This window comes from Eretmochelys imbricata, chromosome 1, assembly GCF_965152235.1.
Source record: "Eretmochelys imbricata isolate rEreImb1 chromosome 1, rEreImb1.hap1, whole genome shotgun sequence".
NCBI lineage: Eukaryota > Metazoa > Chordata > Testudines > Cheloniidae > Eretmochelys > Eretmochelys imbricata.
In genome coordinates this window covers 312,200,298-312,488,655 of record NC_135572.1, presented here as the reverse complement: position 1 = coordinate 312,488,655, position 288,358 = coordinate 312,200,298, and the positions used below count along the sequence as shown (strand labels likewise).

General features: G+C 40.6%; 1 protein-coding gene across 1 annotated transcript; it reads left to right on the top strand.

Annotated features, from left to right (window-relative positions):
• Positions 1–81,111: 81,111 nt before the first annotated feature.
• On the top strand, positions 81,112–220,469 carry TFEC (transcription factor EC). Its single transcript, XM_077807823.1, has 8 exons — positions 81,112–81,249; positions 177,319–177,570; positions 179,511–179,606; positions 199,623–199,737; positions 200,646–200,702; positions 203,674–203,749; positions 219,032–219,179; positions 220,089–220,469. Exons 1-8 carry the CDS (start codon positions 81,112–81,114, stop codon positions 220,467–220,469), a joined length of 1,263 nt encoding a protein of 420 aa, XP_077663949.1.
• The last annotated feature ends 67,889 nt before the right edge of the window (positions 220,470–288,358 follow it).

Below are 288,358 nucleotides of genomic sequence, written 5' to 3'. Positions count from 1 at the left end.
CTCCTTTTCTTTTTAAGAACAGTTCTGTGATCCACAAAGCAGAGTTAGACACCTAGACTCTATAGAATGGGGAGAGAGAGGTGCCTTAAAATGTGATCTACAAAAGAGAGCATGCCTAACCTGCCTAATGGGAGATGCTGATGTGTTAAGCCCTGCCCCTTTTTCAGAAACAGGCGCCTAAATCCTGGCTGCAGGGAGATGTCTAGCTCTGCTAGTGATCCACATCCAGGACCTGTCTCCGTGCTTAGGTGCCTACATAGTTTCTTGGGGGAAACAGTTATGGGCCTGTCTTGAACCACACAAAGATAGAGGTGGTACCCCCCTTATAACTTTTATCCCAGTGGCTACAGCATTCATCTGGGAGGTGGAAACCCAGGGTTCAATTCCTGCAACCCTACCTCTCAGGAGGCTGCTCTAACCACTGAGCTGTGGGATAGGCTGATAGGGGCTCCCTCCATCTCTCCTGGTGAAGAGAGAAATAAAGAGTGATTGGCAGAGGGGGGACTCTACACATGGTCTCCTAATACCTGGGGCCACTGAGTTATTCCCACTCTTTCTCTCTGTGGTCCATTGACCATTTAAGGATTTATCTACAGTGGAACAGCTTTAACTGGATCTACTGAGAGAGCCCTACATCAGATTATCCCAGAGCTCAGTTGTTAGAGCACCTTCCTGAGAGTGGAAAGAAGCACTCTGTATCCATTCACTGAGGTGATATATTGTTGAGTGGGAGTGTTTTTCATGAAAGATTAGATCCTGGTTCCTGTGAAGCCAGCCAACTCTGCAACAGATTGAAGTTTGGGGGAAATCCTACTTTATTAGATAGGAAAAGTAACTGCTAATAAGTGTAGGCCCTAATTCACATTTTGACTTTTTTTTGTATTGTAACCATTTGTTTCCATCACTGTCACTTGTTTCTACTGGAGTCTCTATTCTTTCTTAAATAAACCTTCTTTTGTTTCATTACAAGTGTTGTGTGTGATACAGGAATGGTGATTTAAGGTAAAACTGGGATACACTGCTCCTTTGGTGGAAGAGGATCTGGGATTTCTGTGAGTAGCTATTGTCAGGAGCTGGATATCACAGGGGAATACTTCAGTGGATTCAGCAGGGAGGAGGGGGCGGAGAGAAACGAGCAGGGGGTGGGGCCTCAGGGTGAAGAGGCCGAGTGGGTGGAGTGGGGCCCCTTCTCCCCTTCTGAGTGTGAACTCTGCGCCATGGTGCCATCGGCACCCTTGTAAACCTGGTCCTATGTACCCTGAGAATCATCACAGTCTCCCACATCCCAGGTGACTAGTCTAACCACTGGGCTAAAGGTTATAGGGTGGGTTCTATCTCCTTGGGTGGTTTTTAAATGGGGCCTGATGCCAGTAGGTGCCCTCTGAACATGCCTGCCAGATGAAGCCCCATGGGAAAATTAGGTGGTCAAATGCCTACGTTCCCTGGTTCATGAATCTCTTTGGGCTTAGCCAGAAGATAAGAGTCTGGATGCCTTGAGTGAGGTAGCAATGTGCATGCCCAGGAGCAGAAACTTAAGTGCCAACAGAATTTTTACTTTGAAAAACTTAGGCACTAAGTGAGTTTTGGTGCCTACAAGGTTTGGTGGGAGTTTTGTGGGTGGTAGTATGGGACCTAGGTGCCTACATAGCTTTGTGGATTCCACCCTAGCTGCCTAAATCCCAGATTTAGGCACCTAGAGAATCAGCCAGATTCACAAAGACTGAGTCTGGCACCTGGGCAGTAGTTTACACAATCCCATGGGAGACTATGGAGGATTCCAGCAAGAGAGATGTGTCCTAAATTACACATCTCTCAAGGAGTTCAGTGCCTAAGTCTGGGCTGCAGGGAGGCGACGCCTTCTTCTTTGGAAAAAAGAAAAGGAGTATTTGCAGCGCCTTAGAGACTAACAAATTTATCTGAGCATAAGCTTTCGTGAGCTACAGCTCACTTCATCAGATGCATTCAGTGGACTGAATACGGCTGCTACTCTGAAACCCTTCTTCTTTGGGTTGTTTAGCCCTCTCTTGGAGGTAGGTACCTCTATGGATAACTAATGAAAGAAGAAAAAGCAAGAATGAAAATGCCTCTGTAGCCTGGTGGTTTGCGCACTCACTTGAGAGGTGGGAGAGCCAGGGTCAAGTCCCCCAGCTACAATGACTTTTTAAACAGGAGAGATTGAGGGATCCCTCCCCATCAGAATAACCCAGTGGCAAGAGCACTCACCTGAGAGGTGACAGATCCCTGTTCAACTCCTTTTCCCACTCAAGCAGAGAAGGGATTTGAACTGGGGTTTTCCCCCATCCTGGGTGGGTTCCCTAATCACTGGGCTACAAGTTTTGAGGAAAGTTCTTTTCCTCCAGACGTTTTGTGTAAGCTCTGAGCACACTTATTGGATTGGACCCTGCAGGCACGTTAGGCTGAGGAAAACCTATCTGTCCCCAGTTTGTGCATCACTCGAAGGAAGGGCTGATGGGAGGGAGAAAAGGGAGACAATTGTATTGGGGCTCTGAGCTCGGCCCTCCCCACCCCCAAAAAAATCTGTAATGGGGTGAAATGGGAATTGGTGGGGCCCCTGCAAATACCATGTACTGGGCCTCAAATGTCTCTCGATGGGTCTCACTTTAGGGCTTACGTGTCTAGATGTCCAGCGTGGGGCTGCAGTATACATGTGCACAGTGAGAAAAACAGGCTTCTAGGGAAATTTTACTGCAAAAATTTAGGTGCTGAGCAAGTTTAGGAGCCAAAAGGCCTTGGGGGCAGCTAAGTGGGGGGTTTGTGTATCTCAGTGGGGCCTGATTCTGGGATGTAGGTGCCCAAAGTGGCAGTTAGGCACCTAAGTCCTTTTGTGAATCTAGCCCTGAGAATCTTTCCATTGAATGAAATGGGTTTTGGATAAGGCTCTTAGCATGGAAGCAGTTATTCTATTTATTTAGATCTGAAGCAATACATTCCACCTTTCCTGATTGTTTGAAATAAAACATTTATGTGTGTCATAGTTACGCTCTGAACTCTTGAAATTTGTAAAGAAAGTGCATGTAAAGTAGGGGAAGGTGTGTCAATTGTTCCTATTTACAAAAAGGATGGAGGGAATCTGAGTTTTTTTAAATGTTACTACTACCATTGTTTGCTGAGACATTATTACAGGGAAAGGAAGATTAATATAGGATCCTGTGGATCTTGGCCACATCACAGCAGCTGTTGAAGGTTCAGTCCTGCTCCCATTGAAGTAATGACAAAATTCCAATTGACTTCTATTCTGGAACTCTAGTAGCGGGCAGCTGCTCCTAATAAGGGATCTATAGAGTAGATGCAACCTAGATCTACGGTGGCTCTTTAGGTCATGTCATGATGAGAAATGAAAGAAAAGGCAATGTGGAAGGCACCAGCTGGCAGTTGTGATGCTGACATAACCAGCATTTGCATCATGTTCCACAGTGATGAGGATGATGATGGTGTGTTTTTTTTAGGAGGGCAGGAGGGCTAGGTACCAAAGTAATGAGTGCATTATAAGTAACAATCCAGATGCAGTAGGTAGATTAAACAGATGCCTTGATAAATCCAACCCTAAATCTGATGTAGGATGATGTCATAATGGTTATTCATAAAGTTTAAAATTCACTTCTGGTGAAGCTGATATTTAATAAACAGTTCTTTTATTTAAACATTTAAAGTGGCTATGTCACTTTAACTTGCAGCTGAATTCTTCTGGTTGTGCTGTTTACTCAAAGCTTCATATGTTATAGAAAATGACAGTGTTGTGCTTTTACATTTTTTTTCTTAAGTATAATCTGAAGTGTAGCATAAATACAGATGTCTGTTTTACCTCAACATGGATTAATACATTAATGTAGTTTTCAGAAAACAATTCAGCCCTAAAAAGGGATGACATTTATCTTGTTATATTTAAACAGATACAAATACTGGTGTAATGGCTTGAGGAGAGATCAATTACTGGGAAAATGGAGCTGCTTCTTTAGTCCACTTATTAGTGCTCTAGCTTTTATTCCTAATAGCAAAATCAGTAGTTAGGTACATTCTGAAGTGCACTGCTCCTACCTGAACACGATTTAATATGTTCAAACCATCTATAGTTTAAACAAATAAAGTTAGCCAAAAAATGTCAGAAAAGTACCAAATAAGGCCAGAGATACTCCCTGGCTCTGTGAAAAGCTGATTACACAATAATAGTTTCCATAATATTTCCTTTGGTTTTTGACAGTGCATAGAAGTGCCATTTGCTTCACATGAAGATGTGAGAAAATAACCAAGAGACAGCTAGGTTAATTTTACCTGTGCTTTTTGTTGTGTTGTTGCTTACCTTGTTTCCATGTATTTACTATATATACATACTTCTATCTTATCTTTATTCAGAACACTTATCTAGTTTTCTGCATCTTCTGCCCTAAGAAGCACAAAGACAATGAAAGAAAAAGAAACCGGCTTTCAGAAATGCACCGACTTTTAATCAAGTCAGTAGCGTAGCATTTTTTCTCGTTTATAATCTGGACCAAAGGTCACTGAAAGAATATCCAATAGCAAAAAACACTAATATGAAATCATGAGACCTTACATTTGGACTCCCTCCTTTGCAAGGTGACTCCAGCACTCATCATAGCTCCCTTATTTTTTCACTAGTAGTAATTTAGAGATTAACTGCATTTTTTCATAAGGGAATAGTGTAACGACCAGCTAGTCAGAAAAATAGTTATTCTTATGGCATAAAGTATCATTTAGTAACCTCTATCTGCCAGAAGGGCTCAAACACTATTTAAGAAGAGTCATCACATAACATGAGATCATGCTTTCTGGCTACAAATGCTAAGACAAACAGTAATTGACTTACATATTCTGTCCATTCGGTATTACAGGCTATTGTGAGCTTTGCCAGCCACACCCGAGCAGACCCAGCCAGCTAGGTCTTAGGAAACAGTCTCTTTGCATCAACCCTCCTAAATACTGATTCCTTTTTTAGCCCTAGGAAAAACTCCAGGCTTGGCTGCACAATTAGAGCATTTTCTTGAAGTGGATTAATAATGCCGTCAGGGTCATGCATTGCCAGGCTAGTACTTGAAATACTGAATAGCTCAAAGTCTCCCCCTCTATTTATTTCATTCCCAGAAAAACTAACTAGACTGGAAAAAGAGGTTCCCAGCTGAGAAGTGGCCCCCTGCACTACTCAATAAATCAGAGAGAAGTTGTAAAATCCTGATAGAACAGTCCTAGAAGAAGCTTTGATCAGAATGATAAGTAGTTCTCTCCCTACATCTGCAAATAAACTGGAAGTAGTTATCTAGGGTAAACGCTAAAATGTTTCCCTCCTTTCATATCCTTCATCCTGTTATTCCAGTACTTTAACGGTTACTGTCACACTCAAATCTTTCTTCAGACTCTCATGACGGAATAGTAAGGCATAGTTACCCTAATGTAGCTATAGGTATCCTCTTTAAGTACCAATTTAGGCCCCAGTCCTGCAGATTGCTCTGGGTGGACAGAATCCTGTACCTGCAGAACCCTTTCCTGTGGGCACTGAGACCCATCCATGGAAAACTTTTTCCATATTTGGGACTCAATTAAAATTTAAAACTGGAATTACAGCAGTAATTGCTGTAGGTAGCAATAGCAATAGGTTTTTAGCTTCTTATGTGTAATTCACCACATCCCTCATATGCTGAAGTGTTTCTAAAGGCAACTTGGACAGCCCCTTGTTCTTAAGCCTTTTGCTGGAGAGACCTCTAGGTCTATTATGAATTAAAAAAACAGACTCAGTATTAGGGTTGCCAGGCGTTCAGTTTTCGACCAAAATGCCTGGTTGAAAAGGGACCCTGGTGGCTCTGGTTGGCATTGGTGACCGGGCCATTAAAAGTCCAGTCAGCAGTGCAGCGAGGGCCTGGGGCTAAGGCAGGCTCCCTGTGTGCCTAGCTCTGCACGGCTCCCGGAAGCAGCCGCCAGGTCCTTGTGGCCCCTAGGCACATGGGAGACCAGGGAGGCTCCGTTCATTACCCCTGCCCCAAGTCTCAGCTCTGCAGCTCCCATTGGCCAGGAACCGCAACCACGCCTCTCCCCTCCCGACACGCCAACCCCTGTCTCGATCCTGAGCCCCCTCCTGCACCCCAACCCCTTGCTCCAGTCCGGAGTCCTCTCCTGCACCCAAACTCCCTCCCAGAGCCTGCATGCCTCCCCCAACACCCCAACCCCTTGCGCCAGCCTCCTTTACCCCAAACCCCTCATCCCTGGCCCCACCCCAGAGCCCGCACCCCCAGCCAGAGCCGTCATCCCCACCCCCGCCTCAACCCATTGAAAGTGAGTGGGGGTGGGGGAGAGCAAGTGATGGAGGAAGAGGGGCTCAGAGAAGGGGCGGGGCAGGGCTGTTTGGTTTTGTGTGATTAGAAAGTTGGCACCCCTACTCAGTATCTTTCTTCTAACACAGAAACCTCTCACAAGCAGCCATGAGCCTAACCACACCATCATGTTTTACACTCACTTCTTGTGCCTTGCTGTAGTTAGGCCTTGATCCTGCAAAGACTTACATAGGTGCTTCACTTTACACTCTAGATTAGTCCCAGTGCTTTCAAAGGGAGTATTGACAGGCATGAAGTTAAGCACAAGGGGTAGGATCCATGAAAGGACTTGAGCATTTGCAATGCTGAGGCTCACAGCACCTAACTTTTAAATGCCTACAAAAGCACAGGAATATCACTGCAGTACACAAAGCCAATTGTGATACCAAGTCTCCCTGTACAATGAATGTGATCCACAAAAGTCAGCACGCTAGGCAGGGAGCCACTTCAGCTTCCGATGGGAAATGCCAACAAGAGGGGTGTTTGCTAAGCTCTGGCTCAGAGAGAGGCACCTAAATCTGGGCTGCAGGGAGGTACCTATGTTGTCTTAGTGATCCAGGAACCTGCTGCCTGGAGGTACCTGCACCCCGTCTTGAGGGAATGAGTTAGATGCCTGCTTCGCTTCACACATAAAACAGCTGGAGGAAAAGGAAAAAGGAGGTGTCCCCAAATAAGAAAATCCCATAGCTCAGTGGTTAGAGCAGCTTCCTAAGAGGTGGGAGACTCCTATTCAAATCGTTTCTCCCCCTCTGGCAGAGAGGGGTGAATTGAACCTGGGTGTCCCACATCCCCAGCAAGTGTTCTAACCACTAGGCTAAAAGTTACATGGCAAGCAACTCCTCCTCCTCCAGCCAGACTTTATGTGGGACCTGGTTGAGTAGATGTGCTTAGAGACTATCTACTGGATATGTCCCCATGTATGAGCTAGGCAGCCAAATGCCCGTCTTCTCTTGGTTTGTGATTTGCTCTGGGGTTTAACTGGGAGATAGGCATCTGGATGTCTTGAGGGAGGAAGCAGTGCACGTGCTCAGAGGCAGATACTTAAGTGTGGAGGGAACCTTTACCCTGAAAACTTAGGCACCGAGTGAGTTTAGGCACCTATGGGGTATGGCAGGAGTTTTGTGGATAACAGTGGAGCCAAAACTGGGATTTAGGTGCCTAAATCTGGAGTATAGGTGCCTACGTACCTCTCTTAATACTGACTGAAAAGGATTTGTAATACGTTAGTAAGTAAGACAATAAAAAAGTCAAAATAAGGGGTTTTTCACAATGTTTGCTTATACTTTGCTTTATACTTCCCACATATCTTCTCTGTCCTCCTTGTCCATGTGCTGCTCTATTAACTGCATCTAAATTCCCTTGTATCTCTCTCTCCTAAAGGAATCACTAAGATCTGAGCTCACCTATCCCATCCACCTTTTGATTGCTTCATAACCAACATATTTTAAATACAATTTTTTAGCATCAGTTCTTTATCACCAAACCAGCTGATCAAGACACAAAAAGCAATGAGGAAAGGAAATATTTAGTTGAAGCAGTGTTCCCAACCTCATTGTTTCTTTTCTCTTCTCTTTCCCCTCGCCCTTCATCGTATAAATAAAAGCAGCAGTTAAAGTTGCTGAATACTTTTCATTGTAAGACCCTTGCTTTCAAGTTGCTTTTACCTTTGCCATACGGAATCCCTTTGGGATGAAATTTTCCATGCCGGGTGTCTGCTTCATGCTATTTTTTTATTTGTTATTTTCAGCCAAAAAATCTCAGCTGTTTTCAGAACGAGAATAGGGGAAAATACTTTGTTTTGCCCATGAGCTCATGCTCAGAGGAGACTTGTTACAGCTGAATTCTTCCAAGCTTCTGTCCTGAGCATTCTCCAGCCCAGGGGATGAGCTGGACTTTCCCCTACAATTGCTGTTACCAGCTGCTGTGGCTGGAACGGAGAGCTGGAAGACTGTATCTCCCATGATCAATGCCCCCCTCCTGGCAACCAAGAAGCATGCAAGGAGGAGAAGGTAGACACATCTTGACTGGAATGCAGAGGTCATGCAGAAGCCATGCCTGGAGAGCTGGTGATGGTCGTGGATGGTGGTGGTGGTAAAGACCGAGATGGAGGATTGGGATGAAGGAATGAGGTGAGCTGAGGAATCAAAGACTGGTGAGGAGTGCTCTAAACTCTGCTGACGAACTCTGCTACTGGAATTTCAGATCTTTTCTTTTCTTTCCACCCTTTCAGTCTGCTTTTTAAAGACCTAGGAAATTACATACAAACTACTGCATTAAAAGGACATTCAGGTTGCAAAGCCAAGCAGTCAAAAGTTAGGAAATGCCAAAAGTAAGGCTGCTGATGTGATCTTAATTTGCCCCCTTTATGCATAAGTTTTATTGTAAAGTGATTACATGATCACATACTATTCTTTCCACAGGGCCATGGCCTCATTCAGTATACAGAACGAATAGTACCTAGATAATGAATCAGGGTTGAATGTTGGATCCCCGAAATGAGGCAGTGGATTGCAGGGGGGGGAAAAGGATGGTCTTGTGGCTTAGGCGGATGAATGCCACTCTGGTGAACTGTATTCTATCTTTGCCTTTGCCATAGAGTTTTTATGTGATATGGGGTGTGTCACTTAAACCAAACTCTTCATAGGTGGCCACTGAAGTGTTCCTCATTTTCTGAGTTCCCAAATTGAAAGAGTAGCATGTTCCAACCCTCCAATGATAAATGCAGAACCAAGGGCAAATGTGATGTATTCTGAAATGCCTTTGTAGTCACATTTCTTGAAGAACAATCATGGAGCAGAAAGAGTTGTGGCTGAGCTGGGAAATTTAGTTAATTAACCATTGGAACAATTTACCCAGCGTTGTGGTGGATTCTCCATTACTGACCATTTTAAAATGAAGATTGGATTTTTTTTTCTAAGACATGTGCTCTAGGAATTATTTGGGAAATTTCTATGGCCTGTGTTATACAGGTCGTCAGAGTAGATGATCACAGTGATCCCTTCTGACCTTGTAATCTATGTATCTATGAATGATTTATCATTTATTTATTTAAATTGATACATTCTCTAGGTGTAAATTCTCTATGTTTAGCCAAAAATTAAAGAATACAACATAAATGTCTGACCTAGTTCTATAATATAAAACTATAATCCACTGAAAATGGTTTTTCACAGTCAGCTACTCTATTTGGATATATTTCCTATCCAATTTTGCATAGTTGTACCAATGAAAAAATTTACTAATCAGTACTAAAGACAAAGATATGTGGGCAAGATCCCCAAAAATGATGAATTTTTAAGAGAATTAACCCATCATTCTTTCATCTAGGACAGGTAGGATTTTTTGTCTCGATAGGTGAGCAGCATACACCACCAATTTGGTCAACTTAATGTACCCTCTCTGCACATATGCACATTAAACATTATTTGAAAGCTGCTTATGTCTATTTTAAGATGAGGTATGATGTGGAGCTGTCAAGTGGTGCTGTTACCATAGAAATGGAGATAAATAATGACATAATTAACATGATAAAATGACCACTTTGGAATATTTGCATTATTTTCAGTTTGTTTAATTACTTTTTTATTCATTCAAGACATAAAATTAAATTTCGTTGTGACCTCAAAGCAACACAACAACAATCTAAAGGGTAAAACAAAATCTAGTAATTAATTTGTGCAAGTATCATTGAAATTTAATAGCACTGTTGACACTTCTAGTTCACGTCATTATCATCATTTTGTTATGATCTCTCTTGAGAGTGTGTGGGTTACCATAATCTTCATTGCCTTGGCATGTGCACAGTTCCATGCAGGGAAGATTGTTCTGACTACAGACACAGTTGATTGTGCAGCAACCCCTACTGGTACATGCACAGATAAGGTTTTGTAGAAGCTCAGAGGACACTGGGCCCTTGAAGAATACAGGAAGTGGTTAATCATCCATATTTTTCCACTCATGTTGCAATGGTGACCCAATAGCTGGTTTATCTATGCGTGAAGACATCCAAATCTTTGTTTGCCAAGATGCTTTTCTGACATGCTCTTCAGAACTGTCCTTACATGGTGGGAGTTTGGCCAGTGACTTGTCCTTTTGATGGCTCAACTGAGGCACAAGCAATACATGTCTCCATGAGTCTCCTTTTCTTTCTCACTCTGGTCATGCAGCTCTGCTATCAACTTCCTTGCTGCAGAAATCACAGCTTGTCCATCACTCTCCCAATTTGGCAAGATATTTGAAGTGGTAAGCAACCTTTGTTTTGACAACATTAAACAGATTTTTTCCCACTACCAAATTTGGATGACAGTCACATCCTTAATGTGCATATAGCAGGAAGTATGTTGCAGAAGTCAGAAATGAGTGTATCATAAACTGCTTGCTTGTCGGTTGTGCTGTTAACAGTGCCTGTTTCAATCTATTTTATCTTTGTATTCCATTCTTGGAAGCAGTGAACAGTAAGGGCGAAAGCATCTGTATCAGGTGATCTAATTACTATGATTCCTTTGACAGCAAGTGACCCAAAAGCCATATTGGCACATACATCATGCATAAGCATCCTTCTGTCCACTTCCTCTTGAGTACTGTACGGGTCTTGGGCTTCTCCAGCTCCTGTACTGGTGATGGACTTTGCTACTTCACCATTGGAAAACCATCCAGCAACGAGGAGTGTTTGTGCTGGGTGTACTCCTACACTCTCAAGTGCATTTTGAACCATACATTCACAGAGGAATTTTACAAGTGACTGCTTGTTGGATGCCATGTTAGAAACTTTTTCCTTGGAGGCTTGGGGTGTCCACCAGTCACCTGGTATGTCTTGCATACAACCTTAGATCCTGTCCAGTGCTATCTTTTACAGCTTTCTTAGAGTTACTGTTGTCAGATCTGTCTCAAAGACTAAGATTACAGAATTAGCTTTGTCAAATCCTTCTAGGATCTGCGTCAAATATGCAGCAGCCAATTCACTGAATGTGTGGAATTTGTCTTCAGCCATCATTTGTGTGACAGCTATGGCATCTCTGATCCACATGGTGGTTTCTTTGTTGCATGTTCTTAGCTGATGGATTCTTTCAGCTTGAACTTCCAGCTGATGCCCTAATTCAACTATGTCCTTCTCATTGTTCCATCAGCATGGAAGAGGGACATAGGCACAGGTCCTATTCGGTAACAAAGAACAGTTGCCATTGAAACATCATCTTTGCATCTTGCTATGGATACAGCTCTATGGGAAAACAATTTATAGACTGATAGTTGCTGTGATTGTCTGTCCCTTAACAGACTTAAATTTGGTCTTCTTGCCCATGTCAGCAAATGTTTTGATGCCAGGTAGCTTCTCTAGCCCTATCAAGACATATGTCCCACCAGAATCAAAGTGCATCTCTCACAAATCTCTCCATTTGTTCTTGACCAATATCTGCCATTTTCAGTAGGGATTCTTGTATCCTTGTTAGACGTATGCCATGTGTTTTGATAAGCCACCTCTGGATGTGATTCACAGTTGAATGGGTTTGTTATATTGTTGATGACATGGTTGGTAAGAGCTATAACATGGTGTTCATCCCTCTTCAGTGCACAGGGTTTGTGGATTTTGATCTTCACTATTTCTTGTTAGTTCATTTCTTTCTCTCATAGCTTTTGAATATTTGTAATATGAAGCTGAGTATTGTCATCTCTAACACTAATACTGACCTATGCATAAGTGTCACTGAAAGCTAGTTTCTAGATTATTCCAAAGGCTAATCCTGCATGCCTAGGCAATTTCAATTTAAACCTTCTACCAGGCAGAGTAGATCCTACATTGTATGTACAAAAGCTTACACACAGAGAAGCATCATATTAGGAGTTCATGTACATTCATGTCCACTCACTAAGAAGTACAAACTATGGGCACGCAATCTACTGCTATTGGTACATAACCTGATCTGGTCAGCAAATTTCACTTGAAAATATAGACAACTATTATAATCACTTGTGAGATACTTTGACCACTAGGAATATGTCCTGTGAAAACATATCATGTTAGTATATTGCACAATGTTGATATTCGCCACTTTTGTCACATGCTAAACAGCTTAATCATAGGACTGGAAGAGACCTCGAGAGGTCATCTAGTCCAGTCCCCTGCACGCAAGGCAGGACTAAATATTATCTAAACCATCCCTGACAGGTGTTTGTCTATCCTGCTCTTAAAAATCTCCAGTGATGGAGATTCCACAACTTCCTTAGGCAATTTATTCCAGTGTTTAACTATCTTGACAGTTAGGAAGTTTTTCCTAAGGTCAAACCTAAACCGCCCTTACTGCAATTTAAGTCCATTGCTTCTTGCCTATCCTCAGAGCAGTGGTTCTCAACCAGGGGCACATGTACTCTTGGGGGCCATGCAGAGGTCTTCCATGGGGTACATTAACTCATCTAGATATTTGCCTAGTTTTACAAAAGGCTACATAAAAAGGACTAGGGAAGTCAGTACAAACTAAAATTTCATACAATGACTTGTTTATACCGCTCTATATACTATACACTGAAATGTAAGCAAAATATTTATATTCCAATTGATTTATTTTATAATTCTATGGTAAAAATGAGAAAGTAAGCAATTTTTCAGTAATAGTGTGCTGTGACTTTTTATGTCTGATTTTGTAAGCAAGTAGTTTTAAAGTGAGGTGAAACTTGGGGGGGAGGGGTACACAAGACAAATGAGACTCCTGAAAGGGGTACAGTAGTCTGTAAAGGTTGAAAGCCATTGCCTCAGAGGTTAGTCTCCCTCTTTCTTGTAACAACCTTTTATGTACTTGAAAACTGTTATCATGTCGCCTCTCAGTCTTCTCTTCTCCAGATTAAACAAACCCAGATTTTTCAATCTTCCCTCATAGGTCATGTTTTCTAGACCTTTAATAATTTTTGTTGCTCTTCTCTGGACTTTCTCCAAATTGTCCACATCTTTCCTGAAATGTTGTGCCCAGAACTAGACACAATACTCCAGTTGAGGCCTAATCAGCGCAGAGTAAAGTGGAAGAATTATTTCTCGTGTCTTGCTTACAACACACCTGCTAATACATCCAAGAATTATGTTTTATTTTTTTGCAACAGTGTTACACTGTTCACTCATATTTAGCTTGTGATCCTCTATGACCCCCAAATCTCTTTCTGCAGTACTCCTTCCTAGGCAGTCATTTCCCATTTTTGTAGGAGCACAATTGATTGTTCCTTCCCAAGTGGAGTATTTTGCATTTGTCCTTATTTAATTTAATCCTGTTTACTTCAGACTATTTCTCTAGTTTGTCCAGATCATTTTGAAGTTTAATCCTATACTCTAAAGCACTTGCAACCCCTCCCAGCTTGGTATCATCCACAAACTTTATAAGTGTACTATCTATGCCAGTATCTAAATCATTGATGAAGATATTGAGCAGAACCAGACCCAGAACTGGATCCCTGTGGGACTTCACTTTATATGCCCTTCCAGCATGACTATGAACCACTGATAACTACTCTCTGGGAATGGTTTTCCAAACAGATATGCACCCACCTTATAGTAGCTCCATCTAGGTTGATTTTCCCTAATTTGTTTATGTGAAGGTCATGCAAAACAGTATCAAAAGACTTACTAAAGTAAAGATATACCACATCTACTGCTTTCCCCCATCCACAAGGCTTGTTACCGTGTCAAAGAAAGCTATTAGCTTGTTTTAACACAATTTGACAAATCCATGCTGACTGAAAAAATATTTGCCCATACAAAACCAATAAAAATCTTTTAATACATTATTGTTTGCTAGCTTTGACCAATAAACATCAAATTAAGATGATGAAATTAACTTAAACAGTGAAAACAATAGTTATAGTTATGATGCAGTGTTTTGGGGGTTATGCAAAAAAATTAGTTTCTCATTTTGGGTACCATTGTTTCACCTTGTATACAGGCTTACAGCACCACCTGAGATCTTCACATGAGACCTCATCTAAACATCCATAAAATAAACGTTCAAATGATATATGATGTGGGTGTGTGTAGGGTGGGTATATTAAACTCCAACAAATAGCTCTTTCTGGGGAATTACGACATGCCTATGAAGGTTTATGTATGAAGTGATTTATGCTGGAAGGAAATGGTCAGTTGAGATTGCATGTAATTTCAAGTTATCTGCATTCCTGCTTCCCTAGAGCATAGGAGCCCTCTCTTTCAGGATTGAAATTGTCACTCATCTGTCACCTAGTTTCAAAATCGCATTCATTGTTACTCAAACTATCTTATCCTACTTGTGCATGTCAGTCTTTAAAGAGAGATGACATTGTAAGTTACATGTTTGCTTTGAAGTGAGACAATGGTCAAGTATGTTCGTCTCAATGATCTGCTAGTGAATCTAAAATGAAAATTTACAATTTAAAATAATACAGTGAATGTATAAGTCTCCTGCACAGTTGTGGTGTGGGAATAAAGGTAAAAAATGGACACACAATGTTCCTGAGTCACCACTGCATTACTCCAGTTTTATAGTTGTAAAAGCCATTCTGGTTAATGGAGAGGCAGGATTGTCCAGTGGTTGGGGAACTAGCCTTGGACTCAGGACACCCAAGTTCAGTTCTGTGGTCAATCCGAGGCTTCTTATGTGGCCTTGGAAAAATCACATATGGTAAAAATTTCCAAAAGGAACTTGAGTGCTTCACAGAGTGTCATGGGAATAAATACATTACAGACTAAGAGTTCCTCAGATAATGTGGTAAACAGGGTCAATCTCAAATAGATTATATGGCAGTAATGAATCCCAGAATTTGAAAATGACCTGATATTAGAAACAGCTGATAAGACGTTTATCTAATTCTGCTGTTCCAGGCTATTCTCCTCTTTTGAGAGGATAACATTTTAAGGAGGAGAATTCATTTGGGGTTTGATGCAAAACCGATTCAGATTAACAGAAAAATTCCCACTGATATCTACAAGCTTTGGATCAGATCCTTGGCTAGGTCAAATTACTACAAGTGACAATGGGACTTGACTTATCCCGTGCCCCAATTACAGAGGTTTGTTCATAGCTATATGCAAAGATGCTGCTGTGCATTTGGAAAACCTGTATTTTTTCCTTTTGAATTTGAGCTGCAATTCAAACCCTGTTTTCAAAACAAGATTATCAAACATCAAATATAAGCAAAGCTCTTAGTAAATCTGAATGCAAGTTAGCAGTCATTCATTTGCACATTATTAAACATTTTTCACAAATCACAGTGTTGTCACTGTAATTAGAAGCCTCTTTATACTGCATCAGTGGCTTGTTAATCTGACACATACGTTATTAATATCAAGGTCTTAAATATGGCATTTACATTAAAAACATTCTTGCTCTTGAGACATCTGTGATTATTCTGTTTACTTTAGAGACTTTCACATCATTTAGGAGAACTTCATAATATATTAGTGACTTTGTATTAACCTCCTGGTATAATTCTGATTTAAATTTGTAAAGCCAGAAATAGTCTAGGCTGATTATATTTGCTATTTTCATATTCTAATTAAGGCTGGACTTCTGACATGGCTGCCATAAGAGTTTTGGAACCAACAATTTTTACAAAAAACGAAACAAACGAACAAAAAAAAACAGCCCATGGTTGGTGGGGGTTTTTTGTTTTTGCTTTTGTTTTTTGTAATTTGTATTTTCTGCCTGTATATGAGTGGGCGGGAGGAGGGTGAATGACAAATAGGGGAAGAGACTTCAATGCGAGCCTTGAAAGCTGCAAATTTAAGTTTTGGGCTGCCTAAAGGGTTATTGGAGAAAAGGAGCTTACCAACAACTATCTTCAAGAGATTAAGTCCTCCAATGAGTCTTAAAGGTCCCCCCCATCCAGAAAAAAGGAATTTGGAGAGTCAGACTGGGTTTTAAAATGTAGCTCCAATACGGCAACACGTCTGTTCAGAATTGTCCACTGTTACCCACAGAACTGTCCACTTGGCATATTTTGTTATTTGCAATAAAAGTAATGGAAAAAATAAAGGTTGTGGTGGGTGCAAAATAGTGCCGAAGACTTTTGACATTTTGAAAACTATATTTCCTTTACTTTTGCCCTTCTTGTCACAAAACCCCTCTGATTCTCTTCCGATAAATAAAATTAAAATTAAAAAGAGCCATGAGAAAATGACAGTCCTAATTACAATATAAAATATATATGGATCAGATTGTGGCACAGCTGTTTAGGGAAGGAAGACATGCAACCTCTGTGGTTCTCCAGAACTTGGGATTCCTTTCTTGCACTGCTCCTGCACCACCCCTTGTACAGGGCAGATTGTAAATATCAATGCAAGAGTAAAATTAGAACTAAAAATGCCAAAAGTTATAAAACAGGGACCGGGGAAATAAGAATGTCACAATAAGATTAACTCATCCACATTCAGCAGTGCAAGTGGAATCCATTTCTTAATGGTACAGGGGATATGGGGGGCACATGACCTCCTTACGTGACCCTTCACATGACTCCTCCCTACCTTGTTCCTGGGGCCCCCACGCTCTCCCCGTCCCCTCCCCCTGATCCACCCCCCCCTTACTTGGGGCGGGGCTGGGGCGGGTACAGCCACGCCATCAGGGCTTTCCTGGGGACTGCAGCGGGGAAAGGAGCAGAACGCCGGCAGCCTCCGGCAGCTACACCCACCCCAGACCCGGCCCCAGCCCTGTCCTCTGATGGGGCTGCTGTACAGACAGAGGAGACCCTCCATGGAAAGTCTGGGGGCTGTACAGCTGTGCCAGAGGAGCTCCTGGATGAGGCCGCCTAGCATACCGGACCATTCTGCCCTACTTGCACTGCTGTCCACATTACATGTACAGGGCCAAGTTCAGCTGAGATGTAAGTGTACCTAATTCATATTGACTTTGATGGGAGATGCTCTCATTTACGCAAGGGCTGAATTGGCCCTATGATACAAATATTTCTGTTACTAGTTAGATTGTTAAATGTATACTTTACTAAACAGGGGCCAAATTCATCTCTGATGTGACTCCACTGTCTCCAGTTGAGTTATACCAGTGATGAATTTGGCCAAGTACATGCAGTGTGAGGCATAGTGTCTGATTTTGAATGTTTGAACTTTGCTTTCATTTGGAAACAGATGATTGAGCATAAATCGCATTGAAATCTTAGTCCAGACTTTGAACTGACCATATCTTGTATACCCCAATTCCAGATGCATTGTGTACAATATTGGCTTGGCCTTGGCTTTGGCCTCTACAGCAGAGGTCTCAAAGTCCCGGCCCGTGGGCCATCTGCGGCAACCTCCGCACTGCGGCCTGTGGAAGAAAGACGCATGCAGCCATGCTGCTGGCAATGTCTGCTGCAGGCACCGCCCCCCGCAGCTCCTATTGGCTGGGGGAGAGTGATGGAGATACCATCACTAGTCTCTGGGCAGAGTCAGCCATGGAGGCAGCATCACTTTTTCCCACAATAAATATAAACAAGTCAAAATACCGAACACAGCTATCCGATGCACACATTGCTGCAGCCCTGAAGGTTTCAACTGCTCAGTCACTGAGGCCAAACATCAACAAACTGACAGAACTGAAGTGTTGCCAGGTGTCTGACAAACACTAAAAACTCTCTAGCAGGCAAAGAATTGTATAAAGTTGTATGACAGTTTTATTATTCCTAAGAAATTCGAAATAAAAAATACAGTTTTCTTTTCTGAACATCATCTTCAGTGACATTGGCCTGCTGGGAGGATTTGAAGACTGGCACTGGCCCTAAGGTAAATTGAGTTTGAGACCCCTGCTCTACAGGCCTCTTCAGGCTCCCTGGCCAGAGATGTCCGTGACCTCCAACAAGTATGCTAGTGATGGTAGTATTTTTGAGGTACTGGTGCTCCTCCCTGAGAGTCTACCTGTGCAGTGTCACAGGTTCAGTCCTGTCTTCTTTTATCAACATAATTGTTATATCACTAAGGCAGATTCTGAGACACTGTCTACAATACATCCACATTGTAACAGGGTGGCTTGCCCATTAAGGCCAGTGCCCGGGTCCACCAACCCTTGTTACTAAGGAAGCTTGATCAGGGATTACCCGATGGACCTATAATGAGCAGTGGGAAGCTGCAGAGAGGAGGATCTCAGGGAGAGCAGAGTGGAACAGAGAGGCTGTTGGGAGTAAGCAGGCTCCATCAGAGAAACCTTGGAGTTGGGGAGTGAAAGTACAGGTAGGAAAGGTCTGGGAATGACTTGACAAAGAGGTAAATGGAGGGACTTGAGAACTTTGTGTTTGAATGTTTGTTATTTTAATAAAGGAGAAACTGAGAAGGGGCATGAATGGACAAAATGATTTGTGATTTATTGAAGTCCCTTGAATTGGGAGACTGAGACAGGGGCTTCCCTGAGGCCATGAGAGGCCACTTCTAGGGCACCCCATCTGAAGACACACATCTTTCTCTCTTTGAAGACAGTGCTGTCACTCAGATGATCAAATACCTGAGTGAGACAGGTACATGAATGAAAGGCAGCTGGTCAAGTTTAATCCAGATAAGAAATAATTTTGGTAGAAAGGGGGGATTACTTCAAGAAATTAGCAGGAACTATGGCCTCGATTTAAAAGGGATTTAGGCATTGCAATGCTGAGTGTTATGATGCCTAAAAAATCACAGGAACAACAGTGCAATCCACAAATCTCGAGGTAGGTGCCTAGCCTCCCTGTACAATGAATAGGGAGAGAGAGACACTTAGAATGCAATCCACAAAAGACAGCATGCTGGGTGGAGAGCTGGCTAAACTAGTCTATGGGAGATGCCAAAAAGAGGAGTGTGTCTTAAGCTCTTCCCAGAGATAGGTACTTAAGTTTGGACTGTAGGGAGGTGCCTAACTCTGCTTACTGATCCCTGAACTGGAACTTGTCTTGTGGTGTCAGGTGTCTAATGTGTTTCTTCCAGGAATAAATTAGATGCCTGCCTTGCCTTGCACAAAATGACTGGAGCAGGAGGAAGCAGTGCTGCTGCATACCTTAAACTTTTAATTCAGTGGTTAGAGCACTACCTGGGATGTAGGAGACCCAGGTTCAATTCCTCCCTCTGCCTGAAGGGGAGAAAGGATTTGAAGAGGGGTCTCACACTTCTCAGGAAGATTCTCTGACTGCTGATCTATGGGATATTCTGATGGGAGGCTCCCTCCAACTCTCCTGTTGAAGTTGTTCCACTGTGGGTAAATAATGAAAGTGATTGAAGCAGGAGGACTGGACTCTGGGTGTCTCATCTCCCAGATGGGTGCCCTAACCACCAAGCTACGGAGTCATTCTCTCTGTGGCCCAATGACTGTTCCGCTGTGGATAAATACTTAAATAGTCTTTGGGCCAGAGAGAACATAAGAACAACCATACTGGGTCAGACCAGTGGTTCATCTAGCCAAGTATCTTGTCTCTGATAATGGCCATTACTAGAGCTTCAGGGTTAATGTACAGAACAGGGCAATTTTGGAGAGATCCACTCTTGTCTTCCTTTCCTAGCTTTTGGCAGTCAGAGGCCCTCAGCATGGGTTACATCCCTGACCACCTTGTCTAATAGCCATTGATGGACCTATCCTCCAAGAACTTATTTAGTTCTTTTCTGAACCCAGTTATACTGTGAACATCACAACGTCCCATGGCAATAAGTTCCACAGGTTCATTGTGCATAGTGTGAAAAAGTATTTCCTCTTGTTTGTATTAAACCTGCTGCCTTTTAATTTCATTGGGTGACCCCTGGTTTTTGTATTGTAGGAAAGAGTAAATAACACATTTTTCCCACACCATTCATGATTTTATAGACCTCTATCACACCCCCTCCCCTTAATTGTCTCTTTTCTAAGATGAACAGCCCTAATATTTGCTGTCTTTCCTCATAGGGAAGCTGTTTCATACCCTTGATCATCTTTTGTTGCCCTTATCTGAACCAATTTCACTATATCCTTTTTGAGATAGGGTGACCAGAACTGGATACAGTATTCGAGGTGTGGGCACACCATGGATTTATATCATGGCATGATGATATTTTCTGTCTTATCTATCCCTTTCCTAATGGTTCCTAACATTCTGTTAGCTGCTGCATATTAAGTTTTCAGAGAACTCTCCACGATGACTCCAAAATCTCTTTCTTTAGTGCTAACAGCTAATTTAGAACCCATGTTGGGATTATTTTTTCCAATGTGCATTACTTTTGCAGTTATCAATGTTGAATTTCATCTGCTATTTTGTTGCCCAGTCACCCAGTTTTGTGATCTCCCCTCCCCCGCCACTTCAATCAGTTTTAACCTTAATAGGTGAATGAGAATGACTTGGTAGCTTGGTGGTTAGGATACCCAGCTGGGAAGTGGAGAGTCTAGTTCCTCTGCTCCCAATCATTTTCACTAAGGCAGATACAGAGAAAAAAAATCTGATTAACAGATTACAGTATGCAAGACTCTCCTACCAAAGGTAGCATCTAGAGCAGGGGTTCTCAGGAAAAATCCTTTGGTAGCCTCAGAGTGTGGCCACCAACTCTTGCTGGTGTCCGCTTTCATGTTTTTTTCTAAAATACTTGATTAGCTTTAGGAAAAACAAATAAATATGCAGATATATATGTCCAAATCATTGTAATTTATTTATGGCTAGCTAGTAAGTCTGTTGTGAAAAGTGATACTTGTATGTCCGTTAATATCGCAACAGACTTACTAGCTAGCAACAGACATACAAGTATCACTTTTCACAGCAGACTTACTCATCGCAGGCAAGCCTGGGGACAAACTAAATCCTGGATAGGGGTTGGGTGAGGCAACGGGCGGTGAGGGGCAACCGGGTGGATGGCCAGGGGAGGCAGTGGGAGGCTGGAGCCTGAATCCCTGTGGTCAGATCCCAAAGCCCAGCGGCTGGGGAATGGGTCCTGGGGATGGAGCCCAAAGCTGTGCAGCCCAGGGCCTGCTGCCACACAGCCAGAGCCCAGGGCTGGAACCCGAAGACCTGTGGCCAGAGCCTGCAGCTCCATCACACCAGGGCTGAAGCCCAAAGCCTGAGCCGCACCACCCCGGGAAGATGGGGACTCGCCAGCTGCCTGCACCTCCAGTGTTGTGCCCCAGGTGTCTCCGGAGGGGGCAGGGCCCAACCGCTGCTGACAGCCCCAGCATCCAACACCAAGGTGGTGCATCCAGGAGCAACAGAGAGGGGCCGCTATTTTGCCACTTCCCCGCATTACAGCCCAGGAGGCTGTGGCTGCAGGAAAAGGCCTTAGTGGCAACATGCAGCCATGGTGGCCGCATTTGAGAAATGCTCACCTAGAGGTTGCCTCTTCAATCCTGTGGTGGCCTAGTAAGGTATTTAAGGATGGTTTGCAGCTTTCTAACACAGTTCTTGAGGGTAAATATCCCTTCTACTGACCCTTGAGATAGAGACATCTCTCATGGAAAAAACCTAGATAGGAGGCAGAACCTCATTACCCCAGACAGTGTAAGCTTCCTTAATGCAGTCTCTCATTCTGTGAGACTCAGAATCTTTAGAAGGCTGTTAAGCTTTTCTGGGGAGCTACGAAGAGGATACATTTCTCTACATTGAATTGCATAAGCTGCTTAGCTGCCTGTTCTCTTAGACCATCAACATCATTTTGAATGATATTTCCATTTATCGTTGTGCGCAGTTGGAATGAATGTTACTTTGCTGTATTGTTAAAAGCAGAGTGCTTTGGCTAGTTAGATTCTTCTGGTTTTCTCTCTGTAAAGTTGGTTCTTAAGATTAGCTTCTTCAAAAGCTTCTGGGTTAGATCCTGGGGTTTGGCTGGTCTGCATAGAATACAGATTGATGTGAGTGTGTACACATGTGCAAAGGCGGTGTAAAAGCTCATCCTTGTACTCTCCTGATTCTGCAGTAGTTCTGTACAGGTCAATCCCCTGACTGCCAGGCTAATGCAACCTGAAGGCTGCTCTAACTTACTTGTAAACCGTACCAAGGTACAGCTGGGGATTAGTACCTCCTTCTGTTTGGGCACAACCCTTTTCTCTTGCTACACAGACAGCAGAGAAGATGACTGGAGTAAGAACCCCTGTTTTGGCTCTACACAATTGAGAGGATCATCATTATATTCAAGTGATTTTTCCTGGCTGATTATACTGGTTTTAGAAACAGTTTATACTGACAGTTACACCACATCAGCAAGTTAAAGAGGTATGAGCTGGATGAATGGACTATAAGGTGGATAGAAAGCTGGCTAGATCGTCTGGCTCAATGGGTAGTGATCAATGGCTCCATGTCTAGTTGGCAGCTGGTATCAAATGGAATGCCCCAACGGTCGGTCCTGGGGCCAGTTTTGTTCAATATCTTCATTAATGATCTGGAGGATGGCGTGGATTGCACCCTCAGAAAGTTTGCAGATGACACTAAACTGGGAGGAGTGGTAGATATGCTGGACGGTAGGGATAGGATACAGAGGGACCTAGATAAATTAGGGGATTAGGCGAAAAGAAATCTGATGAGGTTCAACAAGAATAAGTGCAGAGTCCTGCACTTAGGACGGAAGAATCCCATGCACCATTACAGACTAGGGACCAAGTGGCTAGGCAGCAGTTTTGCAAGAAAGGACCTAGGGGTTACGGTGGACAAGAAGCTGGATATGAGTCAACAGTGTGCCCTTGTTGCCAAGAAGGCTAATGGCATTTTGGGCCACTGCCAGGGGCACTGCCAGCAGATCGAGGGACGTGATCATTCCCCTCTATTCGGCATTGGTGAGGCCTCATCTGGAGCACTGTGTCCAGTTTTGGGCCCCATACTACAAGAAGGATGTGGAAAAATTGGAAAGCGTCCAGCGGAGGGCAACAAAAATGATTAGGGGTCTGGAACACATGATTTATGAGGAGAGGCTGAGGGAACTGGGATTGTTTAGTCTGCAGAAGAGAAGAATGAGGGGGGATTTGATAGCTGCTTTCAACTTCCTGAAGAGGGGTTCCAAAGAGGATGGATCTAGACTGTTCTCAATGGTAGCAGATGACAGAATGAGGAGTAATGGTCTCAAGTTGCAGTGGGGGATGTTTAGGTTGGATATTAGGAAAAACTTTTTCACTAGGAGGGTGGTGAAGCACTAGAATGAGTTACCTAGGGAGGTGGTGGAATCTCCTTCCTTAGAGGTTTTTAAGGTCAGGCTTGATAAAGCCCTGGCTGGGATGATTTAGTTGGGGATTAGGGCCTGCTTTGAGCAGCGGGTTGGACTAGATGACCTACTGAGGTCCCTTCCAAACCTATGATTTTACCAGAGAATCTGCCCCTTTCTGTCCGACAGGAAATCATCAAAGATCTTGAACATAGTGTTGGATGAGGAAGGTTTCTTTGTAAAGGTCATTTGCTTCTGTTATTTTAGTCTACTAGTGACACAACACTTCAGAACTGAATCACTGTGTTTATTACAGTTTCTTTAGAACTGTCTCAAATATATATTTGCTGGAGGCAGGAGCTTCTTCCAGGCCTTGAAAGATTTACTTTTTGTTACACAGAGGAGAAGTTTTATTTCTTGTCCTGCTTTTTCCCAAGAGTCAAAGTTAACTTAGCTTTTGAACAAAGTCCAAAAAAGAAAGTACAGTACTGATGAAAAATCACAATTCTTCAAAGAAAAATTTCAACTCATAAATTTTCTCAGCAATGCTGCTCTATTTTCGGCTCTATATTTCAACAAGTTTAGCCAAGCTAATATCACATTAGGTCATTGAGCAGATGTGAAGTTTGTTTTCTTAAAAAAACTCATTTCCCTCATCTTAATTTTAAAAATGTATAATGATTAATATTGGTACTTTGTACATGACAAGGTAAAATAAGGTCACTATATCTGCATTAAGTCAGGGTAGTATAAAAACAGATGGTTTACAGTAATACATAAAATAGACAGGGAAGAATGACATTTTTCTAAGGTCAGGGACAACTTATGTTTCCCTATCAACAAATTCCATGTTAATTTATTTTTATCTTAGCTATTAAGAGTATGTTGCATGCATCATCCAATCATTCTTTACTGCAGTTAGGACGGTAAAGTCCTTACAGGAGTTAGGACAACAGTGTTACTCATACCACAAGTAACAGTAAGAAATTAATTGAGGTCTAGACATGGGAAACACCTGTGTAAAGGTCAGGGAACCATAAAGTTGTCCCTTCCCAGAATAAGCAAGGTGTGAGATCTGCTAAAGCTATAGTTGGAAATCCTGTGGATCTTGAGACCCTCATGGAAAGCAGAGATGTTCAGATGAAGGCCCATTGTCTCCTCCTTAGTCCTAGCGCTAAGCATCCCTGTTGTTATAGCCTTCCCACAATGCGCTTTCCCATTCAGTTGAAGTTACCTAGCTTGCTGGAAAATCCATGGAAGATAATGCTGACTCAGATTAACAGGCTTTATTCCTGGTGATGGTGCACAAGCCAAAAAGAACACAGCTTGGCTTTCAAATCCCAGGCTGAGTGTGCAGGGCTGGCAGCCCAGGGAGAAAAATTGTTTATTTGTAAGCTGAAGAAAATTGACTGGGGAGACATTGAGAGATATTTAACATGGAACCCTACAGCACTTGTCTTAGAGAGTAGCTTTTTGGAGTAGAATCATGCCTTTATTGTGGAACCGCATTTCCTCCACCAGGTATTAGGGGATTTCTGTTTATGTGATGTCACATGAAGCACCAGATTCCAGCAAGCAGTACCCAAGTGCATCTAGCAGAAAAAACTTCCAGGACCAGCCAGAGGCCATGATATCTGCATGTGACAGATGGTACAGACCCTTCAGAACCTGAAAGGTGGCCTCCTAGTCAGCTCTCCCATGTCCTCGTTTTCCTAACAAAGGGAAGCAACATTTGCCTGGAATGGGGTAAGCTAGGTCCCAGAGGAGTGCCTTCAGGAAGTTGAAGAAAGGCAGCAGGACAGTTGCATCCAGTCTTCAAGAACATATGCAAAGAACAGCCTCGGTATTAACAACTCCAAGTGTTTAAAAATCAAGATGCAGGCCCCAAAAAATCATGAGGCTGGCTTTTTTATTTTTAAAGCGGGAACTTTTGCATAATCCGTGCTATTCGTTTTTCTCACTTCAATAGCCAAAGCATTTTGATATTGCTGTAGACCTAGGACCAATAGATTTACATTGGATTGAAACACTTGTCAATTAGACTGAAATCTGGCACATGGTATTTCTATCATACAAAACTTTTCCAGCAGGCTAACTGCCATTCAGTGTCAGTGCACCGAAACCTCTAATGTTTCTAGTAAAGACTCTAGTTTTGTGAGTCTTTACTGTGGAAAGCTATGTGCTTAAAATAAACTTCAGTATATCAGTAACTCTTGTTGTTTTTTTCCTAATGTAGAATGAAATACATCAAACTGCAGAATCTCTTTGCAAGAGACAGCAGAATGATGTTACTAATTCCCAACTCCTGCTACAGAAGAAGTTTGCTGCCACCTTATGGGTCTGTAAAGTATTTTTGGTGTTCTTTGTAATAATTCATTGCTGTTGTTAATGGTTATGATGATTCCTTTTCTTTTAATTTTTATTCTTTATTTGTATTAGAGAATCATGGAAAAGCCCCAGTCAGGATAGAGGCCTCATTTTGCTGCAGTTAAATAGAAATATACACATTTTTATTTATTTTTGCTATATTTATTTTTTTAAATATCACAATTTTTATTGCTTCCTTGTCTGACATTTTAAAAAATTATTTCTGGTATTTTATTTTATCCATTGCAGCTTTCCCCATGGAGACACATTTGTTTAGCTACTATCATCTTTAGAAATTCTTCTGGGGAAATAGATCTTTAAAGATCTATTGGGTGTAACTTTTAAAGCCATTAATAGACTGGGTCCACTACATACTTTATGACTAAAATGTCCACTAGGAGAAGGCTGATGGAATCTAGTCTTGCATATGCAGAAGATGTACCAATCTTATCTTTTCTTCTATAGCCCTATAACTATGGAATATCCTGTTCCCTGGTCTGGGGAGAACTAGAATTAGTCCCTTTTCAAGGGGCTTTAAAGCCTTTCATTTTAGAAGATAGTCATCTTAAGTATTAGGTACATTTTCATACCCAAAAAAGGTATAATGTACTAGTGGCTGGTTGATATAGAATAGGAAACTGGACGGCAGCAGCCATTGGGCACTTGAAACAAGTGACCACATGAAACACCAAGGAGGAAAGACAAATTACAGGTGCCAGTAATATTTTATATTTGTCTGCTGGTACAGATGTGGCATTCACCCCCATCCCACCTCCATCTCAAATTCTATTGTTTTGGAGGTCCAGCATAATTCATGGATGGCTTTAAAGAAAAAGTTCAAAGAAAATTGTTCATACTGATTGTTATTACTCTGAACATAAAGAAAAGGAGTACTTGTGGCACCTTAGAGACTAACAAATTTATTTGAGCATAAGCTTTCATGACCTACAGCTCACTTCATCGGATGTATTCAGTGGAAAATACAGTGGGGAGATTTATATACATAGAGAACATGAAACAATGGGTGTTACCATACACACTGTAGCCAGAGTGATCACTTAAGGTGAGCTATTACCAGCAGGAGAGCAGGGGCGGGAGAGGAAACCTTTTGTAGTGATAATCAAGGTGGACCATTTCCAGCAGTTGACAAGAACGTCTGAGGAACAGTGAGGGGTGGGGGGATAAACATGGGGAAATAGTTTTACTTTGTGTAATGACCCATCCACTCCCAGTTTCTATTCAAGCCTAAGTTAATTGTATCCAGTTTGCAAATTAATTCCAATTCAGCAGTCTCTCGTTGGAGTCTGTTTTTGAAGTTTTTTTGTTGAAGTATTGCCACTTTTAGGTCTGTAATCGAGTGACCAGAGAGATTGAAGTGTTCTTCAACTGGTTTTTGAATGTTATAATTCTTGACGTCTGATTTGTGTCCATTTATTCTTTTACGTAGAGACTTCCAGTTTGACCAATGTACCTGGCAGAGGGGCATTGCTGGCACATGATGGCATATATCACATTGGTAGATGTGCAGGTGAATGAGCCTCTGATGGTATGGCTGATGTGATTAGGCCCTATGATGGTGTCCCCTGAATAGATATGTGGGCACAGTTGGCAACGGGCTTTGTTGCAAGGATAGGTTCCTGGGTTAGTGGTTCTTTTGTGTGGTGTGTGGTTGCTGGTGAGTATTTGCTTCAGGTTGGGGGGCTGTCTGTAGGCAAGGACTGGCCTGTCTCCCAAGATTTGTGAGAGTGATGGGTCGTCCTTCAGGATAGGTTGTAGATCCTTGATAACACGTTGGAGAGGTTTTAGTTGGGGGCTAGTGATGAAGGTGATGGCTAGTGGCGTTCTGTTATTTTCTTTGTTGGGCCTGTCCTGTAGTAGGTGACTTCTGGGAAATCTTCTGGCTCTGTCAATCTGTTTCTTCACTTCAGCAGGTGGGTATTGTAGTTGTAAGAACGCTTGATAGAGATCTTGTAGGTGTTTGTCTCTGTCTGAGGGGTTGGAGCAAATGCGGTTGTATCGTAGAGCCTGTCTGTAGACAATGGATCGTGTGTACTCTGAACATGGCATTTTAACTTAACCTTTGTTTCTCTAGATGAAAACACTTCATTGCTACCCCTTCTAACGTCCCATATAGCTGACTCTGCTTAAAATCATGCATCAGCTATATTTGAAGAAAATAGTTGAAAAATAAACAAAGTTGTTAACAATTATTGTATCTACTTTAATAGTTCTAGTGCATGTATGGTCAGTGTTCCCTCCAGTTCCAACTTGGAGATAACTAGTGAAGCCATTAACTCTGAAAAGCTCCAGCGGACAGAAACTGAAGCAGAATGTCTGCATAGCAGTACTGGTCCCTGTAAACACATCATCCTGGTGCTGGTCCTCCACTTCCTATGCACTGGGTCCCTGTTGAATGCAGAGTCCTGATCAAGGCGGCTCCATGACTCTGACCTCCCACAATAACTACGTTCTACTGGAACAATGACACTGACCAATACTGTTCTCAAGGTTTAGGAGTGGAGGTGCCAGACTTTCATAGCAGCTCGTCCTGGCCTATGGAACTCACTTCCACAAGAGATCAAATGACCATGGGCCTCTAACTCCTTTCAGAACTAAACGTCAGCTCAGCACTCCCTCAATATTTTCCTCACACTCCTCTCACACAGAAAAAGAAACAGAGTTTGAGGTGTGTGGTTTATCTAGTTCTGTAATTAGGTTTTGTGTAGCAATGGATACATTGTACAATAGTACCCAATGGTTTAGAGCTTGAAAAATTTACCTAGCATGTGCTAGCCTGAAGACTAAGCTTACTAGCCAGAGTAGAAAAATACATGTACTATCATGCAGTCCTCATCCCCTAACTCATGTGCCCTCTTAATGTAAAAGAATAAAATGTTTGAACCTTAGTTATGTTGTTTGGTAACAAATTGTCATTCAACATAGAAGAACAAGATTGAATTTATTTGACATATTTTACTAGTATCTGTCAAGTAATACACTCCCTAGTTAATAGGTGACCGGATATAGAGGTGATTGAATGCCATTTGATCAGTTCTACTTTTGGGCTCATCTAAACTCCAGTGAGGCTGGCACAAAACTGCCATAAGAGAAGATCCACAACCGGCTCGCTGATGCCCACCCTTCCCCTCCATTTATCCCATCCCAACCATCCCTCCCCAGCCCAGAATATGGGTCAGTATCTGCTTTGCGATTGGATATCAGGCAGCCAGAAGAGTCCGTGGTGGGGAGGAGGCATCCTCAGGTGTGTTTGCCTGTCTGTATGCATACACTCATACTCCTGAGGGACAGCGCCCATATAAAACACACATTAATCTAGCTAACAGGTCATACGGGCAATGAGCACCATCATGAGACCCATGTCCAGAAGAAAAGTCGGCAGTTTCAGAATATTGATGATCATTGCTTAAATACCTCTGAGGGTATATCCACACTTTGAGCTGGGGCTGTGATTCCCACTTCAAGATGATGTACCCATCCTAGTTCTGATCGAGCTAGTGCGCTAAAAATAGTGGAGCCGCAGCAGTGTGAGTGGCAGGAGAGGCTAACTGTCCTGAGTATGTACTTAGGATCTCTGACAGGTATGCACTCAGGACAGTTAACCCTCCTGCCACTCTCACTGCTGCAGCTACATTCTGTTTTTAGCGCACTAGCTCCAGGAGAGCTAGCATGGCTACATCATCTTGAACTGGGTAGAACTGTAGATGTACCCTGAATTTATATTTGCTTCATTGGTTATTCACTCTGTGCTAGATGCTTAAAATTTATTAAAACTTTTTTTTCTAAAACTGGGCTTCTTTATCTAGCTCTATTTCTGTGATTGTATTTAGCCTACTTATAAAATGATTGAAATATATTTTACCTTACAGTTTTAAAACCGAAGTGCTCTGCGTTGATGTAACTAGGCTCTTGTTGAAGCCAATGGAACTGCTGAGTACTTTTGAAAAGTCCACCTGTAAATGATAGATATGTGTACACAAGACGTCTAAAACTGTAGATGAACTCTGGGCCAAGGTCTGACATCCTTACTCATGTTCAATAGTACTGTACTCCTTGAGTAGTCTCTCTGAAATCAGAGGGAGCACTCATGAATAAAGATGTTACTCAGCATGAGCAATGGTATCAGAGTCTGACCCGCAGAATTCTGTTTTGGATTCTCCTGCAAATATATTTTTGGGGTGTGGAGAGTCCCTGTTCTGGTAATTCTCTTTTCTTTTTCTCCTATTATGTGCTGTCCCTGTCACACATTTATTTTAACTTTTGTACACTAAACCCTCCATACACAAATCTCTAATGCCGTCCTAAGATAGTTCTGTATGTTATTTCATTACATCTGCTTTGGGTGGCTAGCATCTTCTGAATTTTTTTGCTAAGTGTCAAGAGTTTCCAGAATGTTTTTTTTTAAACTTACGAATATTACATATAAAAATAGAAACCAATAGGACACTTCCAAGATCACAATGACATGCACCCCTACTGAGTGATGGAGTTTAAATTCATAAACTCCACTCTCCTGAACAGCTTGCCGCAATTCTCCAGCAGCATCACCATGTTTTCATAATAGTTCTGTCCAAATTGGGATATGTGATAAAGGAAAGTTAAAAATGTTGCCAAGGTCTTGTGATTTTAACATGTTGTTGATACAATCCAGTAAATTTAGAAAAAATATTCAAGTCATTTGTGGTACAGTCAGATGACAGTGACTCAGCAGTTAAACTCCAGCGTCTGCCGCAACGGCACCTCTTGGGAGTTTCTAACAAGAACTAGACCGTAATTAGTTTTAAAAGTACTTGAACTGAATAAAGAGTGAAGTAGGGAAGTATATAAGACTTCCAACAACAAAACAGGAAAGATTACTGATATTCTGTTATCTTTCTTTCCCATTTCAGCTTGACTGATGTGAGAACCAATCTATTCTATAAAGACAGACAAGATATTTAAGAGACACAACTCTTGAGAACTCTGTATAGTATCAATAGGATAAATTCCACGTTCAGTTGAAGCTCTTGCTCTAATTAAGTCAATGGGAATTTGCTACTGATGCCAAAGGAAGTAGGATTGGACTCAAAAGATGGGTATATATACCACTGAGTAGATGGAATCTATTAACACACATTAATATGTTACCTATTTCTACCATTTGTTTCTCTCCTACCCAGTGTACTGCTTGTGTTGTGAGAATTTACGTAGGTGTAAGAGGTCAAATGATGAGGAACATAACATTTCCCAAACATTATAGTTTCCAACACACTTTTCCTAAGAGTGCTATAAAAAAAAGTACAAATTAACTTTTATAACTAGACACAATTTTTTGCATGGGTGGGTAGGAGGATGTGGGGGGGGTCTACGCTGGGGAATTTTAAGGCAAGCAAAATAACACAACAGCAGAGAGGGTTTGGTGCTGTTCTTAGAATTATCAATGCATATTCCATCATCTTGTTTACATCCAACATACAGACAGGGATGGGTGCTCCCGTGAATTCCCAATAGTGATGGGAGGATCTAGTATGGAGTGCTGAAATTGGATGATCAATGTCTAGTTGAAGGCCTTTTATTTGCAGTCTGGCTGTCAGGCAGAGTTGATATTCCTGGGCCACTAACGTTTTTATTGGTCAATGGCACATCAGCAGCAAACTTGCCAAATAGTTTGGCAACTGACTGTGTGGGGAAATTAAAAAAGGGGGGGAGGGATGGGTGGGTCTAACTATAATCTTGGTATTTGGATTCAAAAGTTGCAAGTAGGTTCTTAGAGGGTTAAACCCTAATCATTAGCTCTTAATTGTAATGGTTTAGAAAAGATTGGTGTGAGCTCCAAATAGATACCTTTTGAAATCAGCTCCAAATTGCTGTTTTGTAAAATCTCTACCAGAGGAAACTTTTCTCTGTTCAGAGAAGCCATTCCATGAGTACAGAAGGACCAGCACTAATGAAGTAGTGAGGTCTGAAATACAGAATTTACTTCACAAAATCCTCCAACTACACTCGGCGAAAATATCCAGTTGAACTAGCTCTAACAAGTTCAGCAGCAAACGTAACTGAGGAGAAACTGTATTCAGCACCATTTTCAGCCAAAAAATTGTGCTTCTTTACCCAAAACTTTAATGATGAAATGGCATATACTTTAATGCCTGAATCCAAATGTCAATATTATAGGTAGACCCCCCATCAAACTGTGTACATCCTGCTTTAAAGATATATATCAATATCATATAACATTTTATATTATATACACACTATATATAATAATTAATATTGATTTATTGAAAGATCTAAATTATATAATGAGAGAAATCAAACTCATATTAAAATGTTAAAATAGTTATGTATATTTTGCATTAACATACTTGGACAATAAAGATAAATATTCATTTGTCCAATTTTATTTAATTTTTGAGACTGGGAATTAATATAATCTATTGAAATGAAAGGGTGCACTTTGGGTGGTTGTTTTTTCTGTAACATGGTATATTGTATTTTGGGTAAGGAATATCGTACTTTTTCAGGGCACCTGCAGTGGGATTATTTTAGAGGAATAGGCATTTTTAAAAAGCACCCTGTTCTTCTTCTTCAAGAAACATGCTAAAATAACTCAGTTGGCTGTGAACTGGTAATACAGTGGTACTGTATTATTAGTCATTCTGCTGAACATTTTAGTTTAATAAACGAGAGATGAGTCTGATGTGAAAAAGAGGAAGCAACTTGGGTTGATATAGCTTGACCTCTCTTCGGGGAACAGAATTGCTCATTTAAAACTGAAGGAAAGCACGTACTATATCTGAAAAGCCAGTGAAGAAAATACATACAGCAGATCATATGCCTGAGACATTACTGAAGGTAACATTTTTCTGAATAATTTTACAGGCAGTACATATGTAGTACCTTCATTATAGCAAGTTGTGAGCATTAAAATGTCTTTAAATAGATTATTGATTTGTATTACATTGTGCCTAGAGATCCCAACAAGTTTGGGAATCTATATTAGACTTATAGAAAAAGACATTCCCTGTCCTCATAGAACTTGGAATCTTCGTTTAGACCAAAGTTTAACCGGTCAATGAAAAGTTGGGGGCAAAGGAGACACGTTACAATAATACAAACATTTATTCATAGACAGCTGTGTGTATGCTATGGAATTCAATACTGGCTCTAAAATTCAGTTGATACTCTGCTTTCTTAAATTGTATCATAAATTGTAAATTTTCATGAGGCTGAAGCTAAGCAGATATTATGTTTAAATACACTCCTGTTTGAGTTTCATTCTTCAGTGTATTTTTTAAAAACTGTCTTACAAACTTGTGTGTAAATTTAATGCTCATAAATTGTAGGCACTGGCTGGAGTAAGTATTCTTATAGTATACTTAATGCTAATTACAGAAAAAAACAAGGAGCAAGAATTTATCATCTTCCTTACTCAGATTGTGATCCTGCACTTCTGATGCAGGCAAAATTCCTATTGTTGCAAAGGGAAAATTTGCCCTTATAAGGGCTGTGAAACTTCCTGAGTTCATTGACTTAAGTATTGTTCCATTCAGCAGTTCATTACAAAGTGTCAGAACATCTCTCCCCCGAAAAGGGTAATTTTCCTACATTCCATATAGGAGTCACTGCCTTCACATTGAATACATCCATATAGGCATGTTCTTAAAGCACTTAACACATGTTTGGTCTAATAATATTAATAACAATAAATCTCAAATTCTCTAGCATCACCAGCAAGTGACATATATCATTAGGATTCTATAATTACTCAGGTGTACATACATTTCTCAGGTAGATTAGTTGCAAAGAGGCACATGTGAGAGAAATAAAATATAAAACAAACAAGTAATGAAAAACAAACTTCTCTAGGCAGACTTAGCAGACCAAAGTAATAACAGGACCTATAATTCCACCTTATATATCATTCTGATGATATATAAGGTGGAATTGCCAAAGTGTTATATGATCCAATGGTCTAATAACTAGAGCTGTTAGTTGTTAGTTTCCAGTTAAAAACCTAAACCATTTTTATTTCTGAAAACAGTTTGCAGTCAAAGGGTTGAGGTTTTGTAAAAAATTTTGGTTTACATAAACGGAAAATGTTTACTGAAAACAAGGGTGGTTTTTAACCAAAACCTAAACATTTGTACCGAAAATCTGAACCAAAACCTACTATGTTATTGGAAACCAAACATTTTAACCATAAAAAGCTCAGGTTTTGGTTTCTGATTTTCTACAACAACACAGGAAAGGAAAAATATCAACAAAAAAAACTGTAAGTGCAAATGTTTTGGTCACTTTGTTGGAAAAATGAGAAGGTAGGTATGGTCGTGTTAGGCCATGAAGGGCCTTGAAAGTGAAGACAAGTAGCTTATGTTTGATGTGATAAAAAAAGGGAGAGCCACTGGAGGGAGGCACAAAAAAAAAGGAGGGGGGGTGACATAATCAAAGCGATGGCTGAGGAGAATGATCTTTGCAGCAGCATTCTGACTGAAAAGAGGGGCAAGACTGCATTTCTCAGCCCAAGCAGCCCCCAGCCCATGTCCCTGCCCCCCAGGGCAGGTGGAGGGACTCAGGCTCCCCACAGCTGCCAGTGCGGCTCTCCCTGACCCAGCTCTGGGCAGGGGTGGGGCAGCTCGGAGCCGCAGCCTGGTCACAGTAAGAGCCGGATAGGCAGGTATGGGGAGCCATGGCAGATCCTCCACCTGCCCTGGGCATGGTGTCTAAGCAGCTTCCTACCTAGTGTCCCTGCCCCCCAGGTCTCCTTGCCACAGCAGTGCTGTAGTTTATCACAGCTGCCCACCTGGCTCTTACCATCAGAGCCCTGCATGGATACAAAATTTGTATCTTCATCCATGCTGCTATCTGCAGAAATGGTCCACAGATATAAAATGGATACCCATGGATTTGCAGGGATCTAGTCATTTGCACCCTCCCTTTCTCTGGCCCAATGGCTATTTAAGTAGTTAGCTGAAGTGGAATAGCTTCAACAGGAGATATTGAGAGACACCTACATCAAAATATCCCATAGCTCAGTGATTAAAGCACTCACCTGAGAGCTGGGAGGCTTGGCGGGGAGGACGAGTGAACATGAGTCTTTCACATCTGGGTGACTGCTCTAACAAATGGGCTAAAAATTCTAAGGAAGGCACTACTTTGTCCTCCATTTCTTGCAAGAAATGACTTAGGTGCCTGAACTGCCTGAGTCCAGCAGAGGGATTTCTAACTGGATCGCAAGCAGAGTTAGGTGCTTCCCTGCAGCCTGGCCTGCGGTGCATATCTCTGTGAGAAAGGAGGGGTTTAGACACATCTCTCTCATCAGCATCTGTGGTTGGCTAGTTCAGGTGGTCACCTGCCTAGCATGCTGGCTTTTGTGGATCCCATACTTGGGTGCCTATCTCTCCCCATTTGTTGTACAGAGAGAGAGCCTAGTCACTTAATCCGGGCTTTTGGGTCTCCAGTGATTTTTCAAGGTGCCTAAAAGTTATGCATTGCAACACCTGAGTTCCTTTGTGGATGTGGACAAAATTATAAGTTTGAAGGAAGTTGTGGAGGCCTTATGCCAGCTGAAGAAAGTAAATGAATACCAGGGATGTTTTGGGGTAAGGCGGGGTATTGGGAGAAGAAAATAAAGCATAAGGTGTAATGTAGAATGGGAGTCATCAAATCTAGTTTTAGGAGAATCCGCTAGTATTGTATTTGGTGCAGGAGGCATTTGGGGCATGGGAGAGAGCTCTGATTTTGGTGTGGGACTGATATAACTGGGAAAAAGAGAAAGTTGCAGTTGCGGAAAAGTGATTAAAAATTAAGATAAGTATCCAAAAGATTTAGGGGCTTATTGAACCTCTGAACTATTTGAGGTCAGTCCAAAATACAACTCAATATTTTTAAATAGAGCTTAATTGACATTAGAGTCTCTCATTTGTCAAATTATTTCATATAGCGCATATGCACACATGTATTTAGTATCAGACCTTAACTATTCAGCTTCATAAGAGCTGATTGATATGAAAGCACATCAATTTTAGTTTGCTTTGTTCCATCCATAAGACAGATACCAATAATTTTCTTACAAAAGAAATTCACAAAAAGAATGACATTATAAATGTCAGTTTTTTCTCACACTTTTGGAAAATCAAGAAACAAACAATTTTAAAAGAAATACATAACACAATGAGATACTTGGCATTTATTCACATTGAGTACTACCATGCTGCACAAGTAGTTTTATTGATTTCAGTGGGGCTATTCAAGAGGCAAGGAACTACTTAACATGAGTAAGGGGATCAGAATCTGGCCCACAGAGTTTGGAAAATACATGATATCCTGTAAATGCTCCACTGCGGGGGATGCCTTAAGAGTATATGTAACAATGATTTAGTTATTTTCATAACATTTTTAACAGCATAAGATGACAATGCTGAAATCCCCACATCTGCTTATACACAAGGGCACACTTCCTCCTTTCAAATGTCACTACGTATTTTTAGATACAAAAATCCTGGGATCTATATTCTTTCAACAGACTGCACAACACAAGCCGTTTTGGAAAAAGACAATGTCATACATGCCCTTTTTTGGTTAATTTTAGGCACCCCCCCCCCATTTCTCTACCCCTTCTTCCTCTGGAAAGGAATCTAGGAGTCTCTGGGTGAGTAGGTTCGGAGACCTCCCATTCACTGGTTGGTGGTAAGAAGCTTAACACACTTCCCCTTCACAGATTTCATCCTATACTGCAGGGATTGCCTATGGAAGGTGAGAGGACTGTGGCTGGGCTCAACTGGAGGGAATTATTCTGTCAGGAGGGATAAATTATAAGAGGAATGAGTGCTGAAGAGCCTCTTTCTCTGGATTTTGAGCTAATTTGGAAACCTGATTTGTCCTGGCTTTGAGAAGCTCTTTTTATTTTGTTTGTTTGACTCTCAAATCTGTGTTGCTTTTCCTTCACCTGGCCCTTGACTTACTTTTTCTATCACATTATTGTCTGAACTCACTTCTACTCTTGACAATAACTTCTCATTAGTGTATTCCATATGTTTTCCACCATTTGTGTGAAACAGTTCTGAGTTGTACAGCTCTTTTACTCCCCCTCTTTAACATATAATGTTTCACTGTTCACTCTAGTAATCCTCTCCATGACATGGAAGTGATTTGAAAGAACATGGAGGAAGGCAGGGATCGAATATCACATAGGTAAAAGAAGAGAGGGAAAGGGAATGAGGAAGATGAAAGGAAAGAGAAAGTAAGAGACACTGAAAGACCAGCATAAGACAAAAGATTTACAATAAGACTCAGCCCCTAAGTTGAGTTAGGTCAGTTCTCTTGCTGTCACTTGGATAGCATCGGTGACGCTAAATGTGTTTTGGGCTTCTATGATGTTCTGTCCTGATGTCAGGAATAAGAGCCAGTCTCTGGGCAACGTACTGAGTGCAGCTGGCCTACAGTAGGCTGCCTGATTGGCTACCCTGCCTGATTGGTAGGAAGAATTACCAGACTAGCTGTTAAGTCCTGCAGCATCTTAGTGACTGCTCAAAACATTCACCCATGGCTGTGATAGTATCTGTGTCTGTTCCCACTCATGTTTCTCCCTCAGACTCAGCCTTGCCTTACTCTGGCTAGCTGGGTTCTGACCTATGGCTCCTGTTCCTGATTTCTGGCTCTGGTGTCTGGCCTCTGGCTCTGGTTCTGATCTTGGGCTTCCAGGCTACTGACTCCTGCTCCAGCCACGAAGCATAACTGCACAAAGTCCTGGTCTCTGACATCTGGTGTGTTATGGGGTAGGATACCTGTGAGAGACAGGAGTCTGATACCATCCAGCATCTTTTGGGAACTCTTTTCCATCCTGTTTTCACTAGATCAAAGTTTGAGATGATTCTTGAAGGAAGTTGGTAGACATACCATCTCAGAGAGCATTGGGCAACTGTTTGAGAGAGCAGGACCTGCTTAGTTAGGAAGTGGATCTCTTCATCTGACTTGCATTTGTACCTCTTGATGTTTTGGATCATTTGGAGATGCTTCGACTGAATGGTGTTCAACTTCTTTTCGGTTTTGATCATGACAGGCCATGTTTCAGTCCCATAGGTCAGAATACTGACCAGGAAGCTTCATCTCTCTATTTGTCGAGGTGTTTGGGGTTTCAGTGAGCTTCTGGTGCTACAGTAATAATAGTAATAATTGATAATGAAAGGAAAAAGTGAAAGGCATAAGAGGGAAGCAGCAACAGCTGTAGCAAATTTTAAAAGAATGTATTTCATAGAAAATGGAATGCCAAACTATTACAATAAAATACTGTCAATGTAAATAGTGAATGTATACACATTGGCACCTGGTAGATCAGAATACTATCATTCTACCTTGGTATCATCTTACATTTAATTTGCACAGGTATAATTGACTACACAAGGTGCAAAGTGGTGAAAATCAGGCCCACAGTACTGAAAGGTGTGTATGATTTTCCTGCCTCGTAGAATCTATCCCTGACTGGGGACTGCTATATTATGCCTGCCAGAATAAACTTTTATCTTTAGATCTTTAATTTTTTTTTCTGGGGGGTGGGGGGTGTCTTTGTAATGCACTATATTGCCTCAAATAGTAGGTGCTGTCTTAAAAAAATATCTTATGGAATGATACCCCTGCATAAGGGATTTATTCTTTCTACTACATATCATTCTGTCTAACCTAGGCTGCTCGAAAGATGACACCTAGGCCAATTTGCAGCTGCCATCCCCTCTCAAAGTCTGATCTTTGAAAGCAACGCTAGCAAAGACTCAAGTGCAGACAGGAGAAATCACTTTTGAATAAAATTAGTAAATGTCCTTGACAAGAAGGCTCTACAGATTGTGGGGGAAATGTGGGTAGGCTCAAGAAGTAAGAGAACCTCTATGAAATTATTCTCCTTGATCTCTTCCATCTCAAACCTCTGGGATTCCAGCTCCCAGACACTGAGCACATTACATATTTTCCACACTTTAATACTTTCCACACTTTAAAACTCATGGAGCTTTTTCAGAGCAGTAGGCATGCTGGCCTGAATCAGAGTTAATACAAAGAGCTTGAACTACTGATTAGGTGTCTATATTAGGACTCTTGTTAGTGCCTGAACTAAGAACATAAGAACAGCCATACTGGATCAGACCAAAGGTCCATCTAGCCCAGTATCCTATCTTCCGACAGTGGCCAATGCCAGGTGCCACAGGGGGAATGAACAGAACAGGTAATCATCAAGTGATCCATCCCCTGTCGCCCATTCCCAGCTTCTGGAAGACAGAGGCTAGGGACATCATCCCTGCTAATAGCCATTGGTGGACCTATCCTCCATGAACTCATCTAGTTCTTTTTTGAACCCTGTTATAGTCTTGGCCTTCACAACATCCTCTGGCAAGGAGTTCCATAGGTTGACTGCGTTGTGTGAAGAAATACTTCCTTTTGTTTGTTTTAAACCTGAAGCCTATTAATTTTATTTGGTATTCCCTACTTCTTGTGATACAAGAAGGAGTAAATAACACTTCCTTATTTACTTTCTCCACACCAGTCATGATTTTATAGACCTCTAACATATGCCATCTTACTCGTCTCTTTTCCAAGCTGAAAAGTCCCAGTCTTATTAATCTCTCCTCATATGGCAGCCGTTCCATACCCGTAATCATTTTTGTTGCATTTTCTGTACCTTTTCCAGTTCCAATATATCTTTTTTGAGATGGGGTCTGCACTCAGTATTTAAGATGTGGGCATACCATGGATTTATATAGAGGCAATATGGTATTTTCTGTCTTATTATCTATCCCTTTCCTAATGATTCCCAACATTCTGTTAGAGAAACTATGCATCTCAATTTAGCAGTTCTACCACTTCACCTAAAGAAGAATTTCAATGTCTGCTTCCATTTATACTTTTATTTTCACATCATCTTGTCTTTTTAAAAACATCCCGGTCTTAATTGTTCCCAGGTTTTCAGGGTTAAAATGCCCTCTGTTTGTCTGTTTTACTCTGTGGCGTCTATTTTCCTTCTTAGTACATTAGTTTCTATTTCTCTTTTAGAATCTGACACTGCCATTTTTCTATATTTTGACTTCTCTGTGGCTAGCCTGATTGAAAGGATGCTAGAACTGGGCCCTTGGCTTAAGAAAATAAATACTAGGATGCCTCCCCAACTATATACGTCTGTTTTATTGTCATGAGAAATATATTTGTATTAGTGACCCAGATTCTCTGACGAGGCTGCACTGATCTTGACACAGGATCAGAGGAAGGGGGCAAAGATGACTTTATACTACTTCTGCAGCTCCCTAATTCAGGGGCTGGTAGGAAGTCACTCTGTCCCCAAGCTGGGGGTAGCCAGTGCAGTGGTGCTCCATCCTTATCTGTTTTTCCTCATCTCACTGTGTTCAGGCCAGTGGGGGATTGGCATAGAGATAATATCCTGGCTCTGGCCATCATCCTAGGGAATCCCCTTATGTAGGAGAGATCCTCAGAAGGCCAGTTAAACTAACTTTATGGCCCCAATTCAACTTTGGAGCTGGTCTGAGGATCTGGCCCAATGTTTGCATAACTTTATTTCAGGATGTTACGCTGACAAGAAGTGAAACTGGAATGAAAGCACTGATCTAACATTTATGAGGTATTGAGTCTCAGGGATGAGAAGTTCGTATACTTTTTTTCTTTGTGGGCTCTTAAAATCATGTGAGAGTGAGTCACACTCACGTTGTATTTATGTGACTTAATAAAATACCATCAAATATTCCCGTAGTAGTTGCCTGCCTTTTTCAGCAAACCGGTTTGATAAACCTGTGCTGTAGCATGTGACAATGTAAACTACTATTGGACAACAACTACAGTTTATAGTTCAGCCGCATCTGTTTAAGTCTGCAGTCTCCTAGGATTTAGAACAATGCAGAGAAAGGGAAAAAATATCTGTGTATGTGAATGAAGTGAGTGAATGAAGCAGGGGATCTAAAAATTGTTACTTGCAGTGCTAGTTACTGGAAAACTTTTGCAAAATTTTCAAAGTAAAACAAAACACAAAAACGTGCATTTTAATTTTATTGCAAATCTAGATTAGGTTTTTTTATTGTGTCACTAAATATTATTAAGGCCAAATTCTGGCGTGAGGCTTATATGTATTTTCATTGGAAAGTGTGAAATTTACCAGCAGAATTCAGAGATGCAAATGTTACTTAATATTTATTTTAGTGTCCAAACAGTGAGCTGCCTTGAAGAGCTTACAATCCAAATAAAGAGATGTTTTTACACATGGATACAGGACAAGGGGATAGGGGTAGGGTGAAAAGAAGGCAAAGTTTAAAGTAAGGAGACTGTGTGACTGCTTAGACAGTACTATATGTGTCCTGAGGCATTGGGGGATATTTTAGTTGTGAATATTGTTTTGTTTCTTTATACTAAACTATCATTCTGCCTAGAATCTGATGGCAGAAAACCTGGCGAAACCCATCTGGATCAACTCATTTTCTATCTGTTTTAGGAGAAAAGGGCATGGTCTGGGGGGAACAAAAAGGGTTGCCAAAAGCGAGACATATTCCATTCAAAAATCCATCATTTCCTGGTCTTTGCTGACAGACTCAGCAAAGTGCTCTGTGTACCTTAGCTAAGCCAACTATGCCAGCTCAGTTGCTATAATAACAGTATTGCTAACCCCATGTGTTCAAAAATCATGAGTCCTCAAATAATCCTGGTCTCTGACATCTGGTGTGTTATGGGGTAGGATACCTGTGAGAGATTGGCTTAAAATGAGATTTTTGAAAGATAACACACTTTGAGATCTTTTTTGTTTATGGCTGATTATTATTTTATTTTATAATTTTTTGAGCCTTTAAGGTTCAAGTTTGATAGGAAGCTTTAAAACAAATCACGCCCTTTCACTGAAATAGCAATGGGACTTTCCCTTAAGTACAGCTTTCTGAATCCTTTCTCTGTGTCTCAGATTTAATTAGATTTCTGCTTAGGTTCTTATTCCCAGAAGAGCAAGTGCAGCTTCTTATAGTAGAAGTTCTCTCTCTCATTCATGAGGACAAACAGGCCTATCTCTTTGCATCAATATTCACACTTTGCATAAGCTCTTTCAAAGCAGATTTCCATTTTTAATGGTTTTAATTAGCATTTGCGAAAAACTGGTTTCATATGATATAAAGTGACAGATTTAATTCGTTAAGTGGATAATAATAACATGTGAATTGATTTGTTTCACTAGAGTTTAAAAGGCTTCTGCTCAATGGGGCCTCCTTGTTAATTCATTTAGCATGCTTTGGACCTTAAGGAGATTTTTTTTTTATTTAATTAACACAGATGACTCCCAGGAGATAGTGTCCTCCACAAACCTAAGTGATAGAGACAGTAATTCAAAACCTATTTGTAGGTCTTTGTTTTCATTTACTCTAAAAGGGGATTTAAAAAAAACCTACATGAGATCATTTTAATGTAGTGAAGTCCTGGAACAATCACACATGCTATGGAAAGATGGTCTTGTGGTTAAACTACAGGTCTTGGCATTGGGAGACCTTGGTTACATTCCTGGCTCAGGCACTGACTTCTTATATGATCTCGGGCAACTCACTTCAACCAATATATTCAAAAATAGACATTTATTTTGGGTGCCTCACTTTGTAGAATTCTACCCTGAGACACCTGGGGTCTATATATCAGAAGTGCTGAGCTCCTGCCACTCCCTTGGAATCAATGGGAGCTGTAGAAATGCAGCATATCTGAAAATCAGGCACAGAATTGGAAGGTGCCAATTGAAGCATGGAAAATCAGTGGCCACTTAAAAACAATTTGGCCATTAACTCTGTTTCTCATTTTTTTCCATCTATAAAATGAGAGTACATATATTTATTCAACCTCACAAGGATTTATTCAGTAAGAATTTAGGAATGAACCCACCAGCTTCAACATTTTGATTAGTTCAAAAAGCAATTGCCCAGTAACTCAGCAATACTATCGGATCATATCACATTATTTCAGTGCTCTACTTTCTACTCCTCACTGAATACAGAATCAAGCTAAAGGATTTGGACCTTATTTTCAAAGCCCTTCCATGGTGTTGGCCCAAGTTACCCGAGGCACTACCTTATACGATATGGTCATGACCTTCCATGAGAGCTATGTTCTACTAGTGAAGTGGAATTGTTATACTCAAGAGTGAGACTTTCAAACTTGCGGGAGAGAGAGCTTTCTTGACCACTGGCTATGTAATTCTGTTCCAGGAAATAACCCCTCCCCTCCACCCCATGAATTGTACTGACTTTAGATCCACCACTGTCAATTCTTAAATCAAGACTGGATGTTTTTCTAAACTATGTGTTCTAGTTCAACAGGGATAAATTAGGAAAGTTCTACAAACCTGTGTTATGCACGAGGTCATATCAGATGACCACCACAGTGGTCCCTTCTGCCCTTTATAACCTATGAATTGGATCAAATTGTAAACCTCATTCCTTTGACCTGATCTTCCCAGAATAATAAAGCAAAAACAAACCAAATCCCCATGATGATTAGATGATGGAGACAGAGATAATGTGTTTACTTTTACATTTTTTAGGTTGCTAGAATACCATGGTATACATATCTAGACAAGAACATTTGAGATCTTTGGATGGAAAACATTTACAGATATGCAAAGTATTATTATCCACCATTGGATTATCTTCTGGTATTGTGTACTACATACCATCCAATTTCTGCATGGGATGAGGCAGGACCTGAGGAAAAAATATTATGTGATTCCATCATACACATTGTAAGGAGAGTGATCACTTTAGATAAGCTATTACCAGCAGGAGAGTGGGGTGGGGGGAGAGAAAACCTTTTGTAGTGGTAAACACCCATTTTTTCATGCTTTGTGTGTATAAAAAGATCTTCTGTACTTTCCACAGTATGCATCCGATGAAGTGAGCTGTAGCTCACGAAAGCTAATGCTCAAATAAATTGGTTAGTCTCTAAGGTGCCACAAGTACTCCTTTTCTTTTCACAATTAAAGACTGTACCCTAATTAATTTGCCTCAGGGAATAGAGTTAAGTTGCATGATAACCTTCCCTAACATCAGAGCAGCTTATCTTGCAAACTTAATATATTTTAAATGTTGCTTTTGGAATGGATTTTCCTAGGTTTTTAAAAAAATAAATAGAGATTTTTAAAATGCTGTCAATTACTAGTTAGACAGCAGAGTGTTGAATAAGGCAGGTCTCCTGAAGCCCTGCTTCATTCAACAAACATATTAGGGCCCTCATTCAAAGTCCTTTGAAGTCCATAAAAAGATTTCCCCGTGACTTCAGTGGGCTTTGGAACAGCCTATAATAAAGCATACAGTATGCTCATTTAGCCCTACCTCCTTCAGCGCTCTACTTTCACATATCTGATCTGTGGTAATGATGGCTCATTTTTTTTAAATGGTAACTACTGTTTGTATGTGTTCCAGGAAGGTTTGGTAGAAATCTTCCCAATAGCCATTGGCCTCAGAGTCTTCTGCTTTCTATGGGATTTAATGACATTTTCTTGTTCCTTTGTTTTCAGTGATTCTATGAGAGCTGCTGGCGTTCAATATGATTAACCAGGAAATTCTGTATTTGGTGCTGAGATCAGGGATTGCTATTATTCGCTGTAAAGTTCCCATAATAGTTAGCAAAGGCTGGAGACAGTTCTTCGCCTTTGTTGGTTATTTTATTCTGTATTGGTTGGCAAATGTAGCGGATTATTCTGGAGGACTGCTGCTTCCTCAGATGAAATGCCAGCAGTGTCCTTCCTCTATTCCACTGTTCCTAAGTTTTATTTTATACATGGCAGTTCAGTTTTCATTTAATTTTATTCAATTGAATTCAATTATGCTTTAAAGATTTTTAGCACCTCTCAGTTGAATTTTTTTGTCTTGCCTTTCTAGGTTTGAAATTATAGAAAAATCAAATCCCTTGAGACTCCGTCCATTGCTTTTTTTGTTTTAAGAAAGCATTTATTTTTCCTTTTGAGGACTGCTTTTAGGGTTTTTCAGAGGATTATTGGTGACACTTCTTTATTGTTAATGTGCAGGTAATTTTTTATTTCCATCAGTATAAAATGTTTAAAAGGAAATCTTTTAAGGGCGAGCAGTTAAGGGCGAGCAGTTTACTATATGGTCTAGGTGCTGCTTGTGGTCATATTGAAGACAGGTGGATGATGCAAGAGATATTGGGAGAGAACTTTTACGTTCTGGAGGTTTGTATTCAGCAAGGTAATTAACAGAGCTCCTTGAAAAATCACAACGTTTTTACAACCATTTTTATTTAAAAATTTTCAGTGTTTTTTCTCACTGAAAATCAATTATTTTGAGGACAGCATTCTTCAGAAATTCAAAATTCAGTAAGTTTCAGCCTCTTGTAGTACTTAAGCACATTCTTAACCTTTATATCCCAATGACTTCACATATGGGCTTAAAACTAGGCATGTGGTTAAGTACTTGCTGAAGCTGGGCCTGAATTTCTAGGATAAGAAAGGGGTCCATCCTGGAGTAAATTTTGTGTATGCTACTGAAAAAGGTGGTTGGCTCTGCAGTATTAGTCTTTCGTGAGGTATCTGTTAGACTTAGGGTATGTCTTCATTACTCGCCAGATCGGTGGGCAGCGATCGATCCACCGGGGATCGATTTATCGCGCCTAGTCTAGACGTGATAAATCGACCCCCGAGCACTCTCCCATCGACTCCTGTACTCCAGCGCTGTGAGAGGCACAGGCAGAGTCGACAGGGGAATGGCAACAGTTGACTCACCATGGTGGAGACACCACGGTAAATCGATCTAAGTACGTCGACTTCAGCTACGTTATTCATGTAGTTGAAGTTGCGTAACTTAGATCGATCCCACCCCCAAAGTAGACCAGGGCTTAGTTAATAATAATTCCCTCACAAGAAAAAACTTTGCTAAGGTTATGGGAACAGGTAGTTGAGTGTATATTACCTTTCAAGAACACAAGTTCTAAAAAACAAAACAAAGCAGGCTTTAGAAAACAGGGTAGTTTGGAGTTAAGATTGCACTGCTTATAAAAGGCACCAAACCCACCTGGATTCTGTTGATTTAGGATTAAAAAAATTAATTGTGGTTTTAATCATACTGTTAAACAATAATAGAATATGAATTTAAATTTATTTTAAATATTTTTGGATTTTTTTCTACATTTTCAAATAATTGATTTCAGTTACAACATAGAATACAAAGTGTAGGGTGCTCACTTGATATCATTATTTTTTATTACAAATATTTCCTCTGTAAAAAAAGATAAACAAAAGATGCAATCTACACATCAAAGCATGAAGGGGCATATGAATGTTTAGCATATCTGGCACATAAATACCTTGCAATGCCAGCTACAACAGTGCCATGTGAATGCCTGTTCTCACTAACAGGTGACACTGTAAATAAGTAGCAGGCAGCATTATCTCCCGTAAGTGTAAACAAACTTATTTGTTTTAGTGATTAGCTGAAAAAGAAGTAGAACTGAGTGGACTTGTAGGCTCTACAGTTCTACATTGTTTTGTTTTTCAGTGCAGTTATGTAACAAAAATAATTCTACATTTGTAAGTTGCACTTTCATGATAGAGATCACACTACAATACTTGTATGAGGTGAATTGAAAAATACTATTACTTTTGGTTATCTTTTTACAGTGAAAATATTTATAATAAAAATAATATAAAGTGAGCACTGTACACTTTGTATTCTGCATTGTAATTGAAATAAATATATTTGAAAATGTAGAAAAACATCCACAAATTTTTATAATACATTTAAACTGGTATTCTATTATTGTTTAACAGTACGATTAAAACTGTGATTAATCATGATTAATTTTTTTAATCGAGTTAATTTGTTTTGAGTTAATCACTTGAGTTAACTGCAATTAATTGACAGCCCTAATTGTTATACTGCTTTATGGGAATACATAAAGCACATAGAAGTAGAGCTGCTTGGGAATTTTTCAACAAAATATATTTTGTCAGTAAATTCAGATTCACTGAAACCACAATTGCTCATGGTAGGGTGACCAGACGTCCCAGTGTTACAGGGACAGTCCCAATATTTGGAGCTTTGTCTTATAGAAACGCTTATTACACCCCATCTCCTGACCCGATTTTTCACACTTGCTATCTGGTCACCCTACTTCTTGGGAAAGGATTGGTTCAGATAAATTTCCCATTCTGAAAATATTTGAAAATTGACACTGTCAAAACATTCTCATTTGACATTTTTAAAATAAAACTGTTTCATTTTTCAAGTCAAAATGGCTTTTTTTTTCATTTCAAAATTTAAATTAATTTATAGGGTTTTATTTAAAAAGTAAACAAAATCAAAATGAAACATTTTAATTGACCCAATCTGAATTTTTTTTCAAAATGTTAGCATGTGAAGATTTTTGAAATTTCAACTTTTCATCCTGATTCAGGATGGTGCTTTTTTTTTTTTTTTTAAATCTTGAAAATTCTCATAGGATGGAAAAACACTTCCCACCCAGCTTTACATAAAAAAGTACATTAATGTCCTGGTTCAACAAATAGCATAAAACTCTTCATTACGGGCTGGATCCTGTGAGGTATTCTGACAGCATTCTGACACCTACAGATGGTGATCAGAACCTCTGAGGGTTACCCCTAAGTGAGAAACTACTGCACTTCCATGAGTAAAAATAAGTGTGTTGACAATTCGTCTCATATAGTACGGGAGATACGCAAGTATGAAACAAATTATAAAATCAATCTGTGCATAATTTTTAATAGACTCCTTGCAAAGTTGGGGAGATGGTAGGCTGGCAGGGTTAAGGTAGTTTGGATGTCTTGCTCCTGTTTGAAAAGTGCAGCCTTAACTTTGCTATTCCTGGGTTTCTAATGTCTAACTTCTTGTGTGTGGTAAGATGGGGATGAAGTTCTTGAAAATAACATGCAGTTAAACCTCTGACATGTGCATGTAATTGTACTTCACCTAAATGAAGTTATTTGTGTTATTTCCTTCATTTTTCAAATAGTTCTTATATGGTGTGGAGAATTGAAGAATGCTGAGGGGGGGAGGCATTCTCCCCCGCCCCCTTTCCAGACTTCTTGTGGTCTGTAGGAAGGTAGACTCACTAAGCAGCTCCAGAGATTTTGAGGAGAGGATCCAGTCACTTGTAAAAGTAGGGATCTTCCTGGGTCAGTGCATCAACTGCTTTGCAAGCCTCGTAAATCTTATCAGGGCTTTTCTAACCATTTCCACCCCTCAGATTTATGCTTGCGGAGTCTCTAAAAGCCCTAGGAACTTGGCAGTGAGAGGCTGCTGAGGACATTGAAGGCTGGAAACAGAGAGAGGGCTAAATGGGGGGACCTGAGGAGCAGCTCACCACTGCAGGAGAAAACACTGAGGAAGCATTAACAGGTCTCTTGCTTCCACAGCCAGTGAACCTCCTTGTTTTTCAGCAGCAGGACACCATCTAGACATGAGGGGAGTATGTGTTTTTCTAGAGGACATGGGGAGTCTGTCAGGAGCAGAGTTCAGGGGCCTCGAAGGGGACACTTGAGCAGCTTGAAGTACAAAAGATGGCAAAGGAAAAACACTAATGTTTCCTTACCCTGTCCACTATATGGTATGTCAGAAGGGAGCATCACTCCAGGGGAGACTCACAGGACCTCAGAAAGTCTACAGGCGGGAGACTGGGAGAAAACAGATGTCTTAACATGGAAGAAATTGAGGGAGGGAATATTTCCCCTTCCTGAGGTCTGCCAGAGGAGAACTCCCACTGGGCCTTACTCAGCCAACCATGTGAACCTCTGGGAGGAAAAGTTCTCCTTTTCTATTGACAAGCACCTCTCATGGTCCAGTTACACTTTTTTTCTTGCAGACAATATGCTCACAGACTTAGGCCTGGATCCACAAAATGACTTATGCACATAGAAAATCACTGGAATCTACAAAGCCTGAACTAGGCTCCCTATATAATACATGGGGAAAGACACATACCTGAGACTGGGAGCCAACATGCTAGGGAGGGAGCTGCCTAAGATAGCCATTGGGAGATAGTGAGAGTCTGGGCTGCAGGGAGGTTCTTGAAATCCCCCGCCAAGAACCCTCTCCTGGAGTCAGGCAGCCTAGGTGCCTAAGTCATTTTTGCAACTCCACACAAAAGTGCTAGAAGAGGGGAGGAGGAGGAGGCTGTTCTGATGTGGGATATTTTGGTGTACGTCTCTCTCAGTCTCTCCCACTGAAGTCATTATTAAATAATTAAACATTAATTGGCCAGAGAGCGAGAATCCCCCTGTAGTCCAGTGGCTAGGGCAGGTACCTGAGAGGTGTGAAACCTCTGTTCAAATTCCTTCTTGTCATCAAACATAGTGGGCAATTGAACTGGGGTGTCCCACATTCTGGGCTAATGGTTATAAGGAAGCTTCTTCCTTGTTGTTTCATGTGGAGCTGCAAGAACAGTTTAGGATTAGAGGTTCTCAGGACTAGTTTAAGGTCAGACAGGATGTCAGTTGCAGAAGTGAGGATTAAACCTAGGTCCCTTAATTCTCAGTCTCATGGGACTCACTGGACCACATTGGCCAATATTTCATTCGCCTTCATAAATGTGTTTGAGTGTTCAGTGTTGAGCTGCCCTCTGTATTTTTCAGTTCAGGACACATTTTAAAAATGATCACCCAGGAGCTTCAGCCAGTCTGAAAATATCAGAGGGATCTTGGTTTGTTATATGTTTTAGCCTAATTTTTCCTGATACTGGAATTCTTTTGTTTGATTCATTTGACTGGGCGATAACTAGAGATGTATATTTTTGTGACTGAGAATGACTGTCATTTTTTCTGCCCTTATATTCTGTATAAGAAGAATAGAAATATTGTCCTGCCCAGCTCTGTTAGTGGTGTTGCAATGGGTGTAATTTTGAAGTATGGCAACTGAACACTGTTTTCCCCCTCCCCGCCCCAGAATATTTAATGCCCACTGCCCTCCTTTTAGCTGGGTTAATCATACCCCTAACATTTAATGTAGAGCTTCTAACATACAAAATATCTTTTGCAGACATTTTCACAAAAAATGTAGGTTAGGGTTTTTTGGTCAAAATTTCAATGAAAATTGTCATCAAAATTTCACCTTTTGACCATCTCTATCATAGAGCTATATGGTGAAATCCTGGCCCCACTGAAGTCAATGGGAGTTTTGACAGATTTCAGTGGAGACAGAATTTCAGCTCTAAACATTCAATTGTTGTATCATTTTATTTAAAGTGTTTGCCTTATTTCTCTCTAGCCACTAGGTGTCTCTCTACCCATGTTATTAGGACGTTATTTTAATTTGAGACTCTCTTGTTTTTGTTCTACCTTGTCTTGCTACATTTCAAGTCTGTCTCCCTGTAAATGTTACTCTTGTGCATTCTTTTTTAGAGCAGTGATTTCCTCCTCCCCCCTCCCCAGGTGTGTGAATTCCAGACATGGTCGGTGAGCCTTTTTATCCAGATAGGATTACAGTTAATGACAGAACTTTTGACCCAACTTTGGTTCTTACATCATGCTCACCACTGTGTTATCTGGTCACCTCCATGGTGGCAGCTTATTTCTTATTGTCTCCTACCGCATGGACCCTTAGCACTTCCCATCGGATAGTCAGTGGGACTTGCTGTATTGCTTTTCAGCTTACCTGCTCCATTCCAGAGTTTTGGTGACACTGAGAGCAATACAGGGCACAGGGAATGCGCCTGAGCTCAAGTCTAACCCCACTTGTGTCTAACATCGCAATTGTGCTAACCCAGGGCTCGGACCCAGGGTCTCAGGACCCTGGAGGGTGTGATATTGAGTTAGGACAGGACCCAGGGTCTAAGCCCTATTGCTTTGCAGTGAAGATACATCCCCATTTGACTTGGGTCCTGGGATTCAGCGGGAAGTATCCCACAATTCTGTGGGATAACTTTCTTTCTCCTCTCAATCCCAACAATCTGCAATCCACCACATTGAAAAGGGGAGCCACTGTCCCACTGTGCAAATGGCAGCAGCTCATGTCAGCATTAAGCCATTGTCTTCTGATCACCAATCTGCAAGCACGCTATCAGAAAGCCTCCTGGATTTGCAATGGAGAATGAACTGATCAAGCTTTTTGCAAAGGAAGCTGCTTCCTTGTAACATGCATGGCAGTCAGTGAAGTTTTCCCACGGTGCATCATGGTCCTAGTGCTAGAGCGGCCACATTTCAAGGGAGAGGGGCAGTACTGGGAACTCTGGGATATGGTTACTTTGACTTGGGTCTGTGCATTGCACTGTGGATGCCAAAGCCCTAGATTTGAGCATGGATTACAAAAATCTTAACACAGGGTTAAAATACAACGTGGAAGCTCAAGCACAGAGTTCCCTAACACAGGTCAGCTGACTCGAGTCCCACTAACCCTGGGCTTACATTGCAGTGTAGACATACCCTCGGTATTGTGCCTTGCTGGAGGAAGGGCTGAATGGGGAGTGGGTATCTTATCCCAGCTCCTTTGTCATTAGCAAAGCCAGAGTCAGAGTAGGGGAATGCATTTCTGGGGCTATATCCTTTATTCTCCCACAAGCAGCCATGGCAGTCATGCATAGATGGTGGGTATAACAGGCCAGAGGAGGCTAAGCCTCTCCAAACAGCTGGCCCACCACTTTTGGAGCGCACTGCTGTTGAAAGGGTGGGTGCCCCTGCTGTGGCCCCGCCTGTGCTCCACCCCAAGGCCACATTCCTGGTCATCCTCTTCCCCCGAGGCTCCGCTTCTTCCCATCCCCGCTCCACTCACAAGGAAGCGCACATGAGAGGTGAGTGGCCAGCTGGATGGTTGGCTGGCCAGTGGGAGGGCCAGAAGGGGGGCCAGGGCAAAGAGACTGGCCAGCCAGTGAGGCAAAGAGGCATCAGTGATGGGTGGAGAGGGCCTCAAGCAGGGGGCTGAGCAGGGCCGGGGTGGAGCATCAGCGGGGCTTCTGGGGGAGGAGGCTGAGTGGGGGCAGGCCTCAGGGTAAGGCCATGCTCCATGTGTGTGCAGCCTCCCCAGATGGAGGAATCACATGCCGCCCATGCAGTCATGTAAGAGTGTCAATGCTGCTTTTAACTAAACCACGATGAAAGCAGTCTCTGAAAGAACTCTCTGCTGCTCCCCACCTCTCCTAGGTATTGAACCATAAGCAATCAACCCAAAAAGACTTCTCAGAGGCAACAAGGCCTGATATGTCAAGTGGGAAGATGCTGAGAATATTTAAAAAAGACTGTTGGAACTGAGACTGATATGTGAAAAAAACAGTGTGAGAACAGAGCTGGGCTAAAAGGATTTGTAAATTCAGAAGTAAGGAAAACACAGTGGTCCTCATTCTTAGCTCTTGATATAGTCTGCCCCTTAACCCCCACAGCACCCCCACACCATAAAGCTGCCCTAATGTGGTGACCAAAGATTTTCCCCAGCAAGGGGGAATCTGTGTGGCACAATCTGTCTACAAACCTCTTCCTCACTCCAGTGCTTGTCATGTTATTTCACTAGCTTTTCAGGCGTTATCATAAAGACTTATGGACGAGAGAGGATCTGAATGTATAATGTGAGGAACAAATTGAAAAAATAACCTGTCCCTCCCAACTTTTAAAAAAAAAAATTGAAAGATTTTATTTATCACAAATAAGAAAAAAAAAAGTCCTCCTCTTCCTTTTTGTTTTTAGTAGGTCTTTTTTAAGGGTGCTGTTTTTCTGTTGAAAAATGTTTGAGGACCTTTGCACACAAACCACTATTTCATCCCTTGTGCAATCGTAAAGGCATTCTCAACTTATTATTGGAAACTGAAACACTTGAAAGGCTGTAGAGAATGTGCACTGGTGGGCTAAGTGCACATAGCTTTGTTTCCTTTTCTGTTACATCTAAGTTTTGTTGTTATTGGAATCATGCACTTTATTGTCACATTAAGTCCTGCTGGGGATGGTGACATGCCATGAAACCACTGGAGACTGTAGACCTTCAGTCAGTGTTTACCATTGTTCCAGGGGTGTGTATTAGCTGCAGAGTAAAAGGTCATTCAGAGTACTTCCCCTCTCCCCTCCTTTTTTTGGTTCTTTTTGTTTTGGTTTGTCCTCTCCACCCTTTCGGACTGGTGCCGCTCATCTGCACAGCGTGAACTTTTTACTTGATGCCCTGAGAGTCAAAACATGCTGCTAGAGTGTTTCCAGTTTGAGATCCACTGGCGCCTTTTGGGAATCCTTGTTGCATTCCTGGAAAGCAGCAGATACAGTACAGATCTACTGTACTGATCTCCCACAGCAGCACTTACAGCCGAATAAGTGCAAAAACCTAAAGCTTTATACAGTTTACTGAGTTTTCAGACAAGTCAAGGTATTGACAGATTAGTTCTAACTCAGCTTACCTGCTTTAAGTTTCTAATATGACAGCTTTGTTTCCAGCCTCCCATGCTTTGTTGCAGAGGGCTTTTTGGGAATGTGGGAAAGGCTTAAAATGATATTTGTGATCATGCCAGATTTTACTCTGATCTTACCTTAAACATCCATTAGAACTCAAACTAAGCAAGACTCCTGCTGTTGACCCAGTCTACTGTGAATGGGCCTGTGTAACTGTTATATCCCCTTTGAAAGTAATAAAGTTGGGGCGGGGGGAGAAACTGTTAAGGCTTTCTTTTTGAAATATAAGAATTTTTACTGTAAGGATTTCTATTTTTTTAGTGCTTTGATTGCTTAAATATTTCCACAGAAGAAAGCATACAAGATTCTTAATTGCTTCCTAAATTGGGTAGCCTCTATATCTTTGGCAGAAAATTAAATTATTGTGTTCTTCTTGTAGATCTGTGTCTGATTAATCTTCCAGATAAAATGAACTCTGGAGTGAAAATCATTAATCATAACATGTTAATAACACACTCTTCAAAAGAAGTATATACCCTTTCAGATTAAAAAGATCCTATCTGTGAAGCCAATGTTTAATGTGACATACTGGGGACATCTAGTGGAGAAAAGCTAAAATAGTAAAAATACCATAAGGTTTGCTAAGGATGTTTCTTTCTCACTATAGTTAAGACAGAATCAGGATCCACATTACTTGTACCAAAGTTTGCTCTAACATAAAACCCTATAGTATTTGCTTCCAGAAAAAGGAAAAAATCAGATTTTTTGTAAGGTAGTGTTAATAAAAAATCAACACATTGTACATGCCTTTAAATAACACATTTTAACTACTTTAATTTAGTTTTGGATATATGGTTCTATTTCAGACCCTTTCCCAGAAATGCTGTATATCCTTCAGAAATTAAATTAACCTCTCTGCTTCAGATTCCTCATCTGTAATAGAGAGAGGACAATACTTATCCACCTTCTTACAGTGCTTTGAGATCCCTGGATGAAAGGTGCTCATAGATTCATAATCTTAAGGTCAGAAGGGACCAACGTGATCATCTAGTCTGACCTGCACATTGCAGGCCACAGAACCTCACCCATCCACTCCTGTAATAGAACTATAACCTCTGGCTGAGTTACTGAAGTCCTCAAATCATAATCCAAAGACTGCAAGTTACAGAGAACCCACCATTTACACTAGTTTAAACCTGCAAATGATTCATGCCCCACGCTGCAGAGGAAAGTGAAAACCCCCAGTGTCTCTGCCAACCTGACCTGGGGAAAAAAATTTTTCCTGACCCCAAATATGGTGCTCAGTTAGACCCTGAGCACGTGGGCATGCTTTATCAGAGGAAGTGTAAATGGGCCTTCTTTTACAGGAAAAGTTGGCATTGAAGTTAATTTGTCATTGTTAAGTATTATTATTTATTATTTAACTTAATCTTTAATTAGCTGTGATAGTAGGTGGAACATTTCAATGTAATCTGCTTTTTGGGACTATTGCATCAAATTCTAATCCATCAGTCTGTTTCTCTCCTATCACTATAGTGTCTAGTCACTGGCCTATATGCTAAATGCTGACTCTGTCCTGAGTAATTCTGACTCTCCCACAAAGAAGAGGTATATTAGCTCCTGACTTCTGCTTACGGGAGCTCTGCACAGGGTTGACATATTCTGAGATTGGTCAGGGTTTCAGAAATTCAGTGGAAGCTACTGCAGCAATGTGGTTGCCTGTGGGGTTGTTATACTCTGACAGAGAAGACTGAGGATGAGGGTACAGAAACATCCTCTTTGGGTGGAACAGCTTGAGGCTCGCCAAGAGCTGTACTCTGGCTAATGTGTCTCGATTGCTTTGGTGCACCTGCATGTATACAAGAGTAATTTGGGCCTCAGCAGGTCCTTCATCCTCACCTGCCAGCTCTGTTTTAGAACTGGCTCCAGTGTTTCTAAGGGCCACTTGGTCCCTTCACTGTATCCCTCGCTGTCACTCAGCTGGGGTGATAACGTCCCACAGTCTGGGAAGTCAGGTCACTTTCCAGTGGCCCCTCTCCTACATATGGCAGTGGTGGGAGGTGCGGGGTTACTGATTTTGTCTCCGGGGAGGAGGATGGGGCTCTGCAGCCATGCAGCAGCCGCACCAGGGATGAGTCTTTCCTCAAGATTTAGCTTCCTCATTGGGACCGCAACACCTGGTTGAGCCATGGCCTTGAAAGCTGGACATCACCACTGGCTTTTGAATCAGGATCTGGTCCTATGCAGTATGTCTATGGAGTGAAATGGCACTAAGAATATTGCTTTTATTCTGGCCACTAGCAGATAAGAATATTAACAAATTGGAAGGAATTTTAAAGAGCAACAAAAATGACTAAACAAGAGACTCCTTTAATATGTATAGCATGGCCAAAGTAGGGAGGGATGTTGCAATCATTTTGAAGTGCTATATCAGAAGGTGTAAATACCAAGGAATTGTTTAGGCTGGCCAGGGAGGTATATCTAGAGTAAGGATTTGAAATTAAACAAAGAACATTTAGGCTGCCTATCTAGGGGTGGTTATAATTTCTTCATCTTTTACTGCAGTGCTTCCTCATATTCTGGATTCCTCACGTAAGTTAAGAAAAGACTATACAACACCAACAGTTGAGATCTTACAATAATGAGTGAACCATCATTATGATATGACCACAAGCTTGCCAAGTAATACTTAATATACATCAGCTGTCTCCTCAGATGTCCCACCTCATCCTCTGACCCATTCCCACAGAGGTCTGGCGAGGGAAATGCAATGGTCCCCCAACAATCAGAGATGATCTCTCAGTGAAACTAGTGTAGTTTCTGTCTCATATCCAGGACTATAGCCTGACAAACTTATTTATAGGAAATCAAGACTCCGGAAACTGCCATCACAGCCTGGTCATAAACTTTTCTATGACCTTTCCCCAAAATAGAAGATTTGAAAGAGGTTCGTAGTCAGCAAGATTATAAGTGTATAGAATTAGATTATTGAGCGAAGGCCCCACTCACTATAGCTTGTTTAAGAGCAAGTAGCACCACGATACCACGTAGGGCAATGACAACAACTGCTATAGGTCCAATACTTCTCTGCTGGCCTTCACAAGCGAAAAAGACTATGGATCCATTCATGGGTGGCGGCCAGGGGCCTTAAAGAGAGAGGCAGGCTGAAACTCAAGGACTGCAGACTTTGTGTTTTGTCCTTTCAAGATACCGACCTGTTTCCACAGCAGCAGATAATTCACTTTAGATCTAAGTGATCTGATTTACAAAGAAACCAGAAAATTCATCACCATAAGATCAGTTCCACTGTGTGACCAAGCGGCAGTAGCTCAGATTAATCAGGTTATCTGCTAGAAATGTCCACTGATAAATCATCCCAATCTCGAAGGAGATAATGGCCTTTGTTTTGGTGACAAAGATGTAATCTTTGCCTTCCTGATATCTAAACCCAACCCAAACACCAGATCCAGAAAGAGCCTAGATATGTGAGAAGAAACAAAAACCACCCGGGACAGTCCCATGGTTGTCACAGCAGCTGTGAAATTCTGAGCTGATCCAAAATAATTGTTTACATTCCAAAAGAAGTCACTGAGCTTAATCAGTGTTAGTGCCTTCATTTCACCTGCAGTGAAAAATGCCATAAACCCAGCAAGACCTTCCGGGGCGTAATGGGTTGACTGATATAGCAGCACTAGCCCTATTTTGAGATGTGCACATGAGATGGTCATGCTTGGTTAAATATTTGTTGTAGTCAGTCTTCTGTATTTCAGACTCGATGCAAACAAAAAAAGCATAACCATGCTTCCTATACAATCTTCCTTTTCCTCAGACCTAGGAAACACAACCAAAGACAGTTGCACCAATGATGGTCCCATAGCATCATCCAACCAACTCTAGGTTATATATGCAAAGTCAGCAGCCTCATCCATATCATCATGTGAAATTATCTCCCAAGGGAAATGATGGAAGATCTGTAGCTTTATTCTTTTAGAACTGGATTGGATAAAACACTATACTTTGTGTCTGTGTGTATGGAGAGATCATTGGCAGGAGAAAACACCTAGATGACCTATTAGTAATATAGTTTATATATATAAAATTAAAAACAGTCAAAAAGGGTGGGTGGGAGGTTATGAATAAGACTCTGATTTGGAGAGCTGAAAGACATGACTGGTATTTACCTACTGCTCTTTTTCTTTGGAGTTTGCAATAGAAAGTTATTAATTACGAATGTAGGATTTACTCTCACCATGCAAAAAGATTACACCATTGGAAAGGTAAAATATGGCTCTGGTAATAAATGTAATCTACTGTGTTAATTTCAGCAGATTTACTGCAACTAAAAATTCAAACTGAAATTTAAATTTGGAAAAATATCTTGTAGGTTCCAGGAATTTCTCTGTGTTATAGAAAAGCATAACAGTACACAGAAATAGGAATACACACAATTGCCTAAGGGTTTCATTTCACTGAAATAAATATATGAGATTTACCAAACATTTTGTTAAGACAACACTGACCAGAATGGTGAAACACTTCCTTGGTCTCAATTATCCCCTCTGCTTCCACAGTGAAAGCAAATGCTGCTTGGGGAGATGTCCCCTGGAGACTACGGATGCAGGGAGTGTTGCATTACAGATGCATTGCTTACTATCCCTCATTCCCACAGTAGACTCTCCATGTGTAGTCTGGAAGGTTTGGACTCCACAGTCTTGGAAGGGGAGATAGCCAGGATGGGAGGGAGAGGAATTGATATCTGTGGCAGTCTTTCCTCAAGAGGCAGTAGATACCCATTCAGACATGCATACCCAAGTTAATACTGCTTTGAAACAGTATTAACATTGGCTCCATGCCAGCAATGCCCTCAGAGAAGGGGATTTGCTCAGATGGGACATATGTTTTCACAAGGCAGAGGAGAAAGTAGCTCAGAGGGCTCCTCTGCTGCTGGACTCGGGATTCTCTGTGTTGCAGGTTCCCTAGGACTTACGGTTTTGGGAGGCTGTGTGCTCTCCTCCTCTTGAAAGGCAAGACTTTGTAGAAAATTGTGCAAGGTCTGCCTCTAAGACTTTCCTGTCTCCCCTCCCGCCTCCCCTTCCCTAAAAATACCCAAGGGAGGGTAACAGAAGGGCTTTTGCCTCATGTATAATATTTTGACACTGCAGGGCCTGAGAATGCTCTCCCTGAAGTCAATGGGAACAGAACCAGGCCCTCAAAGTATTTAGATAGGAGCGGGTTATGTTTTAAAATTGTATGCATATTTTTTTCAAGATGTATATTTTGTATAGACATAATTAAATTCATTTAAATTAACATTTATTAATTGAAAATGAAGCACAAATAGTGTCAACACATTATTATTTTTTGCTCAGTAGCTGTTAAAATGGGTGGTGCAGAAAAAGCCCTAAACTAATTCAAAATGCCAAGCCATATAGCCTCCCTTTCCAGGTATATGCCTTATGCATTAAAAGAAAATGCCCTTACAGTACCTTTTTACAATTTACATAAGCTCAAAATCCGTGATGTAGAGAAAAATATGACTTGCATAATGAGTCCATCACTAAAAAAAAATGAAGGCATGCAAAATAAACAAATCAACCAGATGAATACTAATTATCTAGAAGCAAAATCTGGAAATACTCAGTATGCAGAACAAATCACTTATTGCAGTGAGCACTTATAACTAATTTCCTGCAGGAAGAATTTTTTGCACTAGCTTTAGTGAATTTATATACACTACGGAAAGGTAGTAGCTAAATAAATATTAGTTTAGTTTAATTGGATTAAAATTAGAAATGCAAATTCTGATGCACCATATCTCTATATCCTTGTGTCCCTTTTTATGGTAATACCCTTCTAATGGTTTAAGCCTATGAAGAAAAAACACTGAAAATTTTAACTAGCAGCTTTCCAGGGGGGCAGAAAGAAGCAAAGAAGATTTAGTGGTGAAAAGAGCAAATAAATAGGTGCTCCAAGATTAAAAAGAGGGTAGAAGTGCATGCTGAGCTGTTGAAAGACCTCTCTGTGTTTAAAGAAAAATATTGTTTGGTTCTTTCACCAGTGCATGATCAAAATAAGAGGTACAAATTAGTTCATGGCTGCTGAAGCTACAAAACATCATGCAGAGAGCTGTCTTTGGGAACGTTTTAATGAGGAGAAGAGGTCATCAGACTGTGACATTGCTTTTCAGAATTCTTCAAGAACAACACAGACTTCCTGTTCCAAATGTGGTAAAGAATAAAACAACCTTAGTAGTAATCGTACAACTTTTGAACCGTGTTCCTTGGAAATACAGTACAGTGCTCATTTTGTAGCTTTAGTTAGCTATCTCAAAGGAACTCTTCCATATTTTCCATGTGCCCTTATTTCAAAAGTACAGTGAAATGGTAGAGCTTCAACGAGGATTATATTTATAACATAAAGTTTTATTCAGTCTTCTAAAGAGATTTTAATGTTTTCATTGCTCTAGGTGAAATGGTACACTGTGGCTCTGTTCATTAACATTTAGCATCAGTGCAAAAATCAAGGATTACCACATGCAGTTTGAAAGGACATCCAAAATGACTTTGAAATTAAATTCACTATAATCTTAGTTTTGCAGCATTTCAAAACATGATTTTAAAATGTATAAGTTAAGATAATGGCATTTTAGGTCAAATATTCCCAGCCCAATAACAAGTCCCACATAGAATGTCATTACTTAAACTTGCAATGCATTGTTGTGTGCTGAATGAAATCGAAGAAGCTTGAGTTTATCTGACCAAAAAAAAAAAAAAAAATAGCCTCAATATTGTTTAGACAGACCACTGGGGGATAGAAAGCATTGGTAAATCAAATAATTGTTCTAAACCTGAGTAGCAGGCGTTCCACAATTTAAGTGGCTGCAGGATTAGGCTCTATATTAATAGTATTGCAAACTATGCTAGTCCCAAACAGTCAACAATGTACTTTGCTCCTAATAAATAAATGTTACTATACAAGACAGCCCCTCTACTGACACATGCACACAATTCTAATTCCAAAGTCTCTGTTACAAAACTCCATAACAACAAGAGGGAATACAAATGGGTGTGATACAACAAAATAAGGTAATAGTGATATTATTTTAATTTAAGGATGACCTGGTGTTACTCCCGACTGAAAAAGTCAGTGCTTTACTTTTACTTAAGAAAGCACCGTGTTATATTGTACACTTTATCTTTCTCTTGGTTAGAATAGCTCTAATGAATTAAGCTCTAAATGAGCATTATCGGTAGTGGCACAAAAAATGGAGGACAGGGAATACTGCTCATTGTGTTGCAGTGTTGTGCTATGGTTCTGTTCTGTTTCATATGCTGTTACAGTACAACCAATTCCATTGCAGAAGTAAAGTGAAATAAGAACGCTATCATCTTAGTCTTTTGTCTCTGTTTATTCCCCCAAGTGAGGAAAATGTGAAACTAATGCCCACTCCTGCTCCCTAGAAAAAAAACCCTCTCATATTAGTTTCAATGGCATTTTTTCTGGAATGAAAAATGAAGGCAAAGACCCATCCTCTGACTTTTTTATTTTACATTGTATACAATTATGCCTAACATGAAAAGTTTACAAAACATGCCTAGCTATGTATATTTCATCTGTTTCCTTTAACACAATAATGATTAGATTATGAAATACATTAAAAATATTTTGTCATTAATCTTAATCTTATAATTGTAAATAGAATATACAATACTACATCTGTAATCAGGTCATTCCAATTTTGAGGAATCTTGTATGGATCTGTTTTCTTAAACATATCTATTTGCTTGTCTTCTGTAGAGTAAGCCACTACTTTTTCACATTTACATGCCCTAAACAGCAGTGGGGAATAATTTAGTTGGATGTTTCAACTCTAAAATATCCCAGTGTCAATTTTTCTCACAAAGACTAACAAGTTTGTTGATTTTCAGTTTAAACCTTTAATCCTGTTTGAATGGATTGAGTCTTTTGCTTTGATTTACCATATTCTTCTGTCAGTGATTAGGGCCTGGGAGTTTGGGCTAATCTGAGATTTCTCCTCTTTTTGTATTGTCATTCCAGTGCCCATTATTCTTCTTTTTTCCCCCGTCTAAGAATACCATTGTATTCTATTCAATAACCATTTCTCACTAGAAGAAGATGTCTTAGATAGCCAATTAGCTGTTATGCATAGAGTTTTTGGCCAGCATGGTAGCAGTATTTGTTACAGGACTGTAAGCAAAGCACTGAAAAGTAAATGTTAAAAAAGAGCCAGTGGAAGAAAAAGGAGATTCTGAAAATCTGAATTTTGCTTTCAATTATCCCAAACTACATCTACAGGCAGTAATGACAAGTGTCAGTTTTCAGAATCAACATGATATGAGACAGGAATCTTTGATTCAGTGGATAAACTGTGATGTAGAAATATTGGAGCAGCTTTACTAGTAAGTATGCTTTTATAATTAGTGTATCCATGATTCTATGTTTAATGCATAAGTGATATTGGGGTCTTGGAAACTTTTAGCAACTGTCAAAAAACGAGACACTATATCATGTTCTTAAGGTCAAACTTAGTTAAACCAATGGGTCCTTATTGACTACAACAGAATTACAATGATATAACCAAGTGCAGGATTTGGCCCAAATTTTATTAAAATATACACATTTTAATAGGCTTTGAAAAGCAATGATCATAGGCATTGCTAAAATTAATGGATATTTTGCAGAAAAAAATCTTTTATATAAGATCAGAGACTTTCCACAGTAGATTGTTTACTGTCAAAATACTTTTTGAGTCAGAAATGAATTCGTTGCATATGCTACAGATATAAACCCACTGTTTTTATTAAAAAAAAAAAAAGAAAACAGATCATTCATATGTATTTAAAACTAAAATCCTATAAAATTGCATATATCACATTATGTGTGGATTATTAACATAAATATTCATTTTCTCAGAATTAGTGATTTGCTAAGTATTTGCAAATGATCTTACATTTATTTCAGATCTAGATTTTTATTTCTTGGGTCTAATTAAATTTGACCTTAGAATTATACAAATTATACTGATTTCTATATTAGCAATGTTCTCTTAGTCTGCAGAAGAGAAGAGAAGAGAAGAATGAGGGAGGATTTGATAGCTGCTTTCAACTACCTGAAAGGGGGTTCCAAAGAGGATGGCTCTAGACTGTTCTCAATGGTAGCAGATGACAGAACGAGGAGTAATAGTCTCAAGTTGCAGTGGGGGAGGTTTAGATTGGATATTAGGAAAAACTTTTTCACTATGAGGGTGGTGAAACACTGGAATTCGTTACCTAGGGAGGTGGTAGAATCTCCTTCCTTAGAGGTTTTTAAGGTCAGGCTTGACAAAGCCCTGGCTGGGATGATTTAACTGGGAATTGGTCCTGCTTCGAGCAGGGGGTTGGACTAGATGACCTTCTGGGGTCCCTTCCAACCCTGATATTCTATGATTCTATGATTCTATTTACATTCTATTCTCTAAGGGATTTATCCTTCAGATTTCCAGCAAAGGACTTATGCATGTGCTTAACTTTAAGTACATGAATTAAAGTTGGTTGAAAAACTGAAAATTTCAAATGAAAAAAAAAGGATCTGTTTTCTTTTTTGTGTGTGAAATTTTCAGTGACACTCTTCACCTACATCTTTACAGAATCTGTTTCCCAAAAACTGGGCTTCAGTAAGAAAATGGGGGTTTTGGTAATCGCGTTGAAAAGTCTATGATGATTTTGAAAGTGATTTAAATAAAATTGTTGGTCAAAATAGCACAGCAAAATTTGCCAAAATTGGAAAATTTCTGTAATATAGACTAAGTTTTCAAGAAAAGTTTCATTTTTTAAAAAGGCCGTTTTTCAACAGAACAACACTGTGTGAAAACTTTTGACCAGATCTAATGTGAATAGTCTTACTGAAGCCTGTGACTTCTGGCCAGAGTGCTTGGCACCTTGCTAGACTGATTCTTAAAATTCTAAGTATGTGAAAAGCAATCATGCTAATTTACTATAGGATATATTCTTTACCACCAGATTAGATAATAAAGTAAAACTGTATTTTTATAATCTATGTAATAGTATTTTAATAAGAAAACTTACATATGAGTATGAGTTGTATAGAGTAACATAGAGACCCTATACTGTATTATATGCTGGCCTATGGCCATAGCATCTTGTTTTATGGTCTGATTAGATCACACACCCTATATTTGAATGGAACTAGTTAGTGCTGAAGTGAGAGACCTAGGAGGAAAATCTAGGTGCTGTAAGAAATGGTGCTGGTAATTCAGCAAGTGGTATAGTTCCTGTGAGTCAATAAACAACTTGGGCTACAGGAAGGTGTTATGGGGTACTGTGTTGCTTCAAGTTTTTAGTTTCTGGATGAGACACAAAACTAAGAACCTATCCTGTTGTGCTCAGTAATGATTATATGGCAGTATTTGAATGAATAGGTATGTTAGCCCCTGTATCCTAACCAAATTCCGGTTTGATTAATTACATTCTGCCACTTCAAAGTTCCTCCATCTATTTCAACAGGACACAGTATTTTTTCTTCACTTCCTCATTGTTTCTCTTTGCTATACAGCAGCCGTGTTCTACAGCTTGTCTTATTTTAGCATTAGGTGCAGTGACTGACATAGATATTGTGGCCTAGAATACACATGTGCAGCTCCCCACTGAAGTTAACATAAGTTTTCTCTCGCATCTGAGCTAAAATAAAGCCTAGAGATGGAAAAATATTTTGGGGTCCTTTAGGATCAAAGGTACTATGTATATAAAATTTAACAGATCATTTCTGGACTATTAGTCTATATATAGCCTACTATACATTTAGACAGAAGAACTCCATTTAAAACATTAACATTTTAGTTCTGAATCATACCTGTCTTTCTTATTGACATTTTTGTGTTTTTTAACTAACTGTACAAGAACGCACCTGTAGACTATTACTTCATTAGACCTGAGATCTCCAGAATTCTAAGGCCATCGTCCCAACTCTGTTTCCATCAGTGGTAAAGCACCAAATGGAACCTAGCTGGGACAAGGAAACTGAAAAGCCTTTTCTACAGAGTAGTTTCCCATTTCTTGGGACCCAATAGAAACTCCTCCAACAGAATCCTGCAGCATTCTTCATGCTCAGAAATTTAGCAAATACTCTTGGAAATGTGACTGGGACAGCATGTCGGACAGCCATGGTGCAGTTAGCCAATAGCAGCATGGTATTTAAAGGACACATGTTGTGGTTGCCATGGGAATAGTGGCCAACAGGGCTGCTGTATGAAGACAAAGAGCCTGTACTGGTGCCCTAAGATCCAATATTTTTAGGAGGCACAAACCTCTACCCACTCCATGTGGCTTGGCAAAGTAAAGTGACTCCAACCCCAGGAGAATGTTCCCTTCACGGGAAAGACCAGTACTGGGGAGAATATGGCCCATAGTGGTAAGTCAGGGTTATGCAGTCTTAGTGAAGGAGAACAGAGAGACAGAAAAATAACAGGAAATAAGCAAATAAATAATTGGTATTAATAGACTGATAGGCCCAATTCACATTTAAATAAACTGGTAGCCAAATGGTGTGTATGTAGTAAATGTGCTTTTCTTGTGCCACCAACCAGCATTAGAGCTCCAAGGTTAAGAATTAAAAATAAATTTTCTGGTGTTCAAACCTATCAGAATGATTATAATTACAGTCAGACATTCAGCTTGATCCTATTCTCTAGCATCTTGCCTATCACCTGGTAGAAGACTGTCAGCCAGTGCAGCGTGTGAGGCAAGGGCAGGATGTTAATTTTTTGTAAGAGGCTCTAGGTGATGTTATTCCTTCACCCACTTACTTCCCTGGTCCTTCTCGCATGAACAGAGAGCAACAATACCCGAAGTCCAAAGGTGCAAACAATTCGATGTTTATTGGGGTGAACTTCCAGCAAGCATGATTCCAGTTTCCTTCCTTAGTATCCCCCTTCCCAGCTCTGACACCACAGAGCCTTACACCTGTGTCCCTGTTCCCATTCCCCACCTTAGCCAAACATGATTCCAATTTCCTTACCCCCATTCCCTGTTCCCATTTCCCCCACCCGCATGCCCACCCCCACCAAAACCTACTTCCTGATTGACTGCAGACTATATAGTAAAACTTGAGTTCTGCTTTGCTATACCTTAACCAATCATGTTCCTGAAATTTCACTAACCAATCCTAACGTATTGTAACATGATTATGTACCCAATTATATCCCACCACCTTAATTAGTTTACACCCAGTCATTCTCTATGAGGAATACAGACACGTCCTCAAAATTAAACAAAAAATGGAGTAGTGTTTGTTTGTTTGTTTTTCCTGTTGGATTAGTGCATTGCAGCATATTTGTCTATAAAAGTTGTGGATGTTTAACTGCTTCTGTTAAGAGCATATTCCATTTATTTTAAAATCATGATGATTGTGCTGAATGTAAAGTCTTGTTACTGCCTGAGCTTTGCATCTGAATAATGAGAAGTTGCCTGCAGTAGCCAAAACCCAAAAGTGATATTCAAATCCCTACAACAAAGACACCTTTATATTCATATGTCATGGCTCTTCTTTATATGAAAGAGTAGAGAGGCTTTATCTCAAGGCAAAGGTGAAGAGTAGGTAACTAAAGGAGGGTAAATAGGTCAGTTTTCACTGCCTATCTAAAGCATTTTGCTGAATTTTAAAAATTATATAGGAAATCTTGACAGAGACAAAGTTTGAAAATGTTTGCAGCACTTATAACTTCCGAGCAAATGAGGTGTGTGGTAGGTTTTTTGTTTGTTTTGGGTATTTTGTTTTGTAAAGAAAATCATTTATTTTTACAACTGTTTAATACCTAGGACCGAATTTTTAGGGAGACAGTGTCTGAAGGAATGTTAACTCAGAATGTAGAAAGTAAGTATGTATGATTATTATTTACTTGGCAATATGACTGAGAACTGCAATTCCATTCACTTATTCTCTTGATCCTACTGTCACGTAGCTTGAGGGAGAAAAAAGGTCTCATGCAGGCATGAAAAATATCACTAGAGAATGCACTTGCCAGGACAGTTCACCCTCATAAACTGTAGTTGCATTTGCTACCAATAGTTAAACCAGAATCCAATTAAATATACTGGGAAATAGCTGGATACCTCCAAATGCTACTACCCAAATATCAGCTGGGATTGATCAAACAGGTGTTTAAAAAGAAAAAAAAGTATACTAGAGATGAAGCTGGCAGCAACGTTTATTGTTAAGGTTGCTTAAAACTTCTTATTATAACACACTCTACTTTCAGTTACTTGTAATTTTGCTGAATCATATGGGGCTGAAATTTTTCATGCCAGGTGTCTTCCTGAGTCTGCTTTTTTTTCTTTTTTTAAATGTTTCCCCCAAAATGGTACTGCTGTCTCTCAGAATGCGGTTAGGAGAAAATTGTTGTGTTTTGCCAATGTTAAAAAAATTCTTACAACTCTTGGAATTGACAAGCTTTTGTGCTACACAGAACTCTTCTTCAGTACCTTTCTCAGACCCGAAGATCTTTTGTGGCTTGAAAGCCCATCTCTCTCACCAACAGAAGTTGGTCCAATAAATGATATTACTTCACCCACCCCGTCTCTCTAATATCCTGGGACTGACATGGCTAGAACTACACTGCATACAACTCTTAGAATTGAAACTTGGAAGGGGGGTTGCCCTGGGTTGCTGTCCATGTGAAATCCACCCAAACTTGACTAGGTTATAAATGATTTTTCAGAGGTTTTTCATATGATCATAGACTCTTGTTAGAGAGTGGCAGCAAAATTCTCTGATTCCACCTGCACTGACTATGCGCCATAACCACAGAGCCACTAAGCATGTTTCAGCCTAGGGTTGCAGAGGCTTGCTCAGTTTTACTTTTACTGCAGTTGCTCCTACTGGCTGCCAAGAGCCACTGTGGTGTTCCAGTCATCAGAAACAAGAGCAGGGAGACTGTCTCTCCTGTGCTGTCAATGTTCCCCCTTCTGGTACGTCACCAGCGTAATAGGGAAGAAAACTGGTTGCAAAGTCAACCAAACAATAGTTAGGAAATGACCACGTTAAGGTAGCCCACTCAAGTTTACTTTTCCCCCCTCAGGTGCATCAATTATGATACCATCTTTAACTATATGGTCACACACTATTAATCCCAGAAGAGCCCTGTTTTATTTCCTGTACAGAATGGATAGTGTTTTGGGAATAAATCAAGGTTGTAGAGAGAGTGTTGTCTATAGAACCCCTGCTGCATTTGTTGCAGAAGTTGGAAGGTGTGTAGTGAATGAAGCAGGAACTGCAGGAGGAAAAAAGATGACCCTGTGGTGAAGGAAGTAGAATCCAATTATCCAGGATGGCATTCAATCTTTTAAAACTTTTCATAGGTGACCACTAATTGAGTTTCTCATTTTTGGGTTCCTCATTTTTGCAGAAGTGTTGAACACTCACAACTGTAGCTGAAGTCAACAAGAGCTTGTGCTTTGAACATATAAAGTGACCTACAGATACTAAGTACTGTGAAAAATCAGCTCCTAGGCATCTCAACCTGGGTACCCAAAAGCAATGGACAGTTTTGATAATGAATCCTTTGTCTTGGTTCTCCATTTGTGCAATGGGGTTAATAACACCACTTTACTTCGCAGGGATATTGTGAAGATAAATTCATTAATGTTTGTGAAACACTTACATGCTATGATGATAAGCACCAAAGAAAAGCCCATGAAGAAATTAATACATTTTTATTCAGTGAAGGCTTTGGATGTTATACAGTAAATAAGGCATGTGGCCATATATTGAATAATAAGGACAAAAAGAAAAATGTAGTAGCAACCTATTTATTGAGCATAGTGCATGCTGTGCCCGGAATGAGACAGGGGTCCTGTAGGGAAAATAATCATGTAATTAAAGACTGTGGCCAGGTCTATACTATAAACTTATATTGGTATAACTATGTCCCTCAGGGGAGTGAAAAATCCACACTCCTGAGTGATGCAGTTAGACCAACTTAACCCCCAGTGTAGACAGCATTATACTGACGGAAGGGCTTCTCCCATCGACATAGCTACCACTTCTTGCAGGGGTGGATTAACTATGCCAACAGCAGAAGCTCTCCCATTGGCGTAGTCATAGGTGCTGGAACTAGGGGTGCTGGGGATGCTGCTGCACCCCCTGTCTTGATGTGGTTTCCATCATATACAGGGTTCACAATTTGGTTCAGTGGTTCTCAGCACCCCCACTATACACATTGTTCCACCACCCCTGGGTGTAGTAGCATCTTCACTGAAGCGCTACAGCAGTGCAGGAGGTCTGAACTAAGGTTGCACGGACAAATTAATTCAGGCATTTCCTAGCTGATGAGTGCCTTGGTTTGCAACCTTAATGTTTGTTTAATGTTGCTTTTTTAACATAATTTAACATGTTATACAATTCATGCTAGTTGTTGAGAGAATTTTTCAGGCTCTTCATCTAATTTCACATGTGCTAAGTGGTAGCCTCTGGCAGATGGGTTTGTGGTGGTGACTGTTTTATTTCTTATGGCAGACTTGTCAGTAGGGTTAGCTGCCCAAAATACAGGAAGAATGGAATTTCTCTATCCCCACTTGCGCTCGGAACCTGGTTTTGGCACCATTGCACCATCCCTGCTGCTACCCCAGCTTCAAAAGCATCAGCGTGTCTTAGTTTGATAACCTTACTCAGGAAGGAGTTTCTCTGGTAGTGAAGTCTCACGCTAGAAAAGAACTGCTAAACAGCTGAACGCTTTAACAGTTAGTCTTCATTTTTTGTCCAAGAGCTGCAAACCAGTCCTGGCACTCTGATAGAATTAATCACAGAGATGCCAAATCTCACAGTATTCTCACAAATTGTGTAGTATTTTATATTTTTCTGGGAATCGTGTGAATGCAACAGAATGTCAGCTTTCATTTTTTTAAAAAGTAAGTTTCTAGCCCTCATGATTGCAGAGAAAAGCTGGAAAATGTGAACCCTAGAGGCTCTAAAACCAGAAGGCAAATAAAAAGAAACCCAAATGTATTATTTGTTAAATTCTCATGATTTTTAAACCAATCTCATAATTTTGGGACCTGACTCAATTTTTGAATGCTTGGGGTTAGCAATACTGTTTTATATACATTTGGAGGAAGTTGAGCCTGGCAAAGCATGGCTGTTTCTGACAGCCCAGGACCCTGACACCTGGGGACTAAGAGCAATGTGTTCTCATTAAAGGGCTCCTCACTCAACAGTTGCACCCACTCCCCCCACAGCCCGATCTGAAAGAGCCTGACTGCAACACATGTTACAAGGCCTATGTAAGGGACAGATTCTGCAAATACACAGGGCCTGTGCTGGCAACTGCCTAGCCCCACATGTGTTCCGGAATCATAATCTATCCCACCACAGCCCAGCTTATATAGGAAGCATGCATACTGCACCAACCCTTAAAATGAGGCAGCCCGCTTCCTCTGGCAGGTAAGCTTTGCCGGCCAGTATGGAGGGGGATGGGTGGGGCCTTCCTTACCTTCTTTGGATCCCCAGCCACTAGGATGAAGCAGTCCTTGTGTTCCCATTAATTTAGTGACTGCAACAGTGCACTGCACAGGGGGCCGGAGAGGGAGGGCTGCTTGTGCCCTGATCCCCATATGCCCATGTTGAGTCAGGAAACAATGTAGTCCTAAGTGCTTACTGAAGCTTTTGATAAAGATTTGTTTTGGGGGTGGGATTAACTTCTGTTATGATTTTGGAAGTTCTTTGAACTTGGTAGTCTGTCTTTCTAGGTTGTTTTAACGTACATGATGTTATATTTTTTTACATGGATGTTAAGAGATATTCAAGGATGGCACACCTGGGCCAAGGGAGCTGTGGCCGTGCTGCCTAGCACCCTGGGGCTAGGGGAGTTGGGGGTTGGGGCTACTGAGGCACGGTGGGGATGCTCTGGGCTTCTGTGGGGCGGGGGAGGGTGGCAGAAGGGGAAGGGGAGAGGCAGGGCCTGAGGCACAAAGAGAGGGGCTGGGGGCTAGCCTCCCCCAATGGCCAGTTCACCGGCCGCCCATGGAGGTATTGATTAGTGCATTATAGAAATGGGGAAAAAATGACAAGATAAATAAAAGTGCTGCATCATTAATCATTGGACTGCTCGTGTCATTTGTTTAATTCCAAGTAGAACTGAGCAATAATTTCTAGAGGACTGAAATTGTGCCACTCAAATTAAACAGCTGAGTGTGATGATCTTGCCCTCTTGTGGCTTGCAAAGATGATAATTGCTAGTACTACTGTTAATTATTAGATCTACTTTTTTTGGATCCATGGGTGGGAAGTTTAAATCCCAGCAGGTATAGATTCCTCCCAAATTAAGAAAACTGCTGTTCATATCAAAGGGTCTGATTTAATATTAATAACTGGACCAGAAGTTTGCTGCACATCCAATATCCGGCACCAGCTATGGATGTTTTTCGGAGACTTCTTTGTATAATATTCAGGTTCCCTATCTGCTTCATTGACATAATTAGGAACAGAACTTATTGAGCATTAGACAACTTTTTAAAATAGAGGCTGCTTTTGTGCTGTCTTCATTTCCATCTTGAACCTGCTAGGGTATGTCTACACATCATTTTAAAGTCAGTCTCCCAGCCTGGGTTGACAGACTTGGGCTAGCAGGGCTCCTTCGAGTGCTCTGAAAATAGCTGTGTAGACAGCATTTTGAAGGGGAGGCTCAGGCTGGAACCTGGGCTCTGAAGTCTAGGGAGGGGATTGGGATCAGGCTGACTCCAAAATGCTGTATAGAGGTACCCATAGAGGGCTCTAGAGTGAATTAACATGAGGGATTAGAGGCCAGATCCTGTGAGGAACTGAGCACTTCCAGGAAGGTGCTAAGTACCCTCTGCTCCCGGTGAGTTCAACAGGAGTTGAGGCCACTCAGCACTTGTTGATTGACATCAGGCCCTAAATCACCCCCAAGGCAGTTGTCCTGCTAAAATACTCCTTGAAATCAGTCCCTGGGCTGCTCAGTACTGTAACTGCTGAATCTGCCAATGAGCCTGAAAATAGGAATAGAAATTAGGGGTGAAATTTTCAGAAGCATCTAAATGACCTAGAGGCATGAGTCCCATTGATGGTCAGTAGTGGGACGTAACTCTGAAGTCACTGAGGCTCTTTTGAAAATCCCACTGCAGAATGTCATATTGGCATTATAGGGAGTGGTTGAATTTTTTTAAAATTTGAATTTTCCGTGCCTTTTTTGGGGGTTGGGGACATTTTCTGACCAGCTCTAAAGGCTAATATTCACCTGTTATGTTACTCATCTCATTTGTTTGAAAGGCAGAAGGAGTGTCTTTTGATTGTGGCACTGGTCTGAGGCTCAGGAGATCTGAGTTCTGTTCCCTGCTCTGCCAGAGGCTCCCTGTGTAAACCTGAGCACTTAAAACTTGATTTCATGAGGTGCTGAGTACCAAAGCAGAGATCCCCAAACTCCCACTGACTTCAGATGGAGTTTTAGATGCTCTCCTCTTCTGTAAAACAAACCAGGCCCTAAATCTTTCTCTGTGCCTCAATTTTTCATCAGTAAAATGGAGATAATAAGCCTTCCCTGGATCAAAAGGAGTATTGTGAGGATTAAATTTGCTAATGTTTGTGTGGCACTCATATAGTATGTCAACAAGCACCACAGAAAAACTCGTAGTCAAACAAGTAAAGAGAAAATACAGAAAAGCAGATGGTGGGAGTCCATAAATTGGTGTGCTGCTAAGGGAAGCTGTTGTTATGATGAGGGGTACCTGTGACTGCGTGACTCACAACCCTCTTTGAGATGGGGTCTGAGCACACTCTTCAGTTAATGTAACTGTCAGGATAACTTAACCACAAGCACCTAAGACAAAAGGGGTTGTGAACTCACCCAGCAGTTCTTGGACTGAGTGAGTGGAGGGCTTTTGCTGAGTGTTGTTTTGGGTAATGTGTGTGAGGGAAGGCAGAACACACAGACACTGAGACCACACTGAACAGAGAGAGAAGCAGAGGCAAAAACAAGAAAGTTAAGCAGTAGCAAGTGAACACAGTGTGACCCTGGAAATAGCTAGAGAGAGAGTTTTCAGGTCTGTTGGCTGAAGACGCTTGGGGCTGTAAATTAAGAAACTGCACCTTTTGTTTTTGGTGCCTCTTGCATTCAGAGAAGCTGGACTTTGTACACTCTTTGTAAATAAACAAGATTAACAAAGAAAAATGAACAAAGAAAACACCAGACTCCATCAATTTCCACTTCCAATGGAACATCCCCAGGGCCCCAAACTTTGACTAGCCACTCGGGTCAAAAAGGGGCAACACTATTTTTGCAATGTACCATTTTGTTTCTCAGCAGGAAAGAGATGATTGGCATGGGGCCCATTTCCCCCTTCTTATGTTTCCTATGTTCGAAATTTGTTCTTTAAGTTTAATCCAAAAATGTTGGCAAGATGCGTGAGGAAGGGGAACACAGAAATAAAGAAAGATCATTACATTTTGTCAAAGGTTTCCTTTCTTGTTCCTACCTGGTGAGGTAGAATTGGTATGTTGAAACAGGCTTATACCATTTATAACTAGAAGAAAATATTGTCTCAAGTCAAGAAACATTATTTTTTGTTTTAAACTTCTCTCCTCTAGCTGTGCTGTGCTCGGACTGGCTGTCTTATGGACTAAGCATATTTGTCTTTAGTTGTGTAATATGAAGAGATGGCTAGTTTGTAATCTGCACCATGTTATACGCCAAATTCTGTCCTGATATGTGGTATTCTGTGGCATGGAACCGATAGGAGCTTTGTGGTCCACATGGATCTGCAGACTCAGAAACAAATTCTCATCCGAAGGGAGTGAGACTTGTCTGGGAATGATATCTGGTGCCCAATTCCTCTCCATTTTCAATGGGGATGTCAAAGCCTGACTGCATTATATGGCAACTGGACCTTTAAAGCATGACATCAAGGTTGGCACTGAGTATGCACTGTTGAAAAGCTTAGTGCTGTTGGAGGTCCAATGGGGGTCTTTGCGAGGTGACTGAGTATGGGGGAAATTGAATCATAGAACTGGAAGGGACCTCGAGGAGTCATCTAGTCCAGTCCCCTGCACTCAAGGCAGGACTAAGTACTATCTAGCCCCTCCCTGACAGGTGTTTGTCTTACCTGGTCTTAAAAATCTCCAATGATGGAGATTCTACAATCTCCCTCGGCAACAATACTCACGGCACAAGGAACGCTTCCCAACCACCACAGGTACCCTTTTTTGTTGTTTTAATTTAAAAGAAAATAAACCCATCCCCATCTTGGTTCTGGCCCTCTACTGAAGCTGTAAGGGGTGATGAAGACTTTGGGCTCCCTCCTCAACCCCAGCAAGGGGCAGAAAAGGAGACTGAGACACATGAGCCTCCCACCACTCCAGCAATTCCTTCCCTACAGACTGAGTGTGGGTGCTGTTTCTCTGCTTCCCTTTCCCCTTGTGCACTGGGGAGGGGAGAGGGAGCCCCAGAATTGGTCAGGGTGGCAGGTAGCCCAGTTTATGTGGCAATCTGGAGTTTATGCACCCCAGGAGGCTTTGTAAAGAATGGTCTGAAATTGCCTCACTCCTCAATCATTTGTTAAATTTGTCTTTAATCAAATTGTTGACAAGGGAATATGTACAGTGCCTAACACAATGGTGTCCTGGTGCATGACTGGGGCTCCTAGGCTTCATGGCAATACAAATAATAATAATAATGGGGTATTGGTACTGGTGGGGGGTGAGGGCTCTGGAAGTACACATCAGAACAGCCTATATTCCATCTATTTCATTTTTGTGTGGAAAGAAGGAAACACTTCTCTGGCAAGCTGACCTCTTTTTTAAAAATAGTAGCTGTTTGAATCTTCTCAGAGTTTTGGATTCCAGCACAAGTGACTTCTGTCACATTCTTCCTTTGGCCCATACATGCATGATTCCTGGCTTGAGCTTCAGCCAGCTTGCTTGAATCCAAGCCACTATCACAGCCCTGCACCCTGAAAGCAGGGCAAAGACACCCTGTATTGAATTAAAAGGAGCTGTAAAGCTGCATTTTATCCCCACACTGTTAGCACTGCAGCCCTCATCATCTCACTGTCTCCTTCATACACATGTTAACTATGAAGGGGGGGACAAACTAGAACCCTGTGGTTTGTGTTTGAACAGCGTGTTCTTGTAGGAATCACTGGGTAAAATCCATGGGTTGTGATATCCAGGTGGCCAGATGTTATAGCTAGTTGCAGTACTTTTACTGGTGCACATAAGAACTAAGTATTATTAATCATTATTTAATCTGACATTAATTCATGACTAAAAGCAGGTTATAATATCACCAATATATTCACCTTACACAGCACCTTCAAATCAGACGACTACTGCTGATGTTCCTTGGAACTGAATTTTTTCTTTCAGTATCTGGGCACCCTAATGCAGGGAGGAGATAAAGAGATTATCATGGAAGAGCTGAAGAACAACGGGCCTTCGTTAGGATTCTGACTTCAAATAGTTGTTACTTGGTGAAGAATAGGAGGAAACAAGACCACTGATGATGCATCAAACTCTGCTACTTCTTTTTGTTGATAGCAGGGCAATATCTTTAATGTCATTTTCTTCTGCATCTTTTCCCTGATCCATCTGCAACAATGACTTCTTCATGTACTGTTCTTTATCCATGTCCTTAAAGTCCAGTTTTCCATTCAGTTTTCCATCCTAAGCCCTGAAAAGAAAACTATATTTATAATTACTGTATAAAAAAGAATTTTTAACTATTATGGGTTTCTTCTGACTTATATCAGATAACTGTACGACTACCCTCACCTTTTCATCTCTCCCTGTGGCTACACTGAGCACTGCTGATTACATGGACAAGAGATGCAAACATCTGACTTAGAACTTTATGGGCTCAAAGACGTTAGAGAGGAAACAGACCTGATAGGTCATTTTGTCCATCCCCTGCTAAAACAGATTCATGACCTATTGTCCAGTAGCTGTACTAGTACAAAGCCAAGTCTAGTTTTAAAGGACTCAAATTATGGGACTTTCTTTGGGACACAATCACCGTCTTTTAAGATTCACTGTCAAGAATTTTTCATGGTATTCTACCTGTTTAACATTCTTAATATACTAATCGTGACCAGTGATAACCTCTTGTATTATTATAAACATTTCATCTTCTTCCTCAGTATTTATGCCTTTCACCTATTTGTGGACTATTATGCATCTCACCCATTTGTCATTTAATTCTTATAAATCAGTCCCCTGACTCCTTAGCAATGCTTGCTATTATTCTTTTTCACATATTTTCCATTTTTGTGCTGTGGGGTGCTCAGAGCTATATGTAGTAGTAAATTCAATCTCATCAGTGCTGTAGAGAGAAAGGATATTGCCGGATCCATAATTTGATGCCTTTGGAAATATAACCCAAAATCTCACTGTTGTTTTTTCCCCCCTGCTATATTTAATGCAGGATCATACTTGATTTTCTGACTAGCTCTCACTCTTCTCTTTCCCGTCTACATTTTAAACATTATTGCTGAAATTCCAATTCAGTGCATCATCCTAACCAGTTTCAGGCTAGCCCACTTATTCATTATCTCCATTGTTTAGTAGTGGAGCTCGTCTGACTTGTTTCCCGTAGTCTTTTGTAAAGATCCATCTTTTCTTACAAAATATCTCCATCTTCTGTTTTACTCCGAGTGGAAGTAAAACACACATGCCAGGCTTTGAGTTATGTAAAAACTTTTACTTAAAACCAGCAGGGAGCTAAAAGGCGGGCTGAGTGACTGAAAGATGGGATCGCTTTCCATTGCCCCCCTTCCTCAAGGCCTCCCCTCTGCACAGGACCAGGATTAGGGTTATGGAGCTGGGGTGGAGGCTGCTGCTGTGGGGGGTTAGTGGCACCACCAATGACCCATTGCACACCTCCCCCCCACAAGGCTGGCCAGATGTGTGGCAAAAGCAGCAGTTTGTCCAAAGCTCCCCTGTTTGAGAGAGCCCCCAAACCACGTGGTGTTCTGACCAGGTATGTGGGGTCATAGCATCACAGACTCAGCCCCTAGTCCCCTCCATCACGATTGAGGGGTGGCCAGGACACCTGAGTGGTGCTGTGATCCTGCGTGCCAGGTCGCAACATCCTGAGCATGGAGCCAAGTCCAGCTCCATGGGACAGGAGCTGAGTCATTGCTGTGCAGTGAATGCAAGGCATCCTCCTCCCCCCCTCCCCCAAAATAAGTCTCCTCTCAGTGATACATTTTTAGGAAGGGTGGTCAGCCTCAGTTTCAGATTTTGCCCCAGATCCCCCAAAACCTCTGTGCACAACTCCCACCCTCCCATCCCAGTTGCAAAGTTGGCTCCGTCAGTGACTGTCTTGCCAGTTTTGAATTCAGGAAGTTGGTATCTCATATAACACCATAAGGGGAAAAATATGAGGAAGCCCTAGTGTGTCTTTAAAAATCAGCTTCATCTAATCTGGGATCACAGACACTAATATGACTTAATCATAACTGTATGTTTATAGCATGTGTGACAGGGTCAGGTCAGATGGCTATAGGAGAGTAATAGAATCAGATATATTAGCCCCAGGCTAAGTAGGTCCCTTTTCTCTGGGTAAGGTAACAGGGAAGGTTCCAGAACAATCAGGAACCTTCTCGAAACAATTAAGACAGGCTGATTAGAACACCTGCAGCCAATCAAGAAGCTGCTAGAATCAATTAAGGCAGGCTAATCAGGGCACCGGGGTTTAAAAAGGAGTTCACTTCAGTTTGTGGTGTGCGTGTGAGGAGCTGGGAGCAAGAGGCACTAGGAGCTGAGAGTGAGAACACGGACTGTTGGAGGACTGAGGTGTACAAGCATTATCAGACACCAGGAGGAAGGTCCTATGGTGAGGATAAAGAAGGTGTTGGGAGGAGGCCATGGGGAAGTAGCTGTCACATAGCTATTCCAGGAGGCACTCTAGACAGCTGTATTCCACAGGGCCCTGGGCTGGAACCCAGAGTAGAGGGTGGTCCCGGATTCCCCCCAGATCCTCCCAACTCCTGGTCAGACATAGGAGGAGTCGACCTGGACTGTGAATTCAGAAAGATGGCCAAGCTGAGGGCTGCCGTGAAGCTCCAAGGTGAGCAAATCTGCCAATAAGTGCAAGACCCACCAAGGTAGAGCAGGAACTTTGTCACACATGGTATCACAACAGGGCAGAGTTAAGTCTGTCTAGATTCTTTAACTCTGCATGTGCATAAGTGAACATGTTGAGCTTTCTTTGAAGTGTAACCTTAATTCTGAATCCCTGCAAGGTCTTTTACCATTCAGTTAGTGATATGTATTCTCAACCTGAACTCCATTTTCACATTTGTTTTTTCTTTTTTAATCTTGGAATTTCCATGACCAGTGGAGCTAGTCAGATAATTTTGAAAAGTTCTAAATTTCAACTAAAAAAGGAAAAAAAAATTGAAAAAAGGCTTAACAATTCCAGCCCCCCCAAGCCTCCCCCCAGCTCCCACTCTGAAATGATGAACAACCCAGTATTAGATGGCTGGGTTTTTTTAACTTCGTTTTGTTATTAATAACGTATTGGAACAAATTCTGAAAGTAATTTTTAGTAATAGCGGTTAAATACTTTATATGTTTGAAGTTAATTTTTACTTTTATGACTTTTGGGGGGTGGAAAAACCTTGAAACAAATGTAACTTTTTAAAATTGAAAAAATACTTGAGATTCTTTTACATCTGTTGCAGTTGTATGTTACTGTCCTCCTTCCCTTCCATTGTAAGAGAGCATTCTATAATACATATGCAATTCCATTGGCATATAACTCTCTGTCAAAACTTGGCATACAAAGAGTTAACCAAGAGTTCCAATGAAATGCGAAGAAATTTATTCGGCTGAGTTGGTGTGTATAAAAATAATGTTTGTGGGTTTAGATGCCTTTTGTGCTCCTATAGTTCATATATATATATATTTTCATTTTCAGGTTACCATTGACTGAAATAGATGACTGCCTTGGGGCATTTTTGAAGGGGAAAAATAAATGAAAATGACTAAGTTCCTTTGTTTAGAAGAACTACTATTCTGCATATCCAGTAACATTTTTAGCACACTACAGAGGGAGTTTTATCTGCATGGGTCTGCACTGCAACAGTGATATTCAAATTGATACAAGATTGCAGAGCCCAGGAAGGAGTTCTTGCAGCCACTTGTGTTACTTTGCATAATGTGCACTCCTCAGTACTCACTGGGGCTCATATCCAGTACCCAGCCTGATTAACTCATCTAGGCCCTTGGCATATAAGTCGTGTGGTTGGAAGGAGAGACTCTAATGGTTTGCAGAGTGACTGAGGAGCCACTCTGCACAGGCTATTATAGCTCAGTGACTGGAGTAGTGTCCCCTGTGGCCTTATGTGGCCATCTCAACCCTGCAGTACAAGGAAGAGAAGATCTGCGGAGAAGGTTCCTCTAACTCACCTCTTTGTTTCTTATGTCCCGCCTTGTGCATGGTGCTGCACAGGGACTTCATGCTGGAGCCAGGCTCCATGCTGTGAACAGAGGGTCTGATCCATCTCTCTGTGAAGTCACTGGGAGCAGGAGCAGGCCCAGAGTGTGCACCCTCTGAGTAGTATCCCCACATTCAGCCTCCTCTGTGCAGAAGCACGGTGCAGTTACTGCTGCAAGTGGGGCAGGGCCTACGCGGCTGTCAAGGAGGGGGATGGATTTTCACCCTTAGTGCCTCATTCTGTGTTCATAATAAGCCCCCAAATCCCATTGAACTGAAAGGGAGTTTTGGATGTTCAAGGAATACATGATAGACTGTCTCAATTTAAGGACCAAAAGAACATGAATGCCTTCAGGATAAAAGTAATGTAATAAAAAGGAAACAGGGTTTATTTTCTCTTGTTCGTTTGTGGCACTGGGCTCTATTCAGCTGCACAAGCCATTAGTACTTGTGGCTAAGGCACAGCCCTTTGAGCCAAGAGATGCCACATGATTTTATTCTCAGCTCCGTGCAGGCTTCCTTTGACATTTGGGGCAAGTTATCTAAATCACTGGTCCCCAGCTGTAATATGGAACTTTTGCAGCATCCTGTTTTGAGACTCAATTCACTTATGTTTTGGCACCAAAGGAGAAGAAAGGAAGACCTTGATCCTGCAGCTTATTCCAAGTGGGCAAATCTCCACTGACTTCAGTGTGTCTCCATGTCCACCTTCACGGAACCACTTGTAGGAGCAGTGCTTAAATTCTTACATTACGGTTCAACCAAGTATGCCCTCGTTATGGGTTCACTTTAGCCAATGTCAGATAAACTGAGAAGGATGAAACCTGAGTGAGAGAGAAGTGCACAACAGTTACCAGGCTGTCTTCCACTGAACCTATAGTAACAATAATAAATAGTAATGTTCTATATAATGCTTTAAAACATTTTTAAAGTTCGTGGATATGTATTGACACGCTAGCTCATAACAGCTACTTAAGAGCTATTACAGTCTAATAGGTTCATAAAATGCATTTTTCAAAAGACCCTAAGTATGTATTTGCATAATGGGGGAAGGAGTTATGAGCTTGAGAAAAATAATGCACATTTTAAAAAGTCCCGAGGATATACATTTGGAACATTGCCTATATTCATATTTAGATGGTAGATTCTAATGGCTCCTATTTGGTTATTAATGCAGATTTTTGGAAATTGTCGAATTTCATACATGTCTCTCACAGATTTCTTTCTTTCTTCACTTTTTTTCAAATGAAATAATTTATTAATTAATATTATTTAAAGCTGATTTAAAAAAACAAAAAGGCTGCTTACTGCACAGTGTGAAATTTGTCCCCATTTTGCTTGAACTTTCATCTAATATTGCCCTCCACCAGAGGCCTGGAACAAACAGTGGGTGACCTGATCTCACGCAACATGACTGATACAACACTTAGACCCACCAGAGTGAATTAAAGATGGACTTGAAGCATTAATTCTGAATTTCCTGGGGCAAGTCAGTAGAAGCCATTTAGATAACATTATTTTAAAATCTATGATGCTGATCCTGTGAGTCATACTTACATGCTCCTATGAATTGTCCTCTTCATTTCTGCAGGACTATTCCACATTTATAAGGATTACTATTGTACAACAGGGTTTTGCAGGAATAGGTCCCTATTTTGTATGTGACTGCATATAAAGTGGACTTCAAAAGATTTCCTGCCCCCTAAACATGGAACAATAATATACTTGACTATTAGCAACAAAATTCCTCTAGCAAAGTAGAGTGGACACCGCATATGGAATTAGCTTTGGCTTCATTGCTTTTTTCAAGAGGTTACTTACATATATAGTATAGCTGTTATAGTACAAGTAGGAAACCGAGTAAGGAAAACTGCAGGCTTATATCAATTGTGCTCTATTCTTTTTAACTGGCAGTTGTTCCTATTTTAAGTGTTTGTTTCTACTTTAATGAGGATATCAACTTTCATCCAGTGAGATATGTGGGTCACTTTGTTAGTGCACTTATACACACCAAGGCAATGCACCAGCTGGAAATTTTGACTTTTAACTGAATTATTTCTCCCCAGCAAATGGCTTTCCTTTTGACATATTTTAATGTACTTGCACACTGAGAGGAAGAGTGGGGTGAACAGAAAACAGACTGTTTTATTAACCCAGCAGTCACCTTTGAGGTTCATACATGTCCACTTCTTTCTTGCCTTTGTACATAATCCCAAGAGACTAGTACCTGGCTTCCCTTGGAATAACAAAGTCAGTCACAAACCTCCAAACATGATTGTTAACTGAATGCCAACTGTTTCTTCTCATCTTTTAGTAATACATTGGGGATTGTGTCCTTATGGGTGCACTCTAACCACCATAACATTAATTTGGTTTTCTATTTAAGGAACTGTTCTTTCACTGTAGTAGCCTTACATTGTGATATAAATCAAATTGCTGCTTCTATTTTATTTTTGTGTTTTTCTACAGTGATTCTTTCAGCTCTGTTAATAGTGGAACAGGAGGAACTAAAGCTATGTTGCAGGCACTTACTGGACTACAATTTCAGCTCTGAGGAAAGATACAGGATCACGAGCGGATGGACAAACACTATCCAGAAGAGCCCCAGGCATGTTATTCGTGGTGTTATACGCCAGTTCCACAGTATCCAGGATTCAAAGGATTTTTTCCAGTGGGAACACACATTCCATCAAACAAAACATCTGACTTCTCTGAGGTACCTGTATTACCAACAATCATTGATAAAGCAAAATTCAGTATACTGCGCTATCTGTAGAAAGCTGGGTTTTTAAATAGTCTTATAATATAATTAACTCACTTGGATCCTGAAGGGGAAGGAAAAAAGGCTGCTGGAATTAACACAGCCTAACAGAGGGGCAGGTGGTAAGTAAATCATAGCAAACTGGCTCCTCTTTGGGCCCATCCCTGATCAAAAATATCCTACCTGAGCCAGAACACTTAGGCTCAGCTTTCTATTGACCTGAGCCTGCCCCCTTACAGTGAATCTGTGGGTGATCTTTAAAAGCCAAACCCTTTCCCTATGGATAGTGGAATAGTCCTGGGGTTTACCTGACTCCCCTTACTGTACTCATTATCAGTGGATCATTTTATGGCAGCTTTCCTGGCTTACCTTTCCTCCTCCATTGATGGTGGGAAAAGTCCTGGGCAGCCTTCAAAACTCAACTCCAGTTGATAGCAGTGGAGGAGCAGTCCGGCATGGGATGATTGCCTTTGCCACTGTTCCCACAGCCCCTGGGCTCTTAGAGGCCATAATGCCTAGTCCAGTTCTCCCATCTCAATCAGGATCAGTTTGAGGTTGATATCTAGTGGTCATACTCACCCGTGTTATTTTGGTGGTGGCGGTGCATTACAGAAGTCAACATTTACCAGCAATTTCCAAACAGTGGTATCAGCTCATACAACTGTATTTCCCTCTACTCAGAATAGGAGATTACTGTGGTCTCTCAAATGCCACACGGTGGTAGCAGTTGATAAATGCTGAGAGTAGTTTGCTTATTTTTTAATTTATTAAACCAAGGGACACTAATTTACAATGAACGAAATGGCCAAACACCCATTTCAAATGTGATATTCCAGGACTGAACTGGGAGATAGATCATCATCTGGAATTTTATTGGGTTTCTTTCTTTCTTGAAAATAACTTCATTTAGCAGTGGGGAAAAAAACACAAGCAGAGGTTCAGTTATTATACAAAATCTAAATATTACCCTGAGTGTTCCAGGAGCATGTTTGACTGCTAATCAACTTCCCCACCCCTACTTGCCATTCCCTTCCCTTTGCCCGGCCCTCCAATCACCCACTCCTGCAGTCTACCTCACCATAGCCTGGGGAAAAAGAAGGGACTTTTTTTAAAATAAAGTTTTTATTTATTCCTTACAGCTTTTCTGCCCCTGTGGGCATTTGTCTGCCTGTCTGGCTAATGTGTTGTAATGAATTTGCTGTCTGCCATATATACACCATTCTATCAATCAGTGAGAGGAAATGATGAGTATGGTGAGCGCTAACAAGCACTCTCAGTGGGTCGGTTCACGTCAGTTCAAATGTACTGGCACTTTACTTTTCCCCTGCAGACTGCCTTTAATTGGGAGGAAATAAATGAGGCCTGCATGTGGTTGGTACCATGACTTCCTGCCAATCTCCTGCTTTGGCAAACTGACCAACAGCTTCATCCTGCAGGGCAGCGCTAACTCCCCTTTCAGCTGCTTTGTTGTCTCTATGGTAACCTGAGACAGGGGGCGCTGCAGGAAGATGCACTCAGTATTATGGCTTGCAGGTGATCAATGAGTGCTTAAGAGCCTGCAGAGATATCACTTTCCTTCAGGTAGAAAATCATACAGGAAAATGGAGAGGAAGGGACAAATGGAGAAGGAGGAAAATGAGAGGGTGGAAAAATGGAATATGGTGAGTGAGGGGAAGGAAAGCCGGCTTGGTGAGTGGGAAGGGAAATTATTTGAAGAAGGAAAATGGGGGAGGAAGCAGGCAAGTAGTAGGATGGAAAAGAAAGAGAGGAGGAAATGGGGAAAGGGATGCAGAGTAACAATGGGGAGAAAGAGGTGTACAAATAGTCTAGTAGTGGAACGAAAACAAGCTGGAAACAGAAAAAAATAGCGGAAAAATAAAAATAACCTAAGCTTGCCCCCTTATAGTGGATCTGTGGGTGACATTTAAAAGTCAAGCCCTTTTCCTATGAGTGGTGGAATGGTCCTGGGGTTCACATTACTCACCCTACTAACACTCATTTCCAGCAGATCAGTTTATGGCAGAAGCTTTCCTGGTTTACCTTTTCTCCTCTGTTGATGGTTGGAGAGTCCTGGGCACCCTTCAGAGTTCAACTCCAATCATCAGCAGCAGAAGAGCAATCTCGCATGGGATGATTTCCCCATTCTTTTCTCATAGCCCCAGTTGTCAGTCACAGATAGGAAGTACTATCTCCAAAAAGCAGGAAGTGTCTAAAGGTTCAAGGAAGATCAAGTCACCTGAGTTAGGGTAGACATTTTTTTTAAAGGTTTGAACAAAAAGACAAGTCAGGCCGAACACATTGTCAAAGTGTTGGTGTTTTAAACTACCATCCCAAAGACAGGTTCGTTTATAGACATGATCTCTTGATGTCCAGGCTGGGATGGCTAGGATACCCACGAGGTGGAGTCTATGGAGTGCTTGTCATCACAGTAGCAAGTCATCTGATGGATTAAGATTTGCATTAATTGGTTTAGAGGAAGTCTTAGGTCTCCTCAGCTGACTGTGAGTTCAGAAGGTGAGAAGGAGTTGAGCGGGAAAATTGAAGGGGTTTTGAAGCTCTGAAAGGACGAATAATGACTTGAAATTTTCCACAAAGAATATTTTTCATTTTTTGACCAACTCTAGAAATTACATTCAGCTCACGAAAGTTCTCTTTACAGTTTCAGTTGCATACATCATTTGTCTTCACTTTTCCTGCCCTAAATGTTGGGTAGTGGTATTGTGTGGCTTTGAAAAGTTGCTAGATACACCCCTTGGGTGCCTGCATTTCAATTACTTATTCTTGCATCTATCCGTACAGCCCTCTACATGCCTTCATTCAGGGAAAGTCCACATAAATGTCAGTGATAACTTTGGCCTGAGTAAATTGAGGATTGTGCCTATACTGTGTGAAACACATTAGGATCCCTTAGGCACACAAGGAACTATTTATAATTAAGATATTATATGAATTATCATTATTACTGTGGTAATAACAATAAAATAATAAATGCAAGATATGTTTATTTGTAGGAGAGTAAAAACAATCTTTGAAAAAAGATCACCAGAAAATAAAACCATAAAGCACAGATACAACAAATAATTTTGACTAGTAGCCTCTATTAACCCCCTGGATTGTATCTACGTGTTGTAGGAGAGATCCTGAGTCTCATAATGGCTGCTCTTGGCCACTCTCCCAGCATCTCGCTTCCGCTCATCTCTGTGTGTAAATGAACTCTTTGTAGCCTCAGAGTTTATAGCTCTCCCAGGCGAATCAAACTAGAATGACTACACAGTCCCTGTGCAAGCTCTCCAAAGATTCTTAACTCCCCTCTACAACTGTTACTTCACTGCAGCCCTACATCTGACTTAGATCAGTACAGAGATCTTTATTATATTTATAATTTATATTGCAGAGGTACCAGAATCCCAACCCCATTCAACTAGTTGCTGTATGAACACAGAAAAAGAGATGGTCCCTACCCTGAAGAGTTTATTCATCTATGTATACTTATCTGGCCCTTATCCTCACAATATCTGAGTGTCTCACAATCATTAATGGATTTTTATCCTGTAGGTAGAGAAGTATTATTCTCATTTTACCGCTGAGGTACAGGGTAGATTAAGTGAATATGCCGAGGTCACAAAGGAAGTCCTGCAGTGTACTCAAGCACCCTATCCACTAGGCCATCTTTCCTACATTCTAAGACGAAAGACAGAAGTGGACACAATAAACAGACAAGGGGGCACAAAGTAATAATGAGGTGATATTGATCAGCATGATAAGAATTGGTCTCAGCTTACCAGCTGCCTAACCATTGCCAATTTTTTTGTAGGCATCATGCAAGATAAAGATTTTAAGGGAGGATTTGAAAGAGGGCACTGAGCTTTAGCATAGAAGAAAATTTGCCAGGTGGGAATGGTTCCTCATAAAATCACTCCATGTTGGCACTGTTCATTGGCATATCACGCCACCATACAACAGTGCAGGTCAAGAAAAAGTGAAAACAAATATTATGGGTCAGATTGTCAGGCTGTGTAAATCATCATTACTTCATTGACTCCATTGGAGCTGTTCTGTTTTACACCAGCTGAGGATATGACCCTACATCTTGTGTTCTGCATAGGTGAGTAAGACAATTAGCCCATTAGCCATTTTCAACCACTGGCTGTAATGGGCCTTTCCACACAAATACTGAATGATTTGGCTAATAAGAATAACTTCCATTATAATTGCTTCCTAGAACAATGAAGGAGTGCAAAGGAGTCTTTTTGTAGATGGCCAGCTGGCTGACTTCTGGTTTGAAATGAATATTTGAATGCTGCTGGGATTTTATTGCAATTCTAATTAAGTGTTTGGACACCTAGAGCATTGTATGGGGAACTTGTTTCTCTTTACATCTAAATAATAACCATAGTTCACTGCAGTAAGCAAAGCCTTGCTTTTTATGATCTTCTAGTTCTCACAAAGGTTATTTTCTTCAACCAATCAATCCCTCTACTCCATTTATGCATCCCTCATGGCACCCTTATAGGGAATCTAATCTGCCCTAATATCCCAAGCAAACCTGGACTACTGCAGAAGAACCTCTTTGTCTGCTACATCCTTGATGATAGCTTGGCTTTCTGTCAAGCTTTTCTTTCTTGCATAAAGTTGAGGGTCCTCAGTCGATATCAGTGACTCACCAATTGCTTTCAAGAGTGTGCATCCCAAAACTCTATTTACCCTTGTGTTTTTGTGGGTGAGTAACCTTCTTTTGTCTGAGGTCTGAGCTTGTCTGTTGCTGTCTGAACTGCCATTTGACTGTTCTTCCCAGAATCTATGTGGCTAATATACCATACTAGAAGAGTGGCTGAGAGAGAGAACAGAGTGATAAGAGTCTCTTCCCAGTGGTGGCTCTTGATCTGCATAATGCTGCCTTTCACATCTGTGGCACTCTACAAATAAGAAGTCCAGAACAATACTGTTTCCCAGTGTTAATGAATGACATCCATGGAATCTTTGCTGCCTGTCAGTCTGAGAGACAATTGACAGGCATTCAGAAGCAGATAGAGAAACAAGAGAGGGAGAAAGAAGTCGGGGAGAAGAGGAAAAGGACAGGAAGGCAAAGAATGAGAACAAGGGGAAGAGGAACAGAGGGGAGAGGGAAATAAAACAGAAAACACAAGAAAATCAGAAGTAAAACAAAAGTGTGGGGGAATGGGAAGAGGAGGAGGAAACGGAAGAACAGAATATATGAGGAAATGGAAGGGGAGGGCAGAAGCTGAAGGAGGGAATCCAATGGAAGAAAAGAAAGTGAAAGAAATAAACAGGACAGAAGAAAAGAATTGGGGGAAGTTGTACAGTAAATAATGTGGAAAAAAATTGATTGAAATATTCTAAACCACTGATACTACAAATGTCTGCAAGTTGATTAGAGAGACAAAGTGGGTGAGGTCAAAACTGACCCACTGACATAGTGCTGTCTTTACCAGCGCTTAGGTTGGTATAGCTATGTCGCTTAGGGGAGTGGGCTATTCACACCCCTGAGCCAAGTAGTTAGATCAAAGTAATTCTGTAAATATGCAGAACAGTCAACCTGTGGAACACCTTGCCAGAGGGTGCTGTGAAGGCCAAGACTATAACAGGGTTCAAAAAAGAACCTGATAAGTTCATGGAGGACAGGTCCATCAATTTTATCAGCCAAGATGGGCCGGGATGGCGTCCCTAGCCTCTGTTTGCTAGAAGCTGGGAATGGGCAACAGGGGGTGGATCACTTGATGATTACCTGTTCTGTTCATTCCCTCTGGAGCACCTGGCACTGGCCACTGTCAGAAGATAGGATACTGGGCTAGATGGACCTTTGGTCTAAGCAAGTATGGTGTTTTTGTCTTTTCCTGTGTGAATTCATTCTAGAGCCTAGTGATTGTTTGGTTTCATATAGTTGCATTTACTGCACTGGATGAGGTACACCACATGTGATAGGCATGTGTATGATCCATGGATCTTGAAAGATGTGTTGTTGGCAGGGGGTGTTGATCATTGTAGCAGTGGAGATTGCTGGTTTTGCATCTGTTGTTCTGACAGGGTCTGGTGCCACTTTGAGTTGGTGTGTCCTGGTCCTGGGAGCTTGCTTCTGATGATGAGTTTAGAGAGGTTGCTGTTAGAAGACGAGAAGAGGGGGTTCAGGAAAGATTTCTTTCAGGATGCGCTCCCCATCAAGTATGGGCTGCAGTTGTTTGATGATACCTTGTATGGTTCAGTGTGTGGGGTAATAGGTGAGAACTAGGAGTCAGAGGGGGGTTTATTTCTGTATTGAAGCAGATTCTTTCAGGGTATTTGGGTGGCCTGTTCATAATGCTATCTACCTCTCTGGTGGAGTGTTCTTGTTTGGTGAAGGCAGTTTTGAGTGCGTTTAAGGTATATATCCTGGACTTTCTCCTTGGAGCATATTCTGTGATATCTGCATCCCTGGCTGTAGATAACAGATTTCTCGGTGTGTTTGGGTGGTTACTAGATCTATGTAATTTGACTAGTGAGTCTTCATCATACACAGTATGGAGGTTCCCATAAATATAAACACATTGATATTTATTGACATACAGTAGTTAAAATAAAGTAATCACGATAGATGTAATGATAGTAGGAACTTGGCTAAAGTTACCAATAGTGCTGGATGGAGGAGTCACTGTTTAAGTGAGCCTTGTCATCAGAAGCACATGGCTTAGACTTTGCAGGCATGCCAGCAACACCTATGTACAGTTCTTGGCAAACAACAATTTAAGTAAAGCTTTTACTGTTACTTAAAATGTTTCCAGTATTTTTTTTAATGTCAAAATAGCAAGTTGACAACAGCTATTACATGGTGCCAGAACAAAACAAAAAGTAAGAAGAGTATAACAAACCTGAAAAGAAAAAGGGCAAACTAAAGCCTCTGGAAAAGTTCGTGTTTGAAGGAAATGCAGCAGAAAACTGGAGAAAGTGGAAGTAAAGATTTGAGCAGTACAGAATTGCGAGTGGTACAAACAAAGATGAATGGCTGCAAACAGCATTACTTCTTCATGTGGCAGTTTAAGAAGCAAAAGCATTTAAGAAGCATTCAATTTGATGCAGGAGATAAAGAAAAAAATACAGATCTTAAAGAATAAGTTGGAAGCGTGCTGTGCACTACAGAGAAATCTCCCATATGAGAGGCACCCAGAAGTCAAATAAATGGGGAAAGTATGCACCAATACACGACTGATTTAAAACTGGCTGTACAATGACTTGTGCATTTGGAGAACTGTGTGAATTGCTCATTAAAGACTACATTGTATGTGGTATTGCATCAGACTCAGTGCAAGGAAGGTTGTTGAGGAAACTAATTTAACCCTTACACATGCTGTGGACATATGTTGAAACTAACTAATGAAATGACTGACTAAACTGGAAAAACACATGCATGCACTGCAGTGTAAGTCTACCTTTAGTAAGCCCCCAGACATGCAGTCATGCACTGGAGGGTGTCCTGATGCTAATAAAAGCCCTGATCAAGAGAAGCAGGTTTAAAACAAACAAAAGGAAGTACTTCTTCACAAAATGCACGTCCAACGTGTGGAATGCATTGCCAAAGGATGTTGTGAAGGCCAAAAGTATAACTGGGTTCAAAAAAATTAGATAAATTCATGGAGGATAGGTCAATCAATGGCAATTAGTCAAGGTGGTCAAGGATACAACCCCATGATCTGGGTGTCCCTAAACCTTTGACTGCTAGATACTGAGACTAGATGACAGGGGATTGATCACTTGATGATTTTTCTTCTGTTCTATTCCCTTTGAAGCATCTGGCATTGGCCACTGTCAGACGACGGGCTAGATGGCTAGATGTCAGACAGTGGCTAGATGTCAGACAGTGGCTAGATGGCCCACTGGTCTGATCCAGTATGGCCATTTTTATGTTGTTGTGTAACTCTAAGTGGTCAGTTTGAATACAGGGAAAATTGTATTCCTGAGCTGCAGCTAAAGGCAGAGTGATAAGAACAGAAAAATGATTCAGATTGGAGTTATGGATGTTAAATTAAGTTCATACAGCTAAGTGTAAAAAAATTTATATGATAGTAGGAACTTTGGAGTAGGAAGCAAAGTTACCCAGAATGTTGTATGGGGGGGAATCATTCTGTAGTGAGCTTAGCCAAACTAGTGTAAAATAAGCAACTTTGGGTTTGTTTTTGTGAAGTTGGGTGGGATTTTTCGTACAATCGTGCCTGCATTTCCCCCCTTGCTTGTGAGGCTGCTTTCTTTTTCTTGGACTGTGCTGTACAGGCATTTTTGCCGCAAATCCCTGCCTAGCATCATGGACTTCTGCACTGTTACAATAGACACAAAGTTGGTTTTTTAAAGGTTGTTTTAGAGCTGGTAGAAAAAGGGGGAAATTATGCAAACAATATTGCAGAAACTTTTCCCATTTAGAAACTGAAATTTTCTGACCAGCTCTAGTGCTTGGTCTTGTATGTATTTGGAGTAGCTTTTTAGTATCGACTGCTTTTCTTTTGAGACGAGGGCACAAAAACATTGGGTCCACAAGTGGCATCTTATTTTTTAACCCATTCATCGTCAACAGTTCTTGGAAAAGCTGGTCTTCAAGATGAAATATCCCTTTTCTAAGACAATAAGCAATTATGTAAAAGTGATTCCAGTTTACCTCATACAGAGAATGGTAAGGATGGGACTGAATGGAGCCTGTTCTTTTAAATGAAAGCTTGACATGATTTGAGGTAGTTCAAAATGCTAACTGAAGGCCTTCAGAGAAGTGCCAAGGCAGCCCTTATTTGAGTGCCTTTCACCTCAGATTTCTCGATTGCAGCTTCTCTTGCTGAAAAGGTACTCGTTGTTTTTAGGGTTTTTATGCCCTGAAATGGGCTTAAATACATAAATATATATTTGCAAAGACACACACTTGCAGAGTAAAGAATGTTTTTCTATTATATATTAAAAAAAAATCATGACACCATGTAGCAAATCCTTCTCAGAGTTTGCTTGGGTTTTTTTGACCAGTCAGTAATGTTTTGGGTTTTCCTGTTAATAATACACAAGTTAAGTATTTACTATTACTTAAGAGGTCTCCAGTATCTTTTCTTTTGTTAAGATAGCATCTGACAACAGCAAATGGATAGAGCCATGCTCTCCCCTCCCTTACTTCCTGTTTTAGTCAGTGGGATCCCCTTCTGTTCCAACCCCAGTCTTTTGTGATGCAATCAAATCAGCAAGTTCCTTTTACAAAAGTAGTCATGTTCATAAATAGATCGGTGCATATAATAATCAGGCGTAGCGTGACCTGTAGCCTTTTAAACATATTTTATCTTAGTAACAATGGTGACGCCTTTTGTGTCAAAGTGTTTGTAACCTATTTCGCTAGGGAACAGGGGGGAGCAAACGGGAGTCTGAGAGGGAGATCCCCTCATGAAGAAGGAGCAAGCACTAAATCTTGGGGTGAGTGAGCTTGTTTGTCTGTTTGGTTTCTCTTTTGGGTTGCTTAAAGTTTACAGTGTGGTCTGTGGGGATCGTGTTTTTGAGGATGCGGGGGGCAGAGGCTGAGTGTGCACTAGCTGAGTGTGCACTAGCTGAGTGTGCATTAGCAAGGCTCTAGCCTTCTATACTTTGACCCTTGATCATCCTTGTGACTTCCCTTCTGCTGGTGTGTTGATCAGGGGGCACCGTTGACCTAGGAGAGAAGGGGTAAAAGTCAGATGCTAAGCGACCAAGGGGAGCTAGTAAACAGGAGTTTGAGAGGAAGTTTGTAGGAAGGAGAGAGAATAAAATCATCCTGCTTTGGAAAGGTGGCATTATCAATGCCAACACTGCTCTTGGCTCCTGCACCTGTGTCCTAACAGAGAATCTGACTATGGATACCTCTACCCAGGTCCTGGTGTGGATTTGCAGAGACTGTGGCCTGCATTTCCCACTCACAGAAAGCCAGGCTGCAGACACCTGCAGACACATCTAGTGTGAGAGGTTCCTACTGGTAAAATTTCTCAGGAAGCAGGTGGGAGAGCTACAGGAGGAGGTGGCGAGGCTGTGAGCTCTGTGCACATGAGGAATTCATTCATGATATGCATATGGAGACCCGCATGATTGAGGAAGCAATCTAACTGGAGAGGAATGCAGTTGCACCACTAGGGATGGAGGGGGTGGGGGAAGAAACTGCTGCTTCACAGGGAGGAAGCTGGCTGCTGATTACTTTTGGCAATAAGTAGTACTCCACTCCTGCTCCCAGTCTACCCTCCAAAGAGATAAGTAGTCTGTATGCTGCCTTAGTAATAAGGGTCATGAGGAGTCTCCCCCAAAGATGGAGAAGGAGGAGAAGCCATGTACCCCCAAGAGGGAAGAATCACGACCACCACTCCCCAAAGGAAACAAAGGGCTCTGGTGGTCTGTGACTCCCTTCTAAGGCAGATGGATGCAGCCGTCTGCTGGCCTGACCTGGCATCCTGGGGTATGCTGCCTGCCAGGAACCTGTATCTGAATCATTACGGAAGGTTTGCCAAGGATCATCCAGCCTACTGACTACTACCCCATGCTGCTCATCCATGTGTGCTCTAATGATACTGCAAGGTATGACCCTGAGTGAGGGTGAAGGAGGTGAGGGCACAGGTGGTGTTCTCATTGATCCATTCAGCCAAGGGTAGGGACTCAGGCACAGCCAGACACATCCTTGCAGGTGAATGCTTGGCTGTGCAGAAGATATCACTAGAAGGGCTTCAGTTTCCTTGATCATGCGGTGCTGTTCCAAAAAGAATGACTGCTGAGCAGAGGTGGGGTCTACCTATCAAGAAAGGGAAGAGTATCTTTAGATACAAATTAGCTAACCTAGGGAGGCAGGCTGTAAGGTTGGTTTGATGGGGGCAGAAGACAAAAGCCCATAGGTGAGTTAAAAACAGGGAGGCTGGGTGAAGGATCAGAACATTGGCAATCATAGCAGGGACAAAGGAGAGACAAGAGGGAATGCAGAGGGGAAATCAAACGAACACCTTAAATGTTTGTATATTAATGCAAGAAGTGTGGAGAATAAACAGGAAGAACTAGAAATATTAGTGAAGACAACTATGGCATAGTTGGCATCACAGGACTTGGTGGGATAATTCACATGACTGGAATATTGGTATAGAAGGGTACAGCTTGTTCAGGAAGAGCAGGCAGGGAAAAAAGGGAAGAGGTGTTGCCTTCTATATCAAAGATGTAAACACTTGCACTGAGGTTGAGATAGAAAAGGGAGGCAGACCTGTTGAAAGTCTTTGGCTAAAGATTAAAAAAATTAAAAACAAGGGTGATGTCATGGTAGGGGTCTACTATAGACTGCCTAACCAGGAAGAAGAGGTGGATGTGGCTTTTTTTAAACAACTAGAAAAATGATCCAAAACACAGGACTTGGCTGTGATGAGGGAGTTCAGCTACCCAGACATTTGTTGGAAAAATAATACAACAGGGCACAGATTATCCAATAAATTCTTGGAATGCATTGGAGACAACTATTTATTGCAGCAAGTGGAGAAAGTGACTAGGGGAAAGACTATTCTAGATTTGATTTTGACAAATGGGGAGGAACTGATTGGGAATTTGAAGGTGGAAGACAGCTTGTGTGGAAATAAGAGTTCACATGATTCTAAGGACTGATAGGAGAGAAAACAGCAGAATAAAGACAATGAGCTTTTAGAAGGCAGACTTTAGCAACCTCAGAGAATTGGTAGGTAGGATCCTTTGGGAAGCAAGTCTAAGGGGAAAAAAGAGTTCAGGAGGGTTGGAAATTTTTTAAAGAGACATTAAGGGCACAAGAGCAAACTGTCCCAGTGTGTAGGAAAGATAGGAAGTATTGTAAGAGACCACGCTGACTAAACCAGAAGATCTTCAGTGACCTACAAGTCAAAAAAGAGTCATACAAAAATTGGAAACTAGGTCAAATTACAAAGGATGAATGTAAAAAGAACCAACATAAGCATGTAAGGACAAAATTAGAAAGGCCAAGGCACAAAACGAGATCAAACTAGCTAGAGACATAAAGGGTAACAAGAAAACATTCTACAAATACATTAGAGGCAAGTGGAAGACCAAGAACAGGGTAGGCCCATTACTGAATAAAGAGGGAAAGATAATAACAGAAAACAGAGCAATGTCTGAAGTGTTAAATGCCTTTGTTTCAGTTTTCACAAAAAGGTTAACAGTGATCAGACAACTAACATGGTGAACATCAGTGTAAATGGGGTAGGATCTGATGCTAAAATAGGGAAGATCAAGTTATGAATTACTTAGACAAGTTTGATGTCTTCAAGTTGGCAGGGCCTGACTAAATAGAACCTAGAATACTTAAGTAATTGGCTGAAGACCTCTGAGTCATTAGCGATTATCTTTGAGGACTCATGGAGGACAGGAAAGATCATGGAAGATTGTAAAAGGGAAAATATAGCACCTATCTATAAAAAGGACAATGAGGACAACCTCGCTTAACTTTGGTACCCAGTAAGATAATGGAGCAAATAATCAAAAAAATTAATTTATAAGCACCTAGATGATAACCAGTAACAGTCAACATGGATTTGTCAAGAACAAATCATGTCAAACCAACCTAATAGCTTTCTTTGACAGGGTAACAAGCCTTGTGGATAGGGAGGGAAACAGTAGGTGTGATGTATGTTGACAGTAGAAAGATTTTTGATATTGTCTCACATGAGCTTCTCATAAACAAACTAGGGAAACATAGCCTGGATGAACCTGCTATATGGTGGGTGCACAGCTGGTTGGACAACTGTACACAGAGAATAATTACGATTTGTAAGGATCCATGGATTAGAACTTGGGATGGCTGATGTTCCCACAGTGCCACCAGGAGGCCATGCAGAGTCACAGCCAGGGAGCACTCTGGAGAGTAGGCGCCTCAGGAAGTACAGCCCAAAGGACCCAGAGTGATGGTACTCTGCAGCCCTCTGATTGGCCAAATGTCCTATTTAACCCTGGAGGGTGCCCCACTAAGTTGTCATTCAGGCCTGCTAGACTCCAGACTACATCGCGTCTCCCGATCTCCAGTATCTGACCCCAGGCTGACTTTGACCCCAACTCTTACTTATTGAACTTGGCTCTAGCAATTTCTCCAACCCCTGCTAACTGACTACTGTCCCTGATGTGTGGACCTCAGATCAGTTGTGAATGCTAGGCCAGACCGCCTATACCCTGTCCCTTACATCAATGGCTCACAGTGAAGCTGAAAGGGCATATCCAGTGGGGTCCTGCAGGGATTTGTCCTGGGTCCAGTTCTATGCAATGTCTTCATAAGTGATTTGGACAGTAGCATAGAGAGCACACTTATAAAGTTTATGAATGATATGAAGCTGTGAGGAGTTGTAAGTACTTTGGAGGACAGCATTAGAATTCAAAATGATCTTGACAAACTGGAGAAATGGTCTGAAATAAATAGGATGAAATTCAATAAGGACAAATGCAAATTACTCCACTTAAAAAGGAATAATCAATTGCACAGATACAAAATGGGAAATGACTGCCTAGGAAGGAGTATTGCAGAGAAGGATGTGGGGGTTATAGTGGATCACAATTTAAATATGAATCAACAGTGTAAAACTGTTGCAAAAAAAGCCAACATCATTCTGGGATGTATTAGCAGGAGTGTTGTAAGCAGGACACAAGAAGTAATTCTTCCATTCTATTGATAAGGCCTCAACTGGAGTACTGTGTCCAATTCTGGACTCCACACTTTGGGAAAGATGTGGAAAAATTGGAGAAAGTCCAGAGGAGAGAAACAGAAATGATTAAAGGTGTAGAAAACATGACCTATGAGTAAGGCTTTGATTTAGTCATGGGTATTTTTAGTAAAAGTCATAGACGGGTCACAGGCAATAAACAAAAATTCACGGCCTGTGATCTGTCCATGACTTGTACTATATACCTCTGACTAAATCTTAGCTTGGGGATGAGGGGCGCTGCTTGGGGGGGCGGGGGGGGGCAAAGGGCCAGTAGCTGACAGGGGCCGCCTACCTGCCACTGCTGCTGACACCTCTGGGACTGCTGCTCAGGGCTGCTTGAGCAGTGGCTGGTGCAGCTGGCTCCAGGGCCGCTCCAGCATCGCCAGTGTGGCTGGCCCCAGGGGCCGCCCAAGTAGCTAGCCCCGGGGCCGTTCCAGCAGCAGTCGGTGTGGCTGGCCCCCGTGCCAGCTGCTTAGGTGGCCTTGGGGTCAGCCACACCGGCTGCTGCAGAAGTCATGGAGGTCATGGAAAGTCACAGAATCTATGATTTCTGTGACCTCTGTGACAGACCCGGAGTCTTACCTATGAGGTTACATTGAAAAAACTTGGTTTGTTTAGTCTGGAGAAGAGAAGACTGTGGGGAGACATACGTCTTCAAGTATGTAAAAAGTTGCACTTATAAAGAGAAGGGTGATAAACTGTTCTCCTTAACTACTGAGGACAGGATAAGAAGCAGTGGGCTTAAATTACATTAAGGGAAATTCAGATAAGACGTTAGTAAAAACTTCCTAACTGTAAGGGTAATTAAACACTGGAACTTAGTCCTGCCTCAGTTCAGAGCACTGGACTAGATGGTCTATTGAGATCCCTTCCAATCCTACATTTCTATGATTTCTGTGTGTAATCTAGTACTGCCTAGAGGTCCTAAGTAAGATTGGGCCCCATGTTTGCTAAACACTATAGCATCGTTATAAGAGACTACCTGCCCCAAAGAAACTATAATCTAAATAGATGAAATGCACCAGCTGAGGGTTTTCCAGGGTTCTTGAAGGTATGCATGAAAAAAGTGAAATCAAAACTTCAGATACTCAAGAATTGTAGTCAATTGTAGTCAGCCAGCTCTCAGCTCTGCCGTCATCTCTTTATGTCCTTTGTCCCTGGTTACCCTCTGGAACCCCAATCCTGGGCAAGCTCACTGTTCCCCACTGGAGTTGTGCTCACTACCACTGTCTTCTCTGAGTCTAATTACCTCCAGTCTGTGACACTGGTCCTCAGGTCCAGCTACAGGGCACTGAGGGAAAGAAGATGTCCAGAGCAGCCCCAATCAGGGCTGCAGTGTTTCTCTGCCCTAAATAAGGGGGAGGGGCAAAGGGGAGGCTGGGCTGCCCTGATTAGTGGGCTCCCTAGCAGCCTCTCCTCTTGAGCAGATTTCTCCCTGCTTTTTGGCCAGCTTCACCTTTAGAAGCTCCCCTTCTTCAGGTAGAACATGCTCTGCATGTGCACCTAATTGGTGATGCATGAATGCAGGGGCACTTAGGCTTGCTGGCAGTGGGATGAATGCATGTCCCATCAAACCAATTCCCCAGGCATGTTTTTCTTCATTTTGGATGATGTACTTCACACAAAATCCCACTCTTGCTATACTGGGCCAAACACTCGAGAATCTGCACTATATGAGAATTTATCTTTTATAATTAACCATAGCCACCTTATTGTTGACACCTCTCCATACCTTACTATAGACACAGAAGCTAATAGAACAGCTGCTTTGATTCCCCCACATAGATAGACAGATATAGCCTAAATCCATTGCTGTGTGGATGATGCATCCTACTCAAAAGTTTGTCAGATCCAAGTACAAGACAGTTATAGATGAGTCTGCATAATATGTTATAGCTGTGCTGAAGGCAATTCCTCCTTTGTGACAGCATAGCTACAGTAACAGCACACAGGAGCAAAGGGTTATTTATAATGGAACAGACGAATGATCCACCTAGTCCAATATTCTGTTTTTGACAGGTGCCCAGTGTCAGTTGCTTTGAGGGAGGACAGAAGCCCCAATTCTTCTTGATTCCAGTTGATGATCTGTTTAATAACCCATATGATATGAAGTTATTCAGGCTAATGTAACTGGGGTTACATTCTTTTTAAAATCTTGCCAGGCTATTTGCTGAAATAATGTCCGTTGGCCATGATTCCCACAAGTTAATGATATATTGTGTTCACATCTATTTTCGTACGATATTCATTTTAAAATAGTTACCTTTCACCTTCAAGGAGGGCCCTTATTCTTACATTATGGGAGAGGACAAATAATAGTTCCTGCCTCATGTGCTCTATCTCATTCATTAATTTGAATACCTTTGTTATGTCTCTTCTTACTCCAAACTACATAGGCCTAGTCTTTTTAACTCCTCCTCATGTGAAGTTCTCTGGTCCCACCATATGCCTCATCATTTTTTTTGCCTTTCTTTGGACCTTTTTATTTTTGTGATGTCTATTTCTGCTCATGGCTCCTGACACCTGAGCTGCTGTTGACCCACTTCTGGGCAATAATTCCCATAACATGGAGATCACCAAATCTAGCTCTTTTCTGTCCTCTGATATTTCTGCTACTGAAAAGGAGAGTTCATCATGATCTTCACCTTCATCAGATGAAGAAGGCATTAATGCTGGATCATGTCTGTTCAAAATTTACAGTCATTTCTCTCATGAAATAATTCTCTAAGGATATAAAACTGGCACCTGTTAGGATGACTCATTGTGAAGCACTTTGTGATTCTTTGTATAAGAGCTGATGTACAGTGTAGAAGAAAGAGCTGAGCAGAAGAGGAAAAGATTTGATCAACCACAGGATATGCTGCCTTCCACCAGCCTATCCCCTGTTCAGAGTCTCCAGTAGCAGGTGGGAAGTCCATCAAGAGTGCACCACAAACCTTCTCTGCTGAGAGTCCTGGAGCTGACTGGTATACACCACAAATGGGTGGTGCTAGCCCAGAAGGAGCCTGGCCAAGGGTCCAACAGATGGAATCATCCAGGACAGCCGTTCTTTAAAGCTAGACAAGCTGGGTGAGGTAATAGATCTGAAGAAGAGCTCTATGTAACTTGAAAACTTGTCTCTCTCACCAACAGAAGTTGGTCCAATAAATGATATTACCTCACCCACCTCTCACTAATATCCTGGGACCAACATGACTACAACAACACTCCAAACATAGTTTAAAGCTGTCCTCCCACAGTGGAAGTAGAGAGTGATGGTGAAAACACCATCTGCCCTTCCTGGTCATGAATCCGTCTCCTGAGTTACAGCAGTTTCACTGGTGCAGGGAGGTGCAATTTCCACCTGTCCATGACAATGAGGGTAAATCAGGCCTGTGAACTTGCAGATCAGAAGTGTACCAACAATAGGCACTTGGTGTGATGGATTAGGGCACCAACCAAACTGCACTAGTGATATATCTGAAAAACACCAGCTCAAGTTTTGGACTTGTACAGAGAAAGTCAAGTTGAAGGAGCATAGTGAAAAAGAGCTTTGCAATTACAGTACTGCTGCTCTGTGGCAAAAGCTATGGTAACTGAATTTTTGAAGAGACCTGACTTCCAAGCTATTAAGTAGCATTAATTGAATTAGTAATTATATCAAATTTTGAAGGATAATATTAATGAGTCTTATGCAAGTGTTTGTTAAACCTGCAATTCAGATTTAATGGATAACCAAAGGCCTTTATTATAACGGAAAGAAAGTTACACTTCACTTGCGAGATTAATCTTATTTAAAACCAAAATCTCTCTCTCTAGAAAGCTGGTGGTATTCAGCCTAAATTAGCAACTAGTGAAGTGAGTGGTTGAGCTTCAACTGACATTTATTAGGAAAAATGCATAAAGGCTGTGCTGTGGTGATCCCATTTCACTGTCAGTGCAATTAGTTGCCACTTTGGATGCCAGAACTATCGCTGAATAAAAAAATCAAATGTAGGGAAATAAACTATTGGTTACTAAGATCCAATGAATAATTGATTTTTTTTTTATTTAAATTTTGTGGCAGAATTTTATACTGTTCATGAAAGTGAGAGACTGAGCTCTCAGGCTAGATCTAGGCATAATGCGGGGGGAGGTGAGAGTAGTCATATTAACAGTGGTTGGTCTTCCTCATATGACTGCAAACCAGCTCTGACTTTTCCAGAAAACACTGAAATTACTGGATGTGTTTATAGTTGCCCACCTCCTTAGAAGAATCAGGATTATTTATTTTCTCCTGCTTGAATATATTAAAATGAAAAAATCCATTTTGTCCTCGTACGTTATTCTGAGCTTCACCTTGTTAGCTCAGCAGTTTACCTAGGGCTCCTTTAACAAATCAGACATGAAGTTCATCTAATACTTTGACTGACTCCTCTTCTTATAAGAGCTTTCTTGTTTTCTAACATATCCATAAACCTGAAACCATAATTAAGCCCTATCCCAAAATGCAGAGATTACAACTACCCACTCCAACTGGTGCAAACATGAATGTAAGAACGCATCATTTCTTGTTATGCTCTTTTCAGTCTGCAAATCATGTGTAAACATTATTCCTTTCAAATTAAATTTTGTATATTTGCCATAAAATGGAGCATTATTAGGGGCCCAAGAATGGTCCAATATGAAGAATTAACTCTCTCCCATTGAGAAGGTGGTCCCTTCATGTCAGGTCTCAGATCACAAGCAAAGCAGTGTCTGGCAGCATGCACTGTGGCTGCTTGTACAATGGCTGGCCTTTGGATTAATACAGGAATGCAGTTTTTAAGAGCTGCAAGTTCCTTAATCTTTATAAAGAATGACAATCATCTCTAAATTTCTGATCTTTTTCTTTTGTTTTTTGCTTTTTCCTGTTGGGATCTGTCAGCTAGAAAGTTATTCAGATAAACTTCTGTATCTTGAAGTTTTCATGCACTGGTCAGTGGTCTGAGACTATAATTTTGGTGGGTGGTTGAATCTCTGTCCCTTGAAAGGTAGAAATTTGAAATGAAGTTCTTCTAATTAAGTCACTAGAGTAGAACTTGGGAATTTGGGCTTCTGTTCTTTGGCCACACAATGAAGAAATTACTTAGACGTTGTCTACATGAGAAATCTGATATATTAACCACCATTTGCTCTCCCTACCATGCCAATAACAAATCTCATACCCGCACATACAGCTATTTCTAGTGATGAACAGGTATTCACACCACTGTTTAGATTAGGCTTGCTTTGAGCAATACTAACAATCATGTCTTCCTCTGACCTGGTGATCTCTGCCAGTCCGGTGCCAGGCTGAGCATAGTGTAATAGCCTGAGAGTTGTAAACATTCTTCCTCTTCAATGCATCCAGTCACATAAGTTGCCTGTCTAGTTTACTTTCTGATCTTCACGGCCCAGAGTCACGTTACTGTACAAATAGTGCTGCATAACTCCTATCTTCTGGCAGAGATCAAAGGACTTTAGGGTCAACAATAACAAAGCCTTGGACAGTAGTAATAAGTCAGGCCAGAAAAAAGGTCTTTCTTACCCCCGCCCCCTCCCCCCCAAAAAAGACCAAATCTTTGCAATTCTGCCTTCCACTCAGCTTGAGGTGCCTTGCAATGCAGTCGTGAGGGGCAAGAAGGATGAGGAGAAGAATATAAATGCCAGGTACTCTCCAGGAGTACTTGAAGTCACATTGGAATACACCTGAAATGTTGCCATGATCTCATGATTTATCTGTGGGACTGAAGAGCCAGACAGAACAGTGTAGGCTGTAGTCAAGCTGGTTCAGGGGGACAAGAAATTGGTGGACAAAGAGATTTTCTGCAACAGATATGCAGCCTTTTATTGGGGCTGGAGAGGGAATTTTCCTGGTCCTCATGAACGCTGCCATTAGTATTTGTAAAAGGGTAGATGTATCCTTGAGTATCTCTTTGCCTCTGCCCCATGAAGTTCTCCTTCTTTAGTCTCCACTTGCTTCCAATATTCATCCCTCCTATTGTCTCTACTGCCCAAGCAGAAGCTATTATGCATGTTCAAAAGCCTCATTCATCTCTGGCACATTGGCCATGCTATGTATTGATTTGTCCACTTTCCTGAAAACATCACCCACTATGAACTTCCTAACCCCAAACCCCGATTGGCCAGTAACCAGCCAGGATAATCAGCTTTCCTCAGGAAATTGCCACTTACTTTTCTATAGCGAGTAGAACTCTCATCCTGGTTGGTCTGACACGACTAGGTTGGGGCCAATGAAAAAAATCTTCCCAGATTCTGGAGTTATAGAGCCATTGCTACTCATTCCAGATGTCTAGAGCAACTTGCTTCATCTGTCACTGTGGTTCTCTCTCCATTTGTACCATACTGCATGGAGTCAGCTATTCCAGGCCTGGGGGAACATGGCCATTACAACCAGAACTCCATTAGCTGCTGGTCTCTGTTCCTTATCTCTACACGTATTGCTTGTACTTCCTTGCTGCAGATGACTTGCCTCCTTATGACTGCTTTACTGAAGTTCCATGCAAAATCTTTCTTGCTGAGCAAGGAATGAATACAGACTATGTATCTTGGCCTCTGTTTTGAGACAAGGACAAGAAATGGCACTGGTACTTAGGGGCAGACATTATGGGAGCTTCCCAGTGAGTTATGGAAAACTGATATCTTCTGCCACAATTCCTCAACGCACTGATCCAGGGAACTGTGCAGTAGGTACACAGAGGACATTGAAACTGCAGTTGTGTAGCACACAGCAAGTGTGGATGCAGAGTAAACATGCAGCCAAAACTGCATGGGTAATATGAACACATGCAGCACTAATGGTACTCACATCAGTGCTGTCCACTGGCTCGAATACCAGTGTTTCAGTTCTCTAGTGCAGCTAGATACACAGCTTTAATTTCTGCACCTCACTTGTAAAATGGGTATACAAATAAAATTCATTTATGTCTGTGTGATGCTCCGATATTACAAAGACAAGCACCATAGAAAATCCTTTTAATAAATAAAAATGTGATGAGCAAAACTGGACACTATTTCAGCATAACAAGTTGCATCATAGTTGCATGTGAGGAAACCTTCTTTGACTGGCAATATCTATTTCAAGAGTGCTTAGGCCAAATGGAGAAAAATACTATTCTAAATTAATCATAATCCACAAGTTGTAAATTGCAGCAGTTGTCAAAAAGAAAGCTTCTCCCCTCCCCACTCCCGCATTCTACATTCCACTTATTTTACCCAAGACTGCATATTTATTTTGAGATTAATTTGGTACTGCAGTGAGTATTTGCCAAGGTTTTCTTTTTTCTATTTAAATCTTCAGTTCCAAAGCTATGTTTTAATCCTATTACTGCTAATTGAGTGAAGTCTGCAGTCTTTTTCAGTTAGGTGAAGTTCAAGTTGTAATTGGTATCAAAGAAAGGCACAATGCAAGAACTAAATATTAATATTTAACTCTTGCCATTTTATATTTCCACTTGAAAATCACAGCAGTGGTTAAAAGACCATTTATGAGTTCATGAGGGCAGTGAATTGGGATGAGATTTTCACTTAGGCAGTGAGATTAACAAAAAGATTGCTAGCTTTGTAAGAAGTGTAAATTAAATATTATACTGGTGCCCAGTAGTATTGGTTATAGTCAAGGGTCTGGCAGTATTCCCATTATGAAGCTCTACCTCAAGTTGAGTATCTCCGCTGTAAAAATTTGCTCGAGGCTAATACTTGGCATACAGAATTCCAGCCCAGGAGCTATTTTGTTTCAGATATTCAGTTTGGCCTTTCTGAGATAACAGGAAAAATGTGACCATGTGGGATGCTGTTTTGGACCTTAGTAGTTTTTAAATGGCTGTGATTTTTAAAGCAGAATATATTCGGTTATGAGTGTGTAATGTAGACTACTTGATTGTGATACTGAAAACAAAAATAAGGAACTGTATTCTGATCTCCAATGCTTACACTTGAGCAAATTCATGTTGCTGAAACCCAAGGATGGTTAATTTGCTCAGTATTTGCATAGGACCTAATCCAAAGACCACTGAAGGCAAGAAAGACTTAGTGGCTTTGGAAGTAAATATCACCTTCAATTAAAGAACATTTGCGAAACTTGTCAATTAAGGGAGGTTTCTGCCTATATGTATGTCCCCTCGTCCCTTATCCTAATTTTTCATAGTTAGGGACATTTATGTGGTTACAAGACCTTAGATCCATAAGCCAGAATCCTACCTACAGTGTAACATCCCCCAGTTCCTACAGTTGATCATTTGAAATCAGACTAGATGTGTTCCACCAGAGAAGAATCATTCCTGTATCATTTAATTTTTTTAAAATAATCTTCTGAACGAGATGTTCCCATAATATTATGAGTACCAGCAAAACCACTGGCTGATAGGGAGAAAATTGATAGGGAGTAGGGCTGAGAGTTGGAAGAAAGAAACAAATGAGATAAATGTACAGAATGGAGAGCAAAGAGAAGAAAGAAATAAGCAGAGTGAAAAATGTAGAATAAAAATGACAGATGCAGAGCAAATAAGGCACACAGAGAAATAAAGAAAGAGACTGAAGATGGAAATAGTACATGCAAGTCAAACAGCCCCTGGGTACACTGATATATAAGAAAAGAAAAAAATCCTCATTATTATTATTTATTTGTATCTACTAAAAGTGATGTTAAGCACCTTATTGGACATAAGGACAGACAAGTTCTTGCATTGCAGACTTTACAGTCTAGGTTAGTCACTTGGTATAACTAGCAGTAGTAATAAAAATGGTCCCAACTTGAGACTCATGATCCTGACCACCCTTCCCTTGAACACTGGGATTTCAGGACAAAGTCTAAATAATTAATAAAATAAGAGTAGTCGCTATGAGGTTTATTCTCTCCTGGAGAAACAACTCTCATTAGTTTATTGGGGAAATTAACCAGATCACTAAGCTTTCTACATTATAATTCCACTTGTGTCTCAAACATAGCTCAAAGGCTTGTACAGGTCTAAGAGTCCTGTGACATTTACAGTACATTAATTTGTCCCTAATAGACCCAAACTTTACAGAATCAAAGATTCTAATGACTCATGGCCTACTGGCCTCCTAAAGCCAATGGGAGATTTTCCTGATCAAGGATAATGGAACCGGAACCAGAGTGTGTTTGGATGAATATGAGCCTGGAGCTCCCATTGATGCTACTGGAATATATATGTGTGTGTGTGTGTGTGTGTGTGTGTGTGTCAAAGGAGAACAGAGCCCATATTTTAGTAAAAAATATTTGACATATTCTCTCCATATAGCACAATGTCCATTATTGTGAAAGGCAGGTCAGAACTATGTGCCAGAGAACTTGAACTTACAAACAACAGTCTAAATAGACTGTCCTATATAGGCTGTAATATCTAATAAACATATAGGGAAACAAACTCCTTGAACCTGGTCTTCCAACAGTAAACTCCTAGTGAAACCAATGGGAGCTCTGCATGGAAAAGAACTGCAGGGCCAAGTGCAAGTTAAGGGTGCAGTGGAATCCTCGTTACTGGGATCCTTGATTTTTGTGGCTAAAACGAAACTAACATTTGTAATGTGGTTTATATGGATCTTTCAAGTCTGCAGCTTTCCCAGCCTGCTCCACAAATGCAGTCTACACGCTATGCAGAGTCCAAATGAACTCTTTCCCAGGGATTTAGCTTTATTAACAAAGAGTAAGATTTTAAAAAGTTTTGCTCAAAACTTTTACCCAGGATTGGGTCCTGGGGGCCTTCTCTACCTATCTAAATACCTATCTTAAGTATTTTTGTAATCCCTCTTACCATAACATCCAAGTATCATATAAGCTTTAATGCATTTGGCCTCACAATAAGAGCTAAGTGAGTTTGTTTCAGTAAAAATAATGATTTGTTTTCACCAAAAAATGTATTTTTGTGGTACCAAAATTATTCACAAATTCAGGTCAATTTGAATAAATAGTTTTGGCTGAAATAAAATAAGAAAAATTAGAAAAAAGACTAAACATTTCACGTTTACTTTTTCATTTTAAATGTTTCATTTTGAAAATGTCTAAATGTTTCATTTCAGCTTTTCATTTTGAAATGGGGTTTTGTTTCCAAATTTGGCCAATTAAAAAAAACACGCAAAGAAGGTTGAAAAAAACACTCATGAACAGCCAAACTGAAATGAAGAAATCAAAATTATTTTGAATCGAATGAAAAATTTTGGTCAATTCAAAATGAATTTTTTTTCAAGTTTTTTCAATTTGATGATTTTTTTAAAAAATTGGTTTTGATTAGAATCTGATTTATTTTTATTTTTCAGTTCTGCCCCTAAAACAAAAACCTGTGCAGCTCTACTCACAACACCTCTGTGTGAGGTATTCCCCATTTTACAAATGGAGAAGTCCACAGAGACTAACTGACTTGAGCAGGAATTCTGTGGTCGAGCAAGGAATTGAACCTCTCTCAGGTGAGGTCCTAGGCTTGCACTTGACCTACTGGGCCATTCTTCTTTCATCCTGATCTCTGTTTCCAGAGAGCCAGTCCTACCTGACTTTTCTCCAGCTGAGGTAACTAGTCACTTGTCTCAGCAAGTCAGCAGAAGCTACTCAACCCTTTCCCAGCAGGATCAACACTTGGTACCAGGGAGGTGTGTTTCATGCAAATACTACTTGCTATTATGGTATCTGAGCAAATTTTACTTAGTAAAACAATATGTGATATTAATTGAAGGGTAGAAATTGAGTTGCTAGAGCTATCATAATTAATTACACCAAATTTTTAGAAGGGATATTAAACCTTGTACTTCATAGCTTAAGCCAATTTCTAACTATTGAAAAGCAGAATGAAATGTGTGTGGGAACAGATGATCCCACATCTGCCTACCATGAGGCTCTTACACCTTCATCTGAAGTATCTGATGCTGGCCATTGTCAGAATCAGGATACTGGACTACATGGACCTCAGGTCTATGTTCCTATGAAATGCAGTCCCTTAGGATATGTGACCTGGTATGATATTGCTATGATATTTTTGTTCTGCATAAAATAAATGTTGCTTTCCTGCCTGCTGTTTGAGAACTGCCATCTGACCCAGGGCCTGTTCCAAAGGACATTGAAAACAATGGGCAGACTCCAACTGACTTCTACAAGCTTTGGATTAGGCCCTAAAAGAGCAGAATTTTTTTTGTTTTTTAGTTAACAAGGAAAACTATCATTCTGTTTTTAAAAAGAAAAATGACTCTGAAAAGGTTTCTAAAGCAGTCACATTAGTGATACCACTGTGATGAGATTTTGTCTCAGCAGATATGCCTCTAATTCTAAAAATTTGCATAAAATGAAGGGTATAATTTTGTTTTTAGGAAATGTAACTCAAAGGGAACCTAAACCTGATCAAACATAAAATGGAAAAAATGTATTTTTTTCTTTATATTAAGTCATGTCTCCGTGCATACAAGGCTATTTTAAGCATACTCCCTAGCAGCAGAAGTGCTGATGACATCTCCAAAGTGACTCCCACGCTGCTGTGCTAGTTATCACCACAGCTAATGGGCCACTCTTGTGATAACGGCAGTATTGTTTCTAAAACTGTGATGACCTCTGCAGATAGAAACCTCCTCCCCTGCATTATGCACATTGATTAAAAAAAATACTAAAACACTTCTCCATGGAAAGGAGATCTGGAAGAAATGAGGCTTCACTGGGCTTTTTTTTTAATGATTAAAAATAGAAAAGAATACAAAGAGAATCTCTTTTTAAACGGGATGGATTCTTGTCCTTTTTTTATCCTCCTCATTATTAATAATATTGAATATACATACATGCATATATATAAAATCTGTCCTTTTCCATATCTATATCTATATACTCCTATATGCATGGTGGCCTGACTTAGTATAAAGATTTCAAATAAGGTACAGTAGTATCCAAAGGCCTCACTGTGTCTGACATTGTAAAAATACATATGAAGACCCAGTCCCTGCCCCAAAGAGACGACTATCTGATTCTACAAGATGCTTCTGGTCGAGTCTTGTTGACTTAATTGTGGGTGTAGGGATCCTTCCATGTGAAGCCACTTGCAGGCAAGAAAGCTAGTGACATAGAAAGTTGGAGAAGATGGTTATATTCAAATATTTATATTTTTATATGCATTTGTAATTTTAAAAGATGATATAAGTAGATAGAGTAAATGTTACTAGCCACCATTTTCAAAAGCAGGAGCCTAAAATTAGTCTCCTAAATATATATTTAGGCACCTTCCTAGAGCTTGATTTTCAGAAGTGCCAAAGGATATTTCTGCATTGCATTCAGGAGATGTGATTGCAGCATGTGTAGACATACCTGAGCTAGCTTGTATCTAACTAGATCAAAGCTAGCTTGAGTAACAATAACGGTGAAGCCACAGCAGCATGGGTGGTGGCAGGTGAATTATGTAGACAGGCTTCCAGGCGGATGAGGCTAGCTCCTGCTGCTGTCTGTCAGCACAAGTTCCATTATCTTAAAAGAAACAGTAACTAACAGATGGTGTGGGAAAGGGTGTGTGTCTGGAATTTTCTTCATCCCAAACCCTCTAGCATCAACAGCATTGTTGTAGTTAGCTCCAGCCAGACTGCGGATTATTTCTTCCACAATTGGAGGATGAAAGTGATTATCTTTATAGCTTTATTAAGTTCCTCTGAATCTGGGCATATTCTCAGACTCTTGTTTGCTTTTCCTGCTACCACCATTGGCTGTACTCACTCATTTGATTCAGTAGTTTTCTTTACAACTCTTAAATTCACCAGGCATGTTAGGTCTTTCAGAAACCAGTCTCTCAGTGGAAGTGGAATTTTCCTAGGTAAAGCAATAAATGGGGTTACCTTAGGGTTTAAACAAATGTAATGTATGTCTTTTAAGCAACCACATTAATTAAAAACAACGAGGAGTCCTTGTGGCACCTTAGAGACTAACAATTTTATTTCACTTCATCAGATGCCCACGAAAGCTTATACCCAAATAAATTTGTTAGTCTCTAAGGTGCCACAAGTACTTCTTTTCTTTTTGCGGATACAGACTAAAACAGCTACAACTCTGAAACATTAATTAAACACATTACTGAAGTCTTCTATTATTGCTTGTTATTTAGACAGTAGATCAAACAAGGCCTTAATTACTTGTTTGATCAATTCTGTTTTTTCACTAACTTTTAATTATTTGAAAAGGTTGAGCTGCTACACCCTAACTCTCAAAACCAATTGGCTGTGCAATTTTTATATCCATACACTTGAGATTTGAAGTGGGGTGATTTTCCTCCACGATCTGTTGAGAATATTTATTTTTTGTTTTTCTCTCTGAGATTGGTTCCTGATTTTCTGGTATTCATTTTTTGGTAATACATTGGCATGGGCTCCTATATCAAGTTTCATAGAATATAGAATCATAGAATATCAGGGTTGGAAGGGACCTCAGGAGGTCATCTAGTCCAACCCCATGCTCAAAGCAGGACCAATCCCTAATTTTTGCCCCAGATCCCTAAATGGCCCCCTCAAGGATTGAACTCACAACCCTGGGTTTAGCAGGCCAATGCTCAAACCACTGAGCTATCCCTCCCCCCTGTGTCAGGGTCTCTATTTGCAGTTACTTTCTTGTTTCTATTTTCCTCAGTATTGATATGAGGCCCCGTTGTAATAATAGTTAACTGAGGCACCAACTCATGAAAGCATCCCCATTCAGTACAGTGGTAAGCACATCCTTAAAGTTAAACACGTACTTAGGTGTTTCCTTGAATCAAGGCCAAAGTGTTGTAATCTATCAGTTGCTGTAACTATACGTGCAATGCAACAACTGTGATTGTGCATGGTGATGATTCTTAGTTTTAGCTGACTTTCCCACACATAGGGCATTTCTTACTAGGATGTCTAGTGCCATATTTCCTATAGTCTAACTTTTGTGTTATGTTACTAATCATTGCTTCTGTTGATATTTTGTGAAATGCACTTTTTCTAGAGCTATTTCATTTAAAGCCATCCACACCAGGTACTACTTTACTTTCTCCCTGATTTGGGAGAGATTTTACTTGATATTGTGAAACAGTTTTTCAGCTCTGCAGAAGCAGAAGTTCATTAACATTGTTGCCACAGGAAGGACTACTGCTATATCTTATTTATTGTTACTGCACTGACTCCTCCCCTGATTTGTCAGCCCATGTTCATTTTGTAGTGCTTTGCTGTTCTTCTTCCACAATTATTTTTGTGCTGTAAGTTGTTGTAGCAGAACACCAAATAAATGGTTTTGCCCTGTGTGTAGAAACTTGTCGCATTCAGTAGCAAGTTCCTGTGCTTGTGATGTGCGTGCCTTGGAAGTATAAGGCCTAGTTCTCCATATACTGTCCTGAAAACCTGTAGCATCTTATCTGTTTCATGTGAGTCTTGTGCAATGTAAGCACGGCTTGGAAACAGCTGTGAGATCTTCAGATGAAACACACTGTGGAAAAGCAAAGTATTAGTTTTATTATTAGGCAAAATCCATTCAATGGAAACGTTCCCTGAGCAGAAGTTAAGGATTTGGCAATTATAAATAAAATATACTGCTTACTAGCTAAGGGAGAGGATCTAAGAATAAGATGCTATTGACAGGGGAAAAGCCCAGTTTCTGCATCACATTGTTTCAAGAAGAAAGATGAATGCATAAATATATATGGTTTCAAAACCATCTAATTGCCTTGCAGTATTCAGCAGTAAGATAACTTAGGGCTACACACTTTTAAATGAAGAATTTAAGGTAGTGGTTCATATAATCCTTACTGTAGCTCATGTATCTTGTTTTAAAGAGGGTTTTTAATTTGTTACCACATTAGAAATGCAGGGTGTTTTCGCCTAATGATGTACAGTTCACAGAGGGGTCAGAGAGTAAAGCTTCAATTCACAGGGGCAATTTAGCCTATATTCACAGACAGTAGAGAACCTAGTCAAGCATAACTTAGACCCTTTCTCCAAGTTCTTTTGCTGCAGCTTGCCTGTTACTTCAAGTTTAAACTGATTGCTCTTTTGGGGTACCAACCCTTCCTTTCTGTTGCTGTCTCTGTTGTGTGACTAGAACAAGCAGAGCTTAGTCTGCTCTTGGAGACATTTTTATAAGAGTGTTTTGAATAATGAGCTGACTATTTATCTGTAAACTGGAAAAACCCTATTCACACCTGGATTTGTATTCTTCCCCAACTTTTGATTGTTCAGTGAAGAAATCATTTACTGTTCCTGTATTTAAAGAGAGTATAGGGGTCTAGAAAACTGGGCCTTCAGTGTACCTCCAAAGTCTTTTATGGAAAGTCCCACCTGAAAAAGAAAGGCAGATGAAGTGGGGCTTTCTAAAGAACCCAGGCTGTGTCTTCATTACAAATAACTTTGGTATAGCTTACATTGCTCAAGGTGTGAAGAATCCACACTCCTAAGAGACGTAAGCCATACCGACCTAAGCACCGGTGTAGGCGTCTCCCACCGACATAGCTACTGCCTCTCACGGAGGCAAGGGTTATTAAGCCGACGTTGGAGCTCTCTCCCATTGTCTTAGAGCATCTTCACCAGAAGTTCTACAATCGCTGTAAATGATGTGGCATAGACATAGCCTCAGTGTTGGCCTAGCTCTAAGCCAACTGAAGCCGAAGTCGAAGGGAATTTCTATTGACTTCAATAGGAACAGAATTAGGCCAATGCTGAATACTTTTTAAAATCTCATCCAGGGCTGAAAGAGTTCATTGCCATAAGAGCAAAGGACCACCATACTGGGTCAGACCAAAGGTCCATCTAGCCCAGTATCCTGTCTTCTGATAGTGGCCAGTGCCAGGTGCTTCAGAGGAAATGAACAGAACAGGTAATCGTCAAGCGATCAATCCTCTGTCACCCATTCCCCGCTTCTGGCAAAACCGAGGCTAAAGACATCATCCCTGGCTCATCCTGGCTAATATTCAAATGATATCATTTATTGCTTTACTGCTTAGAGATCTCAGACAGGTCAGGGCACCACTGTACTAGACACTGTACAAATATATGTAACCCTTCTGCCCGTCAGAGTTGGCAGCAACAAGGGCCGGGTTCAATATCTAGGGGATCCATTCCAATAACACAATGCAAACCGTCTTGAGCCCCCACCCAGTGACCTGGGACAAATATATACCACCCCCACTGGGCGCCTCCAAGAGGCAATACTTCCCCTCTCGCAAGCACATAGTCTGAGTGTAGCAAAAAGCCTTTTAATAACAGAGAGAAACAATGTGGCATTATGTTGGGGAAACACCACCAACAGGATTCATAACACAACCCATGAGCAAAAAAAATGCACCCCAAGCAAACTGGGGCATGCCCTTTTCCCTTTGGTTCTTGAGTCCAGCAACCCCAAATCACCCAAAGTCCCAAAAGTCCAATGACCCAAAAGTCTCTGTCCCTGGTCAGGGCAGCCCCAGAGTTCGAAAGTTTATCTGCGGAGCTTTACCTCCCAACCTGGGTGGAGATAGGACGGGGGTAAGAGGCACCTTACATGATCTGAAGCTGACCGCTCCATAGCTTCACTCCGCTCCGCCAGCCGCCCCACAAACTCCTTTGCTCAGCTCCACGGCCCACAAGGAGCTCCTGCCATCCACAAACTGCTCCGCATCGAACTGCTTCACCAGCCTGTCCACAAGGCACTCCAGCCGTCCCGCAAACTGCTCCACAATATATCTTCAGGCTCCCCCACTACTTAACACAACACTCAGTGATTTCAGCTCTTAGGTGAATTCAGCTTGTAGTAGGGGAGCCCCAGTGCTGGTGCACTCTTAGCCCAAAGTGAGCTCAGCAGCCTGTAACTAGACTTCTAATGAAATCAAAATTAGCTCTGATATTCCACAGTGGAGAGAGAAAGAAGTGCAATTAGCATGTAAGGCCCTCACCAAGGGGCCTATGCCACCAAGTATTAATACTTGTCCCCAGCCTCTCTCAATTCACAGAGTTTTGGAACCCATGACCCTTGCCTAGCGAGTGCTACTTAGTTGATGGTAAATACCTCCATCATAACAAAAGGCCACATACGGTTCCAAGCACAGTTCCCATAATCAGGGCAATAACAATTTATTCTTCCTGCCCCAATAACAGAGACACTGGGGATCCCACAGCAGCCAAAGTGACCATTTGGGCAGCTATGGTCTCATTCTAGGCGTGGTGGGTGTGCCTATGCAAATGAGATCGGCCCCTGAAGTTCTTTTCCACAACTTGCCACACCTCACCACCAGATGTCAGGGTGGAGCTCATCCTGACACTGCTTACATATATATGAGCTCCTGCCCAATGAGCTTATAGTCTAAAGATGCCACATCCAGACTTTCAAGATCTGGGTGTTAAATCTAGCGATACATTAAGAAGAAGAATGGATCATAATATAGCCTAGGCTCATATAATCCAGTATGAAGATCATGTTCAGCCCTGTTGGAATGGGCTTGTAATTTGTACCTCTTTACTACAATGGGGATGCTCCACCTGCTGCGAGAGTCACCCTGGGAAGCCAGATGGTGTTTATACCAGCATCCTGCCTACGGATTCTGCTGGTGGAGGCCATCTTGACCGGGACTCCAGAAAAGCCCTGGTGAAACAGAGTTCAGAAGCAGCCCATTGCTCAGCCACTCTGGCCATAATCCTTCCTTGACCATTACTTTCCACTTTTGGGGCTTCTCTGTCCAGCTCTGTCCCTTAGCAGTGCAGAGGTAGGTGGGGAACATTTCCACACAAATTGACTGCTGTTGGGAATCTTGTGTCCTAAGATATGTCAGCAGTAGTAATTTTTCTCTCTCTCACACACGCACACATATATGAGCACACAAGCTGCCATTGCTGAATCAAGCCAGGATCTGTATCTTTTGTAGTTCGAAGGATTCCTTATATGGATTCTTGCATGTAGTGAATCAGCACAGTATGTAATTTGGACATGAATCTTGGTTTATTTGTTACATTGGACCTAATTCTGCAATGTCTTGCACCTTAAATAGTCATTTACATGTCTGAAAACTGGATGTAAAATATGACTAGATTGGAATGGGAGTGTCAAGGTTCCTCCCCCACTCTGAACTCTAGGGTACAGATGTGGGGACCTGCATGAAAAACCTCCTAAGCTTATCTTTACCAGCTTAGGTCAAAACTTCCCCAAGATACAAAATATTCCACCCGTTGTCCTTGGACTGGCCGCTACCACCACCAAACTAATACTGGTTACTGGGGAAGAGCTGTTTGGACACGTCCTTCCCCCCAAAATACTTCCCAAAACCTTGCACCCCACTTCCTGGACAAGGTTTGGTAAAAAGCCTCACCAATTTGCCTAGGTGACTACAGACCCAGACCCTTGGATCTGAGAACAATGAAAAAGCATTCAGTTTCTTACAAGAAGACTTTTAATAAAAATAGAAGCAAATAGAAATGAAGAAATCCCCCCTGTAAAATCAGGATGGTAGATATCTTACAGGGTAATTAGATTCAAAAACATAGAGAACCCCTCTAGGCAAAACCTTAAGTTACAAAAAAGATACACAGACAAAAATAGTTATTCTATTCAGCACAATTCTTTTCTCAGCCATTTAAAGAAATCATAATCTAACACATACCTAGCTAGATTACTTACTAAAAGTTCTAAGACTCCATTCCTGGTCTATCCCCGACAAAGACCAGCATATAGACAGACATAGACCCTTTGTTTCTCTCCCTCCTCCCAGCTTTTGAAAGTATCTTGTCTCCTCATTGGTCATTTTGGTCAGGTGCCAGCGAGGTTACCTTTAGCTTCTTAACCCTTTACAGGTGAGAGGAGCTTTCCCCTGGCCAGGAGGGATTTCAAAGGGGTTTACCCTTCCCTTTATATTTATGACACGCCCCCCAAATCTCAGCTAGGGTGAAACACTGGCTGGGATTTCTTCCTGGAGCTCTAGGAAAAACAGAGTTAATAAGACAAATGCATCTCTAAATATACTACCAAGTACATAAAGACTAACAATATTTTCCACATCTCAAGGACAATTTTAACCAGTTGATTCTGGGAAACTTTCACGGGAGAGTGCATCAGCCACTTTGTTAGAAGCTCCTGAGATGTGTTGGATGTCGAAATCAAAATCTTGGAGAGCTAAACTCCACCGAAGAAGTTTTTTGTTGGTTTCCTTGACGGTGTGAAGCCACTTCAGTGCAGCATGGTCGGTTTGCAGGTGGAAACGCCGTCCCCAAACATATGGGCGTAGCTTTTCCAGAGCGTAGACAATGGCGTAACATTCTTTTTCAGTGACTGACCAGTTGCTTTCCCTCTCAGACAGTTTTTTGCTGAGAAACACTACAGGGTGGAATTCTTGATCAGGTCCTTTCTGCATTAAAACTGCTCCCACACCACGCTCGGATGCATCTGTGGTTACTAGGAACGGTTTGTCAAAGTCTGGGGCCCTTAGTACAGGGTCAGACATGAGTGTCGCTTTAAGCTTGTTAAAGGCCTTCTGACACTTTCCGGTCCACTGAACAGCATTTGGCTGTTTCTTTTTGGTTAGGTCTGTCAGTGGGGCAGCGATTTGGCTGTAGTGCGGTACAAATCGTCTGTAATAACCGGCCAAGCCTAAGAAGGATTGAACCTGTTTCTTTGACTTTGGGACAGGCCACTTTTGGATAGCATCCACTTTGGCCTGTAGGGGGCTGATAGTTCCTTGACCCACCTGGTGTCCAAGGTAAGTCACTCTGTTTAGGCCTATTTGACACTTCTTAGCCTTAACAGTTAGTCCTGCCTCCCTTATGCGCTCAAGGACTTTTGTAGATGTTCCAGGTGGTCTGCCCAGGAATCCGAAAATATGGCCACATCGTCAAGGTAGGCGACTGCATATTCTCCTAATCCCGCTAGGAGACCACCTACAAGTCTTTGGAAAGTGGCGGGTGCATTTTGCAGCCCGAAAGGGAGTACATTAAATTCATACAGCCCGAGATGTGTGGTGAAGGCTGACCTTTCCTTGGCAGATTCATCTAGCGGTACCTGCCAGTACCCCTTGGTTAAGTCCAAGGTAGAGATGAACTGGGCCCGTCCCAGTTTCTCTAATAGTTCATCTGTGCGTGGCATTGGATAGTTGTCTGGGCGAGTTACAGCGTTTAGCTTACGGTAGTCCACGCAAAAACGTATTTCCCCATCTGGTTTGGGAACTAGAACCACTGGAGATGCCCATGCACTTTCAGAGGGGTGGATTACACCCATCTGTAACATATCCTGGATCTCCCGTTCTATAGCAGTTTTAGCTTGAGGAGACACCCGGTAAGGTTGGACCCTAATTGGGTGAGCATTACCTGTGTCAATGGAGTGGTATACCCGTTCAGTCAGTCCTGGGGTGGCTGAGAACGTTGGCGCATAGCTAGTGCACAGCTCCTGGATCTGCTGTCGCTGCATACGCCCAAGGGTCATGGAGAGGTTCACCTCTTCCACACCACCAGCACATTTCCCTTCGTAGTAGACACCTTCAGGCCACTCAGCGTCGTCTCCTCCCTGGGCTGAAAACTGACAAACCTTTAATTCTCTGGAATAAAAGGGCTTTAGAGAATTAATATGGTACACCTTAGGCTTTCGGTTGGAGGTGGGGAATGCTATGAGATAATTAACAGCTCCCAGGCGCTCCTGGACCATGAATGGCCCTTCCCATGATGCTTCCATTTTATGGGCCTGGAGCGCCTTTAAGACCATGACCTGGTCTCCTACTTTGAAGGAATGCTCTCTGGCATGTTTATCATACCCAGGCTTTTTGCTCTTTTTGAGCATCCTGTAAGTTTTCTCTAGCAAGGGCTAAAGAGGTTCGGAGGGTGTTTTGTAGGTTGGTTACAAAGTCCAGAATGTTAGTTCCTGGAGAAGGTGTAAATCCCTCCCATTGCTGCTTCACCAACTGCAATGGCCCCTTAACCTCACGGCCATATACAAGTTCAAATGGGGAAAACTCTAAACTGGGATGTGGTACAGCTCTGTAGGCAAAGAGCAACTGCTGCAACACTAGGTCCCAATCATTGGAGTGCTCATTTATGAATTTACGTATCATGGCCCCCAAAGTTCCATTAAACTTCTCCACCATGCCATTTGTTTGATGGTGGTAAGGAGTGGAAACCAAGTGATTTACCCCATGAGCTTCCCAAAGGTTTTTCATAGTTCCTGCCAGGAAATTAGTCCCTGCATCTGTGAGGATGTCGGAGGGCCAACCTACCCTGGCAAAAATGTCTGCTAGTGCCTGGCACACACTTTTAGCCCTGGTGTTGCTTAGAGCTACTGCTTCCGGCCATCGGGTGGCAAAATCCATGAAAGTCAGTATGTACTGCTTTCCTCTGGGTGTCTTTTTCGGAAAAGGACCCAGAATATCCACAGCTACTCGCTGAAATGGAACTTCAATGATGGGGAGTGGCTGGAGAGGGGCTTTGACCTGGTCTTGGGGTTTTCCCACTCTTTGGCACACCTCACAAGACTGGACATAGGTAGAAACATCCTTGCCCATTCCCTCCCAGTGGAATGACCCCCCCAAACGGTCTTTGGTCCTGTTCACCCCAGCATGGCCACTAGGGTGATCGTGGGCTAAGCTCAAGAGTTTGGCCCGGTATTTAGTTGGAACTACCAACTGTCTCTGAGGATGCCAGTCTTCCTGGTGTCCCCCAGAAAGAGTTTCCTTGTATAAAAGTCCTCTTTCTACAACAAACCTGGATCGATTAGAAGAGCTGAGAGGCGGTGGGTTGCTCCGTGCCACCGTCCAAGCTCTCTGGAGGCTTTCATCTGCTTCCTGTTTGGTCTGGAACTGTTCCCTTGATGCTGGAGACATCAGTTCCTCATTGGATTGGGGACCTAGGCTTGGTCCCTCTGGAAGCGATATAGGGGATGGAGCTGTTTCTGTTGACTGTGAACCGCTCTCCACTGGTGCACTATGTTGGGATTCAGGCTCCGGCTGAGCCTCTTGTGTAGGGTTATCGGCTGCTGCCAGTTCAGGTTCGGTGGGGCCCTCTGGTGTTGAGGTTGCAAGTACTGGATTCAGTGCTGACACGGGGTCTGGTGTTGGTTGTTCGGCTGGTTCCGGTTCTGGGACTGGTTCCGTCTGGGTCTCTGGGACTGGATCCACTACTGCTGTTGCAGACATTGGCCTGGGGTCCGGGTCCATCACCTCTGACCGGGTCCTGATAGAAGTTTCCGAAACAGAGCTAGGCCTCACGGCTTGTTTAGCCTGGCTGCGGGTGACCGTTCCCACCCTCTTGGCCTGCTTCACATGATTGGCCAAGTCTTCCCCCAACAGCACGGGGATGGGATAATCATCATAGACTGCAAAAGTCCACATTCCTGACCAGCCCTTGTACTAGACAGGCAACTGGGCTGTAGGCAAATTGAAAGAGTTGGACTTGAAGGGTTGAATCGTCACTTGGATCTCTGGGTTGATTAAATTGGGGTCCACTAAGGAAGCATGGATAGCTGACACTTGTGCTCCGGTGTCCCTCCACGCGGTGACCTTCTTCCCGCCTACACTCACAGTTTCCCTCTGCTCCAAGGGTATCTGGGAGGTATCTGGGCCTGTGGACCTCTGGTGTGATTCCGGTGCAATGAACTGTAATCTGTTGGGGTTCTTGGGGCAGTTGGCCTTTACATGCCCCAGCTCGTTACATTTAAAACATCGTCCAGCTGACGGGTCACTGGGGCGAGGAGGGTTGCTGGAGAACGGGGTGGCGGAACGATAAGGGGTCTGGAGGGTTCTTTGGGAGGTAGGTGGGGCCTTGGGCGGCCCCCGGTAATAGGGTGTGGTCTGGGGTGGTCCCTTCTGGTCTCCGCTCCAACTGCGACCAGTTTTCTTCTTCTCTGCCACCTCCACCCATCTGGCTCCAATCTCTCCTGCCTCGATTACAGTTTTGGGTTTCCCATCTAGGATGTATCTTTCTATTTCCTCAGGAACACCCTCTAAGAATTGTTCCATTTGCATTAGGAAGGGCAAATTTACTGGAGATTCAACACTTGCTCCTGATATCCAGGCATCCCAATGTTTTACAATGTGGTAGGCATGTCGGGTAAATGACATGTCTGGTTTCCACCTTAGGGCTCTGAACCTCCGACGAGACTGCTCGGGTGTTATCCCCATTCTGACTCTCGCCTTGGATTTAAACAGTTCATACTTGTTCATGTGTTCTTTAGGCATTTCAGCTGCCACCTCAGCTAAGGGTCCACTGAGCTGCGGCCTCAGCTCTACCATGTATTGGTCAGTAGAGATGTTGTACCCAAGGCAGGCCCTTTCGAAGTTTTCTAAGAAGGCCTCAGTATCGTCACCTGCCTTGTAGGTGGGGAACTTTCTGGGATGGGAAGTGGTACCTGGAGAAGGATTGCTAGGGTTTGTTGGTATATTCTGCCAGGCCTTTATCCTCTCCACCTCCTCCACATGCTTCCTCTCTTTTTCCTTCTCCTCCTTCACATGCTTCCTCTCTTCTTCCTTCTCCTCCTCCTTCAGCCGCATGAGTTCTATCTGTCTTTCATGTTCCCTTTGTTTTTCCTCAGCCTGAAATTTGGCTAATTCCAGCTGTAGTCGAGCTGCGGATTTGGTCATTCTAACCTCTCTGTTTTTAACTAACTTTACAGCCGAGGTTTAGAAATAAACAAAGAAAACTTGGCTGTAAAATTTTGCTGTGCTGGAATAGAATACCTATTCTCTGATAGTGATTGTCAGCCTACAGAAAAAGACAATTCCCTTGTCTCTGCTCTGGGCCCAAATTAAAGCAAAAAACCTCCAACTACTTGGAAACCTGCTTACCCAGCCCAAAGAAAAAGCAAATGGGTAGAACACACACCCCCTATTTACTTTTAGGAAGAAAAGAAAAAAAAAACTCTGGGTTGGAAGACTGTGAATTTCCCTGCAGGAGTTAAGTACCCTGCCTCCAGGCAAAGAAAACCTGCAATTCACACAGATAATCCCCTTTTGTCTCTGCTTGGCCACAAAGCAGAGAAAAAACAAGCTGCTTTCAGTTTCAGCTGCTTTCTGGACTTCCTTTGCAAAGGAAAAAAAAATTCCTTTTTAAAATCTGTATTTCTAGTTCAAAAAATCTCAACTGGATCTCAAAATGATTTCAAGTTAATCCCACCACTATGCCACCATGTCAAGGTTCCTCCCCCACTCTGAACTCTAGGGTACAGATGTGGGGACCTGCATGAAAAACCTCCTAAGCTTATCTTTACCAGCTTAGGTCAAAACTTCCCCAAGGTACAAAATATTCCACCCGTTGTCCTTGGACTGGCCGCTACCATCACCAAACTAATACTGGCTACTGGGGAAGAGCTGTTTGGACGCGTCCTTCCCCCCAAAATACTTCCCAAAACCTTGCACCCCACTTCCTGGACAAGGTTTGGTAAAAAGCCTCACCAATTTGCCTAGGTGACTACAGACCCAGACCCTTGGATCTGAGAACAATGTAAAAGCATTCAGTTTCTTACAAGAAGACTTTTAATAAAAATAGAAGCAAATAGAAATGAAGAAATCCCCCCTGTAAAATCAGGATGGTAGATATCTTACAGGGTAATTAGATTCAAAAACATAGAGAACCCCTCTAGGCAAAACCTTAAGTTACAAAAAAGATACACAGACAAAAATAGTTATTCTATTCAGCACAATTCTTTTCTCAGCCATTTAAAGAAATCATAATCTAACACATACCTAGCTAGATTACTTACTAAAAGTTCTAAGACTCCATTCCTGGTCTATCCCCGACAAAGACCAGCATATAGACAGACATAGACCCTTTGTTTCTCTCCCTCCTCCCAGCTTTTGAAAGTATCTTGTCTCCTCATTGGTCATTTTGGTCAGGTGCCAGCGAGGTTACCTTTAGCTTCTTAACCCTTTACAGGTGAGAGGAGCTTTCCCCTGGCCAGGAGGGATTTCAAAGGGGTTTACCCTTCCCTTTATATTTATGACAGGGAGAATTTTAGATTCACTTTGCATAAGTTTAAACATCTACCTAAGGTGCAAGGCAATGGAGAATCAGGCTCCTAGTGTTTAAAGTGATAGGGTCAGATCCTCCTCACACCTCTGCCGCTCCTCTCCTCCAGTGTTCTAGCCCCATGTGCTGCTCCAGTGGCATAGAGAGACCAAATCTATGTTGCAAGGGGCCAGAGGAGAACTCAGGCATAACAGAGCCCCTTCACAAGCACAGGGCGGAAGTCAATGGGCAAGGGAATAACTGCAGTGCATGCTATAATATGGAGATTCTCCCATGAGTATCTCTCAGAAGTTATCTGTACATTCGAGCAGCCATTGGAACTGCTTTAATTTATGAGGGGGAAGGAAGTGTCATTTTAGGTTGGAATAGTCCTGAATTCCAAAGGCATTCCACTTTTGCCCTATTTTTCCTGGTCTGCACTTCCTGTACTGTGCCTTCTGGACGGCAGCACAGAATGTTAACTATGGTTGTGCCTATTAGCTAACGTATGCAGCATTGCCAATGTCAACCTCAAGCATTCAAAAATGAGGAGTTAGTCCCCTAAAAGTGATGTGATTGGTTTAAAACTTGAAGAGATTTTAAAAATAATAAATGTAGGACTCTTCTGAATGTTTAGGGTTGATGTTTTCAAGCTTTTCTCTGTAGCCAGGAGGGATCACAATGAAAGCTGAGATTCCCGCATAGATGATGCCAGGTGCTGGGGTTTAAGAAAAATGCCAAATATTGTGAGAATTGAGATAAAATTACAATATAGTCTAATCTAGTGTGTAGTTTTTACTTAGTCTCAACCCAAGTCTGTTTAAGTAGCATTGCTGACTCAAGCTACTTCCTGTTTTACAATTATAGAACACTTTATCGCTATGTACTAATTTTCATTTATAAAAAGATTGCTGTACTATTGCAGAGAAAACTCAAATGTCTTGGTTCTTTAAATCACATATTAATGAGATAGAAACCTTATGCTTGCTCCTTTTAATGAGGAATAGATAAATCATAGAATGTGAAAGATGTCTACGTTATGCATGGATATGGTTATGTAAGAATACATTAATTCACAGAACTCTTTTTTGTCATCCTAGTTTTGATGTTACAGTATCTTATGAATCTGCATTTGAAAGTGAACACTTAATAAGTCTGAGTTCATGAATAATGAGTTTTTGTGTTAGCCAAGGCAACAGGTCAATCCAAAAAGAAAGGTCACTCACAAAATCTTGGTTAGACTAACCAGAAATATTTTACATGAGCTATCACCTGAAGATAGAACCTGAGTGGTTCTGAATGCATGTGTAAAATATGATGAATCTAAAAAAGGTATTAATAATAATCTTGTATTCTGGAGTTTGTGTTCAAATGAGGGGAAAAAGTACCATCCTGATCTTATTTAGGTTCTTGTGGCAGAAAAATGAAATCTATAAACAAACTTTTTCCTTTAATCTTTTCAACTAGCCTATGCTCCTGGGTGTTAAACAGATTCTTATGTAAGACTCTTAATTATTGGACTGTTCTTTTGACCTGGTTGCTTGTAGGGTATTGGATTTCTGTTATTTGTGGACATAGATTAGCATGCCGGTTGTCAAAAATGCCAAAATACTGCTAAAAATTTGCTGTGAAAACTGAGATATTACAAATATCTCCATTTTGCTGCTGTGTTTTGAACATCCCAAAAGCTTAAATTTTCAACTCTATGTCACTGTACTTCATACCTGTTAATTATAAAACCACCTCTAATAAAGGGATGCTATTCCTTAGTAGTTAGCTGCACAGAACCCCATAATGACAGCATCATGTAATATTAAAAATGAATGGCACCCCTAAAAGTAATAATTAAATATCTGAAAGGTTGCTTAAGTTCCTAGTATTATGATTATATTTAAAATGTTATAGCATGTTCCTTGCAACTGCTGTATTTTTTGTTAACTTCATAGTGTGGACCTCATTTTAAAGGGACATCCTTTTTTGTGCACATGTGAAATGTGTACATTGAGGGCCTGGTTTTCAGCTGAGCCTCAGCACAGTCTTTAAGGGTATGTCTACACTGGAGCTGGATGTGTAATCTCCGGCAGGAATAGACATAACCACTCTAGCTCTGATTGTGCTACTGTGCTAAAAATAGAAGTGTAGCCACAGAGATACTAGCAGCAGGACAGGCTAGTTGTCCAAATATGATCCTGTCTGAAACCCTAGGCACATATTTGCACCATCACAGCTACACTTTTTCATGCACTAGCTCAGACAGAAGTATTATGGGTGCGTCTACCTAAATTGGAAATTGCACCTCCACCTTCATTGTAGACATACCTTAAGGGCCCAATTCTGCCACTCTTCCTCAATATCCAGCTCCTCAAGTATTCCTACTGATTTCACAACTCACAGCCATATTGCAGTAACTCTAATAAATTAAGAGGCAACATTAAGGCACAATAATTTGATTTCAGTGGGAATTTTTGAGGAAGAGGGTACTACTGAGTGTGAGTAATGGTGGAAGACTACTGTTCTAATTCTGTGAGTGCTGTCTTGTTCCTGCAAATTCCCCTGTAATTTTGCATTCATAATTTGTCATCATGATTGTGGCAATGTGGGTGCAGGTATTGTGACAGAAAAATTACATCCATATAATTAGAGGCCAACTCTAAAAGTCCTGGGTATACCTATCCACATTTGAGACTACAAACACAGCAGTTAAGCATGCATTTACTAGATCTGGGTGCTGAAAGATGGTGACTGAGAATACCAACAGATACACACACCGTTTGATTTCACAGGAAGAGGGGCCTTTTAAGCATTTGATTCTCTGTTTTTATTTCCGCTGTTAAAAAAATGTCCCTTTTTTCAATTATAACATTTTAGAATTGGAATGTTTCAACTAGCTCTAATCAGGAAACAAAACAACTTGATTCTTCTTTCTAACAACGAGACTATATCCAAAAATTATATATTATAGATAGGTATACATACATCTCTCTCTCTCTATATATATATATATATATGCATTTATCCATGTATCTATATAAAAATTTGTACAACTCAGTGTAGTTACTGTCTGACAAAGATAAAAAGGAGGAAGCAGTCCATTATTATTTGGTTGCTGTTAGTGGCTTCCAGGAGGGAGAAAGAATGCAATATTGTAAAATTTTCGCCAATTAGTTGTTAAATCTGTCTGTTCCTTTATTGTAAAAGATCTAGTCCAAACATGCAGCAGTTGTGAGAATGGATGCAGCTATGTGGGGAAGAAAACCAGGTTGTTGTGGCTTGTGGCCTCCATGGAGAAAGGAGAATACAATTATAGAACATTACCTAACAAGTTCTTAAATCTGCTTTGGCCTCTGTCATAGGAGACCTAGTGAAAATATTTTAGGCAAAGGTTTAAAAGAACCTGGAAGGCTGTACAAAAATGCTAAGAATTGGATTAATTGGCATAATACAAGGTGGCTGGGCACAGTTGGGGAAAGTGTCAGTGTAGGGAGAATCCCCACCAAGTAAGACTGTCTGTGCAATTAGCTATCTGAACTCTAACCCTTCTAGAATAATTAATGAATAACAGAGGGGATCAAGACAAAGACACAAAGTGATTTGGTGGGTGCTAGCAAGTAATACATCAAAGAATGCTGGTAATTGGCCCTGTGGCTTTCATTCTTTGCCCTATTTCTTTCAATTCATTGACTCAAAATAATGGGTTCAGGTTCATTATCAACAGGTTTTAGCTGTAAGAGCACAACACTTCAACAAAGCTATGATTGTAGCAGTGCTGGTGGCTAAGTAAAAAGTTGTAGACTGCAGCCCTTGAAAGGGAAAGTAGCAGCATAGGCGTGCGCTTCCTATTACATGAAACAGTTGGTATTCACAAAATTATTTTGAATTTCCTAAGGCTTGGTTTCCCTACAGTTACAATGCTGGAATACAGTTGGTATGGGCAGGTATGTATAACTCCACTTAAAACAGTCTTATAGCAGCAGTGAATATATTATGTTCCTTGAGTTGTAAGAAATAAAACTGAATTCTTGGCATCATGTGTCACATGTATAGGTCACTATTTACATACTAATTCAGGCAATTCCTTATTTTCTTTCATTGTTCTGGAAGTATGGTAGTAAATTGCAAATAGTTCGTTTTCAATCCCTAAAAATGTTTTCTTGGTCTGTAAATGTTATGATGGGTTTTTTGGCCTGAAATGGACATAAACTATGTTTAGCCGTCTACAAAGGTTTTATTCTGTACATTCATTGGAAAGATATTGACCTGACAGAGGAGGATCTTTCATTAAAGGTTTATAACTTGAGGAAAAAAATTCAAGACACAGCAGACTATAGGGCAGGTTCTCTATCAGGCATTTCAGATTGGTGAATGATATATATTGCTTTGCTAAGGCTGTTTTCCATCACTGTTCTCATATTTTGCCCAACTAGTTACAGACTGTATTATATGTTGTCATTTTATAAGTAGTATTTGAATCAAAATTCCATTTGCAGCAAGTAGTGTAATGATAAACTTTTCATTTTTGTCTAATATTTGAGAAATGCATTCATTAATTATTTAAGTTACATAAGCACGAATGCTGTAAGGAATCTTCGTTAAGGTAAAATGTTGTGGATTTGTACATAGTGAATGTGCAAAATGTGTAGGTGCTTAAATGACCACATTGCACTTCCAAACTGCTTCAGAACACTCAACATTTCAAACTGTTGAATAGGGAAAGGTACGCACCTTACATTCTTCATTAAATTAACAGGCATTTTATTGCTATTACAATCCTAGGACCTGATCCAAACCCTACTAAAGTCTGTGGAAAGACTCCCACTGATCCCAATGTGCTTTGGATGAAGCCCCTAGTTAAGAAATACCTGCTGTTGCAACTATTGGCTATTTGAACATTCTGGGTCAGATTCTGAACTCGTTTACACCAGTGTCTCTTTGGAGTAGCAAGCAGCACTGGCTTCAGTGGAGTTACTCTGCATTTACAGTGTGGAACAGAAGTCAGAATCTCATCCTATGGGTTTTAAAGTTTGTAGATGTTAGATCAGAAACTCAGTGGTTAACTTCTTCATTTACTTCACAACATACGATCTTGTACAATAATAACAGGTTTCAGAGTAGCAGCCATGTTAGTCTGTATTCGCAAAAAGAAAAGGAGTACTTGTGGCACCTTAGAGACCAACAAATTTATTTGAGCATAAAATAAATTTGTTAGTGTCTAAGGTGCCACAAGTACTCCTTTTCTTTGTACAATAATAGAGATGGATAAAAAGAAAAGGAGTACTTGTGGCACCTTAGAGACTAAAAAATTTATTTGAGCATAAGCTTTCGTGAGCTACAGCTCACTTCATCGGATGCATACGGTGGAAAGTACAGAAGATCTTTTTCTACACACAAACCATGAAAAAATGGGTGTTTACCACTACAAAAGGTTTTATCTCCCCCCTACCCCACTCTCCTGCTGGTAAAATGTTGATATGGTCTGATGGTATTTTATGTTGACCATACTTATTCTTTTAAAATGACATTTGTTTGTGGAGCATTCAAATATAGGTATGATGAGTCAGACTGTAAATATAGCAATCATAATCCATCCTCCCCCTCAGTCACTTGTGTGTGTGTGTGTGTGCATATACACACACACACACTGATTTTAACAATGCAAGAGATCTATTTATAGGCATTATGGACAGATATCTCTATCATGCTTTCAGTCTGAGCATGTATCCCTTCTTATTTATTGCATAGCATGAGAAAAATCTTTTATTCTGTAAAACTAATGCTCACATTTGTATGTCTTCTGTATTAATCAGCCATCTATTACTTACCAACAAATAATTTGCAGCAAAAATGTTGCTTGACACAGAAAAGATTTTCACCAAACTATTCAGATAAAACTATTAAGCAACATTTTTGCTTTTTATAATTTTTTCCCTCCCAGCTGATTTTATTGGAGATTTTGAATGTAAAACAGATAAACAAAATGTGAAATAGGCTTGGTCTAATGGTCTGAGACAGGATCAACAGCACTGTACTCCTGAGTTCAGATTCTATCTCTGACACTGGCTTTTTATGTGGGGCTTTTGACTTCTTGGCCTCAGTTTTCCCATCAGGAAAATGGGTGTAGTAAAATTTAAGTGTATCTTCCTCACAGGGTAGATACTGTTATCTTTTTAAGAGCACTTTGAAGGTGATGAACATTGTATAAGTGTTGGCTGTTATTCTTGTTATTGGTCTTAATGCTATCACCTAGTGGTAGAATAATAAGAAATAGATATAATCATAAAATAAAATTGTATAGCATATGATCTACAGAAAAGTGATCCCTCATCCAAATAATCTTAGGAACTGATAGATTAAGATAGCAGTTGATTCCCCCTTCTCCCCCCCAAGATATCAGCATGCTTTTTAGGACAGTTTCTTCTCTCTATGTATCTTTGTAACCTTAAAATGAGTAAGCAGTAAGTGTGCATGTATTGGAAAAAAAGTGCAGGTTATAAAAATATCTTTGTCTTGAGTGATGAGAATATTTATTAACCTCCTAGGACATGTATTTTTTGGTGTACAGAGGGTCTGAGGCTTGAGGACACTGATGTTGATTTGGAAAACTGGAGGCTTTATTTTAATTTAAATTTGCTTCTCAGTTTTCTTGATAGCCATATTGCAAGCTCCCTATGGGTACAGATTTACATGAAGTCTTGAGATATATGGTTGGCAAATATCTGCTATTGTTTCTACTTGTGGAAACAAAAATACATCTGCTCTGTAGGGCTAACCTAAACTGCTCGTTGCTCATGGAAATATGAGGGAAAACCCATCTTCAGTGCCTTGCTACCGTGTAGAATGTTACCCTCACCTTTCCAAAGTTAACAACATTTTCCCCTTTAGCCTACAGGGAGGTAGTTTTTTCTGCTACTGATAATGAGTTCTGTACATGCATATTGACAGGAGATTATATTTGGTAGCAGAAAGTGTCATATTTTGGTGGTCCTATGAAGCCATTTTTTGCCCTCCAGCTGTAAACTATTCCTGTCCATTATTATGAACAGGGACAACTTAAAGATTTTAAGGAACTTTATCAGACAGTTATTTCAGCTGTTTTATTTAAAAAGTGTGCAGAGGATGGAAGGGATTCTTTACATGGATTAAGATTGGTTTCTGTTTTCCAGTTTTCACAAAGTGGTTAGTAAGCTCTTTTAAAAATGAAAGCTGATAGACTCTTTTCAGTGTCTAGTCTCCCCAACACAAGGGACCCTGTGGCTGGTAGCCGTATGGCTAATTCTGGCCTTGGTTCAGAATAGCTCTTAAGTATGTGCTTAACCAAGTCCATCCTTATTCAGGAAAGCAGATTGTTTATGCACATGTTTAAGTTATGTGCTTAAAGTTAAAGACCTGTTTAAGTGCCATTCCTGAATAAGGATGGCTTCCTATATCAGGACCTCAGTTTGGCAAGTATTCATGTGCTTAAATATCTCAAACTGTAAAAGGATATTGGGCCAGATTCTTGTTAAGTATAATTTTATTGCCTTCAGTGGGGTCACATGGGGTTTAATTTTCCAATTATCTATTGTAGATCAAACACCAAATTAAAAAAAAATCACAATTATTACATCCCTTGAAGTCATGTTGGATCAGGTAGAGGGAAACACAGGGCATCAGTAGTTAGATCAAAGGTCTGGAATGTGTACTTCTGGGTTTCAATCCCAATTCTGCCACTGACTAGCAGTATAACCTTAGGTAAATCCTTTAATTTCTCTATGATGCAGATTCCACATCTATCAGACAGAGATTACAATACTTACTTACCTGCATAATGCCTCTGAGATTCTCAGATGGAAGGCTTTTGCAGCAATGAATTGATTTATTCTCATGGCCATTAGTAGCAAAGTTAGTTTGATGGGTATCTTTGTGAGCTGTCTCATTGCTAAAGTTTTACCTATTTTCATGATGTACTCCTCGGGTATGTTGATAACATCCTCTCTTGATTTCAACCAGGAGGATGTGAGGAGTTTGTCAGGTGACAGAGACCAGAAGTACTGATCTGCACTGTGTGCAGTAGAAAGCCTCTCTCAGCCTCGTTGTTACCTAGCCCCCCCTCTCCCAGCTCCATATGGATTTCATAGAAAGCAATGACTAGAAGTGAAGGGAAGACGCAACATTGGGCATGTGGGGTGGGAAAGGGGAAGTATAAGATATTGTCTCTACCCTTGATGTTTCATTGGCCAGTTCATGGAAAAAGGGTGGCCCTATGAGCTTTCCCGCCCTTCCCCTGGCCTCTAAATGGCTTTTCCCAGGCCATCTTTAGGACCTGAACTGCACCATTCACCCTCCTTATATGGCTTTTGTTGTAGTATACCTGCGCTGGTTCTCCAGGATTGCTGTGGGCCTGGCCAACTTGGGGTGTCAGGATTTTCTCAGAGGGCAAAAAAAAAGCATGTGGGCTTTTTCACCTCATAGCATGCTGGAGTCCTGGTTTTATTAGGGATTTAACTGTGTTGAATTTATCACAAAATGTGCCAGTGTCTAGTGTGGTGAATGCTGGATTGTAAATGCTAGTTCATTAGGTAAACCCAAGCATGGGACCCAGGAGACTTTTGTTAGGTCCTGTATTGCTTGGAAGACAGAGACCCCTCATTCATACCCTCATCCTGCTACAAAGGGAGAGAAGTTACATTTCCAGCATCTGGGCTGAATCCTTTGTTTGGAAGGCTGCAGCCTGCAGCCTGCATTCCTGCTGGTTTTAGCTTGAAGATGATTTTTCCCACACTGGATCTATTCCTGGCCAGGTACAGTTAGTCCCTGTTGGCTATGTTACAGTTAAAAGAAGTTGTGGCATGTTGCTTAAACCGATTCTCTGCCTTGTTTGCTTATATGTTCTGAATAATGTATCATGCACTTGTTTGCAATGGAGGCAAATTAAAGCTAGCTTAGTGTCATCTTAATAGAAATAAATGAAAAAACCCATGAAAATACTGTACTTGTTACTTTAAATTATTCATTTGCCTTTTTATTTTATAGTCAGCAGTTCCCTCTCTCCTCCATTCCATCACCTATCCCGCATCCCTTCTCCTATTCTCTGATGTAATAATAGGGTCCTTCACTGAAACATATCTAGAAAAACTGAGTGGGAGAAGGTGCGTGTCCTTTGATTATGAATCTTAGACTTTGGTTGAACAAGTGGGTGTAAAACCACCTCTTTGGAGGCAACCGAATCACTTCAGATACAAATATAGTAGTAGTGTCAACTGGGCCCAAAAGTGAGAAGAAAATGCCTCTCTGCAGGCTTCAGAATATATCCCCTCCCCCTTTTAAGAAAACCTCATAAAACTTACGATTTTTACAATTATTCATAATTCTGAAGAGATTGCATTACAAGAAGATCCTGATTATAGCACTTTTTAATCTCAGTCCAACAAACATTTCTGCATCACTACATATACCTTAGTTGCCCTTTTAAATACCTAAGCCTTGATCCATATTCAGGGCTTTTTTTAACTTGAGTGTGCCTGCTGAGATGAAAGAGTCCTCTCATCATGTATTAATTTTGTCTGGTATATGGAATATCATTATGCTACAGCTTTTGGGATAGGCTTGCTGGTACACTGGAGAATGTCTCACCTTTAAAGTAATCATTAAAGTTTTCCTTTCAGCTCAAAATAATATTTTGGTTGGGGTGGTTATATGGAGTCTATTTCCATTTTTCATTTACTACATGCAAGTTTTTAACAATTACATGAAGTTAATTTTGTGAGGAAACAACTGATCTTTATTAAGTCGCTGCTTGTATCCCAAGACCCAAATCCTATCCCAATCTGTATGTCTGCAAACAGCCCTGGTCAAGTGAAGTGGGTGCTGCCTTTGTGGAAGAAGGGGAGCTGCAGACTTCTGATCCTTAAGTGCTTCCTGGGGAGTCAGGCAGGGGATGTGAAACCACCTGGATCCACTGATGATTTTCTTCCTTGTAAATGGAGCATACTAGCCAGGTGGTCAAATGCAGCACCAGAAGATGCAGTAATGGCTGCTCAGCTGCTGCTCCACCCCTGTGGGGAGCTGGAGCACATGGCCCAGCCAGTCAGGCTGCACGCTCATAGACTTTAAAGCCAGATGCAAAGGGACCATCACGATCATCTAGTCTGATGCCCTGAGGCCACAGAACCTCACCCACCCACTCCTGCAATAGCCCCATAATCACTATCTGAGTTACTGAAGTCCTCAAATCATAATTTAAAGACTTCAAGTTACAGAGAATCCACCATTTGCACTACTTTAAACTAGCAAGTGACCTGTTCCCTCTGCTGCAGAGGAAAGTGAAAAGCCGCCAAGGTCTCTACCAATCTGATCCGGGGGAAAATTCCTTTTCGACCCCAAATATGGTGCTCAGTTATACCTTGAGCATGTGGGCAAGACCCACCAGCCAGACACCTGGGAAGGAATTCTCTGTAATAACTCAGAGCTCTCCCCATCTAACCCTCTTCTGTCGCCTCCAACTGATAAGTCCCCAGGTTATAGCAAAACTTGTTGTTAGTCCCTAAATGCATGACCTTGCACTTGGCACTATTAAATTTTATCCCATTTCTATTACTCCAGTTTTCAAGGTTGTCCAGATCTTCTTGTATGATATTCTGGCCCTCCTCTGTATTGGCAATAACTCCCAGTTTTGTGTCATCCGCAAATTTTATTAGCGCATTCCCACTTTTTGGGACAAAGTCATTAATAAAAATATTAAATACGATTTGTCCCAAGACTGATTCCTGAGGAACTCCACTAGTAATCTCCCTCCAGCCTGACAGTTCACTTTTCAGTATGACCTGTTGAAGTCTCCCCTTTAACCTGTTCCTTATCCACCTTTTAATTCTTACATTAATACCCATATTCTCCAGTTTAACTAATTTCCCACGTGGAACTGTATCAAATGCCTTACTGAAATCCAGGAAGATCAGATCTACTGCATTTCCTTTGTCTAAAAGATCAGTTATCTTCTCAAAGAAGGAGATCAGATTGGTCTGGCTCAATCTACCTTTTGTAAAACTATGTAGTATTTTATCCCAGTTACCATTTACCTCTATGTCCTTAACTACTTTCTCTTTCAAAATTTGTTCCAAGTCCTTGCATACAGTTGAGGTCAAACTAACAGGCCTGTAGTTTCCCAGATCACTTTTCCCCCTTTCTTAAAAATAGGAACTCTGGTTCCAGCTGTAGGGGAGTACTAACTAAAGAACAGTGTTTAATTGTTTAGACATTAGTAATTGATTTAAATTCTTATGTTTTAACTGTAGCTGAATTTGAAGTGCTTTTTTGTAACAGGAACTGATTGAAAATAACTTGTTAACCAGTGCCTCTGGATTTAAATCATGTCACAATTGAACTATTGTACCTCTAGGGTTGTTGTATTGCACCATAACTAACAGGGGTTAAGCTAGGCTATTAACCTAACATACTACTTACTGAGGAGACATGAACATTATATTTCCCAGTTTGCTAAAATTATTTTGTATGAATCAGTAATATAAATGACTCAGAGTATGATCTTTCACTGCTTACTCACACAAAGCTCCTGTTAAATTCAGTGGAAGATTTGCCTGCATATTCAATGCAAGACTATGTTCTGGTAATTGTATATGCACTGTAAGCTAGCACACACTTTTCTTTTCTAGTATATATTTATGCTTGGCACAATTTTAATAATTTTGATGGATAATATTATTTAAGCTTTTTTGCACTTTCAATTTAAATTTTCACAGTTGTGTAATATAAATGGTCAATATCACGTCATAATATGCAAAGTGAATATCCTTAAATCAAACTCCAAGAAGTGTTCAAGCAGCAGCTTTTCTTACTTTGCCTAAATATAAATTGTGATCATTGTAGATGGATATATTTTTAGTCAGTTTGTGTGACTATGGTGAAAATGAGGTTTATTGACATTTACCAATAAAAAACTAATCCTTCCAAGTAAGTATTTATATATCACTTGCATGTTACTTCATTATAAATTTTAGAATTTCTGTTATGGAATAAAGAGTAAATAGCATGTGAACATTATGTATGATTACATGTCTTTATTTGCATAAATATATGAAGATAGACTATAATTTAAATAACCATGCATACTGACTGCTGAATATAACTTATTTGTTCCCAAGGGGGTTGGGGGGAAACCGCATAAAATGAAAAAAAGCTATGATCACCAATTAGAGAATCTATTAGTTTAATAATTGCTTCCAAGGTCATGGCCAATTGTTTTCCAACTTGAGTGCGTAAAATTAGGCACCTAAGATGGGATTTTCAAAAGCACTCAGATGACTTAAGAGCACAATTCTCAGTGAAAATGAATGGGACTTGTATTCCTAAATCACTTAAAATGATTATGCACCCCTAAATGCATATTTTGGCACTTAAATCAGTGTCCTGTTTTTCAGCTGAGTTATACATCCAAAGCTCCAATAGGCTTCAGTGGAAACTGAAGGGGCTGAAGTGTTCTGAAAAATCAGACTGCTTATTTAGTGGCCTAAATGTCGATTTAAGGTAACATTTTCAAAAGTGCCTAAATTGCTTAGGAGCTTCAGTCACATTTTCAGAAGTGACTTATGCCCATATTTTTTTTTTAAAATAAGGAGTACTTGTGGCACCTTAGAGACTAACCAATTTATTTGAGCATAAGCTTTTGTGAGCTACAGCTCACTTCATTGAACTGTACTCACAAAAGCTTATGCTCAGATAAATTGGTTAGTCTCTAAGGTGCCACAAGTACTCCTTTTCTTTTTGCGAATACAGACTAACACAGCTGTTACTCCGAAACTTGTCATATTTTTAAAGGCATTTAGGCACTGCTGTGCTCAACATTGCAATGCTTAACTGATTTAGGAGCTAAGAGTGCTTACATGCCTTTTAAAAATCAGATGTAGGCTCCTAACTCAGTTAGGGGTTGCAAGGCTGAGCACACAATGCCTAAATACTTTAAAAAAAATCTGGGTGTAGGATCGTAAGTCTCACTGATAGACAGTGGAAGATAGGCTCCCAAGGGCTAGATTTTCAAACGTATTTAGGCATCTAGAGATGCAGATAGATGCCTAGGGGATTTTCAAAAGAGCATAGGTGCCTAATTTCCATTAGTGGTTGTGACATTCTCCAGGGTACAATCTAGACTGCTGGACAGCTGTCCCCCCTCAATTCTCCAATCTGGGGTACTTTTTACACTGCTTTGCTATGAGAGCAACAACTCCTGGCCTTGCTCACACAGCCTCTAGCATGAAAATTACTCCCAGCTGAGTTATGAGTGCTTCTAGAAAACTTCTGGAAATCCTGAATGATATTGCAGAATGACACCAGCAAATTCCCTTCTGTGCAATACAAGCTGATAGAAAGTCTGTAATTTCATTAGTAGAAAATGATGTGCAGAAACCCTGTTATCTCAAATGGAGGTTCCCAAACACTTCAGTCCAAACACAGTGGCTTAGATAAACAATAAAACAAGTTTATTAACTACAGAAAGATAGATTTTAAGTGATTACAAGTAATGAGGCATAAGTCAGAATTAGTTACAAAGAAATAAAAGGTAAGTTAGGTATTACTTTGCATTTTAACAAGCTAAATGAATGCAAAGCAAAGATTTTTCTTGCCACAGGCTTTTCTTGGCTGAACTCCTTCAGTCAGCCCCCATTCCCCAGTTCAGTGTTTCTTCAGGCGTCGACACCGTGAGCAGAGAGAAAGAGGAGTGTTTGGGGGCTTCTCTTCTCATTTTTTATAGTTCTCTTCTCCCTTTGAAGTTCATCTCCATCTGGGGTTTAGGAGAGAGGTGGTCTGGGGAACAGGAACCCTTTGCTGTTTCTTTGCTAATATGTAAATTTCTTGCTCACTGTTTTCTTCCTGCCAAAGAATGGCTGCTTAATCAAGTGATAGTCCACTTTATTATATTTACATCTGGCTGGGGTTGGCTAGCCTTTTGTCTTTGGAGAACTGGTCTGAAGCTGTTTCCCCAGACTTGGAACATGCCTCATACAGTAGAATTTTATAACTTTACATACAATGTTGCCACATGTTTTACCAGGACAATAATGTTCATCAGATTATGAGTTTTCAAATTATACCCCAGAAGACATATTTTGTACAAAATTTATCAAAGACTTGTAAAAAGGGTGACCATAAGAATACAGTCTGTCATAGTGGTCCATATCCAACAAGTGTCCATACTGCTATTTGACCTTAACAAAATTATGCTTATTCACCAACTGAAGATCTGGCCCTGTAAGTACAGAACAATGAGACAGGACATTGTTTTGGAAAAGTGTATGTCAGAGTGACTCCCTCCTTTAAGAGGGAGCAGAGTCACCATGCACCTAGAATGATTACCCACTGACCAACAGGGCTTAAGGAGGCCACCTGCACCTTGCCAAGGGGAGATTTCTAACAACTACCTGCAGCTGTCTCCCCCTTGATAAGACACAGGTACATTCCCTTAAGCCCTGTTGGGCAGCAGCTGATCAGTGCAGGTGCACTGGCCCCCACTCACTCTTAAGGGAGCCAGTCACTCTGTGGCAAATATGCATCTTGCACATCGTTTCAGATTTAATAAATGACATTCCTAATATAGCAATTTATGAACACTAATCTTAATTTCTGTAAAGCTAAATTTTAGCATTAGTCTGCAATATACTATTTTTATTATGGATTGATGTTAAGATACCATGAAATTTTTTTAGAAGAATCTCAAATTTAGAATGCAAGATTTCTTTAATAGTCCCAATAAAAAAAACAGATGAACAAACCAGAGCACAATCTAATAATTTAATCCAAGCCTAATACTCTTTGTTCTGAATGCTTCTGGAAGGAAGCAAAATTGAAGAATGATAACAAAGTTAGGTTCTAAAACACACATTGCATTTTAAATTTTAGCTGTTTAAGTTTGATTTACATATAAAAAGACTAAGCATACCTCATACCTTTGAATTTCAAGAATATTCAACACCTGAACTGACAGGAGACTCCAAAGGTGACAATTAGTGATAGGAAGAACAACTCTTACAGAATTCTTATCTGTGTTAATTTCACAAGTTGTTTACACATGCTGTGGTGGGAATTGCAAATGCATTTGAAAAAATGTAAATTAAAGAAGCTGACTTGAGCTGTGGCTGTAAAAGGGGAGCAAAGGTGGTTTTAAACTATGTTTCCATAGCACCAGTCTTTGACTAATACGTCCACTTCTCCAAATTGTGCCAGTTTCTTACAGCCCTAAGGGGTGGTTCTGGCAGCCAGGGATAACTAGCCATGCTTCCTACACTGACAGCTGTTTGAACATCCCCCTGCACAGATGGGCCTGGATAAAATGACTAGGGCACCTTTGCACCAGTAGAGCACTGCAAAGCTGTCCTAAAGCAAGCTCTTCAGAAGAAACTGGCAGGGTTTCAGGATTTCCAAGCTCTGCTCACGGTTATCATTTTGTTATTGTTGCTCATATGCGCCTCATATGTATGGAGCCTATTTAGATTGTAAAAAGAAAAGGAGAACTTGTGGCACCTTGGAGACTAACAAATTTATTTGAGCATAAACTCGCAAAATACAGGCGAGCACGGCTGCTCCTCTAAAACCTATTTAGATTGTAAATTCTGAACTAGAGAATCTTGTCTGTTTGTAGAGCTCCTAGCACTGTGCTGGCACTCTGCAAATAGGACCAGATTATACTTTACTGTTGCATATGAACATGGAGAGTGCAAGTTGTGACTAGACACTGCCTTCAATACAGGGCTGGGTACAAAATAGAAAATCTGCCCCATAAACAGTGACATTGTAATGCATACTAAGAAACGATGGCTGCAAAAACTAGTAGTTCCAGCTGCAAAAATGCAATTGTCGCATGCAAATCAAGCACATAAATGGCTTATTAAAGTCTTCAGGTAGATGTCTGAGTGACGTAGGCCAGTTCAAAACTTGGTCGCTTGAAGTTTGGTTGGAAGCAAATTTAAGTGTGGGCTGGGGGGAGTTGTAACAAAAGTCTCAAGACTATAGTCACTTTATGAAAAATGTATAGTAATTTCTTTTTCCTTTAGCCCAAAAAAAAAAAGTTGAAAACAGGAAAAAATGCATGTATAGCTCAGCTTTCTTTGAAGTTGGTGCACAGCCCCAAGGCAAGTGTTCATCCTGCTCTTCCCCTTTAAGGATTGCCCCCTACTCCCTTCCCCATCCTGAACAACTGGCTCTGCTGGCCTGTGCGTGCGGGGGGTGGGGTTGTAAAGAAATGAGGAGTGAATTTGTTCAGCGAAAATAAGTTCAGCCAAACCTAAATAAAACCTGTAATAAATCAAGGTCCTTGCTTACAGTTTAAATAGAGAAGACAGACAAAGGGAGACAGAGGAAACAATGGCAAATTGAGTCGCCCACAGTCACATAACAGGTCAGTGACAGCCCTGAAGTAGAGCCCAAGTGTCCTAGCTCAGGAGTCTACGTCCAGTGCAATCTCTACTAAACCAAACTTATTTAGTATATTTTTCTCACACACCCCATCCCCAATGCTTACTTTTGCATTTCCTGGTTCCAGCCAGGGCAGGGTTGGAAACAGTTGTCAAAATGGCCAGGAAGGGGAGACCTGTTCTCATAGACTTTCCAGCCTAACCATAAACAGGAAGTATTGAAAATATTCCAAGATGGCCAAACTTTCACAAGACTTTGAGCCAAATGTATCTGCTGCAAACCAGTTAAACTCCATGGACTTTACTGGAATTGTTCCCACTTGAACCAAGTTTGAATTTGGCCCAATAAATATGGATAGTTTTATTTTACCTTATTGTTTATTGTTAAGTGCTGCATGTGCTCAGTGCTGTAGAACAGAGGTTCTCAAACTAGTGCACAAAGCACTTGCTAGTGGTCTACAGTGAACTATCTGATCACATGGTGCTGGTTTTCCTCCATATTTCCATCAGTTAAAGTTCATTCAAAGACAGCTACAATTACACAAGACACTTGCATAGTTTTGTTTTATATAAAGGCAATTGCTGTAGTTGCTACAAGGATGTTATGTGAGTGCCAATGGAGGGGTTAGGTGGACAATGAGGCAATCTCTTTGTATTGAAATGTGGTCAGTGCTATGAAAAAATTTGAGAACTGCTGCTGTAGAAGACACGTAATGAGGATAGTCCCAGTCCCAAAGAGTTCAAAGTCTAACAGAGAAGAAAGGATGGACTATAAAGTTGGGAGGTGGGAATAACTTAGACCTTGTCTCCACTACGGGGGTAAATCGACCTAAGTTATGGAACTCCATCTAAGTGAATAACCTAGTGGAAGTCAACGACGTAGCTTAGGTTGACTTACTGCGGTGTCTACACTGTGTTGGGCCAATGGCACAATCTCCCATTGACTTACCTTATGCTTCTCGTTCCGATGGAGTACCGGAGTTGACGGGAGAGCGATCTGCGGTCGATTTAGCGGGTCTTCACTAGACCTACTAAATCAATCCCTGGTGCATTGATCTCTGCAGCATCATTCCCTGGTAAGTATAGACATGCTCCAAGTGTTCTTGCTTTCCCCCCACACACCACGTTCAAATAAACATCCAGCTTTTGGGGTGAACCTGTTAAGGTTTGCATATCACTATTCTAAAGAGACTCCAGTAGACTCCATCTTCTTAACTTGCATCATTCTATAATTTTTGAGCTAGAACTCTATTGAAAGACAGTTTCTAAAAATAGGACAGTGAAATTTCATTATCTTGAGCAACTAGGGTATGATTCATGCTATTTCTTAGAATACACTGATGACCCCTTGTTAATTCATATTAAGCGTAGCCTCTGTTCAGTTTTAGTTGTCCACTGTAGAGCTAGCTTCTTTAAAGAACTTTGGTACCTATTGAAGTGTTTTTTCTAGTATCGTGGTTTAACTTTGTTTTATAGCCTTAAATTATAAGTGGCCTACTCTTCAGTTGGTATCAGTTGCTGTAGCTACTTTAACTTTAATGGAGCTACACTGATTTACAAACGCTGATGATCTGGCCTAATATGACCAAGCTGAAAAGGTAGGGATTGTCCCTCGTGGAAGGTGGAATTGTATCTGTAACACATTTGTTTTAAAATATTTAAGGGTGATAAAAGGTAGTTGGCATTTTGTAAAATTTTAACCTTCATGTACCTGTTTAACTTCAGCTCTGCAATATTCCAGCCTCTGCTGATGTAGCCAAGGATGCAGGGCTCTCAGTGGTAGCAAGTCTATGTGAAGTGTGTAATAGGGTGCTTGGTGGGCTGGGCAGCCTAGCAGTTAGCACACCTGATGTTCCCAACTGTAGATGTACCCAACTATGGTGAGGTGACCGGTTCCTTACCTAAGGCCAGGAAACTTCTGGCCTCAACCCTTAAGGGTATATTGTAGGGAGACCCAGGCCCTCCCTCTCCACCAGGTCCCAGCCCGGGGCCTTGTGTGCAGCAACACTGGCAGGGTCCTCCCAGCAGACAGCCTAACTCCACTGCCCTGGGCTACTGCCTACCCATGACCCTTCAGTTTGGGCATGGCCCCTATGGTCCAAACAGTCTGTAGTGTTTCACCTGGTGTACCACTCCCTTGTGGACTTTTAGCAGCATCCTGCCACAGCCTGAAGACCCTCTGGGCAGAGGAAGATACAAAGTTGGAGGGGGCCTAGCCCCACAATGGTCTTATAGTCAAAGAGTAAAGTTCACTCACTGCTGGGTGCTCCCTAGTGTCTTTAACAGTCTCTCTCGGTCAGGGGGCAGTGCTGCTGTCCCAGCTCTCATGCTTGTAGTTAAGCTCCCCTCCTTTAGAGAGAAGCAGTATGACCTCTTGCCTCTTCACCAGTCAGCCCTGAACTGAGCAGGTTCTCTCCTTTTCTTCCTCCTCCAGGCCTGGCATTGGCTGCAGGCATAGCGAGACAGGGCTAGCTGGCCCATAGGCTCTCTTTAACCCCTTTTCTGCTGGTGTGAGGGTTTTCTGTTCCATCGCAGTGGAGTAAGGTGTCAGGTGCCCGCCAGGATCCACTGTGCTAGGAGAGCCAGAAGTGCCAGTGCTGCTCTCAAAATGGTGGTGGCTGGGGAGAGTGTATAGCCAGAGGACACAATGGAATTTGTTCTTTCCCAGTATATTCTAGGAAGCCTCCATCAGCAGGGCTACTGTGGAGCACTGGGTATATTAGGGTTTGATTCTGCCAGGTACTCAATGCCTCCTGGATGTTTTCACTTCCCATTCAGGCAAATGGTGCTGGGGGTGCTTTAGAAATATAGAAGGCATCCAGCACCTTGCAACAAGAAGCACTTTAAAATCCTTCCTTGCTAGATTCTCTGGGAAGAGCCATACTCCAAATATTGACGATCTTACCCCAGGGATAAATGCTTTTGTCGGCAACTGTGGCTTCCTCAGGTGCAAAGGGCTGCAGTTTGCAACCCACATGCCACTACCTATAGATCATTCTTTGCCCGAGTCTGCAGGCTTCTGCATTTTACAGTGAAATCCCAGAAAGAATGTCTAACCAATTATAAACACCAACAGGAATCCTAGTTTATCTTTACAGTTATTAACATGATAGTAAGTTGAAATATTCCTTCTTTCTAAGCAAACTGAATTAATCAAACTTATCTTTCTCTTTGATGCCCACAACTCATCTTCCATGATGCATTCTGCGAAATGCTCAAAGGGTTAAATTAAAGATGAAACAGCATGCAGTAGTGTTCAGCAGAGGTTCCCCCTGCCCTTCAAAAATCATATTTAAATGATAAAAAGCCTTTCTACAGGGTTAGTTCCAAACTGCAGAGTTCCTGTTATATTTAATAATGTAACTTCATACATAATGATAAAACTTAATTCTTTAAATTTAATTTCTGGAATTACCAGAATGAATTTACTATTGATGTACAAGAGGAGTTGAAATAATTCACATACTGTTTATCTGAATATTGTTTAAAGATAACTGTTTATATGATACAGCCATTTTTTCAGTGGCCTTTAATCTTGAAGCCCTTCTTTTATTTTAATTCTATTGGTTTCATTATTTGTTCTACATTGCTGTTTCTGAGTCCATATCCTGGCAATTAGATTTTATTTTAAATTTCAACTAAGTAGAAGTGTGCTCTGTTGGTATGTTATGAAGGTTTGCCAAGAACACGTGACAGTGAGGACAGTTGCTACTTAGTTTTTGGAACAACTTCATTACATAGAATATTTCCAAAGGCAGATGGCCTGGCAGCTGCTGCATGGCTGGGAGGTTACTTTCTTCTTTAGCCTATCTCCATCAAACTGGAACAAAAGGGACGTTCAATGAAACGGAAAATGGATTTAATGGATAAAAATAAACTTTTTTTTGTTTATAAAACACAATATAACCTGTGGAACTCTTTGCCATAAGATATCTTGGAAGCCAAGAGATAAAGCATCTACAGTTACACTAGAAGAAAACTTTTTTAGCAGAGATATATACTTATGTTTCAGGACAAAAGTCAATCATTAGCTGCTACGGCTTAGCAAGAAACTTCACTAGGGATAGGTTATTCCATAATTGTCTATGCTGAGGTTTCTTACACTTGCCTTTGGATAATCTGGTATTTGCCGTTGTCAGAGAAAGGATGCTGGACTAGATAGGCCAATGGTTTGACTTGGTATGACTTTTCCTATGTTCCTTTACTATCTCTGGCAATCACCCCTTTTCATAGACATGTAATACAGTAGAACCTCAAAGTTATGAACACAAGTGTTACAAACTGACTGGTCAACCACACACCTCATTTGGAATGAGAAGTATGCAATCAGGCAGCAGCAGAGACAGAAAAAAAAATACCATAGAGTATTGTCTTAAATGTAAACTATAAAAAAAAACGTTGTTTTTTTTTAAAAAAATATTAGACAAGGTAAGGAAACTGTTTCTGTGCTTGTTTCATTTAAATTAAGATTAAATTAAGATTAAAAACCAGCATTTTTCTTCTGCATAATAAAGTTTCAAAGCCATAGAAAGTCAATGTTCAGTTGTAAACTTTTGAAAGAACAACCATAATGTTTTATTCATAGTTACGAACATTCCTGAGGTGTTTGTAACTCTGAGGTTCTACTGTAATGTGTGTTCTGGTTGACCTCTTAGTTTATGCAGTCATAAATGGGCCAGGCCTACCTTGTCCCAAAACTTAAATAGGCTAACAGTTCAACACAAGTGACTGAGCCAAGTTATCCACAATCTCAAAGTGAGAGAGTGGACATTTCAGCTGACTCAAATATCATTAGTTCCAGATAGTGGGTTGATGCCTAATTCACAGGAAAGGGTTTATCCCTTAACTCCAAATCTGTCATCCTTTTTATGGACAGTTCCCTTTGGACCAAGAACCAATCATTAAATCTGGACTGAGCAGCGGGGATTAGCCAGTGGTTGCCCACCTGCCAGAAAAAGCAAATTCCATTGATCGGACAGTGCGCCAGTTGAACACAGGCGGTTGGTTTTGCAGCATCAAACTCTGCAATGCAAGGCCAGCTGAAAAGGCTACTTAAGTAGACGGATCACACAGCAGTGAATTGGGTATTGCATTGGATATGGTTCTCTTGTTCAGTTATGGGATCTGACATAGTGTGACTTTTTAAATTGATGCCTTTGGACAAAGATCACTAAGAATAGTGGCAGTGATAGTTCACCTGCTACTGTGCAAAGATCGGGATAATATAATATAGTGATAGCTCCTGGTGAACTTTAAGTTATTGTAACATTTGTGCAAAATAACTAATACTTTCAGAATAGACCCAATAGTTTGGGAAAAAACATATAATGTTTACTGTAAGTTAGATATTTCCCAAAGAGAGGTTTTTGTCATGGAGCAGCATACTTGAAAACAGTTGCATTTATTTTTTTTTGTGCAATGGAGAACAAAGTACACATCTTTTTCCGATAACCTTGGCATTTTCTTAACATACATGCGTCTATACAGAATGAGAAAGTTACTGCTTGCAAGAGATATAGAAACTAATCCAAAGTCAATTGAAAACAAAGGAAAGACTCTGATTTATGTTAGTGGTCTTTGTGTGCTACCGTAAATGTCAGTGATATGTAATTTTTAAAAAATGCATAGTTTTTTGTGTGTATGATGTTAAATGTTTAACAAAATTGGACCAAAGTAAAACCTAATGAATTTCACTGTGTAACTCATGTATCAAACTGGAATCTCTGAGAAATAATATGCCATTAATTTAATTAGAATGAAAGAATTCAGAAGTAATTTATTCCCAGAGTGCATTAGCACAGGTCTACGGTCAATGAAATGTGTAGTAGATGCCACCATCCTGCAGTGTACATTGAGACACTGATCAGAGGGACTGAAATAGAAGGATAGAATCGTAGGACTAGCAGGGAACTCAAGAAGGCATCTAGTCCAGACCCCTGCACTCATGGCAGGACTAAATATTATCTAGACTATCTCTGACAGGTGTTTGTTTAACCTGCTCTTAAAAATCTCCAGTGATGGAGATTCCACAACCTCCCTAGGCAATTTATTCCAGTTCCATATGAAGTCAATGGAAGTTAAAGATGCTCAGCACTTCAAAAAATCAGGCCTGAATTTGAATTTTTGGATCATTGGACTGGTCTAAAATGCACATTTCAAAAGAGGCCTTCATATTTGTAAATATGCCATGCTGGTTTGCATCTGTCTCCCTTTGCTGGCTCATGGGGATCACAGTCATAGATTTGCCCTGAAACCACTCCAACCTCCCTCTTTGGACCACTGTCCAGTCTACATTTTCCTGCTCCTTGCATGCCAAATGTCAAGGATTGGGATTATGTCTGGACCCTACACAGGTGCACATCTGGAAGGGGAATCTTTTTGTGCCCTTCCATCCTGGTGCACTCATACAGGAGGTCAGTCTAGCCCTTGCTGGTTTTACATGGTTTCTGTTGAGAAGGTGTCATGAATGAAGTATCACAACTAATTCACAATGTTGCATGTAACGTTTGTGTTAGTACAACATTTTGTTAACAGTGCAGGTGGAATTTGAGAATGCTATGCACTAGAATCAGATATTCAGCCAGTTCTCATGGTCCTTAAGAACTGGTGTTGTCCTTCGATCAAAGACTTTTCATTACTGGGTCTAAATCTCCTTCTTTCAACAGTAGTAACTTTATTTTAATAAACGGAGTTACACTGGTGTAAACATGATGAAAGAGAGCAGAAAATTAATTTTATAATTTGAAGGCTAATACAGTGGGAAGAGACTTTTTGAGTGTTCAGTAGCTTGCCTTTTGAACAATATACAAGAAATAGAGGCATCTAGTTTATCAGTCAGCAGCAGCTTTTACCAGACCCAATGAGATAACCACATGCATATGTGTATCAATACCTGAAATGAGCCTTGAACCAGAGAGGAAATATGTTAACAATGCTGGGAATCCACTTCTCCCTCAATGTTCTGCACATTTCTGATCTGGTCATATTTAAAATTTTATTTTTATTAAAAAACAAAACAAAACAAAACAGTAATCACGTTAGGCCCTGGTTTCCCATGGCAGGATACAAGTGACATACATTGAAACTAATGAGATTAATTAATATCCTGAGTTGGAAGTATAGAGCTCATTGACTGCAGTCTGGGCTCTAAAGCTTTTGAGATAAACCCCAAGCCCTCAAAGAGCTTTCAAATCTATATTTTTAAAACTGGTGTGTGTGGGACAAATATATACACCTATATAAAACATTTCCCATTTGTGGTGGTTATTAATAATATGTAAGTAAATGTCAACTATCCCTATTTGGCCTTTGTGGTGGGCACTCCCACTAGATCATCCCCTTCTGGCAGGAGTGTAGTGTCACCCATCATGTTTCCTGGTGGCCAGATGCAGAACTGCAGGCATGTTCCTGCCTCCACTTCCCCAATGGACTTTCAATAAGGCTTTAGTGTAGTGAACAGTGACCCTTCAGGGGTCTAATTGATTTAATCAAAAGCCAAATGGACATGCATGTAAGTCTTCACCCCAGCATCTTAGCTGGGAGGGGAGGCTGAGGTAAACTTAGCCTGTCTGGTCCATGTGAGTCCAAACAGGCTTCTTATCAGCAAGGTCCTCTCAGCCCAGGAACCCCCTCTGTAGAACCCTGGTCGTCACCTGGGGAAAGGTTCCTTCTCTTGACTCAGGGCCCTGCAGAGGTCAAAAGAATAGAAGTCTTCACTAGAATGGGATGTAGTTCCACTGCAGTCTGGACCACCTGCTGCTTTCTCGTAAGGTCCTTTAACAGGGACCAGACTGCACTAGTGGCTTGGCACTCATAGCTCTTCCTTTGCAGAACCTCTTACTTCTGAGAATACCTTTCCTACGTACCCTTCCCTCGTGAACTCCCTAGGCAGCTCCCCTGGAAAGACTCTCTCATCAGCCGCTTCCTGTCTTCTGGCCTTTCCTGACTGAGCCCTCATAACGTTTTATTAGGCTCATGTGTTCCTGAGCTAATTGACTGTCATTCAGCCATGTGGTCAAGTAACTACTCACAGGTGGATCTGGGTTAATCCTGAGGAGAGCCTGTCACTGTTGGTTGGGTGGCTGACCTGCTGAGAGGGTCAGCTACCCTGCAACACCTTTCAGCCTAGACATCACTGATTGGTTGATTTCGGACTGGCACCCTGACAGACATGGGGCTGAAGGGTAGGAGATGGGTACTGATGCAAAATGGTGGCCAGCATGAGATCCAAAGCAATCAGTAATAAGTGCTTTAACTGAGAGGTGATTTTTTTTATATTTTGTAGTATACATAAGCTACTATATAATTATTATCTGAATGCACTATCATTTAGTTTGCTGAGTCCTGTGGCAGAATTCTGATAAGTGTATGAGATCCATTGGGAAATTCATGAACGTTGGGCATGTTTTGAACAAGTCTTTCTTTTTCTTTCTTCTCTGCAATTACCCCACAAAAGTGGATTTGAAGCATCTCAAATTAATTTTTTATCTCCTATAAATAAGTGATTCCACAATTACTGGAACCTCAAAACAGGCATGCATCCCACTACTGTTGCTCTGAATACCTCTTATGTTGATAGTGTGGTCGTCACTCAATAAAAGTAGGCTCTGCCTTGCAATGTTTGAAACTCAACAAAAAACTTGTTTGCCCTTGTTGTTTTCTGATTGGCTTTGGGAACACTGAGAATGTTTGCATTTCACCAGGCAAGGTAGAAATAACATATGATAAAATTACATCTGCATGTGAATGTACATAGGAATGCATGGTTATCACTAGGTTTCACACAATGGTCCTCCAGCACAAAAAGCAGCAGCCCTACCACTTGCACAACAGGAGACAGTTCTTCTGCTAAATTGAGTACAAGGCCTGTTATAAGTAGTTGAACATTTGTGCTTCTATCCAGAAAAGGGCAGTGGAATACATACACACAAGTCAATGTGTTTGTGTTTACAGTACTTTGTTCAGATATGTTCAGAGCCTCTTCAGTAAATTTCCTGAAGTATTGTTGGTACTTCGTTGGTAGATTGGATCTATATTAATCTACAAAGGTATGCAAAGGCAATTTTTCTTGGCTAGATGTTATTGTGAACTAGCTATTGCTATAGCTTATGGAAGACTTTCATATCTGGAGACCCAGATTCAGAAACCTGCTGTCATCTTGTAAATAAAATGTATTTGGTGATATTAATCTTGTCATAAGCAGACATTTATGCTTATCACAAAACCACTGCATAAGGTTTTTATGGATGATAGAGGTAAGCCCCAGTAATTGAATAACTGTAGTGTTGCAGGTAAGGACTGAGGTGTGTGAAGACTCTTTCACAGGATCTTCCTGCATTATACCTATTTCAGAGTAGCAGCCGTGTTAGTCTGTATTCGCAAAAAGAAAAGGAGTACTTGTGGCACCTTAGAGACTAACCAATTTATTTGAGCATAAGCTTTCGTGAGCTACAGCTCACTTCATCGGATGCATAAAGTGGAAAATACAGTGAGGAGATTTATATACACACAGACCATGAAAAAATACACATTGTAAGGAGAGTGATTGCTTAAGATGAGCTATTACCAGCAGGAGAGTGGGGTGGGGGGAGAGAAAACCTTTTGAAGTGATAATCAAGGTGGGCCATTTCCAGCACATTTCCAGGAGTTAACAAGAACCTCTGAGGAACAGTGGGGGGGCGGGGGGGAGGAATAAACAAGGGGAAATAGTTTTTACTTTGTATAATGACTCAACCACTCCCAGTCTCTATTCAAGCCTAAGTTAATTGTATCCAATTTGCAAATTAATTCCAATTCAGCAGTCTCTCATTGAAGTCTGTTTTCAAAGTTTTTTTGTTGAAGAATAGTCACTTTTAGGTCAGAAATCAAGTGACCAGAGAGATTGAAGTGTTCTCCGACTAGTTTATGAATGTTATAATTCTTGACATCTGATTTGTGTCCAATTATTCTTTTACAAAGAGACTGTCCAGTTTGACCAATGTACATGGCAGAGGGGCATTGCTGGCACATGATGGCATATATCACATTGGTAGGTGTGCAGGTGAACGAGCCTCTGATAGTGTGGCTGATGTGATTAAGCTCTATGATGGTGTCCCCTTAATAGATATGTGGGCACAGTTGGCAAGGGGCTTTGTTGCAAGGATAGGTTCCTGGGTTAGTGGTTCTGTTGTGTGGTGTGTGGTTGCTGGTGAGTATTTGCTTCAGGTTGGGGGTCTGTCTGTAGGCAAGGACTGGACTGTCTCCCAAGATTTGTGAGAGTGATGGGTTGTCCTTCAGGATAGGTTGTAGATCCTTGATAAAGCGTTGGAGAGGTTTTAGTTGGGGGCTAAAGGTGATGGCTAGTGGCGTTCTGTTATTTTCTTTGTTGGGCCTGTCCTTTAGTAGGTGACTTCTGGGTACTCGTCTGGCTGTGTCAATCTGTTTCTTCACTTCAGCAGGTGGGTACTGTAGTTGTAAGAATGCTTGATAGAGATCTTGTAGGTGTTTGACTCTGTCTGAGAGGTTGGAGCAAATGCGGTTGTATCGTAGAGCTTGGCTGTAGACAATGGATCGTGTGGTGTGGTCTGGGTGAAAGCCGGAGGCATGTAGGTAGGAATAGCGGTCAGTAGGTTTCCGGTATAGGGTGGTGTTTACGTGACCATCGCTTATTAGCACTGTAGTGTCCAGGAAGTGGATCTCTTGTGTGGACTGGTCCAGGCTGAGGCTGATGGTGGGATGGAAGTTGTTGAAATCTTGGTGGAATTCCTCAAGGGCTTCTTTTCCATAGGGTCTAGATGATGAAGATGTCATCAATATAGTGCAAGTAGAGTAGGGGCATTAGGGGACGAGAGCTGAGGAAGCGTTGTTCTAAGTCAGCCATAAAAATGTTGGCATGCTGTGGGGCCATGTGGGTACCCATAGCAGTGCTGCTGATTTGAAGGTATACATTGTCCCCAAATGTCACCCATAACTATTTCACAATCATCATTATTTTTTCCCTGAGAAAGGGCAAACAGTTGGTGCCAACCTACAGAGTGGCTAGCTATTGTTATTCCTTTTTTTTTTTTTAACAAATGCACACTGAATATTCATAAAAGGTTGACATTGTTTCATTAGTGGTTGTAGGGATATGTATAAACCTACTGATATGTTCTCTGCTGGATGTCTGCATGAATGTTCCTAAAACATGACTTTCCGGGAGCACTGTAGGACATGCAGCAATAGACAATGAATGTTATTGAATGTGTGTTCCCAACCTTTCGTTCCTTCTCTCTTCTTAAGTCAGAACTGTGCTGGTTATTATGAGTGAGATCTGGCACATGAGCTGCAAGCCCTGGCAAAGAAAAACAGATATGTGGGCTAGAAAGGGAATATTTTTCAGATCTTTTGCCTCCTTAGATGTAACAACAACAACAAAAGTTTCCTAAATGTCATTAAGACTTTTTTTATGGAATGAGGCTGTCAGGGTTTTTTCCAAATGAGCATTGCAGTATGGCAATCCCTATAGTTTAAAAATCATGAGTCTGTTCCCCGCCCCCCACCCCCAAATCACAAGATTTCAAACAAAAGTTAGAAAAATAGACAGAGCAAGACCAATTTCTCTCCCCACCCCCACCCTCATATGTGCATGTGTCAGTTACAGTGTGACCAACTCTCACAATCTTGATTTTTCTTTTGTCCACTGCTGTAGGAGCTCTCACTAGATGACACACTTGGATCCCCTTATGCTAGGCCCTGTATTAGCACATTGCTCTTTGGGGCAGGGACTGTCATTTTGTTCTGTGCTTGTACAGTGCCTAGCACAATGCAATCCTGGCTGACAACTAGGACTTAAGCACTACCTCAGTACAAAGAAGTAATCATAGTGGTAAAAAGTAGTTCCTGTCCCAAATAACTTGCAATCTAGTGGGGAGTTTGTGGCAGGGGAGCTGGAATTGGGACTTGCCAAACTCATCTCATATAGGGGCTACTAACCATCCGTTAGATAGGAGTAGTTCTTAATCTCCACTGAGCTAGGCAATATTCAAACTGGTGATCTCCAGAAGAAAGGCTCTATACTTCACTGGCAACACCCTGAGGTATCCAATTCCCCATAAGCATTAATGTTACACCTTAAAGAAGGACACATGGTTCCTGGAAAGGTAAGTTTATTAAATCAAGTTCTGATCTTTCGGGAGTTTACATAGGCAGGGTCTTCCATTCTCTGGCCCCACATGCAAAAATCTTCCACACCTTGCTGTCTGTCTCAAACACACTGTAAGTCTAGCACATCCCACTGTGGAAGGGGAAACTCCCATTAACTAAACACAAATAATAAAAATGCAGCAGTAAAACATGCATTAGCACACATCCAAGTTCACTTCTGAATACGTTTTGCAATAAAATAGAATCATCAATCTTACAATTACCCCAATTACTAACTTTTACCCATAATTTCTTTTTCTCACACCCCCATGGGTTATCAGCAGGATATTAACTTACAACCTTTATATCAACAGCACCAAGGTAGGAGCCACTGGTAGGAGGAATGCATGGTGTTGTCCTCTGTGTGGATCAGTCCATGCAGGGATAAGCTCTCAGTGCCAGTGAGTTACAGAAGGAGACAGCTGGAATGCTGGGCATCAGGATTCTTGTTTTACATTCCTTGATCTGGAAGAGGAATGTGGTCTAGTGGTTTCAGACAGCATAGCTAAGTTATCTGACAGGGTAAACCCAGGACGTAAAAAAAAGTGATTTTTCTACCATTTAAGATAAAGATTCAGATCTTCGTATGGAAGCAGTTGCAGAATCCATAAATCTGTCATAATAGGTCTTATTGCAACAGTGTGGTGCAGAGCCACACTGTATAAGTCCATGCATTTAATTTGACATGCTCCTTCTGAAAGATTGTGTGGCAAAGTGGATGAGACTTAGCTCTGTTCTATTAGAGACCTGGGTTCTATTTTCAATATTTTCTGAAGTTGTGTTATGCAAGCTGTCAGTTATTTTAGTTGTGAAACTGGTGAATGATATTTACTCACAGTGCATGAAATCTTGGCTCAGAATAAGAGTAGTGAAGTGCACAGAAATATTAACAGCAGTCAATGGAAGAGCAGGGACTGGAACCCATGATCTGTGGGCTTGAAGCCGAATGGGGCCACTAGCAGATTTCTGTCTCCCAGGAACAGGAAAGGAATTGTCTCTCTAAGACATGCTTCATAATCTGTGCTGCTCCTGGGGGCAGATTGTAATAGCATGGTCTAGTCCTAAATTTGAAAAGAACAAGCATCTGGTCTCCAATTCTACAGGAAAGGACAAAAGAATGTCCCCCCGCCTCCACCGTGCACACACTTTTTATGGAAAATGAGTCAGTTAATTTTAGGATAGAGCTGAGATTGTGCATAATTCATCCACTCGTGGCTGATCATGTGTTGTTCCTGGTGCCGCTCTGAAGATTTTTAAATGAATGTTTTAGTGACAAATAATGAATAGTGGACATTCCTGAAAGGAATCAAGTTATCTTTGGGGATGGAGGTTTGCTGATCTGCACCAAAACGCAAAGCCAGTATGAGTTCCATCAGTCTTGCACTGAGGTCCATTGGGTTTGTAGACATTGTTTACAAGGACAAGAGTCTAGTACGTCTTTCCAAAATCTCTGCATAAGTGGATGGAATGTATATGCATCAAAAAAGCTGTGTTCTGTATCTAGACAGTACAAATTATTTTATAAAATAAAGGTCCCGTTTCTCCGCTGGTGTAAGTCACTTTAACTCCATTGATTTTAATACAGCTACATTGATTGACACCAGGGGACTTAATCCTACATTCTTGTCAGATTTCTTTCAGTTTTGCAAGCAAGGCCATATTTCGAGTCTATCTTTAAAAACAGAGCACATGTAAGTCACGTATCAGTCTATGTTAATCAAACATACTATTGAGTTTGATAGATATATCACATGTAAAGGTACATGTATTGTTGCTTTAATGCATTCTCTCACTACTTTGATAAAAGCCTTAAGATGTTGCCACTAGTTCTTTGATGTTTTCTTCTGATGTTAGAGGACATCTTTTTCCCCCTCTTCTAAGTATTCTGTTTTGCATAAATAGGAGCTGGCAAGTTTTTTCTAGTTAAGGGTAGAAACAAAGTTTTATCAATGAGAACCAAAAAAAAAAGTAATGCAGACTTTTATGTACTATTGTCAAACACAAAAATGTTCCATGTGGATGTGTTTACATTGGACTTATGGCAAACATATTATTAGTTCTAAATGAAATAGTTAATGTATTTTCAAAGGTCTGTTTTCTTTTGGTACACTTGCCTACTTCCTTATAATATTTATAAGAATGATCACCGGGAACTCTGAAGGAATAAATCTTTGAGTTTATGACCCTATAGTTCAGAGGTTGCTTGTGGATCCAATCCTGTCCATAAACTTATAGTAAGCCCCAGTCATGCTTATCAGGGGTTGAGCTGTTAGCAAAATTCAGCCCACCCTGAATTTCAACAGGTTTTAGCCCCAAAATAGTATTTTTATCTTGAGAGGAAAAAAATTGGTTAGATGGTTCTTAATTTATACAAGTAAAACAATCATGAAATATTTGTAATGATCGTTGCTGTTGTTGACTCTACAGGTCCCAACCCATATCGGGGCTCCATTGTGCTAGGCACTGTATAACGTGTCTGCCTATAGAAGGTGCGCAATCACCAACAGTGCCACCTAACAATTAGGCTGGGTTTTAGCATGGCGCCTCCCCACTGAAAGCAGTCAGATCCCTCAGTGCCCCTGCCCCAAAGGTTTCCAGTCCTCCCATTTAGCACAAACACTTTGGTGGGGCTGGGCCCTTGAACAGTCAAGGCCTTTTCCAGGAGGTCTCTCAACTAGGTGAAGAATCCTGGTGTGGTAGTATCCTCTTGGGGTAAATAGGGGATCCCAGGCCCACCCTCTCCACCAGGCTCTGATCTAGGGCCCAGTGGTGGGCAGCCACACTCAACATCTTGGGATGTTAAGCTATGCCCTCCCCAGGACCACTTCCTACCCCAGTTCCCTTTTGCTTCCTAGAGTAACTCACTCTAATCAAAAAGAAAAGGAGTCCTTGTGGCACCTTAGAGACTAACCAATTTATTTGAGCATGAGCTTTCGTGAGCAGTGAGCTGTAGCTCACGAAAGCTCATGCTCAAATAAATTGGTTAGTCTCTAAGGTGCCACAAGGACTCCTTTTCTTTTTGCGAATACAGACTAACACGGCTGTTACTCTGAAATCACTCTAATCAAGTCACCAGCCTGCAATCTGAGTTGCCTGCTTCTCCTCCATGGGTTTGCACAGGCCTGCGTTGCCTGGTCCAGGCAATGAGCTCCCTGGTAATATTTTCCCTTCAGAGCTCAGAGCAGTCCTCTGGTCCCTTCCGGGGTCTCTGTCTGAACTGCTCCGCTCCCCTTTGTAAATTCCTGCCACCAGCTTGTTCAGGGGTTTCAGGTGTGTCTGAGCAGGGCCACCTGGGCCCAGAACTTGCTTTCTAGGATGGGTTCTATATACCACATCGCACTGCCTAAATATAAATAAATAAAGGGTGGGAGAAAGGAAGTATGATTAGATGGGGAAGTGAGGCACAGAGAGATTAAGTTACTTGCCCAAGGTTACACAAGAAACATGTGGTAGAGCCAGGAGTTGAAGCCTCATCGCCTATGTCTCAATCCAGTGGTATTCTATGTTATTTTACCAGTAAAAGTTGCTATAAATGGCATTAGTATGTGTAGTATTTATGAAGTACACATACAGTATTTGTGAAGACCATGCTGTCGTAGAGCTGCAGCATGGTTCAGTGATTAGAGAATATTAATTTAAACCATGAACTGGCTTCTAGTCCTGAGTGCCACAGGCTTGTTTTCCTCTGGGCTAGCCAAAATTCTCATTGATTTCCTAATGCAGTGGTCTCCAAACTGGGGTGCGCGGCAGCTCTGCACGTCCACGGCTGGTCTTCTTCCGTCAGCGGCACGCCTGCGGCAGGTCTTCCGGTCTTCTTCCGTCAGCGGCGCACCTGCTGCAGGTCTTCTGGTCTTCACCCTGGGGATGCTCGAGCCTAAAAGTTTGGAGACCACTGTTCTAGAGAACACAATCAAATTCAATGGTACATTATAGTATTAGGCTGAGATTTTCAGACTCATCTAGAGGGTAGAGGTAGAGAAGCTGCTGTGCTTTAGCTTGGAAGGCTGGAGAGGCCTTTTTTTTAAATCCATCACTGATTAGGAGTCTTGGTGGCATAGGGTTATTTTTTATATTCTAGCAGGACTGTATGCATTATATTTTGTAACAGAAATGTGTCAGATGCCCAGCATGATAGTTTGTTGACTAAATCATAAATGGTCTGTTTATGTTAAAACTTACCTTCATACACCACTTCACTGGTGTAGTAGGGCAAGGCTATAGAACTCTCGTCCATGCTACAGCCTGTGCTCTATCCTACTCCTCCCTGGGCGTCCTTTCTTGCTTATCCTCCAGGCAGATGGTCAAGTGCGGGAAGCCTAGATTCTGAAGCCCTTTATGTACACTATTAAGACTTTGAATTTGATGCGGACATACTGATATCCACTGAAAATTGTGGATCAGAACCAACTGTTGACATCTTATCTAGGGAATTAGGAGAATAGTCTGTAAAAGTGACTCACTAGCCAGTGTACAATCTTGAGTCTGGGTGGAGGATTGTCCAAGGGCGAATGCACAGCCTGACTAACCACATTGTGTGTTGCTATGCCATCAGGACTAGGAGAAGGAATCCTTCTTCCTGGCTACGGAGTTGTTCTAGAGCTGCTACTGCAGGCACAGGGCTGCAATATCCTCCAGGCTCCTTTCCCTCTTACCGAGTGAAGCATGGTCAGTGGATTCACATAGTCACACTGGGCAGCTCTTCGGAGTCCCTCCACAAAACTCACCTACACAGTGTGGTACAGAGACTCCCTTGGAAATATTTCAGGATCACACGGGGGGGGGGGGGGTTGACTTGGTTCAGTGCCATGACATGGTCAAAAGCCTTACTGAAATTAGCACCATGGTTTTTTTCCTTCCAAAGTCTTTCTTATGCTAGTCACTTCATTCTGGCAGAAAAATTTACAGCACTTTTTGGCTGATGCACTGTTTTGATCCGTTGTTCTCAAAGAGCCATCAGCACGCTTTGCTGTGCGGGCATTAAATAGAAGTTGGGTGTGCAGTGAATTTCAATTTGCAATTAAGAAAATATTTAAACAGTATGTGTCACTTATGGTATGACTAGAGTGAATTTCGTTCTGCACATTCCTGGATTTATTTTTTTAAATAATCAAAAGCCTCCCATACAAGATTACCAAGCATTCTTTTCTTGAGCCATATCTGGTTACCCATGTCTTATAAGTCTCTTTTTAATGTATCCTTCCATGTTCTCTGCTAACTCTCCTATCCTAGCAATCTACCTTGGCTCCCTTCATAATAGTTTTCTATATTTCTTCTCTTTATTTCAAAACATTCTCCAGTTCATTGTCATTTTACCTTCTTCTTGTGCAATTTCCTTTACCTGGTTTTGCTTTTTTACCAGTTGATTTTTACTCCAACTATACTTTTTCCCCTGCTTTACTATCCAGCTTTGTCCTCAGTACTTTCTTGGTGAGTGCCTTTGTTTTTGCTTAAAATAACATGGCTAATAATATAAAGATACCAAAAATATCATTACAAGCAGAAATGAGACTTGCTGTTCAGTCTTCCAAAGGCTATTTATCAAGTCTTAATTCTTTTCTTGACCTCATCATCTTGCCTGGATTAGCATGCAACAGCTAGTCCAGCTTCTAATTATTTTTCATCCAAAATCACAATTGTATTAAACATGATTTTGGTCCTCCACATTCATCATGAGTCAATGTTTCTTACTCTTCCTAGTAAAATTTCTGATAACTGTTTCAAAGTTTTTCAGCAAATATAATGTCACCTGCAAATCTAAGGTGACTTGGATATTCTCCATTGATATTGCTATGCTTTTCTTCTCATTCATTCAAGGTTTATGAAGACCTTCTCCAGGCAGGAAGTGAAGTATTTTGGTGACATAGCTCAACCTGATCTATTCACTCTCCTTGTCAAACATAAATGTCAACTCAACTGCACTAAAAGAGCTTTTGAAGAGAGACAATTTACTGTAATGTGAACTGAACCTTTGGAAGTAAAAATGAAACTTTAGTGGTTAACATGAAAGTCTTGCTTCAGGAGTTGAAAATGTAGGTTACATTTAGCTAGGCAGAAGACTTGAGTGTTATTTTAATGTAATATGCTACATTCTTACACTGGAGATCCAGGCTTCAAATGCACTTAAAATTAGTGAGATTTCTTGATCTTTTGGGAAGGGTAACCTTGTGCTATACTTGGAATGCTTACGGTTGTAGCAGTGCGCCATTTGGAAGTACAACTATGAGAAGGGGGAAAAAAAATCAGTAGAACAAAGAATGGCACAGATTCAGATGTTGGGACCCGACTTACACTCACTCTGGTTTCCTGGTTTATTTTGTGAATTCTTCACCCATTCTGGCAAGCAGTTATTCATGTTCACAGTTCTATTGACTTCAATAGGATTTCTCCTGACTACTCACCAGAGGAAGTCTAGACCTTAATTAGAAAGGTGAAAACCTTATTGAGCTAGGGAGAGTTAATGGAGAAGATACTTTCAGTGCCTTACCACCAAAATATGTGAGTATATAATAGTCATACCCACATGTATATAAACCTGATGGAAGAGAAAACTACTGAAGCCAACAATAATCAGAGAAAATTATGGAATTAACTTCAGAACAGTGAGTCACATACAAATACGTTGAACTGTGTGGAGGATATTTCCAGTGCTTGCTGGACTGTTAGTCCTCAAATACAGGAAGTTAGTCCATCCTAGATAAGAATAAGAATATATTGTTAGGAAAATGCTGCCTTGGTGGGTTTTTTTTGCAAAGAAACAGTGATGACAGAGCAATAAAGCGATTAAGGAAAACCACTAACATGGCTATTCCATTACCCTATGGTTTCACTCCAGCACTGATTCTTCAGTTAGTAACACATTTTACACACAAATAGGAAGTGTCTTTGCTTGAAATTGCTGTATCATTTCTTCTTCCTTAACTGAAATTCCAGACTGACCATAATGTACCACTTCTCTTTTCTCTCCCCTCAATTAACTGGGTTTTGCACAAAACATAACATACATTATTCGTAGTCGGGTATTTTACTGTGTTATTCTTTTGCTTGTCCTTAGCAAGCTGCTTACGTTCTGGTAACAGGGCTCTGAGTTGATGCTATAAGAGATGATAAAACTGATAGAAATCCAATCACAGCGGGTAAGTAACTAACCTGGCAAGTCAATGTTTGTACTTTAATTAAGTGGTAAAAGCAGCCTAATCAATACTTGCTTTATGTTACACATGTAACTTAACAGAAAGTGGGATTATCTTGTTAAAGCAGATGGAAAAGATGACATTTTGCATCTTTTCCATGAGGAGGCTCTCTCATAATGCTGGTAACAAATACAGCTATTGGTAAATGTCACCCCGTTTGACATTCATAGGTCTTCAGTTGCTGTTGCACACATTCTTTGGCATTCCTTCATTGTTAGAAGTTCTGTATCTCTTGTAACTGGGAAATAGTTTAAAATATTAAAATTACTCAAAGTATAATGGAAATCAGAACCTGCAAAGACAAATATCAACAGGCCTGCTTAATAAGATGTTTTTATTCTTCTGTGATGATTTAATTTGAAATTTCACCTCATTATTACACATTTCATGGCATTAATTTAGAATCAGGTTCAGTATGATTTAATAATAGTGTTCTTTGCTTTTAAAAATGCTGGATCCATGTTTCCGATTTGAAAAATGAAGTTTAGTAACTATGAGAGTTATTTGCTAAGCAATTCTACATTTATAACTTATGTGCTTTTTCACATTAGGACTATAGTGTTTATAAGGCTTGTTAAGTCTGCCTTATTCTGTACTATAGATCTTTGAATGACTACTCTTAATAATGTCATATCCATAGTAATCCTTAATTCCTTATTCACAGAAAACTCCCCTTAAAATTAAATGGGAGTTTCACAAGCTTAAATGACAGCAGAATCAGTCTTCTTAATTTCATTTTTACTTGATTAAAATACTCTTGAGTGGATAATGACTGAAAATTATTGATTTATAAAGCAACAAATCAAGAGAACTACCTTGGATAATGACAATCAGCATTTGGATATTTCCCTAAATAGCGACTCCTACAAATTCTGACTGCTATGGAGTAGTCCGTACTCAGACAGATAGCTCCTTCCTAAAGTCTACCCAAGTGAGTAAGTGAAGGTTTGTTGGAGCAAGCTCTAAATATAAATGAGAGAGCCTAAATTTATAATACTGAATGAACAAGTACTGTCTCTAAACTGTCTCTAGAGTACATTTATGGGACTGTAACCTAAATAGAAAAGCTTTTTTTCCCAAATGGTTTCTCAAAAGCTGCTTCTAGAAGTCAAGTAATTGGAGACAGAAGTGAAACTTTGATCCGTTGCACATTAGAAATAGCCTGAATGATATCTTTTTTTCAGCTAATTGAATGACTACTGAATGGGACATGTGGTGAACTAAGATTTGTTATTATGATGAATGGTCAAGTTCATTTGCTAAGTTTAGTATTGTAAGTACCAATTATGCTGTTTTTGTGGGATTTCCATTTAATTGCAAGAACAGTAAAACACATTATGTTGTTTACAGTCAGCAACCTTCTCTTCATGAACTTCTAACTCCTCTTCACCTCTGTAAGGGATATTCAGATTAGTGTAAGGCCAAATAGAAGCTCTTCCAAATTCAGACATGGAGAGTACAAATTTGGGGCATGCACATACACACATATGCAGGATTAAAACATTTTTTAAGTAGAAGCTTGTGCAAGTTTACCTTGTAACTTTTGCTTACACAATAGGACCTCTATTAGTTTTTAGGATCTTTGACTCTGTTTATTGAAAATGAGAGATAAGAGAAAGAATAATTTAGAAAGAACTAAGTACCCCTTGTAATATTTTGGCTAAGGGGAAGGGTGATAAATTGTTGTTGTTATCCCCTGAGGACAGGACAAGAAGTAATGAGCTTACATTGCAGGAAGGGAGATTTAGATTAGAAATTAGGAAGATGTACTTTTATGTACCCGCTCGGTCTTCCATTATCCAGACTGAAAAAAGTGTTTTTTTTTTCCTTAAATCTTTTTCATAGGTCATGTTTTCTAGAGCTTTAATCATTTTTGTTGCTCATCTCTGGACTGTCTCCTATTAGTCTACTTCTTTCCCATAGTGTGGTACCCAAAACTGGACACAGTACTTCCAGTTGATGCCTCATCAGTGCTAAGGAGGGAGGGGACGGGAGGAATTACTTCTCATTTATTGCTTACAGCTTCTCCCAGCTAGCCCTCTTCTTTCTTTTTTGATGGCAAAGTAGACACGTCTGATTTGGCTATAGCCACCACCAACTATAACGCCTCACTACTAAGAACTTTATATCCTCTCACAGTCTCTGAAAGATACAAGGCAGCGTAACAGCACTTGTAAAAATAATACCTCATTCCCCTAGTGCTTTTGCTAAAGCACAATAGCTTTTTTTAACCTTAAGACAGCTGAACGTCTTCAAGTGTTTTCCTCTCGTTAGCAAAGCAGTTAACATACCCATCAAAGGTGATCAAATTGTTTCTTCTACCTTACAGAGTGCACACAGTCCATCTTGATCTATTTATTAAAAAATATTTTTGTTTTAAGGCATAATGACCAGTTAGTACTCTAAACAAAAGCACTTCATTAGTCCTAGCCAAGCCCTGAAGGAAATCACCAAACCCCCTCTGTCTAATAGTAATGTAGCTAGTATTGACCATTTATGTCGAGTTATTAGTCAACAAACAGATGCATCCATATGCTTAGTGGTATATCATAGGCAACTGAAGAGCAAGTGAGGGGTGAGGCCTCAAACTCACAATTTATACTGGCTACTGACGTTCTTCAAAAAGATCAGTAGCAAATAGTTCATGGAGCATATTTTGATAGGAATTTTTTTCAGTCCCAAAATTTAGACCAGTTCTAATCACTAAAGCACCATAAGCATTTATAAGGCCATACTGTCCTTTACAATAAGGCCCCTTTACATCACTCAGGCAATGTAAAAGGAGTGTAAAATGTAAATGTAAAAATGTTTACACCTGTTTTATACTCCTGGGGGAATTCAATAAGAACAATGGGAACAATTCACTAAGCAGGCAGGCTGCTACATTCTCCTCTGCCTGAGAGACCAGAGTCTGCCCTATGCCTACCTCTTCAGAAACACCCCCAAAGCCCTGCCCCTCCACGCCGAGCATGCCACAACAGCAATTGAGAGGGACAGAGTGTCTCTCTCACACACATGACTACCCAGACTCCTCCCAGTGGTGATTTCCATCTCTACTGGCTGCTCTGGGTGCCCAAACCCACCTGCCTGCACTGCCAGGGAGTTGGCGCATGACCATTCTTGCGGTTTCCCTTTGCTTCCCCGTAAGAAGTCATTTTTCTGCGCAGAAGCAAAGAAATCTGTGGGAGTCATGAATTCTGTACACACACAGTGATGCAGAATTCCTCCAGGAGTAACAATTTTCAAAAGGTAGTCTTTTCTATACAGATAGTGCCACATTCTGGGGTCTTCACTAGGAGACTGATACCCCCTACTCTTGTTCTGTAGCCTCTTCTGCCTTAGGTAGTCCAGTTGATTTCAGTGGGAGTACTCATGGAGATAGATGATATTCAGTGTAAGTAAAGGTTTGACCAGTTAAATATAGCTACCTGTGCAAAAAGTTTCTCTCCATTTATCAACTGCAATAGCCAAAAGTTACCAATCCCTTAAATTGAATAATGTCAACAATAAAGACAAACTGGAAAAACACAGATGTGTTTTATTCACAGATCTAATTAAATCAATGGGACCACTGATGGAGTAAGGTACTGTTCAGCATGAGTAACAATTTTAGAATCCGTTCCATAATTTGATTGTGGTGGCTTGGTGAGCCTGCATGATCCTATTAAAAAAAAACGGGTTAAAGAATATTTATTTAAGTTAGTTGTATTCAAATTGTCAGGGTCTGACTAAATTCATCCTAGGGTATTTAAGGAACAGGCTGAAGCAATCTTGGCACCTCTAGCAGCTGTCTTTGAGAACTCTTGGGGGACAGATGAGGTCCCAGAGGACTGGAGATGGGCAAATAGCTTTAAAAAAGGAGACCAGTCAGCCTGGAAAGCTAGTAGCACAAATTATTAAACAATCAATTTGTAAGCACTTAGGAGATAATAGGGTTATAAGTAATAGCCAACATGGTTTTGTCAAGAACAAATCATGCCAAACCAACCTAATTTCCCTTTTTGATAGTGTTACTGGCCTAATGGATTGTGGGGAAGCTGGAGATGCGGGTTGTCTTGATTTTAGTGGTCTAGATGAAATTACCATAATATGGGGTGCAAAACTGGTTGAAAGACCTCAGAGTAGTTATCCATAATTTGCTGTCAAACTGTGGGGATGTATCTAGTGGGGTCCCTTAGGGTCATTAGTGACTTGATAACGGATATACTTGTAAAATTTGCAGATGACACCAAGCTCAGAGGGGTTGCTAGCGCTTTGGAGGACAGGATTGGAATTCAAAATGACCTTGATGAATTGGAGAACTGGTCTGAAATCAACAAAATGAAATTCAGTAAAGAGGAGTGCGAAGTACTACACTTAGGAAAGAAAAATCAAATGCACAACTACAAAATGGGCAATAACTGGCTAGGCAGTAGTACTGCTGAAAAGGATCAGGGGGTTATGGTGGATCAGGGGGTTATGGTGGATCAGGGGGTTATGGTGGATCACAAATTGAATATGAGCCCAACAATGTGATGCAGTTGAAAAAAATGCTAATGTCATTCTGAGGTGTATTCATAGGAATGTGGTAAGTAAAACAAAGGAGGTAATTATACTGCTTTACTTGGCACTGGCGAGGCCTCAAATGGATCTACTGATTAGGCCTGTACTGGAGTATTGTATTCAGTTCTGGGCACCATGCTTCTGGAAAGATGTGGACAAATTGGAGAGAGTCCAGAGGAAAGCAACAAAATTATAAAAGGTTTAGAAAACTTGACCTGTGAGGAAAGATTAAAAAAGAGTGGGTATGTGTAGCCTTGAAAAAAGAGACAGAGAACATAAGAATATAAAATGCCCATACTGGGTCAGATCAAAGGTCCATCCAGCCCAGTATCCTGTCTACTGACAGTGGCCAATGTCAGGTGCCCCAGAGGGAGTGAACCTAACAGGTAATGATTAAGTGATCTCTCTCCTGCCATCCATCTCCACCCTCTGACAAACAGAGGCTAGGGACACCGTTCCTTACCCATCCTGGCTAATAGCCATTAATGGACTTAACCTCCATGAATTTATCCAGTTCTCTTTTAAACCCTGTTATAATCCTAGCCTTCACAACCTCCTCAGGCAAGGTGTTCCACAGGTTGACTGTGTGCTGAGTGAATAAGAACTTCCTTTTATTTGTTTTAAACCTGCTGCCCATTAAATTTCATTTGGTGGCCCCTAGTTCTTATATTATGAGAACAAGTAAATAACTTTTCCTTATTCACTTTCTCCACACCACTCATGATTTTATATCTCTATCATATCCCCCCTTAGTCTCCTCTTTTCCACGCTGAAAAGTCCTAGCCTCTTTAATTTCTCCTCATATGGGACCCGTTCCAAACCCCTAATCATTTTAGTTGCCCTTTTTCTGAACCTTTTCTAATGCCAGTATATCTTTTTTGAGATGAGGGGACCACATCTGTATGCAGTATTCAAGATGTGGGCATACCATGGATTTATATAAGGGCAATAAGATATTCTCTGTCTTATTCTCTATCCCTTTTTTAATGATTCCTAACATCCCATTTGCTTTTTGACTGTCGCTGCACACTGTGTGGATGTCTTCAGAGAACTATCCAGGATGACTCCAAGATCTTTCCCCTGATTAGCTAAATTAGCCCCCATCATATTGTACGTATAGTTGGGGTTATTTTTTCCAATGTGCATTACTTTACATTTATCCACATTAAATTTCATTTGCCATTTTGTTGCCCAATCACTTAGTTTTGTGAGATCTTTTCGAAGTTCTTCACAGTCTGCTTTGGTCTTAACTATCTTGAGCAGTTTAGTATCATCTGCATACTTTGCCACCTCACTGCTAACCCCTTTCTCCAGATCATTTATGAATAAGTTGAATAGGACTGGTCCTAGGACTGACCCTTGGGGAACACCGCTAGTTACCCCTCTCCATTCTGAAAATTTACTATTTATTCCTACCCTTTGTTCCCTGTCTTTTAACCAGTTCTCAATCCATGAAAGGATCTCCCCTCTTATCCCATGACAACTTAATTTATGTAAGAGCCTTTGGTGAGGGACCTTGTCAAAGGCTTTCTGGAAATCTAAGTACACTATGTCCACTGGATGGATCCTCCTTGTCCACATGTTTGTTGACCCCCTCAGAGAACTCTAATAGATTAGTAAGACATGATCTCCCTTTACAGAAGCCATGTTGACTTTTGCGCAACAATTTATATTCTTCTATGTGTCTGACAATTTTATTCTTTACCGTTGTTTCAACTAATTTGCCCGATACTGACGTTAGACTTACCGGTCTGTAATTGCCAGGATCACCTCTAGAGCCCTTCTTAAATATTGGTGTTTCATTAGCTATCTTCCAGTCACTGGGTACAGTAGCTGATTTAAAGGATAGGTTACAAACCATAGTTAATAGTTCCACAATTTCACATTTGAGTTCTTTTGGAACTCTTGGGTGAATGCCATCTGGTCCCGGTGACTTGTTACTGTTAAGTTTCTCAATTAATTCCAAAACCTCCTCTAGTGACAATTCAATCTGTGACAATTCCTCAGATTTGTCACCTACAAAAGATGGCTCAGGTTTGGGAATCTCCCTAACATCCTCAGCCGTGAAGACTGAAGCAAAGAATTCATTGAGTTTCTCTGTGATGACTTTATCGTCTTTAAGTGCTCCTTTTGTATCTCGATCGTCCAGGGGCCCCATCAGTTGTTTAGAAGGCTTCCTGCTTCTGATGTACTTAAAAAACATTTTGTTATTACCTTTTGAGGGAGGGACCTGATAACAGCTCTTAACATATTTGAAGACTGTTATAAAGAGGACTGTGGTCAATTATTCTCCATGTCCACCGAAGGCAGGACAAAGTAAAGGGCTTAATCTGCAGCACCTGTCTGGGGTGGTCTAGGTTTACTTGGTACTTCCTTAGCACAGGGGACTAGAACACTTGTTGAAGTCTCTTCCAGTTCTACATTTCTCTAAGTAACTATACTGTTTGGTCTGATTCCTAGTTCATTTTTCAGTTCTAATCTTTCATTTAAATCACGTAGTTTGTAAAAAATAATGCCTGTAGTCTGTTTGTTTTGTTTAAGATTATGCACTATTTTTAGACTGCATGTTTTGAAACTTAAATCCTTCTGGGCTAGGGAGTTAAATTGTTCTTAAATGCCATAAAGGCTGCAAAGTTATAAAGACTTAAATTTTATTTTAACACCTGACAAGCTGGCCTTAAAGCCTTAGGGCTCCTTTCAGCAAAAGTCAGAGTTAGATTATTTTGGCCAAGGAGCCATCAGAGGTTTGTGCATCTTGACTGCATGAGTTCAATTAAGGAGCCAAAAGTCTCTCCAGTATTCCAGTGCAATTGGGACAGCAAGCTTTGATGATATCCCTGTAGTTGTAAAGTACAGCTAGTTGGCCTCGCACAACTCATTTCCTACTGAATGAATGTTGTGTGAACAATGATGTTAACAGACAGAAACAGAGGAAGGAAAGGACCCGAGCTCAATCATTGAACATTAGCAAATACCACCTTGAGGAAATCCTGTCAAAATAATCACCTTTCCAATTCTTAAAATAACTTTGCAGGGAATGGCCAGTTCTAAGATATAGCCCCAAATGGTCACATGCTGTTGTGTTGATCTTCTGTCCATGGGAGAGCTGTTGTTCTTCTTGTACCTTTGGTCATACCTTGCAGAGAGCTTTTCCTTATGCAACACTGGTATTTGCAGTCTCTTTTTTTCACATTTGATCCACACAGTCCAATTCCTTCTCTTTGCTAATTTGCTGACTCACTTTTCTTTAGCTCCTTTGGCTACATTGTGTATATTTAAACTTGTTTCCTAAGATCAGTGCTCTGACAAGTGGGTGGGGCTTTTGGTAATGGTCTATATAACAGTGGGCAAGGTGGGCAGTTGCCTTTCTATCTTGGGACCATGTGGATTCCTCTCTCACCTTAAGATCAAAGGACTGCAGTCATTCAGTCTTTACTTCAGCCTTTTAATCTAGCTCACTTCTCTTTCCCAGTAGCCTCTAACTTAGAGTTGGGTCAAAGTATTTTTCAAAGTATTGTGAAAAATGTCAAAATGTTAAAATTGTTTCTATTTTGCGGAGTTTGAACCAGACCTATTTTCCACTAACAAATTGTGAATTTTTGCAATGAAATTTTGTGTAAAAAATGTTATCAAGGTCATAATTGATATGACTGACATTTTTAATTTAGCAAAAGTCAAGTTTGATTGTAGGTAACTATTTTAGTGATACACACACATCTGTGTGTTCAGAGATAATGTCCAAGACTTTGATCCCTGCAAACACTTGTACTCAGCTTTAACTCTAACTTTCTTGCAGTCCTATTAGCAAAGCTTTTTCCTATTTTTTTTTGTCAAAAACATTGACTTGTTAAAGATTTCAAGCCATTTTGTACACATTTTCATAATCTCAAAGTTAGCATTTTCATTGTAAAAACTTCCTGCTATGACTGTTATATTCTGCTCCAGGCCCTCGTCTTACCCAGTAACTTGTATGAGAAAGGTCCCATTGAAGTGCATTTTGTAATAAACTCTAAAAGTCAATAGGGTCGTGCATAGGAAGAGGTGTCAGTCACATGAAACAGCTTTCAGACATGGGGTCCTATTTATTGTCTTTATTTCCAAGTTTCATGTAGACCAGAATATGAAGCCTTTATGGTTGTATTTTGCCAACAAGAGCAAAACTTAGAAATGTAATGTCATTCATGTTTCAGCAGTTTGTCTATCAAATTAGAAAACTGTTTAATTTAATTAGATTTTGGATACTTAAATACTGAAAAAAATGTTAATGGGCTTTTTCAAGGTCTCACTGAAATAATGGAGGATCAGATCTTCTTGAACATCTGTGAAGCAGATGGTGGGAATAGAATACTGCAGTTTAAGGTCTTGATTCATGAAAGCGCTTAACTGTGTGCTTGGATTATACCTATTCAGGAAAGCACTGAAGCTTAAACTTGTGTGGACCCAGCTGATATACACTAACATTTCTCTAGCATGTATTAATGTAGCATTGTTTGAAACAGGACTATATTAATGTGCACTAGGGAACTTTTAGTTCACATGAGCACGGGTCTTTGTGGGCCAGTTAGTGCACATCATGCTCGTGTGAACTAGAATTTACACACCTCTAGTACAGACTAATGCGCCTTGTAGACAAGTCCCCCATGACTTCTTTGGGAATTAAGTACGTACGTAAGTGCTTTCCTGAATTAGAAAGTAAATGAAATTTTTTCAAGATAAGAGTAAATGCCTACAATCATTGTAATCTTTAAAATGAACAGAAAACGTATCATAGCCCTGATCCTATATCTGGATCCACTACTATAACCCAGGGTCCATACTGCTGAGTCCCATTGTCTTTAAGTGTGTATTACAGAATCACCTGTGTCCTTTAAAAGTTAAAAATGTCTTTCTGAAAATATTGTAGTCACTTTAAAATGATATTTTTCTTCTTTGCAGACAAAAAGCGCAAAAATGGCATGTAAACCTATTTCAAAAGAATATAAATGACAAAAATTAATAATATATTTCTTACCTAGCTATAGTTGCAGCAGATTAAGGATCTTTTTATTAAATTTATATCATGTTTCTAATAATGACTGACAGCCATGATAGAGAATTTTAGAGTCCTTCCCCTTCCATTTATAACTGAGAGAGCTATTTTAGGATATTGAGATACCAAAATAGAGAAGACAGTAGTGATTGTCAAAGACGTGGCCTTTGCAAAAGAACTTTAAAAATGCGCTTCTTTAGTCTCGTCACCCTTGAAAGAACGTTCACAACTTATTGATGAATATGATGTCAAAAGGTTAAACTGGATGAAAAATAATTCATTAGAGTCACATGAGAATTTTGTTTTAACTTGAAAGCTACTTTATGGCATCAGCTAAACACAGTTGTGGATTGCCAGACTGGATGTCTTTTCTCTTTGTAATCTCTCTTCATGCATATTAATAGAAAAGGTCCCATCTAGTCAGATCAAAGTTCCAATCAATAAAATTTCACATTACAAAAAATTAATTACTGCGTTTAGCTTAAATAATTGGCACCCTCGCACATACTTGTAGACACCAGCCCTAAGACAAGCAGCAACATTATTTGGAGATAAATTTTTAGATAACAATGGAACATTTTTATTCTAACTTTAATTGAAATTTAATTTTGGTATGAAACAAATACATGCAATTTTCAATAAAGCTTAACAAGTTTAATAAAATGATCAGGACAAATAAACAACTTATGTTTGGTGCTGCCAGCAGTTAGGAAAGGCTATTTCATCAAATATACTATCTTTCTGAAAGCTACCTGAAAACCCACAGAAAAATTATTATAATAGTCTATGTTGCTGTTGCACTTACCTTAAAATGGAATTATAGCTTTAGGTTCTTACAGAATATTTTATTAACAAAGAAGTTGTAGTTCAATGCTTATTTTCTAGTACTAAGATTGAAAGAACGTGAAATCCTATAACTAGAATAGTTACTGTGAAGATTGTATTGCTGTCAAATGGTGATGATGGTGTTTCCATCAGTGTAACTCTGACTACCACCAGAGAAGTTTATTTCACAAATAGTTAAAAATATGGTAGTACATTCATCTGTTACATAAGTGGGCAAACTGTAGTGAAATCCATTGAGTGTCACCCACTATATCAAGAGTGCATTTGATCCAGTGATTTTATAACAAGGCTTTCGTTTTAACATTGTTTGCTGAAAATTCAAATTTTTTTTTAATCAAAGAAAAAGTAGCTGTAAAGCAGCCAAATTTATAATTTCATAGAGTAAACTTCAGAAGGGACCACTGATCCTCTAATCTGACTTCCTGTATATCACAGACTGTTAAATGTCACCCATTACCCCCTGAATTGATCCCAGTAACTTGTGTTTGACTGAAGCATATCTGCTAGAAAGGCATCTAGTCTTGATTTTGACTACATCAAGAAATGGAGAAGCCACCACTTCCTTTGGTAGTTTTTTCCAATGATTAATAATCCGGATTGTTACAAATGTGTGTCTTATTTCCAATTTGAATTTGTCCAATTTCAGCCACTAGTTCTTCTTATGCTTTTCTTCACTAGGTAAAGAGCCCTGATATTTTCACCAAGTGAAATTATTTATACTCTCAATCTTCTTTTTGATAAACTGAATAGATTAGACTCTGAAAATTTCTCACTGAAAGGCATTTTCTACAACCCTTGAATCATTTTTGTGTCTCCTTTCTGCACCTCTTCTGTAAAAGTATTACATACTTTTTAAAATGTGGATACCAAAAAGGAAGACTGTATTCCAGTATTCAACTCACCAATGCCAAATACCAAGTTCAAAGGACCTTCTTTCTCCTACCACTGCTCCTTGGTTTATACTCCAATGATTTCACCAGCCCCTTTTGCCGCAGCATCACACTAAGAGCTCCCATTGAGTTGCTTTTCCACTATAACTCTAAATCCTTTTCAGAGACACTGCTTTCCAGAATACCGTCCTCCCATTCTGTAGGTATGGCCAGCATTCCCTGTGCCTAGATGGTGTAACTTTGCATTAGACTGTTTTAAAACTCATTTTGTTTGAATGGGCCCATCTTACCATGCAATCAGTTTACTCTGCATAACAGCCCTGTCCTCCTCCCTATCTGGTGATGCCTCCTCACTATCAACTACTTTTTGAGATCTCTCAGGGTCCATCTACACTACAGTTGGGATCGACGCTCTGAGATCGATCCACAGGCGGTCAATTTAGCAGGTCTAGTGAAGACCCGCCAAATTAATAACAGATCGCTCTCGAGTCGACCCCGTACTCTACCCTTAATGAGAGTTTCTCCCGTCGACCCCCCCGCGGTGTAGGCCCCACAGTAACTTGACCTAAGGTACATTGACTACGTAGATTACGTAGCGTAGGTTGACTTACAATGGTAGTGCAGACAAGTCCTCAGTTAGTCAATTTTTAATCCATTTAACTTGTGCTTTATTGATATTGTATAGTGCTAATTTGTTAATCAGAATGTCATGTGGTACTAAGTCAAACACTTTACAAAAGTCAAAGTACGTTACATCTGAACAGTTATTTTAACTCATTCTGTAATTTTATCAAAGAATGAAGTAAGGTTTGTTTGACATGACCTGTTTTCCATAAAATAATATTGATTGGCATTAATTATATTCTTGTCCTTTATTGACTGAATCCATATCAGCCTTTCCATTATTTTGTCAAGGACTGATGTCAGGCTAATTGGCCTATATTAACCTGGGTCATTCTGCTTGTCTCTTTTAATTACTGACACAACATTAGCATTCTTCCTTATTTGGATATTTAGAAGAACTATTCATGACTCCCACCTGCCCATCAAATATAGGCTTTTTCTTACCTTTAACATGACTGCTATGAAAACCATAGAAATTGTTTTGTTTTTCCAATTGAAAAATCTCATCAGCAAATAATCTGGTTAATGTTTGCTTAATTAAACAAATTGGAAATCCTAGCTATGACATTGTAAAAGATACTAATTTTACTTTCATTTTTTTAATCTAAATTTCATACTTGTGCAGGAATAGAATGGATATTACACAGTTTTACCACAGATTTACAACATGGTCAAGATGTGTGCTCAAATTAGAAAGAAACGAAGACTTTTGCAGTTGCATCTGTAACTCCTAAAAATTATATTTGTACTCATAACTGGCTTGTGAATGGAATATAAATTAGAAATACAGTACATATGAACATGTGAGCTGATGGTTCAAAAACAAGACCTAAACTTTCTCCAAAGTTTGGGAGTGTTTGGATTCAAGGTTTCGGTTCAACTCAAATCATAACGTTCAGTTCTGGGTTTGGGTATGGATTTTTAATGCTTTCAGTGTTCAGGATTTGGGATTCTGGTTCTGAACCATCTGATTATGTAATCCTACCTGGAGTAGGTAAGCAGAATCAAGATAGTGGGCAGGAGATGAAGTGTTCTCTGCTAGAACTTATGCCAGCTTTCATTCATCCAAAAGTCTTAGCAATAGTCGGCCTGGACTGACTATAACAGCTACAAAAGAATGTCTGGGAGGAGAATCAGTACTGGCTCATCTGCACATTTCTGCTATCCTGAGTGTTTACCAGTAACATTTTCAAAAACATTTAAGTCACTTAGGAGCCTAAATTCCATCCCATTCCAAAAGTGAGTTAGGCATTCAGTATAATTGAAAGTCAATGGAACTTAGGCTCTTCAATGCTTAACAACTCCCTTCTGAAAATAGGACTTACACTATTAAATTACTTAGCTGCTTTTGAATAACTTACTTAGTCTCGTTAAAAAAATCATTGGGATTTAGGCTTAAAGCCCAGATTTTTAAAGGGATTTTGGCACCTAAATAGGAAAATGGATACTTAAGTCCATCATGTAGGCACCTCTGACATTTTCAAAACTGGGAGCTCAGGTACCACCTAATTGACCCCACCGCTCCAACTAAATCTCCCAGGCATCTACATTTTGGCCAGTCAACATTTTCAGAGCAATTTAACTGCTGATGCTCTTACTAAAGTCCACAGTCTTGCTGGCCTCACTCCAGAGATGTACCAAAATCAGGCTGTGCTCCTGTGACCGTGAAGTAGCACAATTTGCAAAAGGCTTGTTCTGATCAGTCTCTATTGCGAACTCAGGGATGGTGTGTTTGCAGCTCAGGGGTCAGAAGGGTTAATGCCGACTCACTGAGCTGCTGCAGTACACCCAGGGTGGTTGCATCTGTTTTCAATAGTGTAGGTTCAAGAGTCTTGGAACAGAGAGGACAGAGGAAGTTGGCTCCTGGGATTCTGAGATACTTTTTGGAGGACTCCCAGGACCTGAGTCAAGTGGGGCTGCATCTACACTGCCTCTTGAACCTGGGTCAGGGCTTTGACCTGGGCTCATACCTTGCAGCCCCTCAGGGACCTGGGACCCTGGGTTAGTGTGATTTGTGTATGGACAGAAGGGGACTTGGGCTTGAGCCTGAGACAAGGCTTATGTTGCCAATGTAGACACATCTTCAGAGCCCGGGTCAGCTGACTTGAGCTTGGGCTGCAACGCTACAAATAGCGGTGTAGATGTTCAGGCTTGGGCTGGAGCCCAGGCTCTAAGCCCCACCCGCTCTTGTGGGGACTCAGCCCAGGCCCGGGCTCCAGCCAGAGCTTGAACATCTACACTGCTACTTTATAGCCCTGCAGCCCGAGCCCTGTGAGCCTGAGTCAGTTGACCCAGGCCAGCTGCAGCGATGCTGCAGGGCTTTTATTGCAGTGTAGACATATCTAAATCATGTAGGCACTTCTGAAAACTTTCCCCTACCGCTCATCTTTTCCACAATTTAATCATTTACATTTCCTTTTCACAAGTGTTTTAAACAATAAAAATAGGATAAATGTAAACATAGGCCCGAATTCTGTAATTATTTACTTATAGTAGAACCTCAGAGTTACAAACACCTCAGGAATGGAGGTTGTTCTTAACTCTGAAATGTTTGTTACTCTGAACAAAACGTTATGGTTCTTCTTTCAAAAGTTTATAACTGAGCATTAACTTAATACAGCTTTGAAACTTTACTATGCAGAAGAACAATGCTGCTTTTAACCATCTTAATTTAAATGAAGCAAGCACAGAAAGTTTCCTTATCTTGTCAAATCTTTTTATAAAATTTTCCCTTTTTTTAATAGTTTACATTTAACACTGTACTGTACAATATTTGCTTTTGGTTTTTGTCTCTGCTGCCTAATTGCATTCTTCCTGTTCCAAATGAGGTGTGTGGTTGACTGGTCAGTTTGTAACTCTGGTGATCGTAACTCTGAGGTTCTACTGAACATGAGAAACTTTATGCACATGAATAGTCCCTTTCAATGTAATGGTTCCAGTGAACTAAAGAGTTACTCATGGATGTAAATGTTCATTTTGAGCTTGGTTCTAAAACTGGATGAGTTTGTGCGGGATCCCAGGAGCAAAGAGGAATGCTTGTTTTATCCAATGATCCTTTTCCTAACCCCCTGGATTGAGTATTTCCATGCCAATGCCTTTATCAAGACTAATTAAAAATGGGCTAGAGCAGTGATTCTCCATCTATTTACCATTATGGGCCACATATGCAGCTGTATATGTGTTATGTGAGCTGCATCCACACAATATATATACTACCTGAATGGCCCTGAGGATGTCACAGCTATGTGTAGATTGGTTGAGAACACTGGGCTAGAGTGTCCAAGTTTAGATTCAGATTCAAATTTCTCCACAGTCTGTGGTTCCTATCCTTGTGGCCAGGGTTTTGTTCTTAACTGCCACAGAAATAATGAACTATACCTAACAGTTACACTGAAACTCAAACTCAAAATGAAAATTAAATAACTAACTGTTGTCGAAATTACAAACACTAAAGAGTTTATTTTATTCTACAGTCTCAGCTATTCAACAAATCTAAACTGAACATAATATTACTAACATTTAATAATGTGACTCATTCCAGTCTTCTGACATTCCAGTAGAGAATAAATCACAGTGTCCAATCATATTGTGGTTAGTTGCTACATTACCCTCAGACTTGATAACATTTTTACCAAGTCTTGAATTTTCTCTTCTATTTCACTCATGTTGCACAGATATTCTTAATTCTTTTGAGTGCTTGACTTTGCAACCTTAATGTTCTCTTAATATAAAAAGAAAAATTTACGGCCTATATAGTAGGGTCAAGATTTTTTTTAAAAAAACAGTTGCCTAAAGATGGACTGGGTACCTTAACTTCGAGTACGCATTTTAAAAAACCCTTCCCACCCAAACAATTTTACTTTCATATTTACTGCTTTTGTAATTTGAACACTTGAGGCCACTAAAAGTTTGAAAAAACTATAGCTGAAGTAATGACCATCTCCCACTGGAGGAGCTTTAAATGCTTTTCTGCTTGTGAAATGTCTACTACAAACATTGTTAAGATCTGTTGCTCCCACTGAAAGAAAACCATCCAAGAAAAGCACTGATAATGAGCCTGATTTCTGAATTACTACTGCTCCATGCTTAGTTGATTTTCATTCATGGAAATCACAATGCAATAGGACAGTGACAGAAGTGGTGGTCCAATTCGCAATCGGGTGCCACAAGCGTTCACTGATTATCCTAAAAGCCTAAGAAACAAAAAGAAAGCGTCTTCCTCCTCCACATCATCCTCCCAGGAAAGATCCTGGTAATAAAATCAACTAATTGATTAAATCTCCTTGTTTGCAAGAACAATTTAAATTAAGACAACATAGACTAATCTAATGAACTGCAAATGATTTATACATTCCTTTCTGTTTATTTTTTACATCTAGTAGTGTGGTTTCAATATTTCCTGCAGGAATGTTGAATTTCCAAGCCACTTTTTCATTCATGATAGAGCAATTGTCCTCTCAGTTTAAGAAGAAAGAATATTTGGTCCATGGTATGGAGAGCCTGTGCAAAGTCCTCCTCATCTATTACACCATGGAAAGGGACTCTGTGGGGGTTCTACTAGCAAAACTGTTGAATTTGGGTGTCTGTGGACCACAGGAAGGGTTTCTGCACCAGCCTAGGCAGTGTGGAAGTTCTAGTAGGACCCTCTAGGAGAGGGGACATACATTCACTCCTTTGCAGTGGCTCTAGAACCGTTTGTAACTAGTATGGAGGACCTGTGGCTCTTTGTGGAATGACAGCATGAAGGAATGCTAAACAGTAATTCTGTACCCTGTTCCTGGATTGGGGTCAGTTCCCAACCATGCTGCACTCCATTCACAGAGTGTCCAAATTCCCTCGCTTAATGGGCATGGGGTAGATTTTACACTTAGGCCCTAATTCAGCAGTTTATGCTTAAATTTGAACATGGGCTTAAATCCAAATGAAGTTAAAGGGATTTAAGCACATACTTAAGTACTTTGATGAATAGGGATGGATTTAAGCACGAGTTTAAAGTCAAGCATGTCCTTCAGTGCGTTGATGAATTGAGGCCTTAATAAACAGCACCTTACATACTTTCCCAAACTAACATGAAAATTCCAAGCAAGACCTAATTATTTTTATGGGCATAAATTTGATCTAGTTGGTATTGTTGAAACCTGGTAGTATGATTTACACTATTGGAGTGTTAAAATCAGTGGTTATAACCTATTTAGGAAGGACTGAGTGGGCAAAAGGGGGGCCACTATGTCAAAAATGGCATTACCTGAGTCATTGATAACTCAGAAGAAAATGATCCTGAATGCTTATGGATCAATTTCCTAACATATAAAGCACAAGATGAGGTATTGGTGGCTGCGACAGCCAAAAATCACCTCTGGGAAGAGGATGGCCACTTCCTTACATACTTATCTATAATATATAGGAAAAAAAGCTGTGTGATCATGGGGAAGTTCAGTTTGAGTTACATGAGCTGGAGGTCTCATGCTTCCAATACTAAAATATTCTTGGAATTTCTAAACATTATAAATGACAATTTCCTAACTCAAAAAGCATTGCAGCCAGCACAGGGAAATTCTTTATTAGACCTTGTCTGAACAGATAAAAAGGAACTGACCAAGAACTAAAAATTAATGGAAGCTTAGGTACAAGTGATCGTAGCTTGATCAAATTTATAATGTGCACACAGTATAAAGTCCAGACCATTAATATATATATCCATATAGAGATGGATAGATACTTTAATAAGGCCAATTTCACAAAACTGAAAACAATTATGAGCCAAATTATGTAGTAGGAAGAATTTAATGAGAATAATGTGAATGATAATCAGAATATTTTAATAACAGCTTACTAGACTGCTAAAGAGTTCACTATCAAGGAAGAAGGATGTATTAGTTAATAAGTAAATAAATAAATAAATAAATAAACAAACTGGTTTCAAGGGGGAGTGAAGGCAGCTGTACAAAATAAAAAATAATATATAACAAATGGAAGAAAGGGGAAGTTGATAGTAACGAATATAAATCAGAAGTTAGGAATTGTAGAAAATTGAGAAGAGAAGCCAAGGGGCATAGATTTGTCCTTGTGGTCAGCATAGTTAAGGACAATAAGAACGAGTTTTAAAAATATATTAGGAACAAAAAGAATCCTGACAATAGTATTGGTCCATGACTAGATGAAAATGGCAGAATTATCAATAATACTGCAGAAAAAGTGTTCAATACATATTTCTGTTCTGTATTTGGGGATAATTAGATGAGATAGTCTCATCATATGGTGATAACATTCTTTCTGTTCCCATCTCTGGAGGACGTTAAACAGAAGCTACTAAAGTTAGACATTTTTAAATCAGAAGGTCCAGATAACTTGCATCCTAGAGTTTTAAAAGAGCTGGCCAAGGAGCTTGCTAGACCATTAATTCTGATTTTCAAGAAATATGGAAGCACTGGGAAGTTCCAGAAGGCTGCAAGAAAGCTAATGTTATGTCAATTTTTATAAAGGGTAAAGAGGATGACTGGATAATTATAGGCCTGTCAGTCTGACATTGATCTCCAGCATGATAATGGAACAGCTGATACAGGACTCAATTAATAAACAATTAAAAGAGGATAATGTAGTTAATGCAAATCAACATAGTTTTATGGAAAAATAGATCTTGTCAAACTAATTTGATTTTTTTTATGAGATTAAAAGTTTGGATGACAAAAGTAATATTGTTGACGTAATATACTTAGACTTCTTAAGGTGTTTGACTTGGTACCACACAACAAAAGTAAAACAATATAAAATGAACATGGCACACATTAAGTGGATTAAAAACTTGTTAACAGATATGTTTTAAAATGTAATTGTAAACAGAGAATTGTCATCAAGCAGATGTGTTTCCAGTGTGGTTCTGCAGGGCCTGATTCTTGGCTCTACACTATTTAACATGTTTATCAATGTCCTGGAAGAAAACAAAATCATCACTGATAAAGTTTTCAATTTTAGAAAAATTGGAGAAATGGTAAATAATGAAGAGGACAGGTCACTGATTCAGAGTGATCTGGATCACTTGGTGAACTGGATGCACACAAACAAGATGTGTTTTAATACAGCTAAATGTAAATGTATATCCCTAGGAATAAAGAATGTAGGTCATACTTACATGATGGGGGAACTCTGTCTTATGAAGCAGAGACATTGAAAAAGATTTGAGGATCATGATGCATATCAGCTGAACACGAGCTTCCCCTCTGATGCGATGGCCAAAAGAGCTAATTCGATCCTGGAATACATAAAAAGAAGAATCTCTAATAGGAGCATAGAGGTTATTTTATCTCTGTATTTGGCACTGGTGCAACCATTTCTGGAACACTATCCAGTGCTGGTGCTCATGATTCAAGAAGGATGTTGATAAATTGGAGAGAGTTCAGACAAGAGCCATGAGAATGATTAAAGAATTAGAAAGCATGCCTTATAGCAGTGAAATCAGAGCTCAAACCATTTAGCTTCACAAAGAGAAGGTTATGCAATGGCTTGATTACAGTCTATAAGTACCTATATTGGGAACTGTTAAAGATTCTGTGTGTAGTTCCATTTTGGTGTCCCATCTTTCACCAAATTGTCTCTCCTCTATTTAACTCAAATTTGCCCAGTCCATCAACTTAACAGAAAATTAATCAATCAGCCCTTAACTCCAGGGCTTGCAGTCTTCCTTTACCTCCCTATCAGTTCCCTGGAGCCAGCCTAGGTTTGTAGCCCCTCTATCATCTCAAGCCCTTCTGCCTCCTTTCTCCCTGTTCTCCTTCCTTTATAGCTGGGGTGTTTTCCTTATTGGTCTTAGCTGTGGGTGTGTGTGTCTGGCAGTTCTGGCAGCTGTGCCAGTGTGCTCAGCCTGGTTGCCTCTCAGTGAGGAAGGCTCTCCTCTCTCCTCTGCCTATGTCCTGTGAACCCCATTACAGGAATAAATATTTAATAAGGGGCTTTTCAGTCTGGCAGAGGAAGGTATACATGATCTAATGGCTGGAAGTTGAAGCTGACAACTTTAGACTGGAAATAAAGCATAAATTTTAACGGTGAGTGTAATTAACCATTGGAACAATTTACCAAGAGGTGTGGTGGATTCTCCATCAGTCACAATTTTTCAATCAAGATTGAATGTTTTTTTTTTTAAAAAAATCTGCTCTAGCAGTTATATTTGGGGGAGTTCTATAGCTTGTGTTTTACAGGAGGTCAGACTAGATAATCACAATGGTCCCTTCTGGCCTTGGACTCTATGAATATTTCTTGTGAATTAAATGACTCCAAAATATATATGAATATACAACAGCCATACATAGGACATATGTATTCATAACTTAAAATTATAGGATTGTCTAAACAGCATTCTTAATATTTTACAGAGATGTTCTACTGAAATGCAATTTAATGTCTTTAAAGCCTATCTCATGTACACTATAGCAATGTATATGTATATTTGTTATTGCAAATCTTAATTTTTTTATATGACTGAAAAATTAGTTTATGGGAGCCACAATTAAAATAATTTGCAAAGTACTAGCATAACACTATTAAAATAAAATAAGTGCTGCAATATTGTACCAAAATACAGCTAATTTAAATGCAAAAGACTTTTTGTGGGCTATTTGTCTGTGCTGATGTATGTTAGGAGAATTAAAAAGAAGTTTATTTAAGTAGAATGAAAAAATAGAGAAAATAAGGGCTGCAAAGCGAGATTTACTATTGTGTAAGAAATATTAAACATGCCTGCACAAAGGCCACTTGAGGAAAATTGATTACAAGAAATTTGTGACTAGTCATACCGTAGCATAGAAAGAGAGCCACAGGGCTGAAATGACAGTACAGTTTGTGGTGGTTGAATTGTAGGAATGTGACATTGATCTGAAATGGGACCCATTTGAAGTAGTAATTGTCAATCTGTGCAATTAAAGGATGGCCCAAAGTCTTACTCAATTAGCTCTTTTGGCATGACCACTTAGTTTATAAAGTCCCATCGTCTTCAAAAATAGTCATTCTTCCAGTGGAGCCTGTAGAAGACGGTTTGGTTTGGGGTTGGTTAGTACCCATCTAGGATTGTATCTGGAATTTTCCTTTTGCAAAAATACAAAAATGCCTCATTTGACGGACTGCTCTTATTACAAGGTGAGCCAATCAAATATACTATGAGATTTGATGAATGATTGCCACTGTTTAATTACTCAAACACAGTTAGATTACATGTTGTTTTAGAATCCTTTTATTCATTAAAAGAAAAGGAGTACTAGTGGCACCTTAGAGATTAACCAATTTATTTGAGCATAAGCTTTCGTGAGCTACAGCACACTTATAAAACAATATTTTATTGTGCATACATGTTTAAACGTTTGACTGCCATTTTTTGCAGATATGGTCAGTGTTTTCAATTAGAGATGAATCATGAGTTTGAAAAAAGGAAAGAGATGTACCAGATTATGTACAGTGATTATATTTCTATCCCCTCTTTCCCCCACCCCATCATGTAAACAAATTATATAGCCCTAAGGAAGCAGGAGGAGAATAATGGTATGTGAAGTATCTAATTAATGAATAAGGGAGTGAAATCTACCAAAGATTTGAGATTTATAATAATTCTACAATGCTAATATAAGGGCCAGATTTTCACCTCGTTTAAATCAGCATAGCTCCATTTACTTTAATGGGAGCTGCATCAATTTACTCCAACTGAAGATCTGGCCTTTTATGCTCTTCTTTACCGAAGTTATGCTATAAAGCAACATTATGTATAAATAATTGTACTGATGAATATAAACTTCAAAAATTATTTCCTTTTCCCCACAGGTACAAACACACTTGGAAAATCAATCTAGATATCACATACAGCAAAGCCAAAAACATCAAGTGAAACAATACCTGACACTTGACACCAAGCTCTCCAGCCAAACCCTCTCACTGTCCCACTGCCATACAGTCCAGCCTGCAGGAGCTACACCCATACTGAGAAACGGACACATGCCTCCTGCCAGCGATATTGGCACTCCAGAAAGTCCGGTTACCAAGCTACTGGGTCTTGGAGGACAACATGAAAATGTGGTATGGCATGTATGTTTAAGATACAGGCCGGGCTGAGGGAAAGTATAGGAGAATGGTGGTTATCTTGCACACCTTGTGTTACTTGTGAATAATAATTAAATGTACGTGTACCAGTTCTTTGCTGCAGCACATCACATTATAGCCTCACTTTACAGCCCTTGTTCACTTGGGTACTCCTTGCTTACACAAGCAGTCCCATTGAAGTGCGTGGATTCTGAATGCCAGTGTGACTAGCTGCTTGCAGGATTAGACACTTAAACTTTCAGTTTGCATCTGGATATTTTGTATTTGCAGAATGCATGTCAACTACAAAGTCTGACATTAGTATATTGCTGTCCACTTTTTTGATTATGCACCTGGATTTGCAAACCTTTGTCAAATGGAAGTTATTTATGTCTAAAAACATTATTTCAAATATATAATAAAGTTAAACACCAGATCAGACTAAATTTTAGATGCAATAACCCACTCATTGATTTTTTCGGTTAATTGCTGTATTTTATATAGGCCCGATCTTCAGCTCGTGTAAATCTGTGTAGCTCCATTGACTTCAGCACTACCATTGACTTCAGTGGAGCTACACCTAGTTACACCAGCTGAGGATCTGGCCTGTACATTTTATGCAGTCAGATAAGATCAAGATGTTCTTCAGTACTTCAGTAGATTTCAAGAGATGTTGCAAACTATCAAAAGGAGAATTCATCCAATGGCATAAGAAAGGGAGCAGCTTTATCCCATGATGGGATTTAAATAGAACAAAAAAGACTCATGAATATGCTGTTACCACAGGGTGAAATCCTTTCCATCTACATATGCCCTGAGTAGTTGAGTTCTATGTCAGTGGAGTGTGAAAGGGCTGGGGAAGTGGAATACAGTACCCCAGTGTAGGGCCAATAGGCATGGGTGGTGGTGGGGGAGCTGCAGAATAGTTACCCTCTCCCTGGGGATGCTATTGGCTGCAGTAGTGACTGCAGTCTCTCAGTGCCAGTTGCATGGAGCCCCAGATCCGCATAAATATCCCTGGATTGCTCCATTTGTGGCCTTTCATGGTAGTTGACATGTGGGAGCATGGAGTGTGCAGGCACCTCCGCACAGCTGCTCCACCCACAGTTCCCCTACCAGCTCTGCTTGTACAAACCCACATGACATGAGTGAATCTTACCTATAGACAACAGAATTAGCAACAGTGTTTGACTATGAGGCCTTCTGCAGGGCTGCTTTGTTAAGAAAACAAGGTATTTGCGTACCAATCCAGATTGTTACTCAAAACTCAAACTGAACCCAAACTGAACCTATATTGAGGTTTCAAAAAGTATTTTAACTGTTTTTTCTGTTTAATTATTTATCAGTGTCACACGTTTCTGCAGTTCCTGATTCTGGCTAGGACCAGACAGGCTGTTTTGGATATGTGTCCAATCTTTGGAATGAATATCCAAACTGAGGTACCATGAATTTCTGTGCTTCAACACACAACACATTACTCAACCTGCTCAATTTTGGCAGCAGCATTATATGCTGCAGCATGAGTGACCAGGATTCTTGAACAACCACAGATTCCTGGCAGCCTTCCTGGACCAGTAGATAAATGTGTTACGGATGTGACACACTTGAGAGGGGTTGGGATTGATGGTTTCTAGTTACCCACAACCCTTCTATCATCTGATCTTGGTGTGACAAGGTGGTAGGCTCAGAAAGGGGGAATGGGTAGAGGGCTGTTATTCAGGGAAAAAAGTAACTTAGTGAACCACAACCCCTTTTACTTTACTCATGGGAACTAATATATATGAAAATCTTGCACAGATAGGAAAGTTTATATGAGGCTTAAGAATTTGATCTTTGTTTTTAATTCACTTTTGTTGATTGCAGTTTATTTTCTCTTTAGTTTCATATTATCAAAAATATGGGTCATCATTAATAGTTTAAAACTATTATTTTCTTAGATGGAGGAGGTTATTGATGACATCATCAATATGGAATCAAGTTTTAATGACGAAGGGATAGGTTGCTCCGAAGCTACACTACTAATGCAAAGAACTGTAAGTATTTTATGGACTTTCATCCTGCTATTAGTAATATAGATTTGTGATATAGAATTGAATTGTAAACTATAGTTTGACGGAATAAGCAGTATTTTCAAGTGGTGAAGTTTCCTCCCCATTGTCCTGAGTTATTTGTCTTTGTGCCAGGAAATGCCATAGGGGTTGAGGGAATCCACAGCCCCAGGATGTGGCCAGGATAAAGATAGAGGGTTCCAGCACAGTTCCTCTATTGCTATTATTGCAGACTCTGGGATGGAATAGTAGCTTCAGCTCCTCAATACCCCTGTGCAGGGGTTTTATGACTAAATAGATCCATGAAAGCCAGTATAAAGTCTCCCTCCCCCAATAGCATGCAAGAAGTTCAAAGATTCCCCAGTGTTGCGGCAACTACTCCTACATGCTACTCTGAAGGGAAAGATGGTGGGGTGAGCTCTATTTGTTGCAGAGACCCTTGGGTTTACCTCTAACATTGGTAAACAGCACCCATTTGGAATAATTATAAGCATTGAGGTGAGAATATGAAAAATACCAATTGAATAATAATATTAAAGCAATAGACTCAATTTTTAAAAAATGCGATGAGCAGTCTGTTTACATTGTCAAATATGTTACAAGTTTGAGGAAGGAGAGTGGACAAAATTTGGGTTGTAAATAAAATAGAGCATTACGTATTTGGGGAAATAATTTTGAGTGCTCAAACTTTACTTAAGATGTCATCTGTTTTCTCCTCTCAGCCCCGACTCATGTTGCGATCCTTATTTCCAGACTTCACCCTCAAAGTGATAGTGCCCAGATTGGCAGTTAGAACTTGGAGTGTTCAAACATCTCTATGCCAGTTTCAGAGTTCAAATTATTATTTTTATAGCACGTTGTAAATATGCAGAACACTTTACAGATGGTCCTTGATGAACAGAGTTAATACTCTCAGATCAGTCTGATGCACGGGAAGAGCCTTAACTGTTGCAAGATGGTATGGAGGGATGGTCAGTCAGAGTGAAAAGACTCCATGAAAAGTGGGTTTTCAAGCAGGACTGGAATCCTTCTTTAAAACTGAAGATTTTTCATTAACTAAGTATGCTAATTCCAGCCTCATTAATGTTTAGCTTCAGGCATGAAGTATACACACTCTGTGTATTGTCTATGGCTACTCTCTTCTTGCAGGTGCAAGTCACCATTTTGGTTTTAATCTGTCAAACACTATGGACCTGAGTTTTCTCTTATTTACACTGTTTTGACTGCAACTCCACAGGGCCAAACAGTGCCATTTACCGGCTGGCTTCTGTTAGAGAAGATGCTGGGAGGCCAGAGAGATACAACCTCTTTCTGAACAGCCAGGTGTGTGTCCTTTAGGATGGTACAGTCTGCTCCCCATGAAGCGCCTGGCCTGCTCCAGGGGTCAAAGTGGAGAGAGGGCAGGCCATGGCTCTGCCTCCTTCCTGCTCCCTTTGGGCGGTTAGATGACAGTTAGAATCATAGACTATCAGGGTTGGAAGGAACCTCAGGAGGTCATCTAGTCCAACCCCCTGCTCAAAGCAGGACCAATCCCCAATTTTTGCCCCAGATCCCTAAATGGCCCCCTCAAGGATTGAACTCACAACCCTGGGTTTAGCAGGCCAATGCTCAAACCACTGAGCTATCCCTCCCCTCAGTTCTTGAGTTCTTCAGATACACTGTTGTCCAGCATCACATAAAGTAGAGGAATATATTATTTTCCTGAGTTAAAACATCTCTATATATTTGGTCATGTTATAAAAAGATGTTCCAGGGACAAGGAGGAGGGAGCAGCCAGAATTAAAATCTCAGGATTTTCAGTTTCCCAGAAGAGGCAGGTATCTCCCACACTAGGTATCATCTTTGTGCCCGCAAGCAGAAGGATTTCAGTTGTATCCCAGTTCCTTGCACAGTGACACAAAGAGCAGTTAGGGAGAATTCTCGTGCCTTCCCCTGTGCTTCTGCACAAGGGCCTGACGTAACTCTTACACTGTTGTCAGATGGATCAGAATCAGGCCCTAAGTGATTATGGCTCACTTAGTGGTCTCCCCTCTCCTTATACTCCACTGTGGCAGCTGAGATCTACAGAAGCATTAGAGACACACTTTAAATTTGTGCTTCTGTCATTGTCTATGGTTTGTTCCTCAGTTCTGAAACACATTCCCTCTTACGCTCTGCTAGAACTCAGCTTGTTAGGTTTCCACATACCATGTAAAGCTCACCTTTTCAGTGAACTTTGGCTCACAGGGTCTAATCCATAGACCATTTTCTTTCCTAATCTTAGTGGGTGGTTGATGTGGTTGGGGAATTTGTATTGCTGTCCATTGTGTGTAGTTCTAAACTGATGTTTGTTTTAGTTGGATGCATTCATGTGTGACTTAAATGTTCACATTAAAGGCTATGGGACTACTTATGTGAATAATTGATCAGAGGTTCATAATCTGCCCCTTAATTAATGAATTATAGTTGTGGTATTAGTAGGGTCAGAAAAGTGAAAACAGGAACATACTCCTTCCATCCTGTAGGTGCTCATTGCAGCTCCACCTATGCTAAAGCAGCTGGTCATCTGGCTTTTACTGAAATTTGGTCTAAATTTCCTTATATCAGAAAACCATCTATCCCTGGGCCCCTGATTTAAGAACTACTCAGAGTGGAGAATGCACTAGCTCTATTTCTTGTGCACTTAAGTTTCTACTTTAGATCAGGGATATCTTTTATCACCAACTTTTAAAATCACTTATGCAAAGAAAGATAAGGGGACAGAGAATGTTTAATCTAGCTGCCTCAATACTTATGCAAGTATTTGTAGACCCCAGTTCTGTCTCCGACCATGAAACATTGGTTTCAAATAAAGCATATCTATTACCGTCATGTATTGCTCAAAGGAGACGTAAGACTAGCATTGTTTCAGCAGTACTACAGCAATGAAAGAATAACAAACCCAAAACACCATTTTGCTGATATAATCTAGAACTTTAGTTAGAAAAACAAAATTAAAAGTAAAACAGAATATGATCGAGACTCGTTTTTCCATAATCATGAGGATCCAATACGATGACACCTGTTATTTTGACTGTTGTTAGTGTCAGCAACACCACCATCAGCAATTCCGGGCCCCAGGGCAGAACTGTCAATGGGTCCCCAAGAAAGGGTCGCTGGGGTGGGGAGTCACTGCCACTGCGTATCATGGAGGGCGGGCTGGAGACAGGCCCCACGCTGCTGCTGGCCTGGTGTGGCATCAGCCCATGGCGCGGAGCTGGACCACGTGCAGCGGCTGGTGCACGCGCACACAAGCTGTGCCCATGCGGACACGGTCCACCTGACATTTGGGCGATGTTGCGCCTGCACTGGCTGGTGCCCAGCGAGCTGCTGCTGGCTGTGCTCTTCCGGCACAGCCAGGCTTCCACATGCCTGCCCGGCTGCCTTCGCCTCCTCCAGTACCACCCTGCACGCGCCTAGGAGCCCTGCAACCCGCATGGGCGATTTAAAAGGGCCCGGGGCTCCCGGGACTTTTAAATCACCCAGGCCCCTGGAAAATTGTCCCCTTTGCTCCCGTCGTCGGTGGCCTGAGTGTCAACTCTAGAAAGTAACATAGCGTCCTTGAGCTTTGAACACTGAGGACTGATGCGTTGAATGCAACATGTATATTAAGACAATCGGCCGACTGCAACTGTAGTAATTATTACTTAGCTGCCACCTGTAATGAAAGAAAGGTTAAATTAACTACAATGTAACCCCAGAGTTATGAACACCTGGGAATGGAGGTTGTTCATAACTCTGAACAAAATATTATGGCTGTTTTTTCAAATGTTTACAACTGAACATTGACTTAATACAGCTTTGAAACTTTACTATGCAGAAGAAAAATACTGCTTTTAACCATCTTAATTTAAATGAAAGACATACAGAAACAGTTTCCTTACCTTGTCAAATCTTTTTTTCTAAACTTTCCCTTTATTTTTTAGTAGTTTAGATTTAACACAGTACTGATCTGTATAGTATTTGCTTCTCTCTCTCTCTCTCTCTCTTTTTTTTTTTTTTTTTTTGGGTCTCTGCCGCTTGCTTCCAAATGAGGTGTGTGGTTGACTGGTCAGTTCATAACTCTGGTGTTCATAACTCTGAGGTTCTGTTGTAGGTACAAGTACTGCTATAGCTGGAGATGGTCACAGATGCCAAAAAGCTACCAGCTCTCCATCTTCACCAAACTTGCACTTTAACACAAAACCTTAACAGCAACCTCAGCATGGCTGAAGTGTATTAACTTTCCAAAGACTTGGAATGTGTGACTGTCACTGTTGATATAAAGTATATGACCTCGCCATTAAGATTTTGCATCAAAGTGCAAGTTTAATGAAGTTGGGGAACACATTGCTTTTGGAATCTGTTGGAGATAGAAGTGAAAGCCTTATGGAGCCTGTTATAGACAGTGTAGCAGGAAATGTGAAAATGTCAAGGAATGCAAGAGACTTTTTATTTCCAGGCTTTTCAGGTTTTGGATCAACTGAGGTGTCGTGGTGCAATCCTAGCTATCACTAACCATAGCTTTTGTTTGTGTTACTATATATATATATATGCTTCCAAGACTCATGGGAACGCTATACTGGTAGTTTGCCAAGAACAGTGGCCTCTATGAAAAGATTATTTGCCAATAGTTATTGTACAGGGGTATCTGAAATACCACAAATACTAATACTTTAAGAAATAACTGCAGTATTTTAGATAATCGCAGTGTATCAACTACTGATGAGCACTGACTTTTTTAATGGCTTCTACTTCACATGATTTTCACCAAACCTTACATCATAAGAATTAGAAGATTGTTAGAATCCTGCCATCTGGATTCTTATCTAAAACCAACCATTCTGCAAGGGCCTGAGCTCCACCCATAAAGTGCTAAGTTGGGCTGGCTGAGTTGGGCTGGCTGGGAAACAAGAATTCTAACTTGAAAAAAAATAGAGGTTTTGAAATTTTTAATTTCAATACAGAGCAAAAATGAAACCTAGACCTTTTGAATGTCTTCATGAAAAAGCACAGAGACCCACCAAAGAACAACCAGTATTCTGGTGATTAGGACACTGCATTCACTTAGGAAATGCAGGTTCAAGTCTCTACTCTGCATCAGGCCAGGGAGGAACTTGAACCCAAATTTCTGATATCCTAGCTGAGTGATTTAACCACTAGGCTATGGGGTCAGTCTTTTTCTTTCTGTCTAGCCCAGTGAATATTTAATTATTCATGCAGTGTGAATTAGCTTCACCAGAAGAACTTGAGAAAGAGAAAGAATGACTTTAGATGGAAAAAAGTGTCAATTTTTTTGACCACCTCTAGTGCTGAGAAAGCCAACAAAAAAAGCCTTTGAATATTCCTTCACAATTTTTAATGGTTTTACTTTGTATCCATTTTTTCTATGTATATTCCAGTCAATTAGTTTGCTAGCAGTAATATTTCCTGAGAACAGTGAATTATAAGCAAATACTGGAGAATACTGGTGAAAAGCACATTTTGAATTAGTAACTATAAGTACTTGCACCAGAAACATGATTGCAGGAATTATGCTCATTCATTTAAGGAATAGAAACAAACCATGTGACCTAGACAAATTTAACCTTGTTCACAGGTTACTGAAAAAAACCTCGTCTCATAAAATCTACAAGAAGTATTTGCCCAAAATATTCATGAATAAAAAAGAGGTTTAATACATCAAACATTGTGAGTTATTCTATCCGTTCTACAGTTATACCACAAGACTCATGGCCAAAAATCTCTATAGGGATTTAAGGGTTTATCTGCCCTCTCCAAGATCTTCAGCCTCAACTCTGAGTCCTTTACACTTAAACTTTTTCTAGGGCTTCCAAGTGAGCCTGGTCCGCTTCTTGGGGAACCTGGGCCCACCCACTACACCAGGAACCCAATAAACAACAACCAGAAACTTCTCAATTCAACTTGTTGCTGCTACTTCCCTAGGCCTCTTTAACTTCATCCTTATAAGAGGGCCAAAGTTATCAGATCCCTCTCTCCCTGTGCAAACCCAGCTACACAAATGCAGCCAGCAATAAACCTTGGCTAATCCTCATGCTCCTATAACCAGAGAGAAGCATGCTTCTTTAATCCTCTGGTGTCAGCCAGCGACTGGCCTACTAGGGCCCAGCATCTCCTTTTATCTGAGCTTGCTGGGCTCTGATTGGCTCTGATTGGATGTTGGTAGCCCTAGAAGGACCGGGCCTTTGTAGTTTTCAAGATGGCTGTTTCAGTGAGGTCCCTCTAGGTAGGCCTGGAGAACTTACTTTTTGTGCACCTTTTTTCCTGTATTGCTGCTTTCTTGGATGGGATGTATTGGGACTGCCGTGTTTTCTGTAGGGAGCTGCAAAGGCTAGGTACACCCTTTCACAAGGGGATAATACACAAGTGCAGAAAAGAACAACAGAACCCACAAAAGCGAGCTAGCGTGTTACAAGGGAATAACCCATTAGACAGCCTGTAAGAGAGGAAAGGACATAGATGAGCCTTGTAGCCCTTACAGGGAAACAATTGAGTAAGCAATTGTCAGTTGCCTACTGGCTCAATCCAGGCTAGTCCTTGTGATGTTGATAACCTGCAAAGCAAAAGGAATGTTCTGTAGGGAATAATCTTACCCTGACCAAGGTTTGGACTAGATGACCTAATAGGTCTTTATCCATCTGTAATTTTTATGATTATGTTAACAGCAGTGGATAAAAAGCTCTCATTAAATCACTCTGAACCATGATGAATGCACAATTCTATCTATCTGCAAAATCCCATTGCTGTCACAAGGTCTTTGAGGTCACAATTGCTCATCATGGCATCAATAATTTGTATTCATATTAATTATTTGTCAAATACTGGTGGTTACAATTTGGTAATTGAATGGATTACAAAAAAATTACTGTCTGTCCCATTGCTAGAAACCACACAGAAAAAATATCAGGATATTTCTCTAAATACTTTATTGAATAACTACTGTGATCATTCAGGCAGGAATCCTTTGCGTTAAAGGGTGCACAAAATAATGCTGGACTAGGCAGCCCAGTGCTGCATATTGTATGGGTAGTTTTCAGTCAGTAAGCACTGATGTCATTTGGCAATTTTCATAAACTGTTAGGGTTCAAAACCATTCTAGAGAAAGGTACAGAGTAAATATTAACAACCCTCTTTGCTTACTGTGGGTAACTTGAAAAACGTGCATAACGTCAATGTGAATGCTTTGTCAATCACATTCTACACCAGATTAGTCTGAAAGTCCAAGGAAGAATCAAAGTTCACCTAGGTACATAAGCTTCAGCATAGCTCTCCTAGATATTGTTTACAAGATTACTGAAAGAAAAAAATGAAGGAGAAAGACCAAACTATCGATATTGTGGAAATTATAGACTCTTCAAAAATAAAACTGGTGAGCAAATATTTTCTTTGTCTTTCTTCAATAATTTTGAGTTAAAAATATATAAAGAATGTGGATCATGAGATACTAATCTTAGAACAAACAAGATAAAGTACTGGGTTAGAAACTGTCTAATATGTATAGAACCAATAATGCAGTTTGTTAATTTAGATTGTTGCAGTAAACAGTTCTGAGGCAATCTTTGTGGAGACATTTCTTGATATCAGAGAGGACGTTCTCTTGTGTTTGTAACTGAGCTGTCAAAACAAATGCTTAGTACCAGTTTTTCATGAGTTATACCAGTCTGAAGCAGGACTCTGTGGGTGAAACTCATTCATGGTGTGGAAGACTGGTATACAGCTCTCTGTCGGAGTTAATCCCTTCATAAGGGCTGCATGCGGGTTACTTTAAGGGAGTGGCAAAGCAAGGAAGCTTATGTATCCAGCCTGCCACAGAATAGGTTTTTGTAACAGCTCTACAGAGGCCAGTACAAAAACTAAAATAGGTGTGGTCCAGACGAGGGGCCACAGGTCCACCTCACGGTAGTCAGGTATCACTTCATTAGTTTGCTTTGAATTCACATTCTTAGGTTATCTTTGCACCCAGAAGGGCCGGGAACATTTTTAAAAAGGAATTAAATGTATAGCCCAGCACACAACTCTACAGCAAGGAGTTGATTCCACACCAAATTCCATAGCTGTATGGGATACATGAGGCCCTGGTCTTATTTGCCCAAGCCTTTGGCTAGCCCAGTGGTTCCCAAACTTGTTCCGCCGCTTGTGCAGGGAAAGCCCCTGGCGGGCCGGGCTGGTTTACCTGCCACGTCTGCAGGTTCGGCCGATAGTGGCTGCCAGTGGCTGCAGTTCGCTGCTCCAGGCCAATGGGAGCTGCTGGAAGCAGTGGCCAGTACTTCCCTTGGCCCGCGCTGCTTCCAGCAGCTTCCATTGGCCTGGAGCAGCGAACTGCAGCCACTGGCAGCCACGATCGGCCGAACCTGCAGACGTGGCAGGTAAACCAGCCCGGCCCGCCAGGGGTTTTCTCTGCACAAGCGGAGGAACAAGTTTGGGTACCACTGGGCTAGACCATGGACATCTATGTATATGGTCAGTAGTAACATTTCTTCTGGGCATATACTGTATGTGGGAATCTGAAACTAGTTCATTTTTCTCTTGTGAATAATGAACAAGCTTGCTGCTCATTATTCAAAGATAAAAATAGCCAGTTTTCATACATAATATATCTGAGCGTTAAGTACCAGGTCAAGCAGTGTACAATTATTAACCAGGTTAAAGATAAATGTAGAAGGTGCTGCAATTTGTGCTGGGTACAAGTACAGAGGTCTGAAACTTGGAGCACTTGCTAACTTGATGTTTTACATGGAAATAAAGAAAAAAGAAACAGGTATTGTTTTTATTAGTTAGCAATAAAGCAAGTTTATTTCCCAATATACAGTGATTGTCCTTTAAAAGTCAATATTTTTAATAAGTACTGGAGTACCTTTAACATCCAACTGCAAAAGGGATCCCTAGGCCCTGGAAATACTCCTAGTAAGAGAGAGCTCTTGTGCCAGAGCACTGATAGTCTAAATAGACCAGCAGACAAAGGGTTGGGCAAAGGGAGTATTGTTATCTGTGATCTTACAGAGTAAGTGGAGAGAGAGAGAGAGAGAGAGAGGTTTACTGAGTTTCCCCAGGTGACACAGCAATTCTATGACAAAACCAGAAGTTGGACTCAGATCTTCAGAGTCCTGTTCCAGTCCTGAATCACTAGACTATATGTCCCATCTATATATCCCTTCCATTGTGTGAGCTGTTAGCACACACTAAGCCAGATACTGAGAGGTATTTCAGATATCCCAATTTCCCCCCTCTATTTAAAAATAGGATGTATTTCTGACATTTCAGATATTATTGTATAGTAAATGTATGAGCAACAATTTCATCAACAATTTCGTCACTTGATAGTTATGGATTAAAGTGCAGAAAAAAATCAATGCATGTTTTGAAATTCATATCCATACTTCAGAGTTTAAAGCCAGCTGAGTCACCTGGTTACACTGAACAAATGAGGTAAATGATAAGGAATTAAATACTTTGTTTTTACTTTTTGAATCTGAAGGAATAAAACAAATAACATTTTACATAATACATGAAATGGACAATGAAAATGGTTCTAACTTTAGACTTTCTTCCACATTAGGGATGCAAGTGACACCAGTGTAAAAGCGTTATTAAGGCCCTGTCTGTAGTTATAATTAGAAAGAATTAACAAGAGTCATTTTTAAGTAGAAAGGTGCTAACATACTTTTCCTGGATAAGGTAGACCGACAAGAATCATTTTACAAAATTGTGCTATAATTTAAGGTCCAATATTAACATGATTTAAGAGGTGTATAGACAGGGCGTAAATGTGAATGACAGATTGTCCTAACATTTAACATGCAAGCACTGCAATTTAGATGTCATCTGATGTATTAATTTCTATCAAGCAGAAATGGAAATTTACAATTACAGGTATTGTTATGATACTGTACACTCAAGAAGATGGACCAAACGAGTATAGCTATTAGAAATACATGTGTTTGTTGAAGGTATCTATTCTTAACATGTATGACTCCTCCTCAATGGATGGTGACATGAATTTCAAGGTCTAATGGATCAATGATGGCTGCTCACCATATGAGTGCCTCTTGCCAGCTAATTTTAGAATAAATCAGGGATTATTGATTTTGGTCTAGTCATGTGGGTGGAAAAACATCAGTGCAGATGATTAAAGTGGAATAGATATTATAAAGAAACTAAAACTCTATTTAGAGCTGGGCTTTACTGCATTCAGTAGGACTTTACAAAAGCAAGAAAATCTAGTTTATTTTGGAAAAGAAATTACCGTTTACTTTGTGTTTGTATAAGGTCTAGTAGAATCAGGCCCTGATCCTGACAGAAGACTTTGGATGCTACTGCAATGCAGCAAAAAAAAAAAAGTAACCTGGAAAAATAGTAATGTGATCATGCAATTAAAGACTGTATCATAATTAAGGATACAATTCTGTCATGGAGGTCATGGATTCCGTGACTTTCTGGGATCACTGTGACTTCTTCTGAGGCAGGGCAGAAGCAGCGTCCGGGGTAGGGTCAGCCCCCCTGCGGCTGGAGCAACAGCTGTCTGCCCCTGTTCCAGGAGCAGCGGTGGAACTGGAGCAGCACCTGGTGGCCAGCCCCAGGGCTGCTGGAGCTGTGGTCCCTGGGCCTGCTGGAGCTGTGGTCCCCAGAGCAGCAGTCTCTAGGGATCAGCCCCGGGGCTGCCAGAGCAGCTGACTGGTGGGCTGACCGTTGGACCAGCAGCTCCTGGACCGAAGCAGTGGCTTGGGTTGGAGCAGCTGCCGGAAGTCAGCCCCCGACAGTGCTCTGACTTTTAGTCTCCCCCAACCCCCAGGGTATTTTTAATAAAAGTCAGGGGCAGGTTGCAGGCTTCTGTGAATTTTTGTTTATTGCCTGAGACCTGACCCTGACTTTTACTAAAAATACCCATGACAGAATCTTAACCTTAATCATAATACATATGTACAAGGGGGCCAAATTAAGGCGATCTTAATTCTTGGATTTCCTAAATTTTGGGTGCTTGATTTAGCAACCTTAATGTTCTTTTAACAAAGGGTTTTTTTGTGTGTGTAATATTGATATATTACATGTTTCATATATGTAGTCTCCACTGAAAAGACATCTACCAACAGTTACCATGCTGTGATATCTGGAATACCACAGTATTTCCCTACATGAGGAAATTAGTTTGCTTATCAGCATGATATTTTCCTTGGAAAAGGAACTATGGTATTTCAAATACTGAATTGTGGTAACTGCCAGCTCTTCAATAGCAACCACGAACTACATTTTTATAACATGCATGTCTGCAGCCATACTAATTCAAGCTGTAATCTCATTGGATGGCACAAATTCCTCAGGGTCAGGCATAGCTGCTGGAATTAGGAGTGCAGGGGGGTGCTGCGGCACCCCCAGGCTTGACGTGGTTTCCATTATATACAGAGTTTACAGTTTGGCTCAGTTGCTCTCAGCACCCCCACTATAAAATTTGTCCCGCACCCTGGGGTCAGGCCTCTTCAGTAGTTGGATGAGAGAGCCTAGCAAAAGTCCTGGAGCTGCAGGACTTACTACTGGGGGCACTATGGACTTGATCTTGCAAAATGCTGCTGAGTCCTAGCCAGAGACTCACTCACAAAGTTAAAATTCAGCATGGGCTGAAGTGCTTTATTGGTCTAGGCTGGAGTGCACTGTTCAGCACCTTGCAGGATTGAGCCCTACAGATGAGAACCACCATCTACAGATACAGTCATTGAAGATCCAGTGACACTTTTGTTATTAAAAGCAAGAGCGTTAAGCCTGGTATCCTTGCCAAATTCTAATTTGGTTAATTACGTTCTGCTTTCATTAATTCCCCTTGCAGTTTCAGTTAGATATAGTATGATTCACTTCCAGTAATACACTGTCACTGGGTGTGCCTGGTTAACATTTCCTGTGTTAACAGTTGCTATCTTTCTCCAACTGCTCTTTTTAAGTGGGTGAAATTATTATGTGTTTGTACGTGTATAGGACATACATGTCATCTACAAAGTACACACACAGACACAGAACTGAGAGCAAGCATGTATATTTTGTACAGTTAGGACATTTTTAAGTGCTTTGGATTCATCACATTTAATGGTGCTATATCACTGTAAGGTCACTTTCATACACATAATGTATAATTACATCATTGCAAAAGTATTTGTGCTTTTTTGTAAGGTTACAAAAGTTTTTGTGAGGTTTAAATACAAAGTTTTGAGTATATTTGGTTCAAGCCATAATTATGTATAAACTTTCAGTGCTACATCATATAACATCATGAAATCCTGTTGTGACATACAGGATCTTAATATATATGCAAGTGGCCTGATATAACGTGAATGACGCCTAATAATTTGTATAATATTTTGGGGTATAATTTTTGTCTTTTGTATTTAATTCCAAAGTGCCCACATTTTGGGTTACGTTTGAACTAACTTCTGCAACATTTAACCAGGAAACAAAATTTCTCATCTCTCATTACAGCAAAAGTGACCACTCAAGGTTATAATGCAATTTCTATTTTAACCTCTAATTTGTTTGGTACTAGAATTTTCCATGCTTGGTATCATGCCAGAGGTGAATTTTTTTATAGAGTTTCAGCAAAATCCTTTAAGAAATTGTGGAATTTTCATATGGGGGGAAAAAACCCAAAAGAGAAATGTGTATACATGTCAAAGGTGCATCAAATTTGTCTTGCTTTGTAGATCCTAATGTGATTTAAACAAGAATCCATATTTGAAGGAAAATAGTTCAGAAGTTTTAATATTAAGAAAACTGACAATTTATTTTTAAGATATGTACAGTAGGATTTTCTGAGGTTTTTGTTGTTGTTTTGCTTCATCTATACCTTGTAGTATTGTGGACACATAGTTGCATTAAATTTTGCTATTTGTTTTTTCTGCTCTATATAAAGCAGCTTCAAACACTGTGAGGCCACTGTGCAATCTATACTTGTAAGGATGTTTAAAATCTCTAGTAGCCTATATATCCTGATGGAGGAAGCAGAACCCCTACTCTAGAAGGTACGAATGGAGGAAGGGAGCTCTGAACTCTGGAGTTCTACTCCAATCTTTGTTACTGACAGGCTTGATAATATTTTGTATTTATATAGCATTTACTGACATTATTTCATCCAGGCACTATAAAACCAGTATTTGACAAAAATTAATATATTTATACTCATTTTACAGATGGGGAAATTGGCACTCAGAGAGGTCAAACAACTTGCATATGGGCACACAGCAAGTGAGTGCCAGAACTAGGATTATAACCCAGCACTTTTGATGCTGAGGCATGCTCCTAACCCCCCTAGAACATAGTGGATGACAGTCTCTATTGCCTTGCAGCATGTATAGTCACTTATATCAGTGCAAAGTGGGTGTCAAATGTTATCATTCTGACTTAGTGTTTTACATCCATTTTGTGCTGAGGTAAATGTCTACATAAAGTGCAGGAAGAAAAGGAGTACTTGTGGCACCTTAGAGATTAACAAATTTATTTGAGCATAAGCTTTCGTGAGCTACAGCTCACTTCATTGGATGAAGCTCACGAAAGCTCACGCTCAAATAAATTGGTTAGTCTCTAAGCCACAAGTCCTCCTTTTCTTTTTGTGGATACAGACTAACACGGCTGCTAGTCTGAAACCTCTCATAAAGTGCAGGGTAATTCAGAATCAAACCTAGTGTCTTCAAGCGAGATCACTCTGGGTATGTCTACACTGCAATTAAACACCCCTGGCTGGCCCGTGTCAGCTAACTCAGCCCAAGCCCTGTGAGTCCATGGGGCTGTTTCATTGTGGTGTAGATGTTCAAGCTTGGACTGCAGCCCAGGCTCTGTGACACCCTGGGGGAATGTCCTAGAGCTTGGGCTCCAAGGTCCCTGAATCACAGTATTGCTATCCGTATAAAAGGGATAATGGATAATAATATTTCCCCACCTACATCACAGGAACAACCACCTCATGTCTTTTTGCTTAATACAAAGCTGGCATTTAATCTACTGCTATTTTAGTTTGCTGACTTTGGGCATTGTGTGGAAACAACAATTCACTTCACGGCACTTCTATTTGATAGAACTGATCTGACTGCTTTTGTGGGTGCAGATTTGTCTGACTTTTCTTACAGAGTTTAGGATACTTTTGCTCCCTAAAATGCTTGAGGTTTAGGGAAACTTTTACCTGTGACCTGTAAATTGGCTTCTAGCCCCACGTGGCTTATAAATTCAAGCAGGGAGTTATGGGATGAATCATAAATCAGGATTGTTAACATCTTCTTTTGGGAGGTTAGGGTGCCATTATCTTACTGATGGTTAAGCCCTTGCTCAAGAAGCCACCTCTTCATACTGTTTTTTCTTCTCTCTATCTGAACATTTCAGTCCTGTTTGTTTGTTGTTGGGGGTTTTTTTTGCCTGAATATGGCAGAGTGTTTGGTCTAATGTTATTTATCCAATGATTTCCTGGCAAGGGACAAAGGACAGATGTCTATGCTGATTCTTTTAGGTCTATTCTCAGTCTTTGATACCATTGACCACAAGGTTTCATAGAATCACCTTGTTCTTCGGCTGGGAACATGGTAAGTTACATTCGGGTTCCACTAAAGTAAATAGAAATTTTGCCATTGACTTCAATGGGGACCAGATTTCAGTGGTCTCTCTCTCTCTTTAATGGCTTTGTTCTTATCTTTCCAAGTGGTTTTATAGGGTGAATTGGGGCAAGGTGTTTCTCTACAAGACTTCTTTTGGACACTCCTTTTTAACACCTACATGGAGCTTTTGGGGAGATGGGGAGATTATTTGGACTGCACCACCATCAGTCTATGAATGACTTGCAGCTCTGTATTTTTTTCACTTTTTTTATCACATACAGATAGTGTGGTAGCTTTGCTTTCCCAGTGCCTCACTGAGAATGGAACGTAGAGGAGAGAAAAACTGTCTGAAGCGTAATCTCTATGAGACAAAGGTGATGTTAGTGGGTTGGGAAATGATTCTGGGCCTTTTATATCAGTTATGGAGACTCAGGCCTGGTCTGTACTTCAGAATTAGGTTGATACAAGGTAGCTTATGTCAATCTAACTATGTACATGTCTACACTAAAATTTCACTCCCACCGATGTAATTCGCACACTTCACCAACGTAATAACTCGACCTCCATAAGAAGTGTAGAGTCAATGTAGTTAGGTCGATGCAGTGTCAGTGTAGACACTGTGTTGCTTACATCAACTGTTGCTGGCTTTCAGAAGCTGTTCCGTGAAACCCCACACTGACAGTTCAATCAGTGCATGCAGTCCTGGTGAGGACGTGTGCCATCTACAAAAGGAGCAAAGTGTAGACATGTACAAGTGATGTAATTTCTGCAGCAGCTGTATGTCGACATACATAGGTCAACTTAATTTTGTAGTATAGACATGCCCTCAGGGAGTTTGTCCACCCTTTGTTGAGGTGATTGTCACTACAGAGGTACTTTTGAACCCCCATCTGCTCTTGGGCTGTCATGTGCAATTCATGGTTAATGCATCATTTTTCATCAGCATCTAGTTAGATGTCTGTGATCTTTTTTCTCAGAGTTGGACCTTGTCATTATAATTCATGCCTTTGTGATTAGATGGTGGATATTTGATTATATCTATATGACAGATATATAGATTATATCTATATGGCTTAACTCTTGAGATTTAGATGTGTTCTTCAATTTAACTCATCTGTTCATATCATCCATCCCATTCTTTATCATCTACACATTCTTATTTAATGGCACTGGTATCTGTGATGGGGCGGCATGCTGCACTCCTGCCCCTTCCATGAACACAGAGCACACTGAGACTGGTGATTAGGTACACCTCTGCCCAATTAGGCCTTCTCCATGGGAACCTAATTAGAATTAGTTTCTTCCTCTTTGCTCTTTTTCCTTTAATGGAGGTTCTACCAGGCATCTGCCCCTCCTTGCCCTCAGAGTCTTCATCTTGGATCCTATTACAGGGGCTACCCATTTTCCACCCACAAAAATCACATTTGGTGGGTGTGGCTCCGTCCCATAATTCTGTCTCTGCCTGAGGTCATCACACGAAGGGCAGCCTGTTGAGCTGTTCTCCCCCGCTTACACCTTCTTTGTTGGTGGGGGGGGGGGGTCATTCTTGCTCCCGGGCCTCTGTTTCCATCTACTATTCTTGCCACTGTACATTTCTTGCAATATTTATCTGTGGACTGGCCCACCGGATCCAAGATGGCTGCTTTAACCACGTTATAGTCTCTTGCATGCTCATCACCAAGAGCTGTATATGCTGCCTGTGCTTCCTCAGTTAAATAGGCTGCTAGCCAGAAGGCCCACATTGTTCTGGCTCCCACTGCCACCTTTCAAAAGTAACCAAATGCATCAGGGTAATCTCCCTCTTCCATCCTACAGAGTCCTATCCCTAGGTTCTCTTTTCCATTGTAGGACTCAGCAATTTAAACTTTGCAGGAATTGTTGCTGAACCTGGATTTGCTCCCATATAACTTCCTGCTGGATTTTTTGCTGCTCTGCCTGCCAGGCAAGCAAGGACTGTTTCTCTGTGTGGTGCAATTGTTGGAAGCCCTTCAGTGTCTTCTACAGCTCTCTTTGCTGCTCCATCAGCCATTGTGGTGTTCCCACATCGCCAAGACTGCCAAAACTTGACACCAGCTTCTCTGTCAGGTTTCCAGACCACACAGATACAGGCACAATCCCAGCCAAGCCTCCAGATCATGACAAAGCAGCATGGTGCACCCCTACCTCTTCCACGAACACACTACCCTGAGATCTTCTTGCTTGTAAACACCACTGCATTGTTTATTTAGAGTTTTAATCCCTCCACAAATACATAGCATTGTCTGCACACTTACACACTGTATCTCAACTTCCTGATCCAGTCTCCAAAAGGAGGGGGGGGGAGGTAGGTAAGGTGTTTCTACTCAGGGGATTCCCCCTGCATTTGGCAAGCTTTCCTAGCCTTCTGTTCCTCTCTTTCTCTTTTCCCCCTGAGCACTCCTTCTTGTGCCCTTTTTTACAGCTTCCCTGTCAGAGGGGCTAATTGGTTTATTGACTATTCCCAATCTGGCCTGGTAATCTGGTGCACCTCTTCTAATTAGGCCTTCTCCAGGAGAACCTAATCAGTACCAATGGTGACCAGAGTGCTGGCTCAGTACTAGCCTTCAGCACTCTGTTACATAACATTACAAATTGTAATGTATTTACCATTACTACGATATTAATACCTAGTTTTGAATATGTATGTATAGGCGTATGAGAATTTTACTGCAGTTATTTGAACAAATCACATTTGCTGGACTATTTGTATGTAAGAAAACTATTATTTTATTAATAGTTATTTTTTCCCTGTCATTTCACTAAAACAATAAGACTAAATCCCAATAAGGGCCTGATCCAAAGCCCATTGAAGTGAATAGTAACATTTCCATTAGGAAGATTTTGGATTAGGCTGTTGGAAATTACTGAAAAAAGAAATGGAGTACTTGTGGCACCTTAGAGACTAACCAATTTATTTGAGCATGAGCTTTCGTGAGCTATAGCTCACTTCATCAGATGCTATAGCTCACGAAAGCTCATGCTCAAATAAATTGGTTAGTCTCTAAGGTGCCACAAGTACTCCATTTCTTTTTGCGAATACAGACTAACACGGCTGTTACTCTGAAACCGGAAATTACTGAGTTAATCTAGTGTCAGGAGCCCAACTTCTGCATTAACTTACAGTAATGTAATCTCAAAGGAGTCCCTAAATATACACCTGGAGCTGATACAAAATCCACTGTCATAGTTCAGTTATAGTATGACTGCAACACAGATATTACAAACTTAAAAATATAATAAATACTACAGTACTCTTTGTTTCACTATTCAGGAATGAAATAAAGGTGCTTATGATGGGAATGTGCTTAGCTTTCAAATCCTACATATTAAACATAGTTTGTTCTTGAGTAATACTCAAGTGAATTCTGAACATTCTTTAAAATTTATTTGCACTGAGAGATCAAATATTTAAGCGGATTTTCAAAACTGACTTGGCTTGGTGATTTCTATCTGTGTTTAGGAGCGCTCCGTGCTCTGAAGTATTAGTCTTCTGATAAAGTGCTTTGAAGTACATAGGTGGTGTTATTTGTATGTGTGCAATGGTAGATTCATTCTACCACTGGCTACTAGGAGAATTTGCAGTGAACTGAACTCTCAAGTGGAAAATCTTTAAAATTAAAGAGAGTTCTTTCCCCTAGAAGATAAATCTTCTTTGTAATTAGATACATAAAATGACTCACGAAAGAATGTAGTAACACTAGCATGGGACAGATAAGCATTAAACAAATCTTTACCAAAGTACCTTAGTCCCAAGCAGCTTGCAATGAGGTACGTGCCCAACCTTAGGAAAGGTACAGAAATAGTTAATTAGGGGCTCAGGAATGTAAAGCAAGGGAGGCAAGGGAAATCTAGAGGAGACATCCTGAGGGGAAGAGGTAGAAGAACTGGAAGTGCTTTCCCAGCCCAATCCCATGGTCAGGATGCAAGAAAGAACTGGGACAATGAAGGTCTATACAGTTTAAAAGAGACTTTTTGTATCTTAAGGACAGTTTACTTTTCCCCCAACTAAAACAAACTGTCTTTGCTTTTTTCATCTATCTTTTTAAAATGTTTTGGACCAGACTGACAAAAGCCCCTAGCTTGTTGTACATTGGCCACGGTGGAGAAATGTTGTGCACAGAAGTTGTGTGTGCAATAAAATGGCAGAATACAATATTTGGCATCTTTTCTTCTGCTTTTCCCGGACTTATTTTCTGTTGGGCTGGCTTGAGTCACATTTGTATACAGCTGTTTTCACATGGACACACAACAGTGTTTAATTGTAAGTCTGGTGCGGGGATAGTGCGTGATGAAGGGTTGATTATATGGGATTGGAGTCTAAATTGCTCATTTCTAGATTTCCAGAACTGGGTTTTATTGTAAAAGGGTTTAGAATTATTCAAAGAAAGGTTGATATCTTGGGGTGCTAGCAGGAATCCATAGGAACACTCTTTCAACCTTCACTCCCTTTTAACAATTTTTTTGTTTTGTTTTCAAGTACCATATCGCATTTCACAAAGGAAGGAACAATACAATATTATGTACAGCCAGACATGGTAGAGCTGAATTAAGGCCAGTAGAGTTTCTGGTCTATCCTTGTAACTTTGCAAGATTTACACCAACAGCATGTTCTCCAGTGCTCTGTTCACTTCTCTTTTAAAAGCAATCGGGCCTTAACCTCTTTATATTGTTAAAACATAAACAATCCGAAATACTAATTCTGAGTTCAATGGTGTGGTTAAGTACTCACTGGGGACTAGGTAAAGACCAGCAAGGTTATTTTCCCTTTCAACTTAACTCATGTTTGAAGTGTAGCTGCAGTAATCTTGTTATTGGAAAATAGGCTACAGTATTATTTCAAAATCAGACACCAAGAGCCATATTCTGCCATCACTCAACATACAAAACTCACATTGTCCTCTATCAAAGTTCTGCATGTGGAACAATGGCAGGCTTTGACCCTTAACCTTTAATTTTATTTAATACAAGATGATGACAAATTCTCCTTTAGATGTATATATGCAGCTCACACTGAAGAACATGAGACATGAATACGCATCTGATAGAGAATTTTGCTCTTAGCAAAAAGAAAAGGAGTACTTGTGGCACCTTAGAGATTAATCAATTTATTTGAGCATAAGCTTTCGTGAGCTACAGCTCACTTCATCGGATGCATAAAAGTGCATTTTCCACTTTTATGCATCAGATGAAGTGAGCTGTAACTCACGAAAGCTTATGGTCAAATAAATTGGTTAATCTCTAAGGTGCCACAAGTACTCCTTTTCTTTTTGTGAATACAGACTAACACGGCTGCTACTCTGAAACCTGTCATTATGCTTACTCTTAGCATTTACTTATGCTTTTTACCTTTTAAGCTTGTAACATATTGTGATTCTTTTTTTCCTATTTTTTCCTTTGTTTCCTTAAGCTGTCCAGTAGCATTTTGGATATATACAACAGTGACCAAGGATTGTCACCTGCTAATATGGGTCTTACAAATGCTTCCTGCCCATCTACTCTACCACTAAAAAGGGAAATCACAGGTAATATAGCTCTGGGATTTTGGAATGTAATAATTTAAGAGGCAATGATGTTTGTTTTAAAAATTCAGTGAACCTTACCAATAAAATATATGTGAAATACAGAGTATTTTTTGCTTAAGAATTTGCAAAGTGCATGTTGTTTCCTTTAAGGAGTTGAGCAAAGAGCAAGGGAAATGTTTACACGGGGTCCTCTACTTTAGCAACTCAGAAACAATGTGTACTCTGTCATTTTTATGAACATCATGCTTCTAATAAACCTAATTATTTTAGGAAACATAGAGGATTCTTCCACATTTTGGCTCCTAATCAATAGCATAAATAAATTATCGCCCATTAAATTTGTTCCAGGATTGAACAAATGGCTCTTTTAAAAGCTTACAATACGTCTGTTCAAGGAGAATCTATATTAATGGATTAACAACTTTAAAAGTTACATTCAGTTAATCCAAAGAATGCTAACAACCATGTACGGTTTATTAGTGTCACTCAAAAGAAACAGTGAGTTTGTTCAATATGAATATCTTAGAAATCTGATTAACTATTGCATTATGGGATATACAAATCCAGATTCACATTAGTTTATTGTAAAGGTTGGGGGGCGGGGATTCCTCCCACTGTAAAGTACAGCAAATTGGAGAAAAAAGTACTAAACGTAATGTTCTTTCTTACCACTTCTAATTTTTTTAATTAAAATGCATGTTCAATAAAGTCTTAAGAAACCTGTCAGGTACACTGAAAAATGCAATACTGGTCAAAGGCACAGTCTTCTTTAGTAATGTGGGAATTGATAAAAATTCTAAAGTTGTTGCCTAAAAACTTTGCCTTAATGAAAAGGGGACACTGTAACAGGGAGAAAGTAGTAGAACTGTGACCCAAGGACTGTTTTAATAAATGTTACTTTCTGTCAGAAGCAGATACACGAGCAATGGCAAAGGAGAGACAAAAAAAGGACAACCACAACCTCAGTGAGTATATGTTCTTCTTCTATATCATTATATGTTGTGTACAGAGAGAACAGAAATGGAGTGTGCCAGCTATCTGCTATTGTCCAAGACTAACAGAAAGGATCTGTTTCTGGGGGTGGGGGGGGAGACAAAAAAGAACTCCATAAATACATTGCTTTCTTCCTAGAGATGATAAAATAATACTGTGCACTTATATAACATTTTTAACCTTTGACATACTTTACATATTTTCATGAATTAATTCTTACAGCATATACTTATAAATAACTTATAATAAATTATATTTTTGTAGTGATTAAAGGTGGCAACCAAGACTGAGGCTCCATTTTTCTAGGTGCTGTAAAATTAAATAGCAAGAGATAGTCCCGGCCTCAAAGAACCTATAGTCCAAACAAAGACTGGCAAAGGGTGGGAGGAGACACAGAGATAAAGTGACTTGCCCAAGGTCACACAGTCAGCTGGTGGCAAAGCTGGAATGGAAGCATGGTCTGCCGACTCCCAGTATGATACACTGTCCACTAAACCATGCTGTCTCCCTTACTTCTGTGAATTACATATGTATTATTATCCCCATTTTACAGAATAGAAAACTGAGACCCAACTATTCAATGACTTCCCAATTCTGTGGTCAGAATCAGACTAGCATTAGATCTCAGGAGTTCTTATCTCTCCATCTGCTCAGATAACATTTGACGTAGGTTAAGCAGGATACTTTCTGGCATACTGGGAGTGTAGTATCATCCACCTACCCATGCAAGCTACTCTTCACTTGCTGTAGAATACTTTTTGCTCACTTAGCCTCCCCCCTCCAGAAGGTATCTTTGTTTCCACCCAGATTTTTGTGGATGGGGCCTTTTGGGGTTACAAACACACCCTGAAAATCTTTATGATGGTGGCTGTGGCATCCTTTTTGAAGCCCTGCAGCAGCCACTGCCTGTTTCACATGATTGGCCAGAAATGAAGAGTTCCTTCTGAAGGAGGAAAAGACACAGGTAGGAAACTCCAGGTGTTGCTGAGTTGTTTGGATTAATGAGAGGGAGGAAAGAGAGTAGCAAGCATACATTTGGGGTGCCAAATCTTGTCTTTGCTTAGGTTGCTCCCTCCGACTATTAGACCATAATCACCTCACGCAAATTAGTTAATTAGGCATCTCAGTGGGTGAGAAGAGTGCATTTAATTGTACACAATATTAGAGGCTGGGTTGAAGCCTAAGCTATATGTCATGACTACAATATTCAGCCATGGGGCATGTTTCACATTGCTTTGGTTCTGTGTGTACACTTTAGCGCTCAGACTCTCTCTGGAGGCTAACCCGACTATCTGTTTGCTTGTATGTATTAAGGCATTAAATAATAAAGGTTTTGCTGGAGTGATTTAAAAAATAACCCTTTAAGGTAAGCTCTTTTATGAGGATCATATTTTTTTAGAGATGGTCTGAAGAGGATTTGAACTACACCAGCATTCAAATACCAGGCACAATTAAAGTTCACATTTTGTAGTTATGATCCAAATTTTACAAGAACATCTGAAGAGGAACTGACAAAATAGGCCACATAAATTTCTGGAACCAAAATCATGGAGATAGGTTTGGATCTAAGAAATCAGCTTTAACCTATATGAAACTTTAAGAGTTTCAACTGGTTCCTATAGCTTTTAACTTTGTTTATTTTAAAAATAACCATTGAAGCTTGTTACGTGTTTCGTGCCACACCAGATCAACAGTCACATCTTAGCCAGTGCCATAATGGAAGGTTTAGTGGTTGATAGCTTTATTCAGTGTTTTGTTTCGTTATCTCAAAAATAAATTCTGTGTGTTCAGTTTGGCACCAAATGCTCTGTTTCCTTGTCCTTATAATATGGACACGCTGATGATATAACTGGTTTTCCTAGTAATGCACACTTCCATTGGCAACACATAGAAGGGAGAATATGGGTGAAATTTCATGAGTGAAATTATTAACCAGTTGACTAAACATCCTATTTTTGTCTGTCTTCTTATTGTTTCAAAAGAATTAATATGATGAGGGAGCGTAAGTTGCCTGATGCTTTGACCCACATATTTGTCTTAAGTGGCCAGATGCATTTTCAGTGACTTATCTCTTAGAAGGTGGCAGGCATTCCCAGAACCAGACCATTGGCTTGTCTACATAGTGGGCTAAGGTGCTTTATGGGGGAGTGTTTTCTAAAGCTCACTAAGGTATTGCTCATTAATTGGCCCACCTAGACCATGCTACTGCACTTTAATGTAGTGCTGTTTGAAACAATAGTACATTAAAGTGCACTAGGGTAACTTTAGTACTCACCACTACAGTGTCCATGGACCAATGAATGTGCAACACAGTGTGCTTTAGAAATCATACCCCCATAGATTACAGTACCCCATTGGGTAGACACACCCTCATTGTGATCTTATAAGCAATATGAGCCCAATTCATTCCTAGGATTGTGGGCCCACAGTGGAGGCAAGCACACCAGCTACCGTGAAGACCAGAGATGGCCATTGTAGGCAGGAGAATGGATGTGGAGAGGGGACAATCACAGGCACCTAGTACATTTGATACTGGGGCTTCTATGGAACCCCAGCCATAGTAAATGGTGGCAACCTTAACACCATCTGCCCTGAAGTAATGGCCCTGCAGGGAGAGCTGCCCCTGTGGGTGGAGGGATATGAACTTGCTCCCTCCTGGACCACAGTGGTAAGTCAATTACATTAAAAATCAAAGCAAACCTACATTACTGAGACCCTGAGACAAGTAGGCAAAGGGATGCTGAGCGATACAGGTTTTGAATTTGACTCGGTAATTTATTATTTCTAAGCTAACTTCAGGATTAATTCTATCATTGTAAATCAGAATGTTTTGCACTGGTCCTTATTTTGGTCTGCCTGTTTTTAACTAATTAAAATGTTTCATTAGGCCTTTTCCAAAGAATGTTTCATAATGACCATAGTAAATTGTTCTTTTTTTAACAGTTGAAAGAAGAAGAAGGTATAATATTAATTACCGAATCAAGGAGCTTGGCACGCTTATTCCAAAGTCTAATGATCCGTGAGTTCAACAGTCATTTCTATAACAATGTCTGTAGTATAAATAAAGAGGGAAAGGAGCGATAAGATAACCATGAAAACGGTTAATGGGATACAGAGACTTTTGCTTCTAGGTCACTAGTTCAAATCCAGCCCAGCTGGTCAGATAGGTAGCAAAAATCATTAACCTCTGATGGCTGTAATGAAAAGAGTTGGTGGTCTTATCATTGCATTTCCTCAGAGAGAAGTCTCCACACCACAAAAACCACCATTACATCTGGGAATAATTGCTATGCCTGTTCGGAGTCTCACCAGAGAGGCCACGGGTAGCATGATAACGGGGAATGAGCTACCTTCTCATCCCTAGAGATGGTCCCTTTAATGGGACAAAGCAGCATGCGCACTGCTGCTACCTGCTCTTTAGATAAACAGAATACTTCAGTCTCTGAGGCTGTTGATTTGGCACCTTTCGTAAAAACCACATCCACTGAGAAAAGAAGCTGAAAGGCAAGGGAAATTCAGGTACTTTGAATTGATACAAAAATGGCTATAATTTTTATGCCAGTGTATAAATAAATGTGCGGTAACTCAAATTTTATGCTGCTACACCTTACTGCATTCTCTTAATGTTTATATTTCCATCATCCCTTTTAATTTATTTGTAAGAAAATAGTTTGTGTTGTCAACAGTTCTGTTTAATAGATTGTATCTAAAGATTAGCTTTTGGAAAGTCTTTGCAATCAGCGTGCCCTATTAAAAGAGTTGGCTTTAACTCTTTTAACATAGAAAACAGGGAGTCAATGACCTTCAATTTGCCGGCTTTCTCTGGTGCTAGCAAACTTTCAAAGCTCTGCAGTAAACAAAATGGGAGCGGGGGAAGACACACCATAGTGAAGCCTATTGCAGGATGAGCAAGAACAATTCAGTAAGTTATTTAAAGCCTAGACTTTTAGCTTTGGATTTTTCATGTCACTCAGTGAAGCCTAAAGAGTATGCACCAGTATGATTGTAACTTGGATATAATTGGTTATACAAATATTGTGGGTATCATTTGTTCGTCAGTGGCTGCTTCGTGATGCTCAGAATAAAATTCTCTGTTGACACTTCAGCCTTTTTTCCTCAGGGCTAAGAAGTTTTTTATTAAATTAAGGATTTTTATAATAATATAAAGCTGTGTGAGACTTGCATAAGTATAAGCGTGTCATGACAAGCCACTCTGAGCAAAATCGCCAGTGAGAAAGTTAACACAGTCACAGTCCTTTCTAGGGAATGACCTTTTCACAAGCTCACCTTGTTCTCTGGCATCAACCCAAAATGGGTAAAGTGGGCATGTTGTTGTTGATGCTGCTAATACAATGATGGGTGTGCCAATTGAGTTAAAGTAAGACCACCACTAAGCCGCCAAATAAGATTTTATTCACATCAGATGTCCTGTAGAGACACATTGGTAACATTGGTTTTAATTTTAGTGTTTTTTCAGACAGTACTTTAGACCATTTAAGTAAAGAATTGTGAGGAAAGATTACTCTGAGAAACAGTGGATGGCACTGTTGGTTTGCAGCTATGAAGTGCTAATGGAAGCAAGTCTTGAACTGTGATTAGAAATGGGCGAGAGCTGCAAACTCCAGATATGAATCAACATTTTCACCCAGATGTGTAGGGGTGTTTGGGTTGAATATTTTGGTTTGGATTCAAGTCTTGTTTTGATATTTCATACATTATAGTGATCTCCTGTTAAAACACATAAATTGGCCTTAAATCTGTTTTGGTGCTTCCACAAGCACATGATGGATTTAAACTCATGTCACTCAGTGAAGCCTAAAGAGTATGCACCAGTATTTTGGTGATGTTGCCTTACAGTTTTTTGGGAAAAAATAATAAACATGTCACATTTTTGTTTCTCTCAGTACTTGACTGGTTCGATGACGTGACAGTCACAAAGTGACCAGTGAATTTGGGTGCCTCCATTTTTAAGTACCCAAGTTGAGGCACTTTGAAGGGGCCTGATATTCATGTGCGCAGTGCTTTCTGAAAATCAGGTCCCTTTAAAGTGTCTCAACTTAGTTGAGCATCCCAAAATGGAGGCATCCAAGATCACTTTTGAAAATGTAGCAAATATAATAGATTATGTATATACATAATCTCCCATAATCTAACTTTACTACTGTCTGTCAGATCAAAATGCTTCAAAGAATTAATGTCTATGAACTTCCCTTTATTTGTAATCACAAATTAGCCTGTGCCTGGGGCCCATCACATCTATCAATTACTTCTTCCTGGCATGGTACATTGCCAACTCCCTACACCCTCTATTGAGGCTCTTGTTCTGCTACCATCCACCTTCCTCTTCTCCCAGTCAGCCCTCTTTCTTTAAAACACCCCACTTTATACTGTCAATCTGTAACTTTCTTCAAATTCAATATTGTCACCATATTTACTGATTTTAAAAGATGTTCCTGACACTGGAAACTTGGTTGCAAAGGGAAAAGCTTGGATGATAGTTGGACTAATAACAGTGGAGCAAATCATCCTTAGCATTGGAAGAACAATGCTACTGCAACTGAGGCAGAGTGATTAGCATGCCTATCCTGGATGGCTTCCTTTGAGATCACATTCAAAATCAGGATCAAAAAGGATATTTACAGAGGCTATCTGGAAGCCTCTTATGAGGAGGGCAAGTCTAGTGGGGTCCTGCCAGGGTCTGTCCTGGGTCTGGTACAAGTCAATGTTTTCATTAATGTCATGGTTAACAGAATGGATTGTATACATATAAAATATGTGGATGACACCAAGCTGGGTGGGATTGCTAGCATTTCAGAGGACAGGTTTAGAATTCAAAATGACCTTGACAAATTGGAGGACTGGTCTGAAATCAACAGGATGAAATTCAGTAAAGACAAGTGCAAAATACTACACTTAGAAAGGGAAAAATCAGAGGCATAGCTACAAAATTGGGAATAACAGGGCTCCGTGGTAGTACCGTTGAAAGGATCTGTGGGGTTACAGAGGATCACAAATTGAAGATGAGCCAACAGTGTGATACAGTTGCAAAAAAGGCTAATATTCTGGGGTGTCTTAACAGCAGCGTCATATGTAAGACATGGAAGGTAATTGTCCCACTCTAATCAGCACTGGTGAGGTTTCAGTTGGAGTACTGTGTCAGTTCTGGGCACCAGGCTTTAGTAAAGATGTGGACAAATTGGAGAGTCCAAAGGACAAGAACAAAAATGATGAAAGGTTTAGCAAACCTGACCTCTGAGGAAAAGTTAAAAAATCTGGGCATATTTTAGTCTTGAGAAAAGAAGACTGAGGGGGGCCAGTCTTCAACTATGTTAAGGGCTGCTATTAAGAGGACTGTGATCAATTGTTCTTTATGTCACTGAAGGTAGGACAAGAAGTAATGGGCTTAATCTGCAGCAAGGGACATTTAGGTTAGACATTAGGAAAATCTTTCGAACTGTAAGGATAGCTAAGCACTGGAATAGGCTTCCAAGGCAGGTTGTGGGATCTTCATCACTGAAGATTTTTAAGAATAGGTTATGCCAGGGGTGGGCAAACTACGGCCTGTGGGCCACATCCAGCCCGTGGGACCGTCCTGCCCGGCCCCTGCGCTCCCAGCTGGGGAGGCTCGCCCCCAGCCCCTACCCCGCTGTCCCCCCTCCCGTGCAGTAACGCTGCCGTGCGGGCGGCATGGCTTGTGCCCGCCTACCTCCCAGGCTTTCAAATAAGCCTGTCCTGCCACTCTGAGCGGCATGATAAGGGTAAGGGGGGAGGGAGTATTCGATAAGGGGTAGGAGACCCTGGGGGGAAGTCAGAGGACAGGGGGCGGTTGGATGGGGTGGAAGTTCGGGGGGGTGGGGCGATCAGGAGACAGGGAACGGGGGGGGGGGGTTGGATGGGGTGGGGTCCCGGGAGATCGGGGGGACAGGGAGCGGGGGGGGGGGGTTGGATAGGGGATGGGGTCCTGGGGGAGCAGTTGGGGACAGGGGTCCCAGGGGGCAGTCAGGGGACAGGGAGCAGGGGGGGTTGGGATAGTCATGGGAGTCCTGGGGGGCCTGACAGAGGGTGGGGGTATGGATAGGGGGCGGGGCAATCAGGGGACAGGGAGCAGGGGGGGTTGGATAGGGTGTGGGGTCCTGGGGAGGTGGTTAGGGGTAGGGGGTCCCAGGAGGGGGTGGTCAGGGGACAAGGAGCAGGGGGGATTGGATGGGTTGGGAGTTCTGAGGGGGGCAATTAGGGGGCGGGAAGTGGGAGGGAGCGGATAGGGGGCACGGGCCAGGCTCTTTGGGAGGCACCTTCCCTACCCAGTCCTCCCTACAGTTTCACAACCCTGATGTGGCCCTCGGACCAAAAAGTTTGCCCACCCCGGGTTAGACAAGCACCTTCGGGGATGATCTAGGTTTACTTGGTCCTGAGTCAGCGCAGGGGGCTGGACTAGATCACCTCTGGAGGTCCCTTCCAGCCCTACATTTCTATGTTTCTATGATCGACATTTACAAGGCAGATTTTGCTTCTTAGAAGTGTTTGTATCTCACTTTTATTTTCTTGTGTCTTTGCTGAACTTGTTTTGATCCAGTTGAACTTCACAGGGGACTCACTCCTGACTGCATCGAAATCCCTTTTCTTCTTTTTCGTTTAATTTTATGCTTAGGGGCATGGATTACATTGCTTAACTGAATAGATGTTTTGAACTTGCTTTTTCAGTGGGAGAAAACTTGAGGTGGGAATATTGTCTCTATTAAGTTACAAAATACTTTGTCTTTTTAGTTTAATTTTAAGGGCTTAGATATCCAAGTGATAGGTACTTTCAAAATGCAAAACTATTAACAGGCAAGTAAAATCATTTAAAAATAAAACTGGGAGAAAACCACAACCAAACACTGATATTTTGCTGAAAATTCAAAACCAGTGCATTTAAATATATGTATTTTTTTCCATTTTCCTTTTCATGTGTCTCAGCACTTCCAAGTTCCAGTTCTGATTGGTTAAACCAGGCTCCAGATGGAACCTGGAAGTACCAAAATAATAACTATCTTTCTCATGGTATCTCCAGTGAAACTGAAGAAGAAATGGAAAGAATATTTCTGATCCCAGAGCTGTGAGCCGCAGCAGTGGCAGGTCTGGACCCCTGCCCCTCCTCTCCTCCAGCAGCAGGGCTCGGGTTCTCATCCCCGTCAGCCCTATTTTGTTACCATTCTTTTTAGTAAAAGTCAGGGACAGGTCACGGGCTTCTGTGAATTTTTGTTTATTGCCCATAACCTGTGCCTAACTTTTACTAAAAAGTAAAAGTGACAAAATCTTAACCCTACATATAATATAATAGTCTGGGGTAAGATTATTGTTACAGTAGCACACAGATGCCATGGGCAGTACTGAGGTTTCACTGTGATGGGCTAAAACATAGGAAGAGACAGTCAGGGCCAGATTAAGGAGCAGGTGACCCAGGCAACTGTCTGGGGTGCTGGGCTTGGGAGACGCTGGGCTTGGGGTGCTGTTTTTGTTGTTAGCGACAAAAGGGAAAATTAGAATGTTGGAAGTAAATGTTTCAGGTATTCCGTATGTGGATTCATGTTTCACTAACCTCCTAGAACGTTCTGGATCTTTGTAGAATCTCATGGAACCTTCCAGACTTTCTGAGAACAACATTTTCCTCAAACCTCCTAGAATGTTGTTAGCCATGCACTCAAGGATATATAAGGGGCAGGATGTTGCCAGTCAATCAGTGAGATATAAGAACAAACTGAAGTGAAATCCCACCTGCAATATTGGGAACCTTGTTTTATTGTGTAATTGTGAAAGTGTACTTGTGTTTTATGATTTGAACAGTGAAATAGTGACTAATAGTTTGGCTTTCCAGGGCTCATCAGGTAAGTTGTTCACTTAACATAATGGTAATTTTGTCAGTTTGGTAGAGCTCCTTGGAAATACGACAATGTCATGCGTGAGCACCTACGTCAAGTAGTTTGTAAAGAAGATATGGACCATTACTGCAACAAAACAATTCAAAATGAATTGACTGACCTTATGGCAAGGAAGGTGCTTGATAACATATTGATGTGGCTCAGCAAAGCAAAGTACTACACCATAATAATGAACTGCACTCCTGACATTAGTCACAGTGAAAAGATGTCATTTATAGTAAGCTTTGTTGACAGTGAGGATGGCTGTATCCAAGTAAAAGAACACTTTATCTGTTTCCAGTCTGTGGACGACTCTACTGGAAAAAGCCTAACAGAACTGTTTATGAACATTTTGAATGGCAGATTGGAAGAGGCCCTGGGGGTTTTTTGCCTTCCTCTGTAGCATGGGACACAGGTCACTTGCTGGAGGATTCTCTGCACCTTGAAGTCTTTAAACCATGATTTGAGGACTTCAGTAGCTCAGCCATAGGTGAGAGGTTTATCGCAGGAGTGGGTGGGTGAGATTCTGTGGCCTGCATTGTGCAGGAGGTCAGACTGGATGATCATAATGGTCCCTTCTGACCTTAATATCTATGAATCTATGAATGAGAGTAAAATAAAGCTTCAGGACTGCTGCAGCCAAGGTTACGACAATGGTTCTAAAATGAAAGGAAGAAACAGGGTTGTCCAGGCAAGGACCCTTGCGCTGAATCCAAGAGCTTCCTTCATGCCTTTTGGATGCCATTCCCTCACCCTAGTTGTGTCAGATGCAGTGTCATCATCTTTAGATTCAGTATCTTCAGATTACAGCAAAGGATATACGTCCTGTTTTCAGCATCAACTATCAGGAGGAAAATCCTCATGGACAGTGTTACAAATCTGATGTGAAGCCATTAAGTGACACTCACTGGGAGCGTAAGGCCAGTGAGGTACCAAGTGACTGAGGTTTACGACGCCTTGATGGAATTGGCACAGTCAAGTAAAACTGAGGCCGGAATCCGACACAAGATTCATAGCCTAGCAAACTAGAAACTGACTTCAAATTTCTGGTCTCAGTTGTGGTTTGGCATGATCTCCTGTTCTAAGTAAACATTGTAAGCAAGGTATTACAAACTCAGTCAATGGACATTGCGACTGCTACTACTTTGATGAGAAGCTGCCTTGATTTTGTTGTGGCCTACAGAGACAATGGATTTGAAGATTCTATCACTGCTGCCAAAGAAATGGCAGAAAACTTAGGAGTTGAATCTTCAGAGAAACTCGTATTCATTGGAAGAAGAGACAGCTTGGCTACAAGAGAAGAGATGAGGTGATGGGAAGCCAAGGAGAAAAATCAAGAGGGAGTTTTTTTGCTCACTCGTTGACACTGCTTGAATGTCCATCGAAGAAAGGTTCGGACAAATGAAGCACCATGAAAAGACCTGGGTGGTTTTTTATGACCTTAGTAAGCTGCTGGTGGACAGGAAAACACTCTTGAACAACTGTACTGACCTTCACTGGATGCTGACGCATAGGAAATGTTTGGATGTCAATGATAAAGACCTATACGTCGAACTAGACAACTTCTGTTACATTTTGCCACATGGGAAGCACTCTCCACTCCAAGTTCTCCAATTCCTTCATGATGCAGAGCTGAAGGACACTTTTCCTACTGTGTGGATAGCTTTGAGGATTCTGCTCATGCTGCCTGTCACAGCCATGAGTGATGAGCACAGCTTTTCAAAGCTCAGGCTCATTAAAACATATCTTCGATCGATGATGGTCAACAAGAGATTGACATTGTTTGCTATTTTATCACTTGAAAATTCCATTGGCCACTATTTGGATCTCTCTGATGCTGTGCTTCAGTTTGTGTGGGCAAAGGCAAGAAAAGCGACCTTTTGAACTAAAGGACTTGGGTTAATCTTCTAAAGCTGTCACCTACTGTAATACTATTTAATACTGGTCCACTCATTGTTCGTGCATAGTTCAATTTCTTGATGTTAGTACATTTCAGCTATTCTATAAAAAATTTCTATAAGCTTAGAGGAAACTAGTTTTTTATTTGCTTATATATGACATGAATAAATACAGATTTACAGATCCTAGCATGCAAATTTATCATTTTATATGACAGGGAAAACCATGCATACAAATGGTGCATCCAAATTGTGAAATGGGCTACATATTACATATGCAATAAAAAATAAGGTATTCAAAAGTTTAATAAATGGAAGGGGAGCACTGAAGATGCTCTTCACCTGGGGTGCCATTAGGGCTAGGGATGGCCCTGGACACAGTCCTTATTGTGAAGAGTTTACAGTCTAAGGTCGTAATCCTGTAAGCGCTTAAGTGACCTGCTCTTGTGTCTTGAGTTATATATGTAAGTATTTACAAGACTTGGGCCTAATTTAAGACATTACATGAGTATGACAAGGAATAGAAAAGAATGGGGAAAGAGGACAAGAATAACAAATAATAACTCCCTGAAGGTCTACAGGCTAGTTATATGCACAATTTGATGGGGTTCCAATTATTTAAAATGTAGCCATTTTTAAATATTGTTTTAAAATATTATTTGCAAATAAAATAAATAACAACTAACATCAACTGCGTGACTTTGCAGATTCTCAGATGAGTTTGCAGCACTGGTAGCTAGAAAATCATAATTCTCTCTGTAAACTGAGCAAGGCTGATATAGAAATCACTGGGAGACAAACACAGAATTCCACAATGACACTTGCAGTCACTTTTCACTTAACTTTAACTGCATTTCAGCTTAGAATTTCAAAGTTTAAAGAACAGGAAAATGTTATGGGAATTGCTAAATTATTCTGATGTTGTTTTATTTTTTTCTTAAGTGACAATATTTTTCAGATTCCATGATTTTTTGTCTTAATGTTGATGAACTCAGCTCTCAAGGAAGTGAGGGCCAATTACTAACTAGAGCTAGGCATACTGCAGGTAATTGTTAAGCAACCTGTGAGGTAATTGTTATGCAACCTGTTATGCTGCACTGCCAGCAGAAGGTGGTGCTAAAGTGGGCATAGCTGTCCCAGGAAAATCACACTAGTAGAAGGGGAACCTCTGTTAATTAGAGCCAGCACAGAAGCTCTTTCATCAGCTCTCCTCTGTTGATGACATAAATAAGTATGGATGGAGCAAAGGGCCTATGGATGGTACTGCCATACATCAGCTGATCCCCAACCAATCCTTTGCTGTTGCATGCCTTTCCCCTCCCTGCATCAGTCCTAGTGTATGAGGGAACTTCTGTCTCTCTTTCATGCACTGGAAGGATTAGCTATAATACTCTTATTTTGTAAGACATCCCACCATATATATGCCAATTAGTTAGTACAAAATTTCTCCTATCAGGTATTGAACAATACGCTTATTGGATATCACACTTAAGAAAGTGTGACTGATGTCATTCAGTCCAGAACTTCCAGACTTAAAACCAAGGATTCAAAATTCTTTAGTAACGTGATATCAGAAGGGCTACAAGCTTTTCATCAGAGTTCACATTAGTGGGCAAGCCCCTCAAATTTGTTAATGTCACCTTATCTAGTTAACGTCACCTGTCTAGCATTTGTGCCTTAACGCTTGTGAGCCATGTAGCAGTTGACTATTTCCATTGTAAATCTGAATGTAGCAATTAGACTCTTAGTGAAGATCTAACTTAAAGAAAGAGATAAAAATAGCACCATTATATCAGTAGAAATGTCCAGCCAGCACAATTAGGAAATGTAAATAATATTCAGAACATTATATTAAGGTAACTAACGTTATTCTGTTAAAAAAAAAAAGATTTCCAGTTGTTGATTAGTGAGTTCAAAGTATAGTCTATAACACATGGTTTATTCTTATGTCTAGGAGGACTATACATTGAAAAAACTTTTTTGTCAAAATTTGCGTGTTTTTGAATAACAACACTTGTGTGAAACTGTTGCAAAAAATCTTGACAGTTTTGTATGAATTATTTTTCCACTGTGAGGATGATGCTATCTTAAGAATTTCTAATTTGTTGAACATTGAAGTATCTTGGCACCTAATTTTGCAGCATTATATTCTTTATTTTCAAGCTGAGCCAGTTGGTTGTGAGTGGACACATAATTCTCATGGTACTGTTCTGGCTCCTTGATAGGACAGGCTGACCTTATGTGGATCGGAGGATTGGCAAAAACCCATTTTGGATGTGTTTCTCTGAAGAATATGCTATAAGTATTCTTATTTCAGTCTCACTTTGCAAAATTGCCATGAAAATTTACCAAATCAGGCACAAGATCTAGTCACTCACTCGTTTCCTTGAAAATAGAGAAAATATTAATGATATTTTCGTCACCACAGGTTAGTGGGTGAGTACAGTTTTCCAAGGCTGTCTCTGAAATAGTCAAAAGAAGTCTCTTTCTGTGCTCTTTTGGTGCCTACAGTCCAAAAAGCAATGGGAACTGATTATTTTGGGGGAGGGATAGCTCAGTGGTTTGAGCATTGGCCTGCTAAACCCAGCATTGTGAGCTCAATCCTTGAGGGGGCCATTTAGGGAGCTGAGGCAAAAATTGGGGATTGGTACTGCTTTGAGCAGGGGGTTGGACTAGATGACCTTCAGAGGTCCCTTCCAACCCTGCTATTCTATGATTGATTTGTTTTAAAATTTGTATTTCATTTTCACCATTTACAGAGCATATATGAGTATACATTAATGGCCCTGATCCTGCAAAGCAGCCTATATGGGTTACCTCTTACCCCACCTCCAGATCCCAATTGACTACATCCAATCAGTGTCACAGTTCATGGCAACTGAACTAGTACTGCCCCTGTGTGGTCCACCAAGGGCACCCACTCTCAGGCTTGTGACTCCCCGGCTGTCATGTTTCTTGGGAAGAGACATGCGTCTCACTCCCTCCTGACCAGGGTATTTGCAGGTGGCAAAGTTCCTTGCCTGCTCTATGAATTCCCCAGCAAGTCAGACTGCCTGAATAGGCCTGCTTTGCTTTTCTCCTCATAGGCTATAATCAGCGTAATTGCACATAGTTATAAGGTACCATACACCTTTTCCTAATCAAGCCATTTATTCTTAAGGTGAAAACATTATAGAGAAAATATATTTAAACGATAAAGAAACCTACACACATGCTTATCAGAGCTCACTGCAACTCCAGCAAGGGCTCCAGTCCTTCAAACCCCACCAAGGGTGTTTTCTCTAAGGTTACAAGTTCATAACCACCTTGGCTCAGAATGAACATACTCATGAATGTATGAGCCACTCCTGTATACAGGATGGGCCTCTGATCTTAGAATCATAGAATATCAGGGTTGGAAGGGACCTCCGGAGGTCATCTAGTCCAACCCCCTGCTCAAAGCAGGACCAATCCCCAACTAAATCATCCCAGCCAGGGCTTTGTCAAGCCTGACCTTAAAAACCCCTAAGAAAGATTCCACCACCTCCCTAGGTAACCCATTCCAGTGCTTCACCACCCTCCTAGTGAAAAAGTATTTCCTAATATCCAACCTAAACCTCCCCCACTGCAACTTGAGACCATTACTCCTCATTCTGTCATCTGATACCACTGAGAACAGTCTAGATCCATCCTTTTTGGAACCCCCTTTCAGGTAGTTGAAAGCAGCTATCAAATCCCACCTCATTCTTCTCTTCCGCAGACAAAACAATCCCAATTCCCTCAACCTCTCCTTATAAGTCATGTGTTCCAGTCCCTTAATCATTTTTGTTGCCCTCCACTGGATGCTTTCCAATTTTTTCACATCCTTCTTGTAGTGTGGGGCCCAAAACTGGACACAGTACTCCAGATGAGGCCTCATCAATGTCAAATAGAGGGGAACGATCACGTCCCTCGATCTGCTGGCAATGCTCCTACTTATACCTCCCAAAATGCCATGAGCCTTCTTGGCAACAAAGGAACACTGTTGACTCATATCCAGCTTCTAGTCCACTGTAATCCCTAGGTCCTTTTCTGCAGAACTGCTGCCTAGCCATTCGGTCCCTAGTCTGGTAGCAGTGCATGGGATTCTTCCGTCCTAAGTGCAGGACACTGCACTTGTCCTTGTGCTTCAGAATTGATTCCTTGAGGACCTGCTCCATGATTTTTCCAGGGACTGAGGTGAGGCTGACTGACCTGTAGTTCCCCGGATCCTCCTCCTTCCCTTTTTTAAAGATGGGCACTACATTAGCCTTTTTCCAGTCGTCCGGGACCACCCCCAATCGCCATGACTTTTCAAAGATAATGGCCAATGGCTCTACAATCACATCCGCCAACTTCTTTAGCACTCTTGGATGCAGCACATCTGGCCCCATGGACTTGTTCTTGTCCAGCTTTTCTAAATAGTCCCAAACCACTTCTTTCTCCATAAAGGGCTGGTCACTTCCTCCCCATGCTGTGCTGCCCAGTGCCGTAGTCTGGGAGTTGACCTTATTCGTGAAGACAGAGGCAAAAAAAGCATTGAGTACATTAGGTTTTTCCACATCCTCTGTCATTAGGTTGCCTCCCTCATTCAGTAAGGGGCCCACACTTTCCTTGACTTTCTTCTTGTTGCTAACATACCTGAAGAAACCCTTCTTGTTACTCTTAACATCTCTTGCTAGCTGCAACTCCAAGTGTCATTTGGCCTTTCTGATTTCACTCCTGCATGCCTGAGGAATACATTTATACTCCTCCCTGGTCATTTGTGCAATCTTCCACTTCTTGTAAGCTTCTTTTTTGTGTTTTAAGATCAGCAAGGATTTCACTGTTAAGCCAAGCTGGTCACCTGCCATATTTACTATTCTTTCTACACATCGGGATGGTTTGTTCCTGTAATCTCAATAAGGATTCTTTAAAATACAGTAAGCTCTCCTGGACTCCTTTCCCCCTCATGTTATTCTCCCAGGGGATCCTGCCCATCAGTTCCCTAAGGTAGTCAGTCTGCTTTTCTGAAGGCCAGGGTCCATATTTTGCTGTTCTCCTTCCTTCCTTGTGTCAGGATCCTGAACTCGACCATCGCATGGTAACTGCCTCCCAGGTTCCCATCCACTTTTGCTTCCCCGACTAATTCTTCCCGGTTTGTGAGCATCAGGTCAAGAAGAGCTCTGCCCCTAGTTGGTTCCTCCAGCACTTGCACCAGGAAATTGTCCCCTACATTTTCCAGAAACTTTGTGGATTATCTGTGCACCGCTGTATTGCTCTCCCAACAGATATCAGGGTGATTGAAGTCTCCCATGAGAATCAGGGCCTGCGATCTAGTAACTTCCATTGGTTGCCGGAAGAAAGCCTCATCCACCTCATCCCCCTGGTCCGGTGGTCTATAGCAGACTCCCACCACGACATCACCTTTGTTGCTCACATTTCTAAACTTAATCCAGAGATTCTCAGGTTTTTCTGCAATTTCATACTGGAGCTCTGAGCAGTCATACTGCTCTCTTACATACAGTGCAACTCCCCCACCTTTTCTGCCCTGCCTGTCCTTCCTGAACAGTTTATATCCATCCATGACAGTACTCCAGTCATGTGAGTTATCCCACCAAGTTTCTGTTATTCCAATCACATCATAATTCCTTGACTGTGCCAGGACTTCCAGTTCTCCCTGCTTGTTTCCCAGGCTTCTTGCATTTGTGTATAGGCACTTGAGATAACTCGCTGATCGTCCCTCTTTCTCAGTATGAGGCAGGAGCCCTCCCCTCTCGTGCTCTCCTGCTCGTGCTTCCTCCCGGTATCGCACTTCCCCACTTACCTCAGGGCTTTGGTCTCCTTCCCCGGTGAACCTAGTTTAAAGCCCTCCTCACTAGGTTAGCCAGCCTGCTTGCGAAGATGCTCTTCCTCTTTTCGTTAGGTGGAGTCCATCTCTGCCTAGCACTTCTCCTTCTTGGAACACCTCCCATGGTCAAAGAATCCAGAGCCTTCTCTCCGACACCACCTGCGTAGCCATTCATTGACTTCCACGATTCAACGGTCTCTACCCGGGCCTTTTTCTTCCACGGGGAGGATGGACGAGAACACCACTTGCGCCTCAAACTCCTTTATCCTTCTTTTCAGAGCCACGTAGTCTTCAGTGATCTGCTCGAGGTCATTCTTGGCAGTATCATCTTGTCCTCATGTAACAGGCGATCAGCAGACAAAGGTCCCTCCTCAGGAACGTGGCAATGCTTCAAAAGGCTGAGTTCTTACATAACCAGAGGTATATTAGTATACACCACCCCTAGAGATTTTGTGGGAGACCCACTTAACTTTAAAAGTTCATACTTGTCTGGTCCATTGTTTCAAATAGTCCTTAGAAGCTCATAATACTTCCCAGGGTTTACATTAGCCATGTTTCCCTACTAGAAATGTTACATACAATCCCACAATAATATGCAATAATTTGCATATTTCATACAATGAGCTCCTAAAACTTAATTCAATAAGGTTTGTCCAGAATATTGCAGGAAATTATCATATCTGTCACAATCAGCTATTATATATACAGGACCCGGGGCCATGTGAGTTCTTTCCTCTGTGTGGACTCCTACAGGCATTCTGTCTTTGAAATTGGTGACATGGATTTGCTAAAATCTTGCAATCTGTATCTGTCATGCAGGCTGTACCCATACCTGTATTATAAGATTTAGAACTATATCAAAAATCTGCATGCTTCATAAAATCCATTTTGTTTCAAGGCCACAGATCCACAAAGTCCTTGAGTGCAATGTTAACTTCAAGCACATTGACTTTAATGGGACTACTTGTGTGCTTACAATTAAGCATGTGCTTAAGATCTTTGTTTGATCAGTGCCAGAGACAGTCTGATCCTTGGAGAAGAAGTATTTGGGATGTATTTTTATTTGTGCTGCTTTAACCAGCTATATATTGATTCAAGTGTGGTCAAAGGGTTTGAGTGAGAAAGTTTTGTCATATTACACTCCATGTGATTGCTAAACTATAATTTGTCTGCTTCACCATCAATGAGGACCAGCATTCAGCCCAGACAATTTTTTCCCGACAAGCATAAAAGCTACCTCATTAGAAAGTCAGGTAAAAGGAGTAGTATATTTGAAATGATCTTTAAAAATTTAGGCTTAAGTCCTAAGTAATGTATATTTCCTAGTTCATTAATGCAGAAATACTGCACAGAGATTTTAATCTTAGAGTTAATAATAAAAGCAATTTTCACTAAAAATATAAAAACTGTAATGGTAGAATCATGATATTGCATTTAGCTCTCCCACAAAAAGTCACTTTATTACTTTCTTTTGACACTTATTTTCATTCTGGGATTAATTTTACTATATAAGGGCTTCTTAACTATTCTATTAAAATTTCCATTCAGAAGCAATAATATCTAAGAGTGAATAATAGTCATGTAAATCATTATTTCATATTAATGTAAAAGATTTTGTAAGTTCTTATGAATTCTGCTGACATGCACAATTGTGAAAAGGTTATCTCTACATTCTGCAGTGATATGCGCTGGAACAAAGGAACTATTTTAAAAGCATCAGTGGAGTACATCAAGTGGCTACAAAAAGAACAACAGAGAGCTAGAGAATTAGAACACAGACAGAAGAAATTAGAGCAGACTAACAGAAGACTTCTACTTCGAATTCAGGTTTGTATAAGAATGTCACTATGAACTACAAAGATTTCTCACTACTTATCCATCATCGAATTTAATTCATCTGTATCATTTTTTTCCTCTTAAATGCCATTTATTAAAAGTGGATTGGCCTTTTTCAGGAATGGTACAATTTTACATAATTTTGCGAGTCTGTATTTATTGCTATGCAAGTTCTTTAGATTTCTAGAAAAATCCTTTGATAATTAGGCCTTATGCAAGGTAACATATTTATAGAGAACTAATACAATATTTTGAAGAAATGTTGCCTTATGTAGTATATCTACATTATAACTACAGCAAAAAAATTCATTTGTTTCCCTAAAACTATATTGAACACTAAATCCTCCTCCATATTTTCTTTTCCTCTTTGTAAAATTTCCACGGCATTGCATTGCCTTGGGGTACATTGTGCCATGTTATATTAAGTCACACATCATCTGCTCATGTGACATAAAGTATCAGAATGTGGTCTCCATAGCTTGAAATGCAAGACTTAAAGAAATATATAATCAGGTAAGGTACCCGCTATCTCTCCAGATAGCAGCCTTGAATTTTTGTGGATAATTAATAAGTAGAAATATCTGCAGCATTTTTCCATCACCTTTAAGTGGTTCAGTACTGTAGGTAATGGTATTATGGGGATTGTCATCTCTCTTATATTCCCGTAGGGCGTTCACTTAGCTACAGGCTGAGAATTTAAAAAGAAAACCAGCCCAGGTTGTTTGTTGTTATTTATCATGGATTGTCCATATATTGTATTTTTAAACATATTGCCACAAGTGGATTAAGAATTACTGTGCACGTACAATCTGTATGCATATTTCTTACCTACAGTGGTTCTAAAGAAATGAAGTTCCCTTCCAAAATCATTATTTAAATCTTTTTTGTTTGAAACCTTAGGAACTAGAAATACAGGCTCGTGCTCATGGGCTACCACTCATGTCTTCACTCAGTGCTGTGGATGTAGCTGCCCAGGTCATCAAGCAACAGACATATCCAGAGGAGAATTCCATAGACTATTCTCAGCAACTGGTTCTGGTACATGGACCAAGTGCTGACCTTTGTGATGGATCCACAGCCTTTTCTGATCCTCTCTCGCATTTCACCGATTTGTCTTTTAGTGCTGCTTCAAAAGAAGAACAAAGGTTAGAAGAAATCTTACTGGATGACACAATATCGCCATTTGGAACAGATCCACTCTTGTCTTCAATATCACCTGCTGCATCAAAAGAGAGCAGCAGAAGAAGTAGCTTTAGCACAGATGATGGAGATGATTTCTAAAACTAGAAAGGGCATAATTAATTTTGATAATCTTTTGTTGGTGCTAAGAGATTGTATTATGAATTTAAGTGTGATGTTTGTACTCAGTTCTAAGAAGGTGGAGAACTGTTGTGGACATAAGCTGCTGCATGGTTAGGATGTAGGTGACTGCATATGTCACAGAAAGATGAAAGATGGACCTGGATTCATATCTCTTTGCCCAGAATTGACTACATCTGTTCAGAGCTAGCATTTGCACAGACCCTTCCTTGTTCACTGGGAAGGCTTTAGCCATTTCCCCTCACATTCTCACAGCAGTATTAAAATGGTTCCCAGAAAAATGAAGACCCACATTGCAAAAAGTCTGTGGAATCTACCACTCGGTTCACTCAAATTTAACAATGTTTTAGTCAGAAATATTTGTTAATTTCTTTTTAAATGAAAAGGAGAAATTTCAATATATACAACAATTGCAACACAACAATGAGGAAATGTTTGAATGTGATGTTCCTGCAATAGAGAGGTTACAAACATCAAAAAAAAAGGGAGCACAGGGCTCTTGTCAGAGTAAAGTCCGCATAAATTCAATGCTTCATGAACTGCATCTCCTTCTTTTTATAATGAAGCCACAAAGTCCATAAAGTTGTGTTCAGAATCCTTATCATTTCTGTTTTATTCCTATTTAGAAAAGTATCCAATATTTTATATTTATTTTCAAACGCTTTAGTGTAACTGAAGAAAAACAAAAACTACCTTAATGATACTGATTTCAAAGAATTAATCAGACAAACAGATGCAAGGTTTAAGCAGCTTCAAGACAGATTCTGTTCAGGCAACAGAACATACTAAGAGTGCAGGTATGTTCAAGACACAATGAATATATTCAGTGTTACAGATAGTACAAATAAAAACAGCCATTAGTGCTAATGTGGCTAACACCAGCTCTTTGTTGCAAACTCTTCTCTCTACTGCTTTTCTTGAGAGAGCTTTTTCCAGACGTGAATTGTACCTTGTTTCCTGTTGTGGCATAATAAGGTTTTTCTAAAGGGACTATATCTAAATTGATACCTACGTCTTTGAGCCAGTTGCATATGGAAGGCAATGCACTGGATTCCCATTATATGCATTTTGTCAGAGAGAATTTCACTTTAAATTCATCTCTAGATTCACTATAAAAATGAAGTAGGCAGACCTTGGAATCATAAGGGATATTCCTGATACCTATTGATATGATCCACTGCTTTCTAACATGCTAGTACTGCGCACTCACAAAACATGTGGATTGATAACCCCACAGAGGTTTGGCAGTTGGAAGGCAGGTAGAACACACTTGATTTTTGTACATAGTGGGATTTTGGAGAGTGAGGTATATACTTGGAATAGATTAAGTGCAATCATTCTAAATCTAATAGTAATACACCGGAAATTGAGCTGACCCGAGTTCTTCAGAGCTTTCCACAACTGAGTCAAAAGAGCATTGTGGGGGTCTTGGTGCAAGTCAAAAAATGATTCAAAAGTAAAAAGTGTTGTGTTCCACTTTGCTCTGCCAGAGCCTGCCTAAAAAAGGTATCTTATAGATATGGGTAGTGGAGTAGCTAAGGGAGAGTCAATCAGGCTGCTAGTTGAGTGAATGCTTTACATTTATTGTCCAAGAATGATGTCTTTATCCTGATAGATTCATTTTCTTTAAAAAAAAAAAAAATGTGCCCAGAAGTCAAAGGAGATCTCCTGGAATATCCATTCAGGTTGCTAAATGGATCGTTCCCTTAGGTAAATGTTTGTACAGGGGCCATAGCCCAGACCTGACTAGTGTGCTACAACATATCCAAACAGTTTGAGGGCTACAGTTTCCTTATCTGGTGTACTCTTGATGGTATTTTATCTTCTCATTCCATTTCACTTGGACTGACTTCAGTGCATTGCTAGGAGTTTAAGACATGGGTTTATAAATTGTATAATTTCATCTGAGGTTCTAGGAAGCATTGCAGACATGTAATAAAACCAATCTCTGTCTGTCTAAAGGAAACATTTGAGTTTTTCAGTCAACTCAAGGAGTTCTATTAGCTAATATAAATAAAATTATTTAGACTGTAAGTGCTTTGGGGCAGGGACTCTCTTCTTGTTATATGAGTGCCTATTACACCGGGGCTCTGATCCTTGATTGCGGCCCCTAGTTGTTACTACACTGCAAATAAACAATAATAACAACAACTGACATGTTAAGTATTTTTTTTAAAGAACATCGGGAGTGGGGATGGGAGCATTGAAGGGATATTAACCACAGGTAATTGAATACAGGAAGAAGAGCCTACTTCGCTAGAGTTCACAGCTTTGTCAGGGACTAGCTCAGCAGTTTCCAACCCACGGGCCACATGCAGCCCAATTAGCACACAACTGCGGCCCAGCTCAGCTGTGTGCTAAAGGCCAGCTCCAGGGGTCGGGGGTGGGGCAGCCACCTGGCCCTGTGAGCTCCGAGGTCCAGGGTTGGGCAGCTGGCTGGACCCATGAGCTCCGGGGGTAAAGGGTCAGGGTCCAAGCTACCGCTACCTTGCCACCCTGTCCCTGCGGCCCAGGTAATGCATTGTGGGCCACAGAAGTAGCCCACAATGATAAATAAGTTGAGAACCACTGGACTAGCTTGTAGTGAAAGTCAAATACAAAATTGGATATATCCAAAGTAACATTCATGAACAGATTCCTAATTTAGGATGGATATTGCCCATTTAAGCTGCCAAAGGGAGGGAATTGTTGGCTAATGTCAAGTATTTTCATTTGTCTTTGTACTGTAGTTTCTACTACATTAGTTTCAAATACACCAATGTGAGTTTGCTCATAATGGAGAAAAAGAAATTAAATATGAATGTGTTACATGATTTTCCCATTGAATTTTTAGACCATACCTAGGAACCATATTGACTTTAAGGAGGATCCTGAATTTAATCACTTCTACAAGTGCTGTCCTAAAAAAGGATTACAGTGCATCCATGAGTTTTTTTTAAAGTTCATTTTTATTCATCTTACAATGCCCTCAATATGAAACACCAGATGTATTTTCTGCATGAGAAATCTAACAGGCAGTGGTTCTATTTCCAGATACTGAACTGCTGTCTCTGCAAATAAATATATTGACAACAACTACACTCTCATCAATTTGTAGTCATTCATGAAAATGCTTATGTTAATGCACATGATGATAATGCTGTGTCAATGCCATCAAATTATTTTTCCAGTAGAAATTCAGCATTTCAAATAATCGTTAGTGTTTTTATGAATTACTACAACTTAATAAAAGATGTGGTGTCACCCCTGAAATCAGTGGTATAGAGTGGGAAATACTTCTCTGACACATCTGCTAGGGGATGAATCTTTGGGGAAAAAAGAAAATTAAGTTGGCTTCTCAGTGGCAGAGTCTATAGTTTCCTGGTTTGATCTATTAATACAAACATGTTAATGCTTACAAAAAAAAGGGCAATGGAGACATGTCCTACTGAGTTAAGGAAGCTTCTGAGAAGGCTAGATGGCCAGAGCTGTCTACGTGTTGGTCTCACTATTCCAAACTTCCTAGAATAACAAATTCTCTGTGTCTGCTCAGCTTTAGTGAGATGGTACTAAAGCTTAGTACTTTTTAAACCAGGGCACAATGCTTTCTTCATTGCATGCTTGTGCAGAGGAAAGGGATTTGATGAATATGGGGACAAATCCTGAAGCAAAACTCCTATTGATGTCAATGAGTAAATTATGTATCGGGACTGCAGGTTTTGGTGCATGAGCAATGTGGCCAAATTATTTCTAATACAGCCTTGTTTGTTGAAGTCTTATACAAGAGGTGTGGAGTGGGTCTATGACTCAGGCCCTAAGAAAGAAAGACTTCTATAGTTCTTCTAGGATATCCACTATCCATAGATATTGGAACTAGGAGTGCTGGGGGTGCAGCAGCACCCTCAGGCTTGAAGTGGTTTCCATCATATACAGGGTTTACAAGTTCGTTCAATGGCTCTCTGCACCCCCGCTATACAAATTGTTCCAACACCCTCTGCCACTATCTTCAATTTTTACAGATATGTTAAATGAGGAGCTTTTGCCCGTTTTCAGTAGCAGATATTAAAAACTGGTCGTCATATTCTTACAGTATACATGAACCAGTGAACTGATAATTATACAAAAGGAAAGGGAGTTGAAATATCATCATCTTGTTTAATTCATGAAATGGATATAGATGCTATACTAAGAAACAAGACCTAAATTATTTCACTGTCTAGAGTGGGGATACTGTTTGAAAAGGTAAACTACATGCAAACATTTTAACAAACAGAACTGCAGTTGCTTTATCGGATAAAGGACTAAATATAATTCAATAATTTAATCTTAATAAGAACATTGTTATTATAATACCTTTTGACTTTAATAGGGCTGTATATATGAATGGAGGCTGTAAAATTATTGTAATTTAAAATTATGTTAAGTCTGTTAGATCAGTAAAGGCATTTACATTACTAGCATGAGACTAGAATATTTTTATAATAATTGCTATTTTTCATTGTTAACCATACAGTATCTTGTTTTCTAAGTAAATGTATGTGACAGAATATACTTTATTACCTACTGTACATGCAATCTTTATAAAAATACACTTGATATGTTTATTATATTAATACAATTAAAGAACTAAAATTAAAACATCTTTTTTTATATATCCCTTGTGAAATATCACTGTCCAGACTCACTAAGAACCCACTACCAAACAATATAATAACATCGGCCAAGAGCATCTGAGGAGATACCTACTAGACTTCACAACTGCTAAACATTTAGTCCATTAGGATACATCATGATCCAGAAGCCTTCCATTAATGAATATAATTGATATATTCTTTAATATGTTCTCCTGCCATCTGCTTATTCTTGCGGCTAAGGCTTTGATTTATGGAAAGTGTTTTCAGAATGTTGCAAAATTGCTAGCAGGTATGATGGTATCCGTTAAATCACAAAGATGCTCTACAAAAATCTTTTACTATACTAGAAGTTCCCCAGACAACCTAGGGTAAACAGAATATTGTGTTTTTAAGATGTAAAACATTTTTAAAACTGATAATTAGACAACATTTTGAATTAGGTTAGGATTTGGGTTTAACATTTTGAATTACTAATATCAGAAGTGCCATCTCAAGAATATAGCTGGCATTTATGTACATGAATAATACAAATATTGTTAAATAGGAATATATATTTCAGCTCCGTTTTGGGAGCATTTTTGTTTATTTCTTTGAAAATAAGGATTTTCATTGTTTTATACAGCACTAGATAAACATTTTATTTAAAATGAAGATAGTATTGTCATTTTTATTATTATTATTCCATTAGTCCATTCATTAAGATTTCTCTAATTAATGTTAAAAACTGAACATGCTAATTATTACTTGCATACTAAAGTTCTGTGATTAGCCAAAAGGAAGGAAACTTTGCTTGTGCATACATTATACACAGATCTGATTATAAAAGATTCTCTGTGCAGTGCTAAGAGCTCTCAATTCCATTTCATGGAGGTGCTCAGCATCTTGCAGAATCAAGCTCCTAATGATTAAATAAATAACATCAGGAAATCCAATCAGAAGTTATTAAAAAGATTAGGAAAGACACTGTGTGTTAGACTGCTTGATTAAAAATGGTGATGTTAGCAAATGATAGCCAATCAGGTTTGATGTAAGCATCACTTGTATTGACAACCGATGGGAGATTAGAGGAAAACCCAGAAGTTTTTATACTAATCAGTTGCAGGGCCAAAAATCTAATTATAGCGGGGGAGGTACAGTAGTGAAGCATGCTAAAGCTTATTGGTTAAATCACTGATACCCATCAAGTTAAATATATATCAGTTTCATTAATTGGCAACCACAAGACAAGTGTACTATATTCCGGATGATGATGATTTTGATATAATCCACCACATTGTGGTTAAGTATATGATTCATGTAATAAGAAAAAGGTGCCTGCAGGCTATTGTTCCTAGCATGGATTAAAATTTACATATTGCTTCTCCTTATGTCAAAACATCTGGTGTCTGCAAATGCTAACATTTCGTTAAAAAGTTTCATGAGCTAGGAATAGTGGATTGGAAACATTGCCTGTGAATCATTCAAGCATTATAATGGAATAAGAGGCTATGTTAGGAAAAGGCAGATTGCTGAAAACAATACTATAGTCAACGTTGCCAACTCCTATGCTTGTCACTGTGATGAGTAACTCTATGTTTGTAGGAGAGGGGAAAATGTCCCAAATCTTAAGAATTAATTAGTAATTTTCAATGGTTATGAAAAATTTCTTACTTTCAAAACTAAACCAAACAAAATTTTAATTTCATTTAAAAAATGTTCATTGAAAATTGCCACAAAATTTGAACCAAATGAAAAATGTTAGTTTCCTTTCCAATTTTTCACTGAAATTGATTGATTGTTTCCACCAGTCCTATTCTGTAGCAAAAAGTGTAATGAGTCCTAGTGAAGGAGACTGGCAGTGTCTGGTGGAATCAGATAGACTGCGGGACGCACGCCAATAAACTGCCTATTGAAGGGAAGATGTAACTGGCTTTTAATGCTGCCTTTTCTTCAGCTCTGTGTTTTAGTATAAGAATGTCATGCTTCCTCTGAATGAAACTATCATTCCCATTCATTGCATAGGCTGAACTGTTATACGGTGTTTAGCTATCTATCATTCAGACGTCATTTTGTTTACAACTATGCATTCATTTTAATCTCTAAAGATGTTTGCTTGTGACAGTGTAGATCCATTGGAAAGTGCATTGGAACTACCAAAGCAGCATAATTGTGGCAGGTACTTTAGAGGAGGTTTTTGGCAGATGATTTGGTTCAGCCTGTCATCCGTATGAGCTAGATGTGCTGTACAACTCACCGATACAACTGACCATAAAACTAAGCATCAGGGCGAGTGACTGGCCAACATTAGTCTTTTTTACTGTTACTTATTGTTACCCTAGATGTAAAAAAATATTAAATATGTCTACATTTCAATTAAACAGACAGAGCTGGCTCATATCCAGCTTCTCGTCCACTGTAACCCCTAGGTCCTTTTCTGCAGAACTGCTGCCTAGCCACTCGGTCTCTAGTCTGTACCAGTGCATGGGATTCTTCCATCCTAAGTGCAGGACTCTGCACTTGTCCTTGTTGAACCTCATCAGATTTCTTTTGGCCCAATCCTCTAATTTGTCTAGGTCCCTCTGTATCCTATCCCTACCCTCCAGTGTATCTACCTCCCCTCCCAGTTTAGTGTCATCTGCAACTTTGCTGAGGCTGTAGTCCACACCATCCTCCAGATCATTAATGAAGATATTGAACAAAACTGTCCCCAGGACCAACCCTTGGGGCACTCTGCTTGATACTGGCTGCCAACTAGACATGGAGCCGTTGATCACTACCCAATGATCTAGCCAGCTTTCTATCCACCTTATAGTCCATTCATCCAGCCCATACTTGCTGGCAAGAATACTGTGGGAGACCGTAACAGAAGCTTTGCTAAAGTTAAGAAATAACATGTCCACTGCTTTCCCCTCATCCACAGAGCCAGTTATCTCATCATAAAAGGCAATTAGGTTAGTCAGGCATGGCTTGCCCTTGGTGAATTCATTCTGACTGTTCCTGATCACTTTCCTCTCCTCAAAGTGCTTCAAAATTGATTCCTTGAGGACCTGCTCCATGATTTTTCCAGGGACAGAGATAGGGAGAACAGGGAGTTGAGAGCTCATGGCTGGGCTCGGTAACCAGGTTCCCAAAATGGATCTACAATCCCACATTGTCTTTATCTTCATTTTTTTTTGAAAGAGTGAACATCTATCTACTCTCAGGACTTCCTCAGCTTCCATAGGGTGTGGTTACAAGTGCTTCTTCCCAGACCCCTACAACTTTCTCTCCTCTTACCCTTTTCAAACAGGACCACGTTCCTGGAGGAGGAAGGCGCATTTGATCCCAGACACCCCTCTGCTGTCTCTCTTCCCTCCATTGGGTGTGTATGGGCTGTTCCTTCCCAGGGGAAAGCTGCTCCCAGATGGAGGGAGTAAAGATACACTTTTTCCCACTTCCCCTCACCCGCAGCTGTTTGAGGGCTGCTGCTGCACCAGCTGGGCCTGGCAGAGAGGGTTAGCAGGAGACACTTAAGGTAAATTAATGCCACTATATAAATAATAATTATTAATATTTTTAAAAGATCAAGATGGGATATTTACTCGCCTTGACCCTCATTTTTATGAAATGTCATAGTCATTTAAAAATATGTATATACTCACTTTAAAGCTGGGATTTTCCAAGGGCCCTGAGGGTACCCAAATTTCGCTGGGATCCAATGGAAATTGGCTACCTCACTCCCTTAGCCCTCTGAAAAACCCACTACATTATTATTATTATTTATTTCTACTACCATAGTGCTTAGGAGCTCCAGTCATGGACCACAACACCATTATGTTAGCTCCAGACATCTTAGATGCCATTGAATAAGTGATGTTTCAAATTTACTCTCACGCATATTCCTTGATTATGGGAGCAGCCCTATTGACTTTACGGGGCATTCTCTTGCAGTAAGGTTTTGCAAAGTCAAGTTTTCAGATTCAACAGGTAGAGCAGAAGAATGTGAAAATGAAAAATGTATTGTGTTAAAAACCATTCCACCTTATTCTCAATTCAGCAAGATGTAGGGTCAGTTCTTATTTTATGCAAAGCAATGATCTCATCCTTAGCAGTATTTATATTGACTCTATTGAGATTAAATAAGTTGTAAAGGAGAGGAGAATTTGGCCCTTATAAAATTAACAAGATTGTTGGACATGCACATATTTGAATGTACATTTATCACACTCAGACACTTGGAAGGGTAACAAAAGTGGAAGAGCAGGAAGAGAGAGACTGGAGAGAAGTTGTCATGTTAACCTCCGCAGGCAGTTGGCTCCTGTCTGTTACCTATCCGCAGGCCAGTAAAAATAAGCTTTTCTGTGCAGCTAACTGCCTTGTTTCACATTTCTGTAAATGTAGTATACAAACAAACTAGTACATTTTCAGCAAAATGCTTTTGCAGAATGCAAAATGCTTTTGTCTTTGGGCTTTTGCCTCTGTAAAGCCCATTTATTTGGGCAGGTGTTTGGGGATCTGAATAGAGGATGTGAGCTATTTTTTGGGGGGCGGAGAGCTAGGGTTTGGTGAGAACTGTGGGCAAAGAAGTTGGGGTTTGTAGATGAGTTGTTTTTGTGAAGAAAAAAAGCAACAGGTTTGTTATTTTTTTCTCTGATTGTACTTTAAATTCTCTGGTCAGGCCCTATAGTTTGGGACAGGTATTCTTTTCATGGCTGTATTTTGAAATCTAAGTGCCAGATTCTGCCTCCTTTATTCACACTGAATCGCCTCTTTGTCCACAAATGGGTCTATATGTGGAATAAGGTGCCCTTCAAAATGTATAAGAGTATAAGGATCTAGCCCTCAGTAAAACATGTCAGGCATATTTTCCCGTGCTCAGAGTCCAATAATTTTTTCCTTCTTTATGGCAGAAAATTTGTAAGCATTATTTTCCTATTCCATTACTGAGCCTATCTGCAAGCAAGGGGGATGAGGAAGTTTTAGCAGCTTTTAACACCAAGTCCTAGGGCATCTTCCCCATCTGTAACCTATTGGGACCCTAGGTCTGTATTATAAATAATAATACGTGTATGTGGTACATGATTCTAATGATATAATTGAGTTTCAGGTTTTTACTACCATTCATAAACTGCTTCAGCAGACCTCTTGTAATTTATGATATCAATAGAACCCCTTAAATTACATCCTATATTCTGCCATGTATTGCCCTATGAAACAAAATGGGTTGTATCCAACATGATTGTAAGAGCAGCATTAAAGGCAGAATGAGCCAAAAATCAAGTGTCCTTTATGGAGGATGCAAGTTGCCGCACATAACAGGGTGTAAGACAACTGTAAGCTTGAAAAAAATAAATATAATACACAACTTAATTATTTGCTTCTAAAGCACATTTTGTTTTCCAAATAAACTTGCAAGGATTATGTAACTCTGGGGGAGAGACTGTGCTAACTGTACCCTCCTAACTCCAGCTGCTCCAGGGGCTAAAATAGGGGGCTGTGTTAAGGGTATATCTACACTGCACACTCCTTATAGTTGTGTGTAGAGTACATACACTGCATGGCCCGGTGGCACAGGTACAAATAGCAGTGTAGATGGTGAGGCAGTGTTTTGGTGAGTAAAGACACGCCAGAACCTTAGGGTATATACCGTACACAGCTCAATACATGCCCAAGCAATGCCTCCCCCTGTCTACACTGCTATTTTTAGCATTCCACTACCAGAGACTTTCCCTGCTGCCAGAGCCTTTCACTGCCACGTGTAGCTACACGCTACAGTGTGGACGTAGCCTGTGTTTCACTGCGGCATGTAGCTCAAATACAGCATTGGCAAGAGCGTGTAGGGTGAAATGCAGACATACCCTAAGTAATATCTGACTGCCTCTGGGGGAGTTCCTGCCCAGCATCCCTAAATAGGATACAGGCCTGCCATCTGCTGTCACTGATGTGGCCCCTGTGCTGGGGCTAGCGGGGGTCAGCAGAAAGACCCTTATGGTGGCCCTACAAAATGCCTGCACCAGTAATAGTCTCTCCGCAGTGGTGGTGGGGCGTTCATGGCGCCTGTATGCTGGGGCATCCTGCATGCTGGGGCATCCTGCAGGGACCATAGTATGACAGAGGATCCTGACAACAGATGAGATGCTGTTATAACGTAATTCAGATTTATATGCCAGTTGTTTTGAATATCTCTAACTGAAACAAACTGAATTTGTTTCTTCTGGTTTTGGGGGTTCAGGGGGAAATCCAAGTGAATCCAGTTGGGGGTGGATCACAGAAGGGTTGGCAGCACTTCATTTTGCCACCTGTCACCCCCTCTAAGACGTTCAAGAGCTGCAGATGGTGAGGCAGTGGGCAATGGACTCTTCGCAACTCTGCAGAAAAAACTCCCCAAGTTAGTGCTGACTGTGTTAGCATTAATTCAGGTGCTTTCTTCCTCTGCTGTGTGTAAGCCCTCCTTTGGGGCAGTCCTGGGGGCAGTAGCTGGAGGGGGATGCCTTGGCATGTTGGCTCCATCAAAGCCATTCTGCAGTGAGGGTTCTGCCTGAGGGACTGGGAGACAGTGTGGAGGTGCAGAAATTCTGAGGGGAAACTCATGTAGTTTTGTATCCCATGGCTGGTTTTCTCCCGCATAGGGGATGGCTAGCCTTCAATTATTAAAAGCATTAGGAAATAATGTGTAGGATTGTATGGCACAAATTGCACTTGCAAAGCCACCAGAACTCCTCAATAACCATGTTTAATTTTATCTTGTGATAATTTCCTGACAGTTAGTGCATTTGATTGTTTGCTATATTTCAATGATGAAAGTCATGTGTATTAAGGCATCAAAGTGGGATTCAGAAGAGACACTAAACTCACTATACTGGCCAAAACATTTGAAATGTTAATAGGATCTTTAGTTGTTGACAGTGACAGCTATGATTTTTCAAAGCATTTTAGTGGAGTTTGACCTTGATTGTTACCGCTGTGGGAAAATGGCTTTAGACTTGAGCTTTGCTCTTGCAAAAGGAGCAAAAACAATTGCAACTTATTTTATGGATCTAGGGAACCTATTGTAGTTTCAAAATCTGTGCGATTGGTTTTGTCTGAGCAGATTTACTTACCTGAAAAAATCTAAAAGGCTTGTTCTCAACATCCCACAACTTTGGAAAAAAATTGGATCTGGACCTAAACTTTTGGTCTTGGTCATATTGGTAGCTAAAAAACAGAAAATGTAACTTTGAGACAAATGAGACACAGCACTTGAAAATGTATAGGCTTTTTATACAGTTCTTATACTAACCTTATTGTAGACGCACCTCACTATTTATATAGGATAACCTGCCAGCTCATGGGAATGTTATCTATACTGCCTTTTATCACATTTACTGTCTATTGCCCCAGGATTTTATTTAGCAAATTATTTTTTTGTGGAACTTAATTCTGGTTACATTGTGTGTTTTCTATCAACAAATGAAATGAAATGTATACAGTAGAAAATGAGTTGTGGTTTAAAATGTTCAGACCTGTCAAGTGTCCATTAATCTATAGATATATATTTTGCGTAGGAAGTAGAAAGCAATATGAGTTTTTACATTCTTTGGATTTAATATTTAGCTGTGGTCATATATGAAATAATTCTAATAAAACTGCAGCTACTTACAGTTTACAGAATGGGACTAATGCTGGCAGTTGATCCTAAACTGACACAAACCAGATATTCTCTTAATGTTACTCCAAGGAATTTTAAACTGACTCTGTTAAAGCCAAGGTTATTTGCCTTGGGGATGCCTAATGGAAGGGTTATTATAACACTGTCCGCAAATAGGTGTCTTGAGAGAGCCTGGGCCATAATACTTCATTGACAGCTAATAGATTGTGCGATTGCTGTATCATAGTGATCCTTGAGGTCAAAGGTCATATCTCTCCCTTAATATTTAAATAAAGATACTTGACTAGAGCAGAAAACAGCTTATTGCCAGTGATGGCTGCTGCTCAATTTACAAGAACCTTTACAAAGTCATGCTAATTCCTGGCCTTCTTAGAATGCACGGTAACCTTTCATAAATCCATCTTTTCTAGATGTCCTTGGAAATGACAGGTATAAAACTACAAATGATTTGTAATGCAAAATGGGACTGACAGACGTGAAGATTAGTTCTCAATGTACTAAAATGGCTAAAGACTATAGCTAACAAAAGGCTTAAAATGCATCAGTAAGTATCTGCCAAAACAGCTCATGACCATCTTAAACATGCTTAGTAACTGCTGGAAAATATGAAATATTTGTGTTTATGATATGACAAGTAGCAGTTTTCCTCATCCTGGAGCAGAACTTCCTCTGTTTTGGGTCAGTCTGGAAGACAGATTTTAAACAGATTACACTTTAAAACCCGGTTTCAGAGTAGCAGCCATGTTAGTCTGTATTCACAAAAAGAAAAGGAGGACTTGTGGCACCTTAGAGACTAACCAATTTATTTAAGCATAAGCTTTTGTGAGCTACATCCGATGAAGTGAGCTGTAGCTCATAAAAGCTTATGCTCAAATAAATTGGTTAGTCTCTAAGGTGCCACAAGTACTCCTTTTCACTTTAAAACCCCTGACCTTATTTTTTTGTATCATTTTCTTTATGATTGAGGCCCAACTTGAATGGCGGGATGATTGTCAAATAATTGCAGCTGAGTTGCAGACAAGACATGTAAAACTGGGAAAATAATAATGGACCTAAATTTGGAAAGGCCAGAGAAGACCTATTTATTTAAGAAAAAATTGTGGGACCACTATAAACACTCAAGTATTATGTTATGCCTGCTAATTGTTTTGGTAAACAAATGGGGTTCTACAGTACAATGAGGGGGAAAAGTGTGTGTAACAAACTTCAAAATGTATGCAAACTTGTGGGCTGTGCAAAGTAAGCTAATTAAAATTAAAATTCTGGTAGAAGCCTAATATTGCGAGATCAGCAATTTCTGCAATATCACAAATTATAAAGGGCCTTATTTATGATGCATAAACAAAATTGTGGGACCAAATACTGCCCTAATTTACACCGAGTGCAATCCAGTGAGGTTTTCTGAGGTTTCCAGCCACATTTAGATTTAGAAATTACTACAGAGAATGTGGCTTGTTGAAATTAAGAATAATCTCTATGAAAATTTAAGAAAACACACAAAAGCCTTGCTTATTTTATTCTACAGGGATTAGCAAGTATATATGATCAAGGGTTCAAATTTTCAGTGAAATTATATAGGAACCTTCTGATTTAGTCACCTATATAGCTCACAACTAGAGGGTGCTGGCAATTTCCTATTAAGGCCACAATACCAATTGCACAGAGACATCTGAAATATGATTAAGACACTGGGTGATAAGGTTTGCCATTACACTGATGTAAATTCAGTGGCTTCAGATTTCCATTCAGGTAACTGAGCTCAGAATCTGGCCTTCTATTCTAGTTATAAATAAAGTTTACAAAGGATCCCAAATGACTAAGTAGAAAATACACTTCTAAATACACGCCTGGCTTGTGAGTGGTATATGGACAGTTTGTTTGGCTACACAGCTGTTTAACTAAAGCAGGTTAAAATCAGTAAAAACAGAGCTTTTTTTAAAGAGACAGGGAAATGTACAAAGGTCAAAGCTGTTTGTTTTGTGGGGAACAGAAAACTGGGGAAATAAAAGAAACATCCCCAGTAGAGGTAACAAGATCTTTTGCCCAAGTGGGTAAGAAATACAGCAGGGCAAATAGTACTGTAGCCACACCATTGTTCTAAGATCTCTGATCTGTGGCTACGTGTCCATGTAACAAATCCCTGTGTCCTACCACTTACTATTCACCATCAAGAAACTACACGAGAAAGGAAGGGGACAGAAAGGGGTTTTACATGGGCATGTATGAGATAGTTTGACATAATCCATCTGACCCAAACCAGCAATTAAATTTCATCAGGGAAAACAAAAAACAAATAATAAAACACAGTAAACTGCCTCTCAGGGATGTAGTTGGTAACTTACATTAAGTTAAAGACAATATTGCTGTGCCTATTCTCCATTCCTATACTCTTAGGCTTTAAACCCAGAAGGGACCATTGTGATAATCTAGCCTGAACTCCTGCACATCGCAGGCCACAGAACCTCACCCACCTCTTCCTATAATTGACCTATAACCTCTGGCTGAGTTACTGAAGTCCCCGAATCATGATTTAAAACAGTGGTTTTCAAAATTTGCAACCCAGTTGAGGAGAATTGTTGATGTCGGCGAGCCAATGGAGCTGGGGAATGAGGGGTTGGGGTATGGGTGGGGCTCAGGGCTGGGGCAGAGGGTGGAGGTGAGGGGGTGAGGGCTGCAGGGTGGGGCCAGGAATGAGGGGTTCACAGTGTGGGTAGGGGCTCAGGGCTGGGACAGGGGGTTGGGTGCAGGGCTGGAGAGCAGGCTTAACTCGGACAGCTCCTGGACAGCAGCGCAGCGCGGGTGCTAAGGGAGGCTTTCTGCGTGTCCTGGCACTGTGGACCACGCTGCACCCTGGAAGCAGCCAGCAGCAGGTCCTGCTTCTAGGTGGAGGCTCGCAAGCGGCTCCGCGTGGCTCTCACCCTCAGACACCACCCCTCCCAGCTCCCAGTGGCCGGTTCCTGGCCAATGGGAGTGCAGAGCCAGTGCTCGAAGTGGGGGCAGAGCGCAGAGCTCCTTGGCCCCCTGCCTAGGAGCCGGACCTGCTGCTGGCCACTTTGAGGGTGCAGCGCGGTGTCAGAATAGGTAGGGACTAGCCTGCCTTAGCTGGGCAGCACTGCTGACGGGACTTTAAACAGCCCTGTAGGCGGTGCTGACCAGAGCTGCTGCAACCCAGTGCCTTACGTTCTGCGACCCAGTATGGGGTCGTGACCCACAGTTTGAAGACCACTGATTTAAAAGACTTAAAGTTACAGAGACTCTACCATTTACTATAGTTTAAACCTGCAAGTGACCCAAGCCCCATGCTGCAGAGGAAGGTGAAACCCCCCCAGGGTCTCGGCCAGCCTGACCTAGGGGAAAATTCTTTCCCCCAAATATGGTGATCTGTTGAATCCTGAGCATGTTGGCAAGACCCACCAGCCAGACACCCGGGAAAGAATTTCTGTAGTAACTCAGAACCCTCCCCATCTAGTGCCGCAGCTTTGGCCATTGGGGATTTTTGCTGCTAGTAGTGGCAGATGAGCCAGTCCCATCGTACCATCCCCTCCATAAACTTATCAAGCTCAGTCTTGAAGCCAGTTAAGTTTTTTGCCCCCACTGGTCCCCTGGGAAGGCTGTTCCAGAACTTCACTCCTCTGATGGTTAGAAACCTTTGTCTGATTTCAAGCCTAAACTTGTTGATGGCCAGTTTAAATCTATCTGTTCTTGTGTCAGCATTGGCCCTTAACTTAAATAACTCCTCTCCCTCCCTGGTATTTATCCCCCAATATATTTATAGAGAGGAAGCATATCTCCACTCAGGCTTCATTTGGTTAGGCTAAACAAGACAAGTTCCTTGAGTCTCCTCTCATAAGGTAAGTTTTCCATTCCTCTGATCATCCTAGTAGCCCTTCTCTGCACCTGTTCAAGTCTGTATTCATCTTTCTTAAACATGGGAGACCAGAACCGAACACATTAGGTTGCCCACCACTGACCTAGTTGGTTCTATATATAACAATCTATTTTTTAAAAAAAAGAAAAGGAGTCCTTGTGGCACCTTAGAGACTAACCAATTTATTTGAGCATGAGCTTTCGTGAGCTACAGCTCACTTCATCAGATGCATACCGTGGAAACTGCAGCAGACTTTATATATACACAGAGAATATGAAACAATACCTTACCAATAGCTTACCAGCAGGACAGTGGGGTGGGAGGAGGTATTGTTTCATATTCTCTGTGTATATATAAAGTCTGCTGCAATTTCCACGGTATGCATCTGATGAAGTGAGCTGTAGCTCACGAAAGCTCATGCTCAAATAAATTGGTTAGTCTCTAAGGTGCCACAAGGACTCCTTTTCTTTTTGCGAATACAGACTAACACGGCTGTTACTCTGAAATCTATTTTTTCTTTCTCCAATTATATCATTGTTGTCCAGAAAACAAAGCAATGTGTACAGCTATTTTGACCTACTGGTATTTATTTCACACAAAACTAGCTGCCACCCCAATGTGTCTATCCTCCGAATCAGAGTGTCCAGTTTTATAAAATGCTCATACGTAGGTAACCATCAGTTCCCCTTCATCATTAGCTGAGAACTATTGGTATAAGGTCTGAGAGAACTATGAATAACTTGCTTGGTAAAAAGACTTTATAAATGCCATCATCCTCCCATGTCTGAGGAGAATTTAATTAATGCAAATTAAGAAAATTAGAGGTGAGTGGAAAAATTAGGGCAGAAGCTGAAAATAAAAATAGATCTGCAAAATATTAGATCTCCCTTGGTCTCAAAAGAGATCAATAAAATCATAACAAGAGAAAAGATACTTTAAGAATTCCTTTGGGGCCAACAAAAGTCTGAAGTGTGATATTTGGAAAATGCCATAATTTAAGGACAAAACAATGTTATTTTTGTATGCTGTAGAACAGCACAACCCCACCTCACTCTCCTGTTAAAAATCATACTCAATTACTCGGAACTCATTGACACAATATCCTGGGGTTTTAACACTTTCTGCCCATTTTTCCCCGTATCACAGCAGTTCCAGAAGTCAGTCACCAGAGAAGTCATAATTATGAAATTATTCTTTACAATTCAGACAGGAATTACGGATTCCTTTTTAAATTATGTACCACACAGGATACTAGATGGTAAAAAGTGCTACAGTAAACAGGCCCAATAATTTTTGTAGGGCATCCTACTCTGAAGGTTTAAATCTCTGATGAACTGCTTACTCCATCTCTAATTAGCATTAGCACTAATAAACACTATTTACTATTCAGATTTGTTCATATCCTTATTTTAGATTAACCACTGTTTAATATGTGGTTAAAATTATTCTGCACATCATCAACTGATCTATGTGAAATAGCACAGAGAACAAAAGAAGCTTAATCTTCCATGAAGCTTCAGTCAAGTGAAACTGTACATAATCTAGAGACAGTTTCTTTTTGATAACCTGTCCTTGATACACACTACATGTCCCATATCTCCGTCTCTGCATATTTTGTACCTGTTCATAAAAAATCATGATTATCATTAATTTGCTGCTTTTCACACACACAGGGCCTGATTGTGCAAACCCTGAGTGTAGTGCTTGTTACTGTGACCTGTCCTATGGACAGCACTGTGGACTAACTACCATGATACCAATGGGACCACTCATCATAGCATTATACCCAGGAAGAAAGAAGCGGCCACAGGATTCAGGCTTTGAATAGTAATTATAATTGCAAACTCCTTGAGGCAGGAACCTGTCATTTTTGTCTGCTAAGTAATGGCACTTCTATGGTGTTGTACAAATAAACACATAAATAAATAAATAGTTACAAATTAAGAATAATAGCTGTTGACAAAAACTTACTAAATGATAAAGGCAGCAGGATTGCCGGTGACTTACTCACACGAGCAGTCCCAGTAAAGTCTCTGGTTCCCCTGTGGGATTATTCACCTCCGTGAGTGTTCACCAGTGTCAGGGCTCCACGAACAGGCGTTCGTAAAATCAACAAGATTTTCAGACTAAAGCTCCTGTAGCTTGAAATATTAAATATTATTTTTTTAAAAATCACATGTAGCAGTATTGTAATTTGCCAAATTGTTATATCCCTTAACAAGTTTGGGCTAGATCCTGGCATGGCTCCATTGAAGTAAGTGGATTTACACCAATTTACTCTAGTTGAGCATATAGCCCTATACCTTTACATACATCTTTTATCCAGATTTCACCCTTCTTGTCATAATATCTGTCTCCCTGGGCCTCCATTTTCATGTATCAGCCCTGATTTTGTATCATAGTGTACTGTATGCACAGTAAATTAAGCATTACAGTAATTCTTCAGTTTCCTGGATGTAACTTTCATTGTCATGAATGGAAGGTTTGTGTGTATCTAGACAGAAGACTAGTCCCCGTAATTATCCAAATGTAGAAGGAACAAAAACAATATGTTCACCATTTAGTAAAGCAAAGTTACTGTACAAGCAAGGCAAAAACAATAAAACCCTTTTTAGTTATACACATTTTATTCCACTAGAGGTCTCTCTCGTAACAGCTTTCCTTCTGCTGGGCTTATTAATTATTTTACTCAAAGGAACAATTCTACCTTTTAGATTGGAATGCCTCACTTTAAGTGTTATGCTAGAGAAAGATATAATGCCTCCTTAGCTTGTTCTCCTGCTGATGAGTAGATGTTGGGTTGACTGAATGAATCATCTTGGATAGTTTAATACACAATGGATATACTTTAGCAAAGAAGTTTGAGCTTTCACCTTGGCTTCCAAAAGGTTGAAAATTTGACCAGATAAAACAATATGCTACAGTAAAAAGTGCCTTACCATTGAGAGCCAGGCAGCATGAAACGTCAAACTCTCCTAAGGACACCTAGGAGCTGGTATATACTTAGATTCCGTAATTGCAAGCATGAACCCTTTCACATTCATTTGTATTTCTTTTTAGGAGAAAAGAAAGTGTGTTTTCCCACCTGAGTTAGCCCTAAATGTTTAGTATTTTACTCTTTCTAATCCTGCACCTACTCTTTTTTAGAAAATGGGAATATTAGTTGAGAGAGATTCTCTCTCTTTTCATTGTATTCTCATTATGAAATGGTAATAAATGATTAATAATAATAATAATTAATAAACAAACTATTTAGATACAATACTTTAATTTTTAAATATTCTTGTAGGTGGTGCCCCAAAGGAACCTCCTAGCTGGCTGAAACACAACAATTAACTAACTTAAAATAGGGATAAGTTATTGTGAGTCATAAAAAACAAAAGAGATGAAGAAAAATGAAAAGAAATGAAAAAGAACCCCCTCCACATAAACAATGCAAACCACGTTTGAACAAAGTATGGGAAAGCGCACTGATATCAGCTGAAAGACTATATAAATATTCATGGGTATAAAGAATTTTCAGATTTCTGAGGAGAAAGGTGGAGAGACAGTTGCAGCTTTCTCAGCACAGGGAGTTGCATGTAAGAGGTAAAGAAGGACATACTGTAGCAAATCAATTCCAATGTTATGCTGGAGGAAGAGTCAGTGTAAGTGAACAGATTCCACCACTAAACACAGAGGTAGGCATTGTATAACAGTGGGGGGAAACAAAGAAATCTGAATGAATAGCAGCAATATGACACAACCTGGCCAAAATCAGAAGAAAAAGTCATGAAGTTCTGGGGGAAGATATACTGCAACAGTGCTGTGAATTGAGCAAGACAGCATTTTAAGCAGTGTATGATTCCAAAACCACAGAATTCAGGCTGTGCTGAAAGATTTTAAGATGAAGCCTATTTCCTGTAACTAACTGGAAAGTACAGTTACTGTGCAAATATATGCACACCACAATATCTTATTGGGATTGTTAAAAGGTTACGCTATATAGGTCCTGATTCTGATCTCTTATCTCATTTTCACATTGGTGCAACTGGATGATCTCAGTGGAGTTACTTTTGATTTTCAACCCATTGAGATCACACTCAGATGCTTAAAAAGCAAAGGTTTTCTTTGCATATCTTTTATAACTCCAAAGTATTTGTTCAGGATCATGCTGAACTGCAGAAAATACTTCCTTTAAGATTTTTGACGGCCAGACTTTCCACTGCCACGTCATCCCCATCTTTCCAAAATGGGTGTAAAATGCAACAATTCTGATTTTGCAGCATTTTGTACACTGCCCTGACACAGGTGTGAATAACAGAGGTGCAGGGCAGTGTAATCATTTTTCAGTTATATTTTTAACGTTAAAATATATAATGGCTCAAATCTCAGGCCATGGCACATCCAAAGAGTGACAGGCACAGATCTGAACATCTCTGCTGGACTCCACACCCACACAGGCCTCTGTTTATTCTGAGGCCACCTACATACTGTCATGTCACACTGGCCGCAGACAGGATACTTTTGCTTCATTCCTGCGGTGTGGCAGAGAAAGGATCCAACCAGTGGAGGGAATTGTGTTACCCAGTTCAGCAGCCAGCCAATAGAGGGCTCATACAGAAAATGGAAGTAGTGTCCTAGGCTAACAATCTCCTTGAGAGCAGGAGCAGCAAGCTATAGGCAACAGTCTAGAACCTGGACAAGGGAGCAGTTAGGGCTGTCGGTGATCCTACTGAATACAGAGTAGCAGCTTGCAAGGAGGAACGACTGCATATGTGATGGAAGGAGACCTGAGCATATCTAATGCCTCCCTGCTTTAATGTGGTGGGTAGATTCCTGCTCATTTGCCGGACAGACAGGGAGACTGAAGGTGCGGCCCACAGAGAACTCCTGCCTGTGAGCTCTAGCAGGTACGCAGGCTGGGACCTGGCAGATCAATCTTCCCATCGCGTCGCCAAGGTAGGAGGACATAGCAGCTTTCATAATCCACCGCTCTTGCATCAGGAGACCATTTTATTTAAAAGCCCTGTTAGGGACCCAGTTCAGTCCATCTCTACACCTCCTTGAGGAATTCTATTGTAGCCTCACAGCTGCAGTCCTCCCTATGGTTCCAGGAAAGGGAGAGAAGGCCCAGGATTATTATTCATCCTTTGTAGTGTTCTATATTATGACAGTAGCCCTGAGAGGCCCCAGTTGAGAGCATAGCCCCGTTGTGTTAGGCCCCATGCAACACTAGGTAAGAGACAGTCCCTGACCCGACAAGCTTACATGTAAGTAGACAATACAAACAGAAGATGGGAGGGGAAACAGACCCAGAGAGGTGAAGTAGTCACACCCAGATCTCCTGCCCTACCTCCTGACCATGCTGCCATTCACAGGGTCTGTGGAGGTTTTGTTCTTGGGGCATGAAAAAAGCATGCCCAGTGCCTCCCTGATTCAGTGTGGAGGGTAGACTCCTGCTTCTCTCCCTGATGTAGACTAAGACTGAAGTTGACCCCTTTGAGCAGCTTTGCACCACCCACTGCCCTCTTGCAGGTGGGCTGATTATAGGGCTGGTTTGCTTAATGCAGGACCAGATTATGCTGCAGCAAGGGGCAGGGCTAAAGTAAGCGCGGGGGAGTATGGAAAGCACTTAGCTCTCTCTGCTCTGCCAAAAGCAGAGGGAAAACACCCCCCCCCCCATTTGTTTCCCTTAGTTTGGTGGAGCAGTACATGACTACAGCTCCGTCTGATCCTTAATTATTGCAGTTAGACTCACCGCTCCTCTTTCAATCTACTTTAACCACTCATAAGGGCCTAACCGCACCCCTCAATGCTACATAAAGTGCAGCCATGGCCCCCACATTTTTAACTGGATTCTAATTAGGCTAATGCTATAAATTAGGGAAGTGGGAGAGAGCTTTATTATCTCTGGATGTGCCCTTGTTCTTCAGACCCTTCACATGGTGTCAGTAATCACAAAGGTTTTCAGTTAGCCTATTCCTGTGATGTGCACTGTTTTTAACATTTACTTAGGACCACACAAAAAAAAGCTGCCAGTTTGGGAAGTTTTATGGGTGACAAATCTTTAATAATTGTGCCAATCAAGTCTTTAATACCACGGACATCACTTATTTAATGGGCTGCTAGTACAGAGTCTAGAGTGAGGGGTGACTTTTGGCTGGACAGGAGACCACCAAAGGTGGGTGTTTCACGAGGGCACCACCAATTCTTAGAAGAATTCCACTGCAGGAGGATGATTTTTGGTGAAAGGGCTTCCATGCTAGAGGAGAACATTTTTTAACTAGGGATAGTAAGAAAAGGCTTTCTGGCTCCAGAATTCCATCCAGGGAGCATAGGCTGTGAAAGGAAGGAAGATAGCCAGGAGACAAGTCCTGCTTTAGCAAGGAGGAGGAAGAAAAAATTGGTGGAGTAATGGGGGGGAAGGAAAAGCAACCCAAGGAGTGAGGAAGAAAAAGAGAAGATCCGTCACTTGGCTGATTTGAAGTATAGGGTGCCAGAAAACATCTTTTCCAATATCACTAATACATGGGGGGAGGAATAGCTCAGTGGTTTGAGCATTGGCCTGCTAAACCCCAGGGTTGTGAGTTCAATCCTTGAGGGGGCTATTTGGGATCAGGGCAAAAATTGGGGATTGGTCCTGCTTTGAGCTGGGGGTTGGACTAGATGGCCTCCTGAGGTCCCTTCCAACCCTGGTTTTCTATTATTCTATGCAAACTGCCCTGCAATGGAGTTAGAAGTTTTCTGAACCTAGGCTACTTCTTATTTGAAGGGGAGATTACTTGCTTCTCCCCTGACCCCCAGTGGCTGTGCCATATCAAATCAGGCATTCTCCAATTATCTTCTTCCTCCTTCACATTTCCCAGGACATAAAGGAGAAAAGTTCTAGGTTGGTAGTAATTCCTTTTGCGTGCCAGGAGTGAGGTGAAATAGTCCAAGTGTAGGTGCTATAAATCTAAGAGTCAGGCTCTGTGGAACATAAGAGGCAGGAAGCGAGCTCATTTCCATCAGCTCTTTACCCCACCCCCTTAGGGAGCTTCACAACTTGCTTCAAAGGATCAGGGTTTTTTGTTTTTTTTTTCCACAGAAGGCTAAACTTTCTGCTTATGCAGCCTACACCATTGACCTTCTGAGCAGGCCCTAAAAGTGTTCCCAGTTTTCCTTTGAAATACTGTATTGCTGTTCTGTTGGTTAGGATTTTCACCAATAAGTTTGATAACAGAGTGATTTACAGCTAGCGATAAGGCTTTTGAGCTCATGCACTATCTGTGCTATACGATGACTCCCCATTCACCAATCAGATTATGTAGAGCTCTGCATATATGTAGTAAGAGCAGACTGTTGCAGTTGAGTTCCACTGTGAGACTCAGGGAACAAAACTTTGCCATAATTATAATTTTGCCTTTAAAGAAATATTATGATATGAATCCTTTCCTGATTTGAATCATTCTAAGGAGATCCTATATCTACTACTTTTGCCCTGATTTCCAGTTTTGAAGATTACCAATGTGGTTGGTTGAATTACCATAGAAACCTCTCTAGGTAGCTTTCAACTCAAAAGATATATGGAATGCCAGTATATTTATATGATTTCTGAAGAGCGTATGTGCTTATGTGTCTGCGTGTGTGTTCGTGCTGAACTTTAAAAAGTTCTTTGTCAGTAGCTGATGCATAAAGTATTTTATAGTAAAGCATTTTGTTTACAGCAAAATGGTGGCATAAATAAATAGGAATATCAAATCAAAACAATTGCCTTCAGCAGCCAGCATTGTAAATCATACACAAGCTGTCATCATGACTTGAAACACGTCTGCATATTTAGTACCATGTTTGGCTTGTCTAATCAGAACAATATGTAAACTGTTCGTGCACAGGAGAGCTTGCCAAGCCAAAATTATTTACAAGTTACATTTTGTGTTTCTGGAAATTTTCAAAAAAGAAAATATTTCGACTGTGAATATGTGAGGAAGCCAACATATTGGTCAGAGTAATCAGACAAACACCGACAATGTTTTGTTCTTTGACAATATGTTGCACTAGATCGCCAGCTTGTGTAAATCAGAATAGTTTTATTGAAGCCAGTTAAACTACACAGGTTTACACCAGCTCCAATCTGACCTAAGTGTTACTTTCTGTTAAATCAGATGAACGTAAACAAAATATTTAAAGCACACAGATTTTTCAGTTTGCTTTCATTTTTCAAACCACTGTATCTTCCAATTATTTATTCTGATCATAATATTCCTCTCAGTCTCTAGCTTGCAGCCTTTCGAATCTGGATGATTTGCCAGGTTCTCAACTGGTGTCAACTGAAATATTGGTTTGAATGGTGTTACAGCAGATGAGGTTTCAAGGCCAGATTCACAAAGAATAGAAATATTTGAAAACAAGAACAAAAATAGAAAGCTGTGATTCTCCTTTCTTTTATTTGGGGGATGGGAGTGGGGAGCCAGGGGTCTCACGGTCCGGAGAAGAGAGGCAGTGCCCCTATTAACAACTCACTCCCAAACATCCCTCAGTAGTAGCCTGTAGTACACCAATTTCCACAGTTACGTGGAGAGTGTATAGGCTTGGCTGTTTTGTCCCCTAGGATTGGGCTTCAGTGGTGAACTAGCCTTCTCTGTTGGGATGAATTTCTCAAGTGGGTCTGGATTGTGCGTTTAAGGTAAAAGACTGCTTTGGAGGTGCCGTAGAGGTGCCCTGAGGAGTCAGCTTTGGGTGGCATTGCAGACAGTGCCCGAGACAAACTGCCTCCCAGAGTTCACAGTGTGAGTGCATACGCAGTAGCTTCGCCTCAGGAGAGTGCAGCTCTGGTGGAAGGGGATGGGATCTTGGCCACAAGTCAGGTGTGCCTTGCCTCCCTGTGCGGAGAGGAGAGCAAGCAGGGAAAGCTCCTTAAATCCTCCCTCCATTGCAAACCAGCACTAGGGCCAGGTACGAGCTGCCATTAATGTACAAAATAATACTACCATTGATTATAAAGCCAGGAGAAAATTGCAATGCAGCACCAGATTTTATATTATAAATAGTCTGCTATCTTCCTGACAATAAAGAGCACCTTACTGTAGCACAGATGCTTTCCTTGAGTGTTTGCTGTTCACAAATAGGATTTTCTTTTGTTATTAAACGTGCCATCCTAGTAGAGGATCCTTTCTAAAATTTCTGATTTCTTTGTAGGCCACACGCAATTTAACCATGGTGGGCTACAAGGAATAATATAAGTAGAATTACAATAGCCTCCTTTAAATCATGCCTTGGCACTTGACCATGAACACACGCATACTTGGAGGTTTCCACTTATTAAAAATCCAGCGCTTTTTATTGATCAAATTAAATGGTTCAAAATCACAATGAAATAGCACTATTACAGCTGATCTTACCTAGAAAAATATGGCACTAAACCTAATGAGAATGAACTGTTCTGTCTCCATTTTACATACATTTCTGACATCCATATGTGGCTTTACTAAAACTATCTTTGGCCTTTTTAGAAAATCTTAATGTGTATTTAAATGAAAACATAAGTGGACTGCAATCCTCTAAAGTCCTGTATTCCATTAACTTTTTTTTTCTCTCCTCAGTAGAAAGATTTGAATTATTGTATATTGTTTTGCTCCCTGAAAGTCTCCAAAATGATTATTGTGATGGTGCCATTTGTGCCACCATGGCTACATTTGTGTCATATTTTTCATTTATAGCTCCTTATTTTCAGATCCTTTATGAAGGAGCCATTTAGCAGCCTGGTCCTGCAAAGTCTTAGGCCCCAATCCTGGAAACACTTATACATGTTCTTAATTTTACTATTGCTAGAAATCCCAGTAGTAAAATTAAGCATGTTTGTAATGTTTGCAGGATTGAGGCATTATACGTGTGAGTAATCCCACTAGCCTCAGTGGGACTCCTCGCAGTGTGTAAAATTAAGCACATGCCTAAATCTTTGCAGGATCAGGGCCAAAGTTTGCTTTGGGATGAAACTTGATCTTCTGGGTCTTTGATCACAAGCAAATGATTTTGAGAAGATTGGAAACAATTTGTTTCAGTTGTTATTAAGTCATATAAGTGCAAAATACAGAAATGATGTGATTTTTAAATGCTTTCTTTAGCTCATGAAATTTTAAATAAATTTTTTTAAATGAAATTTCGCAGGTCATTAGTCTTCAAAAGGCAGACGGATATTCAAGGGTAGTTTGAAATTCTTTGATAAAAAAAATAATTAACTGGTCATATATACACACACACACACACACAGCCACAAGATAATTTTTATAATAATACATTTAATAAACACATAGATTACTCTATACCTGCAGCAGCCAAATGGACATGAGATACTGTAAGAGACTTAATGGAGCAGTGGTAGTCCATTGGGGTTAAAACTGTCTACAAGAATTTAAATATGTATTTAAAAGAATAGACCATAGTGGTTCAAAAACCGGCAACGGTTAGGGTTGCCAGGTGTCCAGGTTTCAACCGGAACACCTGGTCGAAAAAGGACCCTGGCGGCTCCGGTCAGCACTGCTAACCAGGCCATTAAAAGTCCAGTTGGCGTGGGGCTGGCAGGCTCCCAACCTGTCTCCGTGTGGCTCCCCAGAAGTGGCGACATGTCCATGTGGCTACTAGGCAGAGGTGCTACCAGGGGGACTCCGTGCACTGCCCCTACCCTGAGTACCAGCTCCGCAGCTCCTATTGGCTGGGAACCATGGCCAATGGGAACTGCAGAGGTGGCACCTGCGGGTGGAGCGAGCATGCAGAGCTGCCTGGCTGCGCCTCTGCCTAGGGATATGCCTGCAGCTTCCTCGATGCCACCTGAGGTGAGCACCACCTGCAGCCCACACCCCAAACCCCTCCCACACCCCAACCCCCTGCCCCAGCCCTGAGCCCCTTCCTGCACCCAACCCCCCTCCCCCTGCCCCAAGTTCCCTCCTGCACCCAAGCTCCCTCCCAGAGCCTGCACCCCTCCCGCACCCCAACCCCCATTTCCCATCCCTGAGCACCCTCCTGTACCCCAAACCCCCCTCATCCCTGGCCCCACCCCAGAGCCTGCACCCCCAGCTGGAGCCCTCACCCCTACCCACACCCCAACCCCATGCCCCAGCCCAGTGAAAATGAATGAATGAGTGAGGGTGGGGGAGAGCAAGCAACAGAGGGAGAGGGATGGAGTGAGCAGGGGAAGGGCCTTGGAGAATGGGTGGGGCCTCAGGGAAGGGGTGGGGCCAGAGTGTTCAGTTTTGTGTGATTGGAAAGTTGGCAACCCTAGCTATGGTGTACAAGCTAACTACAGTAGTTGATAGTAAAAATTCAGATTTGCCAACAGTTATCACACAGAGATACCTGGATATACCACAGTTGAGCCAGATACTTAAATAGGGAATAAATGCCTTGTACTACAACCTTTACTCATGCAGTGGTCCTCAGTCACACAAAAAATCCTGTTGGCTTTCATAAGGATTGTTCAAAGATCAGATTATGAACCCGTCACTCACATTGCTCAGCAGGTACACAGATAGTCCCATTAAAGTAAAAGAGACTCCTTGTATGAGTAACGGCTCTCCTGTGTAGGTAAAGGGTTCCTGTTCTGGCTCCAAGTGATGAAGGATTTGCAGAATTGCACTCTCCAATTGTAGTGATTATGTGATAAGCATTGGCAAATGCTGACCTTTTAAAATATAGCCACTCCAGTATGCCTCCTCTAAATTAGCACGTTACAAAATCCATACTTACCTAATAGACAGTTTTTCTTAAATGCAACAAGTGCATCAAACTGTGGCCCTGATCCTGCAAATGTTTACAGATGTGCATAACTTTACATCTTAGCAGTGCCATTTACACACATACTTAAATGTTTGCTGGAATGGAGTCTGATGTTAGATAAACCCACATTTTTGCATTTAACATATATATGATTTTCCTTTTCTCATACACTTAGGCCCTGAGTATGTGAACTTTTACCTATGTGAGAACTTTTATGCACACCACTAGTCCCATTGACCACAAAGACACTGCTCAAACATGTAAAGTTACTCACACATGTAAGTGTTTGCAAGTTGAGGGCCTCAATTTCCTATCTTTACTGTTTAATATTTAAAACTGAATTCAGAAGTTTTCTTCATTGTGATTAAATACAGGTGAGGAGAAGAGATTTTAGATACATCGTTTCCTTTCATCTTTATTAAAATTTTAGAAAATAAATTAAACTCTTCACCTTAGAGAGTTTGAGGTATGATAGCGCAATCCAGATGGGAAATACCCAAAGACTTGCATAAAAGAACATGAACTGCAAAGAGGGCTAGAGTTAAAGAAGTTGACAAAGCTGTAATACTAAACTCTGATTTAGTTTCTAGTTGTTTGTTTTTGCAGTGATCACAGGTTTCCATTATAACATTTGCTTTTATGGAAAAACTATGGCAAGACTTGGTTTCCATGGTGACACTTCTCTTTTCATACATATTTATCATTAAAAAGCAGGAAACCCACCCTTTTCTATCAGAGAACGCTACTTTTCGCGCTTAATAATTGAAAGCTGATTTATTTTTTATGTCGGTGTCTTATACACATCCCTCTATCAGTGAAAACTCATGCAGTATTACAGTCCTTTTCTTGTAAGTAGTTTATTTCATATATGACTTCAGAAAAACATTCCGAGTTTTTAAAACTGGAGAAGAGTCTGCCTTCCTCCCTCCCCCCACTTCACCACAGGGATTCATGGCTAAGCTTTCAAACTATTTCAGAACACAGGCCTCTCTATACACAAAACCTTCCATTTCATTAATATGGCATGCAAGAATAAAAAACTGCATTTCTAACCCTTGCCAATAATCAGAGAGAACTGAAAGAGCAAGATATTTGACAAAATTAATCTTTTTCAAACAAACCACTTTGCTTTTACCTGGGTTACGGTCTTTTGAAATTGCACTGTAGCTGCTTTTTCTACAGAGCTCAAATATGTACAAAAAAGAATATAAAATATCCCCAATGTCAGATTTACTTTTCTTAAAATCTGCATTTTATGTGTCACTTTCCTAATGTTTCTCAGATGATAAAAGTTAGAAGCACAATCCCAAACAATTTCTCCATTCTTAAGACCCCATGTGGCTGCCTTTTATTAGCTGTGCTTTGTGTTCTGAAGGATAGATACCCTTGTGAAATGTGTTATCTAATTAGTTTTGAATCTAAAAACACAAAGGATAAATGACATAATTAAATATACAAATGCTACTTGAACCTAAACAACGCTTACAGAAATTGAGGTGAGCATCTGAAATGGTTCATCAAGGACAATGAATGTAGTGTATATACCAGTGGTTCTTAACCAGGAGTATGCGGAGGTCTTCCAGGGCGTACTCAACTTATCTAGATCAGTGTTTATCAACCTGGGAGTTCTCAACTCCCTTGAGGGCCACAGGACAAGTTTAGTGCGGGTTGCCAGTGCAGAGCAGTAGGGGATGGCAAGCAGGGCAAATGCCCGGGGCCCCACATCACAGGGGGTCCTGAGAAGCTAAGTTACATGCTTCAGCCCCAGGCGTCAGGGCTCGGGCTTCAGACAAGGCTCACATCAAGTGAAAAGCAGGCTCAAGTATCATACTGAAATGTAAGTACAATATTTATATTCCAATAGATTTATTTTATAATTATATAGTAAAAATGAAAAAATAAGCAGTTTTTCAGTAATAGTGCACTGTGACACTTTTGTATTTTTATGTCTGATTTTGTAAGCAGGTAGTTTCTAAGTGAGGTGAATCTTGAGGTACGCAAGACAAATCTGACTCCAGAAAGGGGTACAATAGTCTGGAAAGGCTGAGAACCATTGTATACTCATGTATATTTTATAGAACAGTTACCCTAAAAACTTGCCAATTGCCTCAGATAACTTTACTTTAATGTAACATTTAGATACATAACTTTACTTTAGTATTTGCAGCATTCTCTCATCTTTATCTAGAATAAAAAAGGGATCCTATGAGTCCATGGAAGGTAGTATATATCCATGTTTAAGAAGGTGGATGTTGGGCAAGACTGGCTGAATAGCTTTTCATATCTGGGATACCTATTATACAGCTATGGTGAAGAATGTGGTATAAAAACATAGGGATTTTATCATTTAATGACATGGAGTCATTACCACATTAACCAAAAGTGGGACAAGTATTACAGACCACAGTGCAAGTGGATATAAGTATTAAAAAATACCTTGAAATGAGTTACAGCATGCAGTAAATAGCAGTTGTTTCAAACACTGTTTTGTCACTCCACTCCAGATGCTAGGGCCTGGCACGCGTAGATGAGATGGATATGGGGGAAATGCATAGGAGAGAAGGAGGGAGGAATCCAGTGGCTGAAGTGGTCTATCTAGCAAGCACCATAAAGATTGGGAAGATCCACAGCAATAGGGTGCCTGTCCTGCCCATAAGCCATCTCCTTCCACACCTAGGTAGCGAGCACTCTAAGAGCAGTCCTCTGTGACACACTGAGAGTGTGGATACCTCTCCCTTTTCCAGTCCCCTTCACCCTTCGGTGCAATTCCACTACTTCAGGGCCCTTCCAGCCTTATTAAATATTATACATTAAATATACATTATATATTGAACATATAAAGAAACAAAACATGTTGGAAAAAACAGTACAAGTGGCTTTATGCAAGGGAAGAGAGAGAGATGAAGTTGAAACTCAGGGCATTTGAAAACCATATCTAGGTAATGTTCAGTAGAAGAACACTTTTTTTACATGCATGTTTTCCCATTTTAACACCATTTATCCATTTTTTGTTTTCCGACATCCTAACAAAAACATTTAACTTTCCCTTTCTAGCAACTTGGTTGATCACACCATTTGCAGCTGTTTCAGTCTAGGCCTTGGTCATATCCTCTGGATTTATTTATCTTCCAGTGTAGAGCAAAGGTGGTCTTCATATATGTGCTAATAATGTTTACATTTATAAAATGGAACACAGACTTTCTGTTGAGGTAGAAGATCACAAGGTCAAGGAAACACCAAGATTAGATCTTCTATCTAAGCAGACTGCAATGTAGAGAAACTTTGGAGATCTTGATCGGTAATGCTAATACCCTGCTTTATAGCCAGAGGCCAAGGCCTTGTGTATCCTATCATTTTTCTTAAAATTATCCTCCAAAATGTCTTTAAATTACCCTTGAGCACTGGAGAAGCGCTAAGCATAGTAACTAGCAATGGGAGCATAGCACAGCCATTGGTGTTATAATCATTGTGAGTATATCTTCTCTGCTAAGTGAAGGTGTGTTTGTCACAGAGATAGGCATATCCATGTTAGCTTTAATCTAGCGAGGATGGGTAACAATTGTAATGAAGATACACAGGCAAGGGCTTGTACTTGTGCTAGATACCTGAACCTGGGCACGTACTTGGGTTGCTAGTTTGTGCTGAAGCACATGCTGCTAGTCTTCACTGCTGCTCTTACTTGTGCTTGCTAGATTAAAACTAGCTCAGATATGCCTACCTGTGCTATAAAACACCTTCACTTTGCAGAGTAGATGTACTCTATATTCCCTAACCCTAGTAGAGTAGAGTTAGGCAATCGAGGGATTAAAATGCCAGTGGCCACTGGCAGCCCATCAACAATACTACTCCCTTGCTATGATCAGTAGACAGGAATTGGTGGCAATGATTCAGTGAGGAATTTTAAGAAAAATAGTGTAGTGTAGTGTTGTGCTAGTGTAGAGTAGGTTCAAGATGGATAAAGTTTTTTTAGTAGAAGAAATGCATTTATAAACAGCTAATAAATGATGAAGGCGAAAGTCAACATCTTGACTGAATTATCTGGGTAGCAATATACCTAAACAAGTATACTATGCTGCTGAAAATACTCTAGAGAGAAGCTAACTCATGAGTACAGAATTAATTGGTGGATACATCTAACTTATTCAGATATAGTGACATGGGTCCAAAATAAATGGAATGGAACTCGGAAGTTCCTAAGACCAGAACCATGGTAAAAGAGCCAACAGATTTTCCTAGGGGGATAGTCACCTTTGTACAAAGGGCCAGCACCAACACTATGAAGTATGCATGGAGTTCTTGCAAACAATCCATGAATATTTGGAGTTTTTACACTATACAGCAGAACCTCGGAGTTATGAACTGACCAGTCACTTCTGGAAGCAGAAGTAATCAATCAGGAAAGAGCAGAGATGGGGTAGGGGGGGAAGCAAATACAGTACAGTACTGTGTTAAACGTCAACTACTAATAAAGGGAAAGCAGAATTTTTCTTCTGCATAGTAAAGTTTCAAAGCTATATTAAGTCAATATTCAGTTGTAAACTTTTGAAAGAACCATACCGTTTTGTTCAGTGTTACAAACATTTCAGAGTTACGAACAACCTCCATTCCTGAGGTGTTTGTAACCCTGAAGTTCTAATGTAGATGATGTACTCAGTCACACAATGTGCTCAGCACCTCTCAGTTTTGGTTCCCAACTGAAGCAAAATTTGGAATTTAAACATAACTCTAGTCAAAGACATGGATGACTATGACCTTAATTCAGTACTTATTGCACCAGGAATGCAAAACAGCTAAGATTGTTATGTGTATGTGCAGCACATAGCACAATGGGGCCCTGATCCATGAATGGGGCTTCTAGTACAAGTACAGTAGAACCTGTTTAACTGAGCCTCCATTATCCAGCTCTCCAGATTAACTGAACCACCAGCCATCCGGGGCTGACAGCGGCTGGGGCTCAGGCTGTCAGCCTTGTGCAGCTGGGACTCGGGGCTGTTAGTCCTAGGCAGCTGCGGTTCGGGATTGATAATGAGAGCCCCAGCCACCTGGGGCTGACAGCCAGAGCCCCAGCTGCCCATTCTCCTGTTTATCCAGAGTTTTGGTTATCCAATCCGGCCATGGTCCCAATTGGATCAAATAAACAGGGTTCCATGTTATTGTTATTAAATATTTGATGGAGGAATATTTATCTTGCCTTATGTTGAAGATTGCTAAAGATCACACTAAAGAGGAAATTCACCCCTCCCTGCATGAAGTCCGAGTTATTAACCTTTGTGCAGGAAGTTCTGCAGCACTTCTGGGAATGGAGTGCACTTCCTTTACCTATGGGCAGGCAACTGAGCTGACCACCATCTCCTGTGCTACTGCTCTGCCTGACCCTAAATATTCCCTTCCGAGAGGTTCCCGCCAGCTGAATCTGCATGATTACAGATTGCTTGGCCCGTCCGCTGGCCTACCCCCAAGAACCGTTCTGCACTGGTGTCATTTGGTTTACAAGGTTAGGAGAGTCTTACATGGTCCATTCATAGGTGGTTGAATTGAAGTCTAAATCATTTAAACCTCTTTTCTGAATTGAAACAAGTATATAAGGTACACCATTGCTGGAGTGCACAAAACCTACAAAGTCCACGTATCAGAAAGAATGGGGTTGTATAGTTATTGGGATCCTCCAAGATCATCTTCGATTCAGTTCCCAAAACCTCAGTTTGATTCTGGAATTTGTCACTCAGGTACCTTTATTTGGCCTACAGTAACTCTACGCCTAAGCTGAAACACTACAGCAAGGTGAAACGCACGGTATGAATGCAGGGTACATCACAAAGCCAGTTACACAGCAAAGCTTTTCCTTATGTACAGTAACTCCTCACTTAGCGTTGTAATTATGTGCCTGAAAAATGCAACTTTAAGTGGAACGATGTTAAATGAATCCAATTTTCCCAAAAGATTTAATGTAAATGGAGGGGGGTTAGGTTCCAAGGAAATTTTTTTGGGGCAGACAAAAGGCATTATATACTGTACAGTACTGTGGTTGGGACGTGCCCCTGGCTTACCCCACACAGGCACAGCCCGCTGGAGGCAAGGACGCTAGGAAGCACCTTCACAGCAGCAGTGGCAGCTTACCCAGAGAAGAACAGGAGCCGACTTTGCTGGGGGATGCTCCAGGCCCACCTCTTCCCACCCCCACTTCACCTCCTCTCCGGAGCATGCCTCATCCTCACTCCTTCTCCACCCCCAGAAAGTCCTAATCACCACCAAACAGCTGTTTGGCGGGCTTAGGACTTTCTGGGAGGCAGGGGGAGGAGTGGAGACACAGCGCTTCCCCGCTCCTCCCACTCCCTCCCAGAAAGTCCTAAGTGCTGGGAGGAAGGGGGAGGAGGCAGAGAAGAGGAACTTGTGCAATTCTCCCTTGTAAAGTCGCTGCTCTTTCACAAAATCTTACATGCAGTGTACAGAGCAGGCAGCCAAACGACATTATAAGGGAGCACTGAACAACTTTAAACGAGCATGTTCCCTAATTGAGCAGCGACGTAACTTTGAAACAACGTTAAGCAGAAGGATGTTAAGTGAGGAGTTACTGAATTCATGACTATACATTGCATCGTGTGCTTCAGGATTTTCTTGGTTACTTTTCAGGAACCAATCGCTGTACAGCACACTCTGTCCGTAGCTGTTCATGTGTAACCTGATCTCCACATTCCAGGTTTATCTTGTCCATTGTCGCTAGTACCAGGGTGTTCCTGCTTATCTTAGCTAGACTGACTCCAGCCTAATGCTTGTTATATCCTTATTTATAGCTCCCATTGAGAAAGGAGAGCTTACTTATGTCAAGTTATTCATGTCAAGTTATGCCTAACATGGCCTGACCTGATAGTGACGTAGAGGCTATGTAGGAGACAGTGTCTGCTCTTCTTCTTCTTCAACGCTTAGCTGATCGCCATTTGCGCCATTCCTGTGCAGCCACCAGGGCTTGACAGGCCAAGAGTCCAATGTCGGAACAGACTTGAGGCACCCATTTAATAGGGGGTCTGCCTCTGGGCCATCTCCACCCCTCAGTTGGTGGAATTTTACCCCGGAAGTTAAAAGCCCCCTGGAGAATGGTGTTCGCAGGAATGTCCCCCATGCTAGATTTCTGATTCCAGCCAGTTTCTAAAAATAACATGAAGGCTGCAGTGAAAACTGATAAAAGTCTGGAAGTACCAGATTACAGTTAGCACAGTTACTGGTCTTCATTCTCAGTTGTTTTAAAGCCCCTTTAAACAGCTCTGACAGTGTAAAGGGGCTTTGAAGTGGGTGTGAATTACATAGTTAAAATAGTTACGTCTGGTTGATCAAAAATAGTGTTGCAATATAAGGCCATGGGAATAAGTATTGTCTAGTTTTGTCTTCTTGTCCTGTACAGGTCTGTAGAATTTCACATAATTGTAGGGTGGTATTAGGTAGGGCACAATCACAGTTTTACTGTATGCTCTACACTGTTAGAAACTTATGCTTGAACCAGAAGCTCACATTTCTCAATATAGTAGGTTTTAATGCACAGGATATCAAAATCTAAATTAAATTATTTTTTATTAAATAAAACCTGAAATTGTCAGAAACACTTTTTATACCATATTCCTAGCTAGTCTCTGTACAGGACCATAGTATTAGAAATATAGCATGTTGTTTAGACAGAGTTTTGTAAATTTGATAGAGTAAAAGTCTAAAATTCACTCAATCTAATTCAAGTGTTGCATCTTAACTTTAACGTCATTATGCAAAACATACTCAGTTTGAGTAAAAAAGTGACCAGACAATGGTTTCCTTGCAGTTCTACCTAATCCAGCTGAAGCTGCTTTTAATAGCCATAATTGGTGATTTTCTAGAGCAAGGGTCTTACTCAGATCAACGACAGTAGCTTGTGTATATTGATTACAAACCATGCCTATGAAAATATCATTTGTTACCTTGGGAATGATAGTGGATGAACAGGCTAACACCAAATTGGATGGGATCGATATGTTGCATGTAGGTAAAAAGAAGCATGTTATCTGAGAGAACATCATTTTTTCATGGGCTCTGGACAAAACACAAAATGAAAAAAAACACACTAGGTCAGTCATTCAATTGTTAAACTCCTGTGTTTGTTTTCTAGAAAATTCTGAATCAAGTACATGTTGTGTAGTTCATTTTTCAACCAGAGAGAAAAAATAAGAATTCCCTAATCCTTGTTAAACTATGCAAGGCATAGCCATTATAAATAGAAGAAAAAAAACCAGCAACATTCACTAGCATTCCACTCGTGTATGTACTGTTACAGAAATGTAAGATAATGTATCCTCTTTTGAACACTTACTGTTGTGTAGGCATGTGCTGAGCTACCCACAGGTGATTTGTGAATCATATGTGGGGCTAGACAACCCCCAACACCTATTAAAGCTATATATAAATCCCATTCAACTCCCCTCCCCAAAACTCCTGGAAATTAGGAATAAAAATAGAGACACAGAAATCATATACAAATATGTTTATTTGGAAGCCCATATCTTAAAAAGCTATTTCTTCACCTACCCTGGACTTGAGCAAAAGGGATTGACTAGCTTTGTAGGCCTGACTGTGGGATGGCAGGAAGACGGCAAGCGTAATGAAGTAGTAACCATTACAGTTTACACCAAGGATATTTCAAGAAAGAAAAGGTTCCCAAAAATGAAAAGAGACCTAAAGACTGCATACTTTTAGCAGAACTATATCTTAAGGTTCAGACTCCTGGGGAGCAGAGGGTATCCCAAAGTCTGCAGTAGCAGACAGAGAGGTTCCTCGCAGTGTGCCTTCAATATGGCCATGCTGGAGGAAGTTAGAGAAGGGGCTGGAGGCCCTGGAGTCAATATGGAGGCTCAGGGTCACTGTGCAGACAACTCTGAATCGCCAGCAGACCCCTTAAAACCTGAACAGTTATTGGGATTTGTAGGTTCTGTGGGTCAATCCCTTGCTTGTTCCAGGAGTATGGAAGAGGGGGGCAAATCCTACCCCCTGTAGAACAATCTGTTGGAAACTGTGGATTTTTTCCGTCTTTGTTTGGTTTCTTCCATTGTTTTTTGTTTTCGGCAGCAGGGCCTGATATGCTAGGTAGGTTAGCGAATTGCGATAACTGTGGTTTCTGATACTAACTGGCTATCAGTTGTGCACCAGCTAGTCTGTGCTAAAACAACCTATAATTTTAGTTAGGCCACCCTCCTTTCCTCTCTCCTGCTTGTTTGATTTATCCACTGGTCATGTCTTGTCTTTTAAACTGTAAACAATTTGGGGCAGGAACTGTCCTTTGCTATGTGTTTGTACAGTGCCTAGTATAATGGCGCCCTATGTAATTGAGGCCTCTAGACACAAATATAATTATAATAATATTTTTTATTATACAGTGTTTAAATGAACTAGAACAATGATCTGAATACAGAGACATAACCGATTGCCTTTTTCAGGAATCTTTTTATTAGATCTGCACCTTAGTAAGTTTTGATATCATTTTGTCCAGGAAAGTCCTTCAGCATAGACCATTTTTTTTTATCTTGCAGCCCTCTGAAGTGTACAGTGCTGCCAAATCTTGTGATTTGACCATGAGTCCTGTGCTATTTGGTGCTTTCCTTACAATTCCAGTTCCTTGATTAAAGAGACTCTCTGCTCTATTAAAACAAAAAGTAATGTTCTGGCTCTCACGCGTGTGGAGAAAAGTTTGAAAATATGACTTGAGTGCCCCCTGCAGGTACAGAAACCAGAAGGCAAATGAAAGCCTCCGCACAGGGGTGTGTTTTTTTTAAATCTCATGATTTTGAAACCACTCTCCTGATTTTTGAGAGTGTGGGGCTGGTAATATTGAGTGTAACTGTGGCTGTTGTAAAAACAGAAGAAATTGCTTACTTCTCAATCATATTATCTTGAAATATTACAACCCTAGGAACAGACATAATCCTAACAGCCTGCACTTCTTTTAGATATTGTTTCCAGCAGTGATGGGATGACTACAGAATAAAAGCCTTTCTACTTCATTAGTGAAGACCACTGTGTCATCACAGAGTTTGCAAATTATCTGCTGCTACTTCAGATAAATACTTCTCCACAGTGCAGATCCCCTAAATATTTTAGATAGATGAAACAAACCAGTTGCACTTACACAGACAGGGGAAAAAATACCTGAAAAGAGGAAAACACAAATACTACTGAGGCTTATGGAATTTGTAGCTTAAAGTAAACAAGTAGCTAAAATGTTAATCCTTTGTTTGTTTAAAACAATGAAGGTCATGAAAACACTTCACAGTGCAGAATCTGGCACATGCTGGAGGAGTGGCGGCCTCATCAGCAGAGGAACCATTGTTGGTATTAGTTTGCTAAACTGGATTCATGCTGCTTTCTGCGTCAGCTGCTTTTCCTTTGTTTCTAAACATTAGACAAAACTAGCTTTCCTAGCTTTGTTTTCAGGCAACATGATTAAAACAAGACGCTGATTACATTGCAAAGAGCAAATACGGGCTGTCTCAGAAAATTAACACCCTTATTATATGGTTCAGGTTTTAAATCAAAATTGACAAGAGTGGCACACTACTGTATATGAACCATAGGGCAATTTTTACATATATAAACACAAATTAGCATTTCACATCAATTTGTTAATTTAATTAGATATTTTCAGCAATTTTTCAATATTACTTAAGTGGAACGCCCATATTTAAAGCTTTTATGTGAAAGTCACATGGGCAAATCTTGTTTTGCCAGGTGGACTGTCTACAGTGTACAGAGTCCTGATAAAAACCAGCTGTAACTGCCTGATACTGGTTAAGGCTGAAAAATCAGACTGTGCAAACAAATATATCTTGGCCCTCGATACTTGCCACATCTGCCAACAATTAGTTATATATCAGAACTAGAAAGAGGCACAGAATAAACAAGATCTGATTTCAGAATAAGCAAATAAACAAGGGGCTCCGCATCATTATTCATCAAGTGGATGTGGAATTACCTAACTTGGAGGCTTAGACTTGGAAATGTCAATCCTGGAGGTTTAACTAAACGCATTCGGTAACAAAAGATCTGATTGATGAATACTTTGCAGATGCCCTGGGAGCAAAGGGCCTGCTTGTCTGTTCAAGAGTTCCACCCAAACTGTCAATTGGGATGCTTATGTATCTTTGGGATGCTTATGCATCTTTCATATAGTTTGGAAGTACCATCTCTAAAGTGTACTCTAAAGTATGCCTAACAATGTTGTTATGCAGTGTTGTTCTAGCCATGTTTGTCCAAGGATATTAGAAAGACAAGATGTAATACTGGAATTACACAACATTGTTAGAGAGACAACGTGGGTGAGGTAATATCTTTTATTAGATCAACTTCTGTTGATGAGAGAGACAAGCTTTGGAGCTTACAGAGAGCTCTTCAGAAAGAAAGAAAGAAAGAAAGAAAGCTTGTCTCTCTCGCCAACAGAAGTTGGTCCAATAAAAGATATTACCTCACCCTCCTTGTCTCTTTAACAATGTAGGTTTCAGAGTAGCATCCGTGTTAGTCTGTATTCACAAAAAGAAAAGGAGTACTTGTGGCACCTTAGAGACTAACACATTTATTTGAGCATAAGCTTTCGTGAGCTACAGCTCACTTCATCGGATGCATACAGTGGAAAATACAGTGGGGAGATTTATATACACAGAGAACATGAAACAATGGGTGTTACCATACACACTATAAGGACAGTGATCAGGTAAGGTGAGCTATTACCAGCAGGAGAGCGGGTGGGAAAAAACCTTTTGTAGTGGTAATCAAGGTGGGCCATTTCCAGCAGTTGACAAGAACGTCTGAGGAACAGCAGGGGGCAGGGGGAATAAACATGGGGTAATAGGAAGTGGATCTCTTGTATGGACTGGTCCAGGCTGAGGTTGATGGTGGGATGGAAATTGTTGAAATCATGGTGGAATTCCTCAAGGGCTTCTTTTCCATGGGTCCAGATGATGAAGATGTCATCAATGTAGCGCATTGTAGGTGTTTGTCTCTGTCTCTGTCCCCTAATGCCCCTACTCTACTTGCGCTACGTTGATGACATCTTCATCATCTGGACCCATGGAAAAGAAGCCCTTGAGGAATTCCACCATGATTTCAACAATTTCCATCCCACCATCAACCTCAGCCTGGACCAGTCCACACAAGAGATCCACTTCCTGGACACTACGGTGATAATAAGCGATGGTCACATAAACACCACCCTATACCGGAAACCTACTGACCGCTACATGCCTCCAGCTTTCATCCAGACCACACCATATGATCCATTATCTACAGCTAAGCTCTACGATACAACCGCATTCGCTCCAACCCCTCAGACAGAGGCAAACACCAACAAGATCTCTATCAAGCGTTCTTACAACTACAGTACCCACCTGCTGAAGTGAAGAAACAGATTGACAGAGCCAGAAGAGTACCCAGAAGTTACCTACTACAGGACAGGCGTAACAAAGAAAATAACAGAACGCCACTAGCCATCACCTTCAGCCCCCAACTAAAACCCCTCTAACGCATTATCAAGGATCTACAACCTATCCTGAAGGATGACCCAACACTCTCACAAATCTTGGGAGACAGGCCAGTCCTTGCCTACAGACAGCCCCCCAACCTGAAGCGAATACTCACCAGCAACCACATACCACACAACAGAACCACTAACCCAGGAACCTATCTTTACAACAAAGCCTGTTGCCAACTGTGTCCACATATCTATTCAGGGGACACCATCACAGGGCCTAATCACATCAGCCACAATATCAGAGGCTCGTTCACTTGCACATCTACCAATGAGATATATGCCCTCATGTGCCAGCAATGCCCCTCTGCCATGTACATTGGTCAAACTGGACAGTCTCTATGTAAAAGAATAAATGGTCAAGAATTATAACATTCAAAAACTGGTCAGAGAACACTTCAGTCTCTTTGGTCACTCAATTACAGACCTAAAAGTGGCAATTCTTCAACAAAAAGACTTCAAAAACAGATTCCAACGAGAGACTGCTGAATTGAAATTAATTTGCAAACTGGATACAGTTAACTTAGGCTTGAATAAAGACTGGGAGTGGATGGGTCATTACACAAAGTAAAACTATTTCCCCATGTTTATTCCCCCCCTTCCCACCGCTGTTCCTCAGATGTTTTTGTCAACTGCTGGCAATGGCCCACCTTGATTATTACTACAAAAGCTTCCCCCCACCCTGCTCTCCTGCTGGTAATAGCTCACCTTACCTGATCACTGTCCTTACAGTGTGTATGGTAACACTCATTGTTTCATGTTCTCTGTGTATATAAATCTCCCTACTGTATTTTCCACTGAATGCATCCGATGAAGTGAGCTGTAGCTCACGAAAGCTTATGCTCAAATAAATTTGTTAGTCTCTAAGGTGCCACAAGTCCTCCTTGACAATGTTGTATAATTCCAGTATTTCTAGAAATACTGGTCTCAAGGAAGTTGCTTTAGGAACATAATTGTTTAAGACGAGAAACTGAGCCACAGGGGTACTTGACTTGCCGAAACTAGTCAGCTGTAGTGGCTGTGAGAAATGCCCAGGTGTCTTGGCTCTAACCACTGTCTTTTCAGCAAACAGTTGCAGGTTTTCAAAGTTTTCCAGTTTGTTTATAGTGTTGTTGTAGTTGTGTTGGTCCCAAAAGGTCCCACCTTGTCTCTGTAAAGTTTTCCAGGGCATTGTGACCTAATTCTAAAGATAATGCAAATGGAACTAAGGTTTCAATAATCATAAATTATTTAATGAAAATAAAATTGACAAATAATAGGTCAGGTTTACTTTACTATCCAGCCAAAGCAAGTCTTTCTGATATTCTGTTTCACTTGAAAGATTGTATTCAATTAAAATCAAAGCAGAAAGGAATTTTATTAGCTGCATGCAATGTGGGATATGATATAATGACCTTCATTCAAACCCCCAATCATTAAAACTCTCTAACTGGTGACCAGGGAGGGCTTCAAATTCAGGCCCAACAGCTGCAAAATATGAATAAAAACTATAGCTTAATTGAATCTACGATTCTAAATCTTAATACACAAATGGAATGAGGAACATAAGCGAGTGGAAAAAAAAGCTCTCACTCTAATCTATTACATTTATTTTGAATAATTCTCCAGCCCCATTATGGTGGTAAAACCCAGAAAGACATTGCACAATATCAGTTCTGCCTGATGCCCCAGTTTTATTCTCTTGAATGAGATAATTAACATTTGGTTTATGAAAAAGTTACATACGAAATATACTGATCCCACCAAAGAAAGAACAAACTCTACTGGAGGCTATTGCTCTCATCTTCTGTAAAACACACTTTTTATATTGGGCCAGATTCTGATCTCAGTTATTCTATTGCAAATCAAGAGTTAATACACTCTAGAGCCCTGACCATTCTCCCAGAAGTGTGTGAGAGGAGATACTCTGAAGACATAGTTTTGAGCCCATTTGGATGTGGATGATGCTCAGCCATCTCCACACCAGTGTTTCCAGGAGCCCATCATGGGTACTCAGGATCCATTCATATGTCCTGATCCTACAGTTTATTGAAATCGACAGAATGACTTCTGTTGACTTCAACCAGCTTTGGATGAGCTCTTGGAGAACCCATTCGAAGCAGAGAATCTTCTCATTAGGGAACAACCACTAAAATGGGAAGTTACAGGGGTAACTGCTTGTTTGGGGTATTCTGGCTTCCCAGAGGCTGCAAAGCTAATGTCGAAAACAGGACCTTGTGTCTTGTGGCACGTGTGGGTATGCAGGGGCAGGTGACCATGGGGAAGAAGCTGGAGCTCCAATGGCCTCTCTGGTGGAAGATATTGAAGAAGCTCCACAAGGGGATACTCATGGAGATTTCTCTCTCAGAAACTCTCCATATCTTTTTCCACACAAGTTAATACTATTTTCCAGAAGTTGATCCTTTGTTTTTAAATTGAGTAATAAGAAGATATAAAAAAGTACAATAGAACCTCAGAGTTCCAAGCACCTTGGGAATGGAGGTTGTTTGTGACTCTGAACAAAACGCTATGGTTGTTCTTTCAAAAGTTTACAACTGAACATTGATTTAGTACAGCTTTGAAAAGTTATTATGCAGAAGAAAAATGCTGCTTTCCCTTTTTTTTTTAGTAGTTTACGTTTAACACAGTACTGTACTGTATTTACTCTTTTTTTTTGGTTTTGTTTTGTTTTGTCTTCCGGTTCCCAAATGAAGTGGGTGGTTGACTGGTCAGTTCATAACTCTGGGGTTTGTAACTTGGAGGTTCTACTGTACTAATCAGATTCCTGGCTAGGTTGATACTGCTTTGAAAACTCACTGATATGCACTGAAATATTTTCTGGGCTAATTAAAAAAATCTTTTTTTTTTCTTATTAACACTTTGTAACCAGCTCAGTGGAAGCTGGTTTTTTTAAAAAAAAATTCAGAAACTGGAAATGAACTCAATAAAAAGTGAATTAGCATTTCATTGACATATATGTTTAACATGGATGGATTTATACAGTACAATATACTTACTATATTACAAGTCATTAACATATGTACCTATTGTATGTATTTTGATGTTGTAACATAGTAGGTATGTCAAATGCTAAGTAAATATAATTATTCCTAATATGCTGTGCTCCTAAACAACCAGTTATTAGATGCACATAACTTATGCACAGAATACTTGCCCATAGAAAGTCTGTGAATTTCTCATGATATATCACTGTGGCCTGGACCAAGGGGATATTAACTGTCAGGGAAGGCCTTGTAAGGTTATTTTTGGTCTTACATAGCCTCCAGACCTGACCTTTTCTCTTTAGAGTCAGGGATTCTGCCCAATGCTGCCAGAGTCCTGGTACGGATACGGGGGGGTGGGGGTGGGGGTGGGTGTCATATTGAGCAAGCTCAAATGCTGTCATAACATCCTACTGTACTGTGCAAGTTCTTTTCTGTCATGCCCAAAACAAAATCACCAGTGTGAAAAATGAAATGTATGCCCAAAACAAATCCCAGGGTTTAACAAGAAAATCTGAGGAGCGGGGGGGCGGAGGGGGGGGTAGGAAAACCTGGATTTGTGCTGGAAATGGCCCACCTTGATTATCATACACATTGTAAGGAGAGTGGTCACTTTAGATAAGCTACTACCAGCAGGAGAGTGGGTTTGTGTGTATGTGGGGGAGGGGGGGTGAGAAAACCTGGATTTGTACTGGAAATGGCCCAACTTGATTGTCATACACATTGTAAGGAGAGTGATCACTTTAGATAAGCTATTACCAGCAGGAGAGTGGGGTGGGAGGAGATATTTTTTCATGCTTTATGTGTATAAAAAGATCTTCTACACTTTCCACAGTATGCATCCGATGAAGTGAGCTGTAGCTCACGAAAGCTTATGCTGAAATAAATTGGTTAGTCTCTAAGGTGCCACAAGTACTCCTTTTCTTTTTAAGTATGTAGATGTGACTGCTCAAGCTATAAAGACATAGCATCTCCAGTTCACAAAACAGGTTGGTACCAAGACAACCTTCATTTGTCTAAGGACACCCTCTAGGTTGGATTCTTACTCCTGAGTCTTAGCTCCTTAGTGAAAGACTGGTAGAAAAAACTCTCCTAGCTCTTAAGCTTTCTACCTCTGAGGACAGTGGTAGCAGGGCAGAATGCAAGTAAAACTCCCTTTTGACTGTAGTGTACAACCCCTGCTGGGCTTAAATGCTACATTCTGAATGTTTCAGCCAGCTCCTTGTTGACTGTGGTTGGCAAGAGTTTCCACACGAGCTAAAAACCAGTACTCTTAAGCTGATTTTCAGTTGAAACTAGTCTGGGAATCTACCAGGGCCACTGATAACAGATAACTGAGCCAAGAAACCCCATTCAATATGGTTGCCATGCCCTTGCACTCTATTTTGAACCAGCTGATGAGTAACATGTAGAAGATCCTTCATACAACTACCCCAGTCTAATGGAAAAAAAGGTATGTCGTCCTCAAGGGTGCTGTTGATTGTGTCCAGCCCTCCTCATGACTGACTAGTGGTGGTGGCTGTAATGGCGAGAACAGTGGTTCCCAAACTGGGGTTCATGAACCCCTGGGAGTTCACAAATGTTACAACCGTCATGTTGTTTCACATCTGATACTCCTTGAAGAAACACAGGAGCCTTGTCTTATAACAGGCTTATTCAAAGTGATACAAACTACGAAAGTGAGATCTTGGAAGAGTGTTGCCATTTTCATAATGTAATAAAATACTGTAATGATACATAATAATTAATAATAAATGGTGTGTAATAAGCATGTCATAAAAACAAATTTTATATTTCCAAGATCACTGCTTTTATAATTTATATTCAGGTAAAGGAGAAAATCCCTGGAAATATTCATTTTTAGGAGAGGGTTCGCGAAACTTGACATTTTAATGAAAGGGGTTCACAGGTTGTTAAAGTTTGGGAACCACTGGGCTAAAAGGAAGATCAGGCACATTTATGTTGCTGCACCCCAGAATCCTGACCTATGGTGCTAGGATTTGTTTGGTATAAAGGTTCACCAGTCTGCATCCATGGTCATAGGCCTTTCTGGCCAAAGGTAAAGTACAGCCTGATCTCTTCCCCAAGAAAAAAGCCAGGAACTTGAGAAGCTGATCTGTGAGGGTGTAGACCAAGGCCAGTATCATGTGTGGGTGGCTTTTGATACAGATGATACAGTGACAAAGTTTGCTGACTTGGGTGGACACCTGAGGACTGCTTAGCTGGGATATTATTCCAAATATTCCATATACTTCGTGATAACTACAATGACAATCATGCATTTTAGAGAACTGAATCAATATCTGGTCAAGTAAAGACTCAAGATGATCGACTCTTCTATAGGAAGGCAATTGACTTTGTATAGCCTGTAGATATGTATAAATATATAGGCATACTTTCTAAACACCAACTCATAGTGACTGAGGATACATCCATCCTGGGATCCAAATTTTACCAGGGCAAGGTGATCCAGATTGATCTATGTTTCCTCTTGAAGATGGTGTCAAAGTTCTACCTTAATAAGTCAGTTGTCACCATTCTTCTCAAGACCACATGCCCGTTCTGATAAGGTTCTGTTCTATATGCTCAGTTTCAAAAGAACCAGTCTTTTCACAACACTGGTGCTATTTTTATCAGCCAAGGGGTAGAGGAACTATGAGTGGATTCTAGAAGTTCTAGAAGTTCTCTTCTGGGAATGGCCCTGTGAAGTTCCATTTTATCATCCTTTCGAGAATGAAGCAAACTGATAACAAAGCTCCTGTGTGAGTTCCACTTCCAAACATGTCCTAAGTAGTCTGCTGGTTTAAGAGGGATAATATTCCTTTTCATGTATCTGTTTAGTGGTCATAGAATATGCCAGAACAACAACCCGATAGACTGAAATCCTGTGTTCATGCACAAAACAGGTGCAGCTGTTGAAGAGGCTATACAAGAATCTATACCCCAACTTCTCCCACAGATAGTCTTAGTTTTGTTCTACAGGGATCTGAGGTGGGAGGAGAGGTCAGTCTCCACAGACATTCAGTTTTTGTCCTCCCTGCTGAGACAGCCACAAGGATGCCAACTTTAAATTGTGCCACGTGTGGTGCAGTGATGTGGGCACTTGTACAAAGGGGACTGGCCTGGGAATAGCAACTCACTGCACACAAGCCACCCAAAAGCCTTGAAATGGTAATAAGGTTCAGGCTCGACTGATTTGAGCTGGATTCAAATTGACAGGTGAAAAACTCCAAACCCTTTACTAATCCCCTGAGCCAAGATTTCCCTTTGCTTTCCAATTCCTATACTTTTAAGGTCAGAAGCATGACCAGCCAAACTTTTATCATATGCTGCTGTGCTGGTTGATAGATTGTTTTTGTCCTGGACCTGCAGCAAGAAAGGCAAGATGCAAGGGATGTGGTTTAAGTAGGCTACAACTCTCTGCCATTGAGCATGCAGAGGTTCTATATATCAAACTTGTCTATCTACGAACTTATAACTCATGTGTGAATAATGGATTTTTCAGTTTGCTGGCAATTACAAAAAAAAAAGAAAAATTGTTTTGGGTCAAACTGAAATGAAATATTTTGAAGCTACTGGGGAATTGAACAGTTCAAAAAGTATTTTGGACCAGACTAAATGGCTTGTTTTGACAAAATCAGAACATTTTGATTTTGAGCATTTTAAAATATTCTTGTTTTGTAATAAAATTAAAGGAAATTTTGAAATCAAAAGTTGTTTCAAATTAAAAAATTGAAATGTTTTGTTTAAAAAATGTTGAAATGTGGTTTTTTTTCAGTATTTTTAAGGCATTTTTAACCAAAGCAATTTGGTGAAACTGACAAATTCACGAAACAATTTAGTATTACTAAATCTACATTTTTTGCTACACAAAAATTTGATATCTTCCAAGTGTTTAAAAATAATTTCCTTCCCAGCCTGTAGGAGAAAATGTTTGATTCATTTGTAAGTGTTTTTAAAAATAGTTTGGTGTGTGTGTGTATGTGTGTGTATTATGTGGCTAAATGTGTTTGTAAATAATTTTATTGAAGAAAAAATAAATAAAAATTAGCTTTGCCTTTAGTTCTGAATGGAGTTAGTTCCATGGTCATTGTCAGTGAGTTCATAGGCTAGTTCCAGATCCCCTAAAAGTTCAGAATCCTGCACTTGAAAGCCTCCCCCTATTGGTCAATGTAATGGTGCATGTGGTGACTCAAGAGAATGAATACCAACTTCAGGGCAGACTATTAAGAACCAGGGCACAAACTCCAAATTTGGTTACGAAATCTGTATTAGATTTCACCAAACAATTACAGTAACTCCTCACTTAAAGTCATCCCGGTTAACGTTGTTTCTTTGTTACGTTGCTGATCAATTAGGGAACATGCTCATTTAAAGTTGTGCAATGCTCCCTTATAACGTTGTTTGGCAGCCGCCTGCTTTGTCCACTCCTTGCAGGAAGAGCAGCCCTTTGCAGCTAGCTGATGGGGCTTGGAACCAGGGTGGACCGGCAGCCCCCATCAGCTCCCTACTCCCCTAAGTTCCCTGTGTGGCAGCCGCCCAGCAGGCTATCAATTGCCAGCAGTTCAGCTGTCCCTCCCCTCACTGCTCTGTGCTGTTCCTGCCCTCTGCCTTGGAGCTGCTCTCCAGAGCCTCCTGCTTGTTGGGGAGGGGTCAGAAGCCGGGGGCTAATGTCAGGGTGTCCCCCTCCAGCTGCTCCTGCACCCCACTTATCCCATCTCCATAGAGTAGGGGAACACACGACAGGACGGAGGGAGCTTCCTGGCAGCAGCTGCTGCGGTCTCAGCTTGCTGATTAACTTAACAAAGCAGTGTACTTAAGAGTGGGTCAGCGTACTTAAAGGGGAAATGCGCATCTCTCTCTCTCTCTCACACACACACAGGGTGTGTGTCTCTGTCTCTGTTTGCCATGCTGTCTCCCCTCCCTCCATTCCTGCTGCCTTGTAGAGTGTGAGGCTACTTTAATAACAATGAGTTAACCCTTGAGGGCTCAGGCAATTGCTAGTTCATCATTTAGCAGTAAGGCATTCCCTGGGAAATATCCCACCCTCTTACTCCACCACCTCAACCAAGCTTGACAGTCATCATTGCTGAGTACAGTATTAAATTGTTTGTTTAAAACTTATACTCTGTGTGTGTGTGTGTATATATATAGTCTTTTGTCTGGCAAAAAAAATGTCCCTGGAACCTAACCCCCCGCATTTACACTAATTCTTATGGGGAAATTGGATTAGCTGAATATCGTTTCGCTTAAAGTCACATTTTTCAGGAACATAACTACAATGTTAAATGAGGAGTTACTGTATCATGTGTAAACTCCTCAGGCACTATAACAGCCTAAACATGGAGTCACAGACAGTCCCCTTAGGTATTCCAAACTGTCTCGCCACCCAGAGTGTGTATATCTTTGTGATAGATGGTCCCTTACATCAAGAATCACCAAAAATATTCAGGTTACTCACAGTCCTAAATGATCAGTCACTTAACCCAGGTCAATTGCACTTTAGATCTCACACCAAAGAAAACACTTAGAGCCAATCCTATAATGAACAATATACAGGTTTATACAGGTTTATTAATAGGAAAAAGAAACAAGAGAATTATTAACAAGGTTAAAGAAGATAAACATGTACACAAAAGAGTTACAATCTTTAGTTTCAAAAGGTAGTAAGAAGCTTCTGTAATAAGCAAGCTCTATATGATTCAGGCTAAGCAGCTGGGGATCTCTTGCTTATGCCTAGAAAATCTTGCCCCCCAGAGATACAGTCCCCTCTTCTAAGGGGTTTTTATCCTCTCTTCCTTTGTGCCCTGAGCTGCAAAGTCAGCTGATGGGAGGAATTCCCTTTCATGACTCATCTTTATAGCAACAATAAAAATACTGTATTGAAAGAGGTAAAAAAAATTACTTTTAAAAACATTTTACCTATGTTACTATGAAAAAGCAAGGCTTTGAATATATTGTAACAGAGTTAAAAGAAGACTAATAAAATGTGTCTTTTCTTTTACATTCATGGCTTGCATTACAGAAGGACTTGGGAAGACTGTACTTCACACCTCCATCATCTTTTCCCTAGACATAAAATAGCAGAGATGGCATAGATTAGAAGTGAACGTCCCTTGATTCTTGTCACCAGCATACAAATGTATGTGGATGAGATAGCACTGCTAAGAGTAAATCTGTTACAGAGAAACCACTTGTTACTGGTTTAGTGATAATAGATGATTGTTAAATGGAAATAAGTCAAGGTCGTGGTTTTGGACCATCAGTGAAATTCATCAGCTTCAGCCAGTCTCCTCTGACGTGTGCTAAAACTTTTTTCTTTTTCAGATGACTTATGTGAAGAATTCTTGTAGTGTTTTCAGTGGCATATTTCCGTATGATACTCGGAATCCTTAATAGGGAAATTACAGTGCCTGTCAAATTGTTGCTCAAATGCTACTGTGCTTTTGTGGGATAGTTTTCCTTTTCTTTGATATTTGTTTCCAAAAGAACAGACACATTTGTATCAAGTTGAGCAAAAGGTACTAATTATCACAGTATGTTGTTTAAAACAGCCAAAATATAAAGAGTAAATTATTGGCTGATTATTTTGCAATCAATTCAAGATCTCAAAATTCAACTTCCTTTTTTTTTCTATTTTTAATCCATTACTAAACCATTCATAACAGTCATGTGTTGTGGGAAGTGTATAAATTACTGACATAAATATACAGTAGTAAAATGTATTAAAGGCAAAATTATTCTCTCAGATCCACATGCTGGTATTCAGCTTCATTATTCTCTCTCTACATATATGGATCACTCATTGTCACCAGAGAAAATTCAGTGCTCCCATACAGATCTGAGAAGAGATTGCCTGATAGTTCTAAATGCAAAAATATGAGGTCAAATTCTGCAGTCTGTAATGAAGGTTAGAGCTGGCTCAAGTTGGTGAACACTTTTTCCCATGGGATCTGTCACAAAAGAATTTAACACTTTGGTGTAGTTTCTAACAAAATTTTGAGGAATCAAATATTCCTCCCAATTTTGTGCATATCAGCTTGGAAAATTGGCGTCTGGCTCAAAATTCCATGATTTCACAAATTTTAAAACTTGGCCCAAAAATACTGAGAGACACATCTCAGCAATTCTGGCTTGGGAAGAGAAACCCAGGAGGAAGAGAGGTTTCAGAGTAACAGCCGTGTTAGTCTGTATTCGCAAAAAGAAAAGGAGTACTTGTGGCACCTTAGAGACTAACCAATTTATTTGAGCATGAGCTTTCGTGAGCTACAGCTCACTTTATCAGATGCATACTGTGGAAACTGCAGCAGACTTTATATATACACAGAGAATATGAAACAATACTTATACAGGGAGTAACACAAAAAGTCATATAGCTTTTTGTTATGTTGTCAAGGTTCCTCCCCCACTCTGAACTCTAGGGTACAGATGTGGGGACCTGCATGAAAAACCTCCTAAGCTTATCTTTACCAGCTTAGGTCAAAACTTCCCCAAGGTACAAAATATTCCACCCGTTGTCCTTGGACTGGCCGCTACCACCACCAAACTAATACTGGTTACTGGGGAAGAGCTGTTTGGACGCGTCCTTCCCCCCAAAATACTTCCCAAAACCTTGCACCCCACTTCCTGGACAAGGTTTGGTAAAAAGCCTCACCAATTTGCCTAGGTGACTACAGACCCAGACCCTTGGATCTTAAGAACAATGAACAATCCTCCCAACACTTGCACCCCCCCTTTCCTGGGAAATGTTGGATAAAAAGCCTCACCAATTTGCATAGGTGACCACAGACCCAAACCCTTGGATCTGAGAACAATGAAAAAGCATTCAGTTTTTTACAAGAAGACTTTTAATAAAAAATAGAAGTAAATAGAAATAAAGAAATCCCCCCTGTAAAATCAGGATGGTAGATATCTTACAGGGTAATTAGATTCAAAAACATAGAGAACCCCTCTAGGCAAAACCTTAAGTTACAAAAAAGGTACACAGACAGAAATAGTTATTCTATTCAGCACAATTCTTTTCTCAGCCATTTAAAGAAATCATAATCTAACACATACCTAGCTAGATTACTTACTAAAAGTTCTAAGACTCCATTCCTGGTCTAACCCCGGCAAAGACCCAGCATACAGACAGACACAGACCCTTTGTTTCTCTCCCTCCTCCCAGCTTTCGAAAGTATCTTGTCTCCTCATTGGTCATTTTGGTCAGGTGCCAGCGAGGTTACCTTTAGCTTCTTAACCCTTTACAGGGGAGAGGAGCTTTCCCCTGGCCAGGAGGGATTTCAAAGGGGTTTACCCTTCCCTTTATATTTATGACATATGTAAACACAGATACAAACTTACAAATTCATACCAAGTTAGGTGGGAACTGACGTGACAAGGAACGTATACACTTTCTACCGCTAGTAGGGGCACTAGTATCAGTCTCACATCCTATGCGTGTCAGCTGAGGAGGGTCATGGATTTAAACCGGAATTTTGATCTGCTGAATAAGCAAAGACAGTTTTTGAAGTTGAGGGCATGACAGCCATTCTTTTGATTATTTCTGGTGTGACAGCACATAAACAAGCCTGTCAGTTCTAGTGTATCCATCCTTTACCAATCCTAGTAACTTACATATTATGGGCCAGATTCTTACCTGCATTGGTTTGGCCCCTGACACAAGTTTGAATGATTTCAGTGTGTAAAGCTGGGTTGTTTTCTGGGTTTGTATCAAAGCTATGGGCCATTGGCCGTTCAGCTGAGTTTTATATTGATTTTTGGGGGTTCATTTGAACATGAAATTCCAAGGGAAAGGGAAAGGATGCAAACCCACATAAATGTGAAGCAAATATCCACATAGATACCCGTGAAGTGAAACCACTCTGTTTCACTCAACCCTTTTCAATAACTAGCTATGGATATCAAAAAACGTTTTCTGGTTCAGTTGTACCAGTGAGTTTAGCGGCTAATCGTCTTTACTTTGCTCAGCTCTTCGTGAGCCTGTTAGAAGCCTCCTCCCACTTTATGCCCAAAGGTTTGCATGCACAAATATTTTTGGATATAATTGATATCATTTACTGTCTAGTACCTGATTGGCTTTAAGTAAAGAATCATTTGTCAAGGCTCTAGCTTCCACAGAGGGAAAGTTCAGGGCAAGGAGACTTTAAAAATGCTTTCTTTAATATCTTTATTAATTTAAAAGATATGAACAAGACATTACATGTGCAAATGATATTAAATTAAGAGATGTTGCAAATACCTGTGAGGACAGTAAAATTATAATGGAGTTAGAAAAGTTAGAAAAATGGGATGAGAATAAGCTCACATAGATGAAATCAAACTGGAAAAATGCAAGATAATTTGAAACACAGAAATTCAGTGGAAGGGTAGTACTTGAAAAGTAGCAATGCTAAGAGGCCTATTGTGACTTACTATAGCAAACTGGTTATAAGCTTACAGTCTGACATAATGACAAAAAAAGGAAGCATAGTTATAATTAAACCATTTTTGATAGAAAGTTCTGGCTTGCCATTTTGCAGCTGCAGCATATCTTGAGGCAAGGTCATTGTCTCTTGTTAAGTATTTATTATACACCCAATTAAAACCACAGAATTTCCACAAAAGAGAAACATTTTAGTATTCTACATAGTGAAAGGAATAAAACATGTATCATTTGTTCTTTCAGCCACCATCTATGGCTACTGCTCTGGAGAGACTTTTTAATTCCTTTGTTTGCTTGTGCAATAATGGTCTCATCAAGGATCACCTGAAGATGAAAGTCGTAGTTTATCAATTTCTGAATTCTATCCAGAATCAACATAAAACAGATTTGTTTCTATCCTTATTATCTTAGTGTTCTGAAAATAAGGTACATTGCACAGCCAACACAGGCCGATCTCTGTGTAATCTATTACTACATTATCCAGCAGATCTAAGGGTATGTCTTCACTACCAACAGATTGGTGGGCAATGATCGATCCAGCGCGGATCTATTTATCGCATCTAGTCTAGACGCGATAAATTGACCCCCAAGCGCTCTCCCATTGACTCCTGTACTCCAGTGCCACGAGAGGCGCAGGCAGAGTCGACAGGGGAGCGGCAGCAGTCGACTCACCCGGTAAGTTGATCTAAGTACCTCGACTTCAGCTATGTTATTCACGTAGCTGAAGTTGCATAACTTAGATCTTTTTCTCTCCCCCCCAGTGTAGACCAGGGCTAAGAGATGATCTAATAGCATGGATTTGCTAGTTTGAATTAAGTTTTATTTTAACCTGAACAGGGAAAAATGCTCTTGCCAATTGATTTAGTTTAGCCAGATCTGATTTATAGCTGCAGTCATAGGAGATATTTCCCCGACACTAGGACTGGCAAACAAGCCCCTTCAATGTGATTCATTTTGCCTTGCAACGAGGAAGTTGAAATCAGGTCGGCAAAAGAAAATGTTAAGCTGTTTCAAATACAGGTCAATGAAAGTAATGTTCTAAATGAAGTCACTGAATTATCTGATTCTGAAAACAATTTTATTTGTCTGCGTCCGTGGAAGCTTGAGGGTCACAGAAATTGAGATGAGAGGAAAGATGAATATGCCTGGAGACGCAGAGGAGCACCTGAACTTGTAGCTGTTGTGATTGATGTTGGAATATTTTCCTTTAACATGATACTTCAAGGAATGGCATCACAATTTCTAACTGGAATGATAGAATTTTGACATAGAAACAACCAATTTCTTCTTCCCCCTTCTGGGAATGATTTTAAAAAATCACCTAAAAACCCTATACCTGTACCTAGTTGGAGACCATCTGCAGGCACTGGTTATTCCAGTTTGATCTCCATTATGCAATGGCCTTGTGGAATACTGGAGTGTCAATGAGGAAGGGAAGAGAAAAACTGAAGGCAAGTTAAGCACTCAAAGAACATTTACAGTATTTTGTTAGTTTTCATAAGTATGAGTAAAAATGTCTGTCACAACTGTCATGAGTCATAGATTCCATGGCTTCCTTTCTCTTTTTAAATGGTGTGTGACTTATGACATTTGGGGTTTTTTGTGGTTGTGTGGGTGGGCAGGTGGTGGGAGGGGAATGGAATGGTTGAATAAATAGGTAAACAGACTTCGCTGAGTCTTAAACCTTACGTTCAGATGCTTCACCTGAAACTGAAGGAGAGATAAAAGGGTTTCAGAGATTGATTGAATCAGAGCCCCACTGCTCAGTTGTTTCACATGTTGCAATTTCCAGGTGCTTGGTTTTCACAAGAATAATAGTGTACTTTGGCAGATAGTAACAGAAGAGGAAGTGGCAGATCCTCATATCATCTGCAGAGCTCTGACTCTCTGGGATTCTTCTCTGTATTTTGTGGAACACAGGGAATGATGTGCTGTGAAGCTATTGTGTTTCCCCTTAGACCTTTTCACTTCTTTTTGATACAGGTTTACTTCCCTTCTCCTTTGATGAGAGTGTCTCACCGTAAGAAAATATGTGTTAGGGGCTTATTCCTTCACCCGCTTATCTCCCTGGTCCTTCTCGCATGAACAGAGAGCAACAATACCCGAAGTCCAAAGTTGCAAACAATTCGATGTTTATTGGGGTGAACTTCCAGCAAGCATGATTCCAGTTTCCTTCCTTAGTGTGCCCCTTCCCAGCTCTGACACCACAGAGCCTTACCCGTGTCCCTGTTCCCATTCCCCACCTTAGCAAAACATGATTCCAATTTCCCCACCCCCATTCCGTTCCCATTCCCCCCGGCCACACACACACTTCCTGATTGACTGCAGACTATATAGTAAAACTTGAGTTCTGCTTAGCTATACCGTAACCAATCATTTTACTGAAATTTAACTAACCAATCCTAACATATTGTAACATGATTATTTAACCAATTATATCCCACCACCTTAATTAGCTACACCCAGCAAAATTAATTATACAGCAGACAGGAACAATCACAGAACCAGACAGAGATTATACAGACAAACAATAAGGAAATGGGGACTACAGTGATAGAACAACAAAGAAATGAGGGGTTTCAGAGTAGCAGCTGTGTTAGTCTGTATCCGCAAAAAGGAAAGGAGTACTTGTGGCACGTTAGAGACTAACACATTTATTTGAGCATAAGCTTTCATGAGCTACAGCTCACTTCATCGGACGCATTCAGTGGAAAATACAGTGGGGAGATTTATATACACAGAGAATATGAAACAATGGGTGTTACCATACACACTGTAACAAGAGTGATCAGGTAAGGTGAGCTATTACCAGCAGGAGAGCGGGTGGGAAAAAACCTTTTGTAGTGATAATCAAGGTGGGCCATTTCCAGCACATCCCAGCTATTGATAGGTGAGTTCTTGCCAGACAGGATGGCATCAAACTAAGTTTCCTTTTACATCTTCTAGGCTCTTCCCTTTCTCCGGAGGTGATAGGCATTATCAGGACAGGATTGTATTCCTAACAGCCCAATAGCACCTTCTTTCAATGTGACTAGTTTGGAATGTGAGGATGTGACCGTTCACTTCCCAGCTTATGGCTGCCTCTGCTGCTTAGCCAAAGGCCTTAGCCTAAGAACAGGGCCTCAGACTTATGCTCAAATAAATTGGTTAGTCTCGAAGGTGGCACAAGTACTCCTTTTCTTTTTGCGAATACAGACTAACACAGCTGTTACTCTGAAGACTGTCACAGTAAGAGAAGGCCCTTACACCGGCAGACAGTGATTTTGATTCTTTCTTTTATACCTCTATAACTAGCTAAGTGATAAGAATACACCTAAATTCTTAGAGTATAGACCTTTACAGACAGGCCTGAATATCTATATCCTAATACTATGCACATTCATTGAATCATCCTATTCATATTTGGTAACATTTTGAATTCACTGTGCATTCACTCTGCACAGGTGTAAATGAATTCAAAAGTGTGGAAAACCAGGCCCTCAGTGATTGAGGCAGTGTGTGCTTGGAGAGCCAGACAGAGAGCTACTGATGGCTAAAAATGTTGAGAACTGTGTTTTAGCTGGACCTCTCTGAAGCACTGCTGCTGTTTCTGCCATCTTTTTTCAGATGAACAAGACTTGTAAAGCGGCACATACTGGGCTTGATTCACCAGTGTAATTTGATGTACAAGCTGTGACCGTGTGTTTATACTACCCAAGGATTCCTTTAAGCAAGGGGAATCCTTGTGTGGCTGGATCCATTACGTTTATGGATGCTTTGCACCATCAGAGTGACACAGAATAGCCAGAGGGCATCTGAGGATCTGGCCCATGAACACTAGTGGCCTTGAATTTATTCTCACTTGCACTGGTGTCAATCAGTAATAACTCCATTAAAGTTGATAGCTATAGTGTAAAACTGTTATAAGCAATAATAGAATCAGGCCTCAAAAACTATGGTTGAAGTTTAATGTCTCTGTTTTATGTTTTGTTTTTGTTTTTGTTTTTGTTTTGTTATAACCTTTTTGTTATAACTGGGCACTTGAGATTAAAAGCCTAACATAAGAAAACAAAGGATTGCTGCAATCAACATATTTTGACTCTCCAGTACTTCCAAGAGAATGTTAACTTTGATCTTAGATCTAAAGCTGAAAAGTTGTGTCACTGGTTATTACATGTGGATAAGAAGAAAGCCATGCAGGAATATGTTCCCAATAGATTCCCTAGGAAATCCGACAATACATGAAGCAAAATGACTGTACAATGGCAGGGACTTGGTACCTGTAAGTCATCCCAACTAAGAGGGTGGGCTGTTTGTCAGCTTGGATTTCACTCAGACCTGATCGTTGTTTTCAGTTTTTGGAAAGAGGTGACATGGAATGTTAATAAAAACCAGGCAGATATCTGTCAAATAGTCCCTCTCATCTATGATCCCACCTCATCACACTTAAAACCATGAGACAGGATTTTGAAAAGATAATACCTAGTGCGGTACGGATTTTTCCCCTTTTAGCCAAATCAAAAAATGCTATAAGATTTTTCCTACTTAAAAAGACTCGTCCTATTCCATTTTTTACTTACCTTACTTGATCCAGAGTTTAAGAATAGCATACATGCTTCTTTTTATTCTAGAGTCAATCTGAAGAAGAAAATACAAAGACTTACTGAAAGTCTATCCTGATGCTGCTGCAAGGTGAGGTCTAATGAAGAGAATGGTACCTGCAAAAGCTCATCTCCTCTGTCTCCTGCTTCTTCCACAACTTCTAGTAGCTTTCTCCACTAAGCTGTGGCTCTGAGTGAAGAATAATGGAATTGATGCTAACATGTGACAAAAACCTCAGCAGAAAAAGTCTGTGTATTTCCATCGCACTGCCAGCTCATCCTAGGCTGAGTCATACTGAAATCACAATGGTAGGCTGGCAGTGTTTTGAAGATCTCCTTGGGTATTGACTTCTGAAACCAAATAAGTGGCCTGCCTGTGAAGATTTTTAATATTTCCCCTTTCAGCTTTTATGGAGAATTCATTCATTTTTATTTTACTTTAGCGGGGAATGTGGTTTCTACCAATCCTGCAGTAGGACTGAGGCATAACTGGTGAGAAAACATGCGTGTTTGGTGAGCTTGGCGCAGGGATGTTGGTATGCAGAATTTATTGCAGGAGAAGGGCTAAGGCTGTTAATTTGTCAGGGGAAAATCATCATTATAGGTTTTTTGTGTGTTTTTTGTTTAAGAAATGAAAGTGACACAATATTGTAAGTATTAAGTTAATTTTCCTTTGGAAAAATATTATAGCTATCATTAATAATTTAAAATCAAATAAAGACAACAAAGCCCCAAGAAAGAGCCAAATGCATGAAGATATTTTGAAGAGTAGAGAACAGAATGGTGTGAAAAAGATTTGTTAAAAAAAAATTCCTAAAAATCCTTTTTTTTTTTTTGCTGAGGGAATTATGAGAAACAAGCTGCCTTATTTATGGCAGTGTGCTGTGAAAGGTAATCCTGAGTATAACATGTGATATATGTATTATTATTTCACCCCCACCATCCAACCCAGTGTACAGCACTAGATAATTGGAGAGGTCCATTATCGTATTTGCCTGAAGTATTTAGCAGTAATAATTGCAAGGAGGAAGATGCTAGAGGAAAATGGTCAGATTGAGTATAACATATTTTATTATTGCTCTATCTTAAAGACTCTCTCCTTTAAACGCATGTATATCAGGACTATCTTCTTTGGCCTAAAAGTGATGAGAGGAGAATCAGGAACCAGGATGTGAAATGGCTTTTTTTCTACCCAGTCATTTGTTATCATATATTATAGGGATTGTAAGAAGTCATTTCTTTTCTTTCAGCTAGTCCAATGGAAGGCTCAGTGGTGATTAGTATGAGACAACTCTGACTTTCCTTGCCTCGATTACATGATTTAGGACCTGATGCATTGCCCATGAAAGCCAATGCAATGTTGAAGTAAACATCAACACCAGAGGCATAGAGCAGAGTTCTTAATAGGTCTGATTCTGATCTTACTTATATCTTACCAGTGAAACTCAGTTTATTTCACTGGGGTTTCTCCGGATTTAAATTAAATGCACTGAAGTCAGAGGAGGTACACTGGTTTAAATCAGCTGGTGATCTAACCATTTTCCCTCTTCCATTGTTGTTTACTCACTTTTAAATTCTCTGACTATAATTTCATCTTTATCTCTTAACATTTGTTAGTTTTCAGAGGAAAGATCCAAACTTGCTTGCCAGATCACTCCCAACTTTAGTTGAATTGATTTGAATTATCACGTTCATGAACAGAAAGATAAGTAAATTGAATGTGTTATTAATTGAACAAAGCATGAAGTCTGTAACATTATAGCTGGACTTCTTGCAGGCCATTTTCAAAGGGTAGGAACAGGCAATCTAATAAGGAGTGCATGAAATGTGATGATTATTTTATTGAATATAAAGCATATACTACATCATTCTATTCCTTTTTATTTAACTTTAAATGTGTTAAACAGTTTCTATGATGTCCCATGGAGGTGACATAGTGCTGGTAAAATGGAGAAAGCCACTGGATTTGAACACGATAATGCAGGTGCTACCTTGGAGGAAAGATACATATGTATTCTTTTAATAATCCACTTTTACCAGAACACTGAGGTTTCAAATACGGTGACCACACATCCTGAACTGGGCAGGACAATACCAAAATACAGAGTTCAAGTTCCAGTCCTGGGCTGAATGACTCTGGGACAGCATTTGTCCCTGATTCCTGGCAGCACCACTCCATGGCTGCCTAAGGATCAGGAGTGGCACCAGACTCTTCCTGGTGCCGGGGACTGAGGCAGGGCTTATCCTCCCTTTGCCATGTGGTCCCACCCCTGCTCCTCCTCTTCCCCTGAGGCCCACCCCTGACCAGGCTGGAAGCTGGAGCCGGGCTATGGTAAGAGCTGCCCAGGGAGCCCAGGATGCTGTGGGAACCCCAGACCCTCCACCTGCCCTAGGTGGCATGCCCCAGGGGGAGGGACATGAGCCAGGAGCTGCTCTCGGGCACCCTGGCCCCCCGCCCAGGTCCAAGGAAGAGCAGGAGGCAGGGCTCCTGCATGTGTCCCACTTTTGCCTTTTGAAAACGTAGTCATAGAATCACAGAATATTAGGGTTGGAAGAGACCTCAGGAGGTCATCTAGTTCAGTTCCCTGCTCAAAGTAGGACCAACCCCAACTAAATTATCCCAGCCAGTGCTTTGTCAAGCTGGGCTTTAAAAACCTCTAAGGATGGAGATTCCACCACCTCCCTAGGTAACCTATTCCAGTGCTTCACCACCCTCCTAGTCAAATAGTGTTTCCTAATATCTAACCTAAACCTCCCCCACTGCAACTTGAGACCATTGCTTCTTGTTCCGTCATCTGCCACCACTGAGAACAGCCTAGCTCCATCCTCTTTGGAACCCCCCTTCAGGTAGTTGAAGGCTGCTATCAAATCCCCCCTCACTCTTCTCTTCTGAAGACTAAATAGCCCCAGTTCCTTCAGCCTCTCCTCATAAGTCATGTGCCCCAGCCCCCTAATCATTTTCATTGCCCTCTGCCAGACTCTCTCCAATTTGTCCACATCCCTTCTGTAGTGGGGGGACCAAAACTGGACGCAATACTCCAGGTGTGGCCTCACCAGTGCTGAATAGAGGGGGATGATCACTTCCCTGGATCTGCTGGCAATGCTCCTACTAATACAGTCCAATGTACAGCTGGCCTTCTTGGCAACAAGAGCAAACTGCTGACTTATATCCAGCTTCTCGTCCACTGTAATCCCCAGGTCCTCTTCTGCAGAACTGCTGCCTAGCCATTCGGTCCCTAGTCTGTAGCGGTGCATGGGATTCTTCCGTCCTAAGTGCAGGACTCTGCACTTGTCCTTGTTGAATCTCATCAGATTTCTTTTGGCCCAATCCTCGAATTTGTCTAGGTCACATCCCTACCCTCCAGCATATCTACCTGTCCCCCCAGCTTAGTGTCATCTGCAAACTTGCTGAGGGTGAAATTAATCCCATCATCCAGATTGTTAATAAAGATGTTGAACAAAACTGGCCCTAGAACTGACCCCTGGGGCACTCCGCTTGATACCGGCTGCAAACTAGACATCGAGCCATTGATCACTACCCGCTGAGCCCGACAATCTAGCCATTCATCCAATCCATACTTTTTTAACTTGCTGGCAAGAATATTGTGGGAGACTATATCAAAAGCTTTGGAAAAGTCAAGATATATCACATCCACTGCTTTCCCCATATCCACAGAGCCAGTTATCTCATCATAGAAGGCAATCAGGTTGGTAAGGCATGACTTGCCCTTGGTGAATCCATGCTGACTGTTCCTGGTCACCATAGCTTCAGATGGCATCTTCAGGGAAGCACATTTTTGATGCTTATTTATAGAGGAAATGTAATGTTGTCTACCTGTCGTTATTTCTAAAGATATTTTTCTTATTTATGTTGCATTATAAACACATTCTGATTAGAATGAACTATCAGAATGCAGAGATTTATACACTGATAACTTATTCTATAGTGAAAGAATGGCAGTGGACACTAATAAAATCTCAGAGTCAAGTTGTAGCTGGACATGTGTGAAGAGTGCATAGGTGATGAGAGGACTCAGGGAACCACCACTTACCTGCCACATTCTCAGTCCTTGAGCTCCCAGAGTGCAAGGAGTGTTCCATGTTAATAGCATCCATGATACTAGCATCTCCAAACAGGCAAAATCATATTCCAGAGGGCAGCATCGAAGGCAGAGCTAGTCTAATGTGGAGAGGAGTACACACAGTCTGGGAGAGACCTTTCATTGAGGGAGGAGTTTAGTCTGAGTCAGCCAGAGTTTCTTCAGGGGCTCCCACTTCTCACCAAAGAAGACCATAGTTGAAAGCCACATTCTAGCTCATGATATTTACTGTACCACAAGTTGTCTTGCCGAATGATAGCTTGTTAGTAGTGGTGGTGAAATACCCCAGATTAGTCATTCTAGGAGACTTCTGCTTTTATGTCAAAAGGCATCAAATGCAAAAACCTATCTTCTCACTTGTCTCCCATAGGGACTTTTGTAGTGCAATACACACAATCAGATATGCCAGGGAGCTGGTTTTTGGTTAGATGTTGATATAGAAGACATCACATCCTAGCCATTAGCTTGGACAGACCGTCACCTCATTAGAGCAGTGGTCAGAGCCCCCAGGCAACAAGACAGATGCATGAGCCTTATTTGTCCATGAAAAATCATGGACTCCATCAAATTGCAAAACATGCTACAGGACATCAGCGTTCTATCCACAGGTTGAGAATGTCATGCATCATTATTATACATTAGCCTCTACCATCAATGTGCTGGCCCTCATAGAGCTCCTTCCTCCCCATTGTCTACACAGCTCTGCTTGGTTTTCTGGCACCCTGCCCTAGATGAAGAGAAAGGGATGACAGCTCAAGCACTAGTGACTGAAAATGAAGGCTCAAACAGACAGATTGAAACAAAGAATTTTTCCATGTCTATGATGAGGCTGTATTACAGGCCAAGAGGACCTTCCTGTCATTCTCCATTGAAGCTGCCAAATCCCATCAGGAGGAGCTATCAAGGGGGCCTTCACTTCTTGAGTTAAATACATTCACTCCACACGAAGTACTGGATAGCCGAAAGGAGTCTCAACAAGACCTGTGAATTCAACCCAGGCCTTTTCTGGTTAGTAAAAGAGGGGCAAGAGCCAATGCTCCATTCAGGGAGGGAATCTTCCCTTCCTCCTTTAAGCACATGATAGTCTGACCAGCCTTGAAAAAGCCCATCATTGATACACTGGTTCTCGCCAACTGCCATCCAGTGTCAAACCTTTTGTTTCTCACCAAGATCATAGAGAACTACAGTCTCATCTTGTAGTAACACTTTTTACCATCTCTGATTGGTAGTGCTAACTACAAGCTTGTTAAAAGCCACTACAAGCTTATCTAACCAAACCAATATCCTACACCTGGCACATACTGGAATTAAGCCAGGATATGGGACCGATGGATGAACTTATGCTGTTGATGGATGGTAGGCATGCTGCCCACCACTGAACTAGAGTCTCTTGTTCAAAGAAGTTTCTCACCAAGTTTCTCACGAAGTCTCTTTTCCAGCATGGCTATCTGGCCAGGACCTTTCACAGAGCTCAGAATTCTCCTCAGGTGAAGGATGCCAGAATGCCTTTTTCTCTCTCCTCATATCTTCCCATAGTTCATTGACCCTGCTTCAAGAGGCAATAACGATTTCTGGGGGTGTAGTCTCAATCCCCCTGCGACACTGTTAAGTGGTCATCTTTCCCCGCTTGTTCTCCTGATGGCTTTGTTTACCTTGCAGGTAAGTGTGCTTTTATTTGTCTTTAGTCACACCTGGCTTACATTACATTGGAGACACATTCTAGGAGGCAGAACCACATTCCTTTGTCTGAAAAGGGCCTGGCATAGGCCATGCTTGGCAAATACATTTTAAGATCATATTTCCAGCAAATGCTTATAACTCTGTAACACCCCGTACATATACCACAGCATGGTTTTTGGGACCATCATGTTACCTGTTTGTATCCTACACATTACATGACACCTTTTAGATACAGATTGCGACAACAACAACAACAGTGTGTGAGGTATAGTGAAAAGAGTTGTTAATGTAGTGAAACACCAATAGGCCTCTGTGACACATTAGTTCTGAAAATGTTTTACCTAGTATAGTGACAAATGTAATGCCTAGGTTTGGTTTCACTGAGAGATTAAAGAAAGGAAAATACTTTTCAGATAACTTTTTTTGTTTTTGTCTGTGTTTTAGGCAAGTCAAATTTGCTCTGTATTGTCAGTGAGTCTGAGGGAATCTAAGAGGTAGGTAAGTCCAGAGGGAACCTAAAAGAAGTCCAAATTCATGTAACATACATGTTGTGGCAACCAGAAGAGAGCATAAATTACACTGACTTAGTCCTTCTTTAGACTTCCTCAAGCTCACGTCTGAATTTGGCCCAGTTATGGCTTAAGACACTACCCATATTGAAGTCAAAGTGATTTTTTCCATTGATTTTGGAAAACATTGGATTAGAACTTTAGTTTCCAGTCTCCTCTGTTGTGTCTCTGAGATAGCAACTGGGAAAAGAAAAAATGTTTGTGAAAATAGGAAAATGTGATTATAAAACTCTGGCAGAGGGTCTCAGGAGCATCTTTTGGACCAGAAATTACTTTTTTAAAAAAAAATTGAGTTGGTTTTAAATTTACTATGTGCCTTTAAGAAAAGGAGTACTTGTGGCACCTTAGAGACTAACCAATTTATTTGAGCATGAGCTTTCGTGAGCTACAGCTCACTTCATCAGATGCATACCGTGGAAACTGCAGCAGACTTTATATATACACAGAGAATATGAAACAATACCTCCTCCCACCCCACTGTCCTGCTGGTAATAGACAGTGGGGTGGGAGGAGGTATTGTTTCATATTCTCTGTGTATATATAAAGTCTGCTGCAGTTTCCACGGTATGCATCTGATGAAGTGAGCTGTAGCTCATGAAAGCTCATGCTCAAATAAATTGGTTAGTCTCTAAGGTGCCACAAGTACTCCTTTTCTTTTTGCGAATACAGACTAACACGGCTGTTACTCTGAAACCTGTCTATGTGCCTTTAAAAATAGTTTATGTTCTATCTAGAAGCAGTGCAAACTAGATTTGGTTTGAATCTTCTTTAATTAGTATTGTTTGTCACTGCGGGTTATTTTTAGAAGAAATCTATTATTCAGAAAGAAACCCAGATGACAACATATGACAAAGTATAACAGACATCCTTCTCCCATATTGAAATGTGGACTGTAGCAAATACTAATAGACATCTACTGAACAAAATATTCCTTTATTCTTGAATTTTGATAATGCTGGCTATAGCCTACTACTAGATTTAACATCTTTGTAATATTTCTCCAATACTGCATATTCTTGTATATTTATATTTTCTGTAAAAAGAAAAGGAGTACTTGTGGCACCTTAGAGACTAACCAATTTATTTGAGCATAAGCTTTCGTGAGCTACAGCTCACTTCATCAGATGCATACTGTGGAAAGTGTAGATCTTTTATACACACAAAGCATGAAAAAATACCTCCCCCCACCCCACTCTCCTGCTGAATAGGCCACAGTATGCATCCAATGAAGTGAGCTGTAGCTCACGAAAGCTTATGCTCAAATAAATTTGTTAGACTCTAAGGTGCCACAAGTCCTCCTTTTCCTTTTGCGAATACAGACTAACACAGCTGTTACTCTGAAACCTATATTTTCTGTGTTCAACACTTGATAAAACTATTTAAAATAGACCTACTTACCTCAGATATATAAATGAGTTTTCATCTAATCATGTTTTTATCATATGGCAATATTAAAAAGGACGATAACAAAAAATCTCTGGTACAACAGGCAAGGGAATATCACAAGATTAAAACACTGAGATAAGACTGAAAATGGTTTTTAATTTGTATCACTTTTGTTTGATATCGCAATCTTTATCTTCAGAATGTATTATTTCTTCTGTTTTTCCTTTATGTTACAAACTTTAGGCATCAGAAGAATTATAATTTTTTTCCCTAATGAATTACAGCAATATATTCTAGTACACATTTTGACCTCTTAAATACTCTGCATTTTGATTGGCTTGCCATTCCACCTTTTCCTGAAAGGTTATTGAGGCTGTCAACAAGAGAAGGACCAGAATTACCAGCCAATCAAATTACAGAATACTTAAAAGGTCAACGTAGTACAGCACACTAACATAATTCACAGAATATATGAGGCATTAAATCCTAATACCTCATTCTCGTAACAAAGGTTGTAATGAGAAGAAGAAATGGCACAACATGAATTCATTCTCATGACAATAATTATAACAAGAACCTGAAATGCTATAAACTTAACCCATTCTTGCTGCTAAATTAAGACTGTATCTTTAGAATCCTTTGTAATGCCAAACCACACCCAAATATTAACTGTTACTGGGTAATACTTTACTTTTTATAATATGCATCAAATTAATTGTTAATCATTATCCTATATTTGTCATCTGCATTACATTATGTCAAAAACAGGCAGTTAGAAAATTTAGTGGATAATTGTCTGCATTATGTTTATTTGCATGCTAAAGAATTGTTGTTATTTACACTGGTAAAATGTTACATTACATCTGTTTCCATTTTGCCACTATTAAACTCAAGTTGTGTTGTCTAACAACTGGCTTTTCTGCATAATAGGAATGCAGAAATGCCTCTCAGAAGTACAAACACAGTAATTTTTTTTTTCAGAGAAATTCATGTGTTGCAAAGTTCCACAGAAATTAGGCTTGTTTTTATAGGACTCTTTAGTTCCCCCATCATTGCAGTTATTAGAACATGTAAAAATCTGAAGGCTTTCTTTCTGATGGACCTTTGAGCTTTAGATCATAAGCCTTGTCAGTATAAATAAGGATAACTCTGACAAGTTGGCCAACCTTTAACTTTCCAGTGCTATGGGGAGGTGAGCAAAGTTAGTTTTAAATACGTTTTTCTTTTAAATGCCCTTTCCTCAGTGAAACATATAGGATAAATCCATTAAGTAGTTCTATCTATGGAGGGGAAATAAAGACTGATTTAACATGGAGACCTTTGGTTAACTTCTTCCTAAACTAAATATAAAATGTTACTACATCTTGAAATAAGAAGTGGAAAAGGGGGAAAAAACCCATACATTCCCTCATTGAGAATCCCTTATATATAAAAAGAAGAGTCTGCATATAAAAGACAATCCACAGACATCTTTGAAGGTTCTCTTTCAAAGCATTTCCACTTCCCAGAGTGTCTGGGGATTTCTGTTATTAATTGAAGTTAATTTTCTAGGATATCAGTTTGCCGTGCACGTGGGAAAGATTGATAGCCTCTTCGATTCTCAAGAGTGTTGAAAATGACACTGTTCCATCACCGGGTGCCTTCACTTTTATCATCACAAATCAAATTATAAACATCGGGGCAACCTTGCTGGAATCTGGCTTCAGGAGATTTCCATAAGATTAATTAGGCGGCCAAAGCAAAGATGGTAAAATATAAAGGGGGGCTGGTGGGGAGGAGAGTGGGGGGGGGAGGGAGGGAGAGAAGAACCATTCATTCCTTGTAGAATGGGAAGTCATTTCAACAATGGGTAATTAGCGTGGGCCATGGATTCTCAAAGGCAATGAGGACACTGGACTCTTTCTCTCACTCTGATGTTTAGTGCTGTATTGTGGACCCCTCATTTAATTAGTGCACTTTGATACCCACAGGAGCTTGAAGCTCCAGGGCATGCTAAACACAGACTGACACCAGCAAGCTTCTGCCTCCTTCCACTCTAATTAGAGACACAATGAGCTGCAAAGACAATGTTTTACTCCAAGATTTCTTCTGCAGATACCTCTGGCAGGAAACAATCGTTTATTTTGTGTCTATATTGGTATTCAGATTAAATTGTTAGCATGCAAAAGATGAGCTAAGGGCATACAGCTATTAATGTTTAGCAGAGCTCAGAAATGATGGAAGCAATTTGTGTGTTTTTTTTAAAGTGTCCCTTTTGGAATCTTAGTTATAGTATTAATATTAGTATTATATTTATAATTGTTCTCTTATCTAATTAGAAGTAAATGGTTTGACTAAGAAAGCCAAAACAGGCTGAACTCCAAAGCATCTTTTTAAAGGTTTTTCCCCCTTTGCATTAATAATTTCTACTTCTCAAACAAGGGAATTTTTAACTTAACCATTTACAGAAGGAGGGGGGGGGACAGAAAGAAAAGAAACCAACAAGTTCTTTTCTTCATATCGTCTGTTGAAATGAACAGCCATCTGACTGTAGAGTCATTTTTGCAGAAGGATTATTAATCTGACTGCAGCTCTTTTATAGAAGAAGCCTTGAAAAGTTTCTAGTGGCAAGTTAAAATATATATATTTATAATGTTACTTTTGATGGACAGTTCTATGTTGATTGCAAGAATATAAATCTCCCACGGGAAACTGCATGTTGAAAATTAATCTCCGCATACACAAAATAATTGTATGTGCTGCTTAACAATATCTTGAGGATCTATTGCTCCTAAAAATTCA

Excerpts from the sequence above, each read along its gene's own strand:
- TFEC (XM_077807823.1), top strand. The coding sequence starts at position 81,112 with ATGGACAAACACTATCCAGAAGAGCCCCAGGCATGTTATTCGTGGTGT. Across the intron at positions 81,250-177,318 it reads AAACATCTGACTTCTCTGAG|GTACAAACACACTTGGAAAA; the intron begins GTACCTGTATTA and ends TTTTCCCCACAG. Across the intron at positions 179,607-199,622 it reads CACTACTAATGCAAAGAACT|CTGTCCAGTAGCATTTTGGA; the intron begins GTAAGTATTTTA and ends TGTTTCCTTAAG.